A 288,358-nucleotide genomic window follows, 5' to 3' on the forward strand; every position below is an offset into this window, starting at 1 on the left:
CCATGGAATTCCATTCCATTCCATTCCATTCCATTCCATTCCATTCCATTCCATTCCATTCCATTCCATTCCATTGAATTCCATTCCATTCCATTCCATTCCATGGAATTCCATTCCATTCCATTCCATTCCATTCCATTCCATTCCATTCCATTCCATTCCATTGAATTCCATTCCATTCCATTCCATTCCATTCCATTGAATTCCATTCCGTTCCATTCCATTCCATTGAATTCCATTCCATTCCATTCCATTCCATTCCATTCCATTCCATGGAATTCCATTCCATTCCATTCCATTCCATTCCATTCCATCCCATTCCATTCCATTCCATTCCATTCCATTCCATTCCGTTCTACTCGGGTTGATTCCATTCTATTCCATTCCATTCCATTCGATCCCAATTGATTCCATTCGATTCCATTCAATTCCATTCGATTCCATTCCATTCCACTCCATTCCATTCCATTGAATTCCATTCCATTCCATTCCATTCCATTCCATTCCATTCCATTCCATGGAATTCCATTCCATTCCATTCCATTCCATTCCATTCCATTCCACTGAATTCCGTTCCATTCCATTCCATTCCGTTCCGTTCCGTTCCGTTCCGTTCCGTTGCGTTCCGTTCCGTTCCGTTGTGTTCCGTTACGTTCTACTCGGGTTGATTCCATTCTATTCCATTCCATTCCAATCCATTCCGTTCCATTCCATTGAATTCCATTCCATTCCATTCCATTCCATTCCATTCCATTCCATTCCATGGAATTCCGTTCCATTCCATTCCATTCCGTTCCGTTCCGTCCCATTCCGTTCCGTTCCGTTCCGTTGCGTTCCGTTCCGTTCTACTCGGGTTGATTCCATTCTATTCCATTCCATTCCATTCGATTCCATTCGATTCCATTCGATTCCACTCCATTCCATTCCATAGAATTCCATTCCATTCCATTCCATTCCATTCCATTCCATTCCTTTCCATTGAATTCCATTCCATTCCATTCCATTCCATTGAATTCCATTCCATTCCATTCCATTCCATGGAATTCCATTCCATTCCATTCCATTCCATTCTACTGTTGTCCATTCCATTCCATTCCATTCCATTCCATTCCATTCCATTCCATTCCATTCCTTTCCATTCCATTGCATTCCATTGCATTACATTCCATTCCATTCCATTCCATTCCATTCCATTCCACTCCACTCCACTCCACTCCACTCCATTCCACTCCACTCCACTCCGGTACATTCCATTCCATTCCATTCCATTCCATTCCATTCCATTCCGTGCTTCTCGGGTACATTCCGTTCCGTTCCATTCCATTCCATTCCATTCCATTCCGTTCCAGTGCACTCTACTCCACTCCACTCCACTCCACTCCACTCCGGTACATTCCATTCCATTCCATTCCATTCCATTCCATTCCATTTCCATTCCCATTCCATTTCCATTCCCGTTCCATTTCCATTCCCGTTTCTTTTCCATTCCCGTTCCATTTCCATTCCAGTTCCATTACCATTCCCGTTCCATTTCCATTCCCGATCCATTTCCATTCCCGTTCCTTTTCCATTCCCGTTCCATTTCCATTCCCGTTCCGTTACCATTCCCGTTCCATTTCCGTTCCCGTTCCGTTTCCGTTCCCGTTCCATTTCCGTTCTCGTTCCGTTTCCGTTCCCGTTCCATTTCCATTCCCGTTCCATTTCCGTTCCCGTTCCATTTCCATTCCCGTTCCATTTCCATTCCCTTTCCATTTCCATTTCATTCCATTCCGTTCTGCTCGGGTACATTCCATTCCATTCCATTGCATTCCATTCCGTTCTGCTCCTGTCCATTCCATTCCATTCCATTCCGTTCCATTCCGTTCTACTCGGGTAGATTCCATTCCATTCCATTCCATTCCATTCCATTCCATTCCATTCCATTCCATTCCATTCCATTCTACTGGTGTCCATTCCATTCCATTCCATTCCATTCCATTCCATTCCATTCCATTCCATTGCATTCCATTCCATTCCATTCCATTCCATTCCGTTCCGTTCTACTCGGTTACATTCCATTCAATTCCATTCCATTCCGTTCTACTCGGGTAGATTCCATTCCATTCCATTCCATTCCTTTCCATTCCATTGCATTCCATTGCATTGCATTGCACTCAATTCCATTCCATTCCATTCCATTCCATTCCATTCCATTCCGTTCCGTTCAACTCGGTTACATTCCATTCAATTACATTCCATTCCGTTCTACTCTGTTACATTCCATTCCATTCCATTCCATTCCATTCCAATCCATTCCATTCCATTCCATTCCGTTCTACTCGGGTACATTCCTTTCCATTCCATTCCATTCCATTCCATTCCATTCCATTCCATTCCGTTCTACTTTGGGACATTCCATTCCATTCCATTCCATTCCATTCCATTCCATTCCATTCCATTCCATTCCGTTCTACTCGGATTGATTCCATTCTATTCCATTCCATTCCATTCCATTCCATTCCATTCCATTCCATTCCATTCCATTCCATTCGATTCCATTCCATTCCATTCCATTGAATTCCATTCCATTCCATTCCATTCCATGGAATTCCATTCCATTCCATTCCATTCCATTCCATTCCATTCCATTGAATTCCATTCCATTCCATTCCATTCCATTCCATTGAATTCCATTCCATTCCATTCCATTCCATTCCATTGAATTCTATTCCGTTCCATTCCATTCCATTGAATTCCATTCCATTCCATTCCATTCCATTCCATTCCATTCCATTCCATTCCATTCCATTGAATTCCATTCCATTCCATTCCATTCCATTCCATCCCATTCCATTCCATTCCATTCCATTCCGTTCTACTCGGGTTGATTCCATTCTATTCCATTCCATTCCATTCGATCCCATTTGATTCCATTCGATTCCATTCAATTCCATTCGATTCCATTCCATTCCACTCCATTCCATTCCATTGAATTCCATTCCATTCCATTCCATTCCATTCCATTCCATTCCATTCCATTCCATTCCATTCCATTGAATTCCATTCCATTCCATTCCATTCCATTCCATTGAATTCCATTCCATTCCATTGAATTCCATTCCATTCCATTCCATTCCATTCCATTCCATTCCATTCCATTCCATTCCATTCCATTCTACTGGTGTCCATTCCATTCCATTCCATTCCATTCCATTCCATTCCATTCCATTCCATTCCTTTCCATTCCATTGCATTCCATTGCATTCCATTCCATTCCATTCCATTCCATTCCATTCCATTCCATTCCACTCCACTCCACTCCACTCCACTCCATTCCACTCCACTCCACTCCGGTACATTCCATTCCATTCCATTCCATTCCATTCCATTCCATTCCATTCCATTCCGTGCTTCTCGGGTACATTCCGTTCCGCTCCATTCCATTCCATTCCATTCCATTCCGTTCCAGTGCACTCTACTCCACTCCACTCCACTCCACTCCACTCCGGTACATTCCATTCCATTCCATTCCATTCCATTCCATTCCATTTCCATTCCCATTCCATTTCCATTCCCGTTCCATTTCCATTCCCGTTTCTTTTCCATTCCCGTTCCATTTCCATTCCAGTTCCATTACCATTCCCGTTCCATTTCCATTCCCGATCCATTTCCATTCCCGTTCCATTTCCATTCCCGTTCCATTTCCATTCCCGTTCCATTACCATTCCCGTTCCATTTCCGTTCCCGTTCCGTTTCCGTTCCCGTTCCATTTCCGTTCTCGTTCCGTTTCCGTTCCCGTTCCATTTCCATTCCCGTTCCATTTCCGTTCCCGTTCCATTTCCATTCCCGTTCCATTTCCATTCCCTTTCCATTTCCATTTCATTCCATTCCGTTCTGCTCGGGTACATTCCATTCCATTCCATTGCATTCCATTCCGTTCTGCTCCTGTCCATTCCATTCCATTCCAATCCGTTCCATTCCGTTCTACTCGGGTAGATTCCATTCCATTCCATTCCATTCCATTCCATTCCATTCCATTCCATTCCATTCTACTGGTGTCCATTCCATTCCATTCCATTCCATTCCATTCCATTGCATTCCATTCCATTCCGTTCCGTTCTACTCGGTTACATTCCATTCAATTCCATTCCATTCCGTTCTACTCGGGTAGATTCCATTCCATTCCATTCCATTCCTTTCCATTCCATTGCATTCCATTGCATTGCATTGCACTCAATTCCATTCCATTCCATTCCATTCCATTCCATTCCATTCCATTCCATTCCATTCCGTTCCGTTCAACTCGGTTACATTCCATTCAATTACATTCCATTCCGTTCTACTCGGTTACATTCCATTCCATTCCATTCCATTCCATTCCAATCCATTCCATTCCATTCCGTTCCGTTCTACTCGGTTACATTCCATTCAATTCCATTCCATTCCGTTCTACTCGGGTAGATTCCATTCCATTCCATTCCATTCCTTTCCATTCCATTGCATTCCATTGCATTGCATTGCACTCAATTCCATTCCATTCCATTCCATTCCATTCCATTGAATTCCATTCCATTCCATTGAATTCCATTCCATTCCATTCCATTCCATTCCATTCCATTCCATTCCATTCCATTGAATTCCATTCCATTCCATTCCATTCCATGGAATTCCATTCCATTCCATTCCATTCCATTCCATTCCATTCCATTCCATTCCATTCTACTGTTGTCCATTCCATTCCATTCCATTCCATTCCATTCCATTCCATTCCTTTCCATTCCATTGCATTCCATTGCATTCCATTCCATTCCATTCCATTCCATTCCATTCCATTCCACTCCACTCCACTCCACTCCACTCCATTCCACTCCACTCCACTCCGGTACATTCCATTCCATTCCAATCCATTCCATTCCATTCCATTCCGTTCTACTCGGGTACATTCCTTTCCATTCCATTCCATTCCATTCCATTCCATTCCATTCCATTCCGTTCTACTTTGGGACATTCCATTCCATTCCATTCCATTCCATTCCATTCCATTCCATTCCATTCCGTTCTACTCGGATTGATTCCATTCTATTCCATTCCATTCCATTCCATTCCATTCCATTCCATTCCATTCCATTCCATTCGATTCCATTCCATTCCATTCCATTGAATTCCATTCCATTCCATTCCATTCCATGGAATTCCATTCCATTCCATTCCATTCCATTCCATTCCATTCCATTGAATTCCATTCCATTCCATTCCATTCCATTCCATTGAATTCCATTCCATTCCATTCCATTCCATTCCATTCCATTCCATTCCATTCCATTCCATTGAATTCCATTCCATTCCATTCCATTCCATTCCATCCCATTCCATTCCATTCCATTCCATTCCGTTCTACTCGGGTTGATTCCATTCTATTCCATTCCATTCCATTCGATCCCATTTGATTCCATTCGATTCCATTCAATTCCATTCGATTCCATTCAATTCCACTCCATTCCATTCCATTGAATTCCATTCCATTCCATTCCATTCCATTCCATTCCATTCCATTCCATTCCATTCCATTCCATTCCATTCCATTCCATTCCATTGAATTCCATTCCATTCCATTCCATTCCATTCCATTGAATTCCATTCCATTCCATTGAATTCCATTCCATTCCATTCCATTCCATTCCATTCCATTCCATTCCATTCCATTCTACTGGTGTCCATTCCATTCCATTCCATTCCATTCCATTCCATTCCATTCCATTCCATTCCTTTCCATTCCATTGCATTCCATTGCATTCCATTCCATTCCATTCCATTCCACTCCACTCCACTCCACTCCACTCCATTCCACTCCACTCCACTCCGGTACATTCCATTCCGTTCCATTCCATTCCATTCCATTCCATTCCGTTCCGTTCTACTCGGTTACATTCCATTCAATTCCATTCCATTCCGTTCTACTCGGGTAGATTCCATTCCATTCCATTCCATTCCTTTCCATTCCATTGCATTCCATTGCATTGCATTGCACTCAATTCCATTCCATTCCATTCCATTCCATTCCATTCCATTCCATTCCATTCCGTTCCGTTCAACTCGGTTACATTCCATTCAATTACATTCCATTCCGTTCTACTCGGTTACATTCCATTCCATTCCATTCCATTCCATTCCAATCCATTCCATTCCATTCCATTCCGTTCTACTCGGGTACATTCCATTCCATTCCATTCCATTCCATTCCATTCCATTCCATTCCATTCCGTTCTACTTTGGGACATTCCATTCCATTCCATTCCATTCCATTCCATTCCATTCCATTCCATTCCGTTCTACTCGGATTGATTCCATTCTATTCCATTCCATTCCATTCCATTCCATTCCATTCCATTCCATTCCATTCCATTCCATAGAATTCCATGGAATTCCATTCCATTCCATTCCATTCCATTCCATTCCATTCCATTCCATTCCATGGAATTCCATTCCATTCCATTCCATTCCATGGAATTCCATTCCATTCCATTCCATTCCATTCCATTCCATTCCATTCCATTCCATTCCATTCCATTCCATTGAATTCCATTCCATTCCATTCCATTCCATTCCATTGAATTCCATTCCGTTCCATTCCATTCCATTGAATTCCATTCCATTCCATTCCATTCCATTCCATTCCATTCCATGGAATTCCATTCCATTCCATTCCATTCCATTCCATTCCATCCCATTCCATTCCATTCCATTCCATTCCGTTCTACTCGGGTTGATTCCATTCTATTCCATTCCATTCCATTCGATCCCAATTGATTCCATTCGATTCCATTCAATTCCATTCGATTCCATTCCATTCCACTCCATTCCATTCCATTGAATTCCATTCCATTCCATTCCATTCCATTCCATGGAATTCCATTCCATTCCATTCCATTCCATTCCATAGAATTCCATTCCATTCCATTCCATTCCATTCCACTGAATTCCGTTCCATTCCATTCCATTCCGTTCCGTTCCGTTCCGTTCCGTTCCGTTGCGTTCCGTTCCGTTCCGTTGTGTTCCGTTCCGTTCTACTCGGGTTGATTCCATTCTATTCCATTCCATTCCAATCCATTCCGTTCCATTCCATTGAATTCCATTCCATTCCATTCCATTCCATTCCATTCCATTCCATTCCATTCCATGGAATTCCGTTCCATTCCTTTCCATTCCGTTCCGTTCCGTCCCGTTCCGTTCCGTTCCGTTCCGTTGCGTTCCGTTCCGTTCTACTCGGGTTGATTCCATTCTATTCCATTCCATTCCATTCGATTCCATTCGATTCCATTCGATTCCACTCCATTCCATTCCATAGAATTCCATTCCATTCCATTCCATTCCATTCCATTCCATTCCATTCCTTTCCATTGAATTCCATTCCATTCCATTCCATTCCATTGAATTCCATTCCATTCCATTCCATTCCATTCCATTCCATTCCATTCCATTCCATTCTACTGTTGTCCATTCCATTCCATTCCATTCCATTCCATTCCATTCCATTCCTTTCCATTCCATTGCATTCCATTGCATTCCATTCCATTCCATTCCATTCCATTCCATTCCATTCCTTTCCATTCCATTGCATTCCATTGCATTCCATTGCATTCCATTCCATTCCAATCCATTCCATTCCATTCCATTCCGTTCTACTCGGGTACATTCCTTTCCATTCCATTCCATTCCATTCCATTCCATTCCATTCCATTCCGTTCTACTTTGGGACATTCCATTCCATTCCATTCCATTCCATTCCATTCCATTCCATTCCATTCCATTCCATTCCGTTCTACTCGGATTGATTCCATTCTATTCCATTCCATTCCATTCCATTCCATTCCATTCCATTCCATTCCATTCCATTCGATTCCATTCCATTCCATTCCATTGAATTCCATTCCATTCCATTCCATTCCATGGAATTCCATTCCATTCCATTCCATTCCATTCCATTCCATTGAATTCCATTCCATTCCATTCCATTCCATTCCATTGAATTCCATTCCGTTCCATTCCATTCCATGGAATTCCATTCCATTCCATTCCATTCCATTCCATTCCATTCCATTCCATTCCATTCCATTGAATTCCATTCCATTCCATTCCATTCCATTCCATCCCATTCCATTCCATTCCATTCCATTCCGTTCTACTCGGGTTGATTCCATTCTATTCCATTCCATTCCATTCGATCCCATTTGATTCCATTCGATTCCATTCAATTCCATTCGATTCCATTCAATTCCACTCCATTCCATTCCATTGAATTCCATTCCATTCCATTCCATTCCATTCCATTCCATTCCATTCCATTCCATTCCATTCCATTCCATTGAATTCCATTCCATTCCATTCCATTCCATTCCATTGAATTCCATTCCATTCCATTGAATTCCATTCCATTCCATTCCATTCCATTCCATTCCATTCCATTCCATTCCATTCTACTGGTGTCCATTCCATTCCATTCCATTCCATTCCATTCCATTCCATTCCATTCCATTCCTTTCCATTCCATTGCATTCCATTGCATTCCATTCCATTCCATTCCATTCCACTCCACTCCACTCCACTCCACTCCATTCCACTCCACTCCACTCCGGTACATTCCATTCCATTCCATTCCATTCCATTCCATTCCATTCCATTCCATTCCATTCCGTGCTTCTCGGGTACATTCCGTTCCGCTCCATTCCATTCCATTCCATTCCATTCCGTTCCAGTGCACTCTACTCCACTCCACTCCACTCCACTCCACTCCGGTACATTCCATTCCATTCCATTCCATTCCATTCCATTCCATTTCCATTCCCATTCCATTTCCATTCCCGTTCCATTTCCATTCCCGTTTCTTTTCCATTCCCGTTCCATTTCCATTCCAGTTCCATTACCATTCCCGTTCCATTTCCATTCCCGATCCATTTCCATTCCCGTTCCATTTCCATTCCCGTTCCATTTCCATTCCCGTTCCATTACCATTCCCGTTCCATTTCCGTTCCCGTTCCGTTTCCGTTCCCGTTCCATTTCCGTTCTCGTTCCGTTTCCGTTCCCGTTCCATTTCCATTCCCGTTCCATTTCCGTTCCCGTTCCATTTCCATTCCCGTTCCATTTCCATTCCCTTTCCATTTCCATTTCATTCCATTCCGTTCTGCTCGGGTACATTCCATTCCATTCCATTGCATTCCATTCCGTTCTGCTCCTGTCCATTCCATTCCATTCCAATCCGTTCCATTCCGTTCTACTCGGGTAGATTCCATTCCATTCCATTCCATTCCATTCCATTCCATTCCATTCCATTCCATTCCATTCCATTCCATTCTACTGGTGTCCATTCCATTCCATTCCATTCCATTCCATTCCATTGCATTCCATTCCATTCCGTTCCGTTCTACTCGGTTACATTCCATTCAATTCCATTCCATTCCGTTCTACTCGGGTAGATTCCATTCCATTCCATTCCATTCCTTTCCATTCCATTGCATTCCATTGCATTGCATTGCACTCAATTCCATTCCATTCCATTCCATTCCATTCCATTCCATTCCATTCCGTTCCGTTCAACTCGGTTACATTCCATTCAATTACATTCCATTCCGTTCTACTCGGTTACATTCCATTCCATTCCATTCCATTCCATTCCAATCCATTCCATTCCATTCCATTCCATTCTAATCGGGTACATTCCGTTCCATTCCATTCCTTTCCATTCCATTCCATTCCATTCCATTCCTTTCCGTTCTACTTTGGTACATTCCATTCCATTGCATTCCATTCCATTCCATTCCATTCCATTCCGTTCCGTTCTACTCGGTTACATTCCATTCAATTCCATTCCATTCCGTTCTACTCGGGTAGATTCCATTCCATTCCATTCCATTCCATTCCATTCCATTCCATTCCATGGAATTCCATTCCATTCCATTCCATTCCATTCCATTCCATCCCATTCCATTCCATTCCATTCCATTCCGTTCTACTCGGGTTGATTCCATTCTATTCCATTCCATTCCATTCGATCCCAATTGATTCCATTCGATTCCATTCAATTCCATTCGATTCCATTCCATTCCACTCCATTCCATTCCATTCCATTCCATTCCATTCCATTCCATTCCATTCCATTCCATGGAATTCCATTCCATTCCATTCCATTCCATTCCATAGAATTCCATTCCATTCCATTCCATTCCACTGAATTCCGTTCCATTCCATTCCATTCCGTTCCGTTCCGTTCCGTTCCGTTCCGTTGCGTTCCGTTCCGTTCCGTTGTGTTCCGTTCCGTTCTACTCGGGTTGATTCCATTCTATTCCATTCCATTCCAATCCATTCCGTTCCATTCCATTGAATTCCATTCCATTCCATTCCATTCCATTCCATTCCATTCCATTCCATGGAATTCCGTTCCTTTCCATTCCATTCCGTTCCGTTCCGTCCCGTTCCGTTCCGTTCCGTTCCGTTGCGTTCCGTTCCGTTCTACTCGGTTTGATTCCATTCTATTCCATTCCATTCCATTCGATTCCATTCGATTCCATTCGATTCCACTCCATTCCATTCCATAGAATTCCATTCCATTCCATTCCATTCCATTCCATTCCATTCCATTCCTTTCCATTGAATTCCATTCCATTCCATTCCATTCCATTGAATTCCATTCCATTCCATTCCATTCCATTCCATTCCATTCCATTCCATTCCATTCCATTCCATTCCATTCTACTGTTGTCCATTCCATTCCATTCCATTCCATTCCATTCCATTCCTTTCCATTCCATTGCATTCCATTGCATTCCATTCCATTCCATTCCATTCCATTCCATTCCATTCCACTCCACTCCACTCCACTCCACTCCATTCCACTCCACTCCACTCCGGTACATTCCATTCCATTCCATTCCATTCCATTCCATTCCATTCCGTGCTTCTCGGGTACATTCCGTTCCGTTCCATTCCATTCCATTCCATTCCATTCCGTTCCAGTGCACTCTACTCCACTCCACTCCACTCCACTCCACTCCGGTACATTCCATTCCATTCCATTCCATTCCATTCCATTCCATTTCCATTCCCATTCCATTTCCATTCCCGTTCCATTTCCATTCCCGTTTCTTTTCCATTCCCGTTCCATTTCCATTCCAGTTCCATTACCATTCCCGTTCCATTTCCATTCCCGATCCATTTCCATTCCCGTTCCTTTTCCATTCCCGTTCCATTTCCATTCCCGTTCCGTTACCATTCCCGTTCCATTTCCGTTCCCGTTCCGTTTCCGTTCCCGTTCCATTTCCGTTCTCGTTCCGTTTCCGTTCCCGTTCCATTTCCATTCCCGTTCCATTTCCGTTCCCGTTCCATTTCCATTCCCGTTCCATTTCCATTCCCTTTCCATTTCCATTTCATTCCATTCCGTTCTGCTCGGGTACATTCCATTCCATTCCATTGCATTCCATTCCGTTCTGCTCCTGTCCATTCCATTCCATTCCATTCCGTTCCATTCCGTTCTACTCGGGTAGATTCCATTCCATTCCATTCCATTCCATTCCATTCCATTCCATTCCATTCCATTCCATTCTACTGGTGTCCATTCCATTCCATTCCATTCCATTCCATTCCATTCCATTCCATTGCATTCCATTCCATTCAATTCCATTCCATTCCGTTCCGTTCTACTCGGTTACATTCCATTCAATTCCATTCCATTCCGTTCTACTCGGGTAGATTCCATTCCATTCCATTCCATTCCTTTCCATTCCATTGCATTCCATTGCATTGCATTGCACTCAATTCCATTCCATTCCATTCCATTCCATTCCATTCCATTCCATTCCATTCCGTTCCGTTCAACTCGGTTACATTCCATTCAATTACATTCCATTCCGTTCTACTCGGTTACATTCCATTCCATTCCATTCCATTCCATTCCAATCCATTCCATTCCATTCCATTCCGTTCTACTCGGGTACATTCCATTCCATTCCATTCCATTCCATTCCATTCCATTCCATTCCATTCCGTTCTACTTTGGGACATTCCATTCCATTCCATTCCATTCCATTCCATTCCATTCCATTCCATTCCGTTCTACTCGGATTGATTCCATTCTATTCCATTCCATTCCATTCCATTCCATTCCATTCCATTCCATTCCATTCCATTCCATTCCTTTCCATTCCATTGCATTCCATTGCATTCCATTCCATTCCATTCCATTCCATTCCATTCCATTCCATTCCACTCCACTCCACTCCACTCCACTCCATTCCACTCCACTCCACTCCGGTACATTCCATTCCATTCCATTCCATTCCATTCCATTCCATTCCATTCCATTCCGTGCTTCTCGGGTACATTCCGTTCCGCTCCATTCCATTCCATTCCATTCCATTCCGTTCCAGTGCACTCTACTCCACTCCACTCCACTCCACTCCACTCCGGTACATTCCATTCCATTCCATTCCATTCCATTCCATTCCATTTCCATTCCCATTCCATTTCCATTCCCGTTCCATTTCCATTCCCGTTTCTTTTCCATTCCCGTTCCATTTCCATTCCAGTTCCATTACCATTCCCGTTCCATTTCCATTCCCGATCCATTTCCATTCCCGTTCCATTTCCATTCCCGTTCCATTTCCATTCCCGTTCCATTACCATTCCCGTTCCATTTCCGTTCCCGTTCCGTTTCCGTTCCCGTTCCATTTCCGTTCTCGTTCCGTTTCCGTTCCCGTTCCATTTCCATTCCCGTTCCATTTCCGTTCCCGTTCCATTTCCATTCCCGTTCCATTTCCATTCCCTTTCCATTTCCATTTCATTCCATTCCGTTCTGCTCGGGTACATTCCATTCCATTCCATTGCATTCCATTCCGTTCTGCTCCTGTCCATTCCATTCCATTCCAATCCGTTCCATTCCGTTCTACTCGGGTAGATTCCATTCCATTCCATTCCATTCCATTCCATTCCATTCCATTCCATTCCATTCTACTGGTGTCCATTCCATTCCATTCCATTCCATTCCATTCCATTGCATTCCATTCCATTCCGTTCCGTTCTACTCGGTTACATTCCATTCAATTCCATTCCATTCCGTTCTACTCGGGTAGATTCCATTCCATTCCATTCCATTCCTTTCCATTCCATTGCATTCCATTGCATTGCATTGCACTCAATTCCATTCCATTCCATTCCATTCCATTCCATTCCATTCCATTCCATTCCATTCCGTTCCGTTCAACTCGGTTACATTCCATTCAATTACATTCCATTCCGTTCTACTCGGTTACATTCCATTCCATTCCATTCCATTCCATTCCAATCCATTCCATTCCATTCCGTTCCGTTCTACTCGGTTACATTCCATTCAATTCCATTCCATTCCGTTCTACTCGGGTAGATTCCATTCCATTCCATTCCATTCCTTTCCATTCCATTGCATTCCATTGCATTGCATTGCACTCAATTCCATTCCATTCCATTCCATTCCATTCCATTGAATTCCATTCCATTCCATTGAATTCCATTCCATTCCATTCCATTCCATTCCATTCCATTCCATTCCATTCCATTGAATTCCATTCCATTCCATTCCATTCCATGGAATTCCATTCCATTCCATTCCATTCCATTCCATTCCATTCCATTCCATTCCATTCTACTGTTGTCCATTCCATTCCATTCCATTCCATTCCATTCCATTCCATTCCTTTCCATTCCATTGCATTCCATTGCATTCCATTCCATTCCATTCCATTCCATTCCATTCCATTCCACTCCACTCCACTCCACTCCACTCCATTCCACTCCACTCCACTCCGGTACATTCCATTCCATTCCAATCCATTCCATTCCATTCCATTCCGTTCTACTCGGGTACATTCCTTTCCATTCCATTCCATTCCATTCCATTCCATTCCATTCCATTCCGTTCTACTTTGGGACATTCCATTCCATTCCATTCCATTCCATTCCATTCCATTCCATTCCATTCCGTTCTACTCGGATTGATTCCATTCTATTCCATTCCATTCCATTCCATTCCATTCCATTCCATTCCATTCCATTCCATTCGATTCCATTCCATTCCATTCCATTGAATTCCATTCCATTCCATTCCATTCCATGGAATTCCATTCCATTCCATTCCATTCCATTCCATTCCATTCCATTGAATTCCATTCCATTCCATTCCATTCCATTCCATTGAATTCCATTCCATTCCATTCCATTCCATTCCATTCCATTCCATTCCATTCCATTGAATTCCATTCCATTCCATTCCATTCCATTCCATCCCATTCCATTCCATTCCATTCCATTCCGTTCTACTCGGGTTGATTCCATTCTATTCCATTCCATTCCATTCGATCCCATTTGATTCCATTCGATTCCATTCAATTCCATTCGATTCCATTCAATTCCACTCCATTCCATTCCATTGAATTCCATTCCATTCCATTCCATTCCATTCCATTCCATTCCATTCCATTCCATTCCATTCCATTGAATTCCATTCCATTCCATTCCATTCCATTCCATTGAATTCCATTCCATTCCATTGAATTCCATTCCATTCCATTCCATTCCATTCCATTCCATTCCATTCCATTCTACTGGTGTCCATTCCATTCCATTCCATTCCATTCCATTCCATTCCATTCCATTCCATTCCTTTCCATTCCATTGCATTCCATTGCATTCCATTCCATTCCATTCCATTCCACTCCACTCCACTCCACTCCACTCCATTCCACTCCACTCCACTCCGGTACATTCCATTCCATTCCATTCCATTCCATTCCATTCCATTCCGTTCCGTTCTACTCGGTTACATTCCATTCAATTCCATTCCATTCCGTTCTACTCGGGTAGATTCCATTCCATTCCATTCCATTCCTTTCCATTCCATTGCATTCCATTGCATTGCATTGCACTCAATTCCATTCCATTCCATTCCATTCCATTCCATTCCATTCCATTCCATTCCGTTCCGTTCAACTCGGTTACATTCCATTCAATTACATTCCATTCCGTTCTACTCGGTTACATTCCATTCCATTCCATTCCATTCCATTCCAATCCATTCCATTCCATTCCATTCCGTTCTACTCGGGTACATTCCATTCCATTCCATTCCATTCCATTCCATTCCATTCCATTCCATTCCGTTCTACTTTGGGACATTCCATTCCATTCCATTCCATTCCATTCCATTCCATTCCATTCCATTCCGTTCTACTCGGATTGATTCCATTCTATTCCATTCCATTCCATTCCATTCCATTCCATTCCATTCCATTCCATTCCATTCCATAGAATTCCATGGAATTCCATTCCATTCCATTCCATTCCATTCCATTCCATTCCATTCCATTCCATGGAATTCCATTCCATTCCATTCCATTCCATGGAATTCCATTCCATTCCATTCCATTCCATTCCATTCCATTCCATTCCATTCCATTCCATTCCATTGAATTCCATTCCATTCCATTCCATTCCATTCCATTGAATTCCATTCCGTTCCATTCCATTCCATTGAATTCCATTCCATTCCATTCCATTCCATTCCATTCCATTCCATGGAATTCCATTCCATTCCATTCCATTCCATTCCATTCCATCCCATTCCATTCCATTCCATTCCATTCCGTTCTACTCGGGTTGATTCCATTCTATTCCATTCCATTCCATTCGATCCCAATTGATTCCATTCGATTCCATTCAATTCCATTCGATTCCATTCCATTCCACTCCATTCCATTCCATTGAATTCCATTCCATTCCATTCCATTCCATTCCATGGAATTCCATTCCATTCCATTCCATTCCATTCCATAGAATTCCATTCCATTCCATTCCATTCCACTGAATTCCGTTCCATTCCATTCCATTCCGTTCCGTTCCGTTCCGTTCCGTTCCGTTGCGTTCCGTTCCGTTCCGTTGTGTTCCGTTCCGTTCTACTCGGGTTGATTCCATTCTATTCCATTCCATTCCAATCCATTCCGTTCCATTCCATTGAATTCCATTCCATTCCATTCCATTCCATTCCATTCCATTCCATTCCATTCCATGGAATTCCGTTCCATTCCTTTCCATTCCGTTCCGTTCCGTCCCGTTCCGTTCCGTTCCGTTCCGTTGCGTTCCGTTCCGTTCTACTCGGGTTGATTCCATTCTATTCCATTCCATTCCATTCGATTCCATTCGATTCCATTCGATTCCACTCCATTCCATTCCATAGAATTCCATTCCATTCCATTCCATTCCATTCCATTCCATTCCATTCCTTTCCATTGAATTCCATTCCATTCCATTCCATTCCATTGAATTCCATTCCATTCCATTCCATTCCATTCCATTCCATTCCATTCCATTCCATTCTACTGTTGTCCATTCCATTCCATTCCATTCCATTCCATTCCATTCCATTCCTTTCCATTCCATTGCATTCCATTGCATTCCATTCCATTCCATTCCATTCCATTCCATTCCATTCCTTTCCATTCCATTGCATTCCATTGCATTCCATTGCATTCCATTCCATTCCAATCCATTCCATTCCATTCCATTCCGTTCTACTCGGGTACATTCCTTTCCATTCCATTCCATTCCATTCCATTCCATTCCATTCCATTCCGTTCTACTTTGGGACATTCCATTCCATTCCATTCCATTCCATTCCATTCCATTCCATTCCATTCCATTCCATTCCGTTCTACTCGGATTGATTCCATTCTATTCCATTCCATTCCATTCCATTCCATTCCATTCCATTCCATTCCATTCCATTCGATTCCATTCCATTCCATTCCATTGAATTCCATTCCATTCCATTCCATTCCATGGAATTCCATTCCATTCCATTCCATTCCATTCCATTCCATTGAATTCCATTCCATTCCATTCCATTCCATTCCATTGAATTCCATTCCGTTCCATTCCATTCCATGGAATTCCATTCCATTCCATTCCATTCCATTCCATTCCATTCCATTCCATTCCATTCCATTGAATTCCATTCCATTCCATTCCATTCCATTCCATCCCATTCCATTCCATTCCATTCCATTCCGTTCTACTCGGGTTGATTCCATTCTATTCCATTCCATTCCATTCGATCCCATTTGATTCCATTCGATTCCATTCAATTCCATTCGATTCCATTCAATTCCACTCCATTCCATTCCATTGAATTCCATTCCATTCCATTCCATTCCATTCCATTCCATTCCATTCCATTCCATTCCATTCCATTCCATTCCATTGAATTCCATTCCATTCCATTCCATTCCATTCCATTGAATTCCATTCCATTCCATTGAATTCCATTCCATTCCATTCCATTCCATTCCATTCCATTCCATTCCATTCCATTCTACTGGTGTCCATTCCATTCCATTCCATTCCATTCCATTCCATTCCATTCCATTCCTTTCCATTCCATTGCATTCCATTGCATTCCATTCCATTCCATTCCATTCCACTCCACTCCACTCCACTCCACTCCATTCCACTCCACTCCACTCCGGTACATTCCATTCCATTCCATTCCATTCCATTCCATTCCATTCCATTCCATTCCATTCCGTGCTTCTCGGGTACATTCCGTTCCGCTCCATTCCATTCCATTCCATTCCATTCCGTTCCAGTGCACTCTACTCCACTCCACTCCACTCCACTCCACTCCGGTACATTCCATTCCATTCCATTCCATTCCATTCCATTCCATTTCCATTCCCATTCCATTTCCATTCCCGTTCCATTTCCATTCCCGTTTCTTTTCCATTCCCGTTCCATTTCCATTCCAGTTCCATTACCATTCCCGTTCCATTTCCATTCCCGATCCATTTCCATTCCCGTTCCATTTCCATTCCCGTTCCATTTCCATTCCCGTTCCATTACCATTCCCGTTCCATTTCCGTTCCCGTTCCGTTTCCGTTCCCGTTCCATTTCCGTTCTCGTTCCGTTTCCGTTCCCGTTCCATTTCCATTCCCGTTCCATTTCCGTTCCCGTTCCATTTCCATTCCCGTTCCATTTCCATTCCCTTTCCATTTCCATTTCATTCCATTCCGTTCTGCTCGGGTACATTCCATTCCATTCCATTGCATTCCATTCCGTTCTGCTCCTGTCCATTCCATTCCATTCCAATCCGTTCCATTCCGTTCTACTCGGGTAGATTCCATTCCATTCCATTCCATTCCATTCCATTCCATTCCATTCCATTCCATTCCATTCCATTCCATTCTACTGGTGTCCATTCCATTCCATTCCATTCCATTCCATTCCATTGCATTCCATTCCATTCCGTTCCGTTCTACTCGGTTACATTCCATTCAATTCCATTCCATTCCGTTCTACTCGGGTAGATTCCATTCCATTCCATTCCATTCCTTTCCATTCCATTGCATTCCATTGCATTGCATTGCACTCAATTCCATTCCATTCCATTCCATTCCATTCCATTCCATTCCATTCCGTTCCGTTCAACTCGGTTACATTCCATTCAATTACATTCCATTCCGTTCTACTCGGTTACATTCCATTCCATTCCATTCCATTCCATTCCAATCCATTCCATTCCATTCCATTCCATTCTAATCGGGTACATTCCGTTCCATTCCATTCCTTTCCATTCCATTCCATTCCATTCCATTCCTTTCCGTTCTACTTTGGTACATTCCATTCCATTGCATTCCATTCCATTCCATTCCATTCCATTCCGTTCCGTTCTACTCGGTTACATTCCATTCAATTCCATTCCATTCCGTTCTACTCGGGTAGATTCCATTCCATTCCATTCCATTCCATTCCATTCCATTCCATTCCATTCCATGGAATTCCATTCCATTCCATTCCATTCCATTCCATTCCATCCCATTCCATTCCATTCCATTCCATTCCGTTCTACTCGGGTTGATTCCATTCTATTCCATTCCATTCCATTCGATCCCAATTGATTCCATTCGATTCCATTCAATTCCATTCGATTCCATTCCATTCCACTCCATTCCATTCCATTCCATTCCATTCCATTCCATTCCATTCCATTCCATTCCATGGAATTCCATTCCATTCCATTCCATTCCATTCCATAGAATTCCATTCCATTCCATTCCATTCCACTGAATTCCGTTCCATTCCATTCCATTCCGTTCCGTTCCGTTCCGTTCCGTTCCGTTGCGTTCCGTTCCGTTCCGTTGTGTTCCGTTCCGTTCTACTCGGGTTGATTCCATTCTATTCCATTCCATTCCAATCCATTCCGTTCCATTCCATTGAATTCCATTCCATTCCATTCCATTCCATTCCATTCCATTCCATTCCATGGAATTCCGTTCCTTTCCATTCCATTCCGTTCCGTTCCGTCCCGTTCCGTTCCGTTCCGTTCCGTTGCGTTCCGTTCCGTTCTACTCGGTTTGATTCCATTCTATTCCATTCCATTCCATTCGATTCCATTCGATTCCATTCGATTCCACTCCATTCCATTCCATAGAATTCCATTCCATTCCATTCCATTCCATTCCATTCCATTCCATTCCTTTCCATTGAATTCCATTCCATTCCATTCCATTCCATTGAATTCCATTCCATTCCATTCCATTCCATTCCATTCCATTCCATTCCATTCCATTCCATTCCATTCCATTCTACTGTTGTCCATTCCATTCCATTCCATTCCATTCCATTCCATTCCTTTCCATTCCATTGCATTCCATTGCATTCCATTCCATTCCATTCCATTCCATTCCATTCCATTCCACTCCACTCCACTCCACTCCACTCCATTCCACTCCACTCCACTCCGGTACATTCCATTCCATTCCATTCCATTCCATTCCATTCCATTCCGTGCTTCTCGGGTACATTCCGTTCCGTTCCATTCCATTCCATTCCATTCCATTCCGTTCCAGTGCACTCTACTCCACTCCACTCCACTCCACTCCACTCCGGTACATTCCATTCCATTCCATTCCATTCCATTCCATTCCATTTCCATTCCCATTCCATTTCCATTCCCGTTCCATTTCCATTCCCGTTTCTTTTCCATTCCCGTTCCATTTCCATTCCAGTTCCATTACCATTCCCGTTCCATTTCCATTCCCGATCCATTTCCATTCCCGTTCCTTTTCCATTCCCGTTCCATTTCCATTCCCGTTCCGTTACCATTCCCGTTCCATTTCCGTTCCCGTTCCGTTTCCGTTCCCGTTCCATTTCCGTTCTCGTTCCGTTTCCGTTCCCGTTCCATTTCCATTCCCGTTCCATTTCCGTTCCCGTTCCATTTCCATTCCCGTTCCATTTCCATTCCCTTTCCATTTCCATTTCATTCCATTCCGTTCTGCTCGGGTACATTCCATTCCATTCCATTGCATTCCATTCCGTTCTGCTCCTGTCCATTCCATTCCATTCCATTCCGTTCCATTCCGTTCTACTCGGGTAGATTCCATTCCATTCCATTCCATTCCATTCCATTCCATTCCATTCCATTCCATTCCATTCTACTGGTGTCCATTCCATTCCATTCCATTCCATTCCATTCCATTCCATTCCATTGCATTCCATTCCATTCAATTCCATTCCATTCCGTTCCGTTCTACTCGGTTACATTCCATTCAATTCCATTCCATTCCGTTCTACTCGGGTAGATTCCATTCCATTCCATTCCATTCCTTTCCATTCCATTGCATTCCATTGCATTGCATTGCACTCAATTCCATTCCATTCCATTCCATTCCATTCCATTCCATTCCATTCCATTCCGTTCCGTTCAACTCGGTTACATTCCATTCAATTACATTCCATTCCGTTCTACTCGGTTACATTCCATTCCATTCCATTCCATTCCATTCCAATCCATTCCATTCCATTCCATTCCGTTCTACTCGGGTACATTCCATTCCATTCCATTCCATTCCATTCCATTCCATTCCATTCCATTCCGTTCTACTTTGGGACATTCCATTCCATTCCATTCCATTCCATTCCATTCCATTCCATTCCATTCCGTTCTACTCGGATTGATTCCATTCTATTCCATTCCATTCCATTCCATTCCATTCCATTCCATTCCATTCCATTCCATTCCATAGAATTCCATGGAATTCCATTCCATTCCATTCCATTCCATTCCATTCCATTCCATTCCATTCCATGGAATTCCATTCCATTCCATTCCATTCCATGGAATTCCATTCCATTCCATTCCATTCCATTCCATTCCATTCCATTCCATTCCATTCCATTCCATTCCATTGAATTCCATTCCATTCCATTCCATTCCATTCCATTGAATTCCATTCCGTTCCATTCCATTCCATTGAATTCCATTCCATTCCATTCCATTCCATTCCATTCCATTCCATGGAATTCCATTCCATTCCATTCCATTCCATTCCATTCCATCCCATTCCATTCCATTCCATTCCATTCCGTTCTACTCGGGTTGATTCCATTCTATTCCATTCCATTCCATTCGATCCCAATTGATTCCATTCGATTCCATTCAATTCCATTCGATTCCATTCCATTCCACTCCATTCCATTCCATTGAATTCCATTCCATTCCATTCCATTCCATTCCATGGAATTCCATTCCATTCCATTCCATTCCATTCCATAGAATTCCATTCCATTCCATTCCATTCCACTGAATTCCGTTCCATTCCATTCCATTCCGTTCCGTTCCGTTCCGTTCCGTTCCGTTGCGTTCCGTTCCGTTCCGTTGTGTTCCGTTCCGTTCTACTCGGGTTGATTCCATTCTATTCCATTCCATTCCAATCCATTCCGTTCCATTCCATTGAATTCCATTCCATTCCATTCCATTCCATTCCATTCCATTCCATTCCATTCCATGGAATTCCGTTCCATTCCTTTCCATTCCGTTCCGTTCCGTCCCGTTCCGTTCCGTTCCGTTCCGTTGCGTTCCGTTCCGTTCTACTCGGGTTGATTCCATTCTATTCCATTCCATTCCATTCGATTCCATTCGATTCCATTCGATTCCACTCCATTCCATTCCATAGAATTCCATTCCATTCCATTCCATTCCATTCCATTCCATTCCATTCCTTTCCATTGAATTCCATTCCATTCCATTCCATTCCATTGAATTCCATTCCATTCCATTCCATTCCATTCCATTCCATTCCATTCCATTCCATTCTACTGTTGTCCATTCCATTCCATTCCATTCCATTCCATTCCATTCCATTCCTTTCCATTCCATTGCATTCCATTGCATTCCATTCCATTCCATTCCATTCCATTCCATTCCATTCCTTTCCATTCCATTGCATTCCATTGCATTCCATTGCATTCCATTCCATTCCAATCCATTCCATTCCATTCCATTCCGTTCTACTCGGGTACATTCCTTTCCATTCCATTCCATTCCATTCCATTCCATTCCATTCCATTCCGTTCTACTTTGGGACATTCCATTCCATTCCATTCCATTCCATTCCATTCCATTCCATTCCATTCCATTCCATTCCATTCCGTTCTACTCGGATTGATTCCATTCTATTCCATTCCATTCCATTCCATTCCATTCCATTCCATTCCATTCCATTCCATTCGATTCCATTCCATTCCATTCCATTGAATTCCATTCCATTCCATTCCATTCCATGGAATTCCATTCCATTCCATTCCATTCCATTCCATTCCATTGAATTCCATTCCATTCCATTCCATTCCATTCCATTGAATTCCATTCCGTTCCATTCCATTCCATGGAATTCCATTCCATTCCATTCCATTCCATTCCATTCCATTCCATTCCATTCCATTCCATTGAATTCCATTCCATTCCATTCCATTCCATTCCATCCCATTCCATTCCATTCCATTCCATTCCGTTCTACTCGGGTTGATTCCATTCTATTCCATTCCATTCCATTCGATCCCATTTGATTCCATTCGATTCCATTCAATTCCATTCGATTCCATTCAATTCCACTCCATTCCATTCCATTGAATTCCATTCCATTCCATTCCATTCCATTCCATTCCATTCCATTCCATTCCATTCAATTCCACTCCATTCCATTCCATTGAATTCCATTCCATTCCATTCCATTCCATTCCATTCCATTCCATTCCATTCCATTCCATTCCATTCCATTCCATTGAATTCCATTCCATTCCATTCCATTCCATTCCATTGAATTCCATTCCATTCCATTGAATTCCATTCCATTCCATTCCATTCCATTCCATTCCATTCCATTCCATTCCATTCTACTGGTGTCCATTCCATTCCATTCCATTCCATTCCATTCCATTCCATTCCATTCCTTTCCATTCCATTGCATTCCATTGCATTCCATTCCATTCCATTCCATTCCACTCCACTCCACTCCACTCCACTCCATTCCACTCCACTCCACTCCGGTACATTCCATTCCATTCCATTCCATTCCATTCCATTCCATTCCATTCCATTCCATTCCGTGCTTCTCGGGTACATTCCGTTCCGCTCCATTCCATTCCATTCCATTCCATTCCGTTCCAGTGCACTCTACTCCACTCCACTCCACTCCACTCCACTCCGGTACATTCCATTCCATTCCATTCCATTCCATTCCATTTCCATTCCCATTCCATTTCCATTCCCGTTCCATTTCCATTCCCGTTTCTTTTCCATTCCCGTTCCATTTCCATTCCAGTTCCATTACCATTCCCGTTCCATTTCCATTCCCGATCCATTTCCATTCCCGTTCCATTTCCATTCCCGTTCCATTTCCATTCCCGTTCCATTACCATTCCCGTTCCATTTCCGTTCCCGTTCCGTTTCCGTTCCCGTTCCATTTCCGTTCTCGTTCCGTTTCCGTTCCCGTTCCATTTCCATTCCCGTTCCATTTCCGTTCCCGTTCCATTTCCATTCCCGTTCCATTTCCATTCCCTTTCCATTTCCATTTCATTCCATTCCGTTCTGCTCGGGTACATTCCATTCCATTCCATTGCATTCCATTCCGTTCTGCTCCTGTCCATTCCATTCCATTCCAATCCGTTCCATTCCGTTCTACTCGGGTAGATTCCATTCCATTCCATTCCATTCCATTCCATTCCATTCCATTCCATTCCATTCCATTCCATTCCATTCTACTGGTGTCCATTCCATTCCATTCCATTCCATTCCATTCCATTGCATTCCATTCCATTCCGTTCCGTTCTACTCGGTTACATTCCATTCAATTCCATTCCATTCCGTTCTACTCGGGTAGATTCCATTCCATTCCATTCCATTCCTTTCCATTCCATTGCATTCCATTGCATTGCATTGCACTCAATTCCATTCCATTCCATTCCATTCCATTCCATTCCATTCCATTCCGTTCCGTTCAACTCGGTTACATTCCATTCAATTACATTCCATTCCGTTCTACTCGGTTACATTCCATTCCATTCCATTCCATTCCATTCCAATCCATTCCATTCCATTCCATTCCATTCTAATCGGGTACATTCCGTTCCATTCCATTCCTTTCCATTCCATTCCATTCCATTCCATTCCTTTCCGTTCTACTTTGGTACATTCCATTCCATTGCATTCCATTCCATTCCATTCCATTCCATTCCGTTCCGTTCTACTCGGTTACATTCCATTCAATTCCATTCCATTCCGTTCTACTCGGGTAGATTCCATTCCATTCCATTCCATTCCATTCCATTCCATTCCATTCCATTCCATTCCATTCCATTCTACTGTTGTCCATTCCATTCCATTCCATTCCATTCCATTCCATTCCATTCCTTTCCATTCCATTGCATTCCATTGCATTCCATTCCATTCCATTCCATTCCATTCCATTCCATTCCACTCCACTCCACTCCACTCCACTCCATTCCACTCCACTCCACTCCGGTACATTCCATTCCATTCCAATCCATTCCATTCCATTCCATTCCGTTCTACTCGGGTACATTCCTTTCCATTCCATTCCATTCCATTCCATTCCATTCCATTCCATTCCGTTCTACTTTGGGACATTCCATTCCATTCCATTCCATTCCATTCCATTCCATTCCATTCCATTCCATTCCGTTCTACTCGGATTGATTCCATTCTATTCCATTCCATTCCATTCCATTCCATTCCATTCCATTCCATTCCATTCCATTCGATTCCATTCCATTCCATTCCATTGAATTCCATTCCATTCCATTCCATTCCATGGAATTCCATTCCATTCCATTCCATTCCATTCCATTCCATTCCATTGAATTCCATTCCATTCCATTCCATTCCATTCCATTGAATTCCATTCCATTCCATTCCATTCCATTCCATTCCATTCCATTCCATTCCATTCCATTGAATTCCATTCCATTCCATTCCATTCCATTCCATCCCATTCCATTCCATTCCATTCCATTCCGTTCTACTCGGGTTGATTCCATTCTATTCCATTCCATTCCATTCGATCCCATTTGATTCCATTCGATTCCATTCAATTCCATTCGATTCCATTCAATTCCACTCCATTCCATTCCATTGAATTCCATTCCATTCCATTCCATTCCATTCCATTCCATTCCATTCCATTCCATTCCATTCCATTCCATTGAATTCCATTCCATTCCATTCCATTCCATTCCATTGAATTCCATTCCATTCCATTGAATTCCATTCCATTCCATTCCATTCCATTCCATTCCATTCCATTCCATTCCATTCTACTGGTGTCCATTCCATTCCATTCCATTCCATTCCATTCCATTCCATTCCATTCCATTCCTTTCCATTCCATTGCATTCCATTGCATTCCATTCCATTCCATTCCATTCCACTCCACTCCATTCCACTCCACTCCATTCCACTCCACTCCACTCCGGTACATTCCATTCCATTCCATTCCATTCCATTCCATTCCATTCCATTCCATTCCGTGCTTCTCGGGTACATTCCGTTCCGCTCCATTCCATTCCATTCCATTCCATTCCGTTCCAGTGCACTCTACTCCACTCCACTCCACTCCACTCCACTCCGGTACATTCCATTCCATTCCATTCCATTCCATTCCATTCCATTTCCATTCCCATTCCATTTCCATTCCCGTTCCATTTCCATTCCCGTTTCTTTTCCATTCCCGTTCCATTTCCATTCCAGTTCCATTACCATTCCCGTTCCATTTCCATTCCCGATCCATTTCCATTCCCGTTCCATTTCCATTCCCGTTCCATTTCCATTCCCGTTCCATTACCATTCCCGTTCCATTTCCGTTCCCGTTCCGTTTCCGTTCCCGTTCCATTTCCGTTCTCGTTCCGTTTCCGTTCCCGTTCCATTTCCATTCCCGTTCCATTTCCGTTCCCGTTCCATTTCCATTCCCGTTCCATTTCCATTCCCTTTCCATTTCCATTTCATTCCATTCCGTTCTGCTCGGGTACATTCCATTCCATTCCATTGCATTCCATTCCGTTCTGCTCCTGTCCATTCCATTCCATTCCAATCCGTTCCATTCCGTTCTACTCGGGTAGATTCCATTCCATTCCATTCCATTCCATTCCATTCCATTCCATTCCATTCCATTCCATTCCATTCTACTGGTGTCCATTCCATTCCATTCCATTCCATTCCATTCCATTGCATTCCATTCCATTCCGTTCCGTTCTACTCGGTTACATTCCATTCAATTCCATTCCATTCCGTTCTACTCGGTTAGATTCCATTCCATTCCATTCCATTCCTTTCCATTCCATTGCATTCCATTGCATTGCATTGCACTCAATTCCATTCCATTCCATTCCATTCCATTCCATTCCATTCCATTCCGTTCCGTTCAACTCGGTTACATTCCATTCAATTACATTCCATTCCGTTCTACTCGGTTACATTCCATTCCATTCCATTCCATTCCATTCCAATCCATTCCATTCCATTCCATTCCGTTCTAATCGGGTACATTCCGTTCCATTCCATTCCATTCCATTCCATTCCATTCCTTTCCGTTCTACTTTGGTACATTCCATTCCATTGCATTCCATTCCATTCCATTCCATTCCATTCCGTTCCGTTCTACTCGGTTACATTCCATTCAATTCCATTCCATTCCGTTCTACTCGGGTAGATTCCATTCCATTCCATTCCATTCCTTTCCATTCCATTGCATTCCATTGCATTGCATTGCACTCAATTCCATTCCATTCCATTCCATTCCATTCCATTGAATTCCATTCCATTCCATTGAATTCCATTCCATTCCATTCCATTCCATTCCATTCCATTCCATTCCATTCCATTCCATGGAATTCCATTCCATTCCATTCCATTCCATGGAATTCCATTCCATTCCATTCCATTCCATTCCATTCCATTCCATTCCATTCCATGGAATTCCATTCCATTCCATTCCATTCCATTCCATTCCATCCCATTCCATTCCATTCCATTCCATTCCGTTCTACTCGGGTTGATTCCATTCTATTCCATTCCATTCCATTCGATCCCAATTGATTCCATTCGATTCCATTCAATTCCATTCGATTCCATTCCATTCCACTCCATTCCATTCCACTCCATTCCATTCCATAGAATTCCATTCCATTCCATTCCATTCCACTGAATTCCGTTCCATTCCATTCCATTCCGTTCCGTTCCGTTCCGTTCCGTTCCGTTGCGTTCCGTTCCGTTCCGTTGTGTTCCGTTCCGTTCTACTCGGGTTGATTCCATTCTATTCCATTCCATTCCAATCCATTCCGTTCCATTCCATTGAATTCCATTCCATTCCATTCCATTCCATTCCATTCCATTCCATTCCATTCCATGGAATTCCGTTCCTTTCCATTCCATTCCGTTCCGTTCCGTCCCGTTCCGTTCCGTTCCGTTCCGTTGCGTTCCGTTCCGTTCTACTCGGGTTGATTCCATTCTATTCCATTCCATTCCATTCGATTCCATTCGATTCCATTCGATTCCACTCCATTCCATTCCATAGAATTCCATTCCATTCCATTCCATTCCATTCCATTCCATTCCATTCCTTTCCATTGAATTCCATTCCATTCCATTCCATTCCATTGAATTCCATTCCATTCCATTCCATTCCATTCCATTCCATTCCATTCCATTCCATTCCATTCTACTGGTGTCCATTCCATTCCATTCCATTCCATTCCATTCCATTCCATTCCATTCCTTTCCATTCCATTGCATTCCATTGCATTCCATTCCATTCCATTCCATTCCATTCCATTCCATTCCATTCCACTCCACTCCACTCCACTCCACTCCATTCCACTCCACTCCACTCCGGTACATTCCATTCCATTCCATTCCATTCCATTCCATTCCATTCCGTGCTTCTCGGGTACATTCCGTTCCGTTCCATTCCATTCCATTCCATTCCATTCCGTTCCAGTGCACTCTACTCCACTCCACTCCACTCCACTCCACTCCGGTACATTCCATTCCATTCCATTCCATTCCATTCCATTCCATTCCATTTCCATTCCCATTCCATTTCCATTCCCGTTCCATTTCCATTCCCGTTTCTTTTCCATTCCCGTTCCATTTCCATTCCAGTTCCATTACCATTCCCGTTCCATTTCCATTCCCGATCCATTTCCATTCCCGTTCCTTTTCCATTCCCGTTCCATTTCCATTCCCGTTCCGTTACCATTCCCGTTCCATTTCCGTTCCCGTTCCGTTTCCGTTCCCGTTCCATTTCCGTTCTCGTTCCGTTTCCGTTCCCGTTCCATTTCCATTCCCGTTCCATTTCCGTTCCCGTTCCATTTCCATTCCCGTTCCATTTCCATTCCCTTTCCATTTCCATTTCATTCCATTCCGTTCTGCTCGGGTACATTCCATTCCATTCCATTGCATTCCATTCCGTTCTGCTCCTGTCCATTCCATTCCATTCCATTCCGTTCCATTCCGTTCTACTCGGGTAGATTCCATTCCATTCCATTCCATTCCATTCCATTCCATTCCATTCCATTCCATTCTACTGGTGTCCATTCCATTCCATTCCATTCCATTCCATTCCATTCCATTCCATTCCATTCCATTGCATTCCATTCCATTCCATTCCATTCCATTCCGTTCCGTTCTACTCGGTTACATTCCATTCAATTCCATTCCATTCCGTTCTACTCGGGTAGATTCCATTTCATTCCATTCCATTCCTTTCCATTCCATTGCATTCCATTGCATTGCATTGCACTCAATTCCATTCCATTCCATTCCATTCCATTCCATTCCATTCCATTCCATTCCGTTCCGTTCAACTCGGTTACATTCCATTCAATTACATTCCATTCCGTTCTACTCGGTTACATTCCATTCCATTCCATTCCATTCCATTCCAATCCATTCCATTCCATTCCATTCCGTTCTACTCGGGTACATTCCATTCCATTCCATTCCATTCCATTCCATTCCATTCCATTCCATTCCGTTCTACTTTGGGACATTCCATTCCATTCCATTCCTTTCCATTCCATTGCATTCCATTGCATTGCATTGCACTCAATTCCATTCCATTCCATTCCATTCCATTCCATTCCATTCCATTCCATTCCATTCCGTTCCGTTCAACTCGGTTACATTCCATTCAATTACATTCCATTCCGTTCTACTCGGTTACATTCCATTCCATTCCATTCCATTCCATTCCAATCCATTCCATTCCATTCCATTCCGTTCTACTCGGGTACATTCCATTCCATTCCATTCCATTCCATTCCATTCCATTCCATGGAATTCCATTCCATTCCATTCCATTCCATTCCATTCCATTCCATCCCATTCCATTCCATTCCATTCCATTCCGTTCTACTCGGGTTGATTCCATTCTATTCCATTCCATTCCATTCGATCCCAATTGATTCCATTCGATTCCATTCAATTCCATTCGATTCCATTCCATTCCACTCCATTCCATTCCATTGAATTCCATTCCATTCCATTCCATTCCATTCCATTCCATTCCATGGAATTCCATTCCATTCCATTCCATTCCATTCCATAGAATTCCATTCCATTCCATTCCATTCCACTGAATTCCGTTCCATTCCATTCCATTCCGTTCCGTTCCGTTCCGTTCCGTTCCGTTGCGTTCCGTTCCGTTCCGTTGTGTTCCGTTCCGTTCTACTCGGGTTGATTCCATTCTATTCCATTCCATTCCAATCCATTCCGTTCCATTCCATTGAATTCCATTCCATTCCATTCCATTCCATTCCATTCCATTCCATTCCATTCCATGGAATTCCATTCCATTCCATTCCATTCCGTTCCGTTCCGTCCCGTTCCGTTCCGTTCCGTTCCGTTGCGTTCCGTTCCGTTCTACTCGGGTTGATTCCATTCCATTCCATTCCATTCCAATCCATTCCATTCCATTCCATTCCGTTCTACTCGGGTACATTCCATTCCATTCCATTCCATTCCCTTTCCATTTCCATTTCATTCCATTCCGTTCTGCTCGGGTACATTCCATTCCATTCCATTGCATTCCATTCCGTTCTGCTCCTGTCCATTCCATTCCATTCCATTCCGTTCCATTCCGTTCTACTCGGGTAGATTCCATTCCATTCCATTCCATTCCATTCCATTCCATTCCATTCCATTCCATTCCATTCTACTGGTGTCCATTCCATTCCATTCCATTCCATTCCATTCCATTCCATTCCATTCCATTCCATTGCATTCCATTCCATTCCATTCCATTCCATTCCGTTCCGTTCTACTCGGTTACATTCCATTCAATTCCATTCCATTCCGTTCTACTCGGGTAGATTCCATTCCATTCCATTCCATTCCTTTCCATTCCATTGCATTCCATTGCATTGCATTGCACTCAATTCCATTCCATTCCATTCCATTCCATTCCATTCCATTCCATTCCATTCCATTCCGTTCCGTTCAACTCGGTTACATTCCATTCAATTACATTCCATTCCGTTCTACTCGGTTACATTCCATTCCATTCCATTCCATTCCATTCCAATCCATTCCATTCCATTCCATTCCGTTCTACTCGGGTACATTCCATTCCATTCCATTCCATTCCATTCCATTCCATTCCATTCCATTCCGTTCTACTTTGGGACATTCCATTCCATTCCATTCCATTCCATTCCATTCCATTCCATTCCATTCCATTCCATTCCGTTCTACTCGGATTGATTCCATTCTATTCCATTCCATTCTATTCCATTCCATTCCATTCCATTCCATTCCATTCCATTCCATTCGATTCCATTCCATTCCATTCCATTGAATTCCATTCCATTCCATTCCATTCCATGGAATTCCATTGAATTCCATTCCATTCCATTCCATTCCATTCCATTGAATTCCATTCCATTCCATTCCATTCCATTCCATTGAATTCCATTCCGTTCCATTCCATTCCATGGAATTCCATTCCATTCCATGGAATTCCATTCCATTCCATTCCATTCCATTCCATTCCATTCCATTCCATTGAATTCCATTCCATTCCATTCCATTCCATTCCATTCCATTCCATCCCATTCCATTCCATTCCATTCCATTCCGTTCTACTCGGGTTGATTCCATTCTATTCCATTCCATTCCATTCGATCCCATTTGATTCCATTCGATTCCATTCAATTCCATTCGATTCCATTCCATTCCACTCCATTCCATTCCATTGAATTCCATTCCATTCCATTCCATTCCATTCCATTCCATTCCATTCCATTCCATTCCATTCCATTGAATTCCATTCCATTCCATTCCATTCCATTCCATTGAATTCCATTCCATTCCATTGAATTCCATTCCATTCCATTCCATTCCATTCCATTCCATTCCATTCCATTCCATTCCATTCCATTCTACTGGTGTCCATTCCATTCCATTCCATTCCATTCCATTCCATTCCATTCCTTTCCATTCCATTGCATTCCATTGCATTCCATTCCATTCCATTCCATTCCATTCCACTCCACTCCACTCCACTCCACTCCATTCCACTCCACTCCACTCCGGTACATTCCATTCCATTCCATTCCATTCCATTCCATTCCATTTCCATTCCCATTCCATTTCCATTCCCGTTCCATTTCCATTCCCGTTTCTTTTCCATTCCCGTTCCATTTCCATTCCAGTTCCATTACCATTCCCGTTCCTTTTCCATTCCCGATCCATTTCCATTCCCGTTCCATTTCCATTCCAGTTCCATTACCATTCCCGTTCCATTTCCATTCCCGATCCATTTCCATTCCCGTTCCATTTCCATTCCCGTTCCATTTCCATTCCCGTTCCATTACCATTCCCGTTCCATTTCCGTTCCCGTTCCGTTTCCGTTCCCGTTCCATTTCCATTCCCGTTCCATTTCCGTTCCCGTTCCATTTCTATTCCCGTTTCATTTCCATTCCCTTTCCATTTCCATTTCATTCCATTCCGTTCTGCTCGGGTACATTCCATTCCATTCCATTGCATTCCATTCCGTTCTGCTCCTGTCCATTCCATTCCATTCCAATCCGTTCCATTCCGTTCTACTCGGGTAGATTCCATTCCATTCCATTCCATTCCATTCCATTCCATTCCATTCCATTCTACTGGTGTCCATTCCATTCCATTCCATTCCATTCCATTCCATTCCATTCCATTCCATTGCATTCCATTCCATTCCATTCCATTCCGTTCCGTTCTACTCGGTTACATTCCATTCAATTCCATTCCATTCCGTTCTACTCGGGTAGATTCCATTCCATTCCATTCCATTCCTTTCCATTCCATTGCATTCCATTGCATTGCATTGCACTCAATTCCATTCCATTCCATTCCATTCCATTCCATTCCATTCCATTCCATTCCGTTCCGTTCAACTCGGTTACATTCCATTCAATTACATTCCATTCCGTTCTACTCGGTTACATTCCATTCCATTCCATTCCATTCCATTCCATTCCAATCAATTCCATTCCATTCCATTCCGTTCTACTCGGGTACATTCCATTCCATTCCATTCCATTCCATTCCATTCCATTCCATTCCGTTCTACTTTGGTACATTCCATTCCATTCGATTCCATTCCATTCCATTCCATTCCATTCCATTCCATTCCATTCCGTTCTATTCAGGTTGATTCCATTCTATTCCATTCCATTCCATTCCATTCCATTCCATTCCATTCCATTCCATTCGATTCCATTCCATTCCATTCCATTGAATTCCATTCCATTCCATTCCATTCCATGGAATTCCATTCCATTCCATTCCATTCCATTCCATTCCATTCCATTCCATTCCATTGAATTCCATTCCATTCCATTCCATTCCATTCCATTGAATTCCATTCCGTTCCATTCCATTCCATTGAATTCCATTCCATTCCATTCCATTCCATTGCATTCCATTCCATTGAATTCCATTCCATTCCATTCCATTCCATTCCATTCCATCCCATTCCATTCCATTCCATTCCATTCCGTTCTACTCGGGTTGATTCCATTCTATTCCATTCCATTCCATTCGATCCCATTTGATTCCATTCGATTCCATTCAATTCCATTCGATTCCATTCCATTCCACTCCATTCCATTCCATTGAATTCCATTCCATTCCATTCCATTCCATTCAATTCCATTCCATGGAATTCCATTCCTTTCCATTCCATTCCATGGAATTCCATTCCATTCCATTCCATTCCATTCCATAGAATTCCATTCCATTCCATTCCATTCCACTGAATTCCGTTCCATTCCATTCCATTCCGTTCCGTTCCGTTCCGTTCCGTTGCGTTCCGTTCCGTTCCGTTGTGTTCCGTTCCGTTCTACTCGGGTTGATTCCATTCTATTCCATTCCATTCCAATCCATTCTGTTCCATTCCATTGAATTCCATTCCATTCCATTCCATTCCATTCCATTCCATTCCATTCCATTCCATTCCATTGAATTCCATTCCATTCCATTCCATTCCATTCCATTCCATTCCATGGAATTCCATTCCATTCCATTCCATTCCATGGAATTCCGTTCCATTCCATTCCATTCCATGGAATTCCGTTCCATTCCATTCCATTCCGTTCCTTTCCGTCCCGTTCCGTTCCGTTCCGTTCCGTTGCGTTCCGTTCCGTTCTACTCGGGTTGATTCCATTCTATTCCATTCCATTCCATTCGAATCCATTCGATTCCATTCGATTCCACTCCATTCCATTCCATAGAATTCCATTCCATTCCATTCCATTCCATTGAATTCCATTCCATTCCATTCCATTCCATAGAATTCCATTCCATTCCATTCCATTCCATTGAATTCCATTCCATTCCATTCCATTCCATTCCATTCCATTCCATTCCATTCCATTCCATTCTACTGGTGTCCATTCCATTCCATTCCACTCCATTCCATTCCATTCCATTCCATTCCATTCCTTTCTATTCCATTGCATTCCATTGCATTCCATTCCATTCCATTCCATTCCATTCCATTCCATTCCATTCCACTCCACTCCACTCCACTCCACTCCACTCCACTCCATTCCACTCCACTCCACTCCGGTACATTCCATTCCATTCCATTCCATTCCATTCCATTCCATTCCGTGCTTCTCGGGTACATTCCGTTCCGTTCCATTCCATTCCATTCCATTCCATTCCGTTCCAGTGCACTCTACTCCACTCCACTCCACTCCACTCCACTCCGGTACATTCCATTCCATTCCATTCCATTCCATTCCATTCCATTCCATTTCCATTCCCATTCCATTTCCATTCCCGTTCCATTTCCATTCCCGTTTCTTTTCCATTCCCGTTCCATTTCCATTCCAGTTCCATTACCATTCCCGTTCCATTTCCATTCCCGATCCATTTCCATTCCCGTTCCTTTTCCATTCCCGTTCCATTTCCATTCCCGTTCCGTTACCATTCCCGTTCCATTTCCGTTCCCGTTCCGTTTCCGTTCCCGTTCCATTTCCGTTCTCGTTCCGTTTCCGTTCCCGTTCCATTTCCATTCCCGTTCCATTTCCGTTCCCGTTCCATTTCCATTCCCGTTCCATTTCCATTCCCTTTCCATTTCCATTTCATTCCATTCCGTTCTGCTCGGGTACATTCCATTCCATTCCATTGCATTCCATTCCGTTCTGCTCCTGTCCATTCCATTCCATTCCATTCCGTTCCATTCCGTTCTACTCGGGTAGATTCCATTCCATTCCATTCCATTCCATTCCATTCCATTCCATTCCATTCCATTCCATTCCATTCTACTGGTGTCCATTCCATTCCATTCCATTCCATTCCATTCCATTGCATTCCATTCCATTCCATTCCATTCCATTCCATTCCGTTCCGTTCTACTCGGTTACATTCCATTCAATTCCATTCCATTCCGTTCTACTCGGGTAGATTCCATTCCATTCCATTCCATTCCATTCCATTCCATTCTACTGGTGTCCATTCCATTCCATTCCATTCCATTCCATTCCATTCCTTTCCATTCCATTGCATTCCATTGCATTCCATTCCATTCCATTCCATTCCATTCCATTCCATTCCACTCCACTCCACTCCACTCCACTCCATTCCACTCCACTCCACTCCGGTACATTCCATTCCATTCCATTCCATTCCATTCCATTCCATTCCATTCCATTCCATTCCATTCCGTGCTTCTCGGGTACATTCCGTTCCGTTCCATTCCATTCCATTCCATTCCATTCCGTTCCAGTGCTCTCTACTCCACTCCACTCCACTCCACTCCACTCCGGTACATTCCATTCCATTCCATTCCATTCCATTCCATTCCATTTCCATTCCCATTCCATTTCCATTCCCGTTCCATTTCCATTCCCGTTTCTTTTCCATTCCCGTTCCATTTCCATTCCAGTTCCATTACCATTCCCGTTCCATTTCCATTCCCGATCCATTTCCATTCCCGTTCCATTTCCATTCCCGTTCCATTTCCATTCCCGTTCCATTACCATTCCCGTTCCATTTCCGTTCCCGTTCCGTTTCCGTTCCCGTTCCATTTCCGTTCTCGTTCCGTTTCCGTTCCCGTTCCATTTCCATTCCCGTTCCATTTCCGTTCCCGTTCCATTTCCATTCCCGTTCCATTTCCATTCCCTTTCCATTTCCATTTCATTCCATTCCGTTCTGCTCGGGTACATTCCATTCCATTCCATTGCATTCCATTCCGTTCTGCTCCTGTCCATTCCATTCCATTCCAATCCGTTCCATTCCGTTCTACTCGGGTAGATTCCATTCCATTCCATTCCATTCCATTCCATTCCATTCCATTCCATTCCATTCCATTCCATTCCATTCCATTCCATTCCATTCTACTGGTGTCCATTCCATTCCATTCCATTCCATTCCATTCCATTGCATTCCATTCCATTCCGTTCCGTTCTACTCGGTTACATTCCATTCAATTCCATTCCATTCCGTTCTACTCGGGTAGATTCCATTCCATTCCATTCCATTCCTTTCCATTCCATTGCATTCCATTGCATTGCATTGCACTCAATTCCATTCCATTCCATTCCATTCCATTCCATTCCATTCCATTCCATTCCATTCCGTTCCGTTCAACTCGGTTACATTCCATTCAATTACATTCCATTCCGTTCTACTCGGTTACATTCCATTCCATTCCATTCCATTCCATTCCAATCCATTCCATTCCATTCCATTCCGTTCTACTCGGGTACATTCCGTTCCATTCCATTCCATTCCATTCCATTCCATTCCTTTCCGTTCTACTTTGGTACATTCCATTCCATTGCATTCCATTCCATTCCATTCCATTCCATTCCGTTCCGTTCTACTCGGTTACATTCCATTCAATTCCATTCCATTCCGTTCTACTCGGGTAGATTCCATTCCATTCCATTCCATTCCTTTCCATTCCATTGCATTCCATTGCATTGCATTGCACTCAATTCCATTCCATTCCATTCCATTCCATTCCATTGAATTCCATTCCATTCCATTGAATTCCATTCCATTCCATTCCATTCCATTCCATTCCATTCCATTCCATTCCATTGAATTCCATTCCATTCCATTCCATTCCATGGAATTCCATTCCATTCCATTCCATTCCATTCCATTCCATTCCATTCCATTGAATTCCATTCCATTCCATTCCATTCCATTCCATTCCATTCCATTCCATCCCATTCCATTCCATTCCATTCCATTCCGTTCTACTCGGGTTGATTCCATTCTATTCCATTCCATTCCATTCCATTCCATTCCATTCCATTCCATTCCATTCCATTCCATTCCATTCCATTCCATTCCATTCGATTCCATTCCATTCCATTCCATTGAATTCCATTCCATTCCATTCCATTCCATGGAATTCCATTGAATTCCATTCCATTCCATTCCATTCCATTCCATTGAATTCCATTCCATTCCATTCCATTCCATTCCATTGAATTCCATTCCGTTCCATTCCATTCCATTGAATTCCATTCCATTCCATTCCATTCCATTCCATTCCATTCCATCCCATTCCATTCCATTCCATTCCATTCCGTTCTACTCGGGTTGATTCCATTCTATTCCATTCCATTCCATTCGATCCCATTTGATTCCATTCGATTCCATTCAATTCCATTCGATTCCATTCCATTCCACTCCATTCCATTCCATTGAATTCCATTCCATTCCATTCCATTCCATTCCATTCCATTCCATTCCATTGAATTCCATTCCATTCCATTCCATTCCATTCCATTGAATTCCATTCCATTCCATTGAATTCCATTCCATTCCATTCCATTCCATTCCATTCCATTCCATTCCTTTCCATTGAATTCCATTCCATTCCATTCCATTCCATTGAATTCCATTCCATTCCATTCCATTCCATTCCATTCCATTCCATTCCATTCCATTCCATTCCATTCCATTCCATTCCATTCCATTCTACTGTTGTCCATTCCATTCCATTCCATTCCATTCCATTCCATTCCTTTCCATTCCATTGCATTCCATTGCATTCCATTCCATTCCATTCCATTCCATTCCATTCCATTCCACTCCACTCCACTCCACTCCACTCCATTCCACTCCACTCCACTCCGGTACATTCCATTCCATTCCATTCCATTCCATTCCATTCCATTCCGTGCTTCTCGGGTACATTCCGTTCCGTTCCATTCCATTCCATTCCATTCCATTCCGTTCCAGTGCACTCTACTCCACTCCACTCCACTCCACTCCACTCCGGTACATTCCATTCCATTCCATTCCATTCCATTCCATTCCATTTCCATTCCCATTCCATTTCCATTCCCGTTCCATTTCCATTCCCGTTTCTTTTCCATTCCCGTTCCATTTCCATTCCAGTTCCATTACCATTCCCGTTCCATTTCCATTCCCGATCCATTTCCATTCCCGTTCCTTTTCCATTCCCGTTCCATTTCCATTCCCGTTCCGTTACCATTCCCGTTCCATTTCCGTTCCCGTTCCGTTTCCGTTCCCGTTCCATTTCCGTTCTCGTTCCGTTTCCGTTCCCGTTCCATTTCCATTCCCGTTCCATTTCCGTTCCCGTTCCATTTCCATTCCCGTTCCATTTCCATTCCCTTTCCATTTCCATTTCATTCCATTCCGTTCTGCTCGGGTACATTCCATTCCATTCCATTGCATTCCATTCCGTTCTGCTCCTGTCCATTCCATTCCATTCCATTCCGTTCCATTCCGTTCTACTCGGGTAGATTCCATTCCATTCCATTCCATTCCATTCCATTCCATTCCATTCCATTCCATTCTACTGGTGTCCATTCCATTCCATTCCATTCCATTCCATTCCATTCCATTCCATTGCATTCCATTCCATTCCATTCCATTCCATTCCGTTCCGTTCTACTCGGTTACATTCCATTCAATTCCATTCCATTCCGTTCTACTCGGGTAGATTCCATTCCATTCCATTCCATTCCTTTCCATTCCATTGCATTCCATTGCATTGCATTGCACTCAATTCCATTCCATTCCATTCCATTCCATTCCATTCCATTCCATTCCATTCCGTTCCGTTCAACTCGGTTACATTCCATTCAATTACATTCCATTCCGTTCTACTCGGTTACATTCCATTCCATTCCATTCCATTCCATTCCAATCCATTCCATTCCATTCCATTCCGTTCTACTCGGGTACATTCCATTCCATTCCATTCCATTCCATTCCATTCCATTCCATTCCATTCCGTTCTACTTTGGGACATTCCATTCCATTCCATTCCATTCCATTCCATTCCATTCCATTCCATTCCATTCCGTTCTACTCGGATTGATTCCATTCTATTCCATTCCATTCCATTCCATTCCATTCCATTCCATTCCATTCCATTCCATTGAATTCCATTCCATTCCATTCCATTCCATGGAATTCCATTCCATTCCATTCCATTCCATTCCATTCCATTCCATGGAATTCCATTCCATTCCATTCCATTCCATGGAATTCCATTCCATTCCATTCCATTCCATTCCATTCCATTCCATTCCATTCCATTCCATTCCATTGAATTCCATTCCATTCCATTCCATTCCATTCCATTGAATTCCATTCCGTTCCATTCCATTCCATGGAATTCCATTCCATTCCATTCCATTCCATTCCATTCCATTCCATGGAATTCCATTCCATTCCATTCCATTCCATTCCATTCCATCCCATTCCATTCCATTCCATTCCATTCCGTTCTACTCGGGTTGATTCCATTCTATTCCATTCCATTCCATTCGATCCCAATTGATTCCTTTCGATTCCATTCAATTCCATTCGATTCCATTCCATTCCACTCCATTCCATTCCATTGAATTCCATTCCATTCCATTCCATTCCATTCCATGGAGTTCCATTCCATTCCATTCCATTCCATTCCATAGAATTCCATTCCATTCCATTCCATTCCACTGAATTCCGTTCCATTCCATTCCATTCCGTTCCGTTCCGTTCCGTTCCGTTCCGTTGCGTTCCGTTCCGTTCCGTTGTGTTCCGTTCCGTTCTACTCGGGTTGATTCCATTCTATTCCATTCCATTCCAATCCATTCCGTTCCATTCCATTGAATTCCATTCCATTCCATTCCATTCCATTCCATTCCATTCCATTCCATTCCATTCCATGGAATTCCGTTCCATTCCATTCCATTCCGTTCCGTTCCGTCCCGTTCCGTTCCGTTCCGTTCCGTTGCGTTCCGTTCCGTTCTACTCGGGTTGATTCCATTCTATTCCATTCCATTCCATTCGATTCCATTCGATTCCATTCGATTCCACTCAATTCCATTCCATAGAATTCCATTCCATTCCATTCCATTCCATTCCATTCCATTCCATTCCTTTCCATTGAATTCCATTCCATTCCATTCCATTCCATTGAATTCCATTCCATTCCATTCCATTCCATTCCATTCCATTCCATTCCATTCCATTCTACTGTTGTCCATTCCATTCCATTCCATTCCATTCCATTCCATTCCATTCCATTCCTTTCCATTCCATTGCATTCCATTGCATTCCATTCCATTCCATTCCATTCCATTCCATTCCATTCCACTCCACTCCACTCCACTCCACTCCATTCCACTCCACTCCACTCCGGTACATTCCATTCCATTCCAATCCATTCCATTCCATTCCATTCCGTTCTACTCGGGTACATTCCTTTCCATTCCATTCCATTCCATTCCATTCCATTCCATTCCATTCCGTTCTACTTTGGGACATTCCATTCCATTCCATTCCATTCCATTCCATTCCATTCCATTCCATTCCATTCCATTCCGTTCTACTCGGATTGATTCCATTCTATTCCATTCCATTCCATTCCATTCCATTCCATTCCATTCCATTCCATTCCATTCCATTCGATTCCATTCCATTCCATTCCATTGAATTCCATTCCATTCCATTCCATTCCATGGAATTCCATTCCATTCCATTCCATTCCATTCCATTCCATTCCATTGAATTCCATTCCATTCCATTCCATTCCATTCCATTGAATTCCATTCCGTTCCATTCCATTCCATGGAATTCCATTCCATTCCATTCCATTCCATTCCATTCCATTCCATTCCATTCCATTCCATTGAATTCCATTCCATTCCATTCCATTCCATTCCATCCCATTCCATTCCATTCCATTCCATTCCGTTCTACTCGGGTTGATTCCATTCTATTCCATTCCATTCCATTCGATCCCATTTGATTCCATTCGATTCCATTCAATTCCATTCGATTCCATTCAATTCCACTCCATTCCATTCCATTGAATTCCATTCCATTCCATTCCATTCCATTCCATTCCATTCCATTCCATTCCATTCCATTCCATTCCATTCCATTGAATTCCATTCCATTCCATTCCATTCCATTCCATTGAATTCCATTCCATTCCATTGAATTCCATTCCATTCCATTCCATTCCATTCCATTCCATTCCATTCCATTCCATTCCATTCTACTGGTGTCCATTCCATTCCATTCCATTCCATTCCATTCCATTCCATTCCATTCCTTTCCATTCCATTGCATTCCATTGCATTCCATTCCATTCCATTCCATTCCACTCCACTCCACTCCACTCCACTCCATTCCACTCCACTCCACTCCGGTACATTCCATTCCATTCCATTCCATTCCATTCCATTCCATTCCATTCCATTCCATTCCGTGCTTCTCGGGTACATTCCGTTCCGCTCCATTCCATTCCATTCCATTCCATTCCGTTCCAGTGCACTCTACTCCACTCCACTCCACTCCACTCCACTCCGGTACATTCCATTCCATTCCATTCCATTCCATTCCATTCCATTTCCATTCCCATTCCATTTCCATTCCCGTTCCATTTCCATTCCCGTTTCTTTTCCATTCCCGTTCCATTTCCATTCCAGTTCCATTACCATTCCCGTTCCATTTCCATTCCCGATCCATTTCCATTCCCGTTCCTTTTCCATTCCCGTTCCATTTCCATTCCCGTTCCATTACCATTCCCGTTCCATTTCCGTTCCCGTTCCGTTTCCGTTCCCGTTCCATTTCCGTTCTCGTTCCGTTTCCGTTCCCGTTCCATTTCCATTCCCGTTCCATTTCCGTTCCCGTTCCATTTCCATTCCCGTTCCATTTCCATTCCCTTTCCATTTCCATTTCATTCCATTCCGTTCTGCTCGGGTACATTCCATTCCATTCCATTGCATTCCATTCCGTTCTGCTCCTGTCCATTCCATTCCATTCCAATCCGTTCCATTCCGTTCTACTCGGGTAGATTCCATTCCATTCCATTCCATTCCATTCCATTCCATTCCATTCCATTCCATTCCATTCTACTGGTGTCCATTCCATTCCATTCCATTCCATTCCATTCCATTGCATTCCATTCCATTCCGTTCCGTTCTACTCGGTTACATTCCATTCAATTCCATTCCATTCCGTTCTACTCGGGTAGATTCCATTCCATTCCATTCCATTCCTTTCCATTCCATTGCATTCCATTGCATTGCATTGCACTCAATTCCATTCCATTCCATTCCATTCCATTCCATTCCATTCCATTCCGTTCCGTTCAACTCAGTTACATTCCATTCAATTACATTCCATTCCGTTCTACTCGGTTACATTCCATTCCATTCCATTCCATTCCATTCCAATCCATTCCATTCCATTCCATTCCGTTCTAATCGGGTACATTCCGTTCCATTCCATTCCATTCCATTCCATTCCATTCCTTTCCGTTCTACTTTGGTACATTCCATTCCATTGCATTCCATTCCATTCCATTCCATTCCATTCCGTTCCGTTCTACTCGGTTACATTCCATTCAATTCCATTCCATTCCGTTCTACTCGGGTAGATTCCATTCCATTCCATTCCATTCCATTCCATTCCATTCCATTCCATTCCATTCTACTGTTGTCCATTCCATTCCATTCCATTCCATTCCATTCCATTCCATTCCTTTCCATTCCATTGCATTCCATTGCATTCCATTCCATTCCATTCCATTCCATTCCATTCCATTCCACTCCACTTCACTCCACTCCCCTCCATTCCACTCCACTCCACTCCGGTACATTCCATTCCATTCCAATCCATTCCATTCCATTCCATTCCGTTCTACTCGGGTACATTCCTTTCCATTCCATTCCATTCCATTCCATTCCATTCCATTCCATTCCGTTCTACTTTGGGACATTCCATTCCATTCCATTCCATTCCATTCCATTCCATTCCATTCCATTCCATTCCGTTCTACTCGGATTGATTCCATTCTATTCCATTCCATTCCATTCCATTCCATTCCATTCCATTCCATTCCATTCCATTCGATTCCATTCCATTCCATTCCATTGAATTCCATTCCATTCCATTCCATTCCATGGAATTCCATTCCATTCCATTCCATTCCATTCCATTCCATTCCATGGAATTCCATTCCATTCCATTCCATTCCATTCCATTGAATTCCATTCCGTTCCATTCCATTCCATGGAATTCCATTCCATTCCATTCCATTCCATTCCATTCCATTCCATTCCATTCCATTCCATTGAATTCCATTCCATTCCATTCCATTCCATTCCATCCCATTCCATTCCATTCCATTCCATTCCGTTCTACTCGGGTTGATTCCATTCTATTCCATTCCATTCCATTCGATCCCATTTGATTCCATTCGATTCCATTCAATTCCATTCGATTCCATTCAATTCCACTCCATTCCATTCCATTGAATTCCATTCCATTCCATTCCATTCCATTCCATTCCATTCCATTCCATTCCATTCCATTCCATTCCATTGAATTCCATTCCATTCCATTCCATTCCATTCCATTGAATTCCATTCCATTCCATTGAATTCCATTCCATTCCATTCCATTCCATTCCATTCCATTCCATTCCATTCTACTGGTGTCCATTCCATTCCATTCCATTCCATTCCATTCCATTCCATTCCTTTCCATTCCATTGCATTCCATTGCATTCCATTCCATTCCATTCCATTCCACTCCACTCCACTCCACTCCACTCCATTCCACTCCACTCCACTCCGGTACATTCCATTCCATTCCATTCCATTCCATTCCATTCCATTCCATTCCATTCCATTCCGTGCTTCTCGGGTACATTCCGTTCCGCTCCATTCCATTCCATTCCATTCCATTCCGTTCCAGTGCACTCTACTCCACTCCACTCCACTCCACTCCACTCCGGTACATTCCATTCCATTCCATTCCATTCCATTCCATTCCATTTCCATTCCCATTCCATTTCCATTCCCGTTCCATTTCCATTCCCGTTTCTTTTCCATTCCCGTTCCATTTCCATTCCAGTTCCATTACCATTCCCGTTCCATTTCCATTCCCGATCCATTTCCATTCCCGTTCCATTTCCATTCCCGTTCCATTTCCATTCCCGTTCCATTACCATTCCCGTTCCATTTCCGTTCCCGTTCCGTTTCCGTTCCCGTTCCATTTCCGTTCTCGTTCCGTTTCCGTTCCCGTTCCATTTCCATTCCCGTTCCATTTCCGTTCCCGTTCCATTTCCATTCCCGTTCCATTTCCATTCCCTTTCCATTTCCATTTCATTCCATTCCGTTCTGCTCGGGTACATTCCATTCCATTCCATTGCATTCCATTCCGTTCTGCTCCTGTCCATTCCATTCCATTCCAATCCGTTCCATTCCGTTCTACTCGGGTAGATTCCATTCCATTCCATTCCATTCCATTCCATTCCATTCCATTCCATTCCATTCCATTCCATTCCATTCCATTCTACTGGTGTCCATTCCATTCCATTCCATTCCATTCCATTCCATTGCATTCCATTCCATTCCGTTCCGTTCTACTCGGTTACATTCCATTCAATTCCATTCCATTCCGTTCTACTCGGGTAGATTCCATTCCATTCCATTCCATTCCTTTCCATTCCATTGCATTCCATTGCATTGCATTGCACTCAATTCCATTCCATTCCATTCCATTCCATTCCATTCCATTCCATTCCGTTCCGTTCAACTCGGTTACATTCCATTCAATTACATTCCATTCCGTTCTACTCGGTTACATTCCATTCCATTCCATTCCATTCCATTCCAATCCATTCCATTCCATTCCATTCCGTTCTAATCGGGTACATTCCGTTCCATTCCATTCCATTCCATTCCATTCCATTCCTTTCCGTTCTACTTTGGTACATTCCATTCCATTGCATTCCATTCCATTCCATTCCATTCCATTCCGTTCCGTTCTACTCGGTTACATTCCATTCAATTCCATTCCATTCCGTTCTACTCGGGTAGATTCCATTCCATTCCATTCCATTCCTTTCCATTCCATTGCATTCCATTGCATTGCATTGCACTCAATTCCATTCCATTCCATTCCATTCCATTCCATTGAATTCCATTCCATTCCATTGAATTCCATTCCATTCCATTCCATTCCATTCCATTCCATTCCATTCCATTCCATTCCATGGAATTCCATTCCATTCCATTCCATTCCATGGAATTCCATTCCATTCCATTCCATTCCATTCCATTCCATGGAATTCCATTCCATTCCATTCCATTCCATTCCATTCCATGGAATTCCATTCCATTCCATTCCATTCCATTCCATTCCATTCCATTCCATTCCATGGAATTCCATTCCATTCCATTCCATTCCATTCCATTCCATCCCATTCCATTCCATTCCATTCCATTCCGTTCTACTCGGGTTGATTCCATTCTGTTCCATTCCATTCCATTCGATCCCAATTGATTCCATTCGATTCCATTCAATTCCATTCGATTCCATTCCATTCCACTCCATTCCATTCCATTCCATTCCATTCCATAGAATTCCATTCCATTCCATTCCATTCCACTGAATTCCGTTCCATTCCATTCCATTCCGTTCCGTTCCGTTCCGTTCCGTTCCGTTGCGTTCCGTTCCGTTCCGTTGTGTTCCGTTCCGTTCTACTCGGGTTGATTCCATTCTATTCCATTCCATTCCAATCCATTCCGTTCCATTCCATTGAATTCCATTCCATTCCATTCCATTCCATTCCATTCCATTCCATTCCATTCCATGGAATTCCGTTCCTTTCCATTCCATTCCGTTCCGTTCCGTCCCGTTCCGTTCCGTTCCGTTCCGTTGCGTTCCGTTCCGTTCTACTCGGGTTGATTCCATTCTATTCCATTCCATTCCAGTCGATTCCATTCGATTCCATTCGATTCCACTCCATTCCATTCCATAGAATTCCATTCCATTCCATTCCATTCCATTCCATTCCATTCCATTCCTTTCCATTGAATTCCATTCCATTCCATTCCATTCCATTGAATTCCATTCCATTCCATTCCATTCCATTCCATTCCATTCCATTCCATTACATTCCATTCCATTCTACTGGTGTCCATTCCATTCCATTCCATTCCATTCCATTCCATTCCATTCCATTCCTTTCCATTCCATTGCATTCCATTGCATTCCATTCCATTCCATTCCATTCCATTCCATTCCATTCCACTCCACTCCACTCCACTCCACTCCATTCCACTCCACTCCACTCCGGTACATTCCATTCCATTCCATTCCATTCCATTCCATTCCGTGCTTCTCGGGTACATTCCGTTCCGTTCCATTCCATTCCATTCCATTCCATTCCGTTCCAGTGCACTCTACTCCACTCCACTCCACTCCACTCCACTCCGGTACATTCCATTCCATTCCATTCCATTCCATTCCATTCCATTCCATTTCCATTCCCATTCCATTTCCATTCCCGTTCCATTTCCATTCCCGTTTCTTTTCCATTCCCGTTCCATTTCCATTCCAGTTCCATTACCATTCCCGTTCCATTTCCATTCCCGATCCATTTCCATTCCCGTTCCTTTTCCATTCCCGTTCCATTTCCATTCCCGTTCCGTTACCATTCCCGTTCCATTTCCGTTCCCGTTCCGTTTCCGTTCCCGTTCCATTTCCGTTCTCGTTCCGTTTCCGTTCCCGTTCCATTTCCATTCCCGTTCCATTTCCGTTCCCGTTCCATTTCCATTCCCGTTCCATTTCCATTCCCTTTCCATTTCCATTTCATTCCATTCCGTTCTGCTCGGGTACATTCCATTCCATTCCATTGCATTCCATTCCGTTCTGCTCCTGTCCATTCCATTCCATTCCATTCCGTTCCATTCCGTTCTACTCGGGTAGATTCCATTCCATTCCATTCCATTCCATTCCATTCCATTCCATTCCATTCCATTCTACTGGTGTCCATTCCATTCCATTCCATTCCATTCCATTCCATTCCATTCCATTCCATTGCATTCCATTCCATTCCATTCCATTCCATTCCATTCCGTTCCGTTCTACTCGGTTACATTCCATTCAATTCCATTCCATTCCGTTCTACTCGGGTAGATTCCATTCCATTCCATTCCATTCCTTTCCATTCCATTGCATTCCATTGCATTGCATTGCACTCAATTCCATTCCATTCCATTCCATTCCATTCCATTCCATTCCATTCCATTCCGTTCCGTTCAACTCGGTTACATTCCATTCAATTACATTCCATTCCGTTCTACTCGGTTACATTCCATTCCATTCCATTCCATTCCATTCCAATCCATTCCATTCCATTCCATTCCGTTCTACTCGGGTACATTCCATTCCATTCCATTCCATTCCATTCCATTCCATTCCATTCCATTCCGTTCTACTTTGGGACATTCCATTCCATTCCATTCCATTCCATTCCATTCCATTCCATTCCATTCCATTCCGTTCTACTCGGATTGATTCCATTCTATTCCATTCCATTCCATTCCATTCCATTCCATTGAATTCCATTCCATTCCATTCCATTCCATTGAATTCCATTCCATTCCATTCCATTCCATGGAATTCCATTCCATTCCATTCCATTCCATTCCATTCCATTCCATGGAATTCCATTCCATTCCATTCCATTCCATGGAATTCCATTCCATTCCATTCCATTCCATTCCATTCCATTCCATTCCATTCCATTCCATTCCATTGAATTCCATTCCATTCCATTCCATTCCATTCCATTGAATTCCATTCCGTTCCATTCCATTCCATTGAATTCCATTCCATTCCATTCCATTCCACTCCATTCCATTCCATTCCATGGAATTCCATTCCATTCCATTCCATTCCATTCCATTCCATTCCATCCCATTCCATTCCATTCCATTCCATTCCGTTCTACTCGGGTTGATTCCATTCTATTCCATTCCATTCCATTCGATCCCAATTGATTCCATTCGATTCCATTCAATTCCATTCGATTCCATTCCATTCCACTCCATTCCATTCCATTGAATTCCATTCCATTCCATTCCATTCCATTCCATTCCATTCCATGGAATTCCATTCCATTCCATTCCATTCCATTCCATAGAATTCCATTCCATTCCATTCCATTCCACTGAATTCCGTTCCATTCCATTCCATTCCGTTCCGTTCCGTTCCGTTCCGTTCCGTTGCGTTCCGTTCCGTTCCGTTGTGTTCCGTTCCGTTCTACTCGGGTTGATTCCATTCTATTCCATTCCATTCCAATCCATTCCGTTCCATTCCATTGAATTCCATTCCATTCCATTCCATTCCATTCCATTCCATTCCATTCCATTCCATGGAATTCCATTCCATTCCATTCCATTCCATTCCATTCCATGGAATTCCATTCCATTCCATTCCATTCCGTTCCGTTCCGTCCCGTTCCGTTCCGTTCCGTTCCGTTGCGTTCCGTTCCGTTCTACTCGGGTTGATTCCATTCTATTCCATTCCATTCCATTCGATTCCATTCGATTCCATTCGATTCCACTCCATTCCATTCCATAGAATTCCATTCCATTCCATTCCATTCCATTCCATTCCATTCCATTCCTTTCCATTGAATTCCATTCCATTCCATTCCATTCCATTGAATTCCATTCCATTCCATTCCATTCCATTCCATTCCATTCCATTCCATTCCATTCCATTCTACTGTTGTCCATTCCATTCCATTCCATTCCATTCCATTCCATTCCATTCCATTCCTTTCCATTCCATTGCATTCCATTGCATTCCATTCCATTCCATTCCATTCCATTCCATTCCATTCCACTCCACTCCACTCCACTCCACTCCATTCCACTCCACTCCACTCCGGTACATTCCATTCCATTCCATTCCATTCCATTCCATTCCATTCCGTGCTTCTCGGGTACATTCCGTTCCGTTCCATTCCATTCCATTCCATTCCATTCCATTCCGTTCCAGTGCACTCTACTCCACTCCACTCCACTCCACTCCACTCCGGTACATTCCATTCCATTCCATTCCATTCCATTCCATTCCATTTCCATTCCCATTCCATTTCCATTCCCGTTCCATTTCCATTCCCGTTTCTTTTCCATTCCCGTTCCATTTCCATTCCAGTTCCATTACCATTCCCGTTCCATTTCCATTCCCGATCCATTTCCATTCCCGTTCCTTTTCCATTCCCGTTCCATTTCCATTCCCGTTCCGTTACCATTCCCGTTCCATTTCCGTTCCCGTTCCGTTTCCGTTCCCGTTCCATTTCCGTTCTCGTTCCGTTTCCGTTCCCGTTCCATTTCCATTCCCGTTCCATTTCCGTTCCCGTTCCATTTCCATTCCCGTTCCATTTCCATTCCCTTTCCATTTCCATTTCATTCCATTCCGTTCTGCTCGGGTACATTCCATTCCATTCCATTGCATTCCATTCCGTTCTGCTCCTGTCCATTCCATTCCATTCCATTCCGTTCCATTCCGTTCTACTCGGGTAGATTCCATTCCATTCCATTCCATTCCATTCCATTCCATTCCATTCCATTCCATTCCATTCTACTGGTGTCCATTCCATTCCATTCCATTCCATTCCATTCCATTCCATTCCATTCCATTCCATTGCATTCCATTCCATTCCATTCCATTCCATTCCGTTCCGTTCTACTCGGTTACATTCCATTCAATTCCATTCCATTCCGTTCTACTCGGGTAGATTCCATTCCATTCCATTCCATTCCTTTCCATTCCATTGCATTCCATTGCATTGCATTGCACTCAATTCCATTCCATTCCATTCCATTCCATTCCATTCCATTCCATTCCATTCCATTCCATTCCGTTCCGTTCAACTCGGTTACATTCCATTCAATTACATTCCATTCCGTTCTACTCGGTTACATTCCATTCCATTCCATTCCATTCCATTCCAATCCATTCCATTCCATTCCATTCCGTTCTACTCGGGTACATTCCATTCCATTCCATTCCATTCCATTACATTCCATTCCATTACATTCCATTCCATTCCATTCCGTTCTACTCAGGTTGATTCCATTCTATTCCATTCCATTCCATTCCATTCCATTCCATTCCATTCCATTCCATTCCATGGAATTCCATTCCATTCCATTCCATTCCATTCCATTCCATAGAATTCCATTCCATTCCATTCCATTCCACTGAATTCCGTTCCATTCCATTCCATTCCGTTCCGTTCCGTTCCGTTCCGTTCCGTTGCGTTCCGTTCCGTTCCGTTGTGTTCCGTTCCGTTCTACTCGGGTTGATTCCATTCTATTCCATTCCATTCCAATCCATTCCGTTCCATTCCATTGAATTCCATTCCATTCCATTCCATTCCATTCCATTCCATTCCATTCCATTCCATTCCATTCCATGGAATTCCGTTCCTTTCCATTCCATTCCGTTCCGTTCCGTCCCGTTCCGTTCCGTTCCGTTCCGTTGCGTTCCGTTCCGTTCTACTCGGGTTGATTCCATTCTATTCCATTCCATTCCATTCGATTGCATTCGATTCCATTCGATTCCACTCCATTCCATTCCATAGAATTCCATTCCATTCCATTCCATTCCATTCCATTCCATTCCATTCCTTTCCATTGAATTCCATTCCATTCCATTCCATTCCATTGAATTCCATTCCATTCCATTCCATTCCATTCCATTCCATTCCATTCCATTCCATTCCATTCCATTCGATTCCATTCCATTCCATTCCATGGAAATCCATTCCATTCCATTCCATTCCATGGAATTCCATTCCATTCCATTCCATTCCATTCCATTCCATTCCATTCCATTCCATTCTACTGGTGTCCATTCCATTCCATTCCATTCCATTCCATTCCATTCCATTCCATTGCATTCCATTCCATTCCATTCCATTCCGTTCCGTTCTACTCGGTTACATTCCATTCAATTCCATTCCATTCCGTTCTACTCGGGTAGATTCCATTCCATTCCATTCCATTCCTTTCCATTCCATTGCATTCCATTGCATTGCATTGCACTCAATTCCATTCCATTCCATTCCATTCCATTCCATTCCATTCCATTCCGTTCCGTTCAACTCAGTAACATTCCATTCAATTACATTCCATTCCGTTCTACTCGGTTACATTCCATTCCATTCCATTCCATTCCAATCCATTCCATTCCATTCCATTCCGTTCTACTCGGGTACATTCCGTTCCATTCCATTCCATTCCATTCCATTCCATTCCATTCCTTTCCGTTCTACTTTGGTACATTCCATTCCATTCCATTCCATTACATTACATTCCATTCCATTACATTCCATTCCATTCCATTCCGTTCTACTCAGGTTGATTCCATTCTATTCCATTCCATTCCATTCCATTCCATTCCATTCCATTCCATTCCATTCCATTCCATGGAATTCCATTCCATTCCATTCCATTCCATTCCATAGAATTCCATTCCATTCCATTCCATTCCACTGAATTCCGTTCCATTCCATTCCATTCCGTTCCGTTCCGTTCCGTTCCGTTCCGTTGCGTTCCGTTCCGTTCCGTTGTGTTCCGTTCCGTTCTACTCGGGTTGATTCCATTCTATTCCATTCCATTCCAATCCATTCCGTTCCATTCCATTGAATTCCATTCCATTCCATTCCATTCCATTCCATTCCATTCCATTCCATTCCATTCCATGGAATTCCGTTCCTTTCCATTCCATTCCGTTCCGTTCCGTCCCGTTCCGTTCCGTTCCGTTCCGTTGCGTTCCGTTCCGTTCTACTCGGGTTGATTCCATTCTATTCCATTCCATTCCATTCGATTCCATTCGATTCCATTCGATTCCACTCCATTCCATTCCATAGAATTCCATTCCATTCCATTCCATTCCATTCCATTCCATTCCATTCCTTTCCATTGAATTCCATTCCATTCCATTCCATTCCATTGAATTCCATTCCATTCCATTCCATTCCATTCCATTCCATTCCATTCCATTCCATTCCATTCCATTCCATTCTACTGTTGTCCATTCCATTCCATTCCATTCCATTCCATTCCATTCCATTCCATTCCTTTCCATTGCATTGCATTCCATTGCATTCCATTCCATTCCATTCCATTCCATTCCATTCCATTCCACTCCACTCCACTCCACTCCACTCCATTCCACTCCACTCCACTCCGGTACATTCCATTCCATTCCATTCCATTCCGTGATTCTCGGGTACATTCCGTTCCGTTCCATTCCATTCCATTCCATTCCATTCCGTTCCAGTGCACTCTACTCCACTCCACTCCACTCCACTCCACTCCGGTACATTCCATTCCATTCCATTCCATTCCATTCCATTCCATTTCCATTCCCATTCCATTTCCATTCCCGTTCCATTTCCATTCCCGTTTCTTTTCCATTCCCGTTCCATTTCCATTCCAGTTCCATTACCATTCCCGTTCCATTTCCATTCCCGATCCATTTCCATTCCCGTTCCTTTTCCATTCCCGTTCCATTTCCATTCCCGTTCCGTTACCATTCCCGTTCCATTTCCGTTCCCGTTCCGTTTCCGTTCCCGTTCCATTTCCGTTCTCGTTCCGTTTCCGTTCCCGTTCCATTTCCATTCCCGTTCCATTTCCGTTCCCGTTCCATTTCCATTCCCGTTCCATTTCCATTCCCTTTCCATTTCCATTTCATTCCATTCCGTTCTGCTCGGGTACATTCCATTCCATTCCATTGCATTCCATTCCGTTCTGCTCCTGTCCATTCCATTCCATTCCATTCCGTTCCATTCCGTTCTACTCGGGTAGATTCCATTCCATTCCATTCCATTCCATTCCATTCCATTCCATTCCATTCCATTCTACTGGTGTCCATTCCATTCCATTCCATTCCATTCCATTCCATTCCATTCCATTCCATTCCATTGCATTCCATTCCATTCCATTCCATTCCATTCCGTTCCGTTCTACTCGGTTACATTCCATTCAATTCCATTCCATTCCGTTCTACTCGGGTAGATTCCATTCCATTCCATTCCATTCCTTTCCATTCCATTGCATTCCATTGCATTGCATTGCACTCAATTCCATTCCATTCCATTCCATTCCATTCCATTCCATTCCATTCCATTCCATTCCATTCCTTTCCGTTCTACTCGGGTACATTCCATTCCATTCCATTCCATTCCATTCCATTCCATTCCATTCCATTCCATTCCATTCCATTCCATTCCGTTCTACTTTGGTACATTCCATTCCATTCCATTCCATTCCATTCCATTCCATTACATTCCATTCCATTCCATTCCGTTCTATTCAGGTTGATTCCATTCTATTCCATTCCATTCCATTCCATTCCATTCCATTCCATTCCATTCGATTCCATTCCATTCCATTCCATTGAATTCCATTCCATTCCATTCCATTCCATTCCATTCCATTCCATTCCATGGAATTCCATTCCATTCCATTCCATTCCGTGCTTCTCGGGTACATTCCGTTCCGTTCCATTCCATTCCATTCCATTCCATTCCGTTCCAGTGCACTCTACTCCACTCCACTCCACTCCACTCCACTCCGGTACATTCCATTCCATTCCATTCCATTCCATTCCATTCCATTCCATTTCCATTCCCATTCCATTTCCATTCCCGTTCCATTTCCATTCCCGTTTCTTTTCCATTCCCGTTCCATTTCCATTCCAGTTCCATTACCATTCCCGTTCCATTTCCATTCCCGATCCATTTCCATTCCCGTTCCTTTTCCATTCCCGTTCCATTTCCATTCCCGTTCCGTTACCATTCCCGTTCCATTTCCGTTCCCGTTCCGTTTCCGTTCCCGTTCCATTTCCGTTCTCGTTCCGTTTCCGTTCCCGTTCCATTTCCATTCCCGTTCCATTTCCGTTCCCGTTCCATTTCCATTCCCGTTCCATTTCCATTCCCTTTCCATTTCCATTTCATTCCATTCCGTTCTGCTCGGGTACATTCCATTCCATTCCATTGCATTCCATTCCGTTCTGCTCCTGTCCATTCCATTCCATTCCATTCCGTTCCATTCCGTTCTACTCGGGTAGATTCCATTCCATTCCATTCCATTCCATTCCATTCCATTCCATTCCATTCCATTCCATTCTACTGGTGTCCATTCCATTCCATTCCATTCCATTCCATTCCATTGCATTCCATTCCATTCCATTCCATTCCATTCCGTTCCGTTCTACTCGGTTACATTCCATTCAATTCCATTCCATTCCGTTCTACTCGGGTAGATTCCATTCCATTCCATTCCATTCCATTCCATTCCATTCTACTGGTGTCCATTCCATTCCATTCCATTCCATTCCATTCCATTCCATTCCATTCCTTTCCATTCCATTGCATTCCATTGCATTCCATTCCATTCCATTCCATTCCATTCCATTCCATTCCACTCCACTCCACTCCACTCCACTCCATTCCACTCCACTCCACTCCGGTACATTCCATTCCATTCCATTCCATTCCATTCCATTCCATTCCATTCCATTCCATTCCATTCCGTGCTTCTCGGGTACATTCCGTTCCGTTCCATTCCATTCCATTCCATTCCATTCCGTTCCAGTGCTCTCTACTCCACTCCACTCCACTCCACTCCACTCCGGTACATTCCATTCCATTCCATTCCATTCCATTCCATTCCATTTCCATTCCCATTCCATTTCCATTCCCGTTCCATTTCCATTCCCGTTTCTTTTCCATTCCCGTTCCATTTCCATTCCAGTTCCATTACCATTCCCGTTCCATTTCCATTCCCGATCCATTTCCATTCCCGTTCCATTTCCATTCCCGTTCCATTTCCATTCCCGTTCCATTACCATTCCCGTTCCATTTCCGTTCCCGTTCCGTTTCCGTTCCCGTTCCATTTCCGTTCTCGTTCCGTTTCCGTTCCCGTTCCATTTCCATTCCCGTTCCATTTCCGTTCCCGTTCCATTTCCATTCCCGTTCCATTTCCATTCCCTTTCCATTTCCATTTCATTCCATTCCGTTCTGCTCGGGTACATTCCATTCCATTCCATTGCATTCCATTCCGTTCTGCTCCTGTCCATTCCATTCCATTCCAATCCGTTCCATTCCGTTCTACTCGGGTAGATTCCATTCCATTCCATTCCATTCCATTCCATTCCATTCCATTCCATTCCATTCCATTCCATTCCATTCCATTCCATTCTACTGGTGTCCATTCCATTCCATTCCATTCCATTCCATTCCCTTGCATTCCATTCCATTCCGTTCCGTTCTACTCGGTTACATTCCATTCAATTCCATTCCATTCCGTTCTACTCGGGTAGATTCCATTCCATTCCATTCCATTCCTTTCCATTCCATTGCATTCCATTGCATTGCATTGCACTCAATTCCATTCCATTCCATTCCATTCCATTCCATTCCATTCCATTCCATTCCATTCCGTTCCGTTCAACTCGGTTACATTCCATTCAATTACATTCCATTCCGTTCTACTCGGTTACATTCCATTCCATTCCATTCCATTCCATTCCAATCCATTCCATTCCATTCCATTCCGTTCTACTCGGGTACATTCCGTTCCATTCCATTCCATTCCATTCCATTCCATTCCTTTCCGTTCTACTTTGGTACATTCCATTCCATTGCATTCCATTCCATTCCATTCCATTCCATTCCGTTCCGTTCTACTCGGTTACATTCCATTCAATTCCATTCCATTCCGTTCTACTCGGGTAGATTCCATTCCATTCCATTCCATTCCTTTCCATTCCATTGCATTCCATTGCATTGCATTGCACTCAATTCCATTCCATTCCATTCCATTCCATTCCATTGAATTCCATTCCATTCCATTCCATTCCATTCCATTCCATTCCATTCCATCCCATTCCATTCCATTCCATTCCATTCCGTTCTACTCGGGTTGATTCCATTCTATTCCATTCCATTCCATTCCATTCCATTCCATTCCATTCCATTCCATTCCATTCCATTCCATTCCATTCGATTCCATTCCATTCCATTCCATTGAATTCCATTCCATTCCATTCCATTCCATGGAATTCCATTGAATTCCATTCCATTCCATTCCATTCCATTCCATTGAATTCCATTCCATTCCATTCCATTCCATTCCATTGAATTCCATTCCGTTCCATTCCATTCCATTGAATTCCATTCCATTCCATTCCATTCCATTCCATTCCATTCCATCCCATTCCATTCCATTCCATTCCATTCCGTTCTACTCGGGTTGATTCCATTCTATTCCATTCCATTCCATTCGATCCCATTTGATTCCATTCGATTCCATTCAATTCCATTCGATTCCATTCCATTCCACTCCATTCCATTCCATTGAATTCCATTCCATTCCATTCCATTCCATTCCATTCCATTCCATTCCATTGAATTCCATTCCATTCCATTCCATTCCATTCCATTGAATTCCATTCCATTCCATTGAATTCCATTCCATTCCATTCCATTCCATTCCATTCCATTCCATTCCATTCCATTCCATTCCATTCTACTGGTGTCCATTCCATTCCATTCCATTCCATTCCATTCCATTCCATTCCTTTCCATTCCATTGCATTCCATTGCATTCCATTCCATTCCATTCCATTCCATTCCATTCCATTCCACTCCACTCCACTCCACTCCACTCCATTCCATTCCACTCCACTCCGGTACATTCCATTCCATTCCATTCCATTCCATTCCATTCCATTTCCATTCCCATTCCATTTCCATTCCCGTTCCATTTCCATTCCCGTTTCTTTTCCATTCCCGTTCCATTTCCATTCCAGTTCCATTACCATTCCCGTTCCATTTCCATTCCCGATCCATTTCCATTCCCGTTCCATTTCCATTCCAGTTCCATTACCATTCCCGTTCCATTTCCATTCCCGATCCATTTCCATTCCCGTTCCATTTCCATTCCCGTTCCATTTCCATTCCCGTTCCATTACCATTCCCGTTCCATTTCCGTTCCCGTTCCGTTTCCGTTCCCGTTCCATTTCCGTTCTCGTTCCGTTTCCGTTCCCGTTCCATTTCCATTCCCGTTCCATTTCCTTTCCCGTTCCATTTCCATTCCCGTTCCATTTCCATTCCCTTTCCATTTCCATTTCATTCCATTCCGTTCTGCTCGGGTACATTCCATTCCATTCCATTGCATTCCATTCCGTTCTGCTCCTGTCCATTCCATTCCATTCCAATCCGTTCCATTCCGTTCTACTCGGGTAGATTCCATTCCATTCCATTCCATTCCATTCCATTCCATTCCATTCCATTCCATTCCATTCCATTCTACTGGTGTCCATTCCATTCCATTCCATTCCATTCCATTCCATTCCATTGCATTCCATTCCATTCCATTCCATTCCGTTCCGTTCTACTCGGTTACATTCCATTCAATTCCATTCCATTCCGTTCTACTCGGGTAGATTCCATTCCATTCCATTCCATTCCATTCCATTCCATTCTAGTGGTGTCCATTCCATTCCATTCCATTCCATTCCATTCCATTCCATTCCACTCCACTCCACTCCACTCCACTCCATTCCACTCCACTCCACTCCGGTACATTCCATTCCATTCCATTCCATTCCATTCCATTCCATTCCATTCCATTCCGTTCCAGTGCTCTCTACTCCACTCCACTCCACTCCACTCCACTCCGGTACATTCCATTCCATTCCATTCCATTCCATTCCATTCCATTTCCATTCCCATTCCATTTCCATTCCCGTTCCATTTCCATTCCCGTTTCTTTTCCATTCCCGTTCCATTTCCATTCCAGTTCCATTACCATTCCCGTTCCATTTCCATTCCCGATCCATTTCCATTCCCGTTCCATTTCCATTCCCGTTCCATTTCCATTCCCGTTCCATTACCATTCCCGTTCCATTTCCGTTCCCGTTCCGTTTCCGTTCCCGTTCCATTTCCGTTCTCGTTCCGTTTCCGTTCCCGTTCCATTTCCATTCCCGTTCCATTTCCGTTCCCCTTCCATTTCCATTCCCGTTCCATTTCCATTCCCTTTCCATTTCCATTTCATTCCATTCCGTTCTGCTCGGGTACATTCCATTCCATTCCATTGCATTCCATTCCGTTCTGCTCCTGTCCATTCCATTCCATTCCAATCCGTTCCATTCCGTTCTACTCGGGTAGATTCCATTCCATTCCATTCCATTCCATTCCATTCCATTCCATTCCATTCCATTCCATTCCATTCCATTCTACTGGTGTCCATTCCATTCCATTCCATTCCATTCCATTCCATTGCATTCCATTCCATTCCGTTCCGTTCTACTCGGTTACATTCCATTCAATTCCATTCCATTCCGTTCTACTCGGGTAGATTCCATTCCATTCCATTCCATTCCTTTCCATTCCATTGCATTCCATTGCATTGCATTGCACTCAATTCCATTCCATTCCATTCCATTCCATTCCACTCCATTCCATTCCATTCCATTCCGTTCCGTTCAACTCGGTTACATTCCATTCAATTACATTCCATTCCGTTCTACTCGGTTACATTCCATTCCATTCCATTCCATTCCATTCCAATCAATTCCATTCCATTCCATTCCGTTCTACTCGGGTACATTCCATTCCATTCCATTCCATTCCATTCCATTCCATTCCATTCCATTCCGTTCTACTTTGGTACATTCCATTCCATTCGATTCCATTCCATTCCATTCCATTACATTCCATTCCATTCCATTCCGTTCTATTCAGGTTGATTCCATTCTATTCCATTCCATTCCATTCCATTCCATTCCATTCCATTCCATTCCATTCGATTCCATTCCATTCCATTCCATTGAATTCCATTCCATTCCATTCCATTCCATGGAATTCCATTCCATTCCATTCCATTCCATTCCATTCCATTTCATTCCATTCCATTGAATTCCATTCCATTCCATTCCATTCCATTCCATTCCATTGAATTCCATTCCGTTCCATTCCATTCCATTGAATTCCATTCCATTCCATTCCATTCCATTGCATTCCATTCCATTGAATTCCATTCCATTCCATTCCATTCCATTCCATTCCATCCCATTCCATTCCATTCCATTCCATTCCGTTCTACTCGGGTTGATTCCATTCTATTCCATTCCATTCCATTCGATCCCATTTGATTCCATTCGATTCCATTCAATTCCATTCGATTCCATTCCATTCCACTCCATTCCATTCCATTGAATTCCATTCCATTCCATTCCATTCCATTCCATTCCATTCCATGGAATTCCATTCCATTCCATTCCATTCCATTCCATAGAATTCCATTCCATTCCATTCCATTCCACTGAATTCCGTTCCATTCCATTCCATTCCGTTCCGTTCCGTTCCGTTCCGTTCCGTTGCGTTCCGTTGCATTCCGTTGTGTTCCGTTCCGTTCTACTCGGGTTGATTCCATTCTATTCCATTCCATTCCAATCCATTCCGTTCCATTCCATTGAATTCCATTCCATTCCATTCCATTCCATGGAATTCCATTGAATTCCACTGCATTCCATTCCATTCCATTCCATTCCATTCCATTGAATTCCATTCCATTCCATTCCATTCCATGGAATTCCGTTCCATTCCATTCCATTCCGTTCCTTTCCGTCCCGTTCCGTTCCGTTCCGTTCCGTTGCGTTCCGTTCCGTTCTACTCGGTTTGATTCCATTCTATTCCATTCCATTCCATTCGATTCCATTCGATTCCATTCGATTCCACTCCATTCCATTCCATAGAATTCCATTCCATTCCATTCCATTCCATGGAATTCCATTCCATTCCATTCCATTCCATAGAATTCCATTCCATTCCATTCCATTCCATTGAATTCCATTCCATTCCATTCCATTCCATTCCATTCCATTCCATTCCATTCCATTCCATTCCATTCTATTCCATTCTACTGGTGTCCATTCCATTCCATTCCATTCCATTCCATTCCATTCCATTCCATTCCATTCCTTTCCATTCCATTGCATTCCATTGCATTCCATTCCATTCCATTCCATTCCATTCCATTCCATTCCATTCCACTCCACTCCACTCCACTCCACTCCATTCCACTCCACTCCACTCCGGTACATTCCATTCCATTCCATTCCATTCCATTCCATTCCATTCCGTGCTTCTCGGGTACATTCCGTTCCGTTCCATTCCATTCCATTCCATTCCATTCCGTTCCAGTGCACTCTACTCCACTCCACTCCACTCCACTCCACTCCGGTACATTCCATTCCATTCCATTCCATTCCATTCCATTCCATTCCATTTCCATTCCCATTCCATTTCCATTCCCGTTCCATTTCCATTCCCGTTTCTTTTCCATTCCCGATCCATTTCCATTCCAGTTCCATTACCATTCCCGTTCCATTTCCATTCCCGATCCATTTCCATTCCCGTTCCTTTTCCATTCCCGTTCCATTTCCATTCCCGTTCCGTTACCATTCCCGTTCCATTTCCGTTCCCGTTCCGTTTCCGTTCCCGTTCCATTTCCGTTCTCGTTCCGTTTCCGTTCCCGTTCCATTTCCATTCCCGTTCCATTTCCGTTCCCGTTCCATTTCCATTCCCGTTCCATTTCCGTTCCCGTTCCATTTCCGTTCCCGTTCTATTTCCATTCCCTTTCCATTTCCTTTTCATTCCATTCCGTTCTGCTCGGGTACATTCCATTCCATTCCATTGCATTCCATTCCGTTCTGCTCCTGTCCATTCCATTCCATTCCATTCCGTTCCATTCCGTTCTACTCGGGTAGATTCCATTCCATTCCATTCCATTCCATTCCATTCCATTCCATTCCATTCCATTCCATTCCATTCTACTGGTGTCCATTCCATTCCATTCCATTCCATTCCATTCCATTCCATTCCATTCCATTCCATTGCATTCCATTCCATTCCATTCCATTCCATTCCGTTCCGTTCTACTCGGTTACATTCCATTCAATTCCATTCCATTCCGTTCTACTCGGGTAGATTCCATTCCATTCCATTCCATTCCATTCCTTTCCATTCCATTGCATTCCATTGCATTGCATTGCACTCAATTCCATTCCATTCCATTCCATTCCATTCCATTCCATTCCATTCCATTCCATTCCATTCCGTTCCGTTCAACTCGGTTACATTCCATTCAATTACATTCCATTCCGTTCTACTCGGTTACATTCCATTCCATTCCATTCCATTCCATTCCAATCCATTCCATTCCATTCCATTCCGTTCTACTCGGGTACATTCCATTCCATTCCATTCCATTCCATTCCATTCCATTCCATTCCATTCCATTCCATTCCATTCCATTCCGTTCTACTCGGGTTGATTCCATTCTATTCCATTCCATTCCATTCCATTCCATTCCATTCCATTCCATTCCATTCCATTCCATTCCATTCCATTCCATTCCATTCCATTGAATTCCATTCCATTCCATTCCATTCCATGGAATTCCATTCCATTCCATTCCATTCCATTCCATTCCATTCCATTCCATTCCATGGAATTCCATTCCATTCCATTCCATTCCATTCCATTCCATTCCATGGAATTCCATTCCATTCCATTCCATTCCATTCCATTCCATTCCATTCCATTCCTTTCCATTCCATTGCATTCCATTGCATTCCATTCCATTCCATTCCATTCCATTCCATTCCATTCCACTCCACTCCACTCCACTCCACTCCATTCCACTCCACTCCACTCCGGTACATTCCATTCCATTCCATTCCATTCCATTCCATTCCATTTCCATTCCCATTCCATTTCCATTCCCGTTCCATTTCCATTCCCGTTTCTTTTCCATTCCCGTTCCATTTCCATTCCAGTTCCATTACCATTCCCGTTCCATTTCCATTCCCGATCCATTTCCATTCCCGTTCCATTTCCATTCCAGTTCCATTACCATTCCCGTTCCATTTCCATTCCCGATCCATTTCCATTCCCGTTCCATTTCCATTCCCGTTCCATTTCCTTTCCCGTTCCATTACCATTCCCGTTCCATTTCCGTTCCCGTTCCGTTTCCGTTCCCGTTCCATTTCCGTTCTCGTTCCGTTTCCGTTCCCGTTCCATTTCCATTCCCGTTCCATTTCCGTTCCCGTTCCATTTCCATTCCCGTTCCATTTCCATTCCCTTTGCATTTCCATTTCATTCCATTCCGTTCTGCTCGGGTACATTCCTTTCCATTCCATTGCATTCCATTCCGTTCTGCTCCTGTCCATTCCATTCCATTCCAATCCGTTCCATTCCGTTCTACTCGGGTAGATTCCATTCCATTCCATTCCATTCCATTCCATTCCATTCCATTCCATTCCATTCTACTGGTGTCCATTCCATTCCATGCCATTCCATTCCATTCCATTCCATTCCATTCCATTCCATTCCATTCCATTGCATTCCATTCCATTCCATTCCATTCCGTTCCGTTCTACTCGGTTACATTCCATTCAATTCCATTCCATTCCGTTCTACTCGGGTAGATTTCATTCCATTCCATTCCATTCCTTTCCATTCCATTGCATTCCATTGCATTGCATTGCACTCAATTCCATTCCATTCCATTCCATTCCATTCCATTCCATTCCATTCCATTCCGTTCCGTTCAACTCGGTTACATTCCATTCAATTACATTCCATTCCGTTCTACTCGGTTACATTCCATTCCATTCCATTCCATTCCATTCCAATCCATTCCATTCCATTGAATTCCATTCCATTCCATTCCATTCCATTCCATTCCATTCCATTCCATTCCATTCTACTGGTGTCCATTCCATTCCATTCCATTCCATTCCATTCCATTCCATTCCTTTCCATTCCATTGCATTCCATTGCATTCCATTCCATTCCATTCCATTCCATTCCATTCCATTCCACTCCACTCCACTCCACTCCACTCCATTCCACTCCACTCCACTCCGGTACATTCCATTCCATTCCATTCCATTCCATTCCATTCCATTCCATTCCATTCCATTCCATTCCGTGCTTCTCGGGTACATTCCGTTCCGTTCCATTCCATTCCATTCCATTCCATTCCGTTCCAGTGCACTCTACTCCACTCCACTCAACTCCACTCCACTCCGGTACATTCCATTCCATTCCATTCCATTCCATTCCATTCCATTCCATTTCCATTCCCATTCCATTTCCATTCCCGTTCCATTTCCATTCCCGTTTCTTTTCCATTCCCGTTCCATTTCCATTCCAGTTCCATTACCATTCCCGTTCCATTTCCATTCCCGATCCATTTCCATTCCCGTTCCATTTCCATTCCCGTTCCATTTCCATTCCCGTTCCATTACCATTCCCGTTCCATTTCCGTTCCCGTTCCGTTTCCGTTCCCGTTCCATTTCCGTTCTCGTTCCGTTTCCGTTCCCGTTCCATTTCCATTCCCGTTCCATTTCCGTTCCCGTTCCATTTCCATTCCCGTTCCATTTCCATTCCCTTTCCATTTCCATTTCATTCCATTCCGTTCTGCTCGGTTACATTCCATTCCATTCCATTGCATTCCATTCCGTTCTGCTCCTGTCCATTCCATGCCATTCCAATCCGTTCCATTCCGTTCTACTCGGGTAGATTCCATTCCATTCCATTCCATTCCATTCCATTCCATTCCATTCCATTCCATTCCATTCTACTGGTGTCCATTCCATTCCATTCCATTCCATTCCATTCCATTCCATTCCATTCCATTCCATTGCATTCCATTCCATTCCATTCCATTCCGTTCCGTTCTACTCGGTTACATTCCATTCAATTCCATTCCATTCCGTTCTACTCGGGTAGATTCCATTCCATTCCATTCCATTCCTTTCCATTCCATTGCATTCCATTGCATTGCATTGCACTCAATTCCATTCCATTCCATTCCATTCCATTCCATTCCATTCCATTCCATTCCGTTCCGTTCAACTCAGTTACATTCCATTCAATTACATTCCATTCCGTTCTACTCGGTTACATTCCATTCCATTCCATTCCATTCCATTCCAATCCATTCCATTCCATTCCATTCCGTTCTACTCGGGTACATTCCGTTCCATTCCATTCCATTCCATTCCATTCCATTCCATTCCTTTCCGTTCTACTTTGGTACATTCCATTCCATTCCATTCCATTCCATTCCATTCCATTCCATTCCATTCCATTCCATTCCATTCCGTTCTACTCAGGTTGATTCCATTCTATTCCATTCCATTCCATTCCATTCCATTCCATTCCATTCCATTCGATTCCATTCCTTTCCATTCCATTGAATTCCATTCCATTCCATTCCATTCCATGGAATTCCATTCCATTCCATTCCATTCGATTCCATTCCATTCCATTCCATTCCATTCCATTGAATTCCATTCCATTCCATTCCATTCCATTCCATTCCATTCCATCCCATTCCATTCCATTCCATTCCATTCCATTCTACTCGGGTTGATTCCATTCTATTCCATTCCATTCCATTCGATCCCATTTGATTCCATTCGATTCCATTCAATTCCATTCGATTCCATTCCATTCCACTCCATTCCATTCCATTGAATTCCATTCCATTCCATTCCATTCCATTCCATTCCATGGAATTCCATTCCATTCCATTCCATTCCATTCCATAGAATTCCATTCCATTCCATTCCATTCCACTGAGTTCCGTTCCATTCCATTCCATTCCGTTCCGTTCCGTTCCGTTCCGTTCCGTTGCGTTCCGTTCCGTTCCGTTGTGTTCCGTTCCGTTCTACTCGGGTTGATTCCATTCTATTCCATTCCATTCCAATCCATTCCGTTCCATTCCATTGAATTCCATTCCATTCCATTCCATTCCATTCTACTGGTGTCCATTCCATTCCATTCCATTCCATTCCATTCCATTCCATTCCTTTCCATTCCATTGCATTCCATTGCATTCCATTCCATTCCATTCCATTCCATTCCATTCCATTCCACTCCACTCCACTCCGCTCCACTCCATTCCACTCCACTCCACTCCGGTACATTCCATTCCATTCCATTCCATTCCATTCCATTCCATTCCATTCCATTCCGTGCTTCTCGGGTACATTCCGTTCCGTTCCATTCCATTCCATTCCATTCCATTCCGTTCCAGTGCTCTCTACTCCACTCCACTCCACTCCACTCCACTCCGGTACATTCCATTCCATTCCATTCCATTCCATTCCATTCCATTTCCATTCCCATTCCATTTCCATTCCCGTTCCATTTCCATTCCCGTTTCTTTTCCATTCCCGTTCCATTTCCATTCCAGTTCCATTACCATTCCCGTTCCATTTCCATTCCCGATCCATTTCCATTCCCGTTCCATTTCCATTCCCGTTCCATTTCCATTCCCGTTCCATTACCATTCCCGTTCCATTTCCGTTCCCGTTCCGTTTCCGTTCCCGTTCCATTTGCGTTCTCGTTCCGTTTCCGTTCCCGTTCCATTTCCATTCCCGTTCCATTTCCGTTCCCGTTCCATTTCCATTCCCGTTCCATTTCCATTCCCTTTCCATTTCCATTTCATTCCATTCCGTTCTGCTCGGTTACATTCCATTCCATTCCATTGCATTCCATTCCGTTCTGCTCCTGTCCATTCCATTCCATTCCAATCCGTTCCATTCCGTTCTACTCGGGTAGATTCCATTCCATTCCATTCCATTCCATTCCTTTCCATTCCATTCCATTCCATTCTACTGGTGTCCATTCCATTCCATTCCATTCCATTCCATTCCATTCCATTCCATTCCATTCCATTCCATTGCATTCCATTCCATTCCATTCCATTCCGTTCCGTTCTACTCGGTTACATTCCATTCAATTCCATTCCATTCCGTTCTACTCGGGTAGATTCCATTCCATTCCATTCCATTCCTTTCCATTCCATTGCATTCCATTGCATTGCATTGCACTCAATTCCATTCCATTCCATTCCATTCCATTCCATTCCATTCCATTCCGTTCCGTTCAACTCAGTTACATTCCATTCAATTACATTCCATTCCGTTCTACTCGGTTACATTCCATTCCATTCCATTCCATTCCATTCCATTCCAATCCATTCCATTCCATTCCATTCCGTTCTACTCGGGTACATTCCGTTCCATTCCATTCCATTCCATTCCATTCCATTCCATTCCATTCCTTTCCGTTCTACTTTGGTACATTCCATTCCATTCCATTCCATTCCATTCCATTCCATTCCATTACATTCCATTCCATTCCATTCCGTTCTACTCAGGTTGATTCCATTCTATTCCATTCCATTCCATTCCATTCCATTCCATTCCATTCCATTCCATTCCATTCCTTTCCATTCCATTGAATTCCATTCCATTCCATTCCATTCCATGGAATTCCATTCCATTCCATTCCATTCCATTCCATTCCATTCCATTCCATTCCATTCCATTCCATTGAATTCCATTCCATTCCATTCCATTCCATTCCATTCCATCCCATTCCATTCCATTCCATTCCATTCCATTCTACTCGGGTTGATTCCATTCTATTCCATTCCATTCCATTCGATCCCATTTGATTCCATTCGATTCCATTCAATTCCATTCGATTCCATTCCATTCCACTCCATTCCATTCCATTGAATTCCATTCCATTCCATTCCATTCCATTCCATTCCATTCCATGGAATTCCATTCCATTCCATTCCATTCCATTCCATTCCATAGAATTCCATTCCATTCCATTCCATTCCACTGAGTTCCGTTCCATTCCATTCCATTCCGTTCCGTTCCGTTCCGTTCCGTTGCGTTCCGTTCCGTTCCGTTGTGTTCCGTTCCGTTCTACTCGGGTTGATTCCATTCTATTCCATTCCATTCCAATCCATTCCGTTCCATTCCATTGAATTCCATTCCATTCCATTCCATTCCATTGAATTCCATTCCATTCCATTCCATTCCATTGAATTCCATTCCATTCCATTCCATTCCATTGAATTCCATTCCATTCCATTCCATTCCATTCCATTCCATTCCATTCCATTCCATTCCATTCTACTGGTGTCCATTCCATTCCATTCCATTCCATTCCATTCCATTCCATTGAATTCCATTCCATTCCATTCCATTCCATTGAATTCCATTCCATTCCATTCCATTCCATTCCATTCCATTCCATTCCATTCTACTGGTGTCCATTCCATTCCATTCTATTCCATTCCATTCCATTCCATTCCATTCCATTCCATTCCATTCCATTCCATTGAATTCCATTCCATTCCATTCCATTCCATGGAATTCCATTCCATTCCATTCCATTCCATTCCATTCCATTCCATTCCATTCCATTCCATTCTACTGGTGTCCATTCCATTCCATTCTATTCCATTCCATTCCATTCCATTCCATTCCATTCCATTCCATTCCATTCCATTCCATTCCATTCCTCTCCACTCCACTCCACTCCACTCCATTCCACTCCACTCCACTCCGGTACATTCCATTCCATTCCATTCCATTCCATTCCATTCCATTCCGTGCTTCTCGGGTACATTCCGTTCCGTTCCATTCCATTCCATTCCATTCCATTCCGTTCCAGTGCACTCTACTCCACTCCACTCCACTCCACTCCACTCCGGTACATTCCATTCCATTCCATTCCATTCCATTTCCATTCCCATTCCATTTCCATTCCCGTTCCATTTCCATTCCCGTTTCTTTTCCATTCCCGTTCCATTTCCATTCCAGTTCCATTACCATTCCCGTTCCATTTCCATTCCCGATCCATTTCCATTCCCGTTCCTTTTCCATTCCCGTTCCATTTCCATTCCCGTTCCGTTACCATTCCCGTTCCATTTCCGTTCCCGTTCCGTTTCCGTTCCCGTTCCATTTCCGTTCTCGTTCCGTTTCCGTTCCCGTTCCATTTCCCTTCCCGTTCCATTTCCCTTCCCGTTCCATTTCCGTTCCCGTTCCGTTTCCGTTCCCGTTCCATTTCCGTTCTCGTTCCGTTTCCGTTCCCGTTCCATTTCCATTCCCGTTCCATTTCCGTTCCCGTTCCATTTCCATTCCCGTTCCATTTCCATTCCCTTTCCATTTCCATTTCATTCCATTCCGTTCTGCTCGGGTACATTCCATTCCATTCCATTGCATTCCATTCCGTTCTGCTCCTGTCCATTCCATTCCATTCCAATCCGTTCCATTCCGTTCTACTCGGGTAGATTCCATTCCATTCCATTCCATTCCATTCCATTCCATTCCATTCCATTCCATTCCATTCCATTCCATTCTACTGGTGTCCATTCCATTCCATTCCATTCCATTCCATTCCATTCCATTCCATTCCATTCCATTGCATTCCATTCCATTCCATTCCATTCCGTTCCGTTCTACTCGGTTACATTCCATTCAATTCCATTCCATTCCGTTCTACTCGGGTAGATTCCATTCCATTCCATTCCATTCCTTTCCATTCCATTGCATTCCATTGCATTGCATTGCACTCAATTCCATTCCATTCCATTCCATTCCATTCCATTCCATTCCATTCCATTCCGTTCCGTTCAACTCAGTTACATTCCATTCAATTACATTCCATTCCGTTCTACTCGGTTACATTCCATTCCATTCCATTCCATTCCATTCCAATCCATTCCATTCCATTCCATTCCGTTCTACTCGGGTACATTCCGTTCCATTCCATTCCATTCCATTCCATTCCTTTCCGTTCTACTTTGGTACATTCCATTCCATTCCATTCCATTCCATTCCATTCCATTCCATTACATTCCATTCCATTCCATTCCGTTCTACTCAGGTTGATTCCATTCTATTCCATTCCATTCCATTCCATTCCATTCCATTCCATTCCATTCCATTCCATTCCATTCCATTCCATTCCATTCCATTCCATTCCATTCCATTCCATTCCATTGAATTCCATTCCATTCCATTCCATTCCATTCCATTCCATTCCATTCCATTCCATTCCATTCCATTCCATTCCATTCCATTCCATTCCATTCCATTCCATTCCATTCCATTCCATTCCGTTCCATTCCATTCCATTGAATTCCATTCCATTCCATTCCATTCCATTCCATTCCATTCCATTGAATTCCATTCCATTCCATTCCATTCCATTCCATCCCATTCCATTCCATTCCATTCCATTCCGTTCTACTCGGGTTGATTCCATTCTATTCCATTCCATTCAATTCGATCCCATTTGATTCCATTCGATTCCATTCAATTCCATTCGATTCCATTCCATTCCACTCCATTCCATTCCATTGAATTCCATTCCATTCCATTCCATTCCATTCCATTCCATTCCATTCCATTCCATTCCATTCCATGGAATTCCATTCCATTCCATTCCAATCCATTCCATTCCATTCCATTCCGTTCTACTCGGGTACATTCCGTTCCATTCCATTCCATTCCATTCCATTCCATTCCATTCCATTCCTTTCCGTTCTACTTTGGTACATTCCATTCCATTCCATTCCATTCCATTCCATTCCATTCCATTACATTCCATTCCATTCCATTCCGTTCTACTCAGGTTGATTCCATTCTATTCCATTCCATTCCATTCCATTCCATTCCATTCCATTCCATTCCATTCGATTCCATTCCTTTCCATTCCATTGAATTCCATTCCATTCCATTCCATTCCATGGAATTCCATTCCATTCCAATTCCATTCCATTCCATTCCATTCCATTCCATTCCATTCCATTCCATTCCATTCTACTCGGGTTGATTCCATTCTATTCCATTCCATTCCATTCGATCCCATTTGATTCCATTCGATTCCATTCAATTCCATTCGATTCCATTCCATTCCACTCCATTCCATTCCATTGAATTCCATTCCATTCCATTCCATTCCATTCCATTCCATTCCATTCCATTCCATTCCATTCCATTCCATTCCATTCCATAGAATTCCATTCCATTCCATTCCATTCCACTGAGTTCCGTTCCATTCCATTCCATTCCGTTCCGTTCCGTTCCGTTCCGTTCCGTTGCGTTCCGTTCCGTTCCGTTGTGTTCCGTTCCGTTCTACTCGGGTTGATTCCATTCTATTCCATTCCATTCCAATCCATTCCGTTCCATTCCATTGAATTCCATTCCATTCCATTCCATTCCATTGAATTCCATTCCATTCCATTCCATTCCATTGAATTCCATTCCATTCCATTCCATTCCATTGAATTCCATTCCATTCCATTCCATTCCATTCCATTCCATTCCATTCCATTCCATTCCATTCTACTGGTGTCCATTCCATTCCATTCTATTCCATTCCATTCCATTCCATTCCATTCCATTCCATTCCATTCCATTGAATTCCATTCCATTCCATTCCATTCCATTGAATTCCATTCCATTCCATTCCATTCCATTTCATTCCATTCCATTCCATTCTACTGGTGTCCATTCCATTCCATTCTATTCCATTCCATTCCATTCCATTCCATTCCATTCCTTTCCATTCCATTGCATTCCATTGCATTCCATTCCATTCCATTCCATTCCGTTCCATTCCATTCCATTCCACTCCACTCCACTCCACTCCACTCCATTCCACTCCACTCCACTCCGGTACATTCCATTCCATTCCATTCCATTCCATTCCATTCCATTCCATTCCATTCCATTCCATTCCATTGAATTCCATTCCATTCCATTCCATTCCATGGAATTCCATTCCATTCCATTCCATTCCATTCCATTCCATTCCATTCCATTCCATTCCATTGAATTCCATTCCATTCCATTCCATTCCATTCCATTGAATTCCATTCCGTTCCATTCCATTCCATTGAATTCCATTCCATTCCATTCCATTCCATTCCATTCCATTCCATGGAATTCCATTCCATTCCATTCCATTCCATTCCATTCCATCCCATTCCATTCCATTCCATTCCATTCCATTCCATTCCGTTCTACTCGGGTTGATTCCATTCTATTCCATTCCATTCCATTCGATCCCAATTGATTCCATTCGATTCCATTCAATTCCATTCGATTCCATTCCATTCCACTCCATTCCATTCCATTGAATTCCATTCCATTCCATTCCATTCCATTCCATTCCATTCCATGGAATTCCATTCCATTCCATTCCATTCCATTCCATTCCATTCCACTGAATTCCGTTCCATTCCATTCCATTCCGTTCCGTTCCGTTCCGTTCCGTTCCGTTGCGTTCCGTTCCGTTCCGTTGTGTTCCGTTACGTTCTACTCGGGTTGATTCCATTCTATTCCATTCCATTCCAATCCATTCCGTTCCATTCCATTGAATTCCATTCCATTCCATTCCATTCCATTCCATTCCATTCCATTCCATGGAATTCCGTTCCATTCCATTCCATTCCGTTCCGTTCCGTCCCATTCCGTTCCGTTCCGTTCCGTTGCGTTCCGTTCCGTTCTACTCGGGTTGATTCCATTCTATTCCATTCCATTCCATTCGATTCCATTCGATTCCATTCGATTCCACTCCATTCCATTCCATAGAATTCCATTCCATTCCATTCCATTCCATTCCATTCCATTCCTTTCCATTGAATTCCATTCCATTCCATTCCATTCCATTGAATTCCATTCCATTCCATTCCATTCCATGGAATTCCATTCCATTCCATTCCATTCCATTCTACTGTTGTCCATTCCATTCCATTCCATTCCATTCCATTCCATTCCATTCCATTCCATTCCTTTCCATTCCATTGCATTCCATTGCATTACATTCCATTCCATTCCATTCCATTCCATTCCATTCCACTCCACTCCACTCCACTCCACTCCATTCCACTCCACTCCACTCCGGTACATTCCATTCCATTCCATTCCATTCCATTCCATTCCATTCCGTGCTTCTCGGGTACATTCCGTTCCGTTCCATTCCATTCCATTCCATTCCATTCCGTTCCAGTGCACTCTACTCCACTCCACTCCACTCCACTCCACTCCGGTACATTCCATTCCATTCCATTCCATTCCATTCCATTCCATTTCCATTCCCATTCCATTTCCATTCCCGTTCCATTTCCATTCCCGTTTCTTTTCCATTCCCGTTCCATTTCCATTCCAGTTCCATTACCATTCCCGTTCCATTTCCATTCCCGATCCATTTCCATTCCCGTTCCTTTTCCATTCCCGTTCCATTTCCATTCCCGTTCCGTTACCATTCCCGTTCCATTTCCGTTCCCGTTCCGTTTCCGTTCCCGTTCCATTTCCGTTCTCGTTCCGTTTCCGTTCCCGTTCCATTTCCATTCCCGTTCCATTTCCGTTCCCGTTCCATTTCCATTCCCGTTCCATTTCCATTCCCTTTCCATTTCCATTTCATTCCATTCCGTTCTGCTCGGGTACATTCCATTCCATTCCATTGCATTCCATTCCGTTCTGCTCCTGTCCATTCCATTCCATTCCATTCCGTTCCATTCCGTTCTACTCGGGTAGATTCCATTCCATTCCATTCCATTCCATTCCATTCCATTCCATTCCATTCCATTCCATTCCATTCTACTGGTGTCCATTCCATTCCATTCCATTCCATTCCATTCCATTCCATTCCATTCCATTGCATTCCATTCCATTCCATTCCATTCCATTCCGTTCCGTTCTACTCGGTTACATTCCATTCAATTCCATTCCATTCCGTTCTACTCGGGTAGATTCCATTCCATTCCATTCCATTCCTTTCCATTCCATTGCATTCCATTGCATTGCATTGCACTCAATTCCATTCCATTCCATTCCATTCCATTCCATTCCATTCCGTTCCGTTCAACTCGGTTACATTCCATTCAATTACATTCCATTCCGTTCTACTCTGTTACATTCCATTCCATTCCATTCCATTCCATTCCAATCCATTCCATTCCATTCCATTCCGTTCTACTCGGGTACATTCCTTTCCATTCCATTCCATTCCATTCCATTCCATTCCATTCCATTCCGTTCTACTTTGGGACATTCCATTCCATTCCATTCCATTCCATTCCATTCCATTCCATTCCATTCCATTCCGTTCTACTCGGATTGATTCCATTCTATTCCATTCCATTCCATTCCATTCCATTCCATTCCATTCCATTCCATTCCATTCCATTCCATTCGATTCCATTCCATTCCATTCCATTGAATTCCATTCCATTCCATTCCATTCCATGGAATTCCATTCCATTCCATTCCATTCCATTCCATTCCATTGAATTCCATTCCATTCCATTCCATTCCATTCCATTGAATTCCATTCCATTCCATTCCATTCCATTCCATTGAATTCTATTCCGTTCCATTCCATTCCATTGAATTCCATTCCATTCCATTCCATTCCATTCCATTCCATTCCATTCCATTCCATTCCATTGAATTCCATTCCATTCCATTCCATTCCATTCCATCCCATTCCATTCCATTCCATTCCATTCCGTTCTACTCGGGTTGATTCCATTCTATTCCATTCCATTCCATTCGATCCCATTTGATTCCATTCGATTCCATTCAATTCCATTCGATTCCATTCCATTCCACTCCATTCCATTCCATTGAATTCCATTCCATTCCATTCCATTCCATTCCATTCCATTCCATTCCATTCCATTGAATTCCATTCCATTCCATTCCATTCCATTCCATTGAATTCCATTCCATTCCATTGAATTCCATTCCATTCCATTGAATTCCATTGAATTCCATTCCATTCCATTCCATTCCATTCCATTCCATTCCATTCTACTGGTGTCCATTCCATTCCATTCCATTCCATTCCATTCCATTCCATTCCTTTCCATTCCATTGCATTCCATTGCATTCCATTCCATTCCATTCCATTCCATTCCATTCCATTCCATTCCACTCCACTCCACTCCACTCCACTCCATTCCACTCCACTCCACTCCGGTACATTCCATTCCATTCCATTCCATTCCATTCCATTCCATTCCATTCCATTCCGTGCTTCTCGGGTACATTCCGTTCCGCTCCATTCCATTCCATTCCATTCCATTCCGTTCCAGTGCACTCTACTCCACTCCACTCCACTCCACTCCACTCCGGTACATTCCATTCCATTCCATTCCATTCCATTCCATTCCATTTCCATTCCCATTCCATTTCCATTCCCGTTCCATTTCCATTCCCGTTTCTTTTCCATTCCCGTTCCATTTCCATTCCAGTTCCATTACCATTCCCGTTCCATTTCCATTCCCGATCCATTTCCATTCCCGTTCCATTTCCATTCCCGTTCCATTTCCATTCCCGTTCCATTACCATTCCCGTTCCATTTCCGTTCCCGTTCCGTTTCCGTTCCCGTTCCATTTCCGTTCTCGTTCCGTTTCCGTTCCCGTTCCATTTCCATTCCCGTTCCATTTCCGTTCCCGTTCCATTTCCATTCCCGTTCCATTTCCATTCCCTTTCCATTTCCATTTCATTCCATTCCGTTCTGCTCGGGTACATTCCATTCCATTCCATTGCATTCCATTCCGTTCTGCTCCTGTCCATTCCATTCCATTCCAATCCGTTCCATTCCGTTCTACTCGGGTAGATTCCATTCCATTCCATTCCATTCCATTCCATTCCATTCCATTCCATTCCATTCCATTCCATTCCATTCCATTCTACTGGTGTCCATTCCATTCCATTCCATTCCATTCCATTCCATTGCATTCCATTCCATTCCGTTCCGTTCTACTCGGTTACATTCCATTCAATTCCATTCCATTCCGTTCTACTCGGGTAGATTCCATTCCATTCCATTCCATTCCTTTCCATTCCATTGCATTCCATTGCATTGCATTGCACTCAATTCCATTCCATTCCATTCCATTCCATTCCATTCCATTCCATTCCATTCCATTCCGTTCCGTTCAACTCGGTTACATTCCATTCAATTACATTCCATTCCGTTCTACTCGGTTACATTCCATTCCATTCCATTCCATTCCATTCCAATCCATTCCATTCCATTCCGTTCCGTTCTACTCGGTTACATTCCATTCAATTCCATTCCATTCCGTTCTACTCGGGTAGATTCCATTCCATTCCATTCCATTCCTTTCCATTCCATTGCATTCCATTGCATTGCATTGCACTCAATTCCATTCCATTCCATTCCATTCCATTCCATTGAATTCCATTCCATTCCATTGAATTCCATTCCATTCCATTCCATTCCATTCCATTCCATTCCATTCCATTCTATTGAATTCCATTCCATTCCATTCCATTCCATGGAATTCCATTCCATTCCATTCCATTCCATTCCATTCCATTCCATTCCATGGAATTCCATTCCATTCCATTCCATTCCATTCCATTCCATCCCATTCCATTCCATTCCATTCCATTCCGTTCTACTCGGGTTGATTCCATTCTATTCCATTCCATTCCATTCGATCCCAATTGATTCCATTCGATTCCATTCAATTCCATTCGATTCCATTCCATTCCACTCCATTCCATTCCATTCCATTCCATTCCATTCCATTCCATTCCATTCCATTCCATGGAATTCCATTCCATTCCATTCCATTCCATTCCATAGAATTCCATTCCATTCCATTCCATTCCACTGAATTCCGTTCCATTCCATTCCATTCCGTTCCGTTCCGTTCCGTTCCGTTCCGTTGCGTTCCGTTCCGTTCCGTTGTGTTCCGTTCCGTTCTACTCGGGTTGATTCCATTCTATTCCATTCCATTCCAATCCATTCCGTTCCATTCCATTGAATTCCATTCCATTCCATTCCATTCCATTCCATTCCATTCCATTCCATGGAATTCCGTTCCTTTCCATTCCATTCCGTTCCGTTCCGTCCCGTTCCGTTCCGTTCCGTTCCGTTGCGTTCCGTTCCGTTCTACTCGGTTTGATTCCATTCTATTCCATTCCATTCCATTCGATTCCATTCGATTCCATTCGATTCCACTCCATTCCATTCCATTGAATTCCATTCCATTCCATTCCATTCCATTCCATTCCATTCCATTCCATGGAATTCCGTTCCTTTCCATTCCATTCCGTTCCGTTCCGTCCCGTTCCGTTCCGTTCCGTTCCGTTGCGTTCCGTTCCGTTCTACTCGGTTTGATTCCATTCTATTCCATTCCATTCCATTCGATTCCATTCGATTCCATTCGATTCCACTCCATTCCATTCCATAGAATTCCATTCCATTCCATTCCATTCCATTCCATTCCATTCCATTCCTTTCCATTGAATTCCATTCCATTCCATTCCATTCCATTGAATTCCATTCCATTCCATTCCATTCCATTCCATTCCATTCCATTCCATTCCATTCCATTCCATTCCATTCTACTGTTGTCCATTCCATTCCATTCCATTCCATTCCATTCCATTCCTTTCCATTCCATTGCATTCCATTGCATTCCATTCCATTCCATTCCATTCCATTCCATTCCATTCCACTCCACTCCACTCCACTCCACTCCATTCCACTCCACTCCACTCCGGTACATTCCATTCCATTCCATTCCATTCCATTCCATTCCATTCCGTGCTTCTCGGGTACATTCCGTTCCGTTCCATTCCATTCCATTCCATTCCATTCCGTTCCAGTGCACTCTACTCCACTCCACTCCACTCCACTCCACTCCGGTACATTCCATTCCATTCCATTCCATTCCATTCCATTCCATTTCCATTCCCATTCCATTTCCATTCCCGTTCCATTTCCATTCCCGTTTCTTTTCCATTCCCGTTCCATTTCCATTCCAGTTCCATTACCATTCCCGTTCCATTTCCATTCCCGATCCATTTCCATTCCCGTTCCTTTTCCATTCCCGTTCCATTTCCATTCCCGTTCCGTTACCATTCCCGTTCCATTTCCGTTCCCGTTCCGTTTCCGTTCCCGTTCCATTTCCGTTCTCGTTCCGTTTCCGTTCCCGTTCCATTTCCATTCCCGTTCCATTTCCGTTCCCGTTCCATTTCCATTCCCGTTCCATTTCCATTCCCTTTCCATTTCCATTTCATTCCATTCCGTTCTGCTCGGGTACATTCCATTCCATTCCATTGCATTCCATTCCGTTCTGCTCCTGTCCATTCCATTCCATTCCATTCCGTTCCATTCCGTTCTACTCGGGTAGATTCCATTCCATTCCATTCCATTCCATTCCATTCCATTCCATTCCATTCCATTCCATTCTACTGGTGTCCATTCCATTCCATTCCATTCCATTCCATTCCATTCCATTCCATTGCATTCCATTCCATTCAATTCCATTCCATTCCGTTCCGTTCTACTCGGTTACATTCCATTCAATTCCATTCCATTCCGTTCTACTCGGGTAGATTCCATTCCATTCCATTCCATTCCTTTCCATTCCATTGCATTCCATTGCATTGCATTGCACTCAATTCCATTCCATTCCATTCCATTCCATTCCATTCCATTCCATTCCATTCCGTTCCGTTCAACTCGGTTACATTCCATTCAATTACATTCCATTCCGTTCTACTCGGTTACATTCCATTCCATTCCATTCCATTCCATTCCAATCCATTCCATTCCATTCCATTCCGTTCTACTCGGGTACATTCCATTCCATTCCATTCCATTCCATTCCATTCCATTCCGTTCTACTTTGGGACATTCCATTCCATTCCATTCCATTCCATTCCATTCCATTCCATTCCATTCCGTTCTACTCGGATTGATTCCATTCTATTCCATTCCATTCCATTCCATTCCATTCCATTCCATTCCATTCCATTCCATTCCATTGAATTCCATGGAATTCCATTCCATTCCATTCCATTCCATTCCATTCCATTCCATTCCATTCCATGGAATTCCATTCCATTCCATTCCATTCCATGGAATTCCATTCCATTCCATTCCATTCCATTCCATTCCATTCCATTCCATTGCATTCCATTCCATTCCATTGAATTCCATTCCATTCCATTCCATTCCATTCCATTGAATTCCATTCCGTTCCATTCCATTCCATTGAATTCCATTCCATTCCATTCCATTCCATTCCATTCCATTCCATGGAATTCCATTCCATTCCATTCCATTCCATTCCATTCCATCCCATTCCATTCCATTCCATTCCATTCCGTTCTACTCGGGTTGATTCCATTCTATTCCATTCCATTCCATTCGATCCCAATTGATTCCATTCGATTCCATTCAATTCCATTCGATTCCATTCCATTCCACTCCATTCCATTCCATTGAATTCCATTCCATTCCATTCCATTCCATTCCATGGAATTCCATTCCATTCCATTCCATTCCATTCCATAGAATTCCATTCCATTCCATTCCATTCCACTGAATTCCGTTCCATTCCATTCCATTCCGTTCCGTTCCGTTCCGTTCCGTTCCGTTGCGTTCCGTTCCGTTCCGTTGTGTTCCGTTCCGTTCTACTCGGGTTGATTCCATTCTATTCCATTCCATTCCAATCCATTCCGTTCCATTCCATTGAATTCCATTCCATTCCATTCCATTCCATTCCATTCCATTCCATTCCATTCCATGGAATTCCGTTCCATTCCTTTCCATTCCGTTCCGTTCCGTCCCGTTCCGTTCCGTTCCGTTCCGTTGCGTTCCGTTCCGTTCTACTCGGGTTGATTCCATTCTATTCCATTCCATTCCATTCGATTCCATTCGATTCCATTCGATTCCACTCCATTCCATTCCATAGAATTCCATTCCATTCCATTCCATTCCATTCCATTCCATTCCATTCCATTCCTTTCCATTGAATTCCATTCCATTCCATTCCATTCCATTGAATTCCATTCCATTCCATTCCATTCCATTCCATTCCATTCCATTCCATTCCATTCTACTGTTGTCCATTCCATTCCATTCCATTCCATTCCATTCCATTCCATTCCTTTCCATTCCATTGCATTCCATTGCATTCCATTCCATTCCATTCCATTCCATTCCATTCCATTCCTTTCCATTCCATTGCATTCCATTGCATTCCATTGCATTCCATTCCATTCCAATCCATTCCATTCCATTCCATTCCGTTCTACTCGGGTACATTCCTTTCCATTCCATTCCATTCCATTCCATTCCATTCCATTCCATTCCATTCCATTCCATTGAATTCCATTCCATTCCATTCCATTCCATTCCATTGAATTCCATTCCGTTCCATTCCATTCCATGGAATTCCATTCCATTCCATTCCATTCCATTCCATTCCATTCCATTCCATTCCATTCCATTCCATTGAATTCCATTCCATTCCATTCCATTCCATTCCATCCCATTCCATTCCATTCCATTCCATTCCGTTCTACTCGGGTTGATTCCATTCTATTCCATTCCATTCCATTCGATCCCATTTGATTCCATTCGATTCCATTCAATTCCATTCGATTCCATTCAATTCCACTCCATTCCATTCCATTGAATTCCATTCCATTCCATTCCATTCCATTCCATTCCATTCCATTCCATTCCATTCCATTCCATTCCATTCCATTGAATTCCATTCCATTCCATTCCATTCCATTCCATTGAATTCCATTCCATTCCATTGAATTCCATTCCATTCCATTCCATTCCATTCCATTCCATTCCATTCCATTCCATTCTACTGGTGTCCATTCCATTCCATTCCATTCCATTCCATTCCATTCCATTCCATTCCTTTCCATTCCATTGCATTCCATTGCATTCCATTCCATTCCATTCCATTCCACTCCACTCCACTCCACTCCACTCCATTCCACTCCACTCCACTCCGGTACATTCCATTCCATTCCATTCCATTCCATTCCATTCCATTCCATTCCATTCCGTGCTTCTCGGGTACATTCCGTTCCGCTCCATTCCATTCCATTCCATTCCATTCCGTTCCAGTGCACTCTACTCCACTCCACTCCACTCCACTCCACTCCGGTACATTCCATTCCATTCCATTCCATTCCATTCCATTCCATTTCCATTCCCATTCCATTTCCATTCCCGTTCCATTTCCATTCCCGTTTCTTTTCCATTCCCGTTCCATTTCCATTCCAGTTCCATTACCATTCCCGTTCCATTTCCATTCCCGATCCATTTCCATTCCCGTTCCATTTCCATTCCCGTTCCATTTCCATTCCCGTTCCATTACCATTCCCGTTCCATTTCCGTTCCCGTTCCGTTTCCGTTCCCGTTCCATTTCCGTTCTCGTTCCGTTTCCGTTCCCGTTCCATTTCCATTCCCGTTCCATTTCCGTTCCCGTTCCATTTCCATTCCCGTTCCATTTCCATTCCCTTTCCATTTCCATTTCATTCCATTCCGTTCTGCTCGGGTACATTCCATTCCATTCCATTGCATTCCATTCCGTTCTGCTCCTGTCCATTCCATTCCATTCCAATCCGTTCCATTCCGTTCTACTCGGGTAGATTCCATTCCATTCCATTCCATTCCATTCCATTCCATTCCATTCCATTCCATTCCATTCCATTCCATTCTACTGGTGTCCATTCCATTCCATTCCATTCCATTCCATTCCATTGCATTCCATTCCATTCCGTTCCGTTCTACTCGGTTACATTCCATTCAATTCCATTCCATTCCGTTCTACTCGGGTAGATTCCATTCCATTCCATTCCATTCCTTTCCATTCCATTGCATTCCATTGCATTGCATTGCACTCAATTCCATTCCATTCCATTCCATTCCATTCCATTCCATTCCATTCCGTTCCGTTCAACTCGGTTACATTCCATTCAATTACATTCCATTCCGTTCTACTCGGTTACATTCCATTCCATTCCATTCCATTCCATTCCAATCCATTCCATTCCATTCCATTCCATTCTAATCGGGTACATTCCGTTCCATTCCATTCCTTTCCATTCCATTCCATTCCATTCCATTCCTTTCCGTTCTACTTTGGTACATTCCATTCCATTGCATTCCATTCCATTCCATTCCATTCCATTCCGTTCCGTTCTACTCGGTTACATTCCATTCAATTCCATTCCATTCCGTTCTACTCGGGTAGATTCCATTCCATTCCATTCCATTCCATTCCATTCCATTCCATTCCATTCCATTCTACTGTTGTCCATTCCATTCCATTCCATTCCATTCCATTCCATTCCATTCCTTTCCATTCCATTGCATTCCATTGCATTCCATTCCATTCCATTCCATTCCATTCCATTCCATTCCACTCCACTCCACTCCACTCCACTCCATTCCACTCCACTCCACTCCGGTACATTCCATTCCATTCCAATCCATTCCATTCCATTCCATTCCGTTCTACTCGGGTACATTCCTTTCCATTCCATTCCATTCCATTCCATTCCATTCCATTCCATTCCGTTCTACTTTGGGACATTCCATTCCATTCCATTCCATTCCATTCCATTCCATTCCATTCCATTCCATTCCGTTCTACTCGGATTGATTCCATTCTATTCCATTCCATTCCATTCCATTCCATTCCATTCCATTCCATTCCATTCCATTCGATTCCATTCCATTCCATTCCATTGAATTCCATTCCATTCCATTCCATTCCATGGAATTCCATTCCATTCCATTCCATTCCATTCCATTCCATTCCATTGAATTCCATTCCATTCCATTCCATTCCATTCCATTGAATTCCATTCCATTCCATTCCATTCCATTCCATTCCATTCCATTCCATTCCATTCCATTGAATTCCATTCCATTCCATTCCATTCCATTCCATCCCATTCCATTCCATTCCATTCCATTCCGTTCTACTCGGGTTGATTCCATTCTATTCCATTCCATTCCATTCGATCCCATTTGATTCCATTCGATTCCATTCAATTCCATTCGATTCCATTCAATTCCACTCCATTCCATTCCATTGAATTCCATTCCATTCCATTCCATTCCATTCCATTCCATTCCATTCCATTCCATTCCATTCCATTCCATTGAATTCCATTCCATTCCATTCCATTCCATTCCATTGAATTCCATTCCATTCCATTGAATTCCATTCCATTCCATTCCATTCCATTCCATTCCATTCCATTCCATTCCATTCCATTCTACTGGTGTCCATTCCATTCCATTCCATTCCATTCCATTCCATTCCATTCCATTCCTTTCCATTCCATTGCATTCCATTGCATTCCATTCCATTCCATTCCATTCCACTCCACTCCACTCCACTCCACTCCATTCCACTCCACTCCACTCCGGTACATTCCATTCCATTCCATTCCATTCCATTCCATTCCATTCCATTCCATTCCGTGCTTCTCGGGTACATTCCGTTCCGCTCCATTCCATTCCATTCCATTCCATTCCGTTCCAGTGCACTCTACTCCACTCCACTCCACTCCACTCCACTCCGGTACATTCCATTCCATTCCATTCCATTCCATTCCATTCCATTTCCATTCCCATTCCATTTCCATTCCCGTTCCATTTCCATTCCCGTTTCTTTTCCATTCCCGTTCCATTTCCATTCCAGTTCCATTACCATTCCCGTTCCATTTCCATTCCCGATCCATTTCCATTCCCGTTCCATTTCCATTCCCGTTCCATTTCCATTCCCGTTCCATTACCATTCCCGTTCCATTTCCGTTCCCGTTCCGTTTCCGTTCCCGTTCCATTTCCGTTCTCGTTCCGTTTCCGTTCCCGTTCCATTTCCATTCCCGTTCCATTTCCGTTCCCGTTCCATTTCCATTCCCGTTCCATTTCCATTCCCTTTCCATTTCCATTTCATTCCATTCCGTTCTGCTCGGGTACATTCCATTCCATTCCATTGCATTCCATTCCGTTCTGCTCCTGTCCATTCCATTCCATTCCAATCCGTTCCATTCCGTTCTACTCGGGTAGATTCCATTCCATTCCATTCCATTCCATTCCATTCCATTCCATTCCATTCCATTCCATTCCATTCTACTGGTGTCCATTCCATTCCATTCCATTCCATTCCATTCCATTGCATTCCATTCCATTCCGTTCCGTTCTACTCGGTTACATTCCATTCAATTCCATTCCATTCCGTTCTACTCGGTTAGATTCCATTCCATTCCTTTCCATTCCTTTCCATTCCATTGCATTCCATTGCATTGCATTGCACTCAATTCCATTCCATTCCATTCCATTCCATTCCATTCCATTCCATTCCGTTCCGTTCAACTCGGTTACATTCCATTCAATTACATTCCATTCCGTTCTACTCGGTTACATTCCATTCCATTCCATTCCATTCCATTCCAATCCATTCCATTCCATTCCATTCCGTTCTAATCGGGTACATTCCGTTCCATTCCATTCCATTCCATTCCATTCCATTCCTTTCCGTTCTACTTTGGTACATTCCATTCCATTGCATTCCATTCCATTCCATTCCATTCCATTCCGTTCCGTTCTACTCGGTTACATTCCATTCAATTCCATTCCATTCCGTTCTACTCGGGTAGATTCCATTCCATTCCATTCCATTCCTTTCCATTCCATTGCATTCCATTGCATTGCATTGCACTCAATTCCATTCCATTCCATTCCATTCCATTCCATTGAATTCCATTCCATTCCATTGAATTCCATTCCATTCCATTCCATTCCATTCCATTCCATTCCATTCCATTCCATTCCATTCCATGGAATTCCATTCCATTCCATTCCATTCCATGGAATTCCATTCCATTCCATTCCATTCCATTCCATTCCATTCCATTCCATGGAATTCCATTCCATTCCATTCCATTCCATTCCATTCCATCCCATTCCATTCCATTCCATTCCATTCCGTTCTACTCGGGTTGATTCCATTCTATTCCATTCCATTCCATTCGATCCCAATTGATTCCATTCGATTCCATTCAATTCCATTCGATTCCATTCCATTCCACTCCATTCCATTCCACTCCATTCCATTCCATAGAATTCCATTCCATTCCATTCCATTCCACTGAATTCCGTTCCATTCCATTCCATTCCGTTCCGTTCCGTTCCGTTCCGTTCCGTTGCGTTCCGTTCCGTTCCGTTGTGTTCCGTTCCGTTCTACTCGGGTTGATTCCATTCTATTCCATTCCATTCCAATCCATTCCGTTCCATTCCATTGAATTCCATTCCATTCCATTCCATTCCATTCCATTCCATTCCATTCCATTCCATGGAATTCCGTTCCTTTCCATTCCATTCCGTTCCGTTCCGTCCCGTTCCGTTCCGTTCCGTTCCGTTGCGTTCCGTTCCGTTCTACTCGGGTTGATTCCATTCTATTCCATTCCATTCCATTCGATTCCATTCGATTCCATTCGATTCCACTCCATTCCATTCCATAGAATTCCATTCCATTCCATTCCATTCCATTCCATTCCATTCCATTCCTTTCCATTGAATTCCATTCCATTCCATTCCATTCCATTGAATTCCATTCCATTCCATTCCATTCCATTCCATTCCATTCCATTCCATTCCATTCCATTCTACTGGTGTCCATTCCATTCCATTCCATTCCATTCCATTCCATTCCATTCCATTCCTTTCCATTCCATTGCATTCCATTGCATTCCATTCCATTCCATTCCATTCCATTCCATTCCATTCCATTCCACTCCACTCCACTCCACTCCACTCCATTCCACTCCACTCCACTCCGGTACATTCCATTCCATTCCATTCCATTCCATTCCATTCCATTCCGTGCTTCTCGGGTACATTCCGTTCCGTTCCATTCCATTCCATTCCATTCCATTCCGTTCCAGTGCACTCTACTCCACTCCACTCCACTCCACTCCACTCCGGTACATTCCATTCCATTCCATTCCATTCCATTCCATTCCATTCCATTTCCATTCCCATTCCATTTCCATTCCCGTTCCATTTCCATTCCCGTTTCTTTTCCATTCCCGTTCCATTTCCATTCCAGTTCCATTACCATTCCCGTTCCATTTCCATTCCCGATCCATTTCCATTCCCGTTCCTTTTCCATTCCCGTTCCATTTCCATTCCCGTTCCGTTACCATTCCCGTTCCATTTCCGTTCCCGTTCCGTTTCCGTTCCCGTTCCATTTCCGTTCTCGTTCCGTTTCCGTTCCCGTTCCATTTCCATTCCCGTTCCATTTCCGTTCCCGTTCCATTTCCATTCCCGTTCCATTTCCATTCCCTTTCCATTTCCATTTCATTCCATTCCGTTCTGCTCGGGTACATTCCATTCCATTCCATTGCATTCCATTCCGTTCTGCTCCTGTCCATTCCATTCCATTCCATTCCGTTCCATTCCGTTCTACTCGGGTAGATTCCATTCCATTCCATTCCATTCCATTCCATTCCATTCCATTCCATTCCATTCTACTGGTGTCCATTCCATTCCATTCCATTCCATTCCATTCCATTCCATTCCATTGCATTCCATTCCATTCCATTCCATTCCATTCCGTTCCGTTCTACTCGGTTACATTCCATTCAATTCCATTCCATTCCGTTCTACTCGGGTAGATTCCATTCCATTCCATTCCATTCCTTTCCATTCCATTGCATTCCATTGCATTGCATTGCACTCAATTCCATTCCATTCCATTCCATTCCATTCCATTCCATTCCATTCCATTCCGTTCCGTTCAACTCGGTTACATTCCATTCAATTACATTCCATTCCGTTCTACTCGGTTACATTCCATTCCATTCCATTCCATTCCATTCCAATCCATTCCATTCCATTCCATTCCGTTCTACTCGGGTACATTCCATTCCATTCCATTCCATTCCATTCCATTCCATTCCATTCCATTCCGTTCTACTTTGGGACATTCCATTCCATTCCATTCCATTCCATTCCATTCCATTCCATTCCATTCCGTTCTACTCGGATTGATTCCATTCTATTCCATTACATTCCATTCCATTCCATTCCATTGAATTCCATTCCATTCCATTCCATTCCATTGAATTCCATTCCATTCCATTCCATTCCATGGAATTCCATTCCATTCCATTCCATTCCATTCCATTCCATTCCATGGAATTCCATTCCATTCCATTCCATTCCATGGAATTCCATTCCATTCCATTCCATTCCATTCCATTCCATTCCATTCCATTCCATTCCATTCCATTGAATTCCATTCCATTCCATTCCATTCCATTCCATTGAATTCCATTCCGTTCCATTCCATTCCATTGAATTCCATTCCATTCCATTCCATTCCATTCCATTCCATTCCATTCCATGGAATTCCATTCCATTCCATTCCATTCCATTCCATTCCATTCCATTCCATCCCATTCCATTCCATTCCATTCCATTCCGTTCTACTCGGGTTGATTCCATTCTATTCCATTCCATTCCATTCGATCCCAATTGATTCCATTCGATTCCATTCAATTCCATTCGATTCCATTCCATTCCACTCCATTCCATTCCATTGAATTCCATTCCATTCCATTCCATTCCATTCCATTCCATTCCATGGAATTCCATTCCATTCCATTCCATTCCATTCCATAGAATTCCATTCCATTCCATTCCATTCCACTGAATTCCGTTCCATTCCATTCCATTCCGTTCCGTTCCGTTCCGTTCCGTTCCGTTGCGTTCCGTTCCGTTCCGTTGTGTTCCGTTCCGTTCTACTCGGGTTGATTCCATTCTATTCCATTCCATTCCAATCCATTCCGTTCCATTCCATTGAATTCCATTCCATTCCATTCCATTCCATTCCATTCCATTCCATTCCATTCCATGGAATTCCATTCCATTCCATTCCATTCCGTTCCGTTCCGTCCCGTTCCGTTCCGTTCCGTTCCGTTGCGTTCCGTTCCGTTCTACTCGGGTTGATTCCATTCTATTCCATTCCATTCCATTCGATTCCATTCGATTCCATTCGATTCCACTCCATTCCATTCCATAGAATTCCATTCCATTCCATTCCATTCCATTCCATTCCATTCCATTCCTTTCCATTGAATTCCATTCCATTCCATTCCATTCCATTGAATTCCATTCCATTCCATTCCATTCCATTCCATTCCATTCCATTCCATTCCATTCCATTCTACTGTTGTCCATTCCATTCCATTCCATTCCATTCCATTCCATTCCATTCCATTCCTTTCCATTCCATTGCATTCCATTGCATTCCATTCCATTCCATTCCATTCCATTCCATTCCACTCCACTCCACTCCACTCCACTCCATTCCACTCCACTCCACTCCGGTACATTCCATTCCATTCCATTCCATTCCATTCCATTCCATTCCGTGCTTCTCGGGTACATTCCGTTCCGTTCCATTCCATTCCATTCCATTCCATTCCATTCCGTTCCAGTGCACTCTACTCCACTCCACTCCACTCCACTCCACTCCGGTACATTCCATTCCATTCCATTCCATTCCATTCCATTCCATTCCATTTCCATTCCCATTCCATTTCCATTCCCGTTCCATTTCCATTCCCGTTTCTTTTCCATTCCCGTTCCATTTCCATTCCAGTTCCATTACCATTCCCGTTCCATTTCCATTCCCGATCCATTTCCATTCCCGTTCCTTTTCCATTCCCGTTCCATTTCCATTCCCGTTCCGTTACCATTCCCGTTCCATTTCCGTTCCCGTTCCGTTTCCGTTCCCGTTCCATTTCCGTTCTCGTTCCGTTTCCGTTCCCGTTCCATTTCCATTCCCGTTCCATTTCCGTTCCCGTTCCATTTCCATTCCCGTTCCATTTCCATTCCCTTTCCATTTCCATTTCATTCCATTCCGTTCTGCTCGGGTACATTCCATTCCATTCCATTGCATTCCATTCCGTTCTGCTCCTGTCCATTCCATTCCATTCCATTCCGTTCCATTCCGTTCTACTCGGGTAGATTCCATTCCATTCCATTCCATTCCATTCCATTCCATTCCATTCCATTCCATTCCATTCTACTGGTGTCCATTCCATTCCATTCCATTCCATTCCATTCCATTCCATTCCATTCCATTCCATTCCATTGCATTCCATTCCATTCCATTCCATTCCATTCCGTTCCGTTCTACTCGGTTACATTCCATTCAATTCCATTCCATTCCGTTCTACTCGGGTAGATTCCATTCCATTCCATTCCATTCCTTTCCATTCCATTGCATTCCATTGCATTGCATTGCACTCAATTCCATTCCATTCCATTCCATTCCATTCCATTCCATTCCATTCCATTCCATTCCGTTCCGTTCAACTCGGTTACATTCCATTCAATTACATTCCATTCCGTTCTACTCGGTTACATTCCATTCCATTCCATTCCATTCCATTCCAATCCATTCCATTCCATTCCATTCCGTTCTACTCGGGTACATTCCATTCCATTCCATTCCATTCCATTCCATTCCATTCCATTCCATTCCGTTCTACTTTGGGACATTCCATTCCATTCCATTCCATTCCATTCCATTCCATTCCATTCCATTCCATTCCGTTCTACTCGGATTGATTCCATTCTATTCCATTCCATTCTATTCCATTCCATTCCATTCCATTCCATTCCATTCCATTCCATTCGATTCCATTCCATTCCATTCCATTGAATTCCATTCCATTCCATTCCATTCCATGGAATTCCATTGAATTCCATTCCATTCCATTCCATTCCATTCCATTGAATTCCATTCCATTCCATTCCATTCCATTCCATTGAATTCCATTCCGTTCCATTCCATTCCATGGAATTCCATTCCATTCCATTCCATGGAATTCCATTCCATTCCATGGAATTCCATTCCATTCCATTCCATTCCATTCCATTCCATTCCATGGAATTCCATTCCATTCCATTCCATTCCATTCCATTCCATTCCATTCCATTCCATTGAATTCCATTCCATTCCATTCCATTCCATTCCATTCCATTCCATCCCATTCCATTCCATTCCATTCCATTCCGTTCTACTCGGGTTGATTCCATTCTATTCCATTCCATTCCATTCGATCCCATTTGATTCCATTCGATTCCATTCAATTCCATTCGATTCCATTCCATTCCACTCCATTCCATTCCATTGAATTCCATTCCATTCCATTCCATTCCATTCCATTCCATTCCATTCCATTCCATTCCATTCCATTGAATTCCATTCCATTCCATTCCATTCCATTCCATTGAATTCCATTCCATTCCATTGAATTCCATTCCATTCCATTCCATTCCATTCCATTCCATTCCATTCCATTCCATTCCATTCTACTGGTGTCCATTCCATTCCATTCCATTCCATTCCATTCCATTCCATTCCTTTCCATTCCATTGCATTCCATTGCATTCCATTCCATTCCATTCCATTCCATTCCATTCCATTCCACTCCACTCCACTCCACTCCACTCCATTCCACTCCACTCCACTCCGGTACATTCCATTCCATTCCATTCCATTCCATTCCATTCCATTTCCATTCCCATTCCATTTCCATTCCCGTTCCATTTCCATTCCCGTTTCTTTTCCATTCCCGTTCCATTTCCATTCCAGTTCCATTACCATTCCCGTTCCTTTTCCATTCCCGATCCATTTCCATTCCCGTTCCATTTCCATTCCAGTTCCATTACCATTCCCGTTCCATTTCCATTCCCGATCCATTTCCATTCCCGTTCCATTTCCATTCCCGTTCCATTTCCATTCCCGTTCCATTACCATTCCCGTTCCATTTCCGTTCCCGTTCCGTTTCCGTTCCCGTTCCATTTCCATTCCCGTTCCATTTCCGTTCCCGTTCCATTTCTATTCCCGTTTCATTTCCATTCCCTTTCCATTTCCATTTCATTCCATTCCGTTCTGCTCGGGTACATTCCATTCCATTCCATTGCATTCCATTCCGTTCTGCTCCTGTCCATTCCATTCCATTCCAATCCGTTCCATTCCGTTCTACTCGGGTAGATTCCATTCCATTCCATTCCATTCCATTCCATTCCATTCCATTCCATTCTACTGGTGTCCATTCCATTCCATTCCATTCCATTCCATTCCATTCCATTCCATTCCATTGCATTCCATTCCATTCCATTCCATTCCGTTCCGTTCTACTCGGTTACATTCCATTCAATTCCATTCCATTCCGTTCTACTCGGGTAGATTCCATTCCATTCCATTCCATTCCTTTCCATTCCATTGCATTCCATTGCATTGCATTGCACTCAATTCCATTCCATTCCATTCCATTCCATTCCATTCCATTCCATTCCGTTCCGTTCAACTCGGTTACATTCCATTCAATTACATTCCATTCCGTTCTACTCGGTTACATTCCATTCCATTCCATTCCATTCCATTCCATTCCAATCAATTCCATTCCATTCCATTCCGTTCTACTCGGGTACATTCCATTCCATTCCATTCCATTCCATTCCATTCCATTCCATTCCGTTCTACTTTGGTACATTCCATTCCATTCGATTCCATTCCATTCCATTCCATTCCATTCCATTCCATTCCATTCCGTTCTATTCAGGTTGATTCCATTCTATTCCATTCCATTCCATTCCATTCCATTCCATTCCATTCCATTCCATTCGATTCCATTCCATTCCATTCCATTGAATTCCATTCCATTCCATTCCATTCCATTCCATTCCATTCCATTCCATTCCATTCCATGGAATTCCATTCCATTCCATTCCATTCCATGGAATTCCATTCCATTCCATTCCATTCCATTCCATTCCATTCCATTCCATTCCATTCCATTCCATTGAATTCCATTCCATTCCATTCCATTCCATTCCATTGAATTCCATTCCGTTCCATTCCATTCCATTGAATTCCATTCCATTCCATTCCATTCCATTCCATTCCATTCCATTCCATGGAATTCCATTCCATTCCATTCCATTCCATTCCATTCCATTCCATCCCATTCCATTCCATTCCATTCCATTCCGTTCTACTCGGGTTGATTCCATTCTATTCCATTCCATTCCATTCGATCCCAATTGATTCCATTCGATTCCATTCAATTCCATTCGATTCCATTCCATTCCACTCCATTCCATTCCATTGAATTCCATTCCATTCCATTCCATTCCATTCCATTCCATTCCATGGAATTCCATTCCATTCCATTCCATTCCATTCCATAGAATTCCATTCCATTCCATTCCATTCCACTGAATTCCGTTCCATTCCATTCCATTCCGTTCCGTTCCGTTCCGTTCCGTTCCGTTGCGTTCCGTTCCGTTCCGTTGTGTTCCGTTCCGTTCTACTCGGGTTGATTCCATTCTATTCCATTCCATTCCAATCCATTCCGTTCCATTCCATTGAATTCCATTCCATTCCATTCCATTCCATTCCATTCCATTCCATTCCATTCCATGGAATTCCATTCCATTCCATTCCATTCCGTTCCGTTCCGTCCCGTTCCGTTCCGTTCCGTTCCGTTGCGTTCCGTTCCGTTCTACTCGGGTTGATTCCATTCTATTCCATTCCATTCCATTCGATTCCATTCGATTCCATTCGATTCCACTCCATTCCATTCCATAGAATTCCATTCCATTCCATTCCATTCCATTCCATTCCATTCCATTCCTTTCCATTGAATTCCATTCCATTCCATTCCATTCCATTGAATTCCATTCCATTCCATTCCATTCCATTCCATTCCATTCCATTCCATTCCATTCCATTCTACTGTTGTCCATTCCATTCCATTCCATTCCATTCCATTCCATTCCATTCCATTCCTTTCCATTCCATTGCATTCCATTCCATTCCATTCCATTCCATTCCATTCCACTCCACTCCACTCCACTCCACTCCATTCCACTCCACTCCACTCCGGTACATTCCATTCCATTCCATTCCATTCCATTCCATTCCATTCCGTGCTTCTCGGGTACATTCCGTTCCGTTCCATTCCATTCCATTCCATTCCATTCCATTCCGTTCCAGTGCACTCTACTCCACTCCACTCCACTCCACTCCACTCCGGTACATTCCATTCCATTCCATTCCATTCCATTCCATTCCATTCCATTTCCATTCCCATTCCATTTCCATTCCCGTTCCATTTCCATTCCCGTTTCTTTTCCATTCCCGTTCCATTTCCATTCCAGTTCCATTACCATTCCCGTTCCATTTCCATTCCCGATCCATTTCCATTCCCGTTCCTTTTCCATTCCCGTTCCATTTCCATTCCCGTTCCGTTACCATTCCCGTTCCATTTCCGTTCCCGTTCCGTTTCCGTTCCCGTTCCATTTCCGTTCTCGTTCCGTTTCCGTTCCCGTTCCATTTCCATTCCCGTTCCATTTCCGTTCCCGTTCCATTTCCATTCCCGTTCCATTTCCATTCCCTTTCCATTTCCATTTCATTCCATTCCGTTCTGCTCGGGTACATTCCATTCCATTCCATTGCATTCCATTCCGTTCTGCTCCTGTCCATTCCATTCCATTCCATTCCGTTCCATTCCGTTCTACTCGGGTAGATTCCATTCCATTCCATTCCATTCCATTCCATTCCATTCCATTCCATTCCATTCCATTCTACTGGTGTCCATTCCATTCCATTCCATTCCATTCCATTCCATTCCATTCCATTCCATTCCATTGCATTCCATTCCATTCCATTCCATTCCATTCCGTTCCGTTCTACTCGGTTACATTCCATTCAATTCCATTCCATTCCGTTCTACTCGGGTAGATTCCATTCCATTCCATTCCATTCCTTTCCATTCCATTGCATTCCATTGCATTGCATTGCACTCAATTCCATTCCATTCCATTCCATTCCATTCCATTCCATTCCATTCCATTCCATTCCATTCCGTTCCGTTCAACTCGGTTACATTCCATTCAATTACATTCCATTCCGTTCTACTCGGTTACATTCCATTCCATTCCATTCCATTCCATTCCAATCCATTCCATTCCATTCCATTCCGTTCTACTCGGGTACATTCCATTCCATTCCATTCCATTCCATTCCATTCCATTCCATTCCATTCCGTTCTACTTTGGGACATTCCATTCCATTCCATTCCATTCCATTCCATTCCATTCCATTCCATTCCATTCCGTTCTACTCGGATTGATTCCATTCTATTCCATTCCATTCTATTCCATTCCATTCCATTCCATTCCATTCCATTCCATTCCATTCGATTCCATTCCATTCCATTCCATTGAATTCCATTCCATTCCATTCCATTCCATGGAATTCCATTGAATTCCATTCCATTCCATTCCATTCCATTCCATTGAATTCCATTCCATTCCATTCCATTCCATTCCATTGAATTCCATTCCGTTCCATTCCATTCCATGGAATTCCATTCCATTCCATTCCATGGAATTCCATTCCATTCCATGGAATTCCATTCCATTCCATTCCATTCCATTCCATTCCATTCCATGGAATTCCATTCCATTCCATTCCATTCCATTCCATTCCATTCCATTCCATTCCATTGAATTCCATTCCATTCCATTCCATTCCATTCCATTCCATTCCATCCCATTCCATTCCATTCCATTCCATTCCGTTCTACTCGGGTTGATTCCATTCTATTCCATTCCATTCCATTCGATCCCATTTGATTCCATTCGATTCCATTCAATTCCATTCGATTCCATTCCATTCCACTCCATTCCATTCCATTGAATTCCATTCCATTCCATTCCATTCCATTCCATTCCATTCCATTCCATTCCATTCCATTCCATTGAATTCCATTCCATTCCATTCCATTCCATTCCATTGAATTCCATTCCATTCCATTGAATTCCATTCCATTCCATTCCATTCCATTCCATTCCATTCCATTCCATTCCATTCCATTCCATTCCATTCTACTGGTGTCCATTCCATTCCATTCCATTCCATTCCATTCCATTCCATTCCTTTCCATTCCATTGCATTCCATTGCATTCCATTCCATTCCATTCCATTCCATTCCATTCCATTCCACTCCACTCCACTCCACTCCACTCCATTCCACTCCACTCCACTCCGGTACATTCCATTCCATTCCATTCCATTCCATTCCATTCCATTTCCATTCCCATTCCATTTCCATTCCCGTTCCATTTCCATTCCCGTTTCTTTTCCATTCCCGTTCCATTTCCATTCCAGTTCCATTACCATTCCCGTTCCTTTTCCATTCCCGATCCATTTCCATTCCCGTTCCATTTCCATTCCAGTTCCATTACCATTCCCGTTCCATTTCCATTCCCGATCCATTTCCATTCCCGTTCCATTTCCATTCCCGTTCCATTTCCATTCCCGTTCCATTACCATTCCCGTTCCATTTCCGTTCCCGTTCCGTTTCCGTTCCCGTTCCATTTCCATTCCCGTTCCATTTCCGTTCCCGTTCCATTTCTATTCCCGTTTCATTTCCATTCCCTTTCCATTTCCATTTCATTCCATTCCGTTCTGCTCGGGTACATTCCATTCCATTCCATTGCATTCCATTCCGTTCTGCTCCTGTCCATTCCATTCCATTCCAATCCGTTCCATTCCGTTCTACTCGGGTAGATTCCATTCCATTCCATTCCATTCCATTCCATTCCATTCCATTCCATTCTACTGGTGTCCATTCCATTCCATTCCATTCCATTCCATTCCATTCCATTCCATTCCATTGCATTCCATTCCATTCCATTCCATTCCGTTCCGTTCTACTCGGTTACATTCCATTCAATTCCATTCCATTCCGTTCTACTCGGGTAGATTCCATTCCATTCCATTCCATTCCTTTCCATTCCATTGCATTCCATTGCATTGCATTGCACTCAATTCCATTCCATTCCATTCCATTCCATTCCATTCCATTCCATTCCGTTCCGTTCAACTCGGTTACATTCCATTCAATTACATTCCATTCCGTTCTACTCGGTTACATTCCATTCCATTCCATTCCATTCCATTCCATTCCAATCAATTCCATTCCATTCCATTCCGTTCTACTCGGGTACATTCCATTCCATTCCATTCCATTCCATTCCATTCCATTCCATTCCGTTCTACTTTGGTACATTCCATTCCATTCGATTCCATTCCATTCCATTCCATTCCATTCCATTCCATTCCATTCCGTTCTATTCAGGTTGATTCCATTCTATTCCATTCCATTCCATTCCATTCCATTCCATTCCATTCCATTCCATTCGATTCCATTCCATTCCATTCCATTGAATTCCATTCCATTCCATTCCATTCCATGGAATTCCATTCCATTCCATTCCATTCCATTCCATTCCATTCCATTCCATTCCATTGAATTCCATTCCATTCCATTCCATTCCATTCCATTGAATTCCATTCCGTTCCATTCCATTCCATTGAATTCCATTCCATTCCATTCCATTCCATTGCATTCCATTCCATTGAATTCCATTCCATTCCATTCCATTCCATTCCATTCCATCCCATTCCATTCCATTCCATTCCATTCCGTTCTACTCGGGTTGATTCCATTCTATTCCATTCCATTCCATTCGATCCCATTTGATTCCATTCGATTCCATTCAATTCCATTCGATTCCATTCCATTCCACTCCATTCCATTCCATTGAATTCCATTCCATTCCATTCCATTCCATTCAATTCCATTCCATGGAATTCCATTCCTTTCCATTCCATTCCATGGAATTCCATTCCATTCCATTCCATTCCATTCCATAGAATTCCATTCCATTCCATTCCATTCCACTGAATTCCGTTCCATTCCATTCCATTCCGTTCCGTTCCGTTCCGTTCCGTTGCGTTCCGTTCCGTTCCGTTGTGTTCCGTTCCGTTCTACTCGGGTTGATTCCATTCTATTCCATTCCATTCCAATCCATTCTGTTCCATTCCATTGAATTCCATTCCATTCCATTCCATTCCATTCCATTCCATTCCATTCCATTCCATTCCATTGAATTCCATTCCATTCCATTCCATTCCATTCCATTCCATTCCATGGAATTCCATTCCATTCCATTCCATTCCATGGAATTCCGTTCCATTCCATTCCATTCCATGGAATTCCGTTCCATTCCATTCCATTCCGTTCCTTTCCGTCCCGTTCCGTTCCGTTCCGTTCCGTTGCGTTCCGTTCCGTTCTACTCGGGTTGATTCCATTCTATTCCATTCCATTCCATTCGAATCCATTCGATTCCATTCGATTCCACTCCATTCCATTCCATAGAATTCCATTCCATTCCATTCCATTCCATTGAATTCCATTCCATTCCATTCCATTCCATAGAATTCCATTCCATTCCATTCCATTCCATTGAATTCCATTCCATTCCATTCCATTCCATTCCATTCCATTCCATTCCATTCCATTCCATTCTACTGGTGTCCATTCCATTCCATTCCACTCCATTCCATTCCATTCCATTCCATTCCATTCCTTTCTATTCCATTGCATTCCATTGCATTCCATTCCATTCCATTCCATTCCATTCCATTCCACTCCACTCCACTCCACTCCACTCCATTCCACTCCACTCCACTCCGGTACATTCCATTCCATTCCATTCCATTCCATTCCATTCCATTCCGTGCTTCTCGGGTACATTCCGTTCCGTTCCATTCCATTCCATTCCATTCCATTCCGTTCCAGTGCACTCTACTCCACTCCACTCCACTCCACTCCACTCCGGTACATTCCATTCCATTCCATTCCATTCCATTCCATTCCATTCCATTTCCATTCCCATTCCATTTCCATTCCCGTTCCATTTCCATTCCCGTTTCTTTTCCATTCCCGTTCCATTTCCATTCCAGTTCCATTACCATTCCCGTTCCATTTCCATTCCCGATCCATTTCCATTCCCGTTCCTTTTCCATTCCCGTTCCATTTCCATTCCCGTTCCGTTACCATTCCCGTTCCATTTCCGTTCCCGTTCCGTTTCCGTTCCCGTTCCATTTCCGTTCTCGTTCCGTTTCCGTTCCCGTTCCATTTCCATTCCCGTTCCATTTCCGTTCCCGTTCCATTTCCATTCCCGTTCCATTTCCATTCCCTTTCCATTTCCATTTCATTCCATTCCGTTCTGCTCGGGTACATTCCATTCCATTCCATTGCATTCCATTCCGTTCTGCTCCTGTCCATTCCATTCCATTCCATTCCGTTCCATTCCGTTCTACTCGGGTAGATTCCATTCCATTCCATTCCATTCCATTCCATTCCATTCCATTCCATTCCATTCCATTCTACTGGTGTCCATTCCATTCCATTCCATTCCATTCCATTCCATTGCATTCCATTCCATTCCATTCCATTCCATTCCATTCCGTTCCGTTCTACTCGGTTACATTCCATTCAATTCCATTCCATTCCGTTCTACTCGGGTAGATTCCATTCCATTCCATTCCATTCCATTCCATTCCATTCTACTGGTGTCCATTCCATTCCATTCCATTCCATTCCATTCCATTCCTTTCCATTCCATTGCATTCCATTGCATTCCATTCCATTCCATTCCATTCCATTCCATTCCATTCCACTCCACTCCACTCCACTCCACTCCATTCCACTCCACTCCACTCCGGTACATTCCATTCCATTCCATTCCATTCCATTCCATTCCATTCCATTCCATTCCATTCCATTCCGTGCTTCTCGGGTACATTCCGTTCCGTTCCATTCCATTCCATTCCATTCCATTCCGTTCCAGTGCTCTCTACTCCACTCCACTCCACTCCACTCCACTCCGGTACATTCCATTCCATTCCATTCCATTCCATTCCATTCCATTTCCATTCCCATTCCATTTCCATTCCCGTTCCATTTCCATTCCCGTTTCTTTTCCATTCCCGTTCCATTTCCATTCCAGTTCCATTACCATTCCCGTTCCATTTCCATTCCCGATCCATTTCCATTCCCGTTCCATTTCCATTCCCGTTCCATTTCCATTCCCGTTCCATTACCATTCCCGTTCCATTTCCGTTCCCGTTCCGTTTCCGTTCCCGTTCCATTTCCGTTCTCGTTCCGTTTCCGTTCCCGTTCCATTTCCATTCCCGTTCCATTTCCGTTCCCGTTCCATTTCCATTCCCGTTCCATTTCCATTCCCTTTCCATTTCCATTTCATTCCATTCCGTTCTGCTCGGGTACATTCCATTCCATTCCATTGCATTCCATTCCGTTCTGCTCCTGTCCATTCCATTCCATTCCAATCCGTTCCATTCCGTTCTACTCGGGTAGATTCCATTCCATTCCATTCCATTCCATTCCATTCCATTCCATTCCATTCCATTCCATTCCATTCCATTCCATTCTACTGGTGTCCATTCCATTCCATTCCATTCCATTCCATTCCATTGCATTCCATTCCATTCCGTTCCGTTCTACTCGGTTACATTCCATTCAATTCCATTCCATTCCGTTCTACTCGGGTAGATTCCATTCCATTCCATTCCATTCCTTTCCATTCCATTGCATTCCATTGCATTGCATTGCACTCAATTCCATTCCATTCCATTCCATTCCATTCCATTCCATTCCATTCCATTCCATTCCGTTCCGTTCAACTCGGTTACATTCCATTCAATTACATTCCATTCCGTTCTACTCGGTTACATTCCATTCCATTCCATTCCATTCCATTCCAATCCATTCCATTCCATTCCATTCCGTTCTACTCGGGTACATTCCGTTCCATTCCATTCCATTCCATTCCATTCCATTCCTTTCCGTTCTACTTTGGTACATTCCATTCCATTGCATTCCATTCCATTCCATTCCATTCCATTCCGTTCCGTTCTACTCGGTTACATTCCATTCAATTCCATTCCATTCCGTTCTACTCGGGTAGATTCCATTCCATTCCATTCCATTCCTTTCCATTCCATTGCATTCCATTGCATTGCATTGCACTCAATTCCATTCCATTCCATTCCATTCCATTCCATTGAATTCCATTCCATTCCATTGAATTCCATTCCATTCCATTCCATTCCATTCCATTCCATTCCATTCCATTCCATTCCATTGAATTCCATTCCATTCCATTCCATTCCATGGAATTCCATTCCATTCCATTCCATTCCATTCCATTCCATTCCATTCCATTCCATTGAATTCCATTCCATTCCATTCCATTCCATTCCATTCCATTCCATTCCATCCCATTCCATTCCATTCCATTCCATTCCGTTCTACTCGGGTTGATTCCATTCTATTCCATTCCATTCCATTCCATTCCATTCCATTCCATTCCATTCCATTCCATTCCATTCCATTCCATTCGATTCCATTCCATTCCATTCCATTGAATTCCATTCCATTCCATTCCATTCCATGGAATTCCATTGAATTCCATTCCATTCCATTCCATTCCATTCCATTGAATTCCATTCCATTCCATTCCATTCCATTCCATTGAATTCCATTCCGTTCCATTCCATTCCATTGAATTCCATTCCATTCCATTCCATTCCATTCCATTCCATTCCATCCCATTCCATTCCATTCCATTCCATTCCGTTCTACTCGGGTTGATTCCATTCTATTCCATTCCATTCCATTCGATCCCATTTGATTCCATTCGATTCCATTCAATTCCATTCGATTCCATTCCATTCCACTCCATTCCATTCCATTGAATTCCATTCCATTCCATTCCATTCCATTCCATTCCATTCCATTCCATTGAATTCCATTCCATTCCATTCCATTCCATTCCATTGAATTCCATTCCATTCCATTGAATTCCATTCCATTCCATTCCATTCCATTCCATTCCATTCCATTCCTTTCCATTGAATTCCATTCCATTCCATTCCATTCCATTGAATTCCATTCCATTCCATTCCATTCCATTCCATTCCATTCCATTCCATTCCATTCCATTCCATTCCATTCTACTGTTGTCCATTCCATTCCATTCCATTCCATTCCATTCCATTCCATTCCTTTCCATTCCATTGCATTCCATTGCATTCCATTCCATTCCATTCCATTCCATTCCATTCCATTCCACTCCACTCCACTCCACTCCACTCCATTCCACTCCACTCCACTCCGGTACATTCCATTCCATTCCATTCCATTCCATTCCATTCCATTCCGTGCTTCTCGGGTACATTCCGTTCCGTTCCATTCCATTCCATTCCATTCCATTCCGTTCCAGTGCACTCTACTCCACTCCACTCCACTCCACTCCACTCCGGTACATTCCATTCCATTCCATTCCATTCCATTCCATTCCATTTCCATTCCCATTCCATTTCCATTCCCGTTCCATTTCCATTCCCGTTTCTTTTCCATTCCCGTTCCATTTCCATTCCAGTTCCATTACCATTCCCGTTCCATTTCCATTCCCGATCCATTTCCATTCCCGTTCCTTTTCCATTCCCGTTCCTTTTCCATTCCCGTTCCGTTACCATTCCCGTTCCATTTCCGTTCCCGTTCCGTTTCCGTTCCCGTTCCATTTCCGTTCTCGTTCCGTTTCCGTTCCCGTTCCATTTCCATTCCCGTTCCATTTCCGTTCCCGTTCCATTTCCATTCCCGTTCCATTTCCATTCCCTTTCCATTTCCATTTCATTCCATTCCGTTCTGCTCGGGTACATTCCATTCCATTCCATTGCATTCCATTCCGTTCTGCTCCTGTCCATTCCATTCCATTCCATTCCGTTCCATTCCGTTCTACTCGGGTAGATTCCATTCCATTCCATTCCATTCCATTCCATTCCATTCCATTCCATTCCATTCTACTGGTGTCCATTCCATTCCATTCCATTCCATTCCATTCCATTCCATTCCATTGCATTCCATTCCATTCCATTCCATTCCATTCCGTTCCGTTCTACTCGGTTACATTCCATTCAATTCCATTCCATTCCGTTCTACTCGGGTAGATTCCATTCCATTCCATTCCATTCCTTTCCATTCCATTGCATTCCATTGCATTGCATTGCACTCAATTCCATTCCATTCCATTCCATTCCATTCCATTCCATTCCATTCCATTCCGTTCCGTTCAACTCGGTTACATTCCATTCAATTACATTCCATTCCGTTCTACTCGGTTACATTCCATTCCATTCCATTCCATTCCATTCCAATCCATTCCATTCCATTCCATTCCGTTCTACTCGGGTACATTCCATTCCATTCCATTCCATTCCATTCCATTCCATTCCATTCCATTCCGTTCTACTTTGGGACATTCCATTCCATTCCATTCCATTCCATTCCATTCCATTCCATTCCATTCCGTTCTACTCGGATTGATTCCATTCTATTCCATTCCATTCCATTCCATTCCATTCCATTCCATTCCATTCCATTCCATTGAATTCCATTCCATTCCATTCCATTCCATGGAATTCCATTCCATTCCATTCCATTCCATTCCATTCCATTCCATGGAATTCCATTCCATTCCATTCCATTCCATGGAATTCCATTCCATTCCATTCCATTCCATTCCATTCCATTCCATTCCATTCCATTCCATTCCATTGAATTCCATTCCATTCCATTCCATTCCATTCCATTGAATTCCATTCCGTTCCATTCCATTCCATGGAATTCCATTCCATTCCATTCCATTCCATTCCATTCCATTCCATGGAATTCCATTCCATTCCATTCCATTCCATTCCATTCCATCCCATTCCATTCCATTCCATTCCATTCCGTTCTACTCGGGTTGATTCCATTCTATTCCATTCCATTCCATTCGATCCCAATTGATTCCTTTCGATTCCATTCAATTCCATTCGATTCCATTCCATTCCACTCCATTCCATTCCATTGAATTCCATTCCATTCCATTCCATTCCATTCCATGGAATTCCATTCCATTCCATTCCATTCCATTCCATAGAATTCCATTCCATTCCATTCCATTCCACTGAATTCCGTTCCATTCCATTCCATTCCGTTCCGTTCCGTTCCGTTCCGTTCCGTTGCGTTCCGTTCCGTTCCGTTGTGTTCCGTTCCGTTCTACTCGGGTTGATTCCATTCTATTCCATTCCATTCCAATCCATTCCGTTCCATTCCATTGAATTCCATTCCATTCCATTCCATTCCATTCCATTCCATTCCATTCCATTCCATGGAATTCCGTTCCATTCCATTCCATTCCGTTCCGTTCCGTCCCGTTCCGTTCCGTTCCGTTCCGTTGCGTTCCGTTCCGTTCTACTCGGGTTGATTCCATTCTATTCCATTCCATTCCATTCGATTCCATTCGATTCCATTCGATTCCACTCAATTCCATTCCATAGAATTCCATTCCATTCCATTCCATTCCATTCCATTCCATTCCATTCCTTTCCATTGAATTCCATTCCATTCCATTCCATTCCATTGAATTCCATTCCATTCCATTCCATTCCATTCCATTCCATTCCATTCCATTCCATTCTACTGTTGTCCATTCCATTCCATTCCATTCCATTCCATTCCATTCCATTCCTTTCCATTCCATTGCATTCCATTGCATTCCATTCCATTCCATTCCATTCCATTCCATTCCATTCCACTCCACTCCACTCCACTCCACTCCATTCCACTCCACTCCACTCCGGTACATTCCATTCCATTCCAATCCATTCCATTCCATTCCATTCCGTTCTACTCGGGTACATTCCTTTCCATTCCATTCCATTCCATTCCATTCCATTCCATTCCATTCCGTTCTACTTTGGGACATTCCATTCCATTCCATTCCATTCCATTCCATTCCATTCCATTCCATTCCATTCCATTCCGTTCTACTCGGATTGATTCCATTCTATTCCATTCCATTCCATTCCATTCCATTCCATTCCATTCCATTCCATTCCATTCCATTCGATTCCATTCCATTCCATTCCATTGAATTCCATTCCATTCCATTCCATTCCATGGAATTCCATTCCATTCCATTTCATTCCATTCCATTCCATTCCATTGAATTCCATTCCATTCCATTCCATTCCATTCCATTGAATTCCATTCCGTTCCATTCCATTCCATGGAATTCCATTCCATTCCATTCCATTCCATTCCATTCCATTCCATTCCATTCCATTCCATTGAATTCCATTCCATTCCATTCCATTCCATTCCATCCCATTCCATTCCATTCCATTCCATTCCGTTCTACTCGGGTTGATTCCATTCTATTCCATTCCATTCCATTCGATCCCATTTGATTCCATTCGATTCCATTCAATTCCATTCGATTCCATTCAATTCCACTCCATTCCATTCCATTGAATTCCATTCCATTCCATTCCATTCCATTCCATTCCATTCCATTCCATTCCATTCCATTCCATTCCATTCCATTGAATTCCATTCCATTCCATTCCATTCCATTCCATTGAATTCCATTCCATTCCATTGAATTCCATTCCATTCCATTCCATTCCATTCCATTCCATTCCATTCCATTCCATTCTACTGGTGTCCATTCCATTCCATTCCATTCCATTCCATTCCATTCCATTCCATTCCTTTCCATTCCATTGCATTCCATTGCATTCCATTCCATTCCATTCCATTCCACTCCACTCCACTCCACTCCACTCCATTCCACTCCACTCCACTCCGGTACATTCCATTCCATTCCATTCCATTCCATTCCATTCCATTCCATTCCATTCCATTCCGTGCTTCTCGGGTACATTCCGTTCCGCTCCATTCCATTCCATTCCATTCCATTCCGTTCCAGTGCACTCTACTCCACTCCACTCCACTCCACTCCACTCCGGTACATTCCATTCCATTCCATTCCATTCCATTCCATTCCATTTCCATTCCCATTCCATTTCCATTCCCGTTCCATTTCCATTCCCGTTTCTTTTCCATTCCCGTTCCATTTCCATTCCAGTTCCATTACCATTCCCGTTCCATTTCCATTCCCGATCCATTTCCATTCCCGTTCCATTTCCATTCCCGTTCCATTTCCATTCCCGTTCCATTACCATTCCCGTTCCATTTCCGTTCCCGTTCCGTTTCCGTTCCCGTTCCATTTCCGTTCTCGTTCCGTTTCCGTTCCCGTTCCATTTCCATTCCCGTTCCATTTCCGTTCCCGTTCCATTTCCATTCCCGTTCCATTTCCATTCCCTTTCCATTTCCATTTCATTCCATTCCGTTCTGCTCGGGTACATTCCATTCCATTCCATTGCATTCCATTCCGTTCTGCTCCTGTCCATTCCATTCCATTCCAATCCGTTCCATTCCGTTCTACTCGGGTAGATTCCATTCCATTCCATTCCATTCCATTCCATTCCATTCCATTCCATTCCATTCCATTCTACTGGTGTCCATTCCATTCCATTCCATTCCATTCCATTCCATTGCATTCCATTCCATTCCGTTCCGTTCTACTCGGTTACATTCCATTCAATTCCATTCCATTCCGTTCTACTCGGGTAGATTCCATTCCATTCCATTCCATTCCTTTCCATTCCATTGCATTCCATTGCATTGCATTGCACTCAATTCCATTCCATTCCATTCCATTCCATTCCATTCCATTCCATTCCGTTCCGTTCAACTCGGTTACATTCCATTCAATTACATTCCATTCCGTTCTACTCGGTTACATTCCATTCCATTCCATTCCATTCCATTCCATTCCAATCCATTCCATTCCATTCCATTCCGTTCTAATCGGGTACATTCCGTTCCATTCCATTCCATTCCATTCCATTCCATTCCTTTCCGTTCTACTTTGGTACATTCCATTCCATTGCATTCCATTCCATTCCATTCCATTCCATTCCGTTCCGTTCTACTCGGTTACATTCCATTCAATTCCATTCCATTCCGTTCTACTCGGGTAGATTCCATTCCATTCCATTCCATTCCATTCCATTCCATTCCATTCCATTCCATTCTACTGTTGTCCATTCCATTCCATTCCATTCCATTCCATTCCATTCCATTCCTTTCCATTCCATTGCATTCCATTGCATTCCATTCCATTCCATTCCATTCCATTCCATTCCATTCCACTCCACTTCACTCCACTCCCCTCCATTCCACTCCACTCCACTCCGGTACATTCCATTCCATTCCAATCCATTCCATTCCATTCCATTCCGTTCTACTCGGGTACATTCCTTTCCATTCCATTCCATTCCATTCCATTCCATTCCATTCCATTCCGTTCTACTTTGGGACATTCCATTCCATTCCATTCCATTCCATTCCATTCCATTCCATTCCATTCCATTCCGTTCTACTCGGATTGATTCCATTCTATTCCATTCCATTCCATTCCATTCCATTCCATTCCATTCCATTCCATTCCATTCGATTCCATTCCATTCCATTCCATTGAATTCCATTCCATTCCATTCCATTCCATGGAATTCCATTCCATTCCATTCCATTCCATTCCATTCCATTCCATGGAATTCCATTCCATTCCATTCCATTCCATTCCATTGAATTCCATTCCGTTCCATTCCATTCCATGGAATTCCATTCCATTCCATTCCATTCCATTCCATTCCATTCCATTCCATTGAATTCCATTCCATTCCATTCCATTCCATTCCATCCCATTCCATTCCATTCCATTCCATTCCGTTCTACTCGGGTTGATTCCATTCTATTCCATTCCATTCCATTCGATCCCATTTGATTCCATTCGATTCCATTCAATTCCATTCGATTCCATTCAATTCCACTCCATTCCATTCCATTGAATTCCATTCCATTCCATTCCATTCCATTCCATTCCATTCCATTCCATTCCATTCCATTCCATTCCATTCCATTGAATTCCATTCCATTCCATTTCATTCCATTCCATTGAATTCCATTCCATTCCATTGAATTCCATTCCATTCCATTCCATTCCATTCCATTCCATTCCATTCCATTCTACTGGTGTCCATTCCATTCCATTCCATTCCATTCCATTCCATTCCATTCCTTTCCATTCCATTGCATTCCATTGCATTCCATTCCATTCCATTCCATTCCACTCCACTCCACTCCACTCCACTCCATTCCACTCCACTCCACTCCGGTACATTCCATTCCATTCCATTCCATTCCATTCCATTCCATTCCATTCCATTCCATTCCGTGCTTCTCGGGTACATTCCGTTCCGCTCCATTCCATTCCATTCCATTCCATTCCGTTCCAGTGCACTCTACTCCACTCCACTCCACTCCACTCCACTCCGGTACATTCCATTCCATTCCATTCCATTCCATTCCATTCCATTTCCATTCCCATTCCATTTCCATTCCCGTTCCATTTCCATTCCCGTTTCTTTTCCATTCCCGTTCCATTTCCATTCCAGTTCCATTACCATTCCCGTTCCATTTCCATTCCCGATCCATTTCCATTCCCGTTCCATTTCCATTCCCGTTCCATTTCCATTCCCGTTCCATTACCATTCCCGTTCCATTTCCGTTCCCGTTCCGTTTCCGTTCCCGTTCCATTTCCGTTCTCGTTCCGTTTCCGTTCCCGTTCCATTTCCATTCCCGTTCCATTTCCGTTCCCGTTCCATTTCCATTCCCGTTCCATTTCCATTCCCTTTCCATTTCCATTTCATTCCATTCCGTTCTGCTCGGGTACATTCCATTCCATTCCATTGCATTCCATTCCGTTCTGCTCCTGTCCATTCCATTCCATTCCAATCCGTTCCATTCCGTTCTACTCGGGTAGATTCCATTCCATTCCATTCCATTCCATTCCATTCCATTCCATTCCATTCCATTCCATTCCATTCCATTCTACTGGTGTCCATTCCATTCCATTCCATTCCATTCCATTCCATTGCATTCCATTCCATTCCGTTCCGTTCTACTCGGTTACATTCCATTCAATTCCATTCCATTCCGTTCTACTCGGGTAGATTCCATTCCATTCCATTCCATTCCTTTCCATTCCATTGCATTCCATTGCATTGCATTGCACTCAATTCCATTCCATTCCATTCCATTCCATTCCATTCCATTCCATTCCGTTCCGTTCAACTCGGTTACATTCCATTCAATTACATTCCATTCCGTTCTACTCGGTTACATTCCATTCCATTCCATTCCATTCCATTCCAATCCATTCCATTCCATTCCATTCCGTTCTAATCGGGTACATTCCGTTCCATTCCATTCCATTCCATTCCATTCCATTCCTTTCCGTTCTACTTTGGTACATTCCATTCCATTGCATTCCATTCCATTCCATTCCATTCCATTCCGTTCCGTTCTACTCGGTTACATTCCATTCAATTCCATTCCATTCCGTTCTACTCGGGTAGATTCCATTCCATTCCATTCCATTCCTTTCCATTCCATTGCATTCCATTGCATTGCATTGCACTCAATTCCATTCCATTCCATTCCATTCCATTCCATTGAATTCCATTCCATTCCATTGAATTCCATTCCATTCCATTCCATTCCATTCCATTCCATTCCATTCCATTCCATTCCATGGAATTCCATTCCATTCCATTCCATTCCATGGAATTCCATTCCATTCCATTCCATTCCATTCCATTCCATTCCATTCCATTCCATGGAATTCCATTCCATTCCATTCCATTCCATTCCATTCCATCCCATTCCATTCCATTCCATTCCATTCCGTTCTACTCGGGTTGATTCCATTCTATTCCATTCCATTCCATTCGATCCCAATTGATTCCATTCGATTCCATTCAATTCCATTCGATTCCATTCCATTCCACTCCATTCCATTCCATTCCATTCCATTCCATAGAATTCCATTCCATTCCATTCCATTCCACTGAATTCCGTTCCATTCCATTCCATTCCGTTCCGTTCCGTTCCGTTCCGTTCCGTTGCGTTCCGTTCCGTTCCGTTGTGTTCCGTTCCGTTCTACTCGGGTTGATTCCATTCTATTCCATTCCATTCCAATCCATTCCGTTCCATTCCATTGAATTCCATTCCATTCCATTCCATTCCATTCCATTCCATTCCATTCCATTCCATGGAATTCCGTTCCTTTCCATTCCATTCCGTTCCGTTCCGTCCCGTTCCGTTCCGTTCCGTCCCGTTGCGTTCCGTTCCGTTCTACTCGGGTTGATTCCATTCTATTCCATTCCATTCCAGTCGATTCCATTCGATTCCATTCGATTCCACTCCATTCCATTCCATAGAATTCCATTCCATTCCATTCCATTCCATTCCATTCCATTCCATTCCTTTCCATTGAATTCCATTCCATTCCATTCCATTCCATTGAATTCCATTCCATTCCATTCCATTCCATTCCATTCCATTCCATTCCATTCCATTCCATTCTACTGGTGTCCATTCCATTCCATTCCATTCCATTCCATTCCATTCCATTCCATTCCTTTCCATTCCATTGCATTCCATTGCATTCCATTCCATTCCATTCCATTCCATTCCATTCCATTCCACTCCACTCCACTCCACTCCACTCCATTCCACTCCACTCCACTCCGGTACATTCCATTCCATTCCATTCCATTCCATTCCATTCCATTCCGTGCTTCTCGGGTACATTCCGTTCCGTTCCATTCCATTCCATTCCGTTCCAGTGCACTCTACTCCACTCCACTCCACTCCACTCCACTCCGGTACATTCCATTCCATTCCATTCCATTCCATTCCATTCCATTCCATTTCCATTCCCATTCCATTTCCATTCCCGTTCCATTTCCATTCCCGTTTCTTTTCCATTCCCGTTCCATTTCCATTCCAGTTCCATTACCATTCCCGTTCCATTTCCATTCCCGATCCATTTCCATTCCCGTTCCTTTTCCATTCCCGTTCCATTTCCATTCCCGTTCCGTTACCATTCCCGTTCCATTTCCGTTCCCGTTCCGTTTCCGTTCCCGTTCCATTTCCGTTCTCGTTCCGTTTCCGTTCCCGTTCCATTTCCATTCCCGTTCCATTTCCGTTCCCGTTCCATTTCCATTCCCGTTCCATTTCCATTCCCTTTCCATTTCCATTTCATTCCATTCCGTTCTGCTCGGGTACATTCCATTCCATTCCATTGCATTCCATTCCGTTCTGCTCCTGTCCATTCCATTCCATTCCATTCCGTTCCATTCCGTTCTACTCGGGTAGATTCCATTCCATTCCATTCCATTCCATTCCATTCCATTCCATTCCATTCCATTCTACTGGTGTCCATTCCATTCCATTCCATTCCATTCCATTCCATTCCATTCCATTCCATTGCATTCCATTCCATTCCATTCCATTCCATTCCGTTCCGTTCTACTCGGTTACATTCCATTCAATTCCATTCCATTCCGTTCTACTCGGGTAGATTCCATTCCATTCCATTCCATTCCTTTCCATTCCATTGCATTCCATTGCATTGCATTGCACTCATTTCCATTCCATTCCATTCCATTCCATTCCATTCCATTCCATTCCATTCCGTTCCGTTCAACTCGGTTACATTCCATTCAATTACATTCCATTCCGTTCTACTCGGTTACATTCCATTCCATTCCATTCCATTCCATTCCAATCCATTCCATTCCATTCCATTCCGTTCTACTCGGGTACATTCCATTCCATTCCATTCCATTCCATTCCATTCCATTCCATTCCATTCCGTTCTACTTTGGGACATTCCATTCCATTCCATTCCATTCCATTCCATTCCATTCCATTCCATTCCATTCCGTTCTACTCGGATTGATTCCATTCTATTCCATTCCATTCCATTCCATTCCATTCCATTGAATTCCATTCCATTCCATTCCATTCCATTGAATTCCATTCCATTCCATTCCATTCCATGGAATTCCATTCCATTCCATTCCATTCCATTCCATTCCATTCCATGGAATTCCATTCCATTCCATTCCATTCCATGGAATTCCATTCCATTCCATTCCATTCCATTCCATTCCATTCCATTCCATTCCATTCCATTCCATTGAATTCCATTCCATTCCATTCCATTCCATTCCATTGAATTCCATTCCGTTCCATTCCATTCCATTGAATTCCATTCCATTCCATTCCATTCCACTCCATTCCATTCCATTCCATGGAATTCCATTCCATTCCATTCCATTCCATTCCATTCCATTCCATCCCATTCCATTCCATTCCATTCCATTCCGTTCTACTCGGGTTGATTCCATTCTATTCCATTCCATTCCATTCGATCCCAATTGATTCCATTCGATTCCATTCAATTCCATTCGATTCCATTCCATTCCACTCCATTCCATTCCATTGAATTCCATTCCATTCCATTCCATTCCATTCCATTCCATTCCATGGAATTCCATTCCATTCCATTCCATTCCATTCCATTGAATTCCATTCCATTCCATTCCATTCCACTGAATTCCGTTCCATTCCATTCCATTCCGTTCCGTTCCGTTCCGTTCCGTTCCGTTGCGTTCCGTTCCGTTCCGTTGTGTTCCGTTCCGTTCTACTCGGGTTGATTCCATTCTATTCCATTCCATTCCAATCCATTCCGTTCCATTCCATTGAATTCCATTCCATTCCATTCCATTCCATTCCATTCCATTCCATTCCATTCCATGGAATTCCATTCCATTCCATTCCATTCCGTTCCGTTCCGTCCCGTTCCGTTCCGTTCCGTTCCGTTGCGTTCCGTTCCGTTCTACTCGGGTTGATTCCATTCTATTCCATTCCATTCCATTCGATTCCATTCGATTCCATTCGATTCCACTCCATTCCATTCCATAGAATTCCATTCCATTCCATTCCATTCCATTCCATTCCATTCCATTCCTTTCCATTGAATTCCATTCCATTCCATTCCATTCCATTGAATTCCATTCCATTCTACTGTTGTCCATTCCATTCCATTCCATTCCATTCCATTCCATTCCATTCCATTCCTTTCCATTCCATTGCATTCCATTGCATTCCATTCCATTCCATTCCATTCCATTCCATTCCACTCCACTCCACTCCACTCCACTCCATTCCACTCCACTCCACTCCGGTACATTCCATTCCATTCCATTCCATTCCATTCCATTCCATTCCGTGCTTCTCGGGTACATTCCGTTCCGTTCCATTCCATTCCATTCCATTCCATTCCATTCCGTTCCAGTGCACTCTACTCCACTCCACTCCACTCCACTCCACTCCGGTACATTCCATTCCATTCCATTCCATTCCATTCCATTCCATTTCCATTCCCATTCCATTTCCATTCCCGTTCCATTTCCATTCCCGTTTCTTTTCCATTCCCGTTCCATTTCCATTCCAGTTCCATTACCATTCCCGTTCCATTTCCATTCCCGATCCATTTCCATTCCCGTTCCTTTTCCATTCCCGTTCCATTTCCATTCCCGTTCCGTTACCATTCCCGTTCCATTTCCGTTCCCGTTCCGTTTCCGTTCCCGTTCCATTTCCGTTCTCGTTCCGTTTCCGTTCCCGTTCCATTTCCATTCCCGTTCCATTTCCGTTCCCGTTCCATTTCCATTCCCGTTCCATTTCCATTCCCTTTCCATTTCCATTTCATTCCATTCCGTTCTGCTCGGGTACATTCCATTCCATTCCATTGCATTCCATTCCGTTCTGCTCCTGTCCATTCCATTCCATTCCATTCCGTTCCATTCCGTTCTACTCGGGTAGATTCCATTCCATTCCATTCCATTCCATTCCATTCCATTCCATTCCATTCCATTCCATTCTACTGGTGTCCATTCCATTCCATTCCATTCCATTCCATTCCATTCCATTCCATTCCATTGCATTCCATTCCATTCCATTCCATTCCATTCCGTTCCGTTCTACTCGGTTACATTCCATTCAATTCCATTCCATTCCGTTCTACTCGGGTAGATTCCATTCCATTCCATTCCATTCCTTTCCATTCCATTGCATTCCATTGCATTGCATTGCACTCAATTCCATTCCATTCCATTCCATTCCATTCCATTCCATTCCATTCCATTCCATTCCATTCCGTTCCGTTCAACTCGGTTACATTCCATTCAATTACATTCCATTCCGTTCTACTCGGTTACATTCCATTCCATTCCATTCCATTCCATTCCAATCCATTCCATTCCATTCCATTCCGTTCTACTCGGGTACATTCCATTCCATTCCATTCCATTCCATTACATTCCATTCCATTACATTCCATTCCATTCCATTCCCTTCTACTCAGGTTGATTCCATTCTATTCCATTCCATTCCATTCCATTCCATTCCATTCCATTCCATTCCATTCCATGGAATTCCATTCCATTCCATTCCATTCCATTCCATTCCATAGAATTCCATTCCATTCCATTCCATTCCACTGAATTCCGTTCCATTCCATTCCATTCCGTTCCGTTCCGTTCCGTTCCGTTCCGTTGCGTTCCGTTCCGTTCCGTTGTGTTCCGTTCCGTTCTACTCGGGTTGATTCCATTCTATTCCATTCCATTCCAATCCATTCCGTTCCATTCCATTGAATTCCATTCCATTCCATTCCATTCCATTCCATTCCATTCCATTCCATTCCATTCCATGGAATTCCGTTCCTTTCCATTCCATTCCGTTCCGTTCCGTCCCGTTCCGTTCCGTTCCGTTCCGTTGCGTTCCGTTCCGTTCTACTCGGGTTGATTCCATTCTATTCCATTCCATTCCATTCGATTGCATTCGATTCCATTCGATTCCACTCCATTCCATTCCATAGAATTCCATTCCATTCCATTCCATTCCATTCCATTCCATTCCATTCCTTTCCATTGAATTCCATTCCATTCCATTCCATTCCATTGAATTCCATTCCATTCCATTCCATTCCATTCCATTCCATTCCATTCCATTCCATTCCATTCGATTCCATTCCATTCCATTCCATGGAAATCCATTCCATTCCATTCCATTCGATGGAATTCCATTCCATTCCATTCCATTCCATTCCATTCCATTCCATTCCATTCCATTCTACTGGTGTCCATTCCATTCCATTCCATTCCATTCCATTCCATTCCATTCCATTGCATTCCATTCCATTCCATTCCATTCCGTTCCGTTCTACTCGGTTACATTCCATTCAATTCCATTCCATTCCGTTCTACTCGGGTAGATTCCATTCCATTCCATTCCATTCCTTTCCATTCCATTGCATTCCATTGCATTGCATTGCACTCAATTCCATTCCATTCCATTCCATTCCATTCCATTCCATTCCATTCCGTTCCGTTCAACTCAGTAACATTCCATTCAATTACATTCCATTCCGTTCTACTCGGTTACATTCCATTCCATTCCATTCCATTCCAATCCATTCCATTCCATTCCATTCCGTTCTACTCGGGTACATTCCGTTCCATTCCATTCCATTCCATTCCATTCCATTCCATTCCTTTCCGTTCTACTTTGGTACATTCCATTCCATTCCATTCCATTACATTACATTCCATTCCATTACATTCCATTCCATTCCATTCCGTTCTACTCAGGTTGATTCCATTCTATTCCATTCCATTCCATTCCATTCCATTCCATTCCATTCCATTCCATTCCATTCCATTCCATGGAATTCCATTCCATTCCATTCCATTCCATTCCATAGAATTCCATTCCATTCCATTCCATTCCACTGAATTCCGTTCCATTCCATTCCATTCCGTTCCGTTCCGTTCCGTTCCGTTCCGTTGCGTTCCGTTCCGTTCCGTTGTGTTCCGTTCCGTTCTACTCGGGTTGATTCCATTCTATTCCATTCCATTCCAATCCATTCCGTTCCATTCCATTGAATTCCATTCCATTCCATTCCATTCCATTCCATTCCATTCCATTCCATTCCATTCCATGGAATTCCGTTCCTTTCCATTCCATTCCGTTCCGTTCCGTCCCGTTCCGTTCCGTTCCGTTCCGTTGCGTTCCGTTCCGTTCTACTCGGGTTGATTCCATTCTATTCCATTCCATTCCATTCGATTCCATTCGATTCCATTCGATTCCACTCCATTCCATTCCATAGAATTCCATTCCATTCCATTCCATTCCATTCCATTCCATTCCATTCCTTTCCATTGAATTCCATTCCATTCCATTCCATTCCATTGAATTCCATTCCATTCCATTCCATTCCATTCCATTCCATTCCATTCCATTCCATTCCATTCCATTCCATTCCATTCTACTGTTGTCCATTCCATTCCATTCCATTCCATTCCATTCCATTCCATTCCATTCCTTTCCATTGCATTGCATTCCATTGCATTCCATTCCATTCCATTCCATTCCATTCCATTCCATTCCACTCCACTCCACTCCACTCCACTCCATTCCACTCCACTCCACTCCGGTACATTCCATTCCATTCCATTCCATTCCGTGATTCTCGGGTACATTCCGTTCCGTTCCATTCCATTCCATTCCATTCCATTCCGTTCCAGTGCACTCTACTCCACTCCACTCCACTCCACTCCACTCCGGTACATTCCATTCCATTCCATTCCATTCCATTCCATTCCATTTCCATTCCCATTCCATTTCCATTCCCGTTCCATTTCCATTCCCGTTTCTTTTCCATTCCCGTTCCATTTCCATTCCAGTTCCATTACCATTCCCGTTCCATTTCCATTCCCGATCCATTTCCATTCCCGTTCCTTTTCCATTCCCGTTCCATTTCCATTCCCGTTCCGTTACCATTCCCGTTCCATTTCCGTTCCCGTTCCGTTTCCGTTCCCGTTCCATTTCCGTTCTCGTTCCGTTTCCGTTCCCGTTCCATTTCCATTCCCGTTCCATTTCCGTTCCCGTTCCATTTCCATTCCCGTTCCATTTCCATTCCCTTTCCATTTCCATTTCATTCCATTCCGTTCTGCTCGGGTACATTCCATTCCATTCCATTGCATTCCATTCCGTTCTGCTCCTGTCCATTCCATTCCATTCCATTCCGTTCCATTCCGTTCTACTCGGGTAGATTCCATTCCATTCCATTCCATTCCATTCCATTCCATTCCATTCCATTCCATTCTACTGGTGTCCATTCCATTCCATTCCATTCCATTCCATTCCATTCCATTCCATTCCATTCCATTGCATTCCATTCCATTCCATTCCATTCCATTCCGTTCCGTTCTACTCGGTTACATTCCATTCAATTCCATTCCATTCCGTTCTACTCGGGTAGATTCCATTCCATTCCATTCCATTCCTTTCCATTCCATTGCATTCCATTGCATTGCATTGCACTCAATTCCATTCCATTCCATTCCATTCCATTCCATTCCATTCCATTCCATTCCGTTCCGTTCAACTCGGTTACATTCCATTCAATTACATTCCATTCCGTTCTACTCGGTTACATTCCATTCCATTCCATTCCATTCCATTCCAATCCATTCCATTCCATTCCATTCCGTTCTACTCGGGTACATTCCATTCCATTCCATTCCATTGAATTCCATTCCATTCCATTCCATTCCATTCCATTCCATCCCATTCCATTCCATTCCATTCCATTCCGTTCTACTCGGGTTGATTCCATTCTATTCCATTCCATTCCATTCGATCCCATTTGATTCCATTCGATTCCATTCAATTCCATTCGATTCCATTCCATTCCACTCCATTCCATTCCATTGAATTCCATTCCATTCCATTCCATTCCATTCCATTCCATTCCATGGAATTCCATTCCTTTCCATTCCATTCCATGGAATTCCATTCCATTCCATTCCATTCCATTCCATAGAATTCCATTCCATTCCATTCCATTCCACTGAATTCCGTTCCATTCCATTCCATTCCGTTCCGTTCCGTTCCGTTCCGTTCCGTTGCGTTCCGTTCCGTTCCGTTGTGTTCCGTTCCGTTCTACTCGGGTTGATTCCATTCTATTCCATTCCATTCCAATCCATTCTGTTCCATTCCATTGAATTCCATTCCATTCCATTCCATTCCATTCCATTCCATTCCATTCCATTCCATTCCATTGAATTCCATTCCATTCCATTCCATTCCATTCCATTCCATTCCATGGAATTCCATTCCATTCCATTCCATTCCATGGAATTCCGTTCCATTCCATTCCATTCCATGGAATTCCGTTCCATTCCATTCCATTCCGTTCCTTTCCGTCCCGTTCCGTTCCGTTCCGTTCCGTTGCGTTCCGTTCCGTTCTACTCGGGTTGATTCCATTCTATTCCATTCCATTCCATTCGAATCCATTCGATTCCATTCGATTCCACTCCATTCCATTCCATAGAATTCCATTCCATTCCATTCCATTCCATTGAATTCCATTCCATTCCATTCCATTCCATAGAATTCCATTCCATTCCATTCCATTCCATTGAATTCCATTCCATTCCATTCCATTCCATTCCATTCCATTCCATTCCATTCCATTCCATTCTACTGGTGTCCATTCCATTCCATTCCACTCCATTCCATTCCATTCCATTCCATTCCATTCCTTTCTATTCCATTGCATTCCATTGCATTCCATTCCATTCCATTCCATTCCATTCCATTCCATTCCACTCCACTCCACTCCACTCCACTCCATTCCACTCCACTCCACTCCGGTACATTCCATTCCATTCCATTCCATTCCATTCCATTCCATTCCGTGCTTCTCGGGTACATTCCGTTCCGTTCCATTCCATTCCATTCCATTCCATTCCGTTCCAGTGCACTCTACTCCACTCCACTCCACTCCACTCCACTCCGGTACATTCCATTCCATTCCATTCCATTCCATTCCATTCCATTCCATTTCCATTCCCATTCCATTTCCATTCCCGTTCCATTTCCATTCCCGTTTCTTTTCCATTCCCGTTCCATTTCCATTCCAGTTCCATTACCATTCCCGTTCCATTTCCATTCCCGATCCATTTCCATTCCCGTTCCTTTTCCATTCCCGTTCCATTTCCATTCCCGTTCCGTTACCATTCCCGTTCCATTTCCGTTCCCGTTCCGTTTCCGTTCCCGTTCCATTTCCGTTCTCGTTCCGTTTCCGTTCCCGTTCCATTTCCATTCCCGTTCCATTTCCGTTCCCGTTCCATTTCCATTCCCGTTCCATTTCCATTCCCTTTCCATTTCCATTTCATTCCATTCCGTTCTGCTCGGGTACATTCCATTCCATTCCATTGCATTCCATTCCGTTCTGCTCCTGTCCATTCCATTCCATTCCATTCCGTTCCATTCCGTTCTACTCGGGTAGATTCCATTCCATTCCATTCCATTCCATTCCATTCCATTCCATTCCATTCCATTCCATTCTACTGGTGTCCATTCCATTCCATTCCATTCCATTCCATTCCATTGCATTCCATTCCATTCCATTCCATTCCATTCCGTTCCGTTCTACTCGGTTACATTCCATTCAATTCCATTCCATTCCGTTCTACTCGGGTAGATTCCATTCCATTCCATTCCATTCCATTCCATTCCATTCTACTGGTGTCCATTCCATTCCATTCCATTCCATTCCATTCCATTCCATTCCATTCCTTTCCATTCCATTGCATTCCATTGCATTCCATTCCATTCCATTCCATTCCATTCCATTCCATTCCACTCCACTCCACTCCACTCCACTCCATTCCACTCCACTCCACTCCGGTACATTCCATTCCATTCCATTCCATTCCATTCCATTCCATTCCATTCCATTCCATTCCATTCCGTGCTTCTCGGGTACATTCCGTTCCGTTCCATTCCATTCCATTCCATTCCATTCCGTTCCAGTGCTCTCTACTCCACTCCACTCCACTCCACTCCACTCCGGTACATTCCATTCCATTCCATTCCATTCCATTCCATTCCATTTCCATTCCCATTCCATTTCCATTCCCGTTCCATTTCCATTCCCGTTTCTTTTCCATTCCCGTTCCATTTCCATTCCAGTTCCATTACCATTCCCGTTCCATTTCCATTCCCGATCCATTTCCATTCCCGTTCCATTTCCATTCCCGTTCCATTTCCATTCCCGTTCCATTACCATTCCCGTTCCATTTCCGTTCCCGTTCCGTTTCCGTTCCCGTTCCATTTCCGTTCTCGTTCCGTTTCCGTTCCCGTTCCATTTCCATTCCCGTTCCATTTCCGTTCCCGTTCCATTTCCATTCCCGTTCCATTTCCATTCCCTTTCCATTTCCATTTCATTCCATTCCGTTCTGCTCGGGTACATTCCATTCCATTCCATTGCATTCCATTCCGTTCTGCTCCTGTCCATTCCATTCCATTCCAATCCGTTCCATTCCGTTCTACTCGGGTAGATTCCATTCCATTCCATTCCATTCCATTCCATTCCATTCCATTCCATTCCATTCCATTCCATTCCATTCCATTCCATTCTACTGGTGTCCATTCCATTCCATTCCATTCCATTCCATTCCCTTGCATTCCATTCCACTCCGTTCCGTTCTACTCGGTTACATTCCATTCAATTCCATTCCATTCCGTTCTACTCGGGTAGATTCCATTCCATTCCATTCCATTCCTTTCCATTCCATTGCATTCCATTGCATTGCATTGCACTCAATTCCATTCCATTCCATTCCATTCCATTCCATTCCATTCCATTCCATTCCATTCCGTTCCGTTCAACTCGGTTACATTCCATTCAATTACATTCCATTCCGTTCTACTCGGTTACATTCCATTCCATTCCATTCCATTCCATTCCAATCCATTCCATTCCATTCCATTCCGTTCTACTCGGGTACATTCCGTTCCATTCCATTCCATTCCATTCCATTCCATTCCTTTCCGTTCTACTTTGGTACATTCCATTCCATTGCATTCCATTCCATTCCATTCCATTCCATTCCGTTCCGTTCTACTCGGTTACATTCCATTCAATTCCATTCCATTCCGTTCTACTCGGGTAGATTCCATTCCATTCCATTCCATTCCTTTCCATTCCATTGCATTCCATTGCATTGCATTGCACTCAATTCCATTCCATTCCATTCCATTCCATTCCATTGAATTCCATTCCATTCCATTGAATTCCATTCCATTCCATTCCATTCCATTCCATTCCATTCCATTCCATTCCATTGAATTCCATTCCATTCCATTCCATTCCATGGAATTCCATTCCATTCCATTCCATTCCATTCCATTCCATTCCATTCCATTGAATTCCATTCCATTCCATTCCATTCCATTCCATTCCATTCCATTCCATCCCATTCCATTCCATTCCATTCCATTCCGTTCTACTCGGGTTGATTCCATTCTATTCCATTCCATTCCATTCCATTCCATTCCATTCCATTCCATTCCATTCCATTCCATTCCATTCCATTCGATTCCATTCCATTCCATTCCATTGAATTCCATTCCATTCCATTCCATTCCATGGAATTCCATTGAATTCCATTCCATTCCATTCCATTCCATTCCATTGAATTCCATTCCATTCCATTCCATTCCATTCCATTGAATTCCATTCCGTTCCATTCCATTCCATTGAATTCCATTCCATTCCATTCCATTCCATTCCATTCCATTCCATCCCATTCCATTCCATTCCATTCCATTCCGTTCTACTCGGGTTGATTCCATTCTATTCCATTCCATTCCATTCGATCCCATTTGATTCCATTCGATTCCATTCAATTCCATTCGATTCCATTCCATTCCACTCCATTCCATTCCATTGAATTCCATTCCATTCCATTCCATTCCATTCCATTCCATTCCATTCCATTGAATTCCATTCCATTCCATTCCATTCCATTCCATTGAATTCCATTCCATTCCATTGAATTCCATTCCATTCCATTCCATTCCATTCCATTCCATTCCATTCCATTCCATTCCATTCCATTCTACTGGTGTCCATTCCATTCCATTCCATTCCATTCCATTCCATTCCATTCCTTTCCATTCCATTGCATTCCATTGCATTCCATTCCATTCCATTCCATTCCATTCCATTACATTCCACTCCACTCCACTCCACTCCACTCCATTCCATTCCACTCCACTCCGGTACATTCCATTCCATTCCATTCCATTCCATTCCATTCCATTTCCATTCCCATTCCATTTCCATTCCCGTTCCATTTCCATTCCCGTTTCTTTTCCATTCCCGTTCCATTTCCATTCCAGTTCCATTACCATTCCCGTTCCATTTCCATTCCCGATCCATTTCCATTGCCGTTCCATTTCCATTCCAGTTCCATTACCATTCCCGTTCCATTTCCATTCCCGATCCATTTCCATTCCCGTTCCATTTCCATTCCCGTTCCATTTCCATTCCCGTTCCATTACCATTCCCGTTCCATTTCCGTTCCCGTTCCGTTTCCGTTCCCGTTCCATTTCCGTTCTCGTTCCGTTTCCGTTCCCGTTCCATTTCCATTCCCGTTCCATTTCCTTTCCCGTTCCATTTCCATTCCCGTTCCATTTCCATTCCCTTTCCATTTCCATTTCATTCCATTCCGTTCTGCTCGGGTACATTCCATTCCATTCCATTGCATTCCATTCCGTTCTGCTCCTGTCCATTCCATTCCATTCCAATCCGTTCCATTCCGTTCTACTCGGGTAGATTCCATTCCATTCCATTCCATTCCATTCCATTCCATTCCATTCCATTCCATTCCATTCCATTCTACTGGTGTCCATTCCATTCCATTCCATTCCATTCCATTCCATTCCATTGCATTCCATTCCATTCCATTCCATTCCGTTCCGTTCTACTCGGTTACATTCCATTCAATTCCATTCCATTCCGTTCTACTCGGGTAGATTCCATTCCATTCCATTCCATTCCATTCCATTCCATTCTAGTGGTGTCCATTCCATTCCATTCCATTCCATTCCATTCCATTCCATTCCATTCCACTCCACTCCACTCCACTCCACTCCATTCCACTCCACTCCACTCCGGTACATTCCATTCCATTCCATTCCATTCCATTCCATTCCATTCCATTCCATTCCGTTCCAGTGCTCTCTACTCCACTCCACTCCACTCCACTCCACTCCGGTACATTCCATTCCATTCCATTCCATTCCATTCCATTCCATTTCCATTCCCATTCCATTTCCATTCCCGTTCCATTTCCATTCCCGTTTCTTTTCCATTCCCGTTCCATTTCCATTCCAGTTCCATTACCATTCCCGTTCCATTTCCATTCCCGATCCATTTCCATTCCCGTTCCATTTCCATTCCCGTTCCATTTCCATTCCCGTTCCATTACCATTCCCGTTCCATTTCCGTTCCCGTTCCGTTACCGTTCCCGTTCCATTTCCGTTCTCGTTCCGTTTCCGTTCCCGTTCCATTTCCATTCCCGTTCCATTTCCGTTCCCCTTCCATTTCCATTCCCGTTCCATTTCCATTCCCTTTCCATTTCCATTTCATTCCATTCCGTTCTGCTCGGGTACATTCCATTCCATTCCATTGCATTCCATTCCGTTCTGCTCCTGTCCATTCCATTCCATTCCAATCCGTTCCATTCCGTTCTACTCGGGTAGATTCCATTCCATTCCATTCCATTCCATTCCATTCCATTCCATTCCATTCCATTCCATTCCATTCCATTCCATTCTACTGGTGTCCATTCCATTCCATTCCATTCCATTCCATTCCATTGCATTCCATTCCATTCCGTTCCGTTCTACTCGGTTACATTCCATTCAATTCCATTCCATTCCGTTCTACTCGGGTAGATTCCATTCCATTCCATTCCATTCCTTTCCATTCCATTGCATTCCATTGCATTGCATTGCACTCAATTCCATTCCATTCCATTCCATTCCATTCCACTCCATTCCATTCCATTCCATTCCGTTCCGTTCAACTCGGTTACATTCCATTCAATTACATTCCATTCCGTTCTACTCGGTTACATTCCATTCCATTCCATTCCATTCCATTCCAATCAATTCCATTCCATTCCATTCCGTTCTACTCGGGTACATTCCATTCCATTCCATTCCATTCCATTCCATTCCATTCCATTCCATTCCGTTCTACTTTGGTACATTCCATTCCATTCGATTCCATTCCATTCCATTCCATTACATTCCATTCCATTCCATTCCGTTCTATTCAGGTTGATTCCATTCTATTCCATTCCATTCCATTCCATTCCATTCCATTCCATTCCATTCCATTCGATTCCATTCCATTCCATTCCATTGAATTCCATTCCATTCCATTCCATTCCATGGAATTCCATTCCATTCCATTCCATTCCATTCCATTCCATTTCATTCCATTCCATTGAATTCCATTCCATTCCATTCCATTCCATTCCATTCCATTGAATTCCATTCCGTTCCATTCCATTCCATTGAATTCCATTCCGTTCCATTCCATTCCATTGCATTCCATTCCATTGAATTCCATTCCATTCCATTCCATTCCATTCCATTCCATCCCATTCCATTCCATTCCATTCCATTCCGTTCTACTCGGGTTGATTCCATTCTATTCCATTCCATTCCATTCGATCCCATTTGATTCCATTCGATTCCATTCAATTCCATTCGATTCCATTCCATTCCACTCCATTCCATTCCATTGAATTCCATTCCATTCCATTCCATTCCATTCCATTCCATTCCATGGAATTCCATTCCATTCCATTCCATTCCATTCCATAGAATTCCATTCCATTCCATTCCATTCCACTGAATTCCGTTCCATTCCATTCCATTCCGTTCCGTTCCGTTCCGTTCCGTTCCGTTGCGTTCCGTTGCATTCCGTTGTGTTCCGTTCCGTTCTACTCGGGTTGATTCCATTCTATTCCATTCCATTCCAATCCATTCCGTTCCATTCCATTGAATTCCATTCCATTCCATTCCATTCCATGGAATTCCATTGAATTCCACTGCATTCCATTCCATTCCATTCCATTCCATTCCATTGAATTCCATTCCATTCCATTCCATTCCATGGAATTCCGTTCCATTCCATTCCATTCCGTTCCTTTCCGTCCCGTTCCGTTCCGTTCCGTTCCGTTGCGTTCCGTTCCGTTCTACTCGGGTTGATTCCATTCTATTCCATTCCATTCCATTCGATTCCATTCGATTCCATTCGATTCCACTCCATTCCATTCCATAGAATTCCATTCCATTCCATTCCATTCCATGGAATTCCATTCCATTCCATTCCATTCCATAGAATTCCATTCCATTCCATTCCATTCCATTGAATTCCATTCCATTCCATTCCATTCCATTCCATTCCATTCCATTCCATTCCATTCCATTCCATTCTATTCCATTCTACTGGTGTCCATTCCATTCCATTCCATTCCATTCCATTCCATTCCATTCCATTCCATTCCTTTCCATTCCATTGCATTCCATTGCATTCCATTCCATTCCATTCCATTCCATTCCATTCCATTCCATTCCACTCCACTCCACTCCACTCCACTCCATTCCACTCCACTCCACTCCGGTACATTCCATTCCATTCCATTCCATTCCATTCCATTCCATTCCATTCCGTGCTTCTCGGGTACATTCCGTTCCGTTCCATTCCATTCCATTCCATTCCATTCCGTTCCAGTGCACTCTACTCCACTCCACTCCACTCCACTCCACTCCGGTACATTCCATTCCATTCCATTCCATTCCATTCCATTCCATTCCATTTCCATTCCCATTCCATTTCCATTCCCGTTCCATTTCCATTCCCGTTTCTTTTCCATTCCCGATCCATTTCCATTCCAGTTCCATTACCATTCCCGTTCCATTTCCATTCCCGATCCATTTCCATTCCCGTTCCTTTTCCATTCCCGTTCCATTTCCATTCCCGTTCCGTTACCATTCCCGTTCCATTTCCGTTCCCGTTCCGTTTCCGTTCCCGTTCCATTTCCGTTCTCGTTCCGTTTCCGTTCCCGTTCCATTTCCATTCCCGTTCCATTTCCGTTCCCGTTCCATTTCCATTCCCGTTCCATTTCCGTTCCCGTTCCATTTCCATTCCCGTTCTATTTCCATTCCCTTTCCATTTCCTTTTCATTCCATTCCGTTCTGCTCGGGTACATTCCATTCCATTCCATTGCATTCCATTCCGTTCTGCTCCTGTCCATTCCATTCCATTCCATTCCGTTCCATTCCGTTCTACTCGGGTAGATTCCATTCCATTCCATTCCATTCCATTCCATTCCATTCCATTCCATTCCATTCCATTCTACTGGTGTCCATTCCATTCCATTCCATTCCATTCCATTCCATTCCATTCCATTCCATTCCATTGCATTCCATTCCATTCCATTCCATTCCATTCCGTTCCGTTCTACTCGGTTACATTCCATTCAATTCCATTCCATTCCGTTCTACTCGGGTAGATTCCATTCCATTCCATTCCATTCCATTCCTTTCCATTCCATTGCATTCCATTGCATTGCATTGCACTCAATTCCATTCCATTCCATTCCATTCCATTCCATTCCATTCCATTCCATTCCATTCCATTCCGTTCCGTTCAACTCGGTTAAATTCCATTCAATTACATTCCATTCCGTTCTACTCGGTTACATTCCATTCCATTCCATTCCATTCCATTCCAATCCATTCCATTCCATTCCATTCCGTTCTACTCGGGTACATTCCATTCCATTCCATTCCATTCCATTCCATTCCATTCCATTCCATTCCATTCCATTCCATTCCATTCCGTTCTACTCGGGTTGATTCCATTCTATTCCATTCCATTCCATTCCATTCCATTCCATTCCATTCCATTCCATTCCATTCCATTCCATTCCATTCCATTCCATTCCATTCCATGGAATTCCATTCCATTCCATTCCATTCCATGGAATTCCATTCCATTCCATTCCATTCCATTCCATTCCATTCCATTCCATGGAATTCCATTCCATTCCATTCCATTCCATTCCATTCCATTCCATGGAATTCCATTCCATTCCATTCCATTCCATTCCATTCCATTCCATTCCATTCCTTTCCATTCCATTGCATTCCATTGCATTCCATTCCATTCCATTCCATTCCATTCCATTCCATTCCACTCCACTCCACTCCACTCCACTCCATTCCACTCCACTCCACTCCGGTACATTCCATTCCATTCCATTCCATTCCATTCCATTCCATTTCCATTCCCATTCCATTTCCATTCCCGTTCCATTTCCATTCCCGTTTCTTTTCCATTCCCGTTCCATTTCCATTCCAGTTCCATTACCATTCCCGTTCCATTTCCATTCCCGATCCATTTCCATTCCCGTTCCATTTCCATTCCAGTTCCATTACCATTCCCGTTCCATTTCCATTCCCGATCCATTTCCATTCCCGTTCCATTTCCATTCCCGTTCCATTTCCTTTCCCGTTCCATTACCATTCCCGTTCCATTTCCGTTCCCGTTCCGTTTCCGTTCCCGTTCCATTTCCGTTCTCGTTCCGTTTCCGTTCCCGTTCCATTTCCATTCCCGTTCCATTTCCGTTCCCGTTCCATTTCCATTCCCGTTCCATTTCCATTCCCTTTGCATTTCCATTTCATTCCATTCCGTTCTGCTCGGGTACATTCCTTTCCATTCCATTGCATTCCATTCCGTTCTGCTCCTGTCGTTTCCATTCCATTCCAATCCGTTCCATTCCGTTCTACTCGGGTAGATTCCATTCCATTCCATTCCATTCCATTCCATTCCATTCCATTCCATTCCATTCTACTGGTGTCCATTCCATTCCATGCCATTCCATTCCATTCCATTCCATTCCATTCCATTCCATTCCATTGCATTCCATTCCATTCCATTCCATTCCGTTCCGTTCTACTCGGTTACATTCCATTCAATTCCATTCCATTCCGTTCTACTCGGGTAGATTTCATTCCATTCCATTCCATTCCTTTCCATTCCATTGCATTCCATTGCATTGCATTGCACTCAATTCCATTCCATTCCATTCCATTCCATTCCATTCCATTCCATTCCATTCCATTCCGTTCCGTTCAACTCGGTTACATTCCATTCAATTACATTCCATTCCGTTCTACTCGGTTACATTCCATTCCATTCCATTCCATTCCATTCCAATCCATTCCATTCCATTGAATTCCATTCCATTCCATTCCATTCCATTCCATTCCATTCCATTCCATTCCATTCTACTGGTGTCCATTCCATTCCATTCCATTCCATTCCATTCCATTCCATTCCTTTCCATTCCATTGCATTCCATTGCATTCCATTCCATTCCATTCCATTCCATTCCATTCCATTCCACTCCACTCCACTCCACTCCACTCCATTCCACTCCACTCCACTCCGGTACATTCCATTCCATTCCATTCCATTCCATTCCATTCCATTCCATTCCATTCCATTCCGTGCTTCTCGGGTACATTCCGTTCCGTTCCATTCCATTCCATTCCATTCCATTCCGTTCCAGTGCACTCTACTCCACTCCACTCAACTCCACTCCACTCCGGTACATTCCATTCCATTCCATTCCATTCCATTCCATTCCATTCCATTTCCATTCCCATTCCATTTCCATTCCCGTTCCATTTCCATTCCCGTTTCTTTTCCATTCCCGTTCCATTTCCATTCCAGTTCCATTACCATTCCCGTTCCATTTCCATTCCCGATCCATTTCCATTCCCGTTCCATTTCCATTCCCGTTCCATTTCCATTCCCGTTCCATTACCATTCCCGTTCCATTTCCGTTCCCGTTCCGTTTCCGTTCCCGTTCCATTTCCGTTCTCGTTCCGTTTCCGTTCCCGTTCCATTTCCATTCCCGTTCCATTTCCGTTCCCGTTCCATTTCCATTCCCGTTCCATTTCCATTCCCTTTCCATTTCCATTTCATTCCATTCCGTTCTGCTCGGTTACATTCCATTCCATTCCATTGCATTCCATTCCGTTCTGCTCCTGTCCATTCCATGCCATTCCAATCCGTTCCATTCCGTTCTACTCGGGTAGATTCCATTCCATTCCATTCCATTCCATTCCATTCCATTCCATTCCATTCCATTCCATTCCATTCTACTGGTGTCCATTCCATTCCATTCCATTCCATTCCATTCCATTCCATTCCATTCCATTGCATTCCATTCCATTCCATTCCATTCCGTTCCGTTCTACTCGGTTACATTCCATTCAATTCCATTCCATTCCGTTCTACTCGGGTAGATTCCATTCCATTCCATTCCATTCCTTTCCATTCCATTGCATTCCATTGCATTGCATTGCACTCAATTCCATTCCATTCCATTCCATTCCATTCCATTCCATTCCATTCCGTTCCGTTCAACTCAGTTACATTCCATTCAATTACATTCCATTCCGTTCTACTCGGTTACATTCCATTCCATTCCATTCCATTCCATTCCATTCCAATCCATTCCATTCCATTCCATTCCGTTCTACTCGGGTACATTCCGTTCCATTCCATTCCATTCCATTCCATTCCATTCCATTCCTTTCCGTTCTACTTTGGTACATTCCATTCCATTCCATTCCATTCCATTCCATTCCATTCCATTACATTCCATTCCATTCCATTCCGTTCTACTCAGGTTGATTCCATTCTATTCCATTCCATTCCATTCCATTCCATTCCATTCCATTCCATTCGATTCCATTCCTTTCCATTCCATTGAATTCCATTCCATTCCATTCCATTCCATGGAATTCCATTCCATTCCATTCCATTCGATTCCATTCCATTCCATTCCATTCCATTCCATTGAATTCCATTCCATTCCATTCCATTCCATTCCATTCCATTCCATCCCATTCCATTCCATTCCATTCCATTCCATTCTACTCGGGTTGATTCCATTCTATTCCATTCCATTCCATTCGATCCCATTTGATTCCATTCGATTCCATTCAATTCCATTCGATTCCATTCCATTCCACTCCATTCCATTCCATTGAATTCCATTCCATTCCATTCCATTCCATTCCATTCCATGGAATTCCATTCCATTCCATTCCATTCCATTCCATAGAATTCCATTCCATTCCATTCCATTCCACTGAGTTCCGTTCCATTCCATTCCATTCCGTTCCGTTCCGTTCCGTTCCGTTCCGTTGCGTTCCGTTCCGTTCCGTTGTGTTCCGTTCCGTTCTACTCGGGTTGATTCCATTCTATTCCATTCCATTCCAATCCATTCCGTTCCATTCCATTGAATTCCATTCCATTCCATTCCATTCCATTCTACTGGTGTCCATTCCATTCCATTCCATTCCATTCCATTCCATTCCATTCCTTTCCATTCCATTGCATTCCATTGCATTCCATTCCATTCCATTCCATTCCATTCCATTCCATTCCACTCCACTCCACTCCACTCCACTCCATTCCACTCCACTCCACTCCGGTACATTCCATTCCATTCCATTCCATTCCATTCCATTCCATTCCATTCCATTCCGTGCTTCTCGGGTACATTCCGTTCCGTTCCATTCCATTCCATTCCATTCCATTCCGTTCCAGTGCTCTCTACTCCACTCCACTCCACTCCACTCCACTCCGGTACATTCCATTCCATTCCATTCCATTCCATTCCATTCCATTTCCATTCCCATTCCATTTCCATTCCCGTTCCATTTCCATTCCCGTTTCTTTTCCATTCCCGTTCCATTTCCATTCCAGTTCCATTACCATTCCCGTTCCATTTCCATTCCCGATCCATTTCCATTCCCGTTCCATTTCCATTCCCGTTCCATTTCCATTCCCGTTCCATTACCATTCCCGTTCCATTTCCGTTCCCGTTCCGTTTCCGTTCCCGTTCCATTTGCGTTCTCGTTCCGTTTCCGTTCCCGTTCCATTTCCATTCCCGTTCCATTTCCGTTCCCGTTCCATTTCCATTCCCGTTCCATTTCCATTCCCTTTCCATTTCCATTTCATTCCATTCCGTTCTGCTCGGTTACATTCCATTCCATTCCATTGCATTCCATTCCGTTCTGCTCCTGTCCATTCCATTCCATTCCAATCCGTTCCATTCCGTTCTACTCGGGTAGATTCCATTCCATTCCATTCCATTCCATTCCTTTCCATTCCATTCCATTCCATTCTACTGGTGTCCATTCCATTCCATTCCATTCCATTCCATTCCATTCCATTCCATTCCATTCCATTCCATTGCATTCCATTCCATTCCATTCCATTCCGTTCCGTTCTACTCGGTTACATTCCATTCAATTCCATTCCATTCCGTTCTACTCGGGTAGATTCCATTCCATTCCATTCCATTCCTTTCCATTCCATTGCATTCCATTGCATTGCATTGCACTCAATTCCATTCCATTCCATTCCATTCCATTCCATTCCATTCCATTCCGTTCCGTTCAACTCAGTTACATTCCATTCAATTACATTCCATTCCGTTCTACTCGGTTACATTCCATTCCATTCCATTCCATTCCATTCCATTCCAATCCATTCCATTCCATTCCATTCCGTTCTACTCGGGTACATTCCGTTCCATTCCATTCCATTCCATTCCATTCCATTCCATTCCATTCCTTTCCGTTCTACTTTGGTACATTCCATTCCATTCCATTCCATTCCATTCCATTCCATTCCATTACATTCCATTCCATTCCATTCCGTTCTACTCAGGTTGATTCCATTCTATTCCATTCCATTCCATTCCATTCCATTCCATTCCATTCCATTCCATTCCATTCCATTCCTTTCCATTCCATTGAATTCCATTCCATTCCATTCCATTCCATGGAATTCCATTCCATTCCATTCCATTCCATTCCATTCCATTCCATTCCATTCCATTCCATTCCATTGAATTCCATTCCATTCCATTCCATTCCATTCCATTCCATCCCATTCCATTCCATTCCATTCCATTCCATTCTACTCGGGTTGATTCCATTCTATTCCATTCCATTCCATTCGATCCCATTTGATTCCATTCGATTCCATTCAATTCCATTCGATTCCATTCCATTCCACTCCATTCCATTCCATTGAATTCCATTCCATTCCATTCCATTCCATTCCATTCCATTCCATGGAATTCCATTCCATTCCATTCCATTCCATTCCATTCCATAGAATTCCATTCCATTCCATTCCATTCCACTGAGTTCCGTTCCATTCCATTCCATTCCGTTCCGTTCCGTTCCGTTCCGTTGCGTTCCGTTCCGTTCCGTTGTGTTCCGTTCCGTTCTACTCGGGTTGATTCCATTCTATTCCATTCCATTCCAATCCATTCCGTTCCATTCCATTGAATTCCATTCCATTCCATTCCATTCCATTGAATTCCATTCCATTCCATTCCATTCCATTGAATTCCATTCCATTCCATTCCATTCCATTGAATTCCATTCCATTCCATTCCATTCCATTCCATTCCATTCCATTCCATTCCATTCCATTCCATTCTACTGGTGTCCATTCCATTCCATTCCATTCCATTCCATTCCATTCCATTGAATTCCATTCCATTCCATTCCATTCCATTGAATTCCATTCCATTCCATTCCATTCCATTCCATTCCATTCCATTCCATTCCATTCCATTCTACTGGTGTCCATTCCATTCCATTCTATTCCATTCCATTCCATTCCATTCCATTCCATTCCATTCCATTCCATTCCATTGAATTCCATTCCATTCCATTCCATTCCATGGAATTCCATTCCATTCCATTCCATTCCATTCCATTCCATTCCATTCCATTCCATTCCATTCTACTGGTGTCCATTCCATTCCATTCTATTCCATTCCATTCCATTCCATTCCATTCCATTCCATTCCATTCCATTCCATTCCATTCCTCTCCACTCCACTCCACTCCACTCCATTCCACTCCACTCCACTCCGGTACATTCCATTCCATTCCATTCCATTCCATTCCATTCCATTCCGTGCTTCTCGGGTACATTCCGTTCCGTTCCATTCCATTCCATTCCATTCCATTCCGTTCCAGTGCACTCTACTCCACTCCACTCCACTCCACTCCACTCCGGTACATTCCATTCCATTCCATTCCATTCCATTTCCATTCCCATTCCATTTCCATTCCCGTTCCATTTCCATTCCCGTTTCTTTTCCATTCCCGTTCCATTTCCATTCCAGTTCCATTACCATTCCCGTTCCATTTCCATTCCCGATCCATTTCCATTCCCGTTCCTTTTCCATTCCCGTTCCATTTCCATTCCCGTTCCGTTACCATTCCCGTTCCATTTCCGTTCCCGTTCCGTTTCCGTTCCCGTTCCATTTCCGTTCTCGTTCCGTTTCCGTTCCCGTTCCATTTCCCTTCCCGTTCCATTTCCCTTCCCGTTCCATTTCCGTTCCCGTTCCGTTTCCGTTCCCGTTCCATTTCCGTTCTCGTTCCGTTTCCGTTCCCGTTCCATTTCCATTCCCGTTCCATTTCCGTTCCCGTTCCATTTCCATTCCCGTTCCATTTCCATTCCCTTTCCATTTCCATTTCATTCCATTCCGTTCTGCTCGGGTACATTCCATTCCATTCCATTGCATTCCATTCCGTTCTGCTCCTGTCCATTCCATTCCATTCCAATCCGTTCCATTCCGTTCTACTCGGGTAGATTCCATTCCATTCCATTCCATTCCATTCCATTCCATTCCATTCCATTCCATTCCATTCCATTCCATTCTACTGGTGTCCATTCCATTCCATTCCATTCCATTCCATTCCATTCCATTCCATTCCATTCCATTGCATTCCATTCCATTCCATTCCATTCCGTTCCGTTCTACTCGGTTACATTCCATTCAATTCCATTCCATTCCGTTCTACTCGGGTAGATTCCATTCCATTCCATTCCATTCCTTTCCATTCCATTGCATTCCATTGCATTGCATTGCACTCAATTCCATTCCATTCCATTCCATTCCATTCCATTCCATTCCATTCCATTCCGTTCCGTTCAACTCAGTTACATTCCATTCAATTACATTCCATTCCGTTCTACTCGGTTACATTCCATTCCATTCCATTCCATTCCATTCCAATCCATTCCATTCCATTCCATTCCGTTCTACTCGGGTACATTCCGTTCCATTCCATTCCATTCCATTCCATTCCTTTCCGTTCTACTTTGGTACATTCCATTCCATTCCATTCCATTCCATTCCATTCCATTCCATTCCATTACATTGCATTCCATTCCATTCCGTTCTACTCAGGTTGATTCCATTCTATTCCATTCCATTCCATTCCATTCCATTCCATTCCATTCCATTCGATTCCATTCCATTCCATTCCATTGAATTCCATTCCATTCCATTCCATTCCATTCCATTCCATTCCATTCCATTCCATTCCATTCCATTCCATTCCATTCCATTCCATTCCATTCCATTCCATTCCATTCCATTCCGTTCCATTCCATTCCATTGAATTCCATTCCATTCCATTCCATTCCATTCCATTCCATTCCATTGAATTCCATTCCATTCCATTCCATTCCATTCCATTCCATCCCATTCCATTCCATTCCATTCCATTCCGTTCTACTCGGGTTGATTCCATTCTATTCCATTCCATTCAATTCGATCCCATTTGATTCCATTCGATTCCATTCAATTCCATTCGATTCCATTCCATTCCACTCCATTCCATTCCATTGAATTCCATTCCATTCCATTCCATTCCATTCCATTCCATTCCATTCCATTCCATTCCATTCCATTCCATTCCATGGAATTCCATTCCATTCCATTCCAATCCATTCCATTCCATTCCATTCCGTTCTACTCGGGTACATTCCGTTCCATTCCATTCCATTCCATTCCATTCCATTCCATTCCATTCCTTTCCGTTCTACTTTGGTACATTCCATTCCATTCCATTCCATTCCATTCCATTCCATTCCATTACATTCCATTCCATTCCATTCCGTTCTACTCAGGTTGATTCCATTCTATTCCATTCCATTCCATTCCATTCCATTCCATTCCATTCCATTCCATTCGATTCCATTCCTTTCCATTCCATTGAATTCCATTCCATTCCATTCCATTCCATGGAATTCCATTCCATTCCAATTCCATTCCATTCCATTCCATTCCATTCCATTCCATTCCATTCCATTCCATTGAATTCCATTCCATTCCATTCCATTCCATTCCATTCCATTCCATTCTACTCGGGTTGATTCCATTCTATTCCATTCCATTCCATTCGATCCCATTTGATTCCATTCGATTCCATTCAATTCCATTCGATTCCATTCCATTCCACTCCATTCCATTCCATTGAATTCCATTCCATTCCATTCCATTCCATTCCATTCCATTCCATTCCATTCCATTCCATTCCATTCCATTCCATTCCATAGAATTCCATTCCATTCCATTCCATTCCACTGAGTTCCGTTCCATTCCATTCCATTCCGTTCCGTTCCGTTCCGTTCCGTTCCGTTGCGTTCCGTTCCGTTCCGTTGTGTTCCGTTCCGTTCTACTCGGGTTGATTCCATTCTATTCCATTCCATTCCAATCCATTCCGTTCCATTCCATTGAATTCCATTCCATTCCATTCCATTCCATTGAATTCCATTCCATTCCATTCCATTCCATTGAATTCCATTCCATTCCATTCCATTCCATTGAATTCCATTCCATTCCATTCCATTCCATTCCATTCCATTCCATTCCATTCCATTCCATTCTACTGGTGTCCATTCCATTCCATTCTATTCCATTCCATTCCATTCCATTCCATTCCATTCCATTCCATTCCATTGAATTCCATTCCATTCCATTCCATTCCATTGAATTCCATTCCATTCCATTCCATTCCATTTCATTCCATTCCATTCCATTCTACTGGTGTCCATTCCATTCCATTCTATTCCATTCCATTCCATTCCATTCCATTCCATTCCTTTCCATTCCATTGCATTCCATTGCATTCCATTCCATTCCATTCCATTCCATTCCGTTCCATTCCATTCCATTCCACTCCACTCCACTCCACTCCACTCCATTCCACTCCACTCCACTCCGGTACATTCCATTCCATTCCATTCCATTCCATTCCATTCCATTCCGTGCTTCTCGGGTACATTCCGTTCCGTTCCATTCCATTCCATTCCATTCCATTCCGTTCCAGTGCACTCTACTCCACTCCACTCCACTCCACTCCACTCCGGTACATTCCATTCCATTCCATTCCATTCCATTTCCATTCCCATTCCATTTCCATTCCCGTTCCATTTCCATTCCCGTTTCTTTTCCATTCCCGTTCCATTTCCATTCCAGTTCCATTACCATTCCCGTTCCATTTCCATTCCCGATCCATTTCCATTCCCGTTCCTTTTCCATTCCCGTTCCATTTCCATTCCCGTTCCGTTACCATTCCCGTTCCATTTCCGTTCCCGTTCCGTTTCCGTTCCCGTTCCATTTCCGTTCTCGTTCCGTTTCCGTTCCCGTTCCATTTCCGTTCCCGTTCCGTTTCCGTTCCCGTTCCATTTCCGTTCTCGTTCCGTTTCCGTTCCCGTTCCATTTCCCTTCCCGTTCCATTTCCCTTCCCGTTCCATTTCCGTTCCCGTTCCGTTTCCGTTCCCGTTCCATTTCCGTTCTCGTTCCGTTTCCGTTCCCGTTCCATTTCCATTCCCGTTCCATTTCCGTTCCCGTTCCATTTCCATTCCCGTTCCATTTCCATTCCCTTTCCATTTCCATTTCATTCCATTCCGTTCTGCTCGGGTACATTCCATTCCATTCCATTGCATTCCATTCCGTTCTGCTCCTGTCCATTCCATTCCATTCCAATCCGTTCCATTCCGTTCTACTCGGGTAGATTCCATTCCATTCCATTCCATTCCATTCCATTCCATTCCATTCCATTCCATTCCATTCCATTCCATTCCATTCCATTCCATTCCATTCCATTCCATTCTACTGGTGTCCATTCCATTCCATTCCATTCCATTCCATTCCATTCCATTCCATTCCATTGCATTCCATTCCATTCCATTCCATTCCGTTCCGTTCTACTCGGTTACATTCCATTCAATTCCATTCCATTCCGTTCTACTCGGGTAGATTCCATTCCATTCCATTCCATTCCTTTCCATTCCATTGCATTCCATTGCATTGCATTGCACTCAATTCCATTCCATTCCATTCCATTCCATTCCATTCCATTCCATTCCATTCCGTTCCGTTCAACTCAGTTACATTCCATTCAATTACATTCCATTCCGTTCTACTCGGTTACATTCCATTCCATTCCATTCCATTCCATTCCAATCCATTCCATTCCATTCCATTCCGTTCTACTCGGGTACATTCCGTTCCATTCCATTCCATTCCATTCCATTCCATTCCATTCCTTTCCGTTCTACTTTGGTACATTCCATTCCATTCCATTCCATTCCATTCCATTCCATTCCATTCCATTACATTCCATTCTATTCCATTCCGTTCTACTCAGGTTGATTCCATTCTATTCCATTCCATTCCATTCCATTCCATTCCATTCCATTCCATTCGATTCCATTCCATTCCATTCCATTGAATTCCATTCCATTCCATTCCATTCCATGGAATTCCATTCCATTCCATTCCATTCCATTCCATTCCATTCCATTCCATTCCATTCCATTCCATTCCATTCCATTCCATTCCATTCCATTCCGTTCCATTCCATTCCATTGAATTCCATTCCATTCCATTCCATTCCATTCCATTCCATTCCATTGAATTCCATTCCATTCCATTCCATTCCATTCCATTCCATCCCATTCCATTCCATTCCATTCCATTCCGTTCTACTCGGGTTGATTCCATTCTATTCCATTCCATTCCATTCGATCCCATTTGATTCCATTCGATTCCATTCAATTCCATTCGATTCCATTCCATTCCACTCCATTCCATTCCATTGAATTCCATTCCATTCCATTCCATTCCATTCCATTCCATTCCATTCCATTCCATTCCATTCCATGGAATTCCATTCCATTCCATTCCAATCCATTCCATTCCATTCCATTCCGTTCTACTCGGGTACATTCCGTTCCATTCCATTCCATTCCATTCCATTCCATTCCATTCCATTCCATTCCATTCCTTTCCGTTCTACTTTGGTACATTCCATTCCATTCCATTCCATTCCATTCCATTCCATTCCATTACATTCCATTCCATTCCATTCCGTTCTACTCAGGTTGATTCCATTCTATTCCATTCCATTCCATTCCATTCCATTCCATTCCATTCCATTCCATTCCATTCCATTCCTTTCCATTCCATTGAATTCCATTCCATTCCATTCCATTCCATGGAATTCCATTCCATTCCAATTCCATTCCATTCCATTCCATTCCATTCCATTCCATTCCATTCCATTGAATTCCATTCCATTCCATTCCATTCCATTCCATTCCATTCCATTCTACTCGGGTTGATTCCATTCTATTCCATTCCATTCCATTCGATCCCATTTGATTCCATTCGATTCCATTCAATTCCATTCGATTCCATTCCATTCCACTCCATTCCATTCCATTGAATTCCATTCCATTCCATTCCATTCCATTCCATTCCATTCCATTCCATTCCATTCCATTCCATTCCATAGAATTCCATTCCATTCCATTCCATTCCACTGAGTTCCGTTCCATTCCATTCCATTCCGTTCCGTTCCGTTCCGTTCCGTTCCGTTGCGTTCCGTTCCGTTCCGTTGTGTTCCGTTCCGTTCTACTCGGGTTGATTCCATTCTATTCCATTCCATTCCAATCCATTCCGTTCCATTCCATTGAATTCCATTCCATTCCATTCCATTCCATTGAATTCCATTCCATTCCATTCCATTCCATTGAATTCCATTCCATTCCATTCCATTCCATTGAATTCCATTCCATTCCATTCCATTCCATTCCATTCCATTCCATTCCATTCCATTCCATTCTACTGGTGTCCATTCCATTCCATTCTATTCCATTCCATTCCATTCCATTCCATTCCATTCCATTCCATTCCATTCCATTGAATTCCATTCCATTCCATTCCATTCCATTTCATTCCATTCCATTCCATTCTACTGGTGTCCATTCCATTCCATTCTATTCCATTCCATTCCATTCCATTCCATTCCATTCCTTTCCATTCCATTGCATTCCATTGCATTCCATTCCATTCCATTCCATTCCATTCCGTTCCATTCCATTCCATTCCACTCCACTCCACTCCACTCCACTCCATTCCACTCCACTCCACTCCGGTACATTCCATTCCATTCCATTCCATTCCATTCCATTCCATTCCGTGCTTCTCGGGTACATTCCGTTCCGTTCCATTCCATTCCATTCCATTCCATTCCGTTCCAGTGCACTCTACTCCACTCCACTCCACTCCACTCCACTCCGGTACATTCCATTCCATTCCATTCCATTCCATTTCCATTCCCATTCCATTTCCATTCCCGTTCCATTTCCATTCCCGTTTCTTTTCCATTCCCGTTCCATTTCCATTCCAGTTCCATTACCATTCCCGTTCCATTTCCATTCCCGATCCATTTCCATTCCCGTTCCTTTTCCATTCCCGTTCCATTTCCATTCCCGTTCCGTTACCATTCCCGTTCCATTTCCGTTCCCGTTCCGTTTCCGTTCCCGTTCCATTTCCGTTCTCGTTCCGTTTCCGTTCCCGTTCCATTTCCCTTCCCGTTCCATTTCCCTTCCCGTTCCATTTCCGTTCCCGTTCCGTTTCCGTTCCCGTTCCATTTCCGTTCTCGTTCCGTTTCCGTTCCCGTTCCATTTCCATTCCCGTTCCATTTCCGTTCCCGTTCCATTTCCATTCCCGTTCCATTTCCATTCCCTTACCATTTCCATTTCATTCCATTCCGTTCTGCTCGGGTACATTCCATTCCATTCCATTGCATTCCATTCCGTTCTGCTCCTGTCCATTCCATTCCATTCCAATCCGTTCCATTCCGTTCTACTCGGGTAGATTCCATTCCATTCCATTCCATTCCATTCCATTCCATTCCATTCCATTCCATTCCATTCCATTCCATTCTACTGGTGTCCATTCCATTCCATTCCATTCCATTCCATTCCATTCCATTGCATTCCATTCCATTCCATTCCATTCCGTTCCGTTCTACTCGGTTACATTCCATTCAATTCCATTCCATTCCGTTCTACTCGGGTAGATTCCATTCCATTCCATTCCATTCCTTTCCATTCCATTGCATTCCATTGCATTGCATTGCACTCAATTCCATTCCATTCCATTCCATTCCATTCCATTCCTTTCCGTTCCGTTCAACTCAGTTACATTCCATTCAATTACATTCCATTCCGTTCTACTCGGTTACATTCCATTCCATTCCATTCCATTCCATTCCAATCCATTCCATTCCATTCCATTCCGTTCTACTCGGGTACATTCCGTTCCATTCCATTCCATTCCATTCCATTCCATTCCATTCCTTTCCGTTCTACTTTGGTACATTCCATTCCATTCCATTCCATTCCATTCCATTCCATTACATTCCATTCCATTCCATTCCGTTCTACTCAGGTTGATTCCATTCTATTCCATTCCATTCCATTCCATTCCATTCCATTCCATTCGATTCCATTCCATTCCATTCCATTGAATTCCATTCCATTCCATTCCATTCCATTCCATTCCATTCCATGGAATTCCATTCCATTCCATTCCATTCCATTCCATTCCATTGAATTCCATTCCATTCCATTCCATTCCATTCCATTGAATTCCATTCCATTCCATTCCATTCCATTGAATTCCATTCCATTCCATTCCATTCCATTCCATTCCATTCCATTCCATTCCATTCCATTCCATTCCATTCTACTGGTGTCCATTCCATTCCATTCTATTCCATTCCATTCCATTCCATTCCATTCCATTCCTTTCCATTCCATTGCATTCCATTGCATTCCATTCCATTCCATTCCATTCCATTCCATTCCATTCCATTCCATTCCACTCCACTCCACTCCACTCCACTCCACTCCATTCCACTCCACTCCACTCCGGTACATTCCATTCCATTCCATTCCAATCCATTCCATTCCATTCCGTGCTTCTCGGGTACATTCCGTTCCGTTCCATTCCATTCCATTCCATTCCATTCCGTTCCAGTGCACTCTACTCCACTCCACTCCACTCCACTCCACTCCGGTACATTCCATTCCATTCCATTCCATTCCATTTCCATTCCCATTCCATTTCCATTCCCGTTCCATTTCCATTCCCGTTTCTTTTCCATTCCCGTTCCATTTCCATTCCAGTTCCATTACCATTCCCGTTCCATTTCCATTCCCGATCCATTTCCATTCCCGTTCCTTTTCCATTCCCGTTCCATTTCCATTCCCGTTCCGTTACCATTCCCGTTCCATTTCCGTTCCCGTTCCGTTTCCGTTCCCGTTCCATTTCCGTTCTCGTTCCGTTTCCGTTCCCGTTCCATTTCCCTTCCCGTTCCATTTCCCTTCCCGTTCCATTTCCGTTCCCGTTCCGTTTCCGTTCCCGTTCCATTTCCGTTCTCGTTTCTTTTCCGTTCCCGTTCCATTTCCATTCCCGTTCCATTTCCGTTCCCGTTCCATTTCCATTCCCGTTCCATTTCCATTCCCTTTCCATTTCCATTTCATTCCATTCCGTTCTGCTCGGGTACATTCCATTCCATTCCATTGCATTCCATTCCGTTCTGCTCCTGTCCATTCCATTCCATTCCAATCCGTTCCATTCCGTTCTACTCGGGTAGATTCCATTCCATTCCATTCCATTCCATTCCATTCCATTCCATTCCATTCCATTCCATTCCATTCCATTCTACTGGTGTCCATTCCATTCCATTCCATTCCATTCCATTCCATTCCATGCCATTCCATTGCATTCCATTCCATTCCATTCCATTCCGTTCCGTTCTACTCGGTTACATTCCATTCAATTCCATTCCATTCCGTTCTACTCGGGTAGATTCCATTCCATTCCATTCCATTCCTTTCCATTCCATTGCATTCCATTGCATTGCATTGCACTCAATTCCATTCCATTCCATTCCATTCCATTCCATTCCATTCCATTCCATTCCATTCCGTTCCGTTCAACTCGGTTACATTCCATTCAATTACATTCCATTCCGTTCTACTCGGTTACATTCCATTCCATTCCATTCCATTCCATTCCAATCCATTCCATTCCATTCCATTCCGTTCTACTCGGGTACATTCCATTCCATTCCATTCCATTCCATTCCATTCCATTCCATTCCGTTCTACTTTGGTACATTCCATTCCATTCCATTCCATTCCATTCCATTCCATTCCATTCCATTCCATTCCGTTCTACTTGGGTTGATTCCATTCTAATCCATTCCATTCCATTCCATTCCATTCCATTCCATTCCATTCCATTCGATTCCATTCCATTCCATTCCATGGAAATCAATTCCATTCCATTCCATTCCATGGAATTCCATTCCATTCCATTCCATTCCATTCCATTCCATTCCATTCCATTCCATTCCATTCTACTGGTGTCCATTCCATTCCATTCCATTCCATTCCATTCCATTCCATTCCATTCCATTCCATTGCATTCCATTCCATTCCATTCCATTCCGTTCCGTTCTACTCGGTTACATTCCATTCAATTCCATTCCATTCCGTTCTACTCGGGTAGATTCCATTCCATTCCATTCCATTCCTTTCCATTCCATTGCATTCCATTGCATTGCATTGCACTCAATTCCATTCCATTCCATTCCATTCCATTCCATTCCATTCCATTCCGTTCCGTTCAACTCAGTAACATTCCATTCAATTACATTCCATTCCGTTCTACTCGGTTACATTCCATTCCATTCCATTCCATTCCATTCCAATCCATTCCATTCCATTCCATTCCGTTCTACTCGGGTACATTCCGTTCCATTCCATTCCATTCCATTCCATTACTTTCCGTTCTACTTTGGTACATTCCATTCCATTCCATTCCATTCCATTACATTCCATTCCATTACATTCCATTCCATTCCATTCCGTTCTACTCAGGTTGATTCCATTCTATTCCATTCCATTCCATTCCATTCCATTCCATTCCATGGAATTCCATTCCATTCCATTCCATTCCATTCCATTCCATTCCGTTCCATTCCATTCCATTCCATTCCATTCCGTTCCATTCCATTCCATTGAATTCCATTCCATTCCATTCCATTCCATTCCATTCCATTCCATTGAATTCCATTCCATTCCATTCCATTCCATTCCATTCCATCCCATTCCATTCCATTCCATTCCATTCCGTTCTACTCGGGTTGATTCCATTCTATTCCATTCCATTCCATTCGATCCCATTTGATTCCATTCGATTCCATTCAATTCCATTCGATTCCATTCCATTCCACTCCATTCCATTCCATTGAATTCCATTCCATTCCATTCCATTCCATTCCATGGAATTCCATTCCATTCCATTCCATTCCATTCCATAGAATTCCATTCCATTCCATTCCATTCCACTGAATTCCGTTCCATTCCATTCCATTCCGTTCCGTTCCGTTCCGTTCCGTTCCGTTGCGTTCCGTTCCGTTCCGTTGTGTTCCGTTCCGTTCTACTCGGGTTGATTCCATTCTATTCCATTCCATTCCAATCCATTCCGTTCCATTCCATAGAATTCCATTCCATTCCATTCCATTCCATTCCATTCCATTCCATTGAATTCCATTCCATTCCATTCCATTCCATTCCATTCCATTCCATTCCATTCCATTCCATTCCATGGAATTCCGTTCCATTCCATTCCATTCCGTTCCTTTCCGTCCCGTTCCGTTCCGTTCCGTTCCGTTGCGTTCCGTTCCGTTCTACTCGGGTTGATTCCATTCTATTCCATTCCATTCCATTCGATTCCATTCGATTCCATTCGATTCCACTCCATTCCATTCCATAGAATTCCATTCCATTCCATTCCATTCCATTGAATTCCATTCCATTCCATTCCATTCCATTGAATTCCATTCCATTCCATTCCATTCCATTGAATTCCATTCCATTCCATTCCATTCCATTCCATTCCATTCCATTCCATTCCATTCCATTCTACTGGTGTCCATTCCATTCCATTCCATTCCATTCCATTCCATTCCATTCCATTCCATTGAATTCCATTCCATTGAATTCCATTCCATTCCATTCCATTCCATTGAATTCCATTCCATTCCATTCCATTCCATTCCATTCCATTCCATTCCATTCCATTCCATTCCATTCTACTGGTGTCCATTCCATTCCATTCTATTCCATTCCATTCCATTCCATTCCATTCCATTCCTTTCCATTCCATTGCATTCCATTGCATTCCATTCCATTCCATTCCATTCCATTCCATTCCATTCCATTCCACTCCACTCCACTCCACTCCACTCCATTGCACTCCACTCCACTCCGGTACATTCCGTTCCGTTCCATTCCATTCCATTCCATTCCATTCCGTTCCTGTGCACTCTACTCCACTCCACTCCACTCCACTCCACTCCGGTACATTCCATTCCATTCCATTCCATTCCATTCCATTCCATTTCCATTCCCATTCCATTTCCATTCCCGTTCCATTTCCATTCCCGTTTCTTTTCCATTCCCGTTCCATTTCCATTCCAGTTCCATTACCATTCCCGTTCCATTTCCATTCCCGATCCATTTCCATTCCCGTTCCTTTTCCATTCCCGTTCCATTTCCATTCCCGTTCCGTTACCATTCCCGTTCCATTTCCGTTCTCGTTCCGTTTCCGTTCCCGTTCCATTTCCCTTCCTGTTCCATTTCTGTTCCCGTTCCATTTCCATTCCTGTTCCATTTCCGTTCCCGTTCCATTTCCTTTCCCGTTCTATTTCCATTCCCTTTCCATTTCCATTTCATTCCATTCCGTTCTGCTCGGGTACATTCCATTCCATTCCATTGCATTCCATTCCGTTCTGCTCCTGTCCATTCCATTCCATTCCATTCCGTTCCATTCCGTTCTACTAGGGTAGATTCCATTCCATTCCATTCCATTCCATTCCATTCCATTCCATTCCATTCCATTCCATTCCATTCTACTGGTGTCCATTCCATTCCATTCCATTCCATTCCATTCCATTCCATTCCATTGCATTCCATTCCATTGCATTCCATTCCATTCCGTTCCGTTCTACTCGGTTACATTCCATTCAATTCCATTCCATTCCGTTCTACTCGGGTAGATTCCATTCCATTCCATTCCATTCCATTCCTTTCCATTCCATTGCATTCCATTGCATTGCATTGCACTCAATTCCATTCCATTCCATTCCATTCCATTCCATTCCATTCCATTCCGTTCCGTTCAACTCGGTTACATTCCATTCAATTACATTCCATTCCGTTCTACTCGGTTACATTCCATTCCATTCCATTCCATTCCATTCCATTCCATTCCATTCCATTCCATTGCATTCCATTCCATTCCATTCCATTCCATTCCGTTCCGTTCTACTCGGTTACATTCCATTCAATTCCATTCCATTCCGTTCTACTCGGGTAGATTCCATTCCATTCCATTCCATTCCTTTCCATTCCATTGCATTCCATTGCATTGCATTGCACTCAATTCCATTCCATTCCATTCCATTCCATTCCATTCCATTCCATTCCATTCCATTCCATTCCGTTCCGTTCAACTCGGTTACATTCCATTCAATTACATTCCATTCCGTTCTACTCGGTTACATTCCATTCCATTCCATTCCATTCCATTCCATTCCATTCCATTCCGTTCTACTCGGGTTGATTCCATTCTATTCCATTCCATTCCATTCCATTCCATTCCATTCCATTCCATTCCATTCCATTCCATTCCATTCGATTCCATTCCATTCCATTCCATTGAATTCCATTCCATTCCATTCCATTCCATGGAATTCCATTGAATTCCATTCCATTCCATTCCATTCCATTCCATTGAATTCCATTCCATTCCATTCCATTCCATTCCATTGAATTCCATTCCGTTCCATTCCATTCCATTGAATTCCATTCCATTCCATTCCATTCCATTGAATTGCATTCCATTCCATTCCATTCCATTGAATTCCATTCCATTCCATTCCATTCCATTCCATTCCATTCCATCCCATTCCATTCCATTCCATTCCATTCCGTTCTACTCGGGTTGATTCCATTCTATTCCATTCCATTCCATTCGATCCCATTTGATTCCATTCGATTCCATTCAATTCCATTCGATTCCATTCCATTCCACTCCATTCCATTCCATTGAATTCCATTCCATTCCATTCCATTCCATTCCGTTCTACTCGGGTACATTCCGTTCCATTCCATTCCATTCCATTCCATTCCATTCCATTCCTTTCCGTTCTACTTTGGTACATTCCATTCCATTCCATTCCATTCCATTCCATTCCATTCCATTCCATTCCATTCCATTCCGTTCTACTCAGGTTGATTCCATTCTATTCCATTCCATTCCATTCCATTCCATTCCATTCCATTCCATTCCATTCGATTCGATTCCTTTCCATTCCATTGAATTCCATTCCATTCCATTCCATTCCATGGAATTCCATTCCATTCCAATTCCATTCCATTCCATTCCATTCCGTTCCATTCCATTCCATTGAATTCCATTCCATTCCATTCCATTCCATTCCATTCCATTCCATTGAATTCCATTCCATTCCATTCCATTCCATTCCATTCCATCCCATTCCATTCCATTCCATTCCATTCCATTCTACTCGGGTTGATTCCATTCTATTCCATTCCATTCCATTCGATCCCATTTGATTCCATTCGATTCCATTCAATTCCATTCGATTCCATTCCATTCCACTCCATTCCATTCCATTGAATTCCATTCCATTCCATTCCATTCCATTCCATTCCATTCCATTCCATTCCATTCCATTCTACTGGTGTCCATTCCATTCCATTCTATTCCATTCCATTCCATTCCATTCCATTCCATTCCATTCCATTCCATTCCATTCCATTGAATTCCATTCCATTCCATTCCATTCCATTTCATTCCATTCCATTCCATTCTACTGGTGTCCATTCCATTCCATTCTATTCCATTCCATTCCATTCCATTCCATTCCATTCCTTTCCATTCCATTGCATTCCATTGCATTCCATTCCATTCCATTCCATTCCATTCCGTTCCATTCCATTCCATTCCACTCCACTCCACTCCACTCCACTCCATTCCACTCCACTCCACTCCGGTACATTCCATTCCATTCCATTCCATTCCATTCCATTCCATTCCGTGCTTCTCGGGTACATTCCGTTCCGTTCCATTCCATTCCATTCCATTCCATTCCGTTCCAGTGCACTCTACTCCACTCCACTCCACTCCACTCCACTCCGGTACATTCCATTCCATTCCATTCCATTCCATTTCCATTCCCATTCCATTTCCATTCCCGTTCCATTTCCATTCCCGTTTCTTTTCCATTCCCGTTCCATTTCCATTCCAGTTCCATTACCATTCCCGTTCCATTTCCATTCCCGATCCATTTCCATTCCCGTTCCTTTTCCATTCCCGTTCCATTTCCATTCCCGTTCCGTTACCATTCCCGTTCCATTTCCGTTCCCGTTCCGTTTCCGTTCCCGTTCCATTTCCGTTCTCGTTCCGTTTCCGTTCCCGTTCCATTTCCCTTCCCGTTCCATTTCCCTTCCCGTTCCATTTCCGTTCCCGTTCCGTTTCCGTTCCCGTTCCATTTCCGTTCTCGTTCCGTTTCCGTTCCCGTTCCATTTCCATTCCCGTTCCATTTCCGTTCCCGTTCCATTTCCATTCCCGTTCCATTTCCATTCCCTTACCATTTCCATTTCATTCCATTCCGTTCTGCTCGGGTACATTCCATTCCATTCCATTGCATTCCATTCCGTTCTGCTCCTGTCCATTCCATTCCATTCCAATCCGTTCCATTCCGTTCTACTCGGGTAGATTCCATTCCATTCCATTCCATTCCATTCCATTCCATTCCATTCCATTCCATTCCATTCCATTCCATTCTACTGGTGTCCATTCCATTCCATTCCATTCCATTCCATTCCATTCCATTCCATTGCATTCCATTCCATTCCATTCCATTCCGTTCCGTTCTACTCGGTTACATTCCATTCAATTCCATTCCATTCCGTTCTACTCGGGTAGATTCCATTCCATTCCATTCCATTCCTTTCCATTCCATTGCATTCCATTGCATTGCATTGCACTCAATTCCATTCCATTCCATTCCATTCCATTCCATTCCATTCCGTTCCGTTCAACTCAGTTACATTCCATTCAATTACATTCCATTCCGTTCTACTCGGTTACATTCCATTCCATTCCATTCCATTCCATTCCAATCCATTCCATTCCATTCCATTCCGTTCTACTCGGGTACATTCCGTTCCATTCCATTCCATTCCATTCCATTCCATTCCATTCCATTCCTTTCCGTTCTACTTTGGTACATTCCATTCCATTCCATTCCATTCCATTCCATTCCATTACATTCCATTCCATTCCATTCCGTTCTACTCAGGTTGATTCCATTCTATTCCATTCCATTCCATTCCATTCCATTCCATTCCATTCGATTCCATTCCATTCCATTCCATTGAATTCCATTCCATTCCATTCCATTCCATTCCATTCCATTCCATGGAATTCCATTCCATTCCATTCCATTCCATTCCATTCCATTGAATTCCATTCCATTCCATTCCATTCCATTCCATTGAATTCCATTCCATTCCATTCCATTCCATTGAATTCCATTCCATTCCATTCCATTCCATTCCATTCCATTCCATTCCATTCCATTCCATTCTACTGGTGTCCATTCCATTCCATTCTATTCCATTCCATTCCATTCCATTCCATTCCATTCCTTTCCATTCCATTGCATTCCATTGCATTCCATTCCATTCCATTCCATTCCATTCCATTCCATTCCATTCCATTCCACTCCACTCCACTCCACTCCACTCCACTCCATTCCACTCCACTCCACTCCGGTACATTCCATTCCATTCCATTCCAATCCATTCCATTCCATTCCGTGCTTCTCGGGTACATTCCGTTCCGTTCCATTCCATTCCATTCCATTCCATTCCGTTCCAGTGCACTCTACTCCACTCCACTCCACTCCACTCCACTCCGGTACATTCCATTCCATTCCATTCCATTCCATTTCCATTCCCATTCCATTTCCATTCCCGTTCCATTTCCATTCCCGTTTCTTTTCCATTCCCGTTCCATTTCCATTCCAGTTCCATTACCATTCCCGTTCCATTTCCATTCCCGATCCATTTCCATTCCCGTTCCTTTTCCATTCCCGTTCCATTTCCATTCCCGTTCCGTTACCATTCCCGTTCCATTTCCGTTCCCGTTCCGTTTCCGTTCCCGTTCCATTTCCGTTCTCGTTCCGTTTCCGTTCCCGTTCCATTTCCCTTCCCGTTCCATTTCCCTTCCCGTTCCATTTCCGTTCCCGTTCCGTTTCCGTTCCCGTTCCATTTCCGTTCTCGTTTCTTTTCCGTTCCCGTTCCATTTCCATTCCCGTTCCATTTCCGTTCCCGTTCCATTTCCATTCCCGTTCCATTTCCATTCCCTTTCCATTTCCATTTCATTCCATTCCGTTCTGCTCGGGTACATTCCATTCCATTCCATTGCATTCCATTCCGTTCTGCTCCTGTCCATTCCATTCCATTCCAATCCGTTCCATTCCGTTCTACTCGGGTAGATTCCATTCCATTCCATTCCATTCCATTCCATTCCATTCCATTCCATTCCATTCCATTCCATTCTACTGGTGTCCATTCCATTCCATTCCATTCCATTCCATTCCATTCCATGCCATTCCATTGCATTCCATTCCATTCCATTCCATTCCGTTCCGTTCTACTCGGTTACATTCCATTCAATTCCATTCCATTCCGTTCTACTCGGGTAGATTCCATTCCATTCCATTCCATTCCTTTCCATTCCATTGCATTCCATTGCATTGCATTGCACTCAATTCCATTCCATTCCATTCCATTCCATTCCATTCCATTCCATTCCATTCCATTCCGTTCCGTTCAACTCGGTTACATTCCATTCAATTACATTCCATTCCGTTCTACTCGGTTACATTCCATTCCATTCCATTCCATTCCATTCCAATCCATTCCATTCCATTCCATTCCGTTCTACTCGGGTACATTCCATTCCATTCCATTCCATTCCATTCCATTCCATTCCATTCCATTCCGTTCTACTTTGGTACATTCCATTCCATTCCATTCCATTCCATTCCATTCCATTCCATTCCATTCCATTCCGTTCTACTTGGGTTGATTCCATTCTATTCCATTCCATTCCATTCCATTCCATTCCATTCCATTCCATTCCATTCGATTCCATTCCATTCCATTCCATGGAAATCCATTCCATTCCATTCCATTCCATGGAATTCCATTCCATTCCATTCCATTCCATTCCATTCCATTCCATTCCATTCCATTCCATTCCATTCTACTGGTGTCCATTCCATTCCATTCCATTCCATTCCATTCCATTCCATTCCATTCCATTCCATTGCATTCCATTCCATTCCATTCCATTCCGTTCCGTTCTACTCGGTTACATTCCATTCAATTCCATTCCATTCCGTTCTACTCGGGTAGATTCCATTCCATTCCATTCCATTCCTTTCCATTCCATTGCATTCCATTGCATTGCATTGCACTCAATTCCATTCCATTCCATTCCATTCCATTCCATTCCATTCCATTCCGTTCCGTTCAACTCAGTAACATTCCATTCAATTACATTCCATTCCGTTCTACTCGGTTACATTCCATTCCATTCCATTCCATTCCATTCCAATCCATTCCATTCCATTCCATTCCGTTCTACTCGGGTACATTCCGTTCCATTCCATTCCATTCCATTCCATTACTTTCCGTTCTACTTTGGTACATTCCATTCCATTCCATTCCATTCCATTACATTCCATTCCATTACATTCCATTCCATTCCATTCCGTTCTACTCAGGTTGATTCCATTCTATTCCATTCCATTCCATTCCATTCCATTCCATTCCATGGAATTCCATTCCATTCCATTCCATTCCATTCCATTCCATTCCGTTCCATTCCATTCCATTCCATTCCATTCCGTTCCATTCCATTCCATTGAATTCCATTCCATTCCATTCCATTCCATTCCATTCCATTCCATTGAATTCCATTCCATTCCATTCCATTCCATTCCATTCCATCCCATTCCATTCCATTCCATTCCATTCCGTTCTACTCGGGTTGATTCCATTCTATTCCATTCCATTCCATTCGATCCCATTTGATTCCATTCGATTCCATTCAATTCCATTCGATTCCATTCCATTCCACTCCATTCCATTCCATTGAATTCCATTCCATTCCATTCCATTCCATTCCATGGAATTCCATTCCATTCCATTCCATTCCATTCCATAGAATTCCATTCCATTCCATTCCATTCCACTGAATTCCGTTCCATTCCATTCCATTCCGTTCCGTTCCGTTCCGTTCCGTTCCGTTGCGTTCCGTTCCGTTCCGTTGTGTTCCGTTCCGTTCTACTCGGGTTGATTCCATTCTATTCCATTCCATTCCAATCCATTCCGTTCCATTCCATAGAATTCCATTCCATTCCATTCCATTCCATTCCATTCCATTCCATTGAATTCCATTCCATTCCATTCCATTCCATTCCATTCCATTCCATTCCATTCCATTCCATTCCATGGAATTCCGTTCCATTCCATTCCATTCCGTTCCTTTCCGTCCCGTTCCGTTCCGTTCCGTTCCGTTGCGTTCCGTTCCGTTCTACTCGGGTTGATTCCATTCTATTCCATTCCATTCCATTCGATTCCATTCGATTCCATTCGATTCCACTCCATTCCATTCCATAGAATTCCATTCCATTCCATTCCATTCCATTGAATTCCATTCCATTCCATTCCATTCCATTGAATTCCATTCCATTCCATTCCATTCCATTGAATTCCATTCCATTCCATTCCATTCCATTCCATTCCATTCCATTCCATTCCATTCTACTGGTGTCCATTCCATTCCATTCCATTCCATTCCATTCCATTCCATTCCATTCCATTGAATTCCATTCCATTGAATTCCATTCCATTCCATTCCATTCCATTGAATTCCATTCCATTCCATTCCATTCCATTCCATTCCATTCCATTCCATTCCATTCCATTCCATTCCATTCTACTGGTGTCCATTCCATTCCATTCTATTCCATTCCATTCCATTCCATTCCATTCCATTCCTTTCCATTCCATTGCATTCCATTGCATTCCATTCCATTCCATTCCATTCCATTCCATTCCATTCCATTCCACTCCACTCCACTCCACTCCACTCCATTGCACTCCACTCCACTCCGGTACATTCCGTTCCGTTCCATTCCATTCCATTCCATTCCATTCCGTTCCTGTGCACTCTACTCCACTCCACTCCACTCCACTCCACTCCGGTACATTCCATTCCATTCCATTCCATTCCATTCCATTCCATTTCCATTCCCATTCCATTTCCATTCCCGTTCCATTTCCATTCCCGTTTCTTTTCCATTCCCGTTCCATTTCCATTCCAGTTCCATTACCATTCCCGTTCCATTTCCATTCCCGATCCATTTCCATTCCCGTTCCTTTTCCATTCCCGTTCCATTTCCATTCCCGTTCCGTTACCATTCCCGTTCCATTTCCGTTCTCGTTCCGTTTCCGTTCCCGTTCCATTTCCCTTCCTGTTCCATTTCTGTTCCCGTTCCATTTCCATTCCTGTTCCATTTCCGTTCCCGTTCCATTTCCTTTCCCGTTCTATTTCCATTCCCTTTCCATTTCCATTTCATTCCATTCCGTTCTGCTCGGGTACATTCCATTCCATTCCATTGCATTCCATTCCGTTCTGCTCCTGTCCATTCCATTCCATTCCATTCCGTTCCATTCCGTTCTACTAGGGTAGATTCCATTCCATTCCATTCCATTCCATTCCATTCCATTCCATTCCATTCCATTCCATTCCATTCTACTGGTGTCCATTCCATTCCATTCCATTCCATTCCATTCCATTCCATTCCATTCCATTGCATTCCATTCCATTGCATTCCATTCCATTCCGTTCCGTTCTACTCGGTTACATTCCATTCAATTCCATTCCATTCCGTTCTACTCGGGTAGATTCCATTCCATTCCATTCCATTCCATTCCTTTCCATTCCATTGCATTCCATTGCATTGCATTGCACTCAATTCCATTCCATTCCATTCCATTCCATTCCATTCCATTCCATTCCGTTCCGTTCAACTCGGTTACATTCCATTCAATTACATTCCATTCCGTTCTACTCGGTTACATTCCATTCCATTCCATTCCATTCCATTCCATTCCATTCCATTCCATTCCATTGCATTCCATTCCATTCCATTCCATTCCATTCCGTTCCGTTCTACTCGGTTACATTCCATTCAATTCCATTCCATTCCGTTCTACTCGGGTAGATTCCATTCCATTCCATTCCATTCCTTTCCATTCCATTGCATTCCATTGCATTGCATTGCACTCAATTCCATTCCATTCCATTCCATTCCATTCCATTCCATTCCATTCCATTCCATTCCGTTCCGTTCAACTCGGTTACATTCCATTCAATTACATTCCATTCCGTTCTACTCGGTTACATTCCATTCCATTCCATTCCATTCCATTCCATTCCATTCCATTCCATTCCGTTCTACTCGGGTTGATTCCATTCTATTCCATTCCATTCCATTCCATTCCATTCCATTCCATTCCATTCCATTCCATTCCATTCCATTCGATTCCATTCCATTCCATTCCATTGAATTCCATTCCATTCCATTCCATTCCATGGAATTCCATTGAATTCCATTCCATTCCATTCCATTCCATTCCATTGAATTCCATTCCATTCCATTCCATTCCATTCCATTGAATTCCATTCCGTTCCATTCCATTCCATTGAATTCCATTCCATTCCATTCCATTCCATTGAATTCCATTCCATTCCATTCCATTCCATTGAATTCCATTCCATTCCATTCCATTCCATTCCATTCCATTCCATCCCATTCCATTCCATTCCATTCCATTCCGTTCTACTCGGGTTGATTCCATTCTATTCCATTCCATTCCATTCGATCCCATTTGATTCCATTCGATTCCATTCAATTCCATTCGATTCCATTCCATTCCACTCCATTCCATTCCATTGAATTCCATTCCATTCCATTCCATTCCATTCCGTTCTACTCGGGTACATTCCGTTCCATTCCATTCCATTCCATTCCATTCCATTCCATTCCTTTCCGTTCTACTTTGGTACATTCCATTCCATTCCATTCCATTCCATTCCATTCCATTCCATTCCATTCCATTCCATTCCGTTCTACTCAGGTTGATTCCATTCTATTCCATTCCATTCCATTCCATTCCATTCCATTCCATTCCATTCCATTCGATTCGATTCCTTTCCATTCCATTGAATTCCATTCCATTCCATTCCATTCCATGGAATTCCATTCCATTCCAATTCCATTCCATTCCATTCCATTCCATTCCATTCCATTCCATTCCATTCCATTGAATTCCATTCCATTCCATTCCATTCCATTCCATTCCATTCCGTTCCATTCCATTCCATTGAATTCCATTCCATTCCATTCCATTCCATTCCATTCCATTCCATTGAATTCCATTCCATTCCATTCCATTCCATTCCATTCCATCCCATTCCATTCCATTCCATTCCATTCCATTCTACTCGGGTTGATTCCATTCTATTCCATTCCATTCCATTCGATCCCATTTGATTCCATTCGATTCCATTCAATTCCATTCGATTCCATTCCATTCCACTCCATTCCATTCCATTGAATTCCATTCCATTCCATTCCATTCCATTCCATTCCATTCCATTCCATTCCATTCCATTCCATAGAATTCCATTCCATTCCATTCCATTCCATTCCATTCCATTCCATTCCATTCCATTCCATTCCATTCTACTGGTGTCCATTCCATTCCATTCTATTCCATTCCATTCCATTCCATTCCATTCCATTCCATTCCATTCCATAGAATTCCATTCCATTCCATTCCATTCCATTGAATTCCATTCCATTCCATTCCATTCCATTTCATTCCATTCCATTCCATTCTACTGGTGTCCATTCCATTCCATTCTATTCCATTCCATTCCATTCCATTCCATTCCATTCCATTCCTTTCCATTCCATTGCATTCCATTGCATTCCATTCCATTCCATTCCATTCCATTCCGTTCCATTCCATTCCATTCCACTCCACTCCACTCCACTCCACTCCATTCCACTCCACTCCACTCCGGTACATTCCATTCCATTCCATTCCATTCCATTCCATTCCATTCCGTGCTTCTCGGGTACATTCCGTTCCGTTCCATTCCATTCCATTCCATTCCATTCCGTTCCAGTGCACTCTACTCCACTCCACTCCACTCCACTCCACTCCGGTACATTCCATTCCATTCCATTCCATTCCATTTCCATTCCCATTCCATTTCCATTCCCGTTCCATTTCCATTCCCGTTTCTTTTCCATTCCCGTTCCATTTCCATTCCAGTTCCATTACCATTCCCGTTCCATTTCCATTCCCGATCCATTTCCATTCCCGTTCCTTTTCCATTCCCGTTCCATTTCCATTCCCGTTCCGTTACCATTCCCGTTCCATTTCCGTTCCCGTTCCGTTTCCGTTCCCGTTCCATTTCCGTTCTCGTTCCGTTTCCGTTCCCGTTCCATTTCCCTTCCCGTTCCATTTCCCTTCCCGTTCCATTTCCGTTCCCGTTCCGTTTCCGTTCCCGTTCCATTTCCGTTCTCGTTCCGTTTCCGTTCCCGTTCCATTTCCATTCCCGTTCCATTTCCGTTCCCGTTCCACTTCCATTCCCGTTCCATTTCCATTCCCTTACCATTTCCATTTCATTCCATTCCGTTCTGCTCGGGTACATTCCATTCCATTCCATTGCATTCCATTCCGTTCTGCTCCTGTCCATTCCATTCCATTCCAATCCGTTCCATTCCGTTCTACTCGGGTAGATTCCATTCCATTCCATTCCATTCCATTCCATTCCATTCCATTCCATTCCATTCCATTCCATTCTACTGGTGTCCATTCCATTCCATTCCATTCCATTCCATTCCATTCCATTCCATTCCATTCCATTCCATTCCGTTCCGTTCAACTCGGTTACATTCCATTCAATTACATTCCATTCCGTTCTACTCGGTTACATTCCATTCCATTCCATTCCATTCCATTCCATTCCATTCCATTCCGTTCTACTCGGGTTGATTCCATTCTATTCCATTCCATTCCATTCCATTCCATTCCATTCCATTCCATTCCATTCCATTCCATTCCATTCCATTCGATTCCATTCCATTCCATTCCATTGAATTCCATTCCATTCCATTCCATTCCATGGAATTCCATTGAATTCCATTCCATTCCATTCCATTCCATTCCATTGAATTCCATTCCATTCCATTCCATTCCATTCCATTGAATTCCATTCCGTTCCATTCCATTCCATTGAATTCCATTCCATTCCATTCCATTCCATTGAATTCCATTCCATTCCATTCCATTCCATTGAATTCCATTCCATTCCATTCCATTCCATTCCATTCCATTCCATCCCATTCCATTCCATTCCATTCCATTCCGTTCTACTCGGGTTGATTCCATTCTATTCCATTCCATTCCATTCGATCCCATTTGATTCCATTCGATTCCATTCAATTCCATTCGATTCCATTCCATTCCACTCCATTCCATTCCATTGAATTCCATTCCATTCCATTCCATTCCATTCCGTTCTACTCGGGTACATTCCGTTCCATTCCATTCCATTCCATTCCATTCCATTCCATTCCTTTCCGTTCTACTTTGGTACATTCCATTCCATTCCATTCCATTCCATTCCATTCCATTCCATTCCATTCCATTCCATTCCATTCCGTTCTACTCAGGTTGATTCCATTCTATTCCATTCCATTCCATTCCATTCCATTCCATTCCATTCCATTCCATTCGATTCGATTCCTTTCCATTCCATTGAATTCCATTCCATTCCATTCCATTCCATGGAATTCCATTCCATTCCAATTCCATTCCATTCCATTCCATTCCATTCCATTCCATTCCATTCCATTCCATTGAATTCCATTCCATTCCATTCCATTCCATTCCATTCCATTCCGTTCCATTCCATTCCATTGAATTCCATTCCATTCCATTCCATTCCATTCCATTCCATTCCATTGAATTCCATTCCATTCCATTCCATTCCATTCCATTCCATCCCATTCCATTCCATTCCATTCCATTCCATTCTACTCGGGTTGATTCCATTCTATTCCATTCCATTCCATTCGATCCCATTTGATTCCATTCGATTCCATTCAATTCCATTCGATTCCATTCCATTCCACTCCATTCCATTCCATTGAATTCCATTCCATTCCATTCCATTCCATTCCATTCCATTCCATTCCATTCCATTCCATTCCATAGAATTCCATTCCATTCCATTCCATTCCACTGAGTTCCGTTCCATTCCATTCCATTCCGTTCCGTTCCGTTCCGTTCCGTTCCGTTGCGTTCCGTTCCGTTCCGTTGTGTTCCGTTCCGTTCTACTCGGGTTGATTCCATTCTATTCCATTCCATTCCAATCCATTCCGTTCCATTCCATTGAATTCCATTCCATTCCATTCCATTCCATTGAATTCCATTCCATTCCATTCCATTCCATTGAATTCCATTCCATTCCATTCCATTCCATTCCATTCCATTCCATTCCATTCCATTCCATTCCATTCTACTGGTGTCCATTCCATTCCATTCTATTCCATTCCATTCCATTCCATTCCATTCCATTCCATTCCATTCCATAGAATTCCATTCCATTCCATTCCATTCCATTGAATTCCATTCCATTCCATTCCATTCCATTTCATTCCATTCCATTCCATTCTACTGGTGTCCATTCCATTCCATTCTATTCCATTCCATTCCATTCCATTCCATTCCATTCCTTTCCATTCCATTGCATTCCATTGCATTCCATTCCATTCCATTCCATTCCATTCCGTTCCATTCCATTCCATTCCACTCCACTCCACTCCACTCCACTCCATTCCACTCCACTCCACTCCGGTACATTCCATTCCATTCCATTCCATTCCATTCCATTCCATTCCGTGCTTCTCGGGTACATTCCGTTCCGTTCCATTCCATTCCATTCCATTCCATTCCGTTCCAGTGCACTCTACTCCACTCCACTCCACTCCACTCCACTCCGGTACATTCCATTCCATTCCATTCCATTCCATTTCCATTCCCATTCCATTTCCATTCCCGTTCCATTTCCATTCCCGTTTCTTTTCCATTCCCGTTCCATTTCCATTCCAGTTCCATTACCATTCCCGTTCCATTTCCATTCCCGATCCATTTCCATTCCCGTTCCTTTTCCATTCCCGTTCCATTTCCATTCCCGTTCCGTTACCATTCCCGTTCCATTTCCGTTCCCGTTCCGTTTCCGTTCCCGTTCCATTTCCGTTCTCGTTCCGTTTCCGTTCCCGTTCCATTTCCCTTCCCGTTCCATTTCCCTTCCCGTTCCATTTCCGTTCCCGTTCCGTTTCCGTTCCCGTTCCATTTCCGTTCTCGTTCCGTTTCCGTTCCCGTTCCATTTCCATTCCCGTTCCATTTCCGTTCCCGTTCCACTTCCATTCCCGTTCCATTTCCATTCCCTTACCATTTCCATTTCATTCCATTCCGTTCTGCTCGGGTACATTCCATTCCATTCCATTGCATTCCATTCCGTTCTGCTCCTGTCCATTCCATTCCATTCCAATCCGTTCCATTCCGTTCTACTCGGGTAGATTCCATTCCATTCCATTCCATTCCATTCCATTCCATTCCATTCCATTCCATTCCATTCCATTCTACTGGTGTCCATTCCATTCCATTCCATTCCATTCCATTCCATTCCATTCCATTCCATTGCATTCCATTCCATTCCATTCCATTCCGTTCCGTTCTACTCGGTTACATTCCATTCAATTCCATTCCATTCCGTTCTACTCGGGTAGATTCCATTCCATTCCATTCCATTCCTTTCCATTCCATTGCATTCCATTGCATTGCATTGCACTCAATTCCATTCCATTCCATTCCATTCCATTCCATTCCATTCCATTCCATTCCGTTCCGTTCAACTCAGTTACATTCCATTCAATTACATTCCATTCCGTTCTACTCGGTTACATTCCATTCCATTCCATTCCATTCCATTCCAATCCATTCCATTCCATTCCATTCCGTTCTACTCGGGTACATTCCGTTCCATTCCATTCCATTCCATTCCATTCCATTCCATTCCTTTCCGTTCTACTTTGGTACATTCCATTCCATTCCATTCCATTCCATTCCATTCCATTACATTCCATTCCATTCCATTCCGTTCTACTCAGGTTGATTCCATTCTATTCCATTCCATTCCATTCCATTCCATTCCATTCCATTCCATTCGATTCCATTCCATTCCATTCCATTGAATTCCATTCCATTCCATTCCATTCCATTCCATTCCATTCCATGGAATTCCATTCCATTCCATTCCATTCCATTCCATTCCATTGAATTCCATTCCATTCCATTCCATTCCATTCCATTGAATTCCATTCCATTCCATTCCATTCCATTGAATTCCATTCCATTCCATTCCATTCCATTCCATTCCATTCCATTCCATTCCATTCCATTCTACTGGTGTCCATTCCATTCCATTCTATTCCATTCCATTCCATTCCATTCCATTCCATTCCTTTCCATTCCATTGCATTCCATTGCATTCCATTCCATTCCATTCCATTCCATTCCATTCCATTCCATTCCATTCCACTCCACTCCACTCCACTCCACTCCACTCCATTCCACTCCACTCTACTCCGGTACATTCCATTCCATTCCATTCCAATCCATTCCATTCCATTCCGTGCTTCTCGGGTACATTCCGTTCCGTTCCATTCCATTCCATTCCATTCCATTCCGTTCCAGTGCACTCTACTCCACTCCACTCCACTCCACTCCACTCCGGTACATTCCATTCCATTCCATTCCATTCCATTTCCATTCCCATTCCATTTCCATTCCCGTTCCATTTCCATTCCCGTTTCTTTTCCATTCCCGTTCCATTTCCATTCCAGTTCCATTACCATTCCCGTTCCATTTCCATTCCCGATCCATTTCCATTCCCGTTCCTTTTCCATTCCCGTTCCATTTCCATTCCCGTTCCGTTACCATTCCCGTTCCATTTCCGTTCCCGTTCCGTTTCCGTTCCCGTTCCATTTCCGTTCTCGTTCCGTTTCCGTTCCCGTTCCATTTCCCTTCCCGTTCCATTTCCCTTCCCGTTCCATTTCCGTTCCCGTTCCGTTTCCGTTCCCGTTCCATTTCCGTTCTCGTTCCGTTTCCGTTCCCGTTCCATTTCCATTCCCGTTCCATTTCCGTTCCCGTTCCATTTCCATTCCCGTTCCATTTCCATTCCCTTTCCATTTCCATTTCATTCCATTACGTTCTGCTCGGGTACATTCCATTCCATTCCATTGCATTCCATTCCGTTCTGCTCCTGTCCATTCCATTCCATTCCAATCCGTTCCATTCCGTTCTACTCGGGTAGATTCCATTCCATTCCATTCCATTCCATTCCATTCCATTCCATTCCATTCCATTCCATTCCATTCCATTCTACTGGTGTCCATTCCATTCCATTCCATTCCATTCCATTCCATTCCATTCCATTGCATTCCATTCCATTCCATTCCATTCCGTTCCGTTCTACTCGGTTACATTCCATTCAATTCCATTCCATTCCGTTCTACTCGGGTAGATTCCATTCCATTCCATTCCATTCCTTTCCATTCCATTGCATTCCATTGCATTGCATTGCACTCAATTCCATTCCATTCCATTCCATTCCATTCCATTCCATTCCATTCCATTCCATTCCGTTCCGTTCAACTCGGTTACATTCCATTCAATTACATTCCATTCCGTTCTACTCGGTTACATTCCATTCCATTCCATTCCATTCCATTCCAATCCATTCCATTCCATTCCATTCCGTTCTACTCGGGTACATTCCATTCCATTCCATTCCATTCCATTCCATTCCATTCCATTCCATTCCGTTCTACTTTGGTACATTCCATTCCATTCCATTCCATTCCATTCCATTCCATTCCATTCCATTCCATTCCGTTCTACTCGGGTTGATTCCATTCTATTCCATTCCATTCCATTCCATTGCATTCCATTCCATTCCATTCCATTCGATTCCATTCCATTCCATTCCATGGAAATCCATTCCATTCCATTCCATTCCATGGAATTCCATTCCATTCCATTCCATTCCATTCCATTCCATTCCATTCCATTCCATTCCATTCTACTGGTGTCCATTCCATTCCATTCCATTCCATTCCATTCCATTCCATTCCATTCCATTGCATTCCATTCCATTCCATTCCATTCCGTTCCGTTCTACTCGGTTACATTCCATTCAATTCCATTCCATTCCGTTCTACTCGGGTAGATTCCATTCCATTCCATTCCATTCCTTTCCATTCCATTGCATTCCATTGCATTGCATTGCACTCAATTCCATTCCATTCCATTCCATTCCATTCCATTCCATTCCATTCCGTTCCGTTCAACTCAGTAACATTCCATTCAATTACATTCCATTCCGTTCTACTCGGTTACATTCCATTCCATTCCATTCCATTCCATTCCAATCCATTCCATTCCATTCCATTCCGTTCTACTCGGGTACTTTCCGTTCCATTCCATTCCATTCCATTCCATTACTTTCCGTTCTACTTTGGTACATTCCATTCCATTCCATTCCATTCCATTACATTCCATTCCATTACATTCCATTCCATTCCATTCCGTTCTACTCAGGTTGATTCCATTCTATTCCATTCCATTCCATTCCATTCCATTCCATTCCATGGAATTCCATTCCATTCCATTCCATTCCATTCCATTCCGTTCCATTCCATTCCATTCCATTCCATTCCGTTCCATTCCATTCCATTGAATTCCATTCCATTCCATTCCATTCCATTCCATTCCATTCCATTGAATTCCATTCCATTCCATTCCATTCCATTCCATTCCATCCCATTCCATTCCATTCCATTCCATTCCGTTCTACTCGGGTTGATTCCATTCTATTCCATTCCATTCCATTCGATCCCATTTGATTCCATTCGATTCCATTCAATTCCATTCGATTCCATTCCATTCCACTCCATTCCATTCCATTGAATTCCATTCCATTCCATTCCATTCCATTCCATGGAATTCCATTCCATTCCATTCCATTCCATTCCATAGAATTCCATTCCATTCCATTCCATTCCACTGAATTCCGTTCCATTCCATTCCATTCCGTTCCGTTCCGTTCCGTTCCGTTCCGTTGCGTTCCGTTCCGTTCCGTTGTGTTCCGTTCCGTTCTACTCGGGTTGATTCCATTCTATTCCATTCCATTCCAATCCATTCCGTTCCATTCCATAGAATTCCATTCCATTCCATTCCATTCCATTCCATTCCATTCCATTGAATTCCATTCCATTCCATTCCATTCCATTCCATTCCATTCCATTCCATTCCATTCCATTCCATGGAATTCCGTTCCATTCCATTCCATTCCGTTCCTTTCCGTCCCGTTCCGTTCCGTTCCGTTCCGTTGCGTTCCGTTCCGTTCTACTCGGGTTGATTCCATTCTATTCCATTCCATTCCATTCGATTCCATTCGATTCCATTCGATTCCACTCCATTCCATTCCATAGAATTCCATTCCATTCCATTCCATTCCATTGAATTCCATTCCATTCCATTCCATTCCATTGAATTCCATTCCATTCCATTCCATTCCATTGAATTCCATTCCATTCCATTCCATTCCATTCCATTCCATTCCATTCCATTCCATTCCATTCTACTGGTGTCCATTCCATTCCATTCCATTCCATTCCATTCCATTCCATTCCATTCCATTGAATTCCATTCCATTGAATTCCATTCCATTCCATTCCATTCCATTGAATTCCATTCCATTCCATTCCATTCCATTCCATTCCATTCCATTCCATTCCATTCCATTCCATTCTACTGGTGTCCATTCCATTCCATTCTATTCCATTCCATTCCATTCCATTCCATTCCATTCCTTTCCATTCCATTGCATTCCATTGCATTCCATTCCATTCCATTCCATTCCATTCCATTCCATTCCATTCCACTCCACTCCACTCCACTCCACTCCATTGCACTCCACTCCACTCCGGTACATTCCGTTCCGTTCCATTCCATTCCATTCCATTCCATTCCGTTCCTGTGCACTCTACTCCACTCCACTCCACTCCACTCCACTCCGGTACATTCCATTCCATTCCATTCCATTCCATTCCATTCCATTTCCATTCCCATTCCATTTCCATTCCCGTTCCATTTCCATTCCCGTTTCTTTTCCATTCCCGTTCCATTTCCATTCCAGTTCCATTACCATTCCCGTTCCATTTCCATTCCCGATCCATTTCCATTCCCGTTCCTTTTCCATTCCCGTTCCATTTCCATTCCCGTTCCGTTACCATTCCCGTTCCATTTCCGTTCTCGTTCCGTTTCCGTTCCCGTTCCATTTCCCTTCCTGTTCCATTTCTGTTCCCGTTCCATTTCCATTCCTGTTCCATTTCCGTTCCCGTTCCATTTCCTTTCCCGTTCTATTTCCATTCCCTTTCCATTTCCATTTCATTCCATTCCGTTCTGCTCGGGTACATTCCATTCCATTCCATTGCATTCCATTCCGTTCTGCTCCTGTCCATTCCATTCCATTCCATTCCGTTCCATTCCGTTCTACTAGGGTAGATTCCATTCCATTCCATTCCATTCCATTCCATTCCATTCCATTCCATTCCATTCCATTCCATTCTACTGGTGTCCATTCCATTCCATTCCATTCCATTCCATTCCATTCCATTCCATTGCATTCCATTCCATTGCATTCCATTCCATTCCGTTCCGTTCTACTCGGTTACATTCCATTCAATTCCATTCCATTCCGTTCTACTCGGGTAGATTCCATTCCATTCCATTCCATTCCATTCCTTTCCATTCCATTGCATTCCATTGCATTGCATTGCACTCAATTCCATTCCATTCCATTCCATTCCATTCCATTCCATTCCATTCCGTTCCGTTCAACTCGGTTACATTCCATTCAATTACATTCCATTCCGTTCTACTCGGTTACATTCCATTCCATTCCATTCCATTCCATTCCATTCCATTCCATTCCATTCCATTGCATTCCATTCCATTCCATTCCATTCCATTCCGTTCCGTTCTACTCGGTTACATTCCATTCAATTCCATTCCATTCCGTTCTACTCGGGTAGATTCCATTCCATTCCATTCCATTCCTTTCCATTCCATTGCATTCCATTGCATTGCATTGCACTCAATTCCATTCCATTCCATTCCATTCCATTCCATTCCATTCCATTCCATTCCATTCCATTCCGTTCCGTTCAACTCGGTTACATTCCATTCAATTACATTCCATTCCGTTCTACTCGGTTACATTCCATTCCATTCCATTCCATTCCATTCCATTCCATTCCATTCCGTTCTACTCGGGTTGATTCCATTCTATTCCATTCCATTCCATTCCATTCCATTCCATTCCATTCCATTCCATTCCATTCCATTCCATTCGATTCCATTCCATTCCATTCCATTGAATTCCATTCCATTCCATTCCATTCCATGGAATTCCATTGAATTCCATTCCATTCCATTCCATTCCATTCCATTGAATTCCATTCCATTCCATTCCATTCCATTCCATTGAATTCCATTCCGTTCCATTCCATTCCATTGAATTCCATTCCATTCCATTCCATTCCATTGAATTGCATTCCATTCCATTCCATTCCATTGAATTCCATTCCATTCCATTCCATTCCATTCCATTCCATTCCATCCCATTCCATTCCATTCCATTCCATTCCGTTCTACTCGGGTTGATTCCATTCTATTCCATTCCATTCCATTCGATCCCATTTGATTCCATTCGATTCCATTCAATTCCATTCGATTCCATTCCATTCCACTCCATTCCATTCCATTGAATTCCATTCCATTCCATTCCATTCCATTCCGTTCTACTCGGGTACATTCCGTTCCATTCCATTCCATTCCATTCCATTCCATTCCATTCCTTTCCGTTCTACTTTGGTACATTCCATTCCATTCCATTCCATTCCATTCCATTCCATTCCATTCCATTCCATTCCATTCCGTTCTACTCAGGTTGATTCCATTCTATTCCATTCCATTCCATTCCATTCCATTCCATTCCATTCCATTCCATTCGATTCGATTCCTTTCCATTCCATTGAATTCCATTCCATTCCATTCCATTCCATGGAATTCCATTCCATTCCAATTCCATTCCATTCCATTCCATTCCGTTCCATTCCATTCCATTGAATTCCATTCCATTCCATTCCATTCCATTCCATTCCATTCCATTGAATTCCATTCCATTCCATTCCATTCCATTCCATTCCATCCCATTCCATTCCATTCCATTCCATTCCATTCTACTCGGGTTGATTCCATTCTATTCCATTCCATTCCATTCGATCCCATTTGATTCCATTCGATTCCATTCAATTCCATTCGATTCCATTCCATTCCACTCCATTCCATTCCATTGAATTCCATTCCATTCCATTCCATTCCATTCCATTCCATTCCATTCCATTCCATTCCATTCTACTGGTGTCCATTCCATTCCATTCTATTCCATTCCATTCCATTCCATTCCATTCCATTCCATTCCATTCCATTCCATTGAATTCCATTCCATTCCATTCCATTCCATTTCATTCCATTCCATTCCATTCTACTGGTGTCCATTCCATTCCATTCTATTCCATTCCATTCCATTCCATTCCATTCCATTCCTTTCCATTCCATTGCATTCCATTGCATTCCATTCCATTCCATTCCATTCCATTCCGTTCCATTCCATTCCATTCCACTCCACTCCACTCCACTCCACTCCATTCCACTCCACTCCACTCCGGTACATTCCATTCCATTCCATTCCATTCCATTCCATTCCATTCCGTGCTTCTCGGGTACATTCCGTTCCGTTCCATTCCATTCCATTCCATTCCATTCCGTTCCAGTGCACTCTACTCCACTCCACTCCACTCCACTCCACTCCGGTACATTCCATTCCATTCCATTCCATTCCATTTCCATTCCCATTCCATTTCCATTCCCGTTCCATTTCCATTCCCGTTTCTTTTCCATTCCCGTTCCATTTCCATTCCAGTTCCATTACCATTCCCGTTCCATTTCCATTCCCGATCCATTTCCATTCCCGTTCCTTTTCCATTCCCGTTCCATTTCCATTCCCGTTCCGTTACCATTCCCGTTCCATTTCCGTTCCCGTTCCGTTTCCGTTCCCGTTCCATTTCCGTTCTCGTTCCGTTTCCGTTCCCGTTCCATTTCCCTTCCCGTTCCATTTCCCTTCCCGTTCCATTTCCGTTCCCGTTCCGTTTCCGTTCCCGTTCCATTTCCGTTCTCGTTCCGTTTCCGTTCCCGTTCCATTTCCATTCCCGTTCCATTTCCGTTCCCGTTCCATTTCCATTCCCGTTCCATTTCCATTCCCTTACCATTTCCATTTCATTCCATTCCGTTCTGCTCGGGTACATTCCATTCCATTCCATTGCATTCCATTCCGTTCTGCTCCTGTCCATTCCATTCCATTCCAATCCGTTCCATTCCGTTCTACTCGGGTAGATTCCATTCCATTCCATTCCATTCCATTCCATTCCATTCCATTCCATTCCATTCCATTCCATTCCATTCTACTGGTGTCCATTCCATTCCATTCCATTCCATTCCATTCCATTCCATTCCATTGCATTCCATTCCATTCCATTCCATTCCGTTCCGTTCTACTCGGTTACATTCCATTCAATTCCATTCCATTCCGTTCTACTCGGGTAGATTCCATTCCATTCCATTCCATTCCTTTCCATTCCATTGCATTCCATTGCATTGCATTGCACTCAATTCCATTCCATTCCATTCCATTCCATTCCATTCCATTCCGTTCCGTTCAACTCAGTTACATTCCATTCAATTACATTCCATTCCGTTCTACTCGGTTACATTCCATTCCATTCCATTCCATTCCATTCCAATCCATTCCATTCCATTCCATTCCGTTCTACTCGGGTACATTCCGTTCCATTCCATTCCATTCCATTCCATTCCATTCCATTCCATTCCTTTCCGTTCTACTTTGGTACATTCCATTCCATTCCATTCCATTCCATTCCATTCCATTACATTCCATTCCATTCCATTCCGTTCTACTCAGGTTGATTCCATTCTATTCCATTCCATTCCATTCCATTCCATTCCATTCCATTCGATTCCATTCCATTCCATTCCATTGAATTCCATTCCATTCCATTCCATTCCATTCCATTCCATTCCATGGAATTCCATTCCATTCCATTCCATTCCATTCCATTCCATTGAATTCCATTCCATTCCATTCCATTCCATTCCATTGAATTCCATTCCATTCCATTCCATTCCATTGAATTCCATTCCATTCCATTCCATTCCATTCCATTCCATTCCATTCCATTCCATTCCATTCTACTGGTGTCCATTCCATTCCATTCTATTCCATTCCATTCCATTCCATTCCATTCCATTCCTTTCCATTCCATTGCATTCCATTGCATTCCATTCCATTCCATTCCATTCCATTCCATTCCATTCCATTCCATTCCACTCCACTCCACTCCACTCCACTCCACTCCATTCCACTCCACTCCACTCCGGTACATTCCATTCCATTCCATTCCAATCCATTCCATTCCATTCCGTGCTTCTCGGGTACATTCCGTTCCGTTCCATTCCATTCCATTCCATTCCATTCCGTTCCAGTGCACTCTACTCCACTCCACTCCACTCCACTCCACTCCGGTACATTCCATTCCATTCCATTCCATTCCATTTCCATTCCCATTCCATTTCCATTCCCGTTCCATTTCCATTCCCGTTTCTTTTCCATTCCCGTTCCATTTCCATTCCAGTTCCATTACCATTCCCGTTCCATTTCCATTCCCGATCCATTTCCATTCCCGTTCCTTTTCCATTCCCGTTCCATTTCCATTCCCGTTCCGTTACCATTCCCGTTCCATTTCCGTTCCCGTTCCGTTTCCGTTCCCGTTCCATTTCCGTTCTCGTTCCGTTTCCGTTCCCGTTCCATTTCCCTTCCCGTTCCATTTCCCTTCCCGTTCCATTTCCGTTCCCGTTCCGTTTCCGTTCCCGTTCCATTTCCGTTCTCGTTTCTTTTCCGTTCCCGTTCCATTTCCATTCCCGTTCCATTTCCGTTCCCGTTCCATTTCCATTCCCGTTCCATTTCCATTCCCTTTCCATTTCCATTTCATTCCATTCCGTTCTGCTCGGGTACATTCCATTCCATTCCATTGCATTCCATTCCGTTCTGCTCCTGTCCATTCCATTCCATTCCAATCCGTTCCATTCCGTTCTACTCGGGTAGATTCCATTCCATTCCATTCCATTCCATTCCATTCCATTCCATTCCATTCCATTCCATTCCATTCTACTGGTGTCCATTCCATTCCATTCCATTCCATTCCATTCCATTCCATGCCATTCCATTGCATTCCATTCCATTCCATTCCATTCCGTTCCGTTCTACTCGGTTACATTCCATTCAATTCCATTCCATTCCGTTCTACTCGGGTAGATTCCATTCCATTCCATTCCATTCCTTTCCATTCCATTGCATTCCATTGCATTGCATTGCACTCAATTCCATTCCATTCCATTCCATTCCATTCCATTCCATTCCATTCCATTCCATTCCGTTCCGTTCAACTCGGTTACATTCCATTCAATTACATTCCATTCCGTTCTACTCGGTTACATTCCATTCCATTCCATTCCATTCCATTCCAATCCATTCCATTCCATTCCATTCCGTTCTACTCGGGTACATTCCATTCCATTCCATTCCATTCCATTCCATTCCATTCCATTCCATTCCGTTCTACTTTGGTACATTCCATTCCATTCCATTCCATTCCATTCCATTCCATTCCATTCCATTCCATTCCGTTCTACTTGGGTTGATTCCATTCTATTCCATTCCATTCCATTCCATTCCATTCCATTCCATTCCATTCCATTCGATTCCATTCCATTCCATTCCATGGAAATCCATTCCATTCCATTCCATTCCATGGAATTCCATTCCATTCCATTCCATTCCATTCCATTCCATTCCATTCCATTCCATTCCATTCCATTCTACTGGTGTCCATTCCATTCCATTCCATTCCATTCCATTCCATTCCATTCCATTCCATTCCATTGCATTCCATTCCATTCCATTCCATTCCGTTCCGTTCTACTCGGTTACATTCCATTCAATTCCATTCCATTCCGTTCTACTCGGGTAGATTCCATTCCATTCCATTCCATTCCTTTCCATTCCATTGCATTCCATTGCATTGCATTGCACTCAATTCCATTCCATTCCATTCCATTCCATTCCATTCCATTCCATTCCGTTCCGTTCAACTCAGTAACATTCCATTCAATTACATTCCATTCCGTTCTACTCGGTTACATTCCATTCCATTCCATTCCATTCCATTCCAATCCATTCCATTCCATTCCATTCCGTTCTACTCGGGTACATTCCGTTCCATTCCATTCCATTCCATTCCATTACTTTCCGTTCTACTTTGGTACATTCCATTCCATTCCATTCCATTCCATTACATTCCATTCCATTACATTCCATTCCATTCCATTCCGTTCTACTCAGGTTGATTCCATTCTATTCCATTCCATTCCATTCCATTCCATTCCATTCCATGGAATTCCATTCCATTCCATTCCATTCCATTCCATTCCATTCCGTTCCATTCCATTCCATTCCATTCCATTCCGTTCCATTCCATTCCATTGAATTCCATTCCATTCCATTCCATTCCATTCCATTCCATTCCATTGAATTCCATTCCATTCCATTCCATTCCATTCCATTCCATCCCATTCCATTCCATTCCATTCCATTCCGTTCTACTCGGGTTGATTCCATTCTATTCCATTCCATTCCATTCGATCCCATTTGATTCCATTCGATTCCATTCAATTCCATTCGATTCCATTCCATTCCACTCCATTCCATTCCATTGAATTCCATTCCATTCCATTCCATTCCATTCCATGGAATTCCATTCCATTCCATTCCATTCCATTCCATAGAATTCCATTCCATTCCATTCCATTCCACTGAATTCCGTTCCATTCCATTCCATTCCGTTCCGTTCCGTTCCGTTCCGTTCCGTTGCGTTCCGTTCCGTTCCGTTGTGTTCCGTTCCGTTCTACTCGGGTTGATTCCATTCTATTCCATTCCATTCCAATCCATTCCGTTCCATTCCATAGAATTCCATTCCATTCCATTCCATTCCATTCCATTCCATTCCATTGAATTCCATTCCATTCCATTCCATTCCATTCCATTCCATTCCATTCCATTCCATTCCATTCCATTCCATGGAATTCCGTTCCATTCCATTCCATTCCGTTCCTTTCCGTCCCGTTCCGTTCCGTTCCGTTCCGTTGCGTTCCGTTCCGTTCTACTCGGGTTGATTCCATTCTATTCCATTCCATTCCATTCGATTCCATTCGATTCCATTCGATTCCACTCCATTCCATTCCATAGAATTCCATTCCATTCCATTCCATTCCATTGAATTCCATTCCATTCCATTCCATTCCATTGAATTCCATTCCATTCCATTCCATTCCATTGAATTCCATTCCATTCCATTCCATTCCATTCCATTCCATTCCATTCCATTCCATTCCATTCTACTGGTGTCCATTCCATTCCATTCCATTCCATTCCATTCCATTCCATTCCATTCCATTGAATTCCATTCCATTGAATTCCATTCCATTCCATTCCATTCCATTGAATTCCATTCCATTCCATTCCATTCCATTCCATTCCATTCCATTCCATTCCATTCCATTCCATTCCATTCTACTGGTGTCCATTCCATTCCATTCTATTCCATTCCATTCCATTCCATTCCATTCCATTCCTTTCCATTCCATTGCATTCCATTGCATTCCATTCCATTCCATTCCATTCCATTCCATTCCATTCCATTCCACTCCACTCCACTCCACTCCACTCCATTGCACTCCACTCCACTCCGGTACATTCCGTTCCGTTCCATTCCATTCCATTCCATTCCATTCCGTTCCTGTGCACTCTACTCCACTCCACTCCACTCCACTCCACTCCGGTACATTCCATTCCATTCCATTCCATTCCATTCCATTCCATTTCCATTCCCATTCCATTTCCATTCCCGTTCCATTTCCATTCCCGTTTCTTTTCCATTCCCGTTCCATTTCCATTCCAGTTCCATTACCATTCCCGTTCCATTTCCATTCCCGATCCATTTCCATTCCCGTTCCTTTTCCATTCCCGTTCCATTTCCATTCCCGTTCCGTTACCATTCCCGTTCCATTTCCGTTCTCGTTCCGTTTCCGTTCCCGTTCCATTTCCCTTCCTGTTCCATTTCTGTTCCCGTTCCATTTCCATTCCTGTTCCATTTCCGTTCCCGTTCCATTTCCTTTCCCGTTCTATTTCCATTCCCTTTCCATTTCCATTTCATTCCATTCCGTTCTGCTCGGGTACATTCCATTCCATTCCATTGCATTCCATTCCGTTCTGCTCCTGTCCATTCCATTCCATTCCATTCCGTTCCATTCCGTTCTACTAGGGTAGATTCCATTCCATTCCATTCCATTCCATTCCATTCCATTCCATTCCATTCCATTCCATTCCATTCTACTGGTGTCCATTCCATTCCATTCCATTCCATTCCATTCCATTCCATTCCATTCCATTGCATTCCATTCCATTGCATTCCATTCCATTCCGTTCCGTTCTACTCGGTTACATTCCATTCAATTCCATTCCATTCCGTTCTACTCGGGTAGATTCCATTCCATTCCATTCCATTCCATTCCTTTCCATTCCATTGCATTCCATTGCATTGCATTGCACTCAATTCCATTCCATTCCATTCCATTCCATTCCATTCCATTCCATTCCGTTCCGTTCAACTCGGTTACATTCCATTCAATTACATTCCATTCCGTTCTACTCGGTTACATTCCATTCCATTCCATTCCATTCCATTCCATTCCATTCCATTCCATTCCATTGCATTCCATTCCATTCCATTCCATTCCATTCCGTTCCGTTCTACTCGGTTACATTCCATTCAATTCCATTCCATTCCGTTCTACTCGGGTAGATTCCATTCCATTCCATTCCATTCCTTTCCATTCCATTGCATTCCATTGCATTGCATTGCACTCAATTCCATTCCATTCCATTCCATTCCATTCCATTCCATTCCATTCCATTCCATTCCGTTCCGTTCAACTCGGTTACATTCCATTCAATTACATTCCATTCCGTTCTACTCGGTTACATTCCATTCCATTCCATTCCATTCCATTCCATTCCATTCCATTCCATTCCGTTCTACTCGGGTTGATTCCATTCTATTCCATTCCATTCCATTCCATTCCATTCCATTCCATTCCATTCCATTCCATTCCATTCCATTCGATTCCATTCCATTCCATTCCATTGAATTCCATTCCATTCCATTCCATTCCATGGAATTCCATTGAATTCCATTCCATTCCATTCCATTCCATTCCATTGAATTCCATTCCATTCCATTCCATTCCATTCCATTGAATTCCATTCCGTTCCATTCCATTCCATTGAATTCCATTCCATTCCATTCCATTCCATTGAATTCCATTCCATTCCATTCCATTCCATTGAATTCCATTCCATTCCATTCCATTCCATTCCATTCCATTCCATCCCATTCCATTCCATTCCATTCCATTCCGTTCTACTCGGGTTGATTCCATTCTATTCCATTCCATTCCATTCGATCCCATTTGATTCCATTCGATTCCATTCAATTCCATTCGATTCCATTCCATTCCACTCCATTCCATTCCATTGAATTCCATTCCATTCCATTCCATTCCATTCCGTTCTACTCGGGTACATTCCGTTCCATTCCATTCCATTCCATTCCATTCCATTCCATTCCTTTCCGTTCTACTTTGGTACATTCCATTCCATTCCATTCCATTCCATTCCATTCCATTCCATTCCATTCCATTCCATTCCGTTCTACTCAGGTTGATTCCATTCTATTCCATTCCATTCCATTCCATTCCATTCCATTCCATTCCATTCCATTCGATTCGATTCCTTTCCATTCCATTGAATTCCATTCCATTCCATTCCATTCCATGGAATTCCATTCCATTCCAATTCCATTCCATTCCATTCCATTCCATTCCATTCCATTCCATTCCATTCCATTGAATTCCATTCCATTCCATTCCATTCCATTCCATTCCATTCCGTTCCATTCCATTCCATTGAATTCCATTCCATTCCATTCCATTCCATTCCATTCCATTCCATTGAATTCCATTCCATTCCATTCCATTCCATTCCATTCCATCCCATTCCATTCCATTCCATTCCATTCCATTCTACTCGGGTTGATTCCATTCTATTCCATTCCATTCCATTCGATCCCATTTGATTCCATTCGATTCCATTCAATTCCATTCGATTCCATTCCATTCCACTCCATTCCATTCCATTGAATTCCATTCCATTCCATTCCATTCCATTCCATTCCATTCCATTCCATTCCATTCCATTCCATTCCATAGAATTCCATTCCATTCCATTCCATTCCATTCCATTCCATTCCATTCCATTCCATTCCATTCCATTCTACTGGTGTCCATTCCATTCCATTCTATTCCATTCCATTCCATTCCATTCCATTCCATTCCATTCCATTCCATAGAATTCCATTCCATTCCATTCCATTCCATTGAATTCCATTCCATTCCATTCCATTCCATTTCATTCCATTCCATTCCATTCTACTGGTGTCCATTCCATTCCATTCTATTCCATTCCATTCCATTCCATTCCATTCCATTCCATTCCTTTCCATTCCATTGCATTCCATTGCATTCCATTCCATTCCATTCCATTCCATTCCGTTCCATTCCATTCCATTCCACTCCACTCCACTCCACTCCACTCCATTCCACTCCACTCCACTCCGGTACATTCCATTCCATTCCATTCCATTCCATTCCATTCCATTCCGTGCTTCTCGGGTACATTCCGTTCCGTTCCATTCCATTCCATTCCATTCCATTCCGTTCCAGTGCACTCTACTCCACTCCACTCCACTCCACTCCACTCCGGTACATTCCATTCCATTCCATTCCATTCCATTTCCATTCCCATTCCATTTCCATTCCCGTTCCATTTCCATTCCCGTTTCTTTTCCATTCCCGTTCCATTTCCATTCCAGTTCCATTACCATTCCCGTTCCATTTCCATTCCCGATCCATTTCCATTCCCGTTCCTTTTCCATTCCCGTTCCATTTCCATTCCCGTTCCGTTACCATTCCCGTTCCATTTCCGTTCCCGTTCCGTTTCCGTTCCCGTTCCATTTCCGTTCTCGTTCCGTTTCCGTTCCCGTTCCATTTCCCTTCCCGTTCCATTTCCCTTCCCGTTCCATTTCCGTTCCCGTTCCGTTTCCGTTCCCGTTCCATTTCCGTTCTCGTTCCGTTTCCGTTCCCGTTCCATTTCCATTCCCGTTCCATTTCCGTTCCCGTTCCACTTCCATTCCCGTTCCATTTCCATTCCCTTACCATTTCCATTTCATTCCATTCCGTTCTGCTCGGGTACATTCCATTCCATTCCATTGCATTCCATTCCGTTCTGCTCCTGTCCATTCCATTCCATTCCAATCCGTTCCATTCCGTTCTACTCGGGTAGATTCCATTCCATTCCATTCCATTCCATTCCATTCCATTCCATTCCATTCCATTCCATTCCATTCTACTGGTGTCCATTCCATTCCATTCCATTCCATTCCATTCCATTCCATTCCATTCCATTCCATTCCGTTCCGTTCAACTCGGTTACATTCCATTCAATTACATTCCATTCCGTTCTACTCGGTTACATTCCATTCCATTCCATTCCATTCCATTCCATTCCATTCCATTCCGTTCTACTCGGGTTGATTCCATTCTATTCCATTCCATTCCATTCCATTCCATTCCATTCCATTCCATTCCATTCCATTCCATTCGATTCCATTCCATTCCATTCCATTGAATTCCATTCCATTCCATTCCATTCCATGGAATTCCATTGAATTCCATTCCATTCCATTCCATTCCATTCCATTGAATTCCATTCCATTCCATTCCATTCCATTCCATTGAATTCCATTCCGTTCCATTCCATTCCATTGAATTCCATTCCATTCCATTCCATTCCATTGAATTCCATTCCATTCCATTCCATTCCATTGAATTCCATTCCATTCCATTCCATTCCATTCCATTCCATTCCATCCCATTCCATTCCATTCCATTCCATTCCGTTCTACTCGGGTTGATTCCATTCTATTCCATTCCATTCCATTCGATCCCATTTGATTCCATTCGATTCCATTCAATTCCATTCGATTCCATTCCATTCCACTCCATTCCATTCCATTGAATTCCATTCCATTCCATTCCATTCCATTCCGTTCTACTCGGGTACATTCCGTTCCATTCCATTCCATTCCATTCCATTCCATTCCATTCCTTTCCGTTCTACTTTGGTACATTCCATTCCATTCCATTCCATTCCATTCCATTCCATTCCATTCCATTCCATTCCATTCCGTTCTACTCAGGTTGATTCCATTCTATTCCATTCCATTCCATTCCATTCCATTCCATTCCATTCCATTCCATTCGATTCGATTCCTTTCCATTCCATTGAATTCCATTCCATTCCATTCCATTCCATGGAATTCCATTCCATTCCAATTCCATTCCATTCCATTCCATTCCATTCCATTCCATTCCATTCCATTCCATTGAATTCCATTCCATTCCATTCCATTCCATTCCATTCCATTCCGTTCCATTCCATTCCATTGAATTCCATTCCATTCCATTCCATTCCATTCCATTCCATTCCATTGAATTCCATTCCATTCCATTCCATTCCATTCCATTCCATCCCATTCCATTCCATTCCATTCCATTCCATTCTACTCGGGTTGATTCCATTCTATTCCATTCCATTCCATTCGATCCCATTTGATTCCATTCGATTCCATTCAATTCCATTCGATTCCATTCCATTCCACTCCATTCCATTCCATTGAATTCCATTCCATTCCATTCCATTCCATTCCATTCCATTCCATTCCATTCCATTCCATAGAATTCCATTCCATTCCATTCCATTCCACTGAGTTCCGTTCCATTCCATTCCATTCCGTTCCGTTCCGTTCCGTTCCGTTCCGTTGCGTTCCGTTCCGTTCCGTTGTGTTCCGTTCCGTTCTACTCGGGTTGATTCCATTCTATTCCATTCCATTCCAATCCATTCCGTTCCATTCCATTGAATTCCATTCCATTCCATTCCATTCCATTGAATTCCATTCCATTCCATTCCATTCCATTGAATTCCATTCCATTCCATTCCATTCCATTCCATTCCATTCCATTCCATTCCATTCCATTCCATTCTACTGGTGTCCATTCCATTCCATTCTATTCCATTCCATTCCATTCCATTCCATTCCATTCCATTCCATTCCATAGAATTCCATTCCATTCCATTCCATTCCATTGAATTCCATTCCATTCCATTCCATTCCATTTCATTCCATTCCATTCCATTCTACTGGTGTCCATTCCATTCCATTCTATTCCATTCCATTCCATTCCATTCCATTCCATTCCTTTCCATTCCATTGCATTCCATTGCATTCCATTCCATTCCATTCCATTCCATTCCGTTCCATTCCATTCCATTCCACTCCACTCCACTCCACTCCACTCCATTCCACTCCACTCCACTCCGGTACATTCCATTCCATTCCATTCCATTCCATTCCATTCCATTCCGTGCTTCTCGGGTACATTCCGTTCCGTTCCATTCCATTCCATTCCATTCCATTCCGTTCCAGTGCACTCTACTCCACTCCACTCCACTCCACTCCACTCCGGTACATTCCATTCCATTCCATTCCATTCCATTTCCATTCCCATTCCATTTCCATTCCCGTTCCATTTCCATTCCCGTTTCTTTTCCATTCCCGTTCCATTTCCATTCCAGTTCCATTACCATTCCCGTTCCATTTCCATTCCCGATCCATTTCCATTCCCGTTCCTTTTCCATTCCCGTTCCATTTCCATTCCCGTTCCGTTACCATTCCCGTTCCATTTCCGTTCCCGTTCCGTTTCCGTTCCCGTTCCATTTCCGTTCTCGTTCCGTTTCCGTTCCCGTTCCATTTCCCTTCCCGTTCCATTTCCCTTCCCGTTCCATTTCCGTTCCCGTTCCGTTTCCGTTCCCGTTCCATTTCCGTTCTCGTTCCGTTTCCGTTCCCGTTCCATTTCCATTCCCGTTCCATTTCCGTTCCCGTTCCACTTCCATTCCCGTTCCATTTCCATTCCCTTACCATTTCCATTTCATTCCATTCCGTTCTGCTCGGGTACATTCCATTCCATTCCATTGCATTCCATTCCGTTCTGCTCCTGTCCATTCCATTCCATTCCAATCCGTTCCATTCCGTTCTACTCGGGTAGATTCCATTCCATTCCATTCCATTCCATTCCATTCCATTCCATTCCATTCCATTCCATTCCATTCCATTCTACTGGTGTCCATTCCATTCCATTCCATTCCATTCCATTCCATTCCATTCCATTCCATTGCATTCCATTCCATTCCATTCCATTCCGTTCCGTTCTACTCGGTTACATTCCATTCAATTCCATTCCATTCCGTTCTACTCGGGTAGATTCCATTCCATTCCATTCCATTCCTTTCCATTCCATTGCATTCCATTGCATTGCATTGCACTCAATTCCATTCCATTCCATTCCATTCCATTCCATTCCATTCCATTCCATTCCGTTCCGTTCAACTCAGTTACATTCCATTCAATTACATTCCATTCCGTTCTACTCGGTTACATTCCATTCCATTCCATTCCATTCCATTCCAATCCATTCCATTCCATTCCATTCCGTTCTACTCGGGTACATTCCGTTCCATTCCATTCCATTCCATTCCATTCCATTCCATTCCTTTCCGTTCTACTTTGGTACATTCCATTCCATTCCATTCCATTCCATTCCATTCCATTACATTCCATTCCATTCCATTCCGTTCTACTCAGGTTGATTCCATTCTATTCCATTCCATTCCATTCCATTCCATTCCATTCCATTCCATTCGATTCCATTCCATTCCATTCCATTGAATTCCATTCCATTCCATTCCATTCCATTCCATTCCATTCCATGGAATTCCATTCCATTCCATTCCATTCCATTCCATTCCATTGAATTCCATTCCATTCCATTCCATTCCATTCCATTGAATTCCATTCCATTCCATTCCATTCCATTGAATTCCATTCCATTCCATTCCATTCCATTCCATTCCATTCCATTCCATTCCATTCCATTCTACTGGTGTCCATTCCATTCCATTCTATTCCATTCCATTCCATTCCATTCCATTCCATTCCTTTCCATTCCATTGCATTCCATTGCATTCCATTCCATTCCATTCCATTCCATTCCATTCCATTCCATTCCATTCCACTCCACTCCACTCCACTCCACTCCACTCCATTCCACTCCACTCTACTCCGGTACATTCCATTCCATTCCATTCCAATCCATTCCATTCCATTCCGTGCTTCTCGGGTACATTCCGTTCCGTTCCATTCCATTCCATTCCATTCCATTCCGTTCCAGTGCACTCTACTCCACTCCACTCCACTCCACTCCACTCCGGTACATTCCATTCCATTCCATTCCATTCCATTTCCATTCCCATTCCATTTCCATTCCCGTTCCATTTCCATTCCCGTTTCTTTTCCATTCCCGTTCCATTTCCATTCCAGTTCCATTACCATTCCCGTTCCATTTCCATTCCCGATCCATTTCCATTCCCGTTCCTTTTCCATTCCCGTTCCATTTCCATTCCCGTTCCGTTACCATTCCCGTTCCATTTCCGTTCCCGTTCCGTTTCCGTTCCCGTTCCATTTCCGTTCTCGTTCCGTTTCCGTTCCCGTTCCATTTCCCTTCCCGTTCCATTTCCCTTCCCGTTCCATTTCCGTTCCCGTTCCGTTTCCGTTCCCGTTCCATTTCCGTTCTCGTTCCGTTTCCGTTCCCGTTCCATTTCCATTCCCGTTCCATTTCCGTTCCCGTTCCATTTCCATTCCCGTTCCATTTCCATTCCCTTTCCATTTCCATTTCATTCCATTACGTTCTGCTCGGGTACATTCCATTCCATTCCATTGCATTCCATTCCGTTCTGCTCCTGTCCATTCCATTCCATTCCAATCCGTTCCATTCCGTTCTACTCGGGTAGATTCCATTCCATTCCATTCCATTCCATTCCATTCCATTCCATTCCATTCCATTCCATTCCATTCCATTCTACTGGTGTCCATTCCATTCCATTCCATTCCATTCCATTCCATTCCATTCCATTGCATTCCATTCCATTCCATTCCATTCCGTTCCGTTCTACTCGGTTACATTCCATTCAATTCCATTCCATTCCGTTCTACTCGGGTAGATTCCATTCCATTCCATTCCATTCCTTTCCATTCCATTGCATTCCATTGCATTGCATTGCACTCAATTCCATTCCATTCTATTCCATTCCATTCCATTCCATTCCATTCCATTCCATTCCGTTCCGTTCAACTCGGTTACATTCCATTCAATTACATTCCATTCCGTTCTACTCGGTTACATTCCATTCCATTCCATTCCATTCCATTCCAATCCATTCCATTCCATTCCATTCCGTTCTACTCGGGTACATTCCATTCCATTCCATTCCATTCCATTCCATTCCATTCCATTCCATTCCGTTCTACTTTGGTACATTCCATTCCATTCCATTCCATTCCATTCCATTCCATTCCATTCCATTCCATTCCGTTCTACTCGGGTTGATTCCATTCTATTCCATTCCATTCCATTCCATTGCATTCCATTCCATTCCATTCCATTCGATTCCATTCCATTCCATTCCATGGAAATCCATTCCATTCCATTCCATTCCATGGAATTCCATTCCATTCCATTCCATTCCATTCCATTCCATTCCATTCCATTCCATTCCATTCTACTGGTGTCCATTCCATTCCATTCCATTCCATTCCATTCCATTCCATTCCATTCCATTGCATTCCATTCCATTCCATTCCATTCCGTTCCGTTCTACTCGGTTACATTCCATTCAATTCCATTCCATTCCGTTCTACTCGGGTAGATTCCATTCCATTCCATTCCATTCCTTTCCATTCCATTGCATTCCATTGCATTGCATTGCACTCAATTCCATTCCATTCCATTCCATTCCATTCCATTCCATTCCATTCCGTTCCGTTCAACTCAGTAACATTCCATTCAATTACATTCCATTCCGTTCTACTCGGTTACATTCCATTCCATTCCATTCCATTCCATTCCAATCCATTCCATTCCATTCCATTCCGTTCTACTCGGGTACTTTCCGTTCCATTCCATTCCATTCCATTCCATTACTTTCCGTTCTACTTTGGTACATTCCATTCCATTCCATTCCATTCCATTACATTCCATTCCATTACATTCCATTCCATTCCATTCCGTTCTACTCAGGTTGATTCCATTCTATTCCATTCCATTCCATTCCATTCCATTCCATTCCATGGAATTCCATTCCATTCCATTCCATTCCATTCCATTCCGTTCCATTCCATTCCATTCCATTCCATTCCGTTCCATTCCATTCCATTGAATTCCATTCCATTCCATTCCATTCCATTCCATTCCATTCCATTGAATTCCATTCCATTCCATTCCATTCCATTCCATTCCATCCCATTCCATTCCATTCCATTCCATTCCGTTCTACTCGGGTTGATTCCATTCTATTCCATTCCATTCCATTCGATCCCATTTGATTCCATTCGATTCCATTCAATTCCATTCGATTCCATTCCATTCCACTCCATTCCATTCCATTGAATTCCATTCCATTCCATTCCATTCCATTCCATGGAATTCCATTCCATTCCATTCCATTCCATTCCATAGAATTCCATTCCATTCCATTCCATTCCACTGAATTCCGTTCCATTCCATTCCATTCCGTTCCGTTCCGTTCCGTTCCGTTCCGTTGCGCTCCGTTCCGTTCCGTTGTGTTCCGTTCCGTTCTACTCGGGTTGATTCCATTCTATTCCATTCCATTCCAATCCATTCCGTTCCATTCCATAGAATTCCATTCCATTCCATTCCATTCCATTCCATTCCATTCCATTGAATTCCATTCCATTCCATTCCATTCCATTCCATTCCATTCCATTCCATTCCATTCCATTCCATGGAATTCCGTTCCATTCCATTCCATTCCGTTCCTTTCCGTCCCGTTCCGTTCCGTTCCGTTCCGTTACGTTCCGTTCCGTTCTACTCGGGTTGATTCCATTCTATTCCATTCCATTCCATTCGATTCCATTCGATTCCATTCGATTCCACTCCATTCCATTCCATAGAATTCCATTCCATTCCATTGAATTCCATTCCATTCCATTCCATTCCATTGAATTCCATTCCATTCCATTCCATTCCATTGAATTCCATTCCATTCCATTCCATTCCATTCCATTCCATTCCATTCCATTCCATTCCATTCCATTCTACTGGTGTCCATTCCATTCCATTCCATTCCATTCCATTCCATTCCATTCCATTCCATTGAATTCCATTCCATTGAATTCCATTCCATTCCATTCCATTCCATTGAATTCCATTCCATTCCATTCCATTCCATTCCATTCCATTCCATTCCATTCCATTCCATTCCATTCTACTGGTGTCCATTCCATTCCATTCTATTCCATTCCATTCCATTCCATTCCATTCCATTCCTTTCCATTCCATTGCATTCCATTGCATTCCATTCCATTCCATTCCATTCCATTCCATTCCATTCCCCTCCACTCCACTCCACTCCACTCCATTGCACTCCACTCCACTCCGGTACATTCCGTTCCGTTCCATTCCATTCCATTCCATTCCATTCCGTTCCAGTGCACTCTACTCCACTCCACTCCACTCCACTCCACTCCGGTACATTCCATTCCATTCCATTCCATTCCATTCCATTCCATTTCCATTCCCATTCCATTTCCATTCCCGTTCCATTTCCATTCCCGTTTCTTTTCCATTCCCGTTCCATTTCCATTCCAATTCCATTACCATTCCCGTTCCATTTCCATTCCCGATCCATTTCCATTCCCGTTCCTTTTCCATTCCCGTTCCATTTCCATTCCCGTTCCGTTACCATTCCCGTTCCATTTCCGTTCTCGTTCCGTTTCCGTTCCCGTTCCATTTCCCTTCCTGTTCCATTTCCGTTCCCGTTCCATTTCCATTCCTGTTCCATTTCCGTTCCCGTTCCATTTCCATTCCCGTTCTATTTCCATTCCCTTTCCATTTCCATTTCATTCCATTCCGTTCTGCTCGGGTACATTCCATTCCATTCCATTGCATTCCATTCCGTTCTGCTCCTGTCCATTCCATTCCATTCCATTCCGTTCCATTCCGTTCTACTAGGGTAGATTCCATTCCATTCCATTCCATTCCATTCCATTCCATTCCATTCCATTCCATTCCATTCCATTCCATTCCATTCTACTGGTGTCCATTCCATTCCATTCCATTCCATTCCATTCCATTCCATTCCATTGCATTCCATTCCATTGCATTCCATTCCATTCCGTTCCGTTCTACTCGGTTACATTCCATTCAATTCCATTCCATTCCGTTCTACTCGGGTAGATTCCATTCCATTCCATTCCATTCCATTCCTTTCCATTCCATTGCATTCCATTGCATTGCATTGCACTCAATTCCATTCCATTCCATTCCATTCCATTCCATTCCATTCCATTCCATTCCGTTCCGTTCAACTCGGTTACATTCCATTCAATTACATTCCATTCCGTTCTACTCGGTTACATTCCATTCCATTCCATTCCATTCCATTCCATTCCATTCCATTCCGTTCTACTCGGGTTGATTCCATTCTATTCCATTCCATTCCATTCCATTCCATTCCATTCCATTCCATTCCATTCCATTCGATTCCATTCCATTCCATTCCATTGAATTCCATTCCATTCCATTCCATTCCATGGAATTCCATTGAATTCCATTCCATTCCATTCCATTCCATTCCATTGAATTCCATTCCATTCCATTCCATTCCATTCCATTGAATTCCATTCCGTTCCATTCCATTCCATTGAATTCCATTCCATTCCATTCCATTCCATTCCATTCCATTCCATTCCATTCCATTCCATTGAATTCCATTCCATTCCATTCCATTCCATTCCATTCCATTCCATCCCATTCCATTCCATTCCATTCCATTCCGTTCTACTTTGGTACATTCCATTCCATTCCATTCCATTCCATTCCATTCCATTCCATTCCATTCCATTCCGTTCTACTCGGGTTGATTCCATTCTATTCCATTCCATTCCATTCCATTGCATTCCATTCCATTCCATTCCATTCGATTCCATTCCATTCCATTCCATGGAAATCCATTCCATTCCATTCCATTCCATGGAATTCCATTCCATTCCATTCCATTCCATTCCATTCCATTCCATTCCATTCCATTCCATTCTACTGGTGTCCATTCCATTCCATTCCATTCCATTCCATTCCATTCCATTCCATTCCATTGCATTCCATTCCATTCCATTCCATTCCGTTCCGTTCTACTCGGTTACATTCCATTCAATTCCATTCCATTCCGTTCTACTCGGGTAGATTCCATTCCATTCCATTCCATTCCTTTCCATTCCATTGCATTCCATTGCATTGCATTGCACTCAATTCCATTCCATTCCATTCCATTCCATTCCATTCCATTCCATTCCGTTCCGTTCAACTCAGTAACATTCCATTCAATTACATTCCATTCCGTTCTACTCGGTTACATTCCATTCCATTCCATTCCATTCCATTCCAATCCATTCCATTCCATTCCATTCCGTTCTACTCGGGTACTTTCCGTTCCATTCCATTCCATTCCATTCCATTACTTTCCGTTCTACTTTGGTACATTCCATTCCATTCCATTCCATTCCATTACATTCCATTCCATTACATTCCATTCCATTCCATTCCGTTCTACTCAGGTTGATTCCATTCTATTCCATTCCATTCCATTCCATTCCATTCCATTCCATGGAATTCCATTCCATTCCATTCCATTCCATTCCATTCCGTTCCATTCCATTCCATTCCATTCCATTCCGTTCCATTCCATTCCATTGAATTCCATTCCATTCCATTCCATTCCATTCCATTCCATTCCATTGAATTCCATTCCATTCCATTCCATTCCATTCCATTCCATCCCATTCCATTCCATTCCATTCCATTCCGTTCTACTCGGGTTGATTCCATTCTATTCCATTCCATTCCATTCGATCCCATTTGATTCCATTCGATTCCATTCAATTCCATTCGATTCCATTCCATTCCACTCCATTCCATTCCATTGAATTCCATTCCATTCCATTCCATTCCATTCCATGGAATTCCATTCCATTCCATTCCATTCCATTCCATAGAATTCCATTCCATTCCATTCCATTCCACTGAATTCCGTTCCATTCCATTCCATTCCGTTCCGTTCCGTTCCGTTCCGTTCCGTTGCGCTCCGTTCCGTTCCGTTGTGTTCCGTTCCGTTCTACTCGGGTTGATTCCATTCTATTCCATTCCATTCCAATCCATTCCGTTCCATTCCATAGAATTCCATTCCATTCCATTCCATTCCATTCCATTCCATTCCATTGAATTCCATTCCATTCCATTCCATTCCATTCCATTCCATTCCATTCCATTCCATTCCATTCCATGGAATTCCGTTCCATTCCATTCCATTCCGTTCCTTTCCGTCCCGTTCCGTTCCGTTCCGTTCCGTTACGTTCCGTTCCGTTCTACTCGGGTTGATTCCATTCTATTCCATTCCATTCCATTCGATTCCATTCGATTCCATTCGATTCCACTCCATTCCATTCCATAGAATTCCATTCCATTCCATTCCATTCCATTGAATTCCATTCCATTCCATTCCATTCCATTGAATTCCATTCCATTCCATTCCATTCCATTGAATTCCATTCCATTCCATTCCATTCCATTCCATTCCATTCCATTCCATTCCATTCCATTCCATTCTACTGGTGTCCATTCCATTCCATTCCATTCCATTCCATTCCATTCCATTCCATTCCATTGAATTCCATTCCATTGAATTCCATTCCATTCCATTCCATTCCATTGAATTCCATTCCATTCCATTCCATTCCATTCCATTCCATTCCATTCCATTCCATTCCATTCCATTCTACTGGTGTCCATTCCATTCCATTCTATTCCATTCCATTCCATTCCATTCCATTCCATTCCTTTCCATTCCATTGCATTCCATTGCATTCCATTCCATTCCATTCCATTCCATTCCATTCCATTCCCCTCCACTCCACTCCACTCCACTCCATTGCACTCCACTCCACTCCGGTACATTCCGTTCCGTTCCATTCCATTCCATTCCATTCCATTCCGTTCCAGTGCACTCTACTCCACTCCACTCCACTCCACTCCACTCCGGTACATTCCATTCCATTCCATTCCATTCCATTCCATTCCATTTCCATTCCCATTCCATTTCCATTCCCGTTCCATTTCCATTCCCGTTTCTTTTCCATTCCCGTTCCATTTCCATTCCAATTCCATTACCATTCCCGTTCCATTTCCATTCCCGATCCATTTCCATTCCCGTTCCATTTCCATTCCCGATCCATTTCCATTCCCGTTCCATTTCCATTCCCGTTCCATTTCCATTCCCGTTCCATTACCATTCCCGTTCCATTTCCGTTCCCGTTCCGTTTCCGTTCCCGTTCCATTTCCGTTCTCGTTCCGTTTCCGTTCCCGTTCCATTTCCATTCCCGTTCCATTTCCTTTCCCGTTCCATTTCCATTCCCGTTCCATTTCCATTCCCTTTCCATTTCCATTTCATTCCATTCCGTTCTGCTCGGGTACATTCCATTCCATTCCATTGCATTCCATTCCGTTCTGCTCCTGTCCATTCCATTCCATTCCAATCCGTTCCATTCCGTTCTACTCGGGTAGATTCCATTCCATTCCATTCCATTCCATTCCATTCCATTCCATTCCATTCCATTCCATTCCATTCTACTGGTGTCCATTCCATTCCATTCCATTCCATTCCATTCCATTCCATTCCATTCCATTCCATTCCATTGCATTCCATTCCATTCCATTCCATTCCGTTCCGTTCTACTCGGTTACATTCCATTCAATTCCATTCCATTCCGTTCTACTCGGGTAGATTCCATTCCATTCCATTCCATTCCATTCCATTCCATTCCATTCTAGTGGTGTCCATTCCATTCCATTCCATTCCATTCCATTCCATTCCATTCCATTCCTTTCCATTCCATTGCATTCCATTGCATTCCATTCCATTCCATTCCATTCCATTCCATTCCATTCCATTCCATTCCACTCCACTCCACTCCACTCCACTCCATTCCACTCCACTCCACTCCGGTACATTCCATTCCATTCCATTCCATTCCATTCCATTCCATTCCATTCCATTCCGTTCCAGTGCTCTCTACTCCACTCCACTCCACTCCACTCCACTCCGGTACATTCCATTCCATTCCATTCCATTCCATTCCATTCCATTTCCATTCCCATTCCATTTCCATTCCCGTTCCATTTCCATTCCCGTTTCTTTTCCATTCCCGTTCCATTTCCATTCCAGTTCCATTACCATTCCCGTTCCATTTCCATTCCCGATCCATTTCCATTCCCGTTCCATTTCCATTCCCGTTCCATTTCCATTCCCGTTCCATTACCATTCCCGTTCCATTTCCGTTCCCGTTCCTTTTCCGTTCCCGTTCCATTTCCGTTCTCGTTCCGTTTCCGTTCCCGTTCCATTTCCATTCCCGTTCCATTTCCGTTCCCCTTCCATTTCCATTCCCGTTCCATTTCCATTCCCTTTCCATTTCCATTTCATTCCATTCCGTTCTGCTCGGGTACATTCCATTCCATTCCATTGCATTCCATTCCGTTCTGCTCCTGTCCATTCCATTCCATTCCAATCCGTTCCATTCCGTTCTACTCGGGTAGATTCCATTCCATTCCATTCCATTCCATTCCATTCCATTCCATTCCATTCCATTCCATTCCATTCCATTCCATTCCATTCTACTGGTGTCCATTCCATTCCATTCCATTCCATTCCATTCCATTGCATTCCATTCCATTCCGTTCCGTTCTACTCGGTTACATTCCATTCAATTCCATTCCATTCCGTTCTACTCGGGTAGATTCCATTCCATTCCATTCCATTCCTTTCCATTCCATTGCATTCCATTGCATTGCATTGCACTCAATTCCATTCCATTCCATTCCATTCCATTCCATTCCATTCCATTCCATTCCATTCCGTTCCGTTCAACTCGGTTACATTCCATTCAATTACATTCCATTCCGTTCTACTCGGTTACATTCCATTCCATTCCATTCCATTCCATTCCAATCCATTCCATTCCATTCCATTCCGTTCTACTCGGGTACATTCCGTTCCATTCCATTCCATTCCATTCCATTCCATTCCATTCCTTTCCGTTCTACTTTGGTACATTCCATTCCATTGCATTCCATTCCATTCCATTCCATTCCATTCCGTTCCGTTCTACTCGGTTACATTCCATTCAATTCCATTCCATTCCGTTCTACTCGGGTAGATTCCATTCGATTCCATTCCATTCCTTTCCATTCCATTGCATTCCATTGCATTGCATTGCACTCAATTCCATTCCATTCCATTCCATTCCATTCCATTGAATTCCATTCCATTCCATTGAATTCCATTCCATTCCATTCCATTCCATTCCATTCCATTCCATTCCATTCCATTCCATTCCATTCCATTGAATTCCTTTCCATTCCATTCCATTCCATGGAATTCCATTCCATTCCATTCCATTCCATTCCATTCCATTCCATTCCATTGAATTCCATTCCATTCCATTCCATTCCATTCCATTCCATCCCATTCCATTCCATTCCATTCCATTCCGTTCTACTCGGGTTGATTCCATTCTATTCCATTCCATTCCATTCCATACCATTCCATTCCATTCCATTCCATTCCATTCGATTCCATTCCATTCCATTCCATTGAATTCCATTCCATTCCATTCCATTCCATGGAATTCCATTGAATTCCATTCCATTCCATTCCATTCCATTCCATTGAATTCCATTCCATTCCATTCCATTCCATTCCATTGAATTCCATTCCGTTCCATTCCATTCCACTGAATTCCATTCCATTCCATTCCATTCCATTCCATTCCATTCCATTCCATTCCATTCCATTGAATTCCATTCCATTCCATTCCATTCCATTCCATTCCATTCCATCCCATTCCATTCCATTCCATTCCATTCCGTTCTACTCGGGTTGATTCCATTCTATTCCATTCCATTCCATTCGATCCCATTTGATTCCATTCGATTCCATTCAATTCCATTCGATTCCATTCCATTCCACTCCATTCCATTCCATTGAATTCCATTCCATTCCATTCCATTCCATTCCATTCCATTCCATTCCATTCCATTCCATTGAATTCCATTCCATTGAATTCCATTCCATTCCATTGAATTCCATTCCATTCCATTGAATTCCATTCCATTCCATTCCATTCCATTCCATTCCATTCCATTCCATTCCATTCTACTGGTGTCCATTCCATTCCATTCCATTCCATTCCATTCCATTCCTTTCCATTCCATTGCATTCCATTGCATTCCATTCCATTCCATTCCATTCCATTCCATTCCATTCCATTCCACTCCACTCCACTCCACTCCACTCCATTCCACTCCACTCCACTCCGGTACATTCCATTCCATTCCATTCCATTCCATTCCATTCCATTTCCATTCCCATTCCATTTCCATTCCCGTTAAATTTCCATTCCCGTTTCTTTTCCATTCCCGTTCCATTTCCATTCCAGTTCCATTACCATTCCCGTTCCATTTCCATTCCCGATCCATTTCCATTCCCGTTCCATTTCCATTCCAGTTCCATTACCATTCCCGTTCCATTTCCATTCCCGATCCATTTCCATTCCCGTTCCATTTCCATTCCCGTTCCATTTCCGTTCCCGTTCCGTTTCCGTTCCCGTTCCATTTCCGTTCTCGTTCCGTTTCCGTTCCCGTTCCATTTCCATTCCCGTTCCATTTCCGTTCCCGTTCCATTTCCATTCCCGTTCCATTTCCATTCCCTTTCCATTTCCATTTCATTCCATTCCGTTCTGCTCGGGTACATTCCATTCCATTCCATTGCATTCCATTCCGTTCTGCTCCTGTCCATTCCATTCCATTCCAATCCGTTCCATTCCGTTCTACTCGGGTAGATTCCATTCCATTCCATTCCATTCCATTCCATTCCATTCCATTCCATTCCATTCCATTCTACTGGTGTCCATTCCATTCCATTCCATTCCATTCCATTCCATTCCATTCCATTCCATTGCATTCCATTCCATTCCATTCCATTCCGTTCCGTTCTACTCGGTTACATTCCATTCAATTCCATTCCATTCCGTTCTACTCGGGTAGATTCCATTCCATTCCATTCCATTCCTTTCCATTCCATTGCATTCCATTGCATTGCATTGCACTCAATTCCATTCCATTCCATTCCATTCCATTCCATTCCGTTCCGTTCAACTCGGTTACATTCCATTCAATTACATTCCATTCCGTTCTACTCGGTTACATTCCATTCCATTCCATTCCATTCCATTCCATTCCAATCAATTCCATTCCATTCCATTCCGTTCTACTCGGGTACATTCCATTCCATTCCATTCCATTCCATTCCATTCCATTCCATTCCATTCCGTTCTACTTTGGTACATTCCATTCCATTCGATTCCATTCCATTCCATTCCATTACATTCCATTCCATTCCATTCCGTTCTATTCAGGTTGATTCCATTCTATTCCATTCCATTCCATTCCATTCCATTCCATTCCATTCCATTCGATTCCATTCCATTCCATTCCATTGAATTCCATTCCATTCCATTCCATTCCATTCCATTCCATTCCATTCCATTCCATTCCATTCCATTCCATTCCATTCCATTGAATTCCATTCCATTCCATTCCATTCCATTCCATTCCATTGAATTCCATTCCGTTCCATTCCATTCCATTGAATTCCATTCCATTCCATTCCATTCCATTGCATTCCATTCCATTGAATTCCATTCCATTCCATTCCATTCCATTCCATTCCATCCCATTCCATTCCATTCCATTCCATTCCGTTCTACTCGGGTTGATTCCATTCTATTCCATTCCATTCCATTCGATCCCATTTGATTCCATTCGATTCCATTCAATTCCATTCGATTCCATTCCATTCCACTCCATTCCATTCCATTGAATTCCATTCCATTCCATTCCATTCCATTCCATTCCATTCCATTCCATGGAATTACATTCCATTCCATTCCATTCCATTCCATAGAATTCCATTCCATTCCATTCCATTCCACTGAATTCCGTTCCATTCCATTCCATTCCGTTCCGTTCCGTTCCGTTCCGTTCCGTTGCGTTCCGTTCCATTCCGTTGTGTTCCGTTCCGTTCTACTCGGGTTGATTCCATTCTATTCCATTCCATTCCAATCCATTCCGTTCCATTCCATTGAATTCCATTCCATTCCATTCCATTCCATGGAATTCCATTGAATTCCACTGCATTCCATTCCATTCCATTCCATTCCATTCCATTGAATTCCATTCCATTCCATTCCATTCCATGGAATTCCGTTCCATTCCATTCCATTCCGTTCCTTTCCGTCCCGTTCCGTTCCGTTCCGTTCCGTTGCGTTCCGTTCCGTTCTACTCGGGTTGATTCCATTCTATTCCATTCCATTCCATTCGATTCCATTCGATTCCATTCGATTCCACTCCATTCCATTCCATAGAATTCCATTCCATTCCATTCCATTCCATAGAATTCCATTCCATTCCATTCCATTCCATTGAATTCCATTCCATTCCATTCCATTCCATTGAATTCCATTCCATTCCATTCCATTCCATTCCATTCCATTCCATTCCATTCCATTCTATTCCATTCTACTGGTGTCCATTCCATTCCATTCCATTCCATTCCATTCCATTCCATTCCATTCCATTCCTTTCCATTCCATTGCATTCCATTGCATTCCATTCCATTCCATTCCATTCCATTCCATTCCACTCCACTCCACTCCACTCCACTCCACTCCATTCCACTCCACTCCACTCCGGTACATTCCATTCCATTCCATTCCATTCCATTCCATTCCATTCCGTGCTTCTCGGGTACATTCCGTTCCGTTCCATTCCATTCCATTCCATTCCATTCCGTTCCAGTGCACTCTACTCCACTCCACTCCACTCCACTCCACTCCGGTACATTCCATTCCATTCCATTCCATTCCATTCCATTCCATTCCATTTCCATTCCCATTCCATTTCCATTCCCGTTCCATTTCCATTCCCGTTTCTTTTCCATTCCCAATCCATTTCCATTCCAGTTCCATTACCATTCCCGTTCCATTTCCATTCCCGATCCATTTCCATTCCCGTTCCTTTTCCATTCCCGTTCCATTTCCATTCCCGTTCCGTTACCATTCCCGTTCCATTTCCGTTCCCGTTCCGTTTCCGTTCCCGTTCCATTTCCGTTCTCGTTCCGTTTCCGTTCCCGTTCCATTTCCATTCCCGTTCCATTTCCGTTCCCGTTCCATTTCCATTCCCGTTCCATTTCCGTTCCCGTTCCATTTCCATTCCCGTTCTATTTCCATTCCCTTTCCATTTCCTTTTCATTCCATTCCGTTCTGCTCGGGTACATTCCATTCCATTCCATTGCATTCCATTCCGTTCTGCTCCTGTCCATTCCATTCCATTCCATTCCGTTCCATTCCGTTCTACTCGGGTAGATTCCATTCCATTCCATTCCATTCCATTCCATTCCATTCCATTCCATTCCATTCCATTCCATTCTACTGGTGTCCATTCCATTCCATTCCATTCCATTCCATTCCATTCCATTCCATTGCATTCCATTCCATTCCATTCCATTCCATTCCGTTCCGTTCTACTCGGTTACATTCCATTCAATTCCATTCCATTCCGTTCTACTCGGGTAGATTCCATTCCATTCCATTCCATTCCATTCCTTTCCATTCCATTGCATTCCATTGCATTGCATTGCACTCAATTCCATTCCATTCCATTCCATTCCATTCCATTCCATTCCATTCCATTCCATTCCATTCCGTTCCGTTCAACTCGGTTACATTCCATTCAATTACATTCCATTCCGTTCTACTCGGTTACATTCCATTCCATTCCATTCCATTCCATTCCAATCCATTCCATTCCATTCCATTCCGTTCTACTCGGGTACATTCCATTCCATTCCATTCCATTCCATTCCATTCCATTCCATTCCATTCCGTTCTACTCGGGTTGATTCCATTCTATTCCATTCCATTCCATTCCATTCCATTCCATTCCATTCCATTCCATTCCATTCGATTCCATTCCATTCCATTCCATTGAATTCCATTCCATTCCATTCCATTCCATGGAATTCCATTCCATTCCATTCCATTCCATTCCATTCCATTCCATTCCATGGAATTCCATTCCATTCCATTCCATTCCATTCCATTCCATTCCATGGAATTCCATTCCATTCCATTCCATTCCATTCCATTCCATTCCATTCCTTTCCATTCCATTGCATTCCATTGCATTCCATTCCATTCCATTCCAGTCCATTCCATTCCATTCCACTCCACTCCACTCCACTCCACTCCATTCCACTCCACTCCACTCCGGTACATTCCATTCCATTCCATTCCATTCCATTCCATTCCATTTCCATTCCCATTCCATTTCCATTCCCGTTCCATTTCCATTCCCGTTTCTTTTCCATTCCCGTTCCATTTCCATTCCAGTTCCATTACCATTCCCGTTCCATTTCCATTCCCGATCCATTTCCATTCCCGTTCCATTTCCATTCCATTTCCATTACCATTCCCGTTCCATTTCCATTCCCGATCCATTTCCATTCCCGTTCCATTTCCATTCCCGTTCCATTTCCTTTCCCGTTCCATTACCATTCCCGTTCCATTTCCGTTCCCGTTCCGTTTCCGTTCCCGTTCCATTTCCGTTCTCGTTCCGTTTCCGTTCCCGTTCCATTTCCATTCCCGTTCCATTTCCGTTCCCGTTCCATTTCCATTCCCGTTCCATTTCCATTCCCTTTCCATTTCCATTTCATTCCATTCCGTTCTGCTCGGGTACATTCCTTTCCATTCCATTGCATTCCATTCCGTTCTGCTCCTGTCCATTCCATTCCATTCCAATCCGTTCCATTCCGTTCTACTCGGGTAGATTCCATTCCATTCCATTCCATTCCATTCCATTCCATTCCATTCCATTCCATTCCATTCTACTGGTGTCCATTCCATTCCATTCCATTCCATTCCATTCCATTCCATTCCATTCCATTCCATTCCATTGCATTCCATTCCATTCCATTCCATTCCGTTCCGTTCTACTCGGTTACATTCCATTCAATTCCATTCCATTCCGTTCTACTCGGGTAGATTTCATTCCATTCCATTCCATTCCTTTCCATTCCATTGCATTCCATTGCATTGCATTGCACTCAATTCCATTCCATTCCATTCCATTCCATTCCATTCCATTCCATTCCATTCCATTCCGTTCCGTTCAACTCGGTTACATTCCATTCAATTACATTCCATTCCGTTCTACTCGGTTACATTCCATTCCATTCCATTCCATTCCATTCCAATCCATTCCATTCCATTGAATTCCATTCCATTCCATTCCATTCCATTCCATTCCATTCCATTCCATTCCATTCTACTGGTGTCCATTCCATTCCATTCCATTCCATTCCATTCCATTCCATTCCTTTCCATTCCATTGCATTCCATTGCATTCCATTCCATTCCATTCCATTCCATTCCATTCCATTCCACTCCACTCCACTCCACTCCACTCCATTCCACTCCACTCCACTCCGGTACATTCCATTCCATTCCATTCCATTCCATTCCATTCCATTCCATTCCATTCCATTCCATTCCGTGCTTCTCGGGTACATTCCGTTCCGTTCCATTCCATTCCATTCCATTCCATTCCGTTCCAGTGCACTCTACTCCACTCCACTCCACTCCACTCCACTCCGGTACATTCCATTCCATTCCATTCCATTCCATTCCATTCCATTCCATTTCCATTCCCATTCCATTTCCATTCCCGTTCCATTTCCATTCCCGTTTCTTTTCCATTCCCGTTCCATTTCCATTCCAGTTCCATTACCATTCCCGTTCCATTTCCATTCCCGATCCATTTCCATTCCCGTTCCATTTCCATTCCCGTTCCATTTCCATTCCCGTTCCATTACCATTCCCGTTCCATTTCCGTTCCCGTTCCGTTTCCGTTCCCGTTCCATTTCCGTTCTCGTTCCGTTTCCGTTCCCGTTCCATTTCCATTCCCGTTCCATTTCCGTTCCCGTTCCATTTCCATTCCCGTTCCATTTCCATTCCCTTTCCATTTCCATTTCATTCCATTCCGTTCTGCTCGGTTACATTCCATTCCATTCCATTGCATTCCATTCCGTTCTGCTCCTGTCCATTCCATTCCATTCCAATCCGTTCCATTCCGTTCTACTCGGGTAGATTCCATTCCATTCCATTCCATTCCATTCCATTCCATTCCATTCCATTCCATTCTACTGGTGTCCATTCCATTCCATTCCATTCCATTCCATTCCATTCCATTCCATTGCATTCCATTCCATTCCATTCCATTCCGTTCCGTTCTACTCGGTTACATTCCATTCAATTCCATTCCATTCCGTTCTACTCGGGTAGATTCCATTCCATTCCATTCCATTCCTTTCCATTCCATTGCATTCCATTGCATTGCATTGCACTCAATTCCATTCCATTCCATTCCATTCCATTCCATTCCATTCCATTCCATTCCATTCCGTTCCGTTCAACTCAGTTACATTCCATTCAATTACATTCCATTCCGTTCTACTCGGTTACATTCCATTCCATTCCATTCCATTCCATTCCAATCCATTCCATTCCATTCCATTCCGTTCTACTCGGGTACATTCCGTTCCATTCCATTCCATTCCATTCCATTCCATTCCATTCCTTTCCGTTCTACTTTGGTACATTCCATTCCATTCCATTCCATTCCATTCCATTCCATTCCATTCCATTCCATTCCATTCCATTCCATTACATTACATTCCATTCCATTCCATTCCGTTCTACTCAGGTTGATTCCATTCTATTCCATTCCATTCCATTCCATTCCATTCCATTCCATTCCATTCGATTCCATTCCTTTCCATTCCATTGAATTCCATTCCATTCCATTCCATTCCATGGAATTCCATTCCATTCCATTCCATTCCATTCCATTCCATTCCATTCCATTCCATTGAATTCCATTCCATTCCATTCCATTCCATTCCATTCCATTCCATCCCATTCCATTCCATTCCATTCCATTCCATTCTACTCGGGTTGATTCCATTCTATTCCATTCCATTCCATTCGATCCCATTTGATTCCATTCGATTCCATTCAATTCCATTCGATTCCATTCCATTCCACTCCATTCCATTCCATTGAATTCCATTCCATTCCATTCCATTCCATTCCATTCCATTCCATTCCATGGAATTCCATTCCATTCCATTCCATTCCATGGAATTCCATTCCATTCCATTCCATTCCATTCCATAGAATTCCATTCCATTCCATTCCATTCCACTGAGTTCCGTTCCATTCCATTCCATTCCGTTCCGTTCCGTTCCGTTCCGTTCCGTTGCGTTCCGTTCCGTTCCGTTGTGTTCCGTTCCGTTCTACTCGGGTTGATTCCATTCTATTCCATTCCATTCCAATCCATTCCGTTCCATTCCATTGAATTCCATTCCATTCCATTCCATTCCATTCTACTGGTGTCCATTCCATTCCATTCCATTCCATTCCATTCCATTCCATTCCATTCCTTTCCATTCCATTGCATTCCATTGCATTCCATTCCATTCCATTCCATTCCATTCCATTCCATTCCACTCCACTCCACTCCACTCCACTCCATTCCACTCCACTCCACTCCGGTACATTCCATTCCATTCCATTCCATTCCATTCCATTCCATTCCATTCCATTCCGTGCTTCTCGGGTACATTCCGTTCCGTTCCATTCCATTCCATTCCATTCCATTCCGTTCCAGTGCTCTCTACTCCACTCCACTCCACTCCACTCCACTCCGGTACATTCCATTCCATTCCATTCCATTCCATTCCATTCCATTTCCATTCCCATTCCATTTCCATTCCCGTTCCATTTCCATTCCCGTTTCTTTTCCATTCCCGTTCCATTTCCATTCCCGTTCCATTACCATTCCCGTTCCATTTCCATTCCCGATCCATTTCCATTCCCGTTCCATTTCCATTCCCGTTCCATTTCCATTCCCGTTCCATTACCATTCCCGTTCCATTTCCGTTCCCGTTCCGTTTCCGTTCCCGTTCCATTTGCGTTCTCGTTCCGTTTCCGTTCCCGTTCCATTTCCATTCCCGTTCCATTTCCGTTCCCGTTCCATTTCCATTCCCGTTCCATTTCCATTCCCTTTCCATTTCCATTTCATTCCATTCCGTTCTGCTCGGTTACATTCCATTCCATTCCATTGCATTCCATTCCGTTCTGCTCCTGTCCATTCCATTCCATTCCAATCCGTTCCATTCCGTTCTACTCGGGTAGATTCCATTCCATTCCATTCCATTCCATTCCTTTCCATTCCATTCCATTCCATTCTACTGGTGTCCATTCCATTCCATTCCATTCCATTCCATTCCATTCCATTCCATTCCATTCCATTCCATTGCATTCCATTCCATTCCATTCCATTCCGTTCCGTTCTACTCGGTTACATTCCATTCAATTCAATTCCATTCCGTTCTACTCGGGTAGATTCCATTCCATTCCATTCCATTCCTTTCCATTCCATTGCATTCCATTGCATTGCATTGCACTCAATTCCATTCCATTCCATTCCATTCCATTCCATTCCATTCCATTCCGTTCCGTTCAACTCAGTTACATTCCATTCAATTACATTCCATTCCGTTCTACTCGGTTACATTCCATTCCATTCCATTCCATTCCATTCCATTCCAATCCATTCCATTCCATTCCATTCCGTTCTACTCGGGTACATTCCGTTCCATTCCATTCCATTCCATTCCATTCCATTCCATTCCTTTCCGTTCTACTTTGGTACATTCCATTCCATTCCATTCCATTCCATTCCATTCCATTCCATTCCATTACATTCCATTCCATTCCATTCCGTTCTACTCAGGTTGATTCCATTCTATTCCATTCCATTCCATTCCATTCCATTCCATTCCATTCCATTCCATTCCATTCCATTCCTTTCCATTCCATTGAATTCCATTCCATTCCATTCCATTCCATGGAATTCCATTCCGTTCCATTCCATTCCATTCCATTCCATTCCATTCCATTCCATTCCATTGAATTCCATTCCATTCCATTCCATTCCATTCCATTCCATTCCATCCCATTCCATTCCATTCCATTCCATTCCATTCTACTCGGGTTGATTCCATTCTATTCCATTCCATTCCATTCGATCCCATTTGATTCCATTCGATTCCATTCAATTCCCTTCGATTCCATTCCATTCCACTCCATTCCATTCCATTGAATTCCATTCCATTCCATTCCATTCCATTCCATTCCATTCCATGGAATTCCATTCCATTCCATTCCATAGAATTCCATTCCATTCCATTCCATTCCACTGAGTTCCGTTCCATTCCATTCCATTCCGTTCCGTTCCGTTCCGTTCCGTTCCGTTGCGTTCCGTTCCGTTCCGTTGTGTTCCGTTCCGTTCTACTCGGGTTGATTCCATTCTATTCCATTCCATTCCAATCCATTCCGTTCCATTCCATTGAATTCCATTCCATTCCATTCCATTCCATTGAATTCCATTCCATTCCATTCCATTCCATTGAATTCCATTCCATTCCATTCCATTCCATTGAATTCCATTCCATTCCATTCCATTCCATTCCATTCCATTCCATTCCATTCCATTCTACTGGTGTCCATTCCATTCCATTCTATTCCATTCCATTCCATTCCATTCCATTCCATTCCATTCCATTCCATTCCATTCCATTGAATTCCATTCCATTACATTCCATTCCATGGAATTCCATTCCATTCCATTCCATTCCATTCCATTCCATTCCATTCCATTCTACTGGTGTCCATTCCATTCCATTCTATTCCATTCCATTCCATTCCATTCCATTCCATTCCATTCCATTCCATTCCATTCCATTCCATTCCTCTCCACTCCACTCCACTCCACTCCATTCCACTCCACTCCACTCCGGTACATTCCATTCCATTCCATTCCATTCCATTCCATTCCATTCCGTGCTTCTCGGGTACATTCCGTTCCGTTCCATTCCATTCCATTCCATTCCATTCCGTTCCAGTGCACTCTACTCCACTCCACTCCACTCCACTCCACTCCGGTACATTCCATTCCATTCCATTCCATTCCATTTCCATTCCCATTCCATTTCCATTCCCGTTCCATTTCCATTCCCGTTTCTTTTCCATTCCCGTTCCATTTCCATTCCAGTTCCATTACCATTCCCGTTCCATTTCCATTCCCGATCCATTTCCATTCCCGTTCCTTTTCCATTCCCGTTCCATTTCCATTCCCGTTCCGTTACCATTCCCGTTCCATTTCCGTTCCCGTTCCGTTTCCGTTCCCGTTCCATTTCCGTTCTCGTTCCGTTTCCGTTCCCGTTCCATTTCCCTTCCCGTTCCATTTCCCTTCCCGTTCCATTTCCGTTCCCGTTCCGTTTCCGTTCCCGTTCCATTTCCGTTCTCGTTCCGTTTCCGTTCCCGTTCCATTTCCATTCCCGTTCCATTTCCGTTCCCGTTCCATTTCCATTCCCGTTCCATTTCCATTACCTTTCCATTTCCATTTCATTCCATTCCGTTCTGCTCGGGTACATTCCATTCCATTCCATTGCATTCCATTCCGTTCTGCTCCTGTCCATTCCATTCCATTCCAATCCGTTCCATTCCGTTCTACTCGGGTAGATTCCATTCCATTCCATTGCATTCCATTCCATTCCATTCCATTCCGTTCCGTTCTACTCGGTTACATTCCATTCAATTCCATTCCATTCCGTTCTACTCGGGTAGATTCCATTCCATTCCATTCCATTCCTTTCCATTCCATTGCATTCCATTGCATTGCATTGCACTCAATTCCATTCCATTCCATTCCATTCCATTCCATTCCATTCCATTCCATTCCGTTCCGTTCAACTCAGTTACATTCCATTCAATTACATTCCATTCCGTTCTACTCGGTTACATTCCATTCCATTCCATTCCATTCCATTCCAATCCATTCCATTCCATTCCATTCCGTTCTACTCGGGTACATTCCGTTCCATTCCATTCCATTCCATTCCATTCCATTCCATTCCATTCCTTTCCGTTCTACTTTGGTACATTCCATTCCATTCCATTCCATTCCATTCCATTCCATTACATTACATTCCATTCCATTCCATTCCGTTCTACTCAGGTTGATTCCATTCTATTCCATTCCATTCCATTCCATTCCATTCCATTCCATTCCATTCGATTCCATTCCATTCCATTCCATTGAATTCCATTCCATTCCATTCCATTCCATGGAATTCCATTCCATTCCATTCCATTCCATTCCATTCCATTCCATTCCATTGAATTCCATTCCATTCCATTCCATTCCATTCCATTCCATTCCATTCCGTTCCATTCCATTCCATTGAATTCCATTCCATTCCATTCCATTCCATTCCATTCCATCCCATTGAATTCCATTCCATTCCATTCCATTCCATTCCATTCCATCCCATTCCATTCCATTCCATTCCATTCCGTTCTACTCGGGTTGATTCCATTCTATTCCATTCCATTCCATTCGATCCCATTTGATTCCATTCGATTCCATTCAATTCCATTCGATTCCATTCCATTCCACTCCATTCCATTCCATTGAATTCCATTCCATTCCATTCCATTCCATTCCATTCCATTCCATTCCATTCCATGGAATTCCATTCCATTCCATTCCAATCCATTCCATTCCATTCCATTCCGTTCTACTCGGGTACATTCCGTTCCATTCCATTCCATTCCATTCCATTCCATTCCATTCCTTTCCGTTCTACTTTGGTACATTCCATTCCATTCCATTCCATTCCATTCCATTACATTCCATTACATTCCATTCCATTCCATTCCGTTCTACTCAGGTTGATTCCATTCTATTCCATTCCATTCCATTCCATTCCATTCCATTCCATTCCATTCCATTCGATTCCATTCCTTTCCATTCCATTGAATTCCATTCCATTCCATTCCATTCCATTCCATTCCATTCCATTCCAATTCCATTCCATTCCATTCCATTCCATTCCATTCCATTCCATTCCATTCCATTGAATTCCATTCCATTCCATTCCATTCCATTCCATTCCATTCCGTTCCATTCCATTCCATTGAATTCCATTCCATTCCATTCCATTCCATTCCATTCCATTCAATTGAATTCCATTCCATTCCATTCCATTCCATTCCATTCCATCCCATTCCATTCCATTCCATTCCATTCCATTCTACTCGGGTTGATTCCATTCTACTCCATTCCATTCCATTCGATCCCATTTGATTCCATTCGATTCCATTCAATTCCATTCGATTCCATTCCATTCCACTCCATCCCATTCCATTGAATTCCATTCCATTCCATTCCATTCCATTCCATTCCATTCCATTCCATTCCATTCCATTCCATAGAATTCCATTCCATTCCATTCCATTCCACTGAGTTCCGTTCCATTCCATTCCATTCCGTTCCGTTCCGTTCCGTTCCGTTCCGTTGCGTTCCGTTCCGTTCCGTTGTGTTCCGTTCCGTTCTACTCGGGTTGATTCCATTCTATTCCATTCCATTCCAATCCATTCCGTTCCATTCCATTGAATTCCATTCCATTCCATTCCATTCCATTGAATTCCATTCCATTCCATTCCATTCCATTGAATTCCATTCCATTCCATTCCGTTCTACTCAGGTTGATTCCATTCTATTCCATTCCATTCCATTCCATTCCATTCCATTCCATTCGATTCCATTCCTTTCCATTCCATTGAATTCCATTCCATTCCATTCCATTCCATGGAATTCCATTCCATTCCAATTCCATTCCATTCCATTCCATTCCATTCCATTCCATTCCATTCCATTCCATTGAATTCCATTCCATTCCATTCCATTCCATTCCATTCCATTCCGTTCCATTCCATTCCATTGAATTCCATTCCATTCCATTCCATTCCATTCCATTCCATTCCATTCCATTCCATTCCATTCCATTCCATTCCATTCCATTCCATCCCATTCCATTCCATTCCATTCCATTCCATTCCATTCTACTCGGGTTGATTCCATTCTACTCCATTCCATTCCATTCGATCCCATTTGATTCCATTCGATTCCATTCAATTCCATTCGATTCCATTCCATTCCACTCCATCCCATTCCATTGAATTCCATTCCATTCCATTCCATTCCATTCCATTCCATTCCATTCCATTCCATTCCATTCCATTCCATAGAATTCCATTCCATTCCATTCCATTCCACTGAGTTCCGTTCCATTCCATTCCATTCCGTTCCGTTCCGTTCCGTTCCGTTCCGTTGCGTTCCGTTCCGTTCCGTTGTGTTCCGTTCCGTTCTACTCGGGTTGATTCCATTCTATTCCATTCCATTCCAATCCATTCCGTTCCATTCCATTGAATTCCATTCCATTCCATTCCATTCCGTTGAATTCCATTCCATTCCATTCCATTCCATTGAATTCCATTCCATTCCATTCCATTCCATTGAATTCCATTCCATTCCATTCCATTCCATTCCATTCCATTCCATTCCATTCCATTCCATTCTACTGGTGTCCATTCCATTCCATTCTATTCCATTCCATTCCATTCCATTCCATTCCATTCCATTCCATTCCATTCCATTCCATTGAATTCCATTCCATTCCATTCCATTCCATTGAATTCCATTCCATTCCATTCCATTCCATTTCATTCCATTCCATTCCATTCTACTGGTGTCCATTCCATTCCATTCTATTCCATTCCATTCCATTCCATTCCATTCCATTCCTTTCCATTCCATTGCATTCCATTGCATTCCATTCCATTCCATTCCATTCCATTCCGTTCCATTCCATTCCATTCCACTCCACTCCACTCCACTCCACTCCATTCCACTCCACTCCACTCCGGTACATTCCATTCCATTCCATTCCATTCCATTCCATTCCATTCCGTGCTTCTCGGGTACATTCCGTTCCGTTCCATTCCATTCCATTCCATTCCATTCCGTTCCAGTGCACTCTACTCCACTCCACTCCACTCCACTCCACTCCGGTACATTCCATTCCATTCCATTCCATTCCATTTCCATTCCCATTCCATTTCCATTCCCGTTCCATTTCCATTCCCGTTTCTTTTCCATTCCCGTTCCATTTCCATTCCAGTTCCATTACCATTCCCGTTCCATTTCCATTCCCGATCCATTTCCATTCCCGTTCCTTTTCCATTCCCGTTCCATTTCCATTCCCGTTCCGTTACCATTCCCGTTCCATTTCCGTTCCCGTTCCGTTTCCGTTCCCGTTCCATTTCCGTTCTCGTTCCGTTTCCGTTCCCGTTCCATTTCCCTTCCCGTTCCATTTCCCTTCCCGTTCCATTTCCGTTCCCGTTCCGTTTCCGTTCCCGTTCCATTTCCGTTCTCGTTCCGTTTCCGTTCCCGTTCCATTTCCATTCCCGTTCCATTTCCGTTCCCGTTCCATTTCCATTCCCGTTCCATTTCCATTCCCTTACCATTTCCATTTCATTCCATTCCGTTCTGCTCGGGTACATTCCATTCCATTCCATTGCATTCCATTCCGTTCTGCTCCTGTCCATTCCATTCCATTCCAATCCGTTCCATTCCGTTCTACTCGGGTAGATTCCATTCCATTCCATTCCATTCCATTCCATTCCATTCCATTCCATTCCATTCCATTCCATTCTACTGGTGTCCATTCCATTCCATTCCATTCCATTCCATTCCATTCCATTCCATTCCATTGCATTCCATTCCATTCCATTCCATTCCGTTCCGTTCTACTCGGTTACATTCCATTCAATTCCATTCCATTCCGTTCTACTCGGGTAGATTCCATTCCATTCCATTCCATTCCTTTCCATTCCATTGCATTCCATTGCATTGCATTGCACTCAATTCCATTCCATTCCATTCCATTCCATTCCATTCCATTCCGTTCCGTTCAACTCAGTTACATTCCATTCAATTACATTCCATTCCGTTCTACTCGGTTACATTCCATTCCATTCCATTCCATTCCATTCCAATCCATTCCATTCCATTCCATTCCGTTCTACTCGGGTACATTCCGTTCCATTCCATTCCATTCAATTCCATTCCATTCCATTCCTTTCCGTTCTACTTTGGTACATTCCATTCCATTCCATTCCATTCCATTCCATTCCATTTCATTACATTCCATTCCATTCCATTCCGTTCTACTCAGGTTGATTCCATTCTATTCCATTCCATTCCATTCCATTCCATTCCATTCCATTCGATTCCATTCCATTCCATTCCATTGAATTCCATTCCATTCCATTCCATTCCATTCCATTCCATTCCATGGAATTCCATTCCATTCCATTCCATTCCATTCCATTCCATTGAATTCCATTCCATTCCATTCCATTCCATTCCATTGTATTCCATTCCATTCCATTCCATTCCATTGAATTCCATTCCATTCCATTCCATTCCATTCCATTCCATTCCATTCCATTCCATTCCATTCCATTCCATTCTACTGGTGTCCATTCCATTCCATTCTATTCCATTCCATTCCATTCCATTCCATTCCATTCCTTTCCATTCCATTGCATTCCATTGCATTCCATTCCATTCCATTCCATTCCATTCCATTCCATTCCATTCCATTCCACTCCACTCCACTCCACTCCACTCCACTCCATTCCACTCCACTCCACTCCGGTACATTCCATTCCATTCCATTCCAATCCATTCCATTCCATTCCGTGCTTCTCGGGTACATTCCGTTCCGTTCCATTCCATTCCATTCCATTCCATTCCGTTCCAGTGCACTCTACTCCACTCCACTCCACTCCACTCCACTCCGGTACATTCCATTCCATTCCATTCCATTCCATTTCCATTCCCATTCCATTTCCATTCCCGTTCCATTTCCATTCCCGTTTCTTTTCCATTCCCGTTCCATTTCCATTCCAGTTCCATTACCATTCCCGTTCCATTTCCATTCCCGATCCATTTCCATTCCCGTTCCTTTTCCATTCCCGTTCCATTTCCATTCCCGTTCCGTTACCATTCCCGTTCCATTTCCGTTCCCGTTCCGTTTCCGTTCCCGTTCCATTTCCGTTCTCGTTCCGTTTCCGTTCCCGTTCCATTTCCCTTCCCGTTCCATTTCCCTTCCCGTTCCATTTCCGTTCCCGTTCCGTTTCCGTTCCCGTTCCATTTCCGTTCTCGTTCCGTTTCCGTTCCCGTTCCATTTCCATTCCCGTTCCATTTCCGTTCCCGTTCCATTTCCATTCCCGTTCCATTTCCATTCCCTTTCCATTTCCATTTCATTCCATTCCGTTCTGCTCGGGTACATTCCATTCCATTCCATTGCATTCCATTCCGTTCTGCTCCTGTCCATTCCATTCCATTCCAATCCGTTCCATTCCGTTCTACTCGGGTAGATTCCATTCCATTCCATTCCATTCCATTCCATTCCATTCCATTCCATTCCATTCCATTCCATTCCATTCTACTGGTGTCCATTCCATTCCATTCCATTCCATTCCATTCCATTCCATTCCATTCCATTGCATTCCATTCCATTCCATTCCATTCCGTTCCGTTCTACTCGGTTACATTCCATTCAATTCCATTCCATTCCGTTCTACTCGGGTAGATTCCATTCCATTCCATTCCATTCCTTTCCATTCCATTGCATTCCATTGCATTGCATTGCACAAAATTCCATTCCATTCCATTCCATTCCATTCCATTCCATTCCATTCCATTCCATTCCATTCCATTCCGTTCCGTTCAACTCGGTTACATTCCATTCAATTACATTCCATTCCGTTCTACTCGGTTACATTCCATTCCATTCCATTCCATTCCATTCCAATCCATTCCATTCCATTCCATTCCGTTCTACTCGGGTACATTCCATTCCATTCCATTCCATTCCATTCCATTCCATTCCATTCCATTCCGTTCTACTTTGGTACATTCCATTCCATTCCATTCCATTCCATTCCATTCCATTCCATTCCATTCCATTCCATTCCATTCCATTCCGTTCTACTCGGGTTGATTCCATTCTATTCCATTCCATTCCATTCCATTCCATTCCATTCCATTCCATTCCATTCGATTCCATTCCATTCCATTCCATGGAAATCCATTCCATTCCATTCCATTCCATGGAATTCCATTCCATTCCATTCCATTCCATTCCATTCCATTCCATTCCATTGAATTCCATTCCATTCCATTCCATTCCATTCCATTGAATTCCATTCCGTTCCATTCCATTCCATTGAATTCCATTCCATTCCATTCCATTCCATTCCATTCCATTCCATTCCATTCCATTCCATTCCATTGAATTCCATTCCATTCCATTCCATTCCATTCCATTCCATTCCATCCCATTCCATTCCATTCCATTCCATTCCGTTCCACTCGGGTTGATTCCATTCTATTCCATTCCATTCCATTCGATCCCATTTGATTCCATTCGATTCCATTCAATTCCATTCGATTCCATTCCATTCCACTCCATTCCATTCCATTGAATTCCATTCCATTCCATTCCATTCCATTCCATTCCATTCCATTCCATTCCATTGAATTCCATTCCATTCCATTCCATTCCATTCCATTGAATTCCATTCCATTCCATTCCATTCCATTGAATTCCATTCCATTCCATTCCATTCCATTCCATTCCATTCCATTCCATTCTACTGGTGTCCATTCCATTCCATTCCATTCCATTCCATTCCATTCCATTCCATTCCTTTCCATTCCATTGCATTCCATTGCATTCCATTCCATTCCATTCCATTCCATTCCATTCCATTCCACTCCACTCCACTCCACTCCATTCCACTCCACTCCACTCCGGTACATTCCATTCCATTCCATTCCATTCCATTCCATTCCATTTCCATTCCCATTCCATTTCCATTCCCGTTCCATTTCCATTCCCGTTTCTTTTCCATTCCCGTTCCATTTCCATTCCAGTTCCATTACCATTCCCGTTCCATTTCCATTCCCGATCCATTTCCATTCCCGTTCCTTTTCCATTCCCGTTCCATTTCCATTCCCGTTCCGTTACCATTCCCGTTCCATTTCCGTTCCCGTTCCGTTTCCGTTCCCGTTCCATTTCCGTTCTCTTTCCGTTTCCGTTCCCGTTCCATTTCCCTTCCCGTTCCATTTCCCTTCCCGTTCCATTTCCGTTCCCGTTCCGTTTCCGTTCCCGTTCCATTTCCGTTCTCGTTCCGTTTCCGTTCCCGTTCCATTTCCATTCCCGTTCCATTTCCGTTCCCGTTCCATTTCCATTCCCGTTCCATTTCCATTCCCTTTCCATTTCCATTTCATTCCATTCCGTTCTGCTCGGGTACATTCCATTCCATTCCATTGCATTCCATTCCGTTCTGCTCCTGTCCATTCCATTCCATTCCAATCCGTTCCATTCCGTTCTACTCGGGTAGATTCCATTCCATTCCATTCCATTCCATTCCATTCCATTCCATTCCATTCCATTCCATTCTACTGGTGTCCATTCCATTCCATTCCATTCCATTGCATTCCATTCCATTCCATTCCATTCCGTTCCGTTCTACTCGGTTACATTCCATTCAATTCCATTCCATTCCGTTCTACTCGGGTAGATTCCATTCCATTCCATTCCATTCCTTTCCATTCCATTGCATTCCATTGCATTGCATTGCACTCAATTCCATTCCATTCCATTCCATTCCATTCCATTCCATTCCATTCCGTTCCGTTCAACTCAGTTACATTCCATTCAATTACATTCCATTCCGTTCTACTCGGTTACATTCCATTCCATTCCATTCCATTCCATTCCAATCCATTCCATTCCATTCCATTCCGTTCTACTCGGGTACATTCCGTTCCATTCCATTCCATTCAATTCCATTCCATTCCATTCCTTTCCGTTCTACTTTGGTACATTCCATTCCATTCCATTCCATTCCATTCCATTCCATTCCATTACATTCCATTCCATTCCATTCCGTTCTACTCAGGTTGATTCCATTCTATTCCATTCCATTCCATTCCATTCCATTCCATTCCATTCCATTCGATTCCATTCCATTCCATTCCATTGAATTCCATTCCATTCCATTCCATTCCATTCCATTGAATTCCATTCCATTCCATTCCATTCCATTCCATTGATTTCCATTCCATTCCATTCCATTCCATTGAATTCCATTCCATTCCATTCCATTCCATTCCATTCCATTCCATTCCATTCCATTCCATTCTACTGGTCTCCATTCCATTCCATTCTATTCCATTCCATTCCATTCCATTCCATTCCATTCCATTCTACTGGTCTCCATTCCATTCCATTCTATTCCATTCCATTCCATTCCATTCCATTCCATTCCTTTCCATTCCATTGCATTCCATTGCATTCCATTGCATTCCATTCCATTCCATTCCATTCCATTCCATTCCATTCCATTCCACTCCACTCCACTCCACTCCACTCCATTCCACTCCACTCCACTCCGGTACATTCCATTCCATTCCATTCCATTCCATTCCATTCCATTCCGTGCTTCTCGGGTACATTCCGTTCCGTTCCATTCCATTCCATTCCATTCCATTCCATTCCAGTGCACTCTACTCCACTCCACTCCACTCCACTCCACTCCGGTACATTCCATTCCATTCCATTCCATTCCATTTCCATTCCCATTCCATTTCCATTCCCGTTCCATTTCCATTCCCGTTTCTTTTCCATTCCCGTTCCATTTCCATTCCAGTTCCATTACCATTCCCGTTCCATTTCCATTCCCGATCCATTTCCCTTCCCGTTCCTTCTCCATTCCCGTTCCATTTCCATTCCCGTTCCGTTACCATTCCCGTTCCATTTCCGTTCCCGTTCCGTTTCCGTTCCCGTTCCATTTCCGTTCTCGTTCCGTTTCCGTTCCCGTTCCATTTCCCTTCCCGTTCCATTTCCCTTCCCGTTCCATTTCCGTTCCCGTTCCGTTTCCGTTCCCGTTCCATTTCCGTTCTCGTTCCGTTTCCGTTCCCGTTCCATTTCCATTCCCGTTCCATTTCCGTTCCCGTTCCATTTCCATTCCCGTTCCATTTCCATTCCCTTTCCATTTCCATTTCATTCCATTCCGTTCTGCTCGGGTACATTCCATTCCATTCCATTGCATTCCATTCCGTTCTGCTCCTGTCCATTCCATTCCATTCCAATCCGTTCCATTCCGTTCTACTCGGGTAGATTCCATTCCATTCCATTCCATTCCATTCCATTCCATTCCATTCCATTCCATTCCATTCCATTCCATTCCATTCTACTGGTGTCCATTCCATTCCATTCCATTCCATTCCATTCCATTCCATTCCATTCCATTCCATTCCATTGCATTCCATTCCATTCCATTCCATTCCGTTCCGTTCTACTCGGTTACATTCCATTCAATTCCATTCCATTCCGTTCTACTCGGGTAGATTCCATTCCATTCCATTCCATTCCTTTCCATTCCATTGCATTCCATTGCATTGCATTGCACTCAATTCCATTCCATTTCATTCCATTCCATTCCATTCCATTCCATTCCATTCCATTCCGTTCCGTTCAACTCGGTTACATTCCATTCAATTACATTCCATTCCGTTCTACTCGGTTACATTCCATTCCATTCCATTCCATTCCATTCCAATCCATTCCATTCCATTCCATTCCGTTCTACTCGGGTACATTCCATTCCATTCCATTCCATTCCATTCCATTCCGTTCTACTTTGGTACATTCCATTCCATTCCATTCCATTCCATTCCATTCCATTCCATTCCATTCCATTCCATTCCATTGAATTCCATTCCATTCCATTCCATTCCATTGAATTCCATTCCGTTCCATTCCATTCCATTGAATTCCATTCCATTCCATTCCATTCCATTGCATTCCATTCCATTGAATTCCATTCCATTCCATTCCATTCCATTCCATTCCATCCCATTCCATTCCATTCCATTCCATTCCGTTCTACTCGGGTTGATTCCATTCTATTCCATTCCATTCCATTCGATCCCATTTGATTCCATTCGATTCCATTCAATTCCATTCGATTCCATTCCATTCCACTCCATTCCATTCCATTGAATTCCATTCCATTCCATTCCATTCCATTCCATTCCATTCCATGGAATTCCATTCCATTCCATTCCATGGAATTCCATAGAATTCCATTCCATTCCATTCCATTCCACTGAATTCCGTTCCATTCCATTCCATTCCGTTCCGTTCCGTTCCGTTCCGTTCCGTTGCGTTCCGTTCCATTCCGTTGTGTTCCGTTCCGTTCTACTCGGGTTGATTCCATTCTATTCCATTCCATTCCAATCCATTCCGTTCCATTCCATTGAATTCCATTCCATTCCATTCCATTCCATTCCATTCCATTGAATTCCATTGCATTCCATTCCATTCCATTCCATTCCATTCCATTGAATTCCATTCCATTCCATTCCATTCCATGGAATTCCGTTCCATTCCATTCCATTCCGTTCCTTTCCGTCCCGTTCCGTTCCGTTCCGTTCCTTTGCGTTCCGTTCCGTTCTACTCGGGTTGATTCCATTCTATTCCATTCCATTCCATTCGATTCCATTCGATTCCATTCGATTCCACTCCATTCCATTCCATAGAATTCCATTCCATTCCATTCCATTCCATTGAATTCCATTCCATTCCATTCCATTCCATAGAATTCCATTCCATTCCATTCCATTCCATTGAATTCCATTCCATTCCATTCCATTCCATTCCATTCCATTCCATTCCATTCCATTCTATTCCATTCTACTGGTGTCCATTCCATTCCATTCCATTCCATTCCATTCCATTCCATTCCATTCCATTCCATTCCATTCCTTTCCATTCCATTGCATTCCATTGCATTCCATTCCATTCCATTCCATTCCATTCCATTCCATTCCATTCCATTCCACTCCACTCCACTCCACTCCACTCCATTCCACTCCACTCCACTCCGGTACATTCCATTCCATTCCATTCCATTCCATTCCATTCCATTCCGTGCTTCTCGGGTACATTCCGTTCCGTTCCATTCCATTCCATTCCATTCCATTCCGTTCCAGTGCACTCTACTCCACTCCACTCCACTCCACTCCACTCCGGTACATTCCATTCCATTCCATTCCATTCCATTCCATTCCATTCCATTTCCATTCCCATTCCATTTCCATTCCCGTTCCATTTCCATTCCCGTTTCTTTTCCATTCCCGATCCATTTCCATTCCAGTTCCATTACCATTCCCGTTCCATTTCCATTCCCGATCCATTTCCATTCCCGTTCCTTTTCCAATCCCGTTCCATTTCCATTCCCGTTCCGTTACCATTCCCGTTCCATTTCCGTTCCCGTTCCGTTTCCGTTCCCGTTCCATTTCCGTTCTCGTTCCGTTTCCGTTCCCGTTCCATTTCCATTCCCGTTCCATTTCCGTTCCCGTTCCATTTCCATTCCCGTTCCATTTCCGTTCCCGTTCCATTTCCATTCCCGTTCTATTTCCATTCCCTTTCCATTTCCTTTTCATTCCATTCCGTTCTGCTCGGGTACGTTCCATTCCATTCCATTGCATTCCATTCCGTTCTGCTCCTGTCCATTCCATTCCATTCCATTCCGTTCCATTCCGTTCTACTCGGGTAGATTCCATTCCATTCCATTCCATTCCATTCCATTCCATTCCATTCCATTCCATTCTACTGGTGTCCATTCCATTCCATTCCATTCCATTCCATTCCATTCCATTCCATTCCATTGCATTCCATTCCATTCCATTCCATTCCATTCCGTTCCGTTCTACTCGGTTACATTCCATTCAATTCCATTCCATTCCGTTCTACTCGGGTAGATTCCATTCCATTCCATTCCTTTCCATTCCATTGCATTCCATTGCATTGCATTGCACTCAATTCCATTCCATTCCATTCCATTCCATTCCATTCCATTCCATTCCATTCCATTCCGTTCCGTTCAACTCGGTTGCATTCCATTCAATTACATTCCATTCCGTTCTACTCGGTTACATTCCATTCCATTCCATTCCATTCCATTCCAATCCATTCCATTCCATTCCATTCCGTTCTACTCGGGTACATTCCATTCCATTCCATTCCATTCCATTCCATTCCATTCCATTCCATTCCATTCCGTTCTACTCGGGTTGATTCCATTCTATTCCATTCCATTCCATTCCATTCCATTCCATTCCATTCCATTCCATTCCATTCCATTCCATTCCATTCGATTCCATTCCATTCCATTCCATTGAATTCCATTTCATTCCATTCCATTCCATGGAATTCCATTCCATTCCATTCCATTCCATTGAATTCCATTCCATTCCATTCCATTCCATTCCATTCCATTCCATTCCATTCCATTCCATGGAATTCCATTCCATTCCATTCCATTCCATTCCTTTCCATTCCATTGCATTCCATTGCATTCCATTGCATTCCATTCCATTCCATTCCATTCCATTCCATTCCATTCCACTCCACTCCACTCCACTCCACTCCATTCCACTCCACTCCACTCCGGTACATTCCATTCCATTCCATTCCATTCCATTCCATTCCATTTCCATTCCCATTCCATTTCCATTCCCGTTCCATTTCCATTCCCGTTTCTTTTCCATTCCCGTTCCATTTCCATTCCAGTTCCATTACCATTCCCGTTCCATTTCCATTCCCGATCCATTTCCATTCCCGTTCCATTTCCATTCCAGTTCCATTACCATTCCCGTTCCATTTCCATTCCCGATCCATTTCCATTCCCGTTCCATTTCCATTCCCGTTCCATTTCCTTTCCCGTTCCATTACCATTCCCGTTCCATTTCCGTTCCCGTTCCGTTTCCGTTCCCGTTCCATTTCCGTTCTCGTTCCGTTTCCGTTCCCGTTCCATTTCCATTCCCGTTCCATTTCCGTTCCCGTTCCATTTCCATTCCCGTTCCATTTCCATTCCCTTTCCATTTCCATTTCATTCCATTCCGTTCTGCTCGGGTACATTCCTTTCCATTCCATTGCATTCCATTCCGTTCTGCTCCTGTCCATTCCATTCCATTCCAATCCGTTCCATTCCGTTCTACTCGGGTAGATTCCATTCCATTCCATTCCATTCCATTCCATTCCATTCCATTCCATTCCATTCCATTCCATTCCATTCTACTGGTGTCCATTCCATTCCATTCCATTCCATTCCATTCCATTCCATTCCATTCCATTGCATTCCATTCCATTCCATTCCATTCCGTTCCGTTCTACTCGGTTAAATTCCATTCAATTCCATTCCATTCCGTTCTACTCGGGTAGATTTCATTCCATTCCATTCCATTCCTTTCCATTCCATTGCATTCCATTGCATTGCATTGCACTCAATTCCATTCCATTCCATTCCATTCCATTCCATTCCATTCCATTCCATTCCGTTCCGTTCAACTCGGTTACATTCCATTCAATTACATTCCATTCCGTTCTACTCGGTTACATTCCATTCCATTCCATTCCATTCCATTCCAATCCATTCCATTCCATTGAATTCCATTCCATTCCATTCCATTCCATTCCATTCCATTCCATTCCATTCCATTCTACTGGTGTCCATTCCATTCCATTCCATTCCATTCCATTCCATTCCATTCCTTTCCATTCCATTGCATTCCATTCCATTCCATTCCATTCCATTCCATTCCATTCCATTCCATTCCACTCCACTCCACTCCACTCCACTCCATTCCACTCCACTCCACTCCGGTACATTCCATTCCATTCCATTCCATTCCATTCCATTCCATTCCATTCCATTCCATTCCGTGCTTCTCGGGTACATTCCGTTCCGTTCCATTCCATTCCATTCCATTCCATTCCGTTCCAGTGCACTCTACTCCACTCCACTCCACTCCACTCCACTCCGGTACATTCCATTCCATTCCATTCCATTCCATTCCATTCCATTCCATTTCCATTCCCATTCCATTTCCATTCCCGTTCCATTTCCATTCCCGTTTCTTTTCCATTCCCGTTCCATTTCCATTCCAGTTCCATTACCATTCCCGTTCCATTTCCATTCCCGATCCATTTCCATTCCCGTTCCATTTCCATTCCCGTTCCATTTCCATTCCCGTTCCATTACCATTCCCGTTCCATTTCCGTTCCCGTTCCGTTTCCGTTCCCGTTCCATTTCCGTTCTCGTTCCGTTTCCGTTCCCGTTCCATTTCCATTCCCGTTCCATTTCCGTTCCCGTTCCATTTCCATTCCCGTTCCATTTCCATTCCCTTTCCATTTCCATTTCATTCCATTCCGTTCTGCTCGGTTACATTCCATTCCATTCCATTGCATTCCATTCCGTTCTGCTCCTGTCCATTCCATTCCATTCCAATCCGTTCCATTCCGTTCTACTCGGGTAGATTCCATTCCATTCCATTCCATTCCATTCCATTCCATTCCATTCCATTCCATTCTACTGGTGTCCATTCCATTCCATTCCATTCCATTCCATTCCATTCCATTCCATTCCATTGCATTCCATTCCATTCCATTCCATTCCGTTCCGTTCTACTCGGTTACATTCCATTCAATTCCATTCCATTCCGTTCTACTCGGGTAGATTCCATTCCATTCCATTCCATTCCTTTCCATTCCATTGCATTCCATTGCATTGCATTGCACTCAATTCCATTCCATTCCATTCCATTCCATTCCATTCCATTCCATTCCGTTCCGTTCAACTCAGTTACATTCCATTCAATTACATTCCATTCCGTTCTACTCGGTTACATTCCATTCCATTCCATTCCATTCCATTCCAATCCATTCCATTCCATTCCATTCCGTTCTACTCGGGTACATTCCGTTCCATTCCATTCCATTCCATTCCATTCCATTCCATTCCATTCCTTTCCGTTCTACTTTGGTACATTCCATTCCATTCCATTCCATTCCATTCCATTCCATTCCATTACATTCCATTCCATTCCATTCCGTTCTACTCAGGTTGATTCCATTCTATTCCATTCCATTCCATTCCATTCCATTCCATTCCATTCCATTCCATTCCATTCCTTTCCATTCCATTGAATTCCATTCCATTCCATTCCATTCCATGGAATTCCATTCCATTCCATTCCATTCCATGGAATTCCATTCCATTCCATTCCATTCCATTCCATTCCATTCCATTCCATTGAATTCCATTCCATTCCATTCCATTCCATTCCATTCCATTCCATCCCATTCCATTCCATTCCATTCCATTCCATTCTACTCGGGTTGATTCCATTCTATTCCATTCCATTCCATTCGATCCCATTTGATTCCATTCGATTCCATTCAATTCCATTCGATTCCATTCCATTCCACTCCATTCCATTCCATTGAATTCCATTCCATTCCATTCCATTCCATTCCATTCCATTCCATTCCATGGAATTCCATTCCATTCCATTCCATTCCATTCCATAGAATTCCATTCCATTCCATTCCATTCCACTGAGTTCCGTTCCATTCCATTCCATTCCGTTCCGTTCCGTTCCGTTCCGTTCCGTTGCGTTCCGTTCCGTTCCGTTGTGTTCCGTTCCGTTCTACTCGGGTTGATTCCATTCTATTCCATTCCATTCCAATCCATTCCGTTCCATTCCATTGAATTCCATTCAATTCCATTCCATTCCATTCTACTGGTGTCCATTCCATTCCATTCCATTCCATTCCATTCCATTCCATTCCTTTCCATTCCATTGCATTCCATTGCATTCCATTCCATTCCATTCCATTCCATTCCATTCCATTCCACTCCACTCCACTCCACTCCACTCCATTCCACTCCACTCCACTCCGGTACATTCCATTCCATTCCATTCCATTCCATTCCATTCCATTCCATTCCATTCCATTCCGTGCTTCTCGGGTACATTCCGTTCCGTTCCATTCCATTCCATTCCATTCCATTCCGTTCCAGTGCTCTCTACTCCACTCCACTCCACTCCACTCCACTCCGGTACATTCCATTCCATTCCATTCCATTCCATTCCATTCCATTTCCATTCCCATTCCATTTCCATTCCCGTTCCATTTCCATTCCCGTTTCTTTTCCATTCCCGTTCCATTTCCATTCCAGTTCCATTACCATTCCCGTTCCATTTCCATTCCCGATCCATTTCCATTCCCGTTCCATTTCCATTCCCGTTCCATTTCCATTCCCGTTCCATTACCATTCCCGTTCCATTTCCGTTCCCGTTCCGTTTCCGTTCCCGTTCCATTTGCGTTCTCGTTCCGTTTCCGTTCCCGTTCCATTTCCATTCCCGTTCCATTTCCGTTCCCGTTCCATTTCCATTCCCGTTCCATTTCCATTCCCTTTCCATTTCCATTTCATTCCATTCCGTTCTGCTCGGTTACATTCCATTCCATTCCATTGCATTCCATTCCGTTCTGCTCCTGTCCATTCCATTCCATTCCAATCCGTTCCATTCCGTTCTACTCGGGTAGATTCCATTCCATTCCATTCCATTCCATTCCATTCCATTCCATTCCATTCCATTCCATTCCATTCTACTGGTGTCCATTCCATTCCATTCCATTCCATTCCATTCCATTCCATTCCATTCCATTCCATTCCATTCCATTCCATTCCTTTCCATTCCATTGCATTCCATTGCATTCCATTCCATTCCATTCCATTCCATTCCATTCCACTCCACTCCACTCCACTCCACTCCACTCCATTCCACTCCACTCCACTCCGGTACATTCCATTCCATTCCATTCCATTCCATTCCATTCCATTCCATTCCATTCCATTCCGTGCTTCTCGGGTACATTCCGTTCCGTTCCATTCCATTCCATTCCATTCCATTCCGTTCCAGTGCACTCTACTCCACTCCACTCCACTCCACTCCACTCCGGTACATTCCATTCCATTCCATTCCATTCCATTCCATTCCATTCCATTTCCATTCCCATTCCATTTCCATTCCCGTTCCATTTCCATTCCCGTTTCTTTTCCATTCCCGTTCCATTTCCATTCCAGTTCCATTACCATTCCCGTTCCATTTCCATTCCCGATCCATTTCCATTCCCGTTCCATTTCCATTCCCGTTCCATTTCCATTCCCGTTCCATTACCATTCCCGTTCCATTTCCGTTCCCGTTCCGTTTCCGTTCCCGTTCCATTTCCGTTCTCGTTCCGTTTCCGTTCCCGTTCCATTTCCATTCCCGTTCCATTTCCGTTCCCGTTCCATTTCCATTCCCGTTCCATTTCCATTCCCTTTCCATTTCCATTTCATTCCATTCCGTTCTGCTCGGTTACATTCCATTCCATTCCATTGCATTCCATTCCGTTCTGCTCCTGTCCATTCCATTCCATTCCAATCCGTTCCATTCCGTTCTACTCGGGTAGATTCCATTCCATTCCATTCCATTCCATTCCATTCCATTCCATTCCATTCCATTCTACTGGTGTCCATTCCATTCCATTCCATTCCATTCCATTCCATTCCATTCCATTCCATTGCATTCCATTCCATTCCATTCCATTCCGTTCCGTTCTACTCGGTTACATTCCATTCAATTCCATTCCATTCCGTTCTACTCGGGTAGATTCCATTCCATTCCATTCCATTCCTTTCCATTCCATTGCATTCCATTGCATTGCATTGCACTCAATTCCATTCCATTCCATTCCATTCCATTCCATTCCATTCCATTCCGTTCCGTTCAACTCAGTTACATTCCATTCAATTACATTCCATTCCGTTCTACTCGGTTACATTCCATTCCATTCCATTCCATTCCATTCCAATCCATTCCATTCCATTCCATTCCGTTCTATTCGGGTACATTCCGTTCCATTCCATTCCATTCCATTCCATTCCATTCCATTCCATTCCTTTCCGTTCTACTTTGGTACATTCCATTCCATTCCATTCCATTCCATTCCATTCCATTACATTACATTCCATTCCATTCCATTCCGTTCTACTCAGGTTGATTCCATTCTATTCCATTCCATTCCATTCCATTCCATTCCATTCCATTCCATTCGATTCCATTCCTTTCCATTCCATTGAATTCCATTCCATTCCATTCCATTCCATAGAATTCCATTCCATTCCATTCCATTCCATTCCATTCCATTCCATTCCATTCCATTCCATTGAATTCCATTCCATTCCATTCCATTCCATTCCATTCCATTCCATCCCATTCCATTCCATTCCATTCCATTCCATTCTACTCGGGTTGATTCCATTCTATTCCATTCCATTCCATTCGATCCCATTTGATTCCATTCGATTCCATTCAATTCCATTCGATTCCATTCCATTCCACTCCATTCCATTCCATTGAATTCCATTCCATTCCATTCCATTCCATTCCATGGAATTCCATTCCATGGAATTCCATTCCATTCCATTCCATTCCATTCCATAGAATTCCATTCCATTCCATTCCATTCCACTGAGTTCCGTTCCATTCCATTCCATTCCGTTCCGTTCCGTTCCGTTCCGTTCCGTTGCGTTCCGTTCCGTTCCGTTGTGTTCCGTTCCGTTCTACTCGGGTTGATTCCATTCTATTCCATTCCATTCCAATCCATTCCGTTCCATTCCATTGAATTCCATTCCATTCCATTCCATTCCATTCTACTGGTGTCCATTCCATTCCATTCCATTCCATTCCATTCCATTCCATTCCATTCCTTTCCATTCCATTGCATTCCATTCCATTCCATTCCATTCCATTCCATTCCATTCCATTCCACTCCACTCCACTCCACTCCACTCCATTCCACTCCACTCCACTCCGGTACATTCCATTCCATTCCATTCCATTCCATTCCATTCCATTCCATTCCATTCCGTGCTTCTCGGGTACATTCCGTTCCGTTCCATTCCATTCCATTCCATTCCATTCCGTTCCAGTGCTCTCTACTCCACTCCACTCCACTCCACTCCACTCCGGTACATTCCATTCCATTCCATTCCATTCCATTCCATTCCATTTCCATTCCCATTCCATTTCCATTCCCGTTCCATTTCCATTCCCGTTTCTTTTCCATTCCCGTTCCATTTCCATTCCAGTTCCATTACCATTCCCGTTCCATTTCCATTCCCGATCCATTTCCATTCCCGTTCCATTTCCATTCCCGTTCCATTTCCATTCCCGTTCCATTACCATTCCCGTTCCATTTCCGTTCCCGTTCCGTTTCCGTTCCCGTTCCATTTGCGTTCTCGTTCCGTTTCCGTTCCCGTTCCATTTCCATTCCCGTTCCATTTCCGTTCCCGTTCCATTTCAATTCCCGTTCCATTTCCATTCCCTTTCCATTTCCATTTCATTCCATTCCGTTCTGCTCGGTTACATTCCATTCCATTCCATTGCATTCCATTCCGTTCTGCTCCTGTCCATTCCATTCCATTCCAATCCGTTCCATTCCGTTCTACTCGGGTAGATTCCATTCCATTCCATTCCATTCCATTCCATTCCATTCCATTCCATTCCATTCTACTGGTGTCCATTCCATTCCATTCCATTCCATTCCATTCCATTCCATTCCATTCCATTCCATTGCATTCCATTCCATTCCATTCCATTCCATTCCGTTCCGTTCTACTCGGTTACATTCCATTCAATTCCATTCCATTCCGTTCTACTCGGGTAGATTCCATTCCATTCCATTCCATTCCTTTCCATTCCATTGCATTCCATTGCATTGCATTGCACTCAATTCCATTCCATTCCATTCCATTCCATTCCATTCCGTTCCGTTCAACTCAGTTACATTCCATTCAATTACATTCCATTCCGTTCTACTCGGTTACATTCCATTCCATTCCATTCCATTCCATTCCATTCCAATCCATTCCATTCCATTCCATTCCGTTCTACTCGGGTACATTCCGTTCCATTCCATTCCATTCCATTCCATTCCATTCCATTCCATTCCTTTCCGTTCTACTTTGGTACATTCCATTCCATTCCATTCCATTCCATTCCATTCCATTCCATTCCATTCCATTACATTCCATTCCATTCCATTCCGTTCTACTCAGGTTGATTCCATTCTATTCCATTCCATTCCATTCCATTCCATTCCATTCCATTCCATTCCATTCCATTCCTTTCCATTCCATTGAATTCCATTCCATTCCATTCCATTCCATGGAATTCCATTCCATTCCATTCCATTCCATTGAATTCCATTCCATTCCATTCCATTCCATTCCATTCCATTCCATTCCATTCCATTCCATTCCATTGAATTCCATTCCATTCCATTCCATTCCATTCCATTCCATTCCATCCCATTCCATTCCATTCCATTCCATTCCATTCTACTCGGGTTGATTCCATTCTATTCCATTCCATTCCATTCGATCCCATTTGATTCCATTCGATTCCATTCAATTCCATTCGATTCCATTCCATTCCACTCCATTCCATTCCATTGAATTCCATTCCATTCCATTCCATTCCATTCCATTCCATTCCATGGAATTCCATTCCATTCCATTCCATTCCATTCCATAGAATTCCATTCCATTCCATTCCATTCCACTGAGTTCCGTTCCATTCCATTCCATTCCGTTCCGTTCCGTTGCGTTCCGTTCCGTTGCGTTCCGTTCCGTTCCGTTGTGTTCCGTTCCGTTCTACTCGGGTTGATTCCATTCTATTCCATTCCATTCCAATCCATTCCGTTCCATTCCATTGAATTCCATTCCATTCCATTCCATTCCATTGAATTCCATTCCATTCCATTCCATTCCGTTGAATTCCATTCCATTCCATTCCATTCCATTGAATTCCATTCCATTCCATTCCATTCCATTCCATTCCATTCCATTCCATTCCATTCCATTCTACTGGTGTCCATTCCATTCCATTCTATTCCATTCCATTCCATTCCATTCCATTCCATTCCATTCCATTCCATTCCATTGAATTCCATTCCATTCCATTCCATTCCATGGAATTCCATTCCATTCCATTCCATTCCATTCCATTCCATTCCATTCTACTGGTGTCCATTCCATTCCATTCTATTCCATTCCATTCCATTCCATTCCATTCCATTCCATTCCATTCCATTCCATTCCATTCCATTCCATTCCATTCCACTCCACTCCACTCCACTCCACTCCATTCCACTCCACTCCACTCCGGTACATTCCATTCCATTCCATTCCATTCCATTCCATTCCATTCCGTGCTTCTCGGGTACATTCCGTTCCGTTCCATTCCATTCCATTCCATTCCATTCCGTTCCAGTGCACTCTACTCCACTCCACTCCACTCCACTCCACTCCGGTACATTCCATTCCATTCCATTCCATTCCATTTCCATTCCCATTCCATTTCCATTCCCGTTCCATTTCCATTCCCGTTTCTTTTCCATTCCCGTTCCATTTCCATTCCAGTTCCATTACCATTCCCGTTCCATTTCCATTCCCGATCCATTTCCATTCCCGTTCCTTTTCCATTCCCGTTCCATTTCCATTCCCGTTCCGTTACCATTCCCGTTCCATTTCCGTTCCCGTTCCGTTTCCGTTCCCGTTCCATTTCCGTTCTCGTTCCGTTTCCGTTCCCGTTCCATTTCCCTTCCCGTTCCATTTCCCTTCCCGTTCCATTTCCGTTCCCGTTCCGTTTCCGTTCCCGTTCCATTTCCGTTCTCGTTCCGTTTCCGTTCCCGTTCCATTTCCATTCCCGTTCCATTTCCGTTCCCGTTCCATTTCCATTCCCGTTCCATTTCCATTCCCTTTCCATTTCCATTTCATTCCATTCCGTTCTGCTCGGGTACATTCCATTCCATTCCATTGCATTCCATTCCGTTCTGCTCCTGTCCATTCCATTCCATTCCAATCCGTTCCATTCCGTTCTACTCGGGTAGATTCCATTCCATTCCATTCCATTCCATTCCATTCCATTCCATTCCATTCCATTCCATTCCATTCCATTCTACTGGTGTCCATTCCATTCCATTCCATTCCATTCCATTCCATTCCATTCCATTGCATTCCATTCCATTCCATTCCATTCCGTTCCGTTCTACTCGGTTACATTCCATTCAATTCCATTCCATTCCGTTCTACTCGGGTAGATTCCATTCCATTCCATTCCATTCCTTTCCATTCCATTGCATTCCATTGCATTGCATTGCACTCAATTCCATTCCATTCCATTCCATTCCATTCCATTCCATTCCATTCCATTCCGTTCCGTTCAACTCAGTTACATTCCATTCAATTACATTCCATTCCGTTCTACTCGGTTACATTCCATTCCATTCCATTCCATTCCATTCCAATCCATTCCATTCCATTCCATTCCGTTCTACTCGGGTACATTCCGATCCATTCCATTCCATTCCATTCCATTCCATTCCATTCCTTTCCGTTCTACTTTGGTACATTCCATTCCATTCCATTCCATTCCATTCCATTCCATTCCATTACATTCCATTCCATTCCATTCCGTTCTACTCAGGTTGATTCCATTCTATTCCATTCCATTCCATTCCATTCCATTCCATTCCATTCCATTCGATTCCATTCCATTCCATTCCATTGAATTCCATTCCATTCCATTCCATTCCATGGAATTCCATTCCATTCCATTCCATTCCATTCCATTCCATTCCATTCCATTCCATTCCATTCCATTCCATTCCATTCCATTCCATTGAATTCCATTCCATTCCATTCCATTCCATTCCATTCCATTCCGTTCCATTCCATTCCATTGAATTCCATTCCATTCCATTCCATTCCATTCCATTCCATTCCATTGAATTCCATTCCATTCCATTCCATTCCATTCCATTCCATCCCATTCCATTCCATTCCATTCCATTCCATTCTACTCGGGTTGATTCCATTCTATTCCATTCCATTCCATTCGATCCCATTTGATTCCATTCGATTCCATTCAATTCCATTCGATTCCATTCCATTCCACTCCATTCCATTCCATTGAATTCCATTCCATTCCATTCCATTCCATTCCATTCCATTCCATTCCATGGAATTCCATTCCATTCCATTCCATTCCATTCCATAGAATTCCATTCCATTCCATTCCATTCCACTGAGTTCCGTTCCATTCCATTCCATTCCGTTCCGTTCCGTTCCGTTCGGTTCCGTTGCGTTCCGTTCCGTTCCGTTGTGTTCCGTTCCGTTCTACTCGGGTTGATTCCATTCTATTCCATTCCATTCCAATCCATTCCGTTCCATTCCATTGAATTCCATTCCATTCCATTCCATTCCATTGAATTCCATTCCATTCCATTCCATTCCATTGAATTCCATTCCATTCCATTCCATTCCATTCCATTCCATTCCATTCCATTCCATTCTACTGGTGTCCATTCCATTCCATTCTATTCCATTCTATTCCATTCCATTCCATTCCATTCCATTCCATTCCATTCCATTCCATTCCATTGAATTCCATTCCATTCCATTCCATTCCATTGAATTCCATTCCATTCCATTCCATTCCATTTCATTCCATTCCATTCCATTCTACTGGTGTCCATTCCATTCCATTCTATTCCATTCCATTCCATTCCATTCCATTCCATTCCTTTCCATTCCATTGCATTCCATTGCATTCCATTCCATTCCATTCCATTCCATTCCGTTCCATTCCATTCCATTCCACTCCACTCCACTCCACTCCACTCCATTCCACTCCACTCCACTCCGGTACATTCCATTCCATTCCATTCCATTCCATTCCATTCCATTCCGTGCTTCTCGGGTACATTCCGTTCCGTTCCATTCCATTCCATTCCATTCCATTCCGTTCCAGTGCACTCTACTCCACTCCACTCCACTCCACTCCACTCCGGTACATTCCATTCCATTCCATTCCATTCCATTTCCATTCCCATTCCATTTCCATTCCCGTTCCATTTCCATTCCCGTTTCTTTTCCATTCCCGTTCCATTTCCATTCCAGTTCCATTACCATTCCCGTTCCATTTCCATTCCCGATCCATTTCCATTCCCGTTCCTTTTCCATTCCCGTTCCATTTCCATTCCCGTTCCGTTACCATTCCCGTTCCATTTCCGTTCCCGTTCCGTTTCCGTTCCCGTTCCATTTCCGTTCTCGTTCCGTTTCCGTTCCCGTTCCATTTCCCTTCCCGTTCCATTTCCCTTCCCGTTCCATTTCCGTTCCCGTTCCGTTTCCGTTCCCGTTCCATTTCCGTTCTCGTTCCGTTTCCGTTCCCGTTCCATTTCCATTCCCGTTCCATTTCCGTTCCCGTTCCATTTCCATTCCCGTTCCATTTCCATTCCCTTACCATTTCCATTTCATTCCATTCCGTTCTGCTCGGGTACATTCCATTCCATTCCATTGCATTCCATTCCGTTCTGCTCCTGTCCATTCCATTCCATTCCAATCCGTTCCATTCCGTTCTACTCGGGTAGATTCCATTCCATTCCATTCCATTCCATTCCATTCCATTCCATTCCATTCCATTCCATTCCATTCTACTGGTGTCCATTCCATTCCATTCCATTCCATTCCATTCCATTCCATTCCATTCCATTCCATTGCATTCCATTCCATTCCATTCCATTCCGTTCCGTTCTACTCGGTTACATTCCATTCAATTCCATTCCATTCCGTTCTACTCGGGTAGATTCCATTCCATTCCATTCCATTCCTTTCCATTCCATTGCATTCCATTGCATTGCATTGCACTCAATTCCATTCCATTCCATTCCATTCCATTCCATTCCATTCCGTTCCGTTCAACTCAGTTACATTCCATTCAATTACATTCCATTCCGTTCTACTCGGTTACATTCCATTCCATTCCATTCCATTCCATTCCAATCCATTCCATTCCATTACATTCCGTTCTACTCGGGTACATTCCGTTCCATTCCATTCCATTCCATTCCATTCCATTCCATTCCTTTCCGTTCTACTTTGGTACATTCCATTCCATTCCATTCCATTCCATTCCATTCCATTCCATTACATTCCATTCCATTCCATTCCGTTCTACTGAGGTTGATTCCATTCTATTCCATTCCATTCCATTCCATTCCATTCCATTCCATTCCATTCCATTGAATTCCATTCCATTCCATTCCATTCCATTCCATTCCATTCCATTCCATGGAATTCCATTCCATTCCATTCCATTCCATTCCATTCCATTGAATTCCATCCCATTCCATTCCATTCCATTCCATTGAATTCCATTCCATTCCATTCCATTCCATTGAATTCCATTCCATTCCATTCCATTCCATTCCATTCCATTCCATTCCATTCTACTGGTGTCCATTCCATTCCATTCTATTCCATTCCATTCCATTCCATTCCATTCCATTCCTTTCCATTCCATTGCATTCCATTGCATTCCATTCCATTCCATTCCATTCCATTCCATTCCATTCCATTCCATTCCACTCCACTCCACTCCACTCCACTCCACTCCATTCCACTCCACTCCACTCCGGTACATTCCATTCCATTCCATTCCAATCCATTCCATTCCATTCCGTGCTTCTCGGGTACATTCCGTTCCGTTCCATTCCATTCCATTCCATTCCATTCCATTCCATTCCACTCCACTCCACTCCACTCCACTCCACTCCATTCCACTCCACTCCACTCCGGTACATTCCATTCCATTCCATTCCATTCCATTCCATTCCATTTCCATTCCATTCCATTCCATTCCATTCCATTCCATTCCATGGAATTCCATTCCATTCCATTCCAATCCATTCCATTCCATTCCATTCCGTTCTACTCGGGTACATTCCGTTCCATTCCATTCCATTCCATTCCATTCCATTCCATTCCTTTCCGTTCTACTTTGGTACATTCCATTCCATTCCATTCCATTCCATTCCATTCCATTCCATTCCATTCCATTCCATTCCATTCCATTCCATTCCATTCCATTCCATTCCATTCCATTCCATTCTACTGGTGTCCATTCCATTCCATTCTATTCCATTCCATTCCATTCCATTCCATTCCATTCCTTTCCATTCCATTGCATTCCATTGCATTCCATTCCATTCCATTCCATTCCATTCCATTCCATTCCACTCCACTCCACTCCACTCCACTCCATTGCACTCCACTCCACTCCGGTACATTCCGTTCCGTTCCATTCCATTCCATTCCATTCCATTCCGTTCCAGTGCACTCTACTCCACTCCACTCCACTCCACTCCACTCCGGTACATTCCATTCCATTCCATTCCATTCCATTCCATTCCATTTCCATTCCCATTCCATTTCCATTCCCGTTCCATTTCCATTCCCGTTTCTTTTCCATTCCCGTTCCATTTCCATTCCAGTTCCATTACCATTCCCGTTCCATTTCCATTCCCGATCCATTTCCATTCCCGTTCCTTTTCCATTCCCGTTCCATTTCCATTCCCGTTCCGTTTCCATTCCCGTTCCATTTCCGTTCTCGTTCCGTTTCCGTTCCCGTTCCATTTCCCTTCCCGTTCCATTTCCGTTCCCGTTCCATTTCCATTCCCGTTCCATTTCCGTTCCCGTTCCATTTCCATTCCCGTTCTATTTCCATTCCCTTTCCATTTCCATTTCATTCCATTCCGTTCTGCTCGGGTACATTCCATTCCATTCCATTGCATTCCATTCCGTTCTGCTCCTGTCCATTCCATTCCATTCCATTCCGTTCCATTCCGTTCTACTAGGGTAGATTCCATTCCATTCCATTCCATTCCATTCCATTCCATTCCATTCCATTCCATTCCATTCCATTCCATTCTACTGGTGTCCATTCCATTCCATTCCATTCCATTCCATTCCATTCCATTCCATTGCATTCCATTCCATTGCATTCCATTCCATTCCGTTCCGTTCTACTCGGTTACATTCCATTCAATTCCATTCCATTCCGTTCTACTCGGGTAGATTCCATTCCATTCCATTCCATTCCATTCCTTTCCATTCCATTGCATTCCATTGCATTGCATTGCACTCAATTCCATTCCATTCCATTCCATTCCATTCCATTCCATTCCTTTCCGTTCAACTCGGTTACATTCCATTCAATTACATTCCATTCCGTTCTACTCGGTTACATTCCATTCCATTCCATTCCATTCCATTCCATTCCATTCCATTCCATTCCATTGCATTCCATTCCATTCCATTCCATTCCATTCCGTTCCGTTCTACTCGGTTACATTCCATTCAATTCCATTCCATTCCGTTCTACTCGGGTAGATTCCATTCCATTCCATTCCATTCCTTTCCATTCCATTGCATTCCATTGCATTGCATTGCACTCAATTCCATTCCATTCCATTCCATTCCATTCCATTCCATTCCATTCCATTCCATTCCGTTCCGTTCAACTCGGTTACATTCCATTCAATTACATTCCATTCCGTTCTACTCGGTTACATTCCATTCCATTCCATTCCATTCCATTCCAATCCATTCCATTCCATTCCATTCCGTTCTACTCGGGTACATTCCATTCCATTCCATTCCATTCCATTCCATTCCATTCCATTCCATTCCATTCCGTTCTACTTTGGTACATTCCATTCCATTCCATTCCATTCCATTCCATTCCATTCCATTCCATTCCGTTCTACTCGGGTTGATTCCATTCTATTCCATTCCATTCCATTCCATTCCATTCCATTCCATTCCATTCCATTCGATTCCATTCCATTCCATTCCATGGAAATCCATTCCATTCCATTCCATTCCATGGAATTCCATTCCATTCCATTCCATTCCATTCCATTCCATTCCATTCCATTGAATTCCATTCCATTCCATTCCATTCCATTCCATTGAATTCCATTCCGTTCCATTCCATTCCATTGAATTCCATTCCATTCCATTCCATTCCATTCCATTCCATTCCATTCCATTGAATTCCATTCCATTCCATTCCATTCCATTCCATTCCATTCCATTCCATCCCATTCCATTCCATTCCATTCCATTCCGTTCTACTCGGGTTGATTCCATTCTATTCCATTCCATTCCATTCGATCCCATTTGATTCCATTCGATTCCATTCAATTCCATTCGATTCCATTCCATTCCACTCCATTCCATTCCATTGAATTCCATTCCATTCCATTCCATTCCATTCCATTCCATTCCATTCCATTCCATTGAATTCCATTCCATTCCATTCCATTCCATTCCATTGAATTCCATTCCATTCCATTCCATTCCATTGAATTCCATTCCATTCCATTCCATTCCATTCCATTCCATTCCATTCCATTCCATTCCATTCTACTGGTGTCCATTCCATTCCATTCCATTCCATTCCATTCCATTCCATTCCATTCCATTCCTTTCCATTCCATTGCATTCCATTGCATTCCATTCCATTCCATTCCATTCCATTCCATTCCATTCCACTCCACTCCACTCCACTCCACTCCATTCCACTCCACTCCACTCCGGTACATTCCATTCCATTCCATTCCATTCCATTCCATTCCATTCCATTTCCATTCCCATTCCATTTCCATTCCCGTTCCATTTCCATTCCCGTTTCTTTTCCATTCCCGTTCCATTTCCATTCCAGTTCCATTACCATTCCCGTTCCATTTCCATTCCCGATCCATTTCCATTCCCGTTCCTTTTCCATTCCCGTTCCATTTCCATTCCCGTTCCGTTACCATTCCCGTTCCATTTCCGTTCCCGTTCCGTTTCCGTTCCCGTTCCATTTCCGTTCTCGTTCCGTTTCCGTTCCCGTTCCATTTCCCTTCCCGTTCCATTTCCCTTCCCGTTCCATTTCCGTTCCCGTTCCGTTTCCGTTCCCGTTCCATTTCCGTTCTCGTTCCGTTTCCGTTCCCGTTCCATTTCCATTCCCGTTCCATTTCCGTTCCCGTTCCATTTCCATTCCCGTTCCATTTCCATTCCCTTTCCATTTCCATTTCATTCCATTCCGTTCTGCTCGGGTACATTCCATTCCATTCCATTGCATTCCATTCCGTTCTGCTCCTGTCCATTCCATTCCATTCCAATCCGTTCCATTCCGTTCTACTCGGGTAGATTCCATTCCATTCCATTCCATTCCATTCCATTCCATTCCATTCCATTCCATTCCATTCCATTCCATTCCATTCTACTGGTGTCCATTCCATTCCATTCCATTCCATTCCATTCCATTCCATTGCATTCCATTCCATTCCATTCCATTCCGTTCCGTTCTACTCGGTTACATTCCATTCAATTCCATTCCATTCCGTTCTACTCGGGTAGATTCCATTCCATTCCATTCCATTCCTTTCCATTCCATTGCATTCCATTGCATTGCATTGCACTCAATTCCATTCCATTCCATTCCATTCCATTCCATTCCATTCCGTTCCGTTCAACTCAGTTACATTCCATTCAATTACATTCCATTCCGTTCTACTCGGTTACATTCCATTCCATTCCATTCCATTCCATTCCAATCCATTCCATTCCATTCCATTCCGTTCTACTCGGGTACATTCCGTTCCATTCCATTCCATTCCATTCCATTCCATTCCATTCCTTTCCGTTCTACTTTGGTACATTCCATTCCATTCCATTCCATTCAATTCCATTCCATTCCATTCCATTCCATTCCATTCCATTCCGTTCTACTCAGGTTGATTCCATTCTATTCCATTCCATTCCATTCCATTCCATTCCATTCGATTCCATTCCATTCCATTCCATTGAATTCCATTCCATTCCATTCCATTCCATGGAATTCCATTCCATTCCATTCCATTCCATTCCATTCCATTCCATTCCATTCCATTCCATTGAATTCCATTCCATTCCATTCCATTCCATTCCATTCCATTCCATTCCATTCCGTTCCATTCCATTCCATTGAATTCCATTCCATTCCATTCCATTCCATTCCATTCCATTCCATTCCATTGAATTCCATTCCATTCCATTCCATTCCATTCCATTCCATCCCATTCCATTCCATTCCATTCCATTCCGTTCTACTCGGGTTGATTCCATTCTATTCCATTCCATTCCATTCGATCCCATTTGATTCCATTCGATTCCATTCAATTCCATTCGATTCCATTCCATTCCACTCCATTCCATTCCATTGTATTCCATTCCATTCCATTCCATTCCATTCCATTCCATGGAATTCCATTCCATTCCATTCCAATCCATTCCATTCCATTCCATTCCGTTCTACTCGGGTACATTCCGTTCCATTCCATTCCATTCCATTCCATTCCATTCCATTCCTTTCCGTTCTACTTTGGTACATTCCATTCCATTCCATTCCATTCCATTCCATTCCATTACATTCCATTCCATTCCATTCCATTCCATTCCATTCCATTCCATTCCATTCCATTCCATTCCATTCTACTGGTGTCCATTCCATTCCATTCTATTCCATTCCATTCCATTCCATTCCATTCCTTTCCATTCCATTGCATTCCATTGCATTCCATTCCATTCCATTCCATTCCATTCCATTCCATTCCATTCCACTCCACTCCACTCCACTCCACTCCATTGCACTCCACTCCACTCCGGTACATTCCGTTCCGTTCCATTCCATTCCATTCCATTCCATTCCGTTCCAGTGCACTCTACTCCACTCCACTCCACTCCACTCCACTCCGGTACATTCCATTCCATTCCATTCCATTCCATTCCATTCCATTTCCATTCCCATTCCATTTCCATTCCCGTTCCATTTCCATTCCCGTTTCTTTTCCATTCCCGTTCCATTTCCATTCCAGTTCCATTACCATTCCCGTTCCATTTCCATTCCCGATCCATTTCCATTCCCGTTCCTTTTCCATTCCCGTTCCATTTCCATTCCCGTTCCGTTACCATTCCCGTTCCATTTCCGTTCTCGTTCCGTTTCCGTTCCCGTTCCATTTCCCTTCCCGTTCCATTTCCGTTCCCGTTCCATTTCCATTCCCGTTCCATTTCCGTTCCCGTTCCATTTCCATTCCCGTTCTATTTCCATTCCCTTTCCATTTCCATTTCATTCCATTCCGTTCTGCTCGGGTACATTCCATTCCATTCCATTGCATTCCATTCCGTTCTGCTCCTGTCCATTCCATTCCATTCCGTTCCATTCCGTTCTACTAGGGTAGATTCCATTCCATTCCATTCCATTCCATTCCATTCCATTCCATTCCATTCCATTCCATTCCATTCCATTCTACTGGTGTCCATTCCATTCCATTCCATTCCATTCCATTCCATTCCATTCCATTGCATTCCATTCCATTGCATTCCATTCCATTCCGTTCCGTTCTACTCGGTTACATTCCATTCAATTCCATTCCATTCCGTTCTACTCGGGTAGATTCCATTCCATTCCATTCCATTCCATTCCTTTCCATTCCATTGCATTCCATTGCATTGCATTGCACTCAATTCCATTCCATTCCATTCCATTCCATTCCATTCCATTCCGTTCCGTTCAACTCGGTTACATTCCATTCAATTACATTCCATTCCGTTCTACTCGGTTACATTCCATTCCATTCCATTCCATTCCATTCCATTACATTCCATTCCATTCCATTGCATTCCATTCCATTCCATTCCATTCCATTCCGTTCCGTTCTACTCGGTTACATTCCATTCAATTCCATTCCATTCCGTTCTACTCGGGTAGATTCCATTCCATTCCATTCCATTCCTTTCCATTCCATTGCATTCCATTGCATTGCATTGCACTCAATTCCATTCCATTCCATTCCATTCCATTCCATTCCATTCCATTCCATTCCGTTCCGTTCAACTCGGTTACATTCCATTCAATTACATTCCATTCCGTTCTACTCGGTTACATTCCATTCCATTCCATTCCATTCCATTCCAATCCATTCCATTCCATTCCATTCCGTTCTACTCGGGTACATTCCATTCCATTCCATTCCATTCCATTCCATTCCATTCCATTCCATTCCATTCCGTTCTACTTTGGTACATTCCATTCCATTCCATTCCATTCCATTCCATTCCATTCCATTCCATTCCGTTCTACTCGGGTTGATTCCATTCTATTCCATTCCATTCCATTCCATTCCATTCCATTCCATTCCATTCCATTCGATTCCATTCCATTCCATTCCATGGAAATCCATTCCATTCCATTCCATTCCATGGAATTCCATTCCATTCCATTCCATTCCATTCCATTCCATTCCATTCCATTCCATTGAATTCCATTCCATTCCATTCCATTCCATTCCATTGAATTCCATTCCGTTCCATTCCATTCCATTGAATTCCATTCCATTCCATTCCATTCCATTCCATTCCATTCCATTCCATTCCATTGAATTCCATTCCATTCCATTCCATTCCATTCCATTCCATTCCATCCCATTCCATTCCATTCCATTCCATTCCGTTCTACTCGGGTTGATTCCATTCTATTCCATTCCATTCCATTCGATCCCATTTGATTCCATTCGATTCCATTCAATTCCATTCGATTCCATTCCATTCCACTCCATTCCATTCCATTGAATTCCATTCCATTCCATTCCATTCCATTCCATTCCATTCCATTCCATTCCATTCCATTGAATTCCATTCCATTCCATTCCATTCCATTCCATTGAATTCCATTCCATTCCATTCCATTCCATTGAATTCCATTCCATTCCATTCCATTCCATTCCATTCCATTCCATTCCATTCCATTCCATTCCATTCTACTGGTGTCCATTCCATTCCATTCCATTCCATTCCATTCCATTCCATTCCATTCCATTCCTTTCCATTCCATTGCATTCCATTGCATTCCATTCCATTCCATTCCATTCCATTCCATTCCATTCCACTCCACTCCACTCCACTCCACTCCATTCCACTCCACTCCACTCCGGTACATTCCATTCCATTCCATTCCATTCCATTCCATTCCATTTCCATTCCCATTCCATTTCCATTCCCGTTCCATTTCCATTCCCGTTTCTTTTCCATTCCCGTTCCATTTCCATTCCAGTTCCATTACCATTCCCGTTCCATTTCCATTCCCGATCCATTTCCATTCCCGTTCCTTTTCCATTCCCGTTCCATTTCCATTCCCGTTCCGTTACCATTCCCGTTCCATTTCCGTTCCCGTTCCGTTTCCGTTCCCGTTCCATTTCCGTTCTCGTTCCGTTTCCGTTCCCGTTCCATTTCCCTTCCCGTTCCGTTTCCCTTCCCGTTCCATTTCCGTTCCCGTTCCGTTTCCGTTCCCGTTCCATTTCCGTTCTCGTTCCGTTTCCATTCCCGTTCCATTTCCATTCCCGTTCCATTTCCGTTCCCGTTCCATTTCCATTCCCGTTCCATTTCCATTCCCTTTCCATTTCCATTTCATTCCATTCCGTTCTGCTCGGGTACATTCCATTCCATTCCATTGCATTCCATTCCGTTCTGCTCCTGTCCATTCCATTCCATTCCAATCCGTTCCATTCCGTTCTACTCGGGTAGATTCCATTCCATTCCATTCCATTCCATTCCATTCCATTCCATTCCATTCCATTCCATTCTACTGGTGTCCATTCCATTCCATTCCATTCCATTCCATTCCATTCCATTGCATTCCATTCCATTCCATTCCATTCCGTTCCGTTCTACTCGGTTACATTCCATTCAATTCCATTCCATTCCGTTCTACTCGGGTAGATTCCATTCCATTCCATTCCATTCCTTTCCATTCCATTGCATTCCATTGCATTGCATTGCACTCAATTCCATTCCATTCCATTCCATTCCATTCCATTCCATTCCATTCCATTCCATTCCGTTCCGTTCAACTCGGTTACATTCCATTCAATTACATTCCATTCCGTTCTACTCGGTTACATTCCATTCCATTCCATTCCATTCCATTCCAATCCATTCCATTCCATTCCATTCCGTTCTACTCGGGTACATTCCATTCCATTCCATTCCATTCCATTCCATTCCATTCCATTCCGTTCTACTTTGGGACATTCCATTCCATTCCATTCCATTCCATTCCATTCCATTCCATTCCGTTCTACTCGGATTGATTCCATTCTATTCCATTCCATTCCATTCCATTCCATTCCATTCCGTTCTACTCGGGTTGATTCCATTCTATTCCATTCCATTCCATTCCATTCCATTCCATTCCATTCCATTCCATTCCATTCCATTCCATTCGATTCCATTCCATTCCATTCCATGGAAATCCATTCCATTCCATTCCATTCCATTCCATTCCATTCCATTCCATTCCATTCCATTCCATTCCATTCCATTCCATTCCATTCTACTGGTGTCCATTCCATTCCATTCCATTCCATTCCATTCCATTCCATTCCATTCCATTGCATTCCATTCCATTCCATTCCATTCCGTTCCGTTCTACTCGGTTACATTCCATTCAATTCCATTCCATTCCGTTCTACTCGGGTAGATTCCATTCCATTCCATTCCATTCCTTTCCATTCCATTGCATTCCATTGCATTGCATTGCACTCAATTCCATTCCATTCCATTCCATTCCATTCCATTCCATTCCATTCCGTTCCGTTCAACTCAGTAACATTCCATTCAATTACATTCCATTCCGTTCTACTCGGTTACATTCCATTCCATTCCATTCCATTCCATTCCAATCCATTCCATTCCATTCCATTCCGTTCTACTCGGGTACATTCCGTTCCATTCCATTCCATTCCATTCCATTCCATTCCATTACTTTCCGTTCTACTTTGGTACATTCCATTCCATTCCATTCCATTCCATTACATTCCATTCCATTACATTCCATTCCATTCCATTCCGTTCTACTCAGGTTGATTCCATTCTATTCCATTCCATTCCATTCCATTCCATTCCATTCCATGGAATTCCATTCCATTCCATTCCATTCCATTCCATTCCGTTCCATTCCATTCCATTCCATTCCATTCCGTTCCATTCCATTCCATTGAATTCCATTCCATTCCATTCCATTCCATTCCATTCCATTCCATTGAATTCCATTCCATTCCATTCCATTCCATTCCATTCCATCCCATTCCATTCCATTCCATTCCATTCCGTTCTACTCGGGTTGATTCCATTCTATTCCATTCCATTCCATTCGATCCCATTTGATTCCATTCGATTCCATTCAATTCCATTCGATTCCATTCCATTCCACTCCATTCCATTCCATTGAATTCCATTCCATTCCATTCCATTCCATTCCATGGAATTCCATTCCATTCCATTCCATTCCATTCCATAGAATTCCATTCCATTCCATTCCATTCCACTGAATTCCGTTCCATTCCATTCCATTCCGTTCCGTTCCGTTCCGTTCCGTTCCGTTGCGTTCCGTTCCGTTCCGTTGTGTTCCGTTCCGTTCTACTCGGGTTGATTCCATTCTATTCCATTCCATTCCAATCCATTCCGTTCCATTCCATAGAATTCCATTCCATTCCATTCCATTCCATTCCATTCCATTCCATTCCATTCCATTCCATTCCATTCCATTCCATTCCATTGAATTCCATTCCATTCCATTCCATTCCATTCCATTCCATTCCATTCCATTCCATTCCATGGAATTCCGTTCCATTCCATTCCATTCCGTTCCTTTCCGTCCCGTTCCGTTCCGTTCCGTTCCGTTGCGTTCCGTTCCGTTCTACTCGGGTTGATTCCATTCTATTCCATTCCATTCCATTCGATTCCATTCGATTCCATTCGATTCCACTCCATTCCATTCCATAGAATTCCATTCCATTCCATTCCATTCCATTGAATTCCATTCCATTCCATTCCATTGAATTCCATTCCATTCCATTCCATTCCATTGAATTCCATTCCATTCCATTCCATTCCATTGAATTCCATTCCATTCCATTCCATTCCATTCCATTCCATTCCATTCCATTCCATTCCCTTCTACTGGTGTCCATTCCATTCCATTCCATTCCATTCCATTCCATTCCATTCCATTCCATTCCATTGAATTCCATTCCATTGAATTCCATTCCATGGAATTCCATTCCATTGAATTCCATTCCATTCCATTCCATTCCATTCCATTCCATTCCATTCCATTCCATTCTACTGGTGTCCATTCCATTCCATTCTATTCCATTCCATTCCATTCCATTCCATTCCATTCCTTTCCATTCCATTGCATTCCATTGCATTCCATTCCATTCCATTCCATTCCATTCCATTCCATTCCACTCCACTCCACTCCACTCCACTCCATTGCACTCCACTCCACTCCGGTACATTCCGTTCCGTTCCATTCCATTCCATTCCATTCCATTCCGTTCCAGTGCACTCTACTCCACTCCACTCCACTCCACTCCACTCCGGTACATTCCATTCCATTCCATTCCATTCCATTCCATTCCATTTCCATTCCATTCCATTCCATTCCATTCCATTCCATGGAATTCCATTCCATTCCATTCCAATCCATTCCATTCCATTCCATTCCGTTCTACTCGGGTACATTCCGTTCCATTCCATTCCATTCCATTCCATTCCATTCCATTCCTTTCCGTTCTACTTTGGTACATTCCATTCCATTCCATTCCATTCCATTCCATTCCATTACATTCCATTCCATTCCATTCCATTCCATTCCATTCCATTCCATTCCATTCCATTCCATTCCATTCCATTCCATTCTACTGGTGTCCATTCCATTCCATTCTATTCCATTCCATTCCATTCCATTCCATTCCATTCCTTTCCATTCCATTGCATTCCATTGCATTCCATTCCATTCCATTCCATTCCATTCCATTCCATTCCACTCCACTCCACTCCACTCCACTCCATTGCACTCCACTCCACTCCGGTACATTCCGTTCCGTTCCATTCCATTCCATTCCATTCCATTCCGTTCCAGTGCACTCTACTCCACTCCACTCCACTCCACTCCACTCCGGTACATTCCATTCCATTCCATTCCATTCCATTCCATTCCATTTCCATTCCCATTCCATTTCCATTCCCGTTCCATTTCCATTCCCGTTTCTTTTCCATTCCCGTTCCATTTCCATTCCAGTTCCATTACCATTCCCGTTCCATTTCCATTCCCGATCCATTTCCATTCCCGTTCCTTTTCCATTCCCGTTCCATTTCCATTCCCGTTCCGTTACCATTCCCGTTCCATTTCCGTTCTCGTTCCGTTTCCGTTCCCGTTCCATTTCCCTTCCCGTTCCATTTCCGTTCCCGTTCCATTTCCATTCCCGTTCCATTTCCGTTCCCGTTCCATTTCCATTCCCGTTCTATTTCCATTCCCTTTCCATTTCCATTTCATTCCATTCCGTTCTGCTCGGGTACATTCCATTCCATTCCATTGCTTTCCATTCCGTTCTGCTCCTGTCCATTCCATTCCATTCCAGTCCGTTCCATTCCGTTCTACTAGGGTAGATTCCATTCCATTCCATTCCATTCCATTCCATTCCATTCCATTCCATTCCATTCCATTCCATTCTACTGGTGTCCATTCCATTCCATTCCATTCCATTCCATTCCATTCCATTCCATTGCATTCCATTCCATTGCATTCCATTCCATTCCGTTCCGTTCTACTCGGTTACATTCCATTCAATTCCATTCCATTCCGTTCTACTCGGGTAGATTCCATTCCATTCCATTCCATTCCTTTCCATTCCATTGCATTCCATTGCATTGCATTGCACTCAATTCCATTCCATTCCATTCCATTCCATTCCATTCCATTCCATTCCATTCCATTCCGTTCCGTTCAACTCGGTTACATTCCATTCAATTACATTCCATTCCGTTCTACTCGGTTACATTCCATTCCATTCCATTCCATTCCATTCCAATCCATTCCATTCCATTCCATTCCATTCTACTGGTGTCCATTCCATTCCATTCTATTCCATTCCATTCCATTCCATTCCATTCCATTCCATTCCATTCCATTGAATTCCATTCCATTCCATTCCATTCCATTGAATTCCATTCCATTCCATTCCATTCCATTTCATTCCATTCCATTCCATTCTACTGGTGTCCATTCCATTCCATTCTATTCCATTCCATTCCATTCCATTCCATTCCATTCCTTTCCATTCCATTGCATTCCATTGCATTCCATTCCATTCCATTCCATTCCATTCCGTTCCATTCCATTCCATTCCACTCCACTCCACTCCACTCCACTCCATTGCACTCCACTCCACTCCGGTACATTCCATTCCATTCCATTCCATTCCATTCCATTCCATTCCGTGCTTCTCGGGTACATTCCGTTCCGTTCCATTCCATTCCATTCCATTCCATTCCGTTCCAGTGCACTCTACTCCACTCCACTCCACTCCACTCCACTCCGGTACATTCCATTCCATTCCATTCCATTCCATTTCCATTCCCATTCCATTTCCATTCCCGTTCCATTTCCATTCCCGTTTCTTTTCCATTCCCGTTCCATTTCCATTCCAGTTCCATTACCATTCCCGTTCCATTTCCATTCCCGATCCATTTCCATTCCCGTTCCTTTTCCATTCCCGTTCCATTTCCATTCCCGTTCCGTTACCATTCCCGTTCCATTTCCGTTCCCGTTCCGTTTCCGTTCCCGTTCCATTTCCGTTCTCGTTCCGTTTCCGTTCCCGTTCCATTTCCCTTCCCGTTCCATTTCCCTTCCCGTTCCATTTCCGTTCCCGTTCCGTTTCCGTTCCCGTTCCATTTCCGTTCTCGTTCCGTTTCCGTTCCCGTTCCATTTCCATTCCCGTTCCATTTCCGTTCCCGTTCCATTTCCATTCCCGTTCCATTTCCATTCCCTTTCCATTTCCATTTCATTCCATTCCGTTCTGCTCGGGTACATTCCATTCCATTCCATTGCATTCCATTCCGTTCTGCTCCTGTCCATTCCATTCCATTCCAATCCGTTCCATTCCGTTCTACTCGGGTAGATTCCATTCCATTCCATTCCATTCCATTCCATTCCATTCCATTCCATTCCATTCCATTCCATTCCATTCCATTCCATTCCATTCCATTCCATTCCATTCTACTGGTGTCCATTCCATTCCATTCCATTCCATTCCATTCCATTCCATTCCATTCCATTGCATTCCATTCCATTCCATTCCATTCCGTTCCGTTCTACTCGGTTACATTCCATTCAATTCCATTCCATTCCGTTCTACTCGGGTAGATTCCATTCCATTCCATTCCATTCCTTTCCATTCCATTGCATTCCATTGCATTGCATTGCACTCAATTCCATTCCATTCCATTCCATTCCATTCCATTCCATTCCATTCCATTCCGTTCCGTTCAACTCAGTTACATTCCATTCAATTACATTCCATTCCGTTCTACTCGGTTACATTCCATTCCATTCCATTCCATTCCATTCCAATCCATTCCATTCCATTCCATTCCGTTCTACTCGGGTACATTCCGTTCCATTCCATTCCATTCCATTCCATTCCATTCCATTCCTTTCCGTTCTACTTTGGTACATTCCATTCCATTCCATTCCATTCCATTCCATTCCATTCCATTCCATTACATTCCATTCTATTCCATTCCGTTCTACTCAGGTTGATTCCATTCTATTCCATTCCATTCCATTCCATTCCATTCCATTCCATTCCATTCGATTCCATTCCATTCCATTCCATTGAATTCCATTCCATTCCATTCCATTCCATGGAATTCCATTCCATTCCATTCCATTCCATTCCATTCCATTCCATTCCATTCCATTCCATTCCATTCCATTCCATTCCATTCCATTCCGTTCCGTTCCATTCCATTCCATTCCATTCCATTCCATTCCATTCCGTTCCATTCCATTCCATTGAATTCCATTCCATTCCATTCCATTCCATTCCATTCCATTCCATTGAATTCCATTCCATTCCATTCCATTCCATTCCATTCCATCCCATTCCATTCCATTCCATTCCATTCCGTTCTACTCGGGTTGATTCCATTCTATTCCATTCCATTCCATTCGATCCCATTTGATTCCATTCGATTCCATTCAATTCCATTCGATTCCATTCCATTCCACTCCATTCCATTCCATTGAATTCCATTCCATTCCATTCCATTCCATTCCATTCCATTCCATTCCATTCCATTCCATTCCATGGAATTCCATTCCATTCCATTCCAATCCATTCCATTCCATTCCATTCCGTTCTACTCGGGTACATTCCGTTCCATTCCATTCCATTCCATTCCATTCCATTCCATTCCATTCCATTCCTTTCCGTTCTACTTTGGTACATTCCATTCCATTCCATTCCATTCCATTCCATTCCATTCCATTACATTCCATTCCATTCCATTCCGTTCTACTCAGGTTGATTCCATTCTATTCCATTCCATTCCATTCCATTCCATTCCATTCCATTCCATTCCATTCCATTCCATTCCTTTCCATTCCATTGAATTCCATTCCATTCCATTCCATTCCATGGAATTCCATTCCATTCCAATTCCATTCCATTCCATTCCATTCCATTCCATTCCATTCCATTCCATTCCATTGAATTCCATTCCATTCCATTCCATTCCATTCCATTCCATTCCATTCCATTCTACTCGGGTTGATTCCATTCTATTCCATTCCATTCCATTCGATCCCATTTGATTCCATTCGATTCCATTCAATTCCATTCGATTCCATTCCATTCCACTCCATTCCATTCCATTGAATTCCATTCCATTCCATTCCATTCCATTCCATTCCATTCCATTCCATTCCATTCCATTCCATTCCATTCCATAGAATTCCATTCCATTCCATTCCATTCCACTGAGTTCCGTTCCATTCCATTCCATTCCGTTCCGTTCCGTTCCGTTCCGTTCCGTTGCGTTCCGTTCCGTTCCGTTGTGTTCCGTTCCGTTCTACTCGGGTTGATTCCATTCTATTCCATTCCATTCCAATCCATTCCGTTCCATTCCATTGAATTCCATTCCATTCCATTCCATTCCATTGAATTCCATTCCATTCCATTCCATTCCATTGAATTCCATTCCATTCCATTCCATTCCATTGAATTCCATTCCATTCCATTCCATTCCATTCCATTCCATTCCATTCCATTCCATTCCATTCTACTGGTGTCCATTCCATTCCATTCTATTCCATTCCATTCCATTCCATTCCATTCCATTCCATTCCATTCCATTCCATTGAATTCCATTCCATTCCATTCCATTCCATTTCATTCCATTCCATTCCATTCTACTGGTGTCCATTCCATTCCATTCTATTCCATTCCATTCCATTCCATTCCATTCCATTCCTTTCCATTCCATTGCATTCCATTGCATTCCATTCCATTCCATTCCATTCCATTCCGTTCCATTCCATTCCATTCCACTCCACTCCACTCCACTCCACTCCATTCCACTCCACTCCACTCCGGTACATTCCATTCCATTCCATTCCATTCCATTCCATTCCATTCCGTGCTTCTCGGGTACATTCCGTTCCGTTCCATTCCATTCCATTCCATTCCATTCCGTTCCAGTGCACTCTACTCCACTCCACTCCACTCCACTCCACTCCGGTACATTCCATTCCATTCCATTCCATTCCATTTCCATTCCCATTCCATTTCCATTCCCGTTCCATTTCCATTCCCGTTTCTTTTCCATTCCCGTTCCATTTCCATTCCAGTTCCATTACCATTCCCGTTCCATTTCCATTCCCGATCCATTTCCATTCCCGTTCCTTTTCCATTCCCGTTCCATTTCCATTCCCGTTCCGTTACCATTCCCGTTCCATTTCCGTTCCCGTTCCGTTTCCGTTCCCGTTCCATTTCCGTTCTCGTTCCGTTTCCGTTCCCGTTCCATTTCCCTTCCCGTTCCATTTCCCTTCCCGTTCCATTTCCGTTCCCGTTCCGTTTCCGTTCCCGTTCCATTTCCGTTCTCGTTCCGTTTCCGTTCCCGTTCCATTTCCATTCCCGTTCCATTTCCGTTCCCGTTCCATTTCCATTCCCGTTCCATTTCCATTCCCTTACCATTTCCATTTCATTCCATTCCGTTCTGCTCGGGTACATTCCATTCCATTCCATTGCATTCCATTCCGTTCTGCTCCTGTCCATTCCATTCCATTCCAATCCGTTCCATTCCGTTCTACTCGGGTAGATTCCATTCCATTCCATTCCATTCCATTCCATTCCATTCCATTCCATTCCATTCCATTCCATTCCATTCTACTGGTGTCCATTCCATTCCATTCCATTCCATTCCATTCCATTCCATTCCATTCCATTGCATTCCATTCCATTCCATTCCATTCCGTTCCGTTCTACTCGGTTACATTCCATTCAATTCCATTCCATTCCGTTCTACTCGGGTAGATTCCATTCCATTCCATTCCATTCCTTTCCATTCCATTGCATTCCATTGCATTGCATTGCACTCAATTCCATTCCATTCCATTCCATTCCATTCCGTTCCGTTCAACTCAGTTACATTCCATTCAATTACATTCCATTCCGTTCTACTCGGTTACATTCCATTCCATTCCATTCCATTCCATTCCAATCCATTCCATTCCATTCCATTCCGTTCTACTCGGGTACATTCCGTTCCATTCCATTCCATTCCATTCCATTCCATTCCATTCCTTTCCGTTCTACTTTGGTACATTCCATTCCATTCCATTCCATTCCATTCCATTCCATTACATTCCATTCCATTCCATTCCGTTCTACTCAGGTTGATTCCATTCTATTCCATTCCATTCCATTCCATTCCATTCCATTCCATTCGATTCCATTCCATTCCATTCCATTGAATTCCATTCCATTCCATTCCATTCCATTCCATTCCATTCCATTCCATGGAATTCCATTCCATTCCATTCCATTCCATTCCATTCCATTGAATTCCATTCCATTCCATTCCATTCCATTCCATTGAATTCCATTCCATTCCATTCCATTCCATTGAATTCCATTCCATTCCATTCCATTCCATTCCATTCCATTCCATTCCATTCCATTCCATTCTACTGGTGTCCATTCCATTCCATTCTATTCCATTCCATTCCATTCCATTCCATTCCATTCCTTTCCATTCCATTGCATTCCATTGCATTCCATTCCATTCCATTCCATTCCATTCCATTCCATTCCATTCCATTCCACTCCACTCCACTCCACTCCACTCCACTCCATTCCACTCCACTCCACTCCGGTACATTCCATTCCATTCCATTCCAATCCATTCCATTCCATTCCGTGCTTCTCGGGTACATTCCGTTCCGTTCCATTCCATTCCATTCCATTCCATTCCGTTCCAGTGCACTCTACTCCACTCCACTCCACTCCACTCCACTCCGGTACATTCCATTCCATTCCATTCCATTCCATTTCCATTCCCATTCCATTTCCATTCCCGTTCCATTTCCATTCCCGTTTCTTTTCCATTCCCGTTCCATTTCCATTCCAGTTCCATTACCATTCCCGTTCCATTTCCATTCCCGATCCATTTCCATTCCCGTTCCTTTTCCATTCCCGTTCCATTTCCATTCCCGTTCCGTTACCATTCCCGTTCCATTTCCGTTCCCGTTCCGTTTCCGTTCCCGTTCCATTTCCGTTCTCGTTCCGTTTCCGTTCCCGTTCCATTTCCCTTCCCGTTCCATTTCCCTTCCCGTTCCATTTCCGTTCCCGTTCCGTTTCCGTTCCCGTTCCATTTCCGTTCTCGTTTCTTTTCCGTTCCCGTTCCATTTCCATTCCCGTTCCATTTCCGTTCCCGTTCCATTTCCATTCCCGTTCCATTTCCCTTCCCTTTCCATTTCCATTTCATTCCATTCCGTTCTGCTCGGGTACATTCCATTCCATTCCATTGCATTCCATTCCGTTCTGCTCCTGTCCATTCCATTCCATTCCAATCCGTTCCATTCCGTTCTACTCGGGTAGATTCCATTCCATTCCATTCCATTCCATTCCATTCCATTCCATTCCATTCCATTCCATTCCATTCCATTCCATTCTACTGGTGTCCATTCCATTCCATTCCATTCCATTCCATTCCATTCCATGCCATTCCATTGCATTCCATTCCATTCCATTCCATTCCGTTCCGTTCTACTCGGTTACATTCCATTCAATTCCATTCCATTCCGTTCTACTCGGGTAGATTCCATTCCATTCCATTCCATTCCTTTCCATTCCATTGCATTCCATTGCATTGCATTGCACTCAATTCCATTCCATTCCATTCCATTCCATTCCATTCCATTCCATTCCATTCCATTCCGTTCCGTTCAACTCGGTTACATTCCATTCAATTACATTCCATTCCGTTCTACTCGGTTACATTCCATTCCATTCCATTCCATTCCATTCCAATCCATTCCATTCCATTCCATTCCGTTCTACTCGGGTACATTCCATTCCATTCCATTCCATTCCATTCCATTCCATTCCATTCCATTCCATTCCGTTCTACTTTGGTACATTCCATTCCATTCCATTCCATTCCATTCCATTCCATTCCATTCCATTCCATTCCGTTCTACTTGGGTTGATTCCATTCTATTCCATTCCATTCCATTCCATTCCATTCCATTCCATTCCATTCCATTCGATTCCATTCCATTCCATTCCATGGAAATCCATTCCATTCCATTCCATTCCATGGAATTCCATTCCATTCCATTCCATTCCATTCCATTCCATTCCATTCCATTCCATTCCATTCCATTCTACTGGTGTCCATTCCATTCCATTCCATTCCATTCCATTCCATTCCATTCCATTCCATTCCATTGCATTCCATTCCATTCCATTCCATTCCGTTCCGTTCTACTCGGTTACATTCCATTCAATTCCATTCCATTCCGTTCTACTCGGGTAGATTCCATTCCATTCCATTCCATTCCTTTCCATTCCATTGCATTCCATTGCATTGCATTGCACTCAATTCCATTCCATTCCATTCCATTCCATTCCATTCCATTCCATTCCGTTCCGTTCAACTCAGTAACATTCCATTCAATTACATTCCATTCCGTTCTACTCGGTTACATTCCATTCCATTCCATTCCATTCCATTCCAATCCATTCCATTCCATTCCATTCCGTTCTACTCGGGTACATTCCGTTCCATTCCATTCCATTCCATTCCATTCCATTCCATTACTTTCCGTTCTACTTTGGTACATTCCATTCCATTCCATTCCATTCCATTACATTCCATTCCATTACATTCCATTCCATTCCATTCCGTTCTACTCAGGTTGATTCCATTCTATTCCATTCCATTCCATTCCATTCCATTCCATTCCATTCCATGGAATTCCATTCCATTCCATTCCATTCCATTCCATTCCATTCCGTTCCATTCCATTCCATTCCATTCCATTCCGTTCCATTCCATTCCATTGAATTCCATTCCATTCCATTCCATTCCATTCCATTCCATTCCATTGAATTCCTTTCCATTCCATTCCATTCCATTCCATTCCATCCCATTCCATTCCATTCCATTCCATTCCGTTCTACTCGGGTTGATTCCATTCTATTCCATTCCATTCCATTCGATCCCATTTGATTCCATTCGATTCCATTCAATTCCATTCGATTCCATTCCATTCCACTCCATTCCATTCCATTGAATTCCATTCCATTCCATTCCATTCCATTCCATGGAATTCCATTCCATTCCATTCCATTCCATTCCATAGAATTCCATTCCATTCCATTCCATTCCACTGAATTCCGTTCCATTCCATTCCATTCCGTTCCGTTCCGTTCCGTTCCGTTCCGTTGCGTTCCGTTCCGTTCCGTTGTGTTCCGTTCCGTTCTACTCGGGTTGATTCCATTATATTCCATTCCATTCCAATCCATTCCGTTCCATTCCATAGAATTCCATTCCATTCCATTCCATTCCATTCCATTCCATTCCATTGAATTCCATTCCATTCCATTCCATTCCATTCCATTCCATTCCATTCCATTCCATTCCATTCCATTCCATGGAATTCCGTTCCATTCCATTCCATTCCGTTCCTTTCCGTCCCGTTCCGTTCCGTTCCGTTCCGTTGCGTTCCGTTCCGTTCTACTCGGGTTGATTCCATTCTATTCCATTCCATTCCATTCGATTCCATTCGATTCCATTCGATTCCACTCCATTCCATTCCATAGAATTCCATTCCATTCCATTCCATTCCATTGAATTCCATTCCATTCCATTCCATTCCATTGAATTCCATTCCATTCCATTCCATTCCATTTCATTCCATTCCATTCCATTCTACTGGTGTCCATTCCATTCCATTCTATTCCATTCCATTCCATTCCATTCCATTCCATTCCTTTCCATTCCATTGCATTCCATTGCATTCCATTCCATTCCATTCCATTCCATTCCGTTCCATTCCATTCCATTCCACTCCACTCCACTCCACTCCACTCCATTCCACTCCACTCCACTCCGGTACATTCCATTCCATTCCATTCCATTCCATTCCATTCCATTCCATTCCATTCCGTGCTTCTCGGGTACATTCCGTTCCGTTCCATTCCATTCCATTCCATTCCATTCCGTTCCAGTGCACTCTACTCCACTCCACTCCACTCCACTCCACTCCGGTACATTCCATTCCATTCCATTCCATTCCATTTCCATTCCCATTCCATTTCCATTCCCGTTCCATTTCCATTCCCGTTTCTTTTCCATTCCCGTTCCATTTCCATTCCAGTTCCATTACCATTCCCGTTCCATTTCCATTCCCGATCCATTTCCATTCCCGTTCCTTTTCCATTCCCGTTCCATTTCCATTCCCGTTCCGTTACCATTCCCGTTCCATTTCCGTTCCCGTTCCGTTTCCGTTCCCGTTCCATTTCCGTTCTCGTTCCGTTTCCGTTCCCGTTCCATTTCCCTTCCCGTTCCATTTCCCTTCCCGTTCCATTTCCGTTCCCGTTCCGTTTCCGTTCCCGTTCCATTTCCGTTCTCGTTCCGTTTCCGTTCCCGTTCCATTTCCATTCCCGTTCCATTTCCGTTCCCGTTCCATTTCCATTCCCGTTCCATTTCCATTCCCTTTCCATTTCCATTTCATTCCATTCCGTTCTGCTCGGGTACATTCCATTCCATTCCATTGCATTCCATTCCGTTCTGCTCCTGTCCATTCCATTCCATTCCAATCCGTTCCATTCCGTTCTACTCGGGTAGATTCCATTCCATTCCATTCCATTCCATTCCATTCCATTCCATTCCATTCCATTCCATTCCATTCCATTCTACTGGTGTCCATTCCATTCCATTCCATTCCATTCCATTCCATTCCATTCCATTCCATTGCATTCCATTCCATTCCATTCCATTCCGTTCCGTTCTACTCGGTTACATTCCATTCAATTCCATTCCATTCCGTTCTACTCGGGTAGATTCCATTCCATTCCATTCCATTCCTTTCCATTCCATTGCATTCCATTGCATTGCATTGCACTCAATTCCATTCCATTCCATTCCGTTCCATTCCATTCCATTCCATTCCATTCCGTTCCGTTCAACTCAGTTACATTCCATTCAATTACATTCCATTCCGTTCTACTCGGTTACATTCCATTCCATTCCATTCCATTCCATTCCAATCCATTCCATTCCATTCCATTCCGTTCTACTCGGGTACATTCCGTTCCATTCCATTCCATTCCATTCCATTCCATTCCATTCCTTTCCGTTCTACTTTGGTACATTCCATTCCATTCCATTCCATTCCATTCCATTCCATTCCATTCCATTACATTCCATTCTATTCCATTCCGTTCTACTCAGGTTGATTCCATTCTATTCCATTCCATTCCATTCCATTCCATTCCATTCCATTCGATTCCATTCCATTCCATTCCATTGAATTCCATTCCATTCCATTCCATTCCATGGAATTCCATTCCATTCCATTCCATTCCATTCCATTCCATTCCATTCCATTCCATTCCATTCCATTCCATTCCATTCCATTCCATTCCGTTCCATTCCATTCCATTGAATTCCATTCCATTCCATTCCATTCCATTCCATTCCATTCCATTGAATTCCATTCCATTCCATTCCATTCCATTCCATTCCATCCCATTCCATTCCATTCCATTCCATTCCGTTCTACTCGGGTTGATTCCATTCTATTCCATTCCATTCCATTCGATCCCATTTGATTCCATTCGATTCCATTCAATTCCATTCGATTCCATTCCATTCCACTCCATTCCATTCCATTGAATTCCATTCCATTCCATTCCATTCCATTCCATTCCATTCCATTCCATTCCATTCCATTCCATGGAATTCCATTCCATTCCATTCCAATCCATTCCATTCCATTCCATTCCGTTCTACTCGGGTACATTCCGTTCCATTCCATTCCATTCCATTCCATTCCATTCCATTCCATTCCATTCCTTTCCGTTCTACTTTGGTACATTCCATTCCATTCCATTCCATTCCATTCCATTCCATTCCATTCCATTCCATTCCATTCCATTCCGTTCTACTCAGGTTGATTCCATTCTATTCCATTCCATTCCATTCCATTCCATTCCATTCCATTCCATTCCATTCCATTCCATTCCTTTCCATTCCATTGAATTCCATTCCATTCCATTCCATTCCATGGAATTCCATTCCATTCCAATTCCATTCCATTCCATTCCATTCCATTCCATTCCATTCCATTCCATTGAATTCCATTCCATTCCATTCCATTCCATTCCATTCCATTCCATTCTACTCGGGTTGATTCCATTCTATTCCATTCCATTCCATTCGATCCCATTTGATTCCATTCGATTCCATTCAATTCCATTCGATTCCATTCCATTCCACTCCATTCCATTCCATTGAATTCCATTCCATTCCATTCCATTCCATTCCATTCCATTCCATTCCATGGAATTCCATTCCATTCCATTCCATAGAATTCCATTCCATTCCATTCCATTCCACTGAGTTCCGTTCCATTCCATTCCATTCCGTTCCGTTCCGTTCCGTTCCGTTCCGTTGCGTTCCGTTCCGTTCCGTTGTGTTCCGTTCCGTTCTACTCGGGTTGATTCCATTCTATTCCATTCCATTCCAATCCATTCCGTTCCATTCCATTGAATTCCATTCCATTCCATTCCATTCCATTGAATTCCATTCCATTCCATTCCATTCCATTGAATTCCATTCCATTCCATTCCATTCCATTGAATTCCATTCCATTCCATTCCATTCCATTCCATTCCATTCCATTCCATTCCATTCCATTCCATTCTACTGGTGTCCATTCCATTCCATTCTATTCCATTCCATTCCATTCCATTCCATTCCATTCCATTCCATTCCATTCCATTGAATTCCATTCCATTCCATTCCATTCCATTTCATTCCATTCCATTCCATTCTACTGGTGTCCATTCCATTCCATTCTATTCCATTCCATTCCATTCCATTCCATTCCATTCCATTCCTTTCCATTCCATTGCATTCCATTGCATTCCATTCCATTCCATTCCATTCCATTCCGTTCCATTCCATTCCATTCCACTCCACTCCACTCCACTCCACTCCATTCCACTCCACTCCACTCCGGTACATTCCATTCCATTCCATTCCATTCCATTCCATTCCATTCCGTGCTTCTCGGGTACATTCCGTTCCGTTCCATTCCATTCCATTCCATTCCATTCCGTTCCAGTGCACTCTACTCCACTCCACTCCACTCCACTCCACTCCGGTACATTCCATTCCATTCCATTCCATTCCATTTCCATTCCCATTCCATTTCCATTCCCGTTCCATTTCCATTCCCGTTTCTTTTCCATTCCCGTTCCATTTCCATTCCAGTTCCATTACCATTCCCGTTCCATTTCCATTCCCGATCCATTTCCATTCCCGTTCCTTTTCCATTCCCGTTCCATTTCCATTCCCGTTCCGTTACCATTCCCGTTCCATTTCCGTTCCCGTTCCGTTTCCGTTCCCGTTCCATTTCCGTTCTCGTTCCGTTTCCGTTCCCGTTCCATTTCCCTTCCCGTTCCATTTCCCTTCCCGTTCCATTTCCGTTCCCGTTCCGTTTCCGTTCCCGTTCCATTTCCGTTCTCGTTCCGTTTCCGTTCCCGTTCCATTTCCATTCCCGTTCCATTTCCGTTCCCGTTCCATTTCCATTCCCGTTCCATTTCCATTCCCTTACCATTTCCATTTCATTCCATTCCGTTCTGCTCGGGTACATTCCATTCCATTCCATTGCATTCCATTCCGTTCTGCTCCTGTCCATTCCATTCCATTCCAATCCGTTCCATTCCGTTCTACTCGGGTAGATTCCATTCCATTCCATTCCATTCCATTCCATTCCATTCCATTCCATTCCATTCCATTCCATTCCATTCTACTGGTGTCCATTCCATTCCATTCCATTCCATTCCATTCCATTCCATTCCATTCCATTGCATTCCATTCCATTCCATTCCATTCCGTTCCGTTCTACTCGGTTACATTCCATTCAATTCCATTCCATTCCGTTCTACTCGGGTAGATTCCATTCCATTCCATTCCATTCCTTTCCATTCCATTGCATTCCATTGCATTGCATTGCACTCAATTCCATTCCATTCCATTCCATTCCATTCCGTTCCGTTCAACTCAGTTACATTCCATTCAATTACATTCCATTCCGTTCTACTCGGTTACATTCCATTCCATTCCATTCCATTCCATTCCAATCCATTCCATTCCATTCCATTCCGTTCTACTCGGGTACATTCCGTTCCATTCCATTCCATTCCATTCCATTCCATTCCATTCCTTTCCGTTCTACTTTGGTACATTCCATTCCATTCCATTCCATTCCATTCCATTCCATTACATTCCATTCCATTCCATTCCGTTCTACTCAGGTTGATTCCATTCTATTCCATTCCATTCCATTCCATTCCATTCCATTCCATTCGATTCCATTCCATTCCATTCCATTGAATTCCATTCCATTCCATTCCATTCCATTCCATTCCATTCCATTCCATGGAATTCCATTCCATTCCATTCCATTCCATTCCATTCCATTGAATTCCATTCCATTCCATTCCATTCCATTCCATTGAATTCCATTCCATTCCATTCCATTCCATTGAATTCCATTCCATTCCATTCCATTCCATTCCATTCCATTCCATTCCATTCCATTCCATTCTACTGGTGTCCATTCCATTCCATTCTATTCCATTCCATTCCATTCCATTCCATTCCATTCCTTTCCATTCCATTGCATTCCATTGCATTCCATTCCATTCCATTCCATTCCATTCCATTCCATTCCATTCCATTCCACTCCACTCCACTCCACTCCACTCCACTCCATTCCACTCCACTCCACTCCGGTACATTCCATTCCATTCCATTCCAATCCATTCCATTCCATTCCGTGCTTCTCGGGTACATTCCGTTCCGTTCCATTCCATTCCATTCCATTCCATTCCGTTCCAGTGCACTCTACTCCACTCCACTCCACTCCACTCCACTCCGGTACATTCCATTCCATTCCATTCCATTCCATTTCCATTCCCATTCCATTTCCATTCCCGTTCCATTTCCATTCCCGTTTCTTTTCCATTCCCGTTCCATTTCCATTCCAGTTCCATTACCATTCCCGTTCCATTTCCATTCCCGATCCATTTCCATTCCCGTTCCTTTTCCATTCCCGTTCCATTTCCATTCCCGTTCCGTTACCATTCCCGTTCCATTTCCGTTCCCGTTCCGTTTCCGTTCCCGTTCCATTTCCGTTCTCGTTCCGTTTCCGTTCCCGTTCCATTTCCCTTCCCGTTCCATTTCCCTTCCCGTTCCATTTCCGTTCCCGTTCCGTTTCCGTTCCCGTTCCATTTCCGTTCTCGTTTCTTTTCCGTTCCCGTTCCATTTCCATTCCCGTTCCATTTCCGTTCCCGTTCCATTTCCATTCCCGTTCCATTTCCCTTCCCTTTCCATTTCCATTTCATTCCATTCCGTTCTGCTCGGGTACATTCCATTCCATTCCATTGCATTCCATTCCGTTCTGCTCCTGTCCATTCCATTCCATTCCAATCCGTTCCATTCCGTTCTACTCGGGTAGATTCCATTCCATTCCATTCCATTCCATTCCATTCCATTCCATTCCATTCCATTCCATTCCATTCCATTCCATTCTACTGGTGTCCATTCCATTCCATTCCATTCCATTCCATTCCATTCCATGCCATTCCATTGCATTCCATTCCATTCCATTCCATTCCGTTCCGTTCTACTCGGTTACATTCCATTCAATTCCATTCCATTCCGTTCTACTCGGGTAGATTCCATTCCATTCCATTCCATTCCTTTCCATTCCATTGCATTCCATTGCATTGCATTGCACTCAATTCCATTCCATTCCATTCCATTCCATTCCATTCCATTCCATTCCATTCCATTCCGTTCCGTTCAACTCGGTTACATTCCATTCAATTACATTCCATTCCGTTCTACTCGGTTACATTCCATTCCATTCCATTCCATTCCATTCCAATCCATTCCATTCCATTCCATTCCGTTCTACTCGGGTACATTCCATTCCATTCCATTCCATTCCATTCCATTCCATTCCATTCCATTCCATTCCGTTCTACTTTGGTACATTCCATTCCATTCCATTCCATTCCATTCCATTCCATTCCATTCCATTCCATTCCGTTCTACTTGGGTTGATTCCATTCTATTCCATTCCATTCCATTCCATTCCATTCCATTCCATTCCATTCCATTCGATTCCATTCCATTCCATTCCATGGAAATCCATTCCATTCCATTCCATTCCATGGAATTCCATTCCATTCCATTCCATTCCATTCCATTCCATTCCATTCCATTCCATTCCATTCTACTGGTGTCCATTCCATTCCATTCCATTCCATTCCATTCCATTCCATTCCATTCCATTCCATTGCATTCCATTCCATTCCATTCCATTCCGTTCCGTTCTACTCGGTTACATTCCATTCAATTCCATTCCATTCCGTTCTACTCGGGTAGATTCCATTCCATTCCATTCCATTCCTTTCCATTCCATTGCATTCCATTGCATTGCATTGCACTCAATTCCATTCCATTCCATTCCATTCCATTCCATTCCATTCCATTCCGTTCCGTTCAACTCAGTAACATTCCATTCAATTACATTCCATTCCGTTCTACTCGGTTACATTCCATTCCATTCCATTCCATTCCATTCCAATCCATTCCATTCCATTCCATTCCGTTCTACTCGGGTACATTCCGTTCCATTCCATTCCATTCCATTCCATTCCATTCCATTACTTTCCGTTCTACTTTGGTACATTCCATTCCATTCCATTCCATTCCATTACATTCCATTCCATTACATTCCATTCCATTCCATTCCGTTCTACTCAGGTTGATTCCATTCTATTCCATTCCATTCCATTCCATTCCATTCCATTCCATTCCATGGAATTCCATTCCATTCCATTCCATTCCATTCCATTCCATTCCGTTCCATTCCATTCCATTCCATTCCATTCCGTTCCATTCCATTCCATTGAATTCCATTCCATTCCATTCCATTCCATTCCATTCCATTCCATTGAATTCCTTTCCATTCCATTCCATTCCATTCCATTCCATCCCATTCCATTCCATTCCATTCCATTCCGTTCTACTCGGGTTGATTCCATTCTATTCCATTCCATTCCATTCGATCCCATTTGATTCCATTCGATTCCATTCAATTCCATTCGATTCCATTCCATTCCACTCCATTCCATTCCATTGAATTCCATTCCATTCCATTCCATTCCATTCCATGGAATTCCATTCCATTCCATTCCATTCCATTCCATAGAATTCCATTCCATTCCATTCCATTCCACTGAATTCCGTTCCATTCCATTCCATTCCGTTCCGTTCCGTTCCGTTCCGTTCCGTTGCGTTCCGTTCCGTTCCGTTGTGTTCCGTTCCGTTCTACTCGGGTTGATTCCATTATATTCCATTCCATTCCAATCCATTCCGTTCCATTCCATAGAATTCCATTCCATTCCATTCCATTCCATTCCATTCCATTCCATTGAATTCCATTCCATTCCATTCCATTCCATTCCATTCCATTCCATTCCATTCCATTCCATTCCATTCCATGGAATTCCGTTCCATTCCATTCCATTCCGTTCCTTTCCGTCCCGTTCCGTTCCGTTCCGTTCCGTTGCGTTCCGTTCCGTTCTACTCGGGTTGATTCCATTCTATTCCATTCCATTCCATTCGATTCCATTCGATTCCATTCGATTCCACTCCATTCCATTCCATAGAATTCCATTCCATTCCATTCCATTCCATTGAATTCCATTCCATTCCATTCCATTCCATTGAATTCCATTCCATTCCATTCCATTCCATTTCATTCCATTCCATTCCATTCTACTGGTGTCCATTCCATTCCATTCTATTCCATTCCATTCCATTCCATTCCATTCCATTCCTTTCCATTCCATTGCATTCCATTGCATTCCATTCCATTCCATTCCATTCCATTCCGTTCCATTCCATTCCATTCCACTCCACTCCACTCCACTCCACTCCATTCCACTCCACTCCACTCCGGTACATTCCATTCCATTCCATTCCATTCCATTCCATTCCATTCCATTCCATTCCGTGCTTCTCGGGTACATTCCGTTCCGTTCCATTCCATTCCATTCCATTCCATTCCGTTCCAGTGCACTCTACTCCACTCCACTCCACTCCACTCCACTCCGGTACATTCCATTCCATTCCATTCCATTCCATTTCCATTCCCATTCCATTTCCATTCCCGTTCCATTTCCATTCCCGTTTCTTTTCCATTCCCGTTCCATTTCCATTCCAGTTCCATTACCATTCCCGTTCCATTTCCATTCCCGATCCATTTCCATTCCCGTTCCTTTTCCATTCCCGTTCCATTTCCATTCCCGTTCCGTTACCATTCCCGTTCCATTTCCGTTCCCGTTCCGTTTCCGTTCCCGTTCCATTTCCGTTCTCGTTCCGTTTCCGTTCCCGTTCCATTTCCCTTCCCGTTCCATTTCCCTTCCCGTTCCATTTCCGTTCCCGTTCCGTTTCCGTTCCCGTTCCATTTCCGTTCTCGTTCCGTTTCCGTTCCCGTTCCATTTCCATTCCCGTTCCATTTCCGTTCCCGTTCCATTTCCATTCCCGTTCCATTTCCATTCCCTTTCCATTTCCATTTCATTCCATTCCGTTCTGCTCGGGTACATTCCATTCCATTCCATTGCATTCCATTCCGTTCTGCTCCTGTCCATTCCATTCCATTCCAATCCGTTCCATTCCGTTCTACTCGGGTAGATTCCATTCCATTCCATTCCATTCCATTCCATTCCATTCCATTCCATTCCATTCCATTCCATTCCATTCTACTGGTGTCCATTCCATTCCATTCCATTCCATTCCATTCCATTCCATTCCATTCCATTGCATTCCATTCCATTCCATTCCATTCCGTTCCGTTCTACTCGGTTACATTCCATTCAATTCCATTCCATTCCGTTCTACTCGGGTAGATTCCATTCCATTCCATTCCATTCCTTTCCATTCCATTGCATTCCATTGCATTGCATTGCACTCAATTCCATTCCATTCCATTCCGTTCCATTCCATTCCATTCCATTCCATTCCGTTCCGTTCAACTCAGTTACATTCCATTCAATTACATTCCATTCCGTTCTACTCGGTTACATTCCATTCCATTCCATTCCATTCCATTCCAATCCATTCCATTCCATTCCATTCCGTTCTACTCGGGTACATTCCGTTCCATTCCATTCCATTCCATTCCATTCCATTCCATTCCTTTCCGTTCTACTTTGGTACATTCCATTCCATTCCATTCCATTCCATTCCATTCCATTCCATTCCATTACATTCCATTCTATTCCATTCCGTTCTACTCAGGTTGATTCCATTCTATTCCATTCCATTCCATTCCATTCCATTCCATTCCATTCCATTCGATTCCATTCCATTCCATTCCATTGAATTCCATTCCATTCCATTCCATTCCATGGAATTCCATTCCATTCCATTCCATTCCATTCCATTCCATTCCATTCCATTCCATTCCATTCCATTCCATTCCATTCCATTCCATTCCGTTCCATTCCATTCCATTGAATTCCATTCCATTCCATTCCATTCCATTCCATTCCATTCCATTGAATTCCATTCCATTCCATTCCATTCCATTCCATTCCATCCCATTCCATTCCATTCCATTCCATTCCGTTCTACTCGGGTTGATTCCATTCTATTCCATTCCATTCCATTCGATCCCATTTGATTCCATTCGATTCCATTCAATTCCATTCGATTCCATTCCATTCCACTCCATTCCATTCCATTGAATTCCATTCCATTCCATTCCATTCCATTCCATTCCATTCCATTCCATTCCATTCCATTCCATGGAATTCCATTCCATTCCATTCCAATCCATTCCATTCCATTCCATTCCGTTCTACTCGGGTACATTCCGTTCCATTCCATTCCATTCCATTCCATTCCATTCCATTCCATTCCATTCCTTTCCGTTCTACTTTGGTACATTCCATTCCATTCCATTCCATTCCATTCCATTCCATTCCATTCCATTCCATTCCATTCCATTCCGTTCTACTCAGGTTGATTCCATTCTATTCCATTCCATTCCATTCCATTCCATTCCATTCCATTCCATTCCATTCCATTCCATTCCTTTCCATTCCATTGAATTCCATTCCATTCCATTCCATTCCATGGAATTCCATTCCATTCCAATTCCATTCCATTCCATTCCATTCCATTCCATTCCATTCCATTCCATTGAATTCCATTCCATTCCATTCCATTCCATTCCATTCCATTCCATTCTACTCGGGTTGATTCCATTCTATTCCATTCCATTCCATTCGATCCCATTTGATTCCATTCGATTCCATTCAATTCCATTCGATTCCATTCCATTCCACTCCATTCCATTCCATTGAATTCCATTCCATTCCATTCCATTCCATTCCATTCCATTCCATTCCATGGAATTCCATTCCATTCCATTCCATAGAATTCCATTCCATTCCATTCCATTCCACTGAGTTCCGTTCCATTCCATTCCATTCCGTTCCGTTCCGTTCCGTTCCGTTCCGTTGCGTTCCGTTCCGTTCCGTTGTGTTCCGTTCCGTTCTACTCGGGTTGATTCCATTCTATTCCATTCCATTCCAATCCATTCCGTTCCATTCCATTGAATTCCATTCCATTCCATTCCATTCCATTGAATTCCATTCCATTCCATTCCATTCCATTGAATTCCATTCCATTCCATTCCATTCCATTGAATTCCATTCCATTCCATTCCATTCCATTCCATTCCATTCCATTCCATTCCATTCCATTCTACTGGTGTCCATTCCATTCCATTCTATTCCATTCCATTCCATTCCATTCCATTCCATTCCATTCCATTCCATTCCATTGAATTCCATTCCATTCCATTCCATTCCATTTCATTCCATTCCATTCCATTCTACTGGTGTCCATTCCATTCCATTCTATTCCATTCCATTCCATTCCATTCCATTCCATTCCATTCCTTTCCATTCCATTGCATTCCATTGCATTCCATTCCATTCCATTCCATTCCATTCCGTTCCATTCCATTCCATTCCACTCCACTCCACTCCACTCCACTCCATTCCACTCCACTCCACTCCGGTACATTCCATTCCATTCCATTCCATTCCATTCCATTCCATTCCGTGCTTCTCGGGTACATTCCGTTCCGTTCCATTCCATTCCATTCCATTCCATTCCGTTCCAGTGCACTCTACTCCACTCCACTCCACTCCACTCCACTCCGGTACATTCCATTCCATTCCATTCCATTCCATTTCCATTCCCATTCCATTTCCATTCCCGTTCCATTTCCATTCCCGTTTCTTTTCCATTCCCGTTCCATTTCCATTCCAGTTCCATTACCATTCCCGTTCCATTTCCATTCCCGATCCATTTCCATTCCCGTTCCTTTTCCATTCCCGTTCCATTTCCATTCCCGTTCCGTTACCATTCCCGTTCCATTTCCGTTCCCGTTCCGTTTCCGTTCCCGTTCCATTTCCGTTCTCGTTCCGTTTCCGTTCCCGTTCCATTTCCCTTCCCGTTCCATTTCCCTTCCCGTTCCATTTCCGTTCCCGTTCCGTTTCCGTTCCCGTTCCATTTCCGTTCTCGTTCCGTTTCCGTTCCCGTTCCATTTCCATTCCCGTTCCATTTCCGTTCCCGTTCCATTTCCATTCCCGTTCCATTTCCGTTCCCTTACCATTTCCATTTCATTCCATTCCGTTCTGCTCGGGTACATTCCATTCCATTCCATTGCATTCCATTCCGTTCTGCTCCTGTCCATTCCATTCCATTCCAATCCGTTCCATTCCGTTCTACTCGGGTAGATTCCATTCCATTCCATTCCATTCCATTCCATTCCATTCCATTCCATTCCATTCCATTCCATTCCATTCTACTGGTGTCCATTCCATTCCATTCCATTCCATTCCATTCCATTCCATTCCATTGCATTCCATTCCATTCCATTCCATTCCGTTCCGTTCTACTCGGTTACATTCCATTCAATTCCATTCCATTCCGTTCTACTCGGGTAGATTCCATTCCATTCCATTCCATTCCTTTCCATTCCATTGCATTCCATTGCATTGCATTGCACTCAATTCCATTCCATTCCATTCCATTCCATTCCATTCCATTCCATTCCGTTCCGTTCAACTCAGTTACATTCCATTCAATTACATTCCATTCCGTTCTACTCGGTTACATTCCATTCCATTCCATTCCATTCCATTCCAATCCATTCCATTCCATTCCATTCCGTTCTACTCGGGTACATTCCGTTCCATTCCATTCCATTCCATTCCATTCCATTCCATTCCTTTCCGTTCTACTTTGGTACATTCCATTCCATTCCATTCCATTCCATTCCATTCCATTACATTCCATTCCATTCCATTCCGTTCTACTCAGGTTGATTCCATTCTATTCCATTCCATTCCATTCCATTCCATTCCATTCCATTCGATTCCATTCCATTCCATTCCATTGAATTCCATTCCATTCCATTCCATTCCATTCCATTCCATTCCATGGAATTCCATTCCATTCCATTCCATTCCATTCCATTCCATTGAATTCCATTCCATTCCATTCCATTCCATTCCATTGAATTCCATTCCATTCCATTCCATTCCATTGAATTCCATTCCATTCCATTCCATTCCATTCCATTCCATTCCATTCCATTCCATTCCATTCCATTCTACTGGTGTCCATTCCATTCCATTCTATTCCATTCCATTCCATTCCATTCCATTCCATTCCTTTCCATTCCATTGCATTCCATTGCATTCCATTCCATTCCATTCCATTCCATTCCATTCCATTCCACTCCACTCCACTCCACTCCACTCCACTCCATTCCACTCCACTCCACTCCGGTACATTCCATTCCATTCCATTCCAATCCATTCCATTCCATTCCGTGCTTCTCGGGTACATTCCGTTCCGTTCCATTCCATTCCATTCCATTCCATTCCGTTCCAGTGCACTCTACTCCACTCCACTCCACTCCACTCCACTCCGGTACATTCCATTCCATTCCATTCCATTCCATTTCCATTCCCATTCCATTTCCATTCCCGTTCCATTTCCATTCCCGTTTCTTTTCCATTCCCGTTCCATTTCCATTCCAGTTCCATTACCATTCCCGTTCCATTTCCATTCCCGATCCATTTCCATTCCCGTTCCTTTTCCATTCCCGTTCCATTTCCATTCCCGTTCCGTTACCATTCCCGTTCCATTTCCGTTCCCGTTCCGTTTCCGTTCCCGTTCCATTTCCGTTCTCGTTCCGTTTCCGTTCCCGTTCCATTTCCCTTCCCGTTCCATTTCCCTTCCCGTTCCATTTCCGTTCCCGTTCCGTTTCCGTTCCCGTTCCATTTCCGTTCTCGTTTCTTTTCCGTTCCCGTTCCATTTCCATTCCCGTTCCATTTCCGTTCCCGTTCCATTTCCATTCCCGTTCCATTTCCATTCCCTTTCCATTTCCATTTCATTCCATTCCGTTCTGCTCGGGTACATTCCATTCCATTCCATTGCATTCCATTCCGTTCTGCTCCTGTCCATTCCATTCCATTCCAATCCGTTCCATTCCGTTCTACTCGGGTAGATTCCATTCCATTCCATTCCATTCCATTCCATTCCATTCCATTCCATTCCATTCCATTCCATTCCATTCTACTGGTGTCCATTCCATTCCATTCCATTCCATTCCATTCCATTCCATGCCATTCCATTGCATTCCATTCCATTCCATTCCATTCCGTTCCGTTCTACTCGGTTACATTCCATTCAATTCCATTCCATTCCGTTCTACTCGGGTAGATTCCATTCCATTCCATTCCATTCCTTTCCATTCCATTGCATTCCATTGCATTGCATTGCACTCAATTCCATTCCATTCCATTCCATTCCATTCCATTCCATTCCATTCCATTCCATTCCGTTCCGTTCAACTCGGTTACATTCCATTCAATTACATTCCATTCCGTTCTACTCGGTTACATTCCATTCCATTCCATTCCATTCCATTCCAATCCATTCCATTCCATTCCATTCCGTTCTACTCGGGTACATTCCATTCCATTCCATTCCATTCCATTCCATTCCATTCCATTCCATTCCATTCCGTTCTACTTTGGTACATTCCATTCCATTCCATTCCATTCCATTCCATTCCATTCCATTCCATTCCATTCCATTCCGTTCTACTTGGGTTGATTCCATTCTATTCCATTCCATTCCATTCCATTCCATTCCATTCCATTCCATTCCATTCGATTCCATTCCATTCCATTCCATGGAAATCCATTCCATTCCATTCCATTCCATGGAATTCCATTCCATTCCATTCCATTCCATTCCATTCCATTCCATTCCATTCCATTCCATTCTACTGGTGTCCATTCCATTCCATTCCATTCCATTCCATTCCATTCCATTCCATTCCATTCCATTGCATTCCATTCCATTCCATTCCATTCCGTTCCGTTCTACTCGGTTACATTCCATTCAATTCCATTCCATTCCGTTCTACTCGGGTAGATTCCATTCCATTCCATTCCATTCCTTTCCATTCCATTGCATTCCATTGCATTGCATTGCACTCAATTCCATTCCATTCCATTCCATTCCATTCCATTCCATTCCATTCCGTTCCGTTCAACTCAGTAACATTCCATTCAATTACATTCCATTCCGTTCTACTCGGTTACATTCCATTCCATTCCATTCCATTCCATTCCAATCCATTCCATTCCATTCCATTCCGTTCTACTCGGGTACATTCCGTTCCATTCCATTCCATTCCATTCCATTCCATTCCATTACTTTCCGTTCTACTTTGGTACATTCCATTCCATTCCATTCCATTCCATTACATTCCATTCCATTACATTCCATTCCATTCCATTCCGTTCTACTCAGGTTGATTCCATTCTATTCCATTCCATTCCATTCCATTCCATTCCATTCCATGGAATTCCATTCCATTCCATTCCATTCCATTCCATTCCATTCCGTTCCATTCCATTCCATTCCATTCCATTCCGTTCCATTCCATTCCATTGAATTCCATTCCATTCCATTCCATTCCATTCCATTCCATTCCATTGAATTCCATTCCATTCCATTCCATTCCATTCCATTCCATCCCATTCCATTCCATTCCATTCCATTCCGTTCTACTCGGGTTGATTCCATTCTATTCCATTCCATTCCATTCGATCCCATTTGATTCCATTCGATTCCATTCAATTCCATTCGATTCCATTCCATTCCACTCCATTCCATTCCATTGAATTCCATTCCATTCCATTCCATTCCATTCCATGGAATTCCATTCCATTCCATTCCATTCCATTCCATAGAATTCCATTCCATTCCATTCCATTCCACTGAATTCCGTTCCATTCCATTCCATTCCGTTCCGTTCCGTTCCGTTCCGTTCCGTTGCGTTCCGTTCCGTTCCGTTGTGTTCCGTTCCGTTCTACTCTGGTTGATTCCATTCTATTCCATTCCATTCCAATCCATTCCGTTCCATTCCATAGAATTCCATTCCATTCCATTCCATTCCATTCCATTCCATTCCATTGAATTCCATTCCATTCCATTCCATTCCATTCCATTCCATTCCATTCCATTCCATTCCATTCCATGGAATTCCGTTCCATTCCATTCCATTCCGTTCCTTTCCGTCCCGTTCCGTTCCGTTCCGTTCCGTTGCGTTCCGTTCCGTTCTACTCGGGTTGATTCCATTCTATTCCATTCCATTCCATTCGATTCCATTCGATTCCATTCGATTCCACTCCATTCCATTCCATAGAATTCCATTCCATTCCATTCCATTCCATTGAATTCCATTCCATTCCATTCCATTCCATTGAATTCCATTCCATTCCATTCCATTCCATTGAATTCCATTCCATTCCATTCCATTCCATTCCATTCCATTCCATTCCATTCCATTCTACTGGTGTCCATTCCATTCCATTCCATTCCATTCCATTCCATTCCATTCCATTCCATTCCATTGAATTCCATTCCATTGAATTCCATTCCATTCCATTCCATTCCATTGAATTCCATTCCATTCCATTCCATTCCATTCCATTCCATTCCATTCCATTCCATTCCATTCTACTGGTGTCCATTCCATTCCATTCTATTCCATTCCATTCCATTCCATTCCATTCCATTCCTTTCCATTCCATTGCATTCCATTGCATTCCATTCCATTCCATTCCATTCCATTCCATTCCATTCCACTCCACTCCACTCCACTCCACTCCATTGCACTCCACTCCACTCCGGTACATTCCGTTCCGTTCCATTCCATTCCATTCCATTCCATTCCGTTCCTGTGCACTCTACTCCACTCCACTCCACTCCACTCCACTCCGGTACATTCCATTCCATTCCATTCCATTCCATTCCATTCCATTTCCATTCCCATTCCATTTCCATTCCCGTTCCATTTCCATTCCCGTTTCTTTTCCATTCCCGTTCCATTTCCATTCCAGTTCCATTACCATTCCCGTTCCATTTCCATTCCCGATCCATTTCCATTCCCGTTCCTTTTCCATTCCCGTTCCATTTCCATTCCCGTTCCGTTACCATTCCCGTTCCATTTCCGTTCTCGTTCCGTTTCCGTTCCCGTTCCATTTCCCTTCCTGTTCCATTTCTGTTCCCGTTCCATTTCCATTCCTGTTCCATTTCCGTTCCCGTTCCATTTCCTTTCCCGTTCTATTTCCATTCCCTTTCCATTTCCATTTCATTCCATTCCGTTCTGCTCGGGTACATTCCATTCCATTCCATTGCATTCCATTCCGTTCTGCTCCTGTCCATTCCATTCCATTCCATTCCGTTCCATTCCGTTCTACTAGGGTAGATTCCATTCCATTCCATTCCATTCCATTCCATTCCATTCCATTCCATTCCATTCCATTCCATTCCATTCTACTGGTGTCCATTCCATTCCATTCCATTCCATTCCATTCCATTCCATTCCATTGCATTCCATTCCATTGCATTCCATTCCATTCCGTTCCGTTCTACTCGGTTACATTCCATTCAATTCCATTCCATTCCGTTCTACTCGGGTAGATTCCATTCCATTCCATTCCATTCCATTCCTTTCCATTCCATTGCGTTCCATTGCATTGCATTGCACTCAATTCCATTCCATTCCATTCCATTCCATTCCATTCCATTCCATTCCGTTCCGTTCAACTCGGTTACATTCCATTCAATTACATTCCATTCCGTTCTACTCGGTTACATTCCATTCCATTCCATTCCATTCCATTCCATTCCATTCCATTCCATTCCATTCCATTGCATTCCATTCCATTCCATTCCATTCCATTCCGTTCCGTTCTACTCGGTTACATTCCATTCAATTCCATTCCATTCCGTTCTACTCGGGTAGATTCCATTCCATTCCATTCCATTCCTTTCCATTCCATTGCATTCCATTGCATTGCATTGCACTCAATTCCATTCCATTCCATTCCATTCCATTCCATTCCATTCCATTCCATTCCATTCCATTCCGTTCCGTTCAACTCGGTTACATTCCATTCAATTACATTCCATTCCGTTCTACTCGGTTACATTCCATTCCATTCCATTCCATTCCATTCCATTCCATTCCATTCCGTTCTACTCGGGTTGATTCCATTCTATTCCATTCCATTCCATTCCATTCCATTCCATTCCATTCCATTCCATTCCATTCCATTCGATTCCATTCCATTCCATTCCATTGAATTCCATTCCATTCCATTCCATTCCATGGAATTCCATTGAATTCCATTCCATTCCATTCCATTCCATTCCATTGAATTCCATTCCATTCCATTCCATTCCATTCCATTGAATTCCATTCCGTTCCATTCCATTCCATTGAATTCCATTCCATTCCATTCCATTCCATTGAATTCCATTCCATTCCATTCCATTCCATTGAATTCCATTCCATTCCATTCCATTCCATTCCATTCCATTCCATCCCATTCCATTCCATTCCATTCCATTCCGTTCTACTCGGGTTGATTCCATTCTATTCCATTCCATTCCATTCGATCCCATTTGATTCCATTCGATTCCATTCAATTCCATTCGATTCCATTCCATTCCACTCCATTCCATTCCATTGAATTCCATTCCATTCCATTCCATTCCATTCCGTTCTACTCGGGTACATTCCGTTCCATTCCATTCCATTCCATTCCATTCCATTCCATTCCTTTCCGTTCTACTTTGGTACATTCCATTCCATTCCATTCCATTCCATTCCATTCCATTCCATTCCATTCCATTCCATTCCGTTCTACTCAGGTTGATTCCATTCTATTCCATTCCATTCCATTCCATTCCATTCCATTCCATTCCATTCGATTCCATTCCTTTCCATTCCATTGAATTCCATTCCATTCCATTCCATTCCATGGAATTCCATTCCATTCCAATTCCATTCCATTCCATTCCATTCCATTCCATTCCATTCCATTCCATTCCATTGAATTCCATTCCATTCCATTCCATTCCATTCCATTCCATTCCGTTCCATTCCATTCCATTGAATTCCATTCCATTCCATTCCATTCCATTCCATTCCATTCCATTGAATTCCATTCCATTCCATTCCATTCCATTCCATTCCATCCCATTCCATTCCATTCCATTCCATTCCATTCTACTCGGGTTGATTCCATTCTATTCCATTCCATTCCATTCGATCCCATTTGATTCCATTCGATTCCATTCAATTCCATTCGATTCCATTCCATTCCACTCCATTCCATTCCATTGAATTCCATTCCATTCCATTCCATTCCATTCCATTCCATTCCATTCCATTCCATTCCATTCCATTCCATTCCATAGAATTCCATTCCATTCCATTCCATTCCACTGAGTTCCGTTCCATTCCATTCCATTCCGTTCCGTTCCGTTCCGTTCCGTTCCGTTGCGTTCCGTTCCGTTCCGTTGTGTTCCGTTCCGTTCTACTCGGGTTGATTCCATTCTATTCCATTCCATTCCAATCCATTCCGTTCCATTCCATTGAATTCCATTCCATTCCATTCCATTCCATTGAATTCCATTCCATTCCATTCCATTCCATTGAATTCCATTCCATTCCATTCCATTCCATTGAATTCCATTCCATTCCATTCTACTGGTGTCCATTCCATTCCATTCTATTCCATTCCATTCCATTCCATTCCATTCCATTCCATTCCATTCCATTGAATTCCATTCCATTCCATTCCATTCCATTGAATTCCATTCCATTCCATTCCATTCCATTTCATTCCATTCCATTCCATTCTACTGGTGTCCATTCCATTCCATTCTATTCCATTCCATTCCATTCCATTCCATTCCATTCCTTTCCATTCCATTGCATTCCATTGCATTCCATTCCATTCCATTCCATTCCATTCCGTTCCATTCCATTCCATTCCACTCCACTCCACTCCACTCCACTCCATTCCACTCCACTCCACTCCGGTACATTCCATTCCATTCCATTCCATTCCATTCCATTCCATTCCGTGCTTCTCGGGTACATTCCGTTCCGTTCCATTCCATTCCATTCCATTCCATTCCGTTCCAGTGCACTCTACTCCACTCCACTCCACTCCACTCCACTCCGGTACATTCCATTCCATTCCATTCCATTCCATTTCCATTCCCATTCCATTTCCATTCCCGTTCCATTTCCATTCCCGTTTCTTTTCCATTCCCGTTCCATTTCCATTCCAGTTCCATTACCATTCCCGTTCCATTTCCATTCCCGATCCATTTCCATTCCCGTTCCTTTTCCATTCCCGTTCCATTTCCATTCCCGTTCCGTTACCATTCCCGTTCCATTTCCGTTCCCGTTCCGTTTCCGTTCCCGTTCCATTTCCGTTCTCGTTCCGTTTCCGTTCCCGTTCCATTTCCCTTCCCGTTCCATTTCCCTTCCCGTTCCATTTCCGTTCCCGTTCCGTTTCCGTTCCCGTTCCATTTCCGTTCTCGTTCCGTTTCCGTTCCCGTTCCATTTCCATTCCCGTTCCATTTCCGTTCCCGTTCCACTTCCATTCCCGTTCCATTTCCATTCCCTTACCATTTCCATTTCATTCCATTCCGTTCTGCTCGGGTACATTCCATTCCATTCCATTGCATTCCATTCCGTTCTGCTCCTGTCCATTCCATTCCATTCCAATCCGTTCCATTCCGTTCTACTCGGGTAGATTCCATTCCATTCCATTCCATTCCATTCCATTCCATTCCATTCCATTCCATTCCATTCCATTCCATTCTACTGGTGTCCATTCCATTCCATTCCATTCCATTCCATTCCATTCCATTCCATTGCATTCCATTCCATTGCATTCCATTCCATTCCGTTCCGTTCTACTCGGTTACATTCCATTCAATTCCATTCCATTCCGTTGTACTCGGGTAGATTCCATTCCATTCCATTCCATTCCATTCCTTTCCATTCCATTGCATTCCATTGCATTGCATTGCACTCAATTCCATTCCATTCCATTCCATTCCATTCCATTCCATTCCATTCCATTCCGTTCCGTTCAACTCGGTTACATTCCATTCAATTACATTCCATTCCGTTCTACTCGGTTACATTCCATTCCATTCCATTCCATTCCATTCCATTCCATTCCATTCCGTTCTACTCGGGTTGATTCCATTCTATTCCATTCCATTCCATTCCATTCCATTCCATTCCATTCCATTCCATTCGATTCCATTCCATTCCATTCCATTGAATTCCATTCCATTCCATTCCATTCCATGGAATTCCATTGAATTCCATTCCATTCCATTCCATTCCATTGAATTCCATTCCATTCCATTCCATTCCATTCCATTGAATTCCATTCCGTTCCATTCCATTCCATTGAATTCCATTCCATTCCATTCCATTCCATTCCATTCCATTCCATTCCATTGAATTCCATTCCATTCCATTCCATTCCATTCCATTCCATTCCATCCCATTCCATTCCATTCCATTCCATTCCGTTCTACTCGGGTTGATTCCATTCTATTCCATTCCATTCCATTCGATCCCATTTGATTCCATTCGATTCCATTCAATTCCATTCGATTCCATTCCATTCCACTCCATTCCATTCCATTGAATTCCATTCCATTCCATTCCATTCCATTCCATTCCATTCCATTCCATTCCATTCCATTCCATTGAATTCCATTCCATTCCATTCCATTCCATTCCATTGAATTCCATTCCATTCCATTGAATTCCATTCCATTCCATTCCATTCCATTCCATTCCATTCCATTCCATTCCATTCCATTCTACTGGTGTCCATTCCATTCCATTCCATTCCATTCCATTCCATTCCATTCCATTCCTTTCCATTCCATTGCATTCCATTGCATTCCATTCCATTCCATTCCATTCCATTCCATTCCATTCCACTCCACTCCACTCCACTCCACTCCATTCCATTCCACTCCACTCCGGTACATTCCATTCCATTCCATTCCATTCCATTCCATTCCATTTCCATTCCCATTCCATTTCCATTCCCGTTCCATTTCCATTCCCGTTTCTTTTCCATTCCCGTTCCATTTCCATTCCAGTTCCATTACCATTCCCGTTCCATTTCCATTCCCGATCCATTTCCATTCCCGTTCCATTTCCATTCCAGTTCCATTACCATTCCCGTTCCATTTCCATTCCCGATCCATTTCCATTCCCGTTCCATTTCCATTCCCGTTCCATTTCCATTCCCGTTCCATTACCATTCCCGTTCCATTTCCGTTCCCGTTCCGTTTCCGTTCCCGTTCCATTTCCGTTCTCGTTCCGTTTCCGTTCCCGTTCCATTTCCATTCCCGTTCCATTTCCTTTCCCGTTCCATTTCCATTCCCGTTCCATTTCCATTCCCTTTCCATTTCCATTTCATTCCATTCCGTTCTGCTCGGGTACATTCCATTCCATTCCATTGCATTCCATTCCGTTCTGCTCCTGTCCATTCCATTCCATTCCAATCCGTTCCATTCCGTTCTACTCGGGTAGATTCCATTCCATTCCATTCCATTCCATTCCATTCCATTCCATTCCATTCCATTCCATTCCATTCTACTGGTGTCCATTCCATTCCATTCCATTCCATTCCATTCCATTCCATTCCATTCCATTGCATTCCATTCCATTCCATTCCATTCCGTTCCGTTCTACTCGGTTACATTCCATTCAATTCCATTCCATTCCGTTCTACTCGGGTAGATTCCATTCCATTCCATTCCATTCCATTCCATTCCATTCCATTCTAGTGGTGTCCATTCCATTCCATTCCATTCCATTCCATTCCATTCCATTCCATTCCTTTCCATTCCATTGCATTCCATTGCATTCCATTCCATTCCATTCCATTCCATTCCATTCCATTCCACTCCACTCCACTCCACTCCACTCCATTCCACTCCACTCCACTCCGGTACATTCCATTCCATTCCATTCCATTCCATTCCATTCCATTCCATTCCATTCCATTCCGTTCCAGTGCTCTCTACTCCACTCCACTCCACTCCACTCCACTCCGGTACATTCCATTCCATTCCATTCCATTCCATTCCATTCCATTTCCATTCCCATTCCATTTCCATTCCCGTTCCATTTCCATTCCCGTTTCTTTTCCATTCCCGTTCCATTTCCATTCCAGTTCCATTACCATTCCCGTTCCATTTCCATTCCCGATCCATTTCCATTCCCGTTCCATTTCCATTCCCGTTCCATTTCCATTCCCGTTCCATTACCATTCCCGTTCCATTTCCGTTCCCGTTCCGTTTCCGTTCCCGTTCCATTTCCGTTCTCGTTCCGTTTCCGTTCCCGTTCCATTTCCATTCCCGTTCCATTTCCGTTCCCCTTCCATTTCCATTCCCGTTCCATTTCCATTCCCTTTCCATTTCCATTTCATTCCATTCCGTTCTGCTCGGGTACATTCCATTCCATTCCATTGCATTCCATTCCGTTCTGCTCCTGTCCATTCCATTCCATTCCAATCCGTTCCATTCCGTTCTACTCGGGTAGATTCCATTCCATTCCATTCCATTCCATTCCATTCCATTCCATTCCATTCCATTCCATTCCATTCCATTCCATTCCATTCCATTCTACTGGTGTCCATTCCATTCCATTCCATTCCATTCCATTCCATTGCATTCCATTCCATTCCGTTCCGTTCTACTCGGTTACATTCCATTCAATTCCATTCCATTCCGTTCTACTCGGGTAGATTCCATTCCATTCCATTCCATTCCTTTCCATTCCATTGCATTCCATTGCATTGCATTGCACTCAATTCCATTCCATTCCATTCCATTCCATTCCATTCCATTCCATTCCATTCCATTCCGTTCCGTTCAACTCGGTTACATTCCATTCAATTACATTCCATTCCGTTCTACTCGGTTACATTCCATTCCATTCCATTCCATTCCATTCCAATCCATTCCATTCCATTCCATTCCGTTCTACTCGGGTACATTCCGTTCCATTCCATTCCATTCCATTCCATTCCATTCCATTCCTTTCCGTTCTACTTTGGTACATTCCATTCCATTGCATTCCATTCCATTCCATTCCATTCCATTCCGTTCCGTTCTACTCGGTTACATTCCATTCAATTCCATTCCATTCAGTTCTACTCGGGTAGATTCCATTCGATTCCATTCCATTCCTTTCCATTCCATTGCATTCCATTGCATTGCATTGCACTCAATTCCATTCCATTCCATTCCATTCCATTCCATTGAATTCCATTCCATTCCATTGAATTCCATTCCATTCCATTCCATTCCATTCCATTCCATTCCATTCCATTCCATTCCATTCCATTGAATTCCTTTCCATTCCATTCCATTCCATGGAATTCCATTCCATTCCATTCCATTCCATTCCATTCCATTCCATTCCATTGAATTCCATTCCATTCCATTCCATTCCATTCCATTCCATCCCATTCCATTCCATTCCATTCCATTCCGTTCTACTCGGGTTGATTCCATTCTATTCCATTCCATTCCATTCCATTCCATTCCATTCCATTCCATTCCATTCGATTCCATTCCATTCCATTCCATTGAATTCCATTCCATTCCATTCCATTCCATGGAATTCCATTGAATTCCATTCCATTCCATTCCATTCCATTCCATTGAATTCCATTCCATTCCATTCCATTCCATTCCATTGAATTCCATTCCGTTCCATTCCATTCCATTGAATTCCATTCCATTCCATTCCATTCCATTCCATTCCATTCCATTCCATTCCATTCCATTCCATTCCATTGAATTCCATTCCATTCCATTCCATTCCATTCCATTCCATTCCATCCCATTCCATTCCATTCCATTCCATTCCGTTCTACTCGGGTTGATTCCATTCTATTCCATTCCATTCCATTCGATCCCATTTGATTCCATTCGATTCCATTCAATTCCATTCGATTCCATTCCATTCCACTCCATTCCATTCCATTGAATTCCATTCCATTCCATTCCATTCCATTCCATTCCATTCCATTCCATTCCATTCCATTGAATTCCATTCCATTGAATTCCATTCCATTCCATTGAATTCCATTCCATTCCATTGAATTCCATTCCATTCCATTCCATTCCATTCCATTCCATTCCATTCCATTCTACTGGTGTCCATTCCATTCCATTCCATTCCATTCCATTCCATTCCTTTCCATTCCATTGCATTCCATTGCATTCCATTCCATTCCATTCCATTCCATTCCATTCCATTCCATTCCACTCCACTCCACTCCACTCCACTCCATTCCACTCCACTCCACTCCGGTACATTCCATTCCATTCCATTCCATTCCATTCCATTCCATTTCCATTCCCATTCCATTTCCATTCCCGTTAAATTTCCATTCCCGTTTCTTTTCCATTCCCGTTCCATTTCCATTCCAGTTCCATTACCATTCCCGTTCCATTTCCATTCCCGATCCATTTCCATTCCCGTTCCATTTCCATTCCAGTTCCATTACCATTCCCGTTCCATTTCCATTCCCGATCCATTTCCATTCCCGTTCCATTTCCATTCCCGTTCCATTTCCATTCCCGTTCCATTACCATTCCCGTTCCATTTCCGTTCCCGTTCCGTTTCCGTTCCCGTTCCATTTCCGTTCTCGTTCCGTTTCCGTTCCCGTTCCATTTCCATTCCCGTTCCATTTCCGTTCCCGTTCCATTTCCATTCCCGTTCCATTTCCATTCCCTTTCCATTTCCATTTCATTCCATTCCGTTCTGCTCGGGTACATTCCATTCCATTCCATTGCATTCCATTCCGTTCTGCTCCTGTCCATTCCATTCCATTCCAATCCGTTCCATTCCGTTCTACTCGGGTAGATTCCATTCCATTCCATTCCATTCCATTCCATTCCATTCCATTCCATTCCATTCCATTCCATTCCATTCTACTGGTGTCCATTCCATTCCATTCCATTCCATTCCATTCCATTCCATTCCATTCCATTGCATTCCATTCCATTCCATTCCATTCCGTTCCGTTCTACTCGGTTACATTCCATTCAATTCCATTCCATTCCGTTCTACTCGGGTAGATTCCATTCCATTCCATTCCATTCCTTTCCATTCCATTGCATTCCATTGCATTGCATTGCACTCAATTCCATTCCATTCCATTCCATTCCATTCCATTCCATTCCATTCCATTCCATTCCATTCCGTTCCGTTCAACTCGGTTACATTCCATTCAATTACATTCCATTCCGTTCTACTCGGTTACATTCCATTCCATTCCATTCCATTCCATTCCATTCCAATCAATTCCATTCCATTCCATTCCGTTCTACTCGGGTACATTCCATTCCATTCCATTCCATTCCATTCCATTCCATTCCATTCCATTCCGTTCTACTTTGGTACATTCCATTCCATTCGATTCCATTCCATTCCATTCCATTACATTCCATTCCATTCCATTCCGTTCTATTCAGGTTGATTCCATTCTATTCCATTCCATTCCATTCCATTCCATTCCATTCCATTCCATTCCATTCGATTCCATTCCATTCCATTCCATTGAATTCCATTCCATTCCATTCCATTCCATGGAATTCCATTCCATTCCATTCCATTCCATTCCATTCCATTCCATTCCATTCCATTGCATTCCATTCCATTGAATTCCATTCCATTCCATTCCATTCCATTCCATTCCATCCCATTCCATTCCATTCCATTCCATTCCGTTCTACTCGGGTTGATTCCATTCTATTCCATTCCATTCCATTCGATCCCATTTGATTCCATTCGATTCCATTCAATTCCATTCGATTCCATTCCATTCCACTCCATTCCATTCCATTGAATTCCATTCCATTCCATTCCATTCCATTCCATTCCATTCCATTCCATGGAATTCCATTCCATTCCATTCCATTCCATTCCATAGAATTCCATTCCATTCCATTCCATTCCACTGAATTCCGTTCCATTCCATTCCATTCCGTTCCGTTCCGTTCCGTTCCGTTCCGTTGCGTTCCGTTCCATTCCGTTGTGTTCCGTTCCGTTCTACTCGGGTTGATTCCATTCTATTCCATTCCATTCCAATCCATTCCGTTCCATTCCATTGAATTCCATTCCATTCCATTCCATTCCATGGAATTCCATTGAATTCCACTGCATTCCATTCCATTCCATTCCATTCCATTCCATTGAATTCCATTCCATTCCATTCCATTCCATGGAATTCCGTTCCATTCCATTCCATTCCGTTCCTTTCCGTCCCGTTCCGTTCCGTTCCGTTCCGTTGCGTTCCGTTCCGTTCTACTCGGGTTGATTCCATTCTATTCCATTCCATTCCATTCGATTCCATTCGATTCCATTCGATTCCACTCCATTCCATTCCATAGAATTCCATTCCATTCCATTCCATTCCATTGAATTCCATTCCATTCCATTCCATTCCATAGAATTCCATTCCATTCCATTCCATTCCATTGAATTCCATTCCATTCCATTCCATTCCATTCCATTCCATTCCATTCCATTCCATTCTATTCCATTCTACTGGTGTCCATTCCATTCCATTCCATTCCATTCCATTCCATTCCATTCCATTCCATTCCTTTCCATTCCATTGCATTCCATTGCATTCCATTCCATTCCATTCCATTCCATTCCATTCCACTCCACTCCACTCCACTCCACTCCACTCCATTCCACTCCACTCCACTCCGGTACATTCCATTCCATTCCATTCCATTCCATTCCATTCCATTCCGTGCTTCTCGGGTACATTCCGTTCCGTTCCATTCCATTCCATTCCATTCCATTCCGTTCCAGTGCACTCTACTCCACTCCACTCCACTCCACTCCACTCCGGTACATTCCATTCCATTCCATTCCATTCCATTCCATTCCATTCCATTTCCATTCCCATTCCATTTCCATTCCCGTTCCATTTCCATTCCCGTTTCTTTTCCATTCCCGATCCATTTCCATTCCAGTTCCATTACCATTCCCGTTCCATTTCCATTCCCGATCCATTTCCATTCCCGTTCCTTTTCCATTCCCGTTCCATTTCCATTCCCGTTCCGTTACCATTCCCGTTCCATTTCCGTTCCCGTTCCGTTTCCGTTCCCGTTCCATTTCCGTTCTCGTTCCGTTTCCGTTCCCGTTCCATTTCCATTCCCGTTCCATTTCCGTTCCCGTTCCATTTCCATTCCCGTTCCATTTCCGTTCCCGTTCCATTTCCATTCCCGTTCTATTTCCATTCCCTTTCCATTTCCTTTTCATTCCATTCCGTTCTGCTCGGGTACATTCCATTCCATTCCATTGCATTCCATTCCGTTCTGCTCCTGTCCATTCCATTCCATTCCATTCCGTTCCATTCCGTTCTACTCGGGTAGATTCCATTCCATTCCATTCCATTCCATTCCATTCCATTCCATTCCATTCCATTCCATTCTACTGGTGTCCATTCCATTCCATTCCATTCCATTCCATTCCATTCCATTCCATTCCATTCCATTGCATTCCATTCCATTCCATTCCATTCCATTCCGCTCCGTTCTACTCGGTTACATTCCATTCAATTCCATTCCATTCCGTTCTACTCGGGTAGATTCCATTCCATTCCATTCCATTCCATTCCTTTCCATTCCATTGCATTCCATTGCATTGCATTGCACTCAATTCCATTCCATTCCATTCCATTCCATTCCATTCCATTCCATTCCATTCCATTCCGTTCCGTTCAACTCGGTTACATTCCATTCAATTACATTCCATTCCGTTCTACTCGGTTACATTCCATTCCATTCCATTCCATTCCATTCCAATCCATTCCATTCCATTCCATTCCGTTCTACTCGGGTACATTCCATTCCATTCCATTCCATTCCATTCCATTCCATTCCATTCCGTTCTACTCGGGTTGATTCCATTCTATTCCATTCCATTCCATTCCATTCCATTCCATTCCATTCCATTCCATTCCATTCGATTCCATTCCATTCCATTCCATTGAATTCCATTCCATTCCATTCCATTCCATGGAATTCCATTCCATTCCATTCCATTCCATTCCATTCCATTCCATTCCATGGAATTCCATTCCATTCCATTCCATTCCATTCCATTCCATTCCATGGAATTCCATTCCATTCCATTCCATTCCATTCCATTCCATTCCATTCCTTTCCATTCCATTGCATTCCATTGCATTCCATTCCATTCCATTCCAGTCCATTCCATTCCATTCCACTCCACTCCACTCCACTCCACTCCATTCCACTCCACTCCACTCCGGTACATTCCATTCCATTCCATTCCATTCCATTCCATTCCATTTCCATTCCCATTCCATTTCCATTCCCGTTCCATTTCCATTCCCGTTTCTTTTCCATTCCCGTTCCATTTCCATTCCAGTTCCATTACCATTCCCGTTCCATTTCCATTCCCGATCCATTTCCATTCCCGTTCCATTTCCATTCCAGTTCCATTACCATTCCCGTTCCATTTCCATTCCCGATCCATTTCCATTCCCGTTCCATTTCCATTCCCGTTCCATTTCCTTTCCCGTTCCATTACCATTCCCGTTCCATTTCCGTTCCCGTTCCGTTTCCGTTCCCGTTCCATTTCCGTTCTCGTTCCGTTTCCGTTCCCGTTCCATTTCCATTCCCGTTCCATTTCCGTTCCCGTTCCATTTCCATTCCCGTTCCATTTCCATTCCCTTTCCATTTCCATTTCATTCCATTCCGTTCTGCTCGGGTACATTCCTTTCCATTCCATTGCATTCCATTCCGTTCTGCTCCTGTCCATTCCATTCCATTCCAATCCGTTCCATTCCGTTCTACTCGGGTAGATTCCATTCCATTCCATTCCATTCCATTCCATTCCATTCCATTCCATTCCATTCCATTCTACTGGTGTCCATTCCATTCCATTCCATTCCATTCCATTCCATTCCATTCCATTCCATTCCATTCCATTCCATTGCATTCCATTCCATTCCATTCCATTCCGTTCCGTTCTACTCGGTTACATTCCATTCAATTCCATTCCATTCCGTTCTACTCGGGTAGATTTCATTCCATTCCATTCCATTCCTTTCCATTCCATTGCATTCCATTGCATTGCATTGCACTCAATTCCATTCCATTCCATTCCATTCCATTCCATTCCATTCCATTCCATTCCATTCCGTTCCGTTCAACTCGGTTACATTCCATTCAATTACATTCCATTCCGTTCTACTCGGTTACATTCCATTCCATTCCATTCCATTCCATTCCAATCCATTCCATTCCATTGAATTCCATTCCATTCCATTCCATTCCATTCCATTCCATTCCATTCCATTCCATTCTACTGGTGTCCATTCCATTCCATTCCATTCCATTCCATTCCATTCCATTCCTTTCCATTCCATTGCATTCCATTGCATTCCATTCCATTCCATTCCATTCCATTCCATTCCATTCCACTCCACTCCACTCCACTCCACTCCATTCCACTCCACTCCACTCCGGTACATTCCATTCCATTCCATTCCATTCCATTCCATTCCATTCCATTCCATTCCATTCCATTCCATTCCGTGCTTCTCGGGTACATTCCGTTCCGTTCCATTCCATTCCATTCCATTCCATTCCGTTCCAGTGCACTCTACTCCACTCCACTCCACTCCACTCCACTCCGGTACATTCCATTCCATTCCATTCCATTCCATTCCATTCCATTCCATTTCCATTCCCATTCCATTTCCATTCCCGTTCCATTTCCATTCCCGTTTCTTTTCCATTCCCGTTCCATTTCCATTCCAGTTCCATTACCATTCCCGTTCCATTTCCATTCCCGTTCCATTTCCATTCCCGTTCCATTACCATTCCCGTTCCATTTCCGTTCCCGTTCCGTTTCCGTTCCCGTTCCATTTCCGTTCTCGTTCCGTTTCCGTTCCCGTTCCATTTCCATTCCCGTTCCATTTCCGTTCCCGTTCCATTTCCATTCCCGTTCCATTTCCATTCCCTTTCCATTTCCATTTCATTCCATTCCGTTCTGCTCGGTTACATTCCATTCCATTCCATTGCATTCCATTCCGTTCTGCTCCTGTCCATTCCATTCCATTCCAATCCGTTCCATTCCGTTCTACTCGGGTAGATTCCATTCCATTCCATTCCATTCCATTCCATTCCATTCCATTCCATTCCATTCCATTCTACTGGTGTCCATTCCATTCCATTCCATTCCATTCCATTCCATTCCATTCCATTCCATTGCATTCCATTCCATTCCATTCCATTCCGTTCCGTTCTACTCGGTTACATTCCATTCAATTCCATTCCATTCCGTTCTACTCGGGTAGATTCCATTCCATTCCATTCCATTCCTTTCCATTCCATTGCATTCCATTGCATTGCATTGCACTCAATTCCATTCCATTCCATTCCATTCCATTCCATTCCATTCCATTCCATTCCATTCCGTTCCGTTCAACTCAGTTACATTCCATTCAATTACATTCCATTCCGTTCTACTCGGTTACATTCCATTCCATTCCATTCCATTCCATTCCAATCCATTCCATTCCATTCCATTCCGTTCTACTCGGGTACATTCCGTTCCATTCCATTCCATTCCATTCCATTCCATTCCATTCCTTTCCGTTCTACTTTGGTACATTCCATTCCATTCCATTCCATTCCATTCCATTCCATTCCATTACATTCCATTCCATTCCATTCCGTTCTACTCAGGTTGATTCCATTCTATTCCATTCCATTCCATTCCATTCCATTCCATTCCATTCCATTCGATTCCATTCCTTTCCATTCCATTGAATTCCATTCCATTCCATTCCATTCCATGGAATTCCATTCCATTCCATTCCATTCCATTCCATTCCATTCCATTCCATTCCATTGAATTCCATTCCATTCCATTCCATTCCATTCCATTCCATTCCATCCCATTCCATTCCATTCCATTCCATTCCATTCTACTCGGGTTGATTCCATTCTATTCCATTCCATTCCATTCGATCCCATTTGATTCCATTCGATTCCATTCAATTCCATTCGATTCCATTCCATTCCACTCCATTCCATTCCATTGAATTCCATTCCATTCAATTCCATTCCATTCCATTCCATTCCATTCCATGGAATTCCATTCCATTCCATTCCATTCCATTCCATAGAATTCCATTCCATTCCATTCCATTCCACTGAGTTCCGTTCCATTCCATTCCATTCCGTTCCGTTCCGTTCCGTTCCGTTCCGTTGCGTTCCGATCCGTTCCGTTGTGTTCCGTTCCGTTCTACTCGGGTTGATTCCATTCTATTCCATTCCATTCCAATCCATTCCGTTCCATTCCATTGAATTCCATTCCATTCCATTCCATTCCATTCTACTGGTGTCCATTCCATTCCATTCCATTCCATTCCATTCCATTCCATTCCATTCCTTTCCATTCCATTGCATTCCATTGCATTCCATTCCATTCCATTCCATTCCATTCCATTCCATTCCACTCCACTCCACTCCACTCCACTCCATTCCACTCCACTCCACTCCGGTACATTCCATTCCATTCCATTCCATTCCATTCCATTCCATTCCATTCCATTCCGTGCTTCTCGGGTACATTCCGTTCCGTTCCATTCCATTCCATTCCATTCCATTCCGTTCCAGTGCTCTCTACTCCACTCCACTCCACTCCACTCCACTCCGGTACATTCCATTCCATTCCATTCCATTCCATTCCATTCCATTTCCATTCCCATTCCATTTCCATTCCCGTTCCATTTCCATTCCCGTTTCTTTTCCATTCCCGTTCCATTTCCATTCCAGTTCCATTACCATTCCCGTTCCATTTCCATTCCCGTTCCATTTCCATTCCCGTTCCATTACCATTCCCGTTCCATTTCCGTTCCCGTTCCGTTTCCGTTCCCGTTCCATTTCCGTTCTCGTTCCGTTTCCGTTCCCGTTCCATTTCCATTCCCGTTCCATTTCCGTTCCCGTTCCATTTCCATTCCCGTTCCATTTCCATTCCCTTTCCATTTCCATTTCATTCCATTCCGTTCTGCTCGGTTACATTCCATTCCATTCCATTGCATTCCATTCCGTTCTGCTCCTGTCCATTCCATTCCATTCCAATCCGTTCCATTCCGTTCTACTCGGGTAGATTCCATTCCATTCCATTCCATTCCATTCCATTCCATTCCATTCCATTCCATTCTACTGGTGTCCATTCCATTCCATTCCATTCCATTCCATTCCATTCCATTCCATTCCATTGCATTCCATTCCATTCCATTCCATTCCGTTCCGTTCTACTCGGTTACATTCCATTCAATTCCATTCCATTCCGTTCTACTCGGGTAGATTCCATTCCATTCCATTCCATTCCTTTCCATTCCATTGCATTCCATTGCATTGCATTGCACTCAATTCCATTCCATTCCATTCCATTCCATTCCATTCCATTCCATTCCATTCCGTTCCGTTCAACTCAGTTACATTCCATTCAATTACATTCCATTCCGTTCTACTCGGTTACATTCCATTCCATTCCATTCCATTCCATTCCAATCCATTCCATTCCATTCCATTCCGTTCTACTCGGGTACATTCCGTTCCATTCCATTCCATTCCATTCCATTCCATTCCATTCCTTTCCGTTCTACTTTGGTACATTCCATTCCATTCCATTCCATTCCATTCCATTCCATTCCATTACATTCCATTCCATTCCATTCCGTTCTACTCAGGTTGATTCCATTCTATTCCATTCCATTCCATTCCATTCCATTCCATTCCATTCCATTCGATTCCATTCCTTTCCATTCCATTGAATTCCATTCCATTCCATTCCATTCCATGGAATTCCATTCCATTCCATTCCATTCCATGGAATTCCATTCCATTCCATTCCATTCCATTCCATTCCATTCCATTCCATTCCATTGAATTCCATTCCATTCCATTCCATTCCATTCCATTCCATTCCATTCCATTCCATCCCATTCCATTCCATTCCATTCCATTCCATTCTACTCGGGTTGATTCCATTCTATTCCATTCCATTCCATTCGATCCCATTTGATTCCATTCGATTCCATTCAATTCCATTCGATTCCATTCCATTCCACTCCATTCCATTCCATTGAATTCCATTCCATTCAATTCCATTCCATTCCATTCCATTCCATTCCATGGAATTCCATTCCATTCCATTCCATTCCATTCCATAGAATTCCATTCCATTCCATTCCATTCCACTGAGTTCCGTTCCATTCCATTCCATTCCGTTCCGTTCCGTTCCGTTCCGTTCCGTTGCGTTCCGATCCGTTCCGTTGTGTTCCGTTCCGTTCTACTCGGGTTGATTCCATTCTATTCCATTCCATTCCAATCCATTCCGTTCCATTCCATTGAATTCCATTCCATTCCATTCCATTCCATTCTACTGGTGTCCATTCCATTCCATTCCATTCCATTCCATTCCATTCCATTCCATTCCTTTCCATTCCATTGCATTCCATTGCATTCCATTCCATTCCATTCCATTCCATTCCATTCCATTCCACTCCACTCCACTCCACTCCACTCCATTCCACTCCACTCCACTCCGGTACATTCCATTCCATTCCATTCCATTCCATTCCATTCCATTCCATTCCATTCCGTGCTTCTCGGGTACATTCCGTTCCGTTCCATTCCATTCCATTCCATTCCATTCCGTTCCAGTGCTCTCTACTCCACTCCACTCCACTCCACTCCACTCCGGTACATTCCATTCCATTCCATTCCATTCCATTCCATTCCATTTCCATTCCCATTCCATTTCCATTCCCGTTCCATTTCCATTCCCGTTTCTTTTCCATTCCCGTTCCATTTCCATTCCCGTTCCATTACCATTCCCGTTCCATTTCCATTCCCGATCCATTTCCATTCCCGTTCCATTTCCATTCCCGTTCCATTTCCATTCCCGTTCCATTACCATTCCCGTTCCATTTCCGTTCCCGTTCCGTTTCCGTTCCCGTTCCATTTGCGTTCTCGTTCCGTTTCCGTTCCCGTTCCATTTCCATTCCCGTTCCATTTCCATTCCCGTTCCATTACCATTCCCGTTCCATTTCCGTTCCCGTTCCGTTTCCGTTCCCGTTCCATTTGCGTTCTCGTTCCGTTTCCGTTCCCGTTCCATTTCCATTCCCGTTCCATTTCCGTTCCCGTTCCATTTCCATTCCCGTTCCATTTCCATTCCCTTTCCATTTCCATTTCATTCCATTCCGTTCTGCTCGGTTACATTCCATTCCATTCCATTGCATTCCATTCCGTTCTGCTCCTGTCCATTCCATTCCATTCCAATCCGTTCCATTCCGTTCTACTCGGGTAGATTCCATTCCATTCCATTCCATTCCATTCCTTTCCATTCCATTCCATTCCATTCTACTGGTGTCCATTCCATTCCATTCCATTCCATTCCATTCCATTCCATTCCATTCCATTCCATTGCATTCCATTCCATTCCATTCCATTCCGTTCCGTTCTACTCGGTTACATTCCATTCAATTCCATTCCATTCCGTTCTACTCGGGTAGATTCCATTCCATTCCATTCCATTCCTTTCCATTCCATTGCATTCCATTGCATTGCATTGCACTCAATTCCATTCCATTCCATTCCATTCCATTCCATTCCATTCCATTCCGTTCCGTTCAACTCAGTTACATTCCATTCAATTACATTCCATTCCGTTCTACTCGGTTACATTCCATTCCATTCCATTCCATTCCATTCCATTCCATTCCAATCCATTCCATTCCATTCCATTCCGTTCTACTCGGGTACATTCCGTTCCATTCCATTCCATTCCATTCCATTCCATTCCATTCCTTTCCGTTCTACTTTGGTACATTCCATTCCATTCCATTCCATTCCATTCCATTCCATTCCATTCCATTACATTCCATTCCATTCCATTCCGTTCTACTCAGGTTGATTCCATTCTATTCCATTCCATTCCATTCCATTCCATTCCATTCCATTCCATTCCATTCCATTCCTTTCCATTCCATTGAATTCCATTCCATTCCATTCCATTCCATGGAATTCCATTCCATTCCATTCCATTCCATTCCATTCCATGGAATTCCATTCCATTCCATTCCATTCCATTCCATTCCATTCCATTCCATTCCATTCCATTCCATTGAATTCCATTCCATTCCATTCCATTCCATTCCATTCCATTCCATCCCATTCCATTCCATTCCATTCCATTCCATTCTACTCGGGTTGATTCCATTCTATTCCATTCCATTCCATTCGATCCCATTTGATTCCATTCGATTCCATTCAATTCCATTCGATTCCATTCCATTCCACTCCATTCCATTCCATTGAATTCCATTCCATTCCATTCCATTCCATTCCATTCCATTCCATGGAATTCCATTCCATTCCATTCCATAGAATTCCATTCCATTCCATTCCATTCCACTGAGTTCCGTTCCATTCCATTCCATTCCGTTCCGTTCCGTTCCGTTCCGTTCCGTTGCGTTCCGTTCCGTTCCGTTGTGTTCCGTTCCGTTCTACTCGGGTTGATTCCATTCTATTCCATTCCATTCCAATCCATTCCGTTCCATTCCATTGAATTCCATTCCATTCCATTCCATTCCATTGAATTCCATTCCATTCCATTCCATTCCATTCCATTCCATTCCATTCCATTCCATTCCATTCTACTGGTGTCCATTCCATTCCATTCTATTCCATTCCATTCCATTCCATTCCATTCCATTCCATTCCATTCCATTCCATTGAATTCCATTCCATTCCATTCCATTCCATGGAATTCCATTCCATTCCATTCCATTCCATTCCATTCCATTCCATTCCATTCTACTGGTGTCCATTCCATTCCATTCTATTCCATTCCATTCCATTCCATTCCATTCCATTCCATTCCATTCCATTCCATTCCATTCCATTCCATTCCTCTCCACTCCACTCCACTCCACTCCATTCCACTCCACTCCACTCCGGTACATTCCATTCCATTCCATTCCATTCCATTCCATTCCATTCCGTGCTTCTCGGGTACATTCCGTTCCGTTCCATTCCATTCCATTCCATTCCATTCCGTTCCAGTGCACTCTACTCCACTCCACTCCACTCCACTCCACTCCGGTACATTCCATTCCATTCCATTCCATTCCATTTCCATTCCCATTCCATTTCCATTCCCGTTCCATTTCCATTCCCGTTTCTTTTCCATTCCCGTTCCATTTCCATTCCAGTTCCATTACCATTCCCGTTCCATTTCCATTCCCGATCCATTTCCATTCCCGTTCCTTTTCCATTCCCGTTCCATTTCCATTCCCGTTCCGTTACCATTCCCGTTCCATTTCCGTTCCCGTTCCGTTTCCGTTCCCGTTCCATTTCCGTTCTCGTTCCGTTTCCGTTCCCGTTCCATTTCCCTTCCCGTTCCATTTCCCTTCCCGTTCCATTTCCGTTCCCGTTCCGTTTCCGTTCCCGTTCCATTTCCGTTCTCGTTCCGTTTCCGTTCCCGTTCCATTTCCATTCCCGTTCCATTTCCGTTCCCGTTCCATTTCCATTCCCGTTCCATTTCCATTCCCTTTCCATTTCCATTTCATTCCATTCCGTTCTGCTCGGGTACATTCCATTCCATTCCATTGCATTCCATTCCGTTCTGCTCCTGTCCATTCCATTCCATTCCAATCCGTTCCATTCCGTTCTACTCGGGTAGATTCCATTCCATTCCATTCCATTCCATTCCATTCCATTCCATTCCATTCCATTCCATTCCATTCTACTGGTGTCCATTCCATTCCATTCCATTCCATTCCATTCCATTCCATTCCATTGCATTCCATTCCATTCCATTCCATTCCGTTCCGTTCTACTCGGTTACATTCCATTCAATTCCATTCCATTCCGTTCTACTCGGGTAGATTCCATTCCATTCCATTCCATTCCTTTCCATTCCATTGCATTCCATTGCATTGCATTGCACTCAATTCCATTCCATTCCATTCCATTCCATTCCATTCCATTCCATTCCATTCCATTCCGTTCCGTTCAACTCAGTTACATTCCATTCAATTACATTCCATTCCGTTCTACTCGGTTACATTCCATTCCATTCCATTCCATTCCATTCCAATCCATTCCATTCCATTCCATTCCGTTCTACTCGGGTACATTCCGTTCCATTCCATTCCATTCCATTCCATTCCATTCCATTCCATTCCATTCCTTTCCGTTCTACTTTGGTACATTCCATTCCATTCCATTCCATTCCATTCCATTCCATTCCATTACATTACATTCCATTCCATTCCGTTCTACTCAGGTTGATTCCATTCTATTCCATTCCATTCCATTCCATTCCATTCCATTCCATTCCATTCGATTCCATTCCATTCCATTCCATTGAATTCCATTCCATTCCATTCCATTCCATGGAATTCCATTCCATTCCATTCCATTCCATTCCATTCCATTCCATTCCATTGAATTCCATTCCATTCCATTCCATTCCATTCCATTCCATTCCATTCCGTTCCATTCCATTCCATTGAATTCCATTCCATTCCATTCCATTCCATTCCATTCCATCCCATTGAATTCCATTCCATTCCATTCCATTCCATTCCATTCCATCCCATTCCATTCCATTCCATTCCATTCCGTTCTACTCGGGTTGATTCCATTCTATTCCATTCCATTCCATTCGATCCCATTTGATTCCATTCGATTCCATTCAATTCCATTCGATTCCATTCCATTCCACTCCATTCCATTCCATTGAATTCCATTCCATTCCATTCCATTCCATTCCATTCCATTCCATTCCATTCCATTCCATTCCATGGAATTCCATTCCATTCCATTCCAATCCATTCCATTCCATTCCATTCCGTTCTACTCGGGTACATTCCGTTCCATTCCATTCCATTCCATTCCATTCCATTCCATTCCTTTCCGTTCTACTTTGGTACATTCCATTCCATTCCATTCCATTCCATTCCATTACATTCCATTACATTCCATTCCATTCCATTCCGTTCTACTCAGGTTGATTCCATTCTATTCCATTCCATTCCATTCCATTCCATTCCATTCCATTCCATTCCATTCGATTCCATTCCTTTCCATTCCATTGAATTCCATTCCATTCCATTCCATTCCATTCCATTCCATTCCATTCCAATTCCATTCCATTCCATTCCATTCCATTCCATTCCATTCCATTCCATTCCATTGAATTCCATTCCATTCCATTCCATTCCATTCCATTCCATTCCGTTCCATTCCATTCCATTGAATTCCATTCCATTCCATTCCATTCCATTCCATTCCATTCCATTCCATTGAATTCCATTCCATTCCATTCCATTCCATTCCATTCCATCCCATTCCATTCCATTCCATTCCATTCCATTCTACTCGGGTTGATTCCATTCTACTCCATTCCATTCCATTCGATCCCATTTGATTCCATTCGATTCCATTCAATTCCATTCGATTCCATTCCATTCCACTCCATCCCATTCCATTGAATTCCATTCCATTCCATTCCATTCCATTCCATTCCATTCCATTCCATTCCATTCCATAGAATTCCATTCCATTCCATTCCATTCCACTGAGTTCCGTTCCATTCCATTCCATTCCGTTCCGTTCCGTTCCGTTCCGTTCCGTTGCGTTCCGTTCCGTTCCGTTGTGTTCCGTTCCGTTCTACTCGGGTTGATTCCATTCTATTCCATTCCATTCCAATCCATTCCGTTCCATTCCATTGAATTCCATTCCATTCCATTCCATTCCATTGAATTCCATTCCATTCCATTCCATTCCATTGAATTCCATTCCATTCCATTCCGTTCTACTCAGGTTGATTCCATTCTATTCCATTCCATTCCATTCCATTCCATTCCATTCCATTCCATTCCATTCCATTCGATTCCATTCCTTTCCATTCCATTGAATTCCATTCCATTCCATTCCATTCCATGGAATTCCATTCCATTCCAATTCCATTCCATTCCATTCCATTCCATTCCATTCCATTCCATTCCATTCCATTGAATTCCATTCCATTCCATTCCATTCCATTCCATTCCATTCCGTTCCATTCCATTCCATTGAATTCCATTCCATTCCATTCCATTCCATTCCATTCCATTCCATTCCATTGAATTCCATTCCATTCCATTCCATTCCATTCCATTCCATTCCATCCCATTCCATTCCATTCCATTCCATTCCATTCCATTCTACTCGGGTTGATTCCATTCTACTCCATTCCATTCCATTCGATCCCATTTGATTCCATTCGATTCCATTCAATTCCATTCGATTCCATTCCATTCCACTCCATCCCATTCCATTGAATTCCATTCCATTCCATTCCATTCCATTCCATTCCATTCCATTCCATTCCATTCCATTCCATTCCATAGAATTCCATTCCATTCCATTCCATTCCACTGAGTTCCGTTCCATTCCATTCCATTCCGTTCCGTTCCGTTCCGTTCCGTTCCGTTGCGTTCCGTTCCGTTCCGTTGTGTTCCGTTCCGTTCTACTCGGGTTGATTCCATTCTATTCCATTCCATTCCAATCCATTCCGTTCCATTCCATTGAATTCCATTCCATTCCATTCCATTCCATTGAATTCCATTCCATTCCATTCCATTCCATTGAATTCCATTCCATTCCATTCCATTCCATTGAATTCCATTCCATTCCATTCCATTCCATTCCATTCCATTCCATTCCATTCCATTCCATTCCATTCCATTCTACTGGTGTCCATTCCATTCCATTCTATTCCATTCCATTCCATTCCATTCCATTCCATTCCATTCCATTCCATTCCATTCCATTGAATTCCATTCCATTCCATTCCATTCCATTGAATTCCATTCCATTCCATTCCATTCCATTTCATTCCATTCCATTCCATTCTACTGGTGTCCATTCCATTCCATTCTATTCCATTCCATTCCATTCCATTCCATTCCATTCCTTTCCATTCCATTGCATTCCATTGCATTCCATTCCATTCCATTCCATTCCATTCCGTTCCATTCCATTCCATTCCACTCCACTCCACTCCACTCCACTCCATTCCACTCCACTCCACTCCGGTACATTCCATTCCATTCCATTCCATTCCATTCCATTCCATTCCGTGCTTCTCGGGTACATTCCGTTCCGTTCCATTCCATTCCATTCCATTCCATTCCGTTCCAGTGCACTCTACTCCACTCCACTCCACTCCACTCCACTCCGGTACATTCCATTCCATTCCATTCCATTCCATTTCCATTCCCATTCCATTTCCATTCCCGTTCCATTTCCATTCCCGTTTCTTTTCCATTCCCGTTCCATTTCCATTCCAGTTCCATTACCATTCCCGTTCCATTTCCATTCCCGATCCATTTCCATTCCCGTTCCTTTTCCATTCCCGTTCCATTTCCATTCCCGTTCCGTTACCATTCCCGTTCCATTTCCGTTCCCGTTCCGTTTCCGTTCCCGTTCCATTTCCGTTCTCGTTCCGTTTCCGTTCCCGTTCCATTTCCCTTCCCGTTCCATTTCCCTTCCCGTTCCATTTCCGTTCCCGTTCCGTTTCCGTTCCCGTTCCATTTCCGTTCTCGTTCCGTTTCCGTTCCCGTTCCATTTCCATTCCCGTTCCATTTCCGTTCCCGTTCCATTTCCATTCCCGTTCCATTTCCATTCCCTTACCATTTCCATTTCATTCCATTCCGTTCTGCTCGGGTACATTCCATTCCATTCCATTGCATTCCATTCCGTTCTGCTCCTGTCCATTCCATTCCATTCCAATCCGTTCCATTCCGTTCTACTCGGGTAGATTCCATTCCATTCCATTCCATTCCATTCCATTCCATTCCATTCCATTCCATTCCATTCCATTCCATTCTACTGGTGTCCATTCCATTCCATTCCATTCCATTCCATTCCATTCCATTCCATTGCATTCCATTCCATTCCATTCCATTCCGTTCCGTTCTACTCGGTTACATTCCATTCAATTCCATTCCATTCCGTTCTACTCGGGTAGATTCCATTCCATTCCATTCCATTCCTTTCCATTCCATTGCATTCCATTGCATTGCATTGCACTCAATTCCATTCCATTCCATTCCATTCCATTCCATTCCATTCCGTTCCGTTCAACTCAGTTACATTCCATTCAATTACATTCCATTCCGTTCTACTCGGTTACATTCCATTCCATTCCATTCCATTCCATTCCAATCCATTCCATTCCATTCCATTCCGTTCTACTCGGGTACATTCCGTTCCATTCCATTCCATTCCATTCCATTCCATTCCATTCCTTTCCGTTCTACTTTGGTACATTCCATTCCATTCCATTCCATTCCATTCCATTACATTACATTCCATTCCATTCCATTCCGTTCTACTCAGGTTGATTCCATTCTATTCCATTCCATTCCATTCCATTCCATTCCATTCCATTCGATTCCATTCCATTCCATTCCATTGAATTCCATTCCATTCCATTCCATTCCATTCCATTCCATTCCATGGAATTCCATTCCATTCCATTCCATTCCATTCCATTCCATTCCATTCCATTCCATTCCATTCCATTCCATTCCATTCTACTGGTGTCCATTCCATTCCATTCTATTCCATTCCATTCCATTCCATTCCATTCCATTCCTTTCCATTCCATTGCATTCCATTGCATTCCATTCCATTCCATTCCATTCCATTCCATTCCATTCCATTCCACTCCACTCCACTCCACTCCACTCCACTCCATTCCACTCCACTCCACTCCGGTACATTCCATTCCATTCCATTCCAATCCATTCCATTCCATTCCGTGCTTCTCGGGTACATTCCGTTCCGTTCCATTCCATTCCATTCCATTCCATTCCGTTCCAGTGCACTCTACTCCACTCCACTCCACTCCACTCCACTCCGGTACATTCCATTCCATTCCATTCCATTCCATTTCCATTCCCATTCCATTTCCATTCCCGTTCCATTTCCATTCCCGTTTCTTTTCCATTCCCGTTCCATTTCCATTCCAGTTCCATTACCATTCCCGTTCCATTTCCATTCCCGATCCATTTCCATTCCCGTTCCTTTTCCATTCCCGTTCCATTTCCATTCCCGTTCCGTTACCATTCCCGTTCCATTTCCGTTCCCGTTCCGTTTCCGTTCCCGTTCCATTTCCGTTCTCGTTCCGTTTCCGTTCCCGTTCCATTTCCCTTCCCGTTCCATTTCCCTTCCCGTTCCATTTCCGTTCCCGTTCCGTTTCCGTTCCCGTTCCATTTCCGTTCTCGTTTCTTTTCCGTTCCCGTTCCATTTCCATTCCCGTTCCATTTCCGTTCCCGTTCCATTTCCATTCCCGTTCCATTTCCATTCCCTTTCCATTTCCATTTCATTCCATTCCGTTCTGCTCGGGTACATTCCATTCCATTCCATTGCATTCCATTCCGTTCTGCTCCTGTCCATTCCATTCCATTCCAATCCGTTCCATTCCGTTCTACTCGGGTAGATTCCATTCCATTCCATTCCATTCCATTCCATTCCATTCCATTCCATTCCATTCCATTCCATTCCATTCTACTGGTGTCCATTCCATTCCATTCCATTCCATTCCATTCCATTCCATGCCATTCCATTGCATTCCATTCCATTCCATTCCATTCCGTTCCGTTCTACTCGGTTACATTCCATTCAATTCCATTCCATTCCGTTCTACTCGGGTAGATTCCATTCCATTCCATTCCATTCCTTTCCATTCCATTGCATTCCATTGCATTGCATTGCACTCAATTCCATTCCATTCCATTCCATTCCATTCCATTCCATTCCATTCCATTCCATTCCGTTCCGTTCAACTCGGTTACATTCCATTCAATTACATTCCATTCCGTTCTACTCGGTTACATTCCATTCCATTCCATTCCATTCCATTCCAATCCATTCCATTCCATTCCATTCCGTTCTACTCGGGTACATTCCATTCCATTCCATTCCATTCCATTCCATTCCATTCCATTCCATTCCGTTCTACTTTGGTACATTCCATTCCATTCCATTCCATTCCATTCCATTCCATTCCATTCCATTCCATTCCGTTCTACTTGGGTTGATTCCATTCTATTCCATTCCATTCCATTCCATTCCATTCCATTCCATTCC

This window comes from Gorilla gorilla, chromosome 18 (genome assembly GCF_029281585.2).
Source record: "Gorilla gorilla gorilla isolate KB3781 chromosome 18, NHGRI_mGorGor1-v2.1_pri, whole genome shotgun sequence".
Classification (NCBI taxonomy): domain Eukaryota; kingdom Metazoa; phylum Chordata; class Mammalia; order Primates; family Hominidae; genus Gorilla; species Gorilla gorilla.